Source organism: Suncus etruscus, chromosome 5, assembly GCF_024139225.1.
Source record: "Suncus etruscus isolate mSunEtr1 chromosome 5, mSunEtr1.pri.cur, whole genome shotgun sequence".
NCBI classification, from domain to species: Eukaryota; Metazoa; Chordata; class Mammalia; order Eulipotyphla; family Soricidae; genus Suncus; species Suncus etruscus.
This window is the reverse complement of record NC_064852.1, coordinates 21,761,991-22,050,348: the sequence shown is the minus strand read 5'-3', so window position 1 is coordinate 22,050,348 and position 288,358 is coordinate 21,761,991. Positions and strand designations below refer to the sequence as shown.

Below are 288,358 nucleotides of genomic sequence, written 5' to 3'. Positions count from 1 at the left end.
CTGGCAGCTGAGATGTTCTGTAGTCTTTTCCTGTAAATCAATTTTCAGAGGCACGTGGGCCTGGGTCTCACCCTGCCAAGTTCTGCTGCTTCTTTCATGGGCTCTTATCACCCAGGGTACTCAGTGTCCCCCAAATTGTCCTCCAAAGGGCCTGATCAGAGAGAAACCCAGTCAAAGATGCTCCCAGCATGGCTCAGCAGCTGCCAGGTAGTTCTTCATTGGCAAGGGGAGGCCCTTTTGGGGCCTGGGGGCGTGCAGAGGGAGATGAAGTTTCCTGGAGCCCCCACCCCACTTGTCCTGCAGGACCTTGGTGCCCCCAAAATCCTATAAGCAGCCCAGCTTCTTGAAGCAGGAGATGATCATGAGACTGTGAGTCACAGCCACAGGACCAAGGTCCACCCCTGGAGCCCTGAGTCATGGCCCTGCAGGCTTGAAAGGTCATCAGTGCACGTCTGGGGGTGATAGTGGGGGTCACTCAACCCCAGATAGCGTCCAGGGGACTCAGGCCTTAAACACCAGAACAGTTCCACCAGACAAAGACCACAGACCAACAAACACCCCTTGAACTTCCAGCCAGTTCCCCAAAGCATGGCAGCACCCACAATAGTTGGAGCCCAAAGGAGACCCAGGGACCTTCAGGGGGAGCTTCTGGAAAGAGGTGAGAGTTCCCATCCCTTCTTCATTCCTCATTAAGCAAATCCCACTTTGTGGGTATCAGCTTCGTCCCTACATTGTCCCCCATTGAGCAAACCCCACAGTGGGGGACCTGCCCCATCCAGCCAGCCACTTGTCCTTTGCATATTTGAGTGCTGCTCATGGTGCAGGATGAGCCTGACGTCCATATCTGGGACTCAGTCTGCCCACAGAACATGGCTGCCCCATTGCCCAGGTGTCTGGAAGGGGCTGTGTGGCCCTGACACGCTGACTGGCTGAGTCGTCCATGGAACCCAACACTAAGGTTGCCACATGCACTGACCAGTGACCAGTGAGTGTGGATGAACTGCTGTACATGCAGCACTCCCTCATCCTTGCAGTGGGGACTCCCCTCTCCAGGTTTTCCTATAGTTTCCTCTGGGAGGTTACTTGGCTCTGGTTGGGGAAAGGACCCCAGAGACAGACCATCTCTCTGTCATGTCCATCTGGGCTATGCACGCTGAACTTCAGGCAAGTTCATTCCTCATATCACCTTGGCCCTAACAGTCCCTCCGGTCCTACCTGCATCATTCCTAAGCCTATTTATCCATACTGAAAACCAGTTGGGTGGCATAGCCACCAGCATCCTTTCCTTGGCCTTCATTTTCTGTGGGTATTTTTCTTCCCTTTGGGGTTGAACTCAGCTGTACTCAGGGCTTACTCATGGCTCTGTGCTGAGGAGCCAGTCTTGACAATGCTCAGGGCAGTGATTGAACCAGAGTCAACTACATGCAAGACACACAAGTGCCTTGCCCCCTATACTGTCTCTGATCCTCTCCTGGCATTTTAGCTGGTATAGAACTTGAAGAATTTGAACCTTTTCTCAAAAGGCAAGTAGGTCTTGCCCTTCAGGAGATGGCTGATGTTATTTGGAACGTGACTTCAGAATCCCTTCACATCGGTTAGGTTTTGCTTTCTGCATTTTCTCTTGATTCTTGAAAGCCCTATTTGGTATATGCTCCTATACCCTGAATAAGCCATCTCTTCATCTTTCCTTCTGCAGAACTGGTCTATAGAGAACTTATATGGGTTTGGGCCATGTCAAGAGAAGTGGCTATCAGACAAAAAAAGTGGAAGCTTCTGGGATGTCTGACCCTCCCCTTTTGCTGGGTCAGATATGATCAGTAATAAGTGCAATTGGTGAGCCTGGGGGACATTCACTGGAGCTAGCCTCCCAATCTAGTGCTGTGGCAGCTACTGGGCCTCTCAGCTTGCAGCTCTGGCCCTCAGAACAGCAGGAACTACTATCTCAGCAGGAAGCAACCCAGGATTTCCCACTGCCGCCCTACATTACTGCAAATCTCACTACATCTTTGCGTGTGCTCCCTACATCTCTGCCTGGTGCCATGTTATAAGCCCCCTCTGGCAGCACCACCCACCTTTCCCATTTAGGTGCCATTTCACAGGAATTTGAGAATGCTGGTGTTGCTTTTATCTAGTTCAGGGGTCTCAAACTCGCGGCCCACGGGCCGCCAATGGCCCTTCATACAACATTTTGTGGCCCTGCCCTAGAGGAATCTTGTTTTGTTTTGTTTTAGTTGTTTGGGTCACACCACCCAATGTTCAAGGCTTACTACTGACTTCGCACTCAAGGATCACCCCGACTTTGCCTCCTGCGGCCCGCAGGTAAATTGAGTTTGAGACCCCTGACTAGTTCATGATCTTGTAGAGCCTCTCCCCTATTTTTCAATTGGTTGTTGTAATGGCACTTGGCAGAGATGTGGATGGCTAGAAATATGAAGCAGGTTTGTATCCTGGGAAGGGACATGCTTTAATGAAAGCTCCATAAAGGAAATCATTTGTAGTAAACAATGTTTGCTGAAAAGTAAATCCCAAGACTTGGGCTGAAAAGTGACTAAAATTCAACTGGATACCCAAACTTCTGGGTCTTCCTTCATTTTCTGATCAAAACTCACAGCTTACCAGAGGCTCTCCCTCACTTGCTCATTACCAAATTGTCAGTAATTTATTTCTCACCGGAACACTATGAGAGCCTTGGCTTAATTGTACTTGAACGCAACATTGGCTTTTAGCGTGAGAAGGGAAAGACCTGAGCTGTCAGCTGCAAGGAATCAGAGACACATTTGGGAAGAGTGTCTGCATCCAGACTTTGGTGAGACCTTCTGCTTTTCTCTGCAATGTGTTCCTATAAATGCAAGGCTGAGAGCTTTCCTAATCAGAACAGCATGCCCAGGATTCAGAACGATGAGTTCAGCTTCACCTTTATCTCTCCACATTGTTAGTATTGGAGGACGATCAGCTGTACTTGTCACAATGAAAATTGAGCCCTTTCCCAGTTTCTTTTATCACTAAGATGTATGAAATTAGGCTGTCGTTAGTTTCCTAATATCTAAGAAGAAATCAAGCTGTGTGATCTGACAAAACCTTCACAATTAGTCATATATTGGGTTGTCCCCAAAGTTATTACTCAGGAGTATACCCTTATAAAACTTTACACCCTTGTAAAACAATGCTATCACTATGTTTTAAATCATTGCAAACTTAGAATGCAATTGAAAGAAACAGTACAAAAATTCATCTTTTCTCTTCTTTCACCTTCTCTGAATGCAGACTTTGAAAAATAATACCAGTTGAACAACTATTAACCCCGGGGTGAAATAAATTCTTTTGACCCTCTAACCTAATTGAAAAGTCTTATCTGTATTTTATCAGTTGTTCCATCCACATTGTATTTAGTCAAGTCATCACTGTATCCCCCCATGTGTGTTCCATGACCCTTTTTCCATACCCCTTTCATAGGACATAGTGCCCTACCAGGCACTGCCATTATCTTACTTGCAATCAGGATGGGGTTCAGAAACCAAAATCTGCAGATGGGGCTGTGCCCTTCCCCTAGGGTGCTACTACATTCTTGTTCTACATACATACTCAACCCTCACCTTAGTATTGTTAAAGTGTGGCCATTCCTCTGCTCAGACCTGTCCTGCCTCCAACCCTGGGGCTCAGTACTCAACCCCCCGCCCCTCTTCTTCTCTTGCTCCTACTCATGTCCATGGCAGGGGAACTCAAATTGCCTGAGAGGTGGAAATTTCTGCTGGACACTGCCCTGATCTCGAGCTTCAGCTCAGACATGCCACTGAGGAAGGATGTGTGGTGGCAAGGGAGATTCTTCCAGTCCTGGTGCTAGGGCCATTTCAGTGCTCATCTGTCCATGTCCTTGCTTTCTACTCTTCTGCAGCACTCAGCAGCCATCAGTTCCAGATGGAGATCCAATGGCCAGACTAGAGGCTACATTTCATTCTTGCTTATTACCTTATCCTCACATAGATTGGTCTGACTGGCTGGATCTCCCCACAATGCCAAATATTTTTCAAAGCCGAAAAAAGTGCTCTGGAAATGGGAACTTTCTGTACTGTTCAGGGGAAACAATTCGCGTTGAATGTTTTGAAATAAGTTTTACAGCACTTAGTATAAGATGAGAAAATGGTTCCCGCTTTGTGCTCACTCCCAATATCTTTCCTTTCTGGAGATTTTCTTCTTGGGTCTCTGGGACTTCAACGATTCTTAAGTTGTTTCTGTTGAGCTTATCAAAGACTTCTATTTTCATCTGTTCATATTCTTTGAGTAATTTTTCCATTGTCTGATCATTTGCTTTAGGTTTTTTTCCAATCTCTTCTGCTGTATGAAGTTGTCATGCATCTCATCTTCCAGCCCACTAATTCTATCCTCAGCTGCTGTTACCCTGTGGGAGAACTTATCCACTGAGTCCTTCATTTCATCTCCTGAGTTTTTCAGACCTGTTATTTGACCTGATATTTCAGTTTGGAGTTTTCTGATTTCTATCTTCATATTCTCTTGATTCTTATTAGTTTTCTTTTCTATACTTTCTTTGAGTTCTGTGAACATCCTCCATATTTCTTCTCTAAACTCCGTATCAGAAAGACTAACTAGGTGATTGGCCGTTGTTGGGTCATCAGAGTTGCCATCTTTATTCTCTATGCCTGATGTTGGTCTGTGTAGTTTCCCCATTGTCACGCTTCTATTGTGGGTTTTCTACGTGTTGTGGTGGTATTCATTGGCTAGGGGGAGTGCGCAGCCGTGAAGCGTCGCTCCTCTGCTTCAGCCCCTTAAGAGGTGGGCTTAAGGAGCCCAGCAGAGTCGGCTTAATCCACAGTTTCTGGCCCAGGAAGACTCACCTCAGCCAAAGCAAGCCCTCGGAATGAATGCCAGCAACGATTAAAGTTCCCAGGATGAAGCAAGCCGAATGTCTGCCATGCTTAGGGGGCCCAGCAGAGTCAGCTTAATGCACAGTCTCTGGCCCAGGAAGACTCACCTTAGCCAAAGCAAGCCCTCAGGGGATGAATGCCAGAGATGATCAAAGTTCCCAGGCTGCCAATATCTTTTAACAAAATAAAAGAAAAAAGAAGGGATCGGGGGATCAACAGGCAGAGCTGTCATTACATGTGGCCGACGCAGGGTTGATCCCCTGTACCTCATATGGTCTCTTGAGCCCATAAGAAGTAATCCCTAAAGTGTAGAGGCAGGAGTAAGATCTGAGCACAGCTGGATGTGACTCCAAATCAAAAGATAAAAAAGAATCATTGAAGCATTTTTATAGTTATGAATTTGAGAGGAAAATGGAATATTCAATCCTAGGAAAGATGATGAAGTGATTCAATGGGTTTCAATAGACAGTCTGAGTGTATACCAGTCACTGGCATGAAAGAGGTGAAGATTACACATTTCATTTTTCACAAGAAAGTTGGTAGTGACATGGGAAAGATTTCGATATAAGAATGTGTCTTCTTCAGAGTAGTGTCTGGCTTTTTTGGCAGGGGGATAGCACATACTGTTACTTACACAAAGTTACAACAGCAAGAGGAAACAAAGACAGTATAAACATCAGGCATCCTTCAGGACTTAGTGTTCTTTCACTCCTACTTATTTGGCATCTCGCAACTCATCCTGAATGAGCATCAATTACTTTGGTAAGAAGGAGGAGAAAGACATGATTTTCATTTATGGTTTGAGTAAGTGAATAGTCTCAGCTAGCAACCTGGCTCATAATGACACTAAAGATAAATTTTAATGTTAAAATTACTTTTTAAAGATTTCTCAAGCAAAATGGGTCATAGCTAGCAGAACCCTCTGAAAAATATTTCCAAAATAAGTAGCCACAAACAAGCTCAAACATCTAGCACATATAAAACACATGTCACATGAATGTACACACGTGAGGCACACATGTACACCCAAATAACATACATAGCACATACTATGCAAATGTTTGTGTGTGAGCAAAAGCATGTGTGTGCACACAGCATGCATAATACAGTCACATAGGCATGTTAAATAGGCATGTGAGCACCTGGCACCTACCACATAGTGCTCAGGCATGGGTCTGGGATGCATGTTGCCATCTGTAAGTGGTCAGGGAAACTTGAATCACAGTTGCATCATCAAATACCCAAGAAACATGCTCTGGGGAGGGGGTGGCATATTGGGGTCACAGAAATAGGCTTGAAGCAGAAGCCTCATTCCTTAAGTCCAAGACATTTTAGAGACATGGGTCTGGAAGCAAACACTGATGTAGTAAATAATCTACATATGGTTAAGGGGATAAAACAGGGTTAGGAACTCCAGTACACAAACCTCTTACTCCTAAGAAGCTCAGTGGTGGAAAACCAGAAACACAACAGAATTTTTTCCTGAGACCCAGGATCTTTAGTAGGAAGCACCAGACCACATCCTGGGGTGGAAGACAAGTGGTCTAAAGCACCAATCCAAAATGTACTTCATCCAAAGGTGTTTTCGACCAATGAGTAACAAGCATATGTGTTGTTTGTTGTTGTTGTTGTTGTTGTTTTACCAACTCTAGGTCACAAAGACTGTGTTTGTATAAAATGTAAACTTAAAGTTAATTTAAATTTTGTATAATTTATTTAAACATCATGATTACAAACATAATTGTAGTTGGGTTTCAGCCATAACAAGAACACCTCCCTTCACCCATGCAACCTTTCCATCACCAATGCCCCATCTCTTCCCTCCCCCACTCCCTGCCTGTATTCGAGACAAGCTTTCTACATCCCTCACTCACCGACATTGTTATGATAGTTCTCAGCGTAATTATTTCTCTAACTGCACTCACCACTCTTTGTGGTGAGCTTCATATCTTGAGCTGGTCCTTCTGGCCTTCATCTCTGAGAATTATTTCAATGTCTTTAATTTTTCTTAAAATTCAGAGATGAGTGAGAGTATTCTGCATCTCTCTCCCTTTGACTAATTTCACTCAGCATAATAAATTATATAGGAAAAATTTATGACTTTATCTCTCCTGACAGCTGTATAATGTTCAATTTTGTATATGTAGCAATTTCTCTACCCATTCATCTGTTTAAGGGCATCTTGATTATTTCCAGAATCTGGCTATTGTAAAAAGTGCTGCGATGAATATAGGTATGAGGAGGGGATTTGGGATTTTTGTGTTTCTAGGGTATATCCCTAGGAGTGATATAGCTGGATCAAATGGGAGCTCAATTTCCAGTTTTTTGAGGAATCTCCATATTTTTTTCCATAAGGGCTGGACTAGACAACATTCCCACCAGCACTGAATGAGAGTTTCTTTCTCCCACCTCCCCGATAGCTAGTACTGTTTGTTCTTGTTTTTGTGATGTGTGCCAGTCTCTGTGGTGTGAGATGGTACCTCATTGTTGTTTTGATTTACATCTCCCTGATGATTAGTGATGTGGAGCACTTTTTCATGTGCTTTTGGCCATTTGTATTTCTTCTTTGCTCATTTCTTCTCCCCATTTTTGGATGGGGTTAGATGTCTTTTTCTTGTTAAGTTCTGTAAGTATCTTGTATATCTTAGATATTAGCCCCTTATCTGATAGGCATTGGGTGAATAGCTTCTCACATTCTGTGGTTGGCTTTTGTATCCTAGGCATTATTTCCTTTGAGGTACAGAAGCTTCTCAGCTTAATATAGTCCCATTTGTGTATCTCTGCATAGACTTGTTTGGAGAGCGCTGTTTCTTCCTTGAAGAAGCCTTTAGTTTCAATGTCCTGGCATATTTTACCTAAGTGTTGTTCTATATAAGTTAAGGTTTCAAGTCTGATATAAAGGTCTTTAATTCATTAGTATTTGACCTTGTTGCATGGTGTTAGCTGGAGGTCTGAGTCCGTTTTTCTGCAAGTGGCTGACCAGTTGTGCCAACACCACTTGTTGAAGAGGCTTTCCTTGCTCCATTTTGCATTTCTTGACCCTTTATCAAAGATTAATTGATTGTATATCTGGGGAGTATTCTCTGAGTACTCTAGTCTGTTCCACTGATCTGAGGGTCTGTACAAGCACATACTTTGAATAGGGTGGGACCCAGTTAATCCCCTAATTAACTTTATAGAAAAATATGAAAATATGAGATAAAACAAAGTAATTTACACCCCAAGGTTCTAAGAAGAGGGGTGGATGCTTCTAACTAAGGGATAAAAGTATTGGCAATATTGTGCAGAGGCACAGCAAAAGCGGCAAAATAGAAAGAAAAAAAACTTTTGACCTATAAACAAGGTGTTCCTACTCATGAAGCATCCTGCCATAACAGGTTCCAGGCATAATAATTTGTCTAACCCCAAAGTCTTTATTCAAGGTCCCAGGAAAGGTTCTCCTCAATCCCAAATTTCACTGTCAGCTATCAGTAATTGAAGATCTTGGTGTTAGCACATATCCTATGTCAAAGTCAGGATGCCCTGAGGCCTCTCCTGATTTCATCTCACCTTTATATGGTATGGCAGGGAAATCTACCTTCAAAGCAAGTCATTGCTAATTTCCAAGTTATAGTTGTTGTATTATTATTAATTATCAAGTCCTAGTGGTGGTGAATGGAGTGGGTGGATGGAGCCTTTCTTGGCCCGGCACCTGCTGTTCCTATATCCTGGCTGCAATAAATCCTACTATTGTCTCTCAGTTCTTCTTTGAAAAACACTTTAAGGCAAGCTTGCAACATGCTTTTATCTGTAGATGTCAAAGACAGAAGTAAATTAGTAACATCTCAAATGTCTGAAATTCTTGGTGGAAGGTAAGACATTGAATTGTGGATTTAATCCAGCCTTGGAAAAGTGTAGCAATAACAGGCTTTTTTTCTCTGCCAATCTTGTTTTACAGCTTTTGAGTCAATCAGAGAATCATTATTTTCCTCTATGTCTATTGTACCTATCAGATTTGTTTTAAGTCCTGATGAAAGCCTCCATCAAGAATAGAAGTAGTTCACATTGATCTTGTTGATTGTGTGCTGCAAAGTGGTCATTTATCTTTCCAATGATCATCTTAAAATCTTGGGTTGACATACCTGTGTTGTCCTGCCCACATGTTTTTATAACCTTACCTAACTCTTATGCCACCTTGCCTTTACATCCCAATGGTTTTAATCTGTTAATGTTAATGTTTTTTTATTTGTGAGAATCCTGATTCTGACAAGGCATAGTGAGACCCAAAATTTCTTGGCAGGGTTGCCATTTATAAAAGCATAAAATATTCTTTTCCTCAAATGAGATTATCAGAAATTCACTCATTATCAATTTTTATCCAAATCGGTAAATGAAGCCTCATCCCCCACCCTTTCTCCCTAGGTAACTTGACCTTACCTGCAAGACCCCACCCATTCCTGGGAGGGGTCTTGGAAAAGGTAGATAAGGTATGGACCAGAGGGGATTAGGCTTTTGGCTGGCGCTCACGTGCTTCTGGTCTTTGGCCAGTATGGAGGTCAAAGGGAAAATGGCTGAAAGGAGTTAAGAGGCAGGGCTAGCTAAGAATGGCTGAATGCTTGAAAGGTTATGAGATAGGCCACACACATGTGGTGAATAGGGCATGAATAAAGATGATGCTTCCTGATGCCTGCCTGTGAGTGAGTTCAATACCCGTCACTTTCCTGGACCCCAGACCCGCCAGTTGATGGGGGATGAAGCCACGTGGCCGGGGCCTAAGGACAAAGGCCTCCATCCTTCACCATCCAGATCCATCGTTAATTATTTAGTTCAACAGGTAAATTAATTATTTTTTGTACCCGAGCATCTTCTTTAAAGTGTCATTTTGCAGCTGTATAGGGCTCTCCTTGGGCTAAATTTAAGGAATTTAATGAAAATAATGTTAAGGATAAAATGGTTATCAGTGGGGCTGGAGAGATAGCACAGCAGTGTTTGCCTTGCAAGCAGCTGATTCAGGACCTAAGGTGGTTGGTTCGAATCCCGGCATCCCATATGGTTCCCTGTGCCTTCCAGGAGCTCTTTCTGAGCAGATAGCCAGGAGTAACCCCTGAGCATCACTGGGTTTGGCCAAAAAACAAAAAAAAAATGTTCATCGGTGGCATGCCCCTTTTCCTATATATTAATTGAATTTTGAGCATTCTTTGAGCTCTTTCAGCTATGCCTTGTTTTTATAGATTATAGGGGATTCCAGTAATATGTTTGATTTGCCATTCTTTGAAAAAATGATTGAAACATTTTATTGGTGTAGGCAGGGCCATTGCAATCTTTATGTATTGGGGGCACCTATAACAGAAAAACATTGTAGCATGAAGGTGCAAACAGTTTTAGCTCATTCAGAAGTCATTGATGCTCCCCATGTGAAATGAGAATATGTATCTACTATATATAAAGATAGGGTTTCTTTGGAAAGAATTCAACATGTTTAATATCTATTTGCCATAATTTGTTTATCTGTAAAATTCAGAGATCGGTCCCAGCTACATGTGTTCTTTAATTTAAGGTCTAACAAATGGTACATGTATTGACTGTCTGGCTTTTTTCCCCATAAAACATGATAGTTCACATGCAAATGTCAGGCATTTGTGTGTAGCACCACATGTTCTTCTGCAGGTGACTTAAATATTGGCATGACCAGATGATCAACAGTTTTATTTTTTTGAGCTATTGGCCTGGAAGGCCAGAATGGGCTCTTTTGTGAATGATAAAAATGTATAAAAATGTTTTTTTCAGAAGGGCTTGTAGTTGCTTCAGCAAATCTTGAACAATCTTATTATGAGCATTTAAAGAGGTGTTTACTATGCCTTGAAACAATTCTATTTTATAAGCTGAATTGACTACGTTTTATGGTTCTAAAACGTGATAGTAATTTAGAGTAGCAAGATCCACTTGTTAAGCAGACTTGTAATTAATATGTACTGTTGTGGTCAGTGAAGGCCAGTGATTCTATCTTTTCCTGATGATTAACATAATACATGGGGTGTCAGGTAAGGGGAAAGATCAAATAATAGAGAAAAATCACAAAATGTATCCTCTTAAAAAAATGCCAGGCCTGTCCAAAAGGATAATGAGAGAAAATTTCTCCTGAAAAACCAGATAGGGCTCCTTGAAGGGGCTTACTGAGAGGTAGTATGCATTCTATTTCCTTTTTGAGGGGCTGAAGCAATAGCACAGTGGTAGGGCATTTGCTTTGCACTCAGCCAACCCAGGACAGACCCAGGTTCAATATCCAGAATCCCTTAAGGTTCCCTGAGCCTTCCAGAAGCGATTTCTGAGCACAGAGCTGGGAGTAACCCCTAAACCTCACTGAGTGTGGTTCCCCAAAACAAAACAAAACAAAAAAAACTATTTTCTATTTTGGAATTGGTAACACTATTATTTCAGGATCAAAACCTAACCAAAAAATACTGCTCTGAGCCTTGATTTGGTGATAAGAGTAACAATCAATTGCAAATAAGACATAAATATGCAAGGTTGCTTGTTGTGTAAATAAACCCATTCTAGATGCCCTGACAGCCAAGCAATAGGACCCTTCGAAGAATGAGGGGTTGCAAAAATTAGATATCACACCTTCTATCCAGGTATGAACCTGAAAAGATAGGACTTTTGGAGCTGGCCCAGAAAAAAATGAATCCAATTTCTGTTGACATTTTGAGTTAAACACCTGGGGCTATTTAACTCCATATTTTCTACCAAAGTACTAAATACATTTCTGAGTTCTGAGTTTGGAATCCCAGGCAACTTCCCTTACAAGCATCAAATCAGCACGGGGTAGTCTTTCCTGCTTATTTATTTCTGTGAACTCCCCTTCTCCTATCACATCTCTTAAGAGAGCATGTGCAACCATCCTTCCAGAAAGATCTAGGCCAGTGGCGGGCAACCTTTTTTTTTTCAACTGAGCCAAATCTCACCAAAACCACAATTGAATTTATTTTGAGAGCCGAGGCCGCCCGGCACACAGGAGAGCCGCATTAAAAAGTGTAAAGAGTCGCATGTGGCTCGCGAGCCGTGGCTTGCTGACCACTGATCTAGGCTATTGATTTTTACCTTTAATGCCTTCAGAGAACCACATTTTCCATTGTAAATATTGGGAAGTGCTCAAACAGGTTTTAGCTACAATATTAGAATCTTGGTGGGTCCAACACCCACCCTCACTCCAGGGTCCAAGGAATTCAATATCTAATAATATAATAATATATGATATAATAATAATAATATCTAAGATATACAAGACTGGTAGAACTTAGCAAGAAAAAATCTAACCCCATTCAAAAATGGGGAGAAGAAATAAACAGACATTTCCTCAAAGAAGAAATACAGATGCAATAAAACACATGAAAAAAATGCTCCACATCATTAGTCAGGGAGATACAAAGTAAAAGAATAATGAAATATCATCTCATATCACAGAAGCAGGCACACACCACAAAAACAAAAACAACCAGTGCTGGCATTGATGCAGGAAGAAAGAGTCTTATTCACTGCTAGTGGGAATGTAAACTGAGCCAGCCTTTTGGGAAAAAGAATATGGATATTCCTAAAAAAAAAAAAATAGAAATTGAGCTTCCATATGATCCAGCAATACTACTCCTAAGGATATACCCTAGGAACCCAGTGTCACCATGCAGAAAATCACTCTGTATTCCTATATTTTTACAGCACTAATTACAGTCACTGGAATCTGGATACAACCCAAGTGCTCAAGAACAGATGAATGTCCAAGAAACTGATACATCCACACCATGGAATACTATGCAGCTGTTAGGAAAAAATGAAGTCATGAAATTTGTTTACACGCGAATGGATATGGAAATTATTATGCTGAGTGAAATGGGTCAGAGGGAAGGAGATAGACATAGAATAATTTCACTTCATTGTGGGATATAAGAAAAATAAAAAAATAGTATAGTGATAACACTCAGAGATAATAGAGATGAGGCTCAGGAAGACTAGACCATGGTAGGAAGCTTGCCCGAAAGAATGGTGAATGCAGTTGTGGTAGAGCAGGGACCACTATGACAATGATAATTGGAATTGATCACTCTAGACAAGAAGTATTAGCAGTAATGCAAACCATGTCAAAAAACAAAATAGAAAGGTATAAAGAGAGAGAAGTAAAATGCCTGCCCCAGAGGCAGGTGGAGGAAGGGTGTGGGAGGGAAACTGGTTACATGCATGGTTGGAAACATGCACCAGTGAGAGTTGCATATGTTGTATGACTGAAACTCAATCATGAATAATTTTGTAACCACGTGTGCTTAAAGTAATTATAAAAAAAAGAAGCCGATTTTCAACTTTGTAATTGAATCCATTGTTAGGGAGAATATTATAGAAAGAATCATATTCCTTACCTATAGAGACAATATAGCCAAGGGGTGAGAATGAGCTGGGGCTTATATTTTTCAAGGGTGGGACAGTGAATATGTTTCTTAAACTTTTGGAGCACTGTTCTCCAACTTAGAGGTTATGAGAGTTCCTCCTTCCCTCATAGATTGCAATAAAAAATAAAATATTGTTATTTGTTGCTTGTTTTTTTCCCCAGGGGTTGTGTGCTTTGTTTGGTTCTGTTTTTAATTTCAGGACCGTGGTTATTGTGTGGTTGGTATCTTTATTGCTGTGGTGCTTTCGAGTTTTTTGTTTGATTTTTATTTTAGTATTGTTGTTAGGTTTCTCCCTTTTTCCCTTTCTTCTCTTAAACTGATATTTATAGCCTCTAGAAGGACTCCTCCCATTTTCTGCTTGTTTGATTTTTACCCCCTTTTTTTTCTTTTCTTTAAACAGAGCCACATAATTTGAACCATCTTATCTCGCCTCACAAATTGAGGGGGAAATAATGGAGGGTACCAAGACCAGACGGTCGTATGAACATTAAGTAGAAATTTTAAAAAATGATCAGACATGCTAGACACAGAGGGGACCACGTGTACTAACAACTTGGGTGGTAAAGGAGGGGGATGTGGGATGCGTGCTGGGAACAGGGGTGGAGGGAGGACAACATTGGTGGTGGGAGTGCCCCTGATTCAATATCACTATGTACCTAGTAAATTACTGTGAAAGATTTGTAATCCACTTTGGTCAAAATAAAAAATTTTTAAAAAATAGATCAAACCTTGATATCAGATCTGAATCCATAAAGAACACTGAAGAAAACATAGGTGGAACACTTCAAGATCTGGGTTTCAAAGGAGTCTTCAGTGATGATAAAAAATAAAATAGATGCCTATAGAGGACAGTGGTTGATGCCTCAAAGCATTATATTATGCTACCACAATCATCACCACTTTACCATCATTATAAATATCACAACCACTGTCATTACTACCATCAACCTCACTATAACCATCAACATCAGAATGATCGCTACCACCATCACCAACACTGTGATCAACACCAACATCACACTAAATATCACAGTCACCATCAACATCACTTATAACCATCACCATCATCATTATGATCATCATAATCACTACTACCACTGTGAGGAAACAGAGACTCTTATGGCCCCTGGCCAGCCATTGTGTGCTACTATCCCTGGAAGGGTGAAGACATCAGTTTACCAGAGCCCTCCAGGCTGAACGACTAGGGGATGGCAAGGAGACTCTGCAGTCATCACCCCTGCTGAATGGTCCCTGACAGGTGTCTGGAGAAACTGTTTATCAGACACCCAGCTCCTGCTCTTTTGCTCTCTCTCCTATTTACTAGTTTGGGCCAAACAGTAGCATACCCCCACCATCCTTATAAACACCACTATAACCATCACCACCACTAGCACCATTATTTTCTTGAAGGAGATGGCTTTATTTATAGTACAGGACACTTATAGTGACCAATCTGCATTATCTCATCAGCAGCAGAAATATTTTAATTGCATCTCACAGGGTTTTCACCTGGTTGAATCAATACCTGCAAAGTGGAAGGTTTCATTTAAACTCGGGTTCCTCAAATCTGAGCACCTGATATTGTGGGCTGCATTTAAGATGTAAGAACTGGTGTCTACAACTGTTCACAGGCTGTGGACACTCAACATCAGGACTCTTTGAGTGACCTGGTCCTGGAGGCGTGGGGCCTCCCAACTTCCCATAATTAGTGACAGCCAAATTGCAAGGTTGGACAGTAAGAGGCTAGGAGAGCCATTCACACTGTCATCTCAGTGGTGGTGGTGGTGGGGGGACATCCAGAGACCTGTTAACTAAGCAAATAGGGGATAACTGTGAGGAGAAGCTAATGCTGGAAGCTGAGGGGATGTTGGTAGTGCTACAATTTTGGCCAATCCAAGTAGACTTGGAGAAGTGTACTATCTAGGGTGCAACAGCTGGGGGCCCCAGGGAAGAAGCTTTCTGTTGGTTCCTCCAGAGAACTGAGAACAAATACAACTCATCACGTTGAAACTATAATATCATTCACCAACTCCTGCCCCTATGGCTCTACTGCATCTCTGCCCCCTTGGCACACATAATCTACTCAACAGGTTCTCACCAACTGCAAGTTTGTCAGCATTAACTACTTCAGCACCTTCTTTCCTTTCTGATCTGCCTCCACCATGTCCCTAGGGCTGTTCCTACTGCAGGCAGTAGTGATCCCAAGAGCTCTGCAGGCTCCACTCATGCCTTTATGCCTAGTCAACTGCTGGCCACTCTTAGTGCATGGAATCTACCTTCCCCAGCCTTCTAGAACACAACCTGGTTTGGCTTGACACTTAAAGGCTCCTTCTTGTTCTGCTCCCTGGTCCCTCCTACTCATCAAGTGCTGGAGTTTCCCAGGTTACATGTTTCCCAGCCATCCTTCTTCTGCTGCAGAATGCTCAGCTGAAGAGGGGTCAAGAAGGTTGTAAATCCCCATAGTTCCGGCTCCATTTGGATTTCTCTGCCTGGGGCAGCTTCTTCACAAAACACCATGTCCTCCTGTCCCTATCTCAGATATGTTCTAATGCAGTAGCTGAAATGAAGTTCAAAGGAGATGGATGGAAGTTTTATAAGGAAAGCTCAAGGTTGACACAGTTTGGGTCAAGCTTTCGAGTTTATTTTTTATCAACAGAGCAAATGTTCTTATTATAATACATCCTCAACTTTCATTATAATTTTTTTATAATCTGTGACTTATCTTTCAGTTGATTGAGGATGTGGAGGGAGAAGTAGGCAGGTAGTTCACTCTTAAATCAAACTTAGTCATTTGTGATAGTGTTTGCTTTCCCAAGCAGCCACTGAGCTCCAAAGGGCTAGGCTAATCCCTTGGCCCTCAGCATCCAGAAGATTCTCCATTATGCAAGGAACTAACAGTATCAATAGCTCAATTTCCAAAACACCTTTGCATCAATATTGCCTTGAATTTTGTCAGCAAATGTGTTTTTGACTCCATATCTCTCCTACACCCTTAAAGTGAAATATTAAAGACTCAATGTAATTAACAAGGGAGATTCTGAATCATAGATCTAAGATCTTTGCCAAGATGTCCACCCAAATCTTAAGACCAATGTTGGTAAGTCTGTATGTTGCTTAACTACTTGAGTGGGCCACTAGAGCACAGTTTCAGGAAGCCTGATTCTAGCTTTCAAATTATTGCTGAATTCTGGAATGGAAGAATGAAAACTTCAGAAAATCTTCAATCACACAAACAAACCTGGGTTTGATCCCTGGATTCCCATACGGTCTCCTGAGCCCACCTGGAGTGATCCTCTGAGCACAGAGTCAGAAATAAGTCCAGTAGCTTTTACAAAATAATCCAAAATAACCTTTTGAAAACTCAAGATCTTTCAAATCCACACACACTGAGATGCACCTGGGATTAAAAAGAGATTTGTTATGTTTTTAGTAGAACTGCACTCCTTCTCTGTTCTCTTCTCAATGAATGCAGCTATTCTCCTAGGAAAGGCCTTGAAAACCAGCAGCTTCCCTGGCAGAAGAAGTGGACTTGGAGATAGATAACTCCTATGTCCAACCTGTGGCTAAAGATAAATAGTTTTCTTGGTGCAAAAATGGAGGGAAGTCATGCCGTGCCTAGACTAAAAGTTAGAAACTATTTGGAGAAACAAAATGCAGAGTCATGAAGTGAAATATTCATAGCAATATCCATTAATTTCCTGACAGTTGGCAAGGTTTTGGGAATGTAAAATATCATAGGCGTGTCTGAGACAGAACAGAGTAGGGTGCATTTACTTTAACCCAGTTCCAGGCTCTGTGCATAAGTAAGAGAAAACATAAATGTCCTGTATTTTGAATGCATTTGATCATAAACAGATTCATCTGCAAAGCACAGAAGGCTTATTAATTTGACATATTCGAGTCTAGACTTTGGTCATTGCATAATTTCTAAACTCTGATGAATAATGGCTATGAGACAGTTAGGTCTAAGACAAAAAAAAATTAGTGGTTTTGTTTTGAGAAAATGGAATGGAGACATTGGTAGGCACTCAAAACTGGATCAAAAATCGCCAAACTATACAACAAATATAACAGAAACAGTTTCAAGAAAAATAGACTTAGATAACTACCATTTACAGATACGCATCCTTCATGTTGGGAAGCAACCAGAGAAGGGCCATCATGAATCATGTGTCTTGAAAAAATGTCACACAATGTAATTATCTAACCTAGATGTTCTCATGTTCTATAAGCCAAGGTTATATAATTTATCTAGACCGATATGAGCTTTGTGGTCCACCACTATTATTACTATTACTATTATTATTATTATTACTATTATTACTATTATATGACTGTTGATCAAAAGTGTCAAGTAGGCAACAAAAATACAAGACTTTCAAAAAATAGAAAAGTGTAACAAAAATATGTGACTAAGAAAAAGTTCTTGAATACTATCTTGGAAGGTGTTTTAGAAGGCTAAGACTTCATAGCAGTTAGTACAAGTGCATTTAAAGAGCTCAGGAAACTTGACTTAAAGACTTAAAGAGAAGAATGTTGAGAGTGTCTGCCCTCCAGCTATCTATAAGGATACTAATAATTTCTGTATGATTTTTCTATAAAGTACCTCAATTAAATGTATTATTATAGATGAACTAAGTGGAAATTGTGGAGTTGAAAATGTTCAAATCCAGCATGAAAACTTTATGAGCAAAGCTCAAACAATAGATTTGAGACAGCAGAAGGGAGAAGCAGTAAATTTAGAGATGGAACAGTGGAATTATCTAAAATAACAAAGATGACAGAACGGAATTGAAAAGACACCATCAGTGTATCAGCACACCATTAGAGCATTACAGAGGAGAACAATGGAAGAGTAGAAAGAGAAAAAGCCCAAGAAAGGTTTAGATATAATGGTGTCTCTGAGCTTTCCAAAAAGTCTTGCCTGTGTTTCATAGCAGGGGTAGATAAAGACTCTGGCCTAGATTTCTTTGTGTCAGGAATTTTTAAGCACAGATAGGAGGGGACTTGACAAAGAGCTGATGGTGTTCACCTTGAGTGTGGTTGTTAATTAGCTGCTCAGGGAGGTAGGCAAGGAAGGTCCACAGAAATACAGAAAGTTCCCAATAACTGTCCATGAACCTGATTCATGTTCCAGCAGGGCTGTTAGTCAGAGATATTGGGGCTGTGAAGGGCCTCTGACATTTCCAGACTCGAATCCCAGAAATAGCTCATGTACTAAACCTTCCTGGCACATGAAGGTGGTGGTGGAGCCCCAACTTTTCTAAAGAGCTCCCCATAGGCAGAGGTTTGAGTGGAAAGGCTGATTCAAAGGTCTTAAATTCCTTTTTGATTCTGGCTCAAGGACCTTTACTTCTTTTCACATTTTTTAATTTTCTCTTCTTTTCCCTTTTTACCTTTGTTATTTTTCCCTTTTTTCTCATTTCTTCCTCTATTTACTTTCTCTCCTTTTTCATTTCCTTTTTATTTTGACTCAAGGGTCTTGACTTCCTTTTAATTCTTAAACAGTCCTGAATTTAGGAAAAGAATCCCAAAAGCAATGATCCCATCTTTGCTCTCAGGAAAGGTCGCACTGTCTCTATGAATTCTCAGGAATAGGTGGCTCTCTAGGGAGAGAGATTGAGTGTCATTTGTCCTCCCCTGTATCCATCTATTGTAAGTGACTTTCCATGTTCCTGTCCACTCTGTTTATCTGTCATGTTTTGCTTCTGTTAATGCTTTCTGAGAAGGATTTTTGAGGTTGGCATCTGACTGGTGCATATTGCTCTCAGTCCAGTTTTGGAGGTTGAGATCAACAGAAATTAGATTTTTTTTGGCTTTTGTCTTCTTGTGTTCATTGTCCCTTCAAGATTTTGTTTAAGTGTTTTTTTCAGTCTTCATTTTTCACCAGCTTTGAAGTGTATTTGAGTTTTCCATGTGTATTCATAAATGCTGAAAGGGAGTGGGAAAGAAGAAAAGTCACACTTGAGGAATATTTTACAGTAGTCAGTGTTGAGTAAAACACAGTTGTTCTTATAATCCACATGCTCATTTTCTGAATAATTGCAAACTCATGTAGTTCAACCCTGGGGGAAATTTAATGGCACCTGTATAATCAGAGGCTATCTACTTCCTGATTTCTAATTCCCTGAAAGGAGACCCAAATATCACACATTGTAGGCAGGAACCTTCAGTCCTATCCTAAGCACCTCCAGGAGTAACCTCCGGATCTACCCCTCAGCCCCCCACATGTCAAAAAACAGTTCCCAGTCTGGTTCATCTCCTGGGAAAAAGCTGTGTCCAGCTCAATCTTCTCACTTTTGGGAAAATCTCAGAGACAGAGAATTGTGCCTCTGGTTTCCATGTAGACTATACTTACTATTTCCACACTCATTTCCTTGTCTACACCACAAACCCAGCTATGTGGGATCAGAGAACCAGTGTTGCCTTGAGCAGGTTTGTTGAGTCAGAGGGATTCTGTGAGGGGAAGGAGGGGAAGCCTCAAACATCTTGTTTCAATTGTCTTCCTTCATTAGCTTTTAGAATGATAAAGTAAGTCGAGAAGCCTCTTAAAGTTTTAATGGCTTTTCAGGTCATTTCTGAAGATGTGAGGAAAAAGACACAAGAAGTAGAGTGTATGTATGTGCATATGTGGTGGGTATCTATATCCTATGGTGGTTAGATAGATACATAACATGTGTATACACATATATACCTATGTGTTGGGGTAACATGTAGACACATGCATGCATATACAAACATATGCTGTGGAGTGTTTGTTTGTATATATAAGAGAATACAAAATCCAGAGCAAATTCATGATGTTTAGAAATTCCGAGTTGTTTTTTTTTTTTTTTACCAAGTTCAAACATTTGGATGTTTATAGTTCTAGAAGCCGAGGAAATGACAAACTTCTGGCTTTTACCAGGAGCACTAACTTTGTCATTTTAGGGTAAGCTGGAGGGAGAGAAAGGAGATCCTGCAGCACCAGTAATTCTAGGTTGTGCTTTGAGTAGGTTAAGCCAGGCCAGAGGCTCTGTAAGCAGCTGACTGAAGGAGGAGCCACATTCAAGAACCAAGTTGACAGGATGGAGCCTCCAGGAAGGACCTTTGTGCTGTTTTCATGTGAGAAGAGGCTATTCTGTGTGCTGGGAGTTCCTGTGGGAGGACCAGAAAAGATGAGGGTACTTAAGAGCACCGGGACCCTGGCTGGGGTCATGAGGACCCCATTCCTGAAGGCATCAACTCAAGAGAACCTCATGGTTATCAACCACCATGTTGTGTTTTCAGGCAATGTTTGTTTGGTTGGTTGGTTGGTTGGTTTTACTCCATCCATCAGTACTCCTGGCTCTGTGCTCAGGAATCACTCCTGATGCAGTGCTTGGGGTTGAAACCTCAGTTTGCTTGCAAGGCAAGTGCCACTCCTCTGCCCTATCTCTCCAGATCATTGTTAGTTTTTGACTGTAACCATTATATTGGGTTTGTAGTGGTGTCTCTCTTGAAAATTAGTCATAATTTTCTTGCTGGCAATGAGAGTAATGGGATTGATTCTGGTCAGTCTTGTGTTGTCTTTTGTAAAGCATGCTTTCAGTCCTTCAGCTGATAGTTTTATTTCTTTGGCAGCAGGTGTGAGTGGAGTTGAGCCACACCCTGTGGTGCTCAGGCACTATTCCTGGCTTTGTGCTCAGAAGTAACCCTTAACAGTGCTCAGGGAGACCATTTCCAGTATAGGGAATTGAAGGGGGCTTAGTCAAAAGCAAGACAACCTCTCTCTGACCCACTTCAGCCATTTTTCTGTAGAGTTGTTGATCTTCTCAGTATTGAGTTACAAGAATTCAGAAAATACGTCTTCATTCAGTCCATATCTCTTAAAGTTGTTTTATTCTAGTCTCATATCTGCATTTTTATTGACATTAAAGTTTTTCAATAAATAAGTTTTTTTTAATTCTAAGTACCCCTTTATTTTCTTTGAAAATCAATGCATTTTGAGTTTTGTCTCCTTTATCATTATGAGGCTTCCTTCTCTTCCTTCTAATGCATCTGTAGTTTCAGCTTTTGCATTTTTCTCTCTGGCCCATTTCATGCAAAGCTCTATGGCTGCTATGAGACAGAGTCAAGACTTAATCACCCCCAGATTAATTGTTCCAGATTAGGCTTTCCTCATGGGATTAACTTTTTTTTGTCAAAATTAAACAATTGTAAATGTGTAAAACTTGTTCTGGGATCTTTTTGCTCCATTGATTCATTTGGCTTCACTTCCAAAAACATTAGTCAACATTCATTGCTGGGCTATCCTGGAGGCCCAGAGACAAGGGAGAGAGAGCTAGCCTTCCACTTGGTTCTTTCTGTTTCAAATAATTATACTCTTTTAGGATATTTGCTTCTTCCAGGCTGATTTAGGAATGGATTTGTCAGTTCTTAGCAAAATTCCTTCTGGGTTTTGATTGAAGTTGTGTTGAATCTTACGCACTTAATCTTTTTTTCATTTTTTTCTTTTTCTTTTCTTCTCTTTTCTTTTCTTTTCTTTCTTTCTTTCTTTCTTTCTTTCTTTCTTTCTTTCTTTCTTTCTTTCTTTCTTTCTTTCCTTTCTTTCTTTCTTTCTTTTCTTCCTTCCTTCCCCAACAGTACTCAGAAGATAATATCAGCATAGCTCAGTATTTAGAAGTCACTCTCTCATGGGGTCATGTGATGCTGGGGAAGCTTCAAACATGATCCTACTTTCCTTTCTTTTTTGTATAGATTTTTTTGGCATTTTCATATATACAATCTTACCATATGTACTTTATCTTTTCACTTATCTAGACGTGCTGAATGAAGTATTTGCAAAAAAAATAAAAATAAAAAGAAGTGGCTAGAGTGGAAATTCTTTCAAAGGAATCCAATCTTTCAAAGGAAGACATTCAATTTTCCAGCATGGCATAATATTTGGTGTACATTTTTTAAATCAATGATCTGTATCAAGTTGGTACAGCCCTATCACTGTCCTTGCAGCCCTTCCTTGCTGATTACTTAGTTTAACACAGCTGACAATCTCAAGAAGCTGTCTGTTGACAGCTCTGGGGAAGTCTGATTTGATTTCGGAGCTGCACTAGGGCAGCAAGACCTTCTGTGGTCTTTATGAGGTCCCCATACCACGTCACAGACAGGGCCCTTTCTTTGAGCCATGTAAATCCAGCATGTACAGGCAATGAAACCACTTGTCACAGTTAGTGATTCCCCAAACATGGTCCAGCATTAGGAATAGAAATTCTAGAAATTTCTAGATGTTCTTATGACCAATGCTTGCTGGTCTCTGGACCTAGACTCTGCCAGGTGCCAGAAGCTCTGATGAACATGGGAGAAGACACGCATTTTTGCAGTGGACTGACCTACAGTTTTCAAGCTCTGGGGCTATGATAGTTCTGTGTAATTTTTAGCAGCTTCTCCTAACACTGAAGGATCCAGATTCTTGAAGAGAGACTGAGGCCTGGGCCACTGTGCTGAATAGTGTGACTCCAGAGAATCCTGAAATGCATTGCTTTTCCAGGTCTGGGTCCAGTGTCGCTTATAGAGCTCTGCTGGGCCATGCTCAGAGCATTGCAACTGGAAGGTGCTGCCTTCTAGATAATTCTCCCAGGATCCCTGCAGAGGGAGGCTGCCTTGGGCAGAAAGGCTGCCTTGGAAGCAGGGAAGGAGGAAAATGCTTCTCTCTGCTCTAAGCAGATATGGTGGTTCGTGTAGCTGCCCCCTATTTCCCCAAACAAGATCAGCTGAAGAGCTGAACAGTGGGTATAGACATTGATTCCCCCTGCCCCTATCCCTAACTCTAGCTGCCTGGCAGGACGGGGTTACTGACCACAGCCTCATGCCTCTGTGACCTTAGCTTCAGAAGAGCTTCAGTAGAGCCTGTGACTCAGGAGGGACTGGTGCTGCACCTGATCTGCTGAGATGTGATGGGAGCTGAGGAGCCCTCACATCCAACAACCCTACCCTAACCTTGTCTGGAAACATGAGGTCCCAAGATTCCTGCCAGACTGTGGGAATTCTCTGCAGGGCCAATGAGCCCAAATAACTCCTGAGCCCTCATACTTCCTGGGGCAATGGGTATGCCTCTTGTTTTTTCTGCGCCCCTTGTATCCTTTAAGAACCACTTCTTCATACCTCATACTCATTTAGTTTGGGAGTTTTTGTTTTGTTTTGTTTGTTTTGTTTTTGTGTCACTCCTGGTGACTCTTAGGGGTTACCTCTGGCTCTGTGCTCAGAAATAACTCCTGGGGGCCGGGCGGTGGCACTGGAGGTAAGGTGCCTGCCTTGCCTGCGCTAGCCTAGGACGGACCGCGGTTCGATCCCCGGCGCCCCATTATGGTCCCCAAGAAGCCAGGAGCAACTTCTGAGCACATAGCCAGGAGTAACCCCTGAGCATCACAGGGTTGTGGCCCAAAAACCAAAACCCAAAAAAAAAAAAAAAAAAGAAAAGAATAACTCCTGGCAAGTTCAGGGCTCATATGGAAAACGTAGGAATCATTCTGTTCTCAGTCAGCTGCATACAAGGCAATGTCTTACCACTGTGTTATTCTCTGGCCCCATATTTTGGGAAATTCTGGCCTTCTCACCCACTCAGGGGCAGATGCAGCAGAACCCAGCACCTCCAGGGATGTCACCAAGAGTGCCTGTGGCTGGGGTGAGGTGTCCCCATACTTCTGCTCCACTTGAGAATCAGCTAAGTCTAATTCTGTGACAGCAGCATGTCACAGCTGTCAAGGGTGTAAAGAAATAAATAAAGGAGAATTCCCCAACTTATATTTGGGGATCCTTTTCTCCTTCCACTGACCATAGAACATACAGAGAGTTCCGGAGCCCGTGAACTGATTCCTTGGCTTGAGGTCCAGCTCCTGTGCATCAAACATCAAGGGTCATTGAGAAGAATGTCCAGAGTCACAGACACATGCTGACTCTGGATGTGACTTTTATCTGGGACACAGAAGCAACCTGGTTTGCATCCTGGACATGTGGCCCACAGCTGAGGGCCTCCCAGATTAAGGGCTCTTTAATTTGGGTGGGATACAACCAGCAGTAGTACTCTACCACCTGAGCTGTATTCTTGAACTAGTTACCCTCTTGGAAAGGAAAATAAAGGGCTGGAGAGATTAGCCTGACCCAAAAAACCAAAAAGAAGAAAGAAAGAAAGAAAGAAAGAAAGAAAGAAAGAAAGAAAGAAAGAGAAAGAAAGAAAAAGAGAAAGAAAGAAAGAGAAAGAAAGAAAGAAAAGAAGAAAGAAGAAGAAAGAAAGAAAGAAAGAAGAAGAAAGAAAGAAAAGAAAGAAAGAAAGAAAGAAAGAAAGAAAGAAAAGAAAGAAAGAAAGAAAGAAAGAAGAAAGAAAGAAGAAAGAAAGAAAGAAAGAGAAAAGAAAGAAAGAAAGAAGAAAGAAAGAAAGAAAAAGAAAGAAAGAAAGAAAGAAAAGAAAGAAGAGAAAGAAGAAAGAAAGAGAAAGAAAGAAAGAAAGAAAGAAAGAAAGAAAGAAAGAAAGAAAGAAAAAGAAAGAAAGAAAAAGAAAGAGAAGAAAGAAAGAAAGAAAGAAAGAAAGAAAGAAAGAAAGAAAGAAAGAAAGAAAGAAAGAAAGAAAGAAAAGGAAAATAAATCTCTTTATTGGAAAACAAAAGCAAAAACAAAATAGGACCCATCCACTTTCCATCACTCTGGACTCACTAGCCACTTTCTTACCATGTCCCCTATTTCTTACCAAGAAGGATGAGGTAAGTGAGGGCAAGGCACCACCAGGCGCCCTGTTCTCCCTCTTCTCATGCATTCCTCCTCACCAGTAAATATCTGGTGCCCTGTTCATGATTTAGGGAAGGGGCTGCACCATCATTGGCCCCTGCACTCAATCGCCAGTCCCAATCTCCCTGAGGCTCCACCTTCTAATTATAAGTCAGTTCTCTGGGGAACCTGCACCCACTCAGGTGCCCCCGCAGTGTTCCCAGTCACACAAGGGCATCCCTATACACTCAACAACACGAAGGGTGTGTGGGGACTGAGCAGGGATGAAGACAAAGAATTGATACATGGAATGAAAGTCATCCAATGACAACAAAGATAAATTGTCCTAAGAATTCAAATTCCAGAATAATTTCAATTCTGGACACTACCCTCAGGATAGTGCTTAGTGACTGAAGATCTGGGACTGTCTAATAGTGTGAAGACATTGCCTTAGGTGAGTGGAACAAAGGAGAAGGGTCAGAAATGCTGCATTTGTCACATTTGGTCAGTTCTGCTCCACAAACTTTCCTGCAGATGCTTCTGGACACACACACACAGCGGGTGAGTGCAGGTCGGGGCGGGGGTGCAGGGAGGAGTAGCATCTGGGAAGCTCCAATGTTGACATGTGGCATCCAGTGAGAAGGACGGTCTCAGCCTATGTGACTGTCCATCTGCCCGTCTGTCCACTTCTTGATCTGTTACTGGCTGTGGTCAGATGAGACAGAGTGGGTGAGGGTCCTTTGGAGAAATTGCTCCACGACTAGCAGGCAATGAGGTCAATATCCTTGCTGCCCAATGACAGGATTGCGGCCAAGGATTGAATCTGTGAGTGATGTCGCCCCTGTGCGACAAATGGACCATAATAATTAGGCACACTGCAACACTACTTTGCTCCACATTGAGGTTCTTCAGTCAGGCCCTGGGGCCTGTCATCCATAGGGCCCGCCTTCAACGTCCTTACCTTAAGCATCACTGGACCAACTCCAGGACTGAATGACCAAGCGCCCGCTGTTACTTTAACTTCCACTAGATGGCAGTCTTGGAGCACGGGAGGTTTTGAGGGGGGGGTCCAGTGAGGCAGCCAGAGAGTGGGCTCCACTTTCGAATTCCAGTCTTCTCCTGGGCACCACTACTCTTGGCAGATTTGCGGTGGGATAGCCACTTTAGGCATGAAGAATACTTCTCCTTAAGGACAGCTCTAGCTGGAATGTTCTGTTTTTGGTGGTTTGTTTTTTGTTTTTGAGAATTTGGACCACACCCGACAGTGGTCAGAGGTAACTTCTAGCTCTGCACTAGGGAAATATTTCTGGTGGTGCTTGGGGACCATACGGGCTGCCGAGGATTGAACCTGGGTTGGCTGTGTGCAAGGCAAGAGTAAGCAGCTGTACTATCTCTCTGGACATGCTCAGCAACCAGCCCTGGAGAACAAGGAAGTAGCAGCACCCCTTCCCTCCAGTTCACTGGGTCCCTGGAGGAGATTAGGAACAGTCTTGCTTATGTTTCCACCCAGTTCCCACAGAAGCTGACAGGACGGAGACCCACAGGACTGTGGGACTTGGAGAGGGCCAAAGGTGTGATGACAGCTACCCACAGACTGAGTGAGCACAGGCAACACAGCCCCTCTCACCCCACCTCTAGGAGGGGTCCCTCTTCTGGAGAAGCCCTCGGACATCCATCTGGGACTGCATTTGAAGCTGCAGCATGGAAGAAGTGGGACAGAGGGAGGAGGGGTACAGATTCTGGGCTAATCAGTGTCCCAAGTCCACACCGTGTTCCAGAAAGCTCCCTTTTCCCCAGATGGTGGTGGAAAGCATGAGTCAGAGCTGGGGTTGCAGGCTGGTGGGTGGAGACTCGAAGCTCTTTTTCCGGAGCTGCAGGGTTGGGGCTGAGTCTCCAGATTGTGGGGGTCTTTGTCCAGGGACCTGTCTCCAAGGAAGGACAGTATTGCATTCTGGTTTGAGTCCTGGAGTCCCAATAGCCCAGAAAAGAGCTTCCACCCAAGTCCAGATGAGGGGGTGCAAGCTGGAGGCCCCCCTCCCCACCTCCAAGACCCCTTTACAGAACACTATTGAATCCCTTTTCTTGTATTTTAAGCCAAATGACAGGCCCCAGCTTGGCTCTGCAACGCACCTCAGCTTCCTGCAAACTCATTTCTTCTGTGACAAGGGCCATGAATATGCCAAGGGACCCTGCCACATACTGCTTGGCCAGGCTCAGGACTTTCATGGCCACTGTGTCCCCACCACAGCCCCAGCAATGGGTGCCAGGCCCCCACTTTACATCTGGAAAATAGAGACTGGGGCCATCACTGTGGGTGCTGCTTTGGGGAGTCTGTGACCTCACTCCCCTCGCTGTCCTTCAGAAGATTCAGGGGGCAGAAACTCATGATGGGCCCTGCAGGTCAGTTCCACACAACACCACTTCTGTCATGACCAGCCTGAGAATCTGCTAGTGCTCTGGGACTCTGGACAGACAGACAGAGAGACAGACAAGTGGGCTGATGGACAGACAAATGGTGCCCAAACATCAAGGGTGTGGAGCTGCTCACACAGTCCGTGGGTGCTGAATGCTAGGACCAAAGATTTGTGACATGCCAGCTTAGGATTTGTAACTGTGGGTTCGTTTCACCAAATAGATGATGATCTAAGATAGCAAAGATGCCTTTATTCCAACCACCCTTTTCTCCCCAGCTTGGTGCTCTTTATTGTCAGTCAAGTGTCTCAGATGCTCACACACTTGAGGGCTCTGTCCCAGGAGTCCTTGTAGGGAGTTTGAACTCAGCTATGGTGTATATACACCTGGGGGCAGGGTTCTATCCAACCTGCAGAATAGGTTGGCATGTGTTATCAGCACCCCTCAGACAGAGCTAATAGGCCCCACCTTTCCATAGAAACATGCAATAGAGCAATGTTTCTGTGCTCTGGGATCATTCCCAGATCCCCAGGGATGCTGGGGATTAAGCCTAGGTCTGCTGTGTACATGGAAAGCACCCTCTCCACTGTAAGGAGCAGGAAAACAGGCAGAAACCCCACAGCCAAAGTGGCACTGCACGGAAATGACTGGGACTTGCTAGTAAGCTCCTCTGCCAGGCACAGATCCTCCATGCCCACCTCAAGTCACCACGTGGTCAGCTTTGGGGTTCTCCCTTCACATTATCCCAAAGAAAATGACAAGCTTTTTTCTGGGGGGACCACCCAGGAGGGCTCCCGCCCTGAGCTGGCTGGCCCGCCTGTGAGTCATCAGACTGGCCCAGTAGGTGGGGCCTGGGCACACTGTGGGTGGCAGCCCTAAAAAAGGAGGGGGCCCTCTCCTAGGCCAACAAGGGGGGCCAATGGAGGGGCGAGTGCAAGAGGATAATTCTGAAGGAATTTCAATAGTGTGGGAGTTCTTCAGATGTGTATGGTTTTGAGAAAAAAAAAACTAAATGAGCAAATGCTATGTTCTCTGCTTCACAAGAAAGAGAATATTCTAGAATATCCTCTTGGTAGAGTCTACACGCATCTGAATATTATTCTGTGTATTTTAAAAGAATATCCTATGGAAGATTTTATTTATTTGGTTTTTGGGCCACACGCAGCAATGATTAGAAATCTCTCTTGGCTCTGTGTTCAAGGATCTTGGAGGGACTAAGGGAACCCTATAGGTTCTGAGAATCAAACCTAGGTTGGCTTCATGCGATTCCCTGCTGTACTAACTTTCTGCCCCCATAGAGGTGCATAAAAGTTTAAAGTGTTAATAGTTATAAAATTATATTAAAACATTTAATTTCAGTTTGTTCTGGGAGATTTTAGAAAGATCTTAAAACATGTGCCCATAATAAAAATTATGAACTCAGGAACAATTCAAAGTTACTTGCCCTTCTATTGTTTTCAATACATTAAATATTTAATGTTTTAAGAATTTTTTAATTTTTTTAAAGGCCTAGCAGACGGTTTAATAAGCTTTTCTTTGGGGACCGGAGAGATAGCATGGAGGTAAAGCATTTGCCTTTCATGCAGAAGGATGGTGGTTCGAATCCCGGCATCCCATATGTCCCCCAAGCCTGCCAGGAGCAATTTCTGAACATAGAGCCAGGAGTAACCCCTGAAAGCTGCCGGGTGTGACCCAAAAAAACAAAACAAAATTTAAAAAAAGCTTTTCTTCTTCTTTTTTTTAAGGATAAGAGTTAAAGAAATACAGCAAAAACATTGCAACTGATGTTTGCATAATCACAGCAAAATATGGGGGACATGTAAAGGAAAAGCCTTGGCCTAAAAAGAAGGAGACCTTATTCCTGAAGTTTTCTGGCATAAGACCATTTCTAGGCTCCAGGCATACTAGGTTGTCCTGTTTTGAGAATTTTTAAAGGCAACACAAGAAAACAGTGTTGGTGTCTCTGAGGATGTCTTACAGCTTCTGTTGTTGATAGCAGCCCCTTATAGAATCATCCTTGTAGGCTTGGGGGTGATGGAGGCCCACAGAGAAGACTTCAGAGTATTCAAGATGAGGGGACACTATCTCCCACCCAGCAGGTGATCAGAGCCACCACATCACCTACTTCCTGATGTGGTCTTGGAAAAATGGAGAGATCTGGCATTGGGCTCAGCCAAGGCAATCAGCAGAGAGAAAATTTGGGGGCATCTGAGACCCTCCAATCTCCACCATGTAGACTTACCAACCCCTCCTAAGTCACTAGGTGAGTGGGTAGGAGTGAGAATTGAATTTCGGGGCCCGGAGAGATAGCACAGTGGCATTTGCCTTGCAAGCAGCCGATCCAGGACCAAAGGTGGTTGGTTTGAATACCGGTGTCCCAAATGGTCCCCCGAGCCTGCCAGGAGCTATTTCTGAGCAGAAGCCAGGAGTAACCCCTGAGCATCACCGGGTGTGGCCCAAAAACCAAAACAAACAAAAAAAAAGAGAGAATTGAATTTCTTGTCAGAGGCAGATGGGGGACAGAGGTGGGAATCAGTGAGCATGAAATGTGGGCAAAGGCACAAGGGGACACAGTACCCAAGGGGGCACAGGACTCAGGGGATGGAGGAACCAAGAGGATGCAGTGGAATATAGGCCACCAGTGCCACCAGTACAAGGTTGAAGCCAGGAGACGTGTAGTGAGCCCTGAGGGTGACCTTAGCAGAAATTGGGGCACTCATTTCTGGGGTGCAGATATTGTTCCTGAAGGCATCACTTGCACAGTTCAAATAACACCTCTATGCTGGATGCCCAGGGGCTTACCATCCCTGCTTAAAGTCCTCTCAATGCATCACACTAAATTTCACATAGACTTAGAGTGACATGGACCTTCCCCCAGGTTGAACATCACTTTCTCCTCTTTGTTTCTCTTTGAAGGGGTTGCATTCTATGTGCTAGTATGGTCTTATTAAAATGTTTACTTGTTCTTTTCTGTGTTATAATATGACCATGAAGTAGAGCAGGCTTTATTCATTTTGTCATTTGTTTCTACTGGTGTGTAGAAATTCCTCCTTCTGTGTATTGATTTGAGGCCTATGGGTCAGGCTGAATTCATTATTAAAGAATAACAGCATGACAATTCCTTTCATTCCCTATGTCACAATCACACCCTCTGCCAACAATGCCAGTTGTGTTTGCTCTTCCCCAAGTCTTCACCCTTTTACTTTATTTTTCTTCTGTTCTTTTGATGTCTGGGGCTTCCAGCAAGATGATAAATAGAAGCTGTGATCACAGAGCAGTCTTCCCTCTGGCATTCCAGAGACACCAGGGATATGATCCAGAGCTTCAACTACGTGTGTGTGTGTGTGTGTGTGTGTGTGTGTGTGTGTGTGTGTGTGTGTGTGTGTGTGTGTGTGTGTGTGTGTGTGTCTGGGAGCAGTGCCCTCCATTTGATGAACACACTTTTACACCTGGAATTTTTCCTTATAAGCTCTGAGTTTGGTTACCATGCCCACCCTTGTGAACAGAGCCTCTTGCCTTGGGATTTTTCTTGCATAAATCATGCCTGCCTGTCTAAGTTCCCCTCCCACAGCAGCGGTCAGACTTTAGAGTCTTAGTCATGGGACCTGGGTTGAGTTTAGGTGAAGATGGGAAGACGAACTGCTTCCCTGGGTAGAGGTGGAAAGAGCCAGCTTGAGAACTGCCAACTTGAGACAAGCACCAGCTCTTCCCTGGCATAGCTATTGCTCTCCAACTGGCTCACTGGTGCCAGCTCGAGATGCTGATGGCCTGGGATGGATCATGGGATGCTGGCCTGAATAGCAGTCTGGTTTCTGCTCAAGGGTCACCAATTGACCAAGCCACAGGGACTAGCACTCCTAGTTTCATCTCCAACTTGGGCAGTTCAAGGAAAAGAAGAAAACAGAAGATGTTGCATTGAACATTCTGTAGCAAACAACTACTGGAAATACTGCTCTACCCACTGGGTAGAAAATGAGAAGCCTCTACTTCCCTTTTGGAATGCAAAGCAACCCCCTTGCCAGGTCAAGTTCCTGCACTGGCATTACAGTCTAAAATATGGCTCAGAGAAAGTCTGTGTAAAGTCTACGAAGAGATATGATTGGAGAGATTAAGACACGATGGGATAGAAGCAAACTAAGATGGGATGTGATTGGAGGGAATTAAGCCATGCTATCAATGGAGGGACTAAGACATGATGTGATTGGAACAAACTAATGCTGAGGCAATTGGTGGAAATAAGACATGATGCGATTGAAGCAAAGTCGGGCTGAACAAAAATTGTCTTAGATCATTGGGGCTTGGTGAAAAGTAAGCAGGATCTCACAGGAGGTCTAGGTCACTTCTGGAATGCATATTATTTTCCTGGAAAAGAAAACGTGCAAAATTAGCCTCCCCAGGTCCCTCACCACCAGGAGTGACTGCTTAGAATGCCTCCTCCCCCCGAAACTCTTAGGAGCTTGTCTTAGCTGCCTACTGGTGGGGATGGGGTTTCACAGCTTAGTCCAACTGGTCACCAGATCACGAGGGCACCAAGGTTCTTTAGCTCTCATTTTAAGATACTAGTGCCCTTCGGCCCTTTGAAATAAGAAAACAGTTAAATAGGCATCTGTGTTCACTTTTCATTTCACATTGTATTCAAAGTATTGCAAGACATCTGAATATGAAACTTGGGGTCATGCTAGGTCTTCCTCTCAGGGAAATTATTTTGGATGATGACTCACTCATCCTGAAGAGGTGCACATGGCCAGGAGATGCCGAACCTTTGACCCCTCCTCACTTCATCACTTTCTTTTGCGTAACTTACTTTTCATCTCTGTCAGCTTCGGTTCCATGTTTGTTTCCCACCTGACTCAGATCCTACCTACTACCTCATGTCCCCTTACAGCTGTGGCCTCGTGTATATGTGAGAGTAGAGAGAAGAGTTAAGACAGGTAATCTAGAAAGGCTCACATAGGATAAATACTCCAAAATTCTACATAGCACTCTCCAATGTCTCCTACTCCATGCCTTTCCCATCCACCCACTTTTACTCCAGATCTGAAACTGGAGATAAAATCAGGGTGTTAGGGGCCGTTTTTTTTTTCCCCCAAAGCCAGAATCCTCTGGCACTGGTTCCATCACTGAGACAATGTGCTGGTCATTTTCCAGAATCCTTTACACTGAATTTTGGCTCCTGACTCACAAAGCCTTCTCAGGCAGGAAGTCTGCACAGCAGCTGGGAATGGACAGACTCAGCATTTTCACGGATGCTTCCAGAAGGATCTTTATGTTCCTGAAGTTTGGAACTCTGGCTCCCTTCCCTTTGCCCCACTCTGACTGGGCCCTCTAATAAGTAGCTAACTCTGGCTAGCCTGCTCCTTCCCATCAGCTTGGCTGTGCATGGGGTCCTGCTCCTTACCTCTGAAGACCCCAAATCCCTGGTGTGAGAGGTCAAGTAGCCTAAAGGTCAGCTCCTACTGTGGAGTGCAGTCGCTTCGCACACTGGAACACAAACATTCCTTCTGTTTTTACCCAGACACTTGCTCCTCAGTGGTCATCTTGCCAGCAATATTAATGCCGTCAGCGCCTCCTGTTACCCCCATCGGAAGGCCTTGCAGCCTGACTTCTTCTGGTAAGTCCAACCATTTCAGAAAGAAAACCACAGATGGCCAGGTGCTGAATGATCTCATTTCTGTGGGAAACCGTGTTTGTCTGGGTACAAAGAACAGAGGAAAATACTCATTCGAGGAAAAACTTCTAGAAGACCACCTTCCCTTCCAATAAAAGCTGCTGCCCTGACCCTTTAGGGTCCTGCCTCTCAAATAGACTCCTTTCTATTTGCAGGAAGCTTCTGGAAGAATGGAGAAGGATCACTACTGAGTATAAAACTGGAAATGTGTAGATGTTATGGTCACACCAACATGTACTGCTCCGAGTGAAGAGAACTTCTCAGGATACTTAAGGAAAAGGGGCCCTTGATGTGAAAAGGCTTGAGGTCTTTAGAAGGGGGAGAGGTGTCAAATCATGTGCTGCATTCCCCAGATAATGCTGGTCAGCCTGACATAGTTCCCAGGTAGGTGAGACAGTATTAGGGCAAGATTCAAATTCAGACCTATGCATTTACATCTACTTTAAGCCACAGACACAAGAAGGATATTCTTTATAATATGTGCAAACAAGAAGATGCAGAATAGAAAAAGCAAACAGTTGCATAACTAATGGGGATGAGAAATAAGAGATGAGCAAGAGTGGGTTGACAGGTAAGTGAATGGAAGGATGATGAATGGATGGATGATGATGACTAGATGGTTGAGTGGATGGGCAGATGATGGGTGGATGGATGGATAGCGGCTTGAAGGATAGGTGGATCTATAGAAAGATAGATAGCATGCCTACAAGATGAAACCCTACAAATGAAATCAGGAAAACTGATAGAAATAGTTTGTGAGCTGAAAAGCATAATTCATCCCTTTGGATCTGCAGACTAAGAAAACAAAGAATCAGGCTAAAACAGCAATTGTGTCCTAAATAAACCGGTTGAAAACTGAGCTGAAAATGCAGAGGTAACCAGATAAAATGGTTTCCTTCTTCCTTCCCTCAGCAAACTCTCAGATTGGCTGGAAGGAATGTGGACTTCCCACTCATGGGTGAGGTCCTAGACAATTTTATTTTAATCTGGAAACAAGTATCCTCATCTGACATCTGGTTTTTATGTGTGTCTGAGTGTGTGGATGTGACTTTTTGTGTTGAATCAAGGCCTGAACTGGCCCCTTGAAGCTAAAGGAATTGTTGTTTCAGGACAATGGGGTTCTAGAGAGATGATGATTTCATCTTTATTTTATATTCTGCCTAAAATGTTTCCAAATAAACATGTTGATTTTGTAAGAATTTTGGATCCATGTAGTGGCTACAGTGAAGTCCTAGGACATGTTTGTTGTTTTCTGTTGCAGCATTTGGATGTGGGTTTTTGTGAAAGATGATTTCCTTTTCTGCTTGTTCAATAAAGAACAAGATGTTGAGCCATTGGCCTGACTGACCACAGCCGCTTTCTGACACCAGCCTTGCACTCTTGCCTTCACAGGCAAGCCCTATGAGGTCAGATTCTGGCTGCTCAGCTATTCCCTTTTATTGAAATGCATAGTTGGACCCAGCATCCTGATGTCATAAAGGCAACAGGAGGTTCTACCTCCCTACAACTCTCACAGCTGCTTTTCCCCTGAGCCTCTTGCAGGCTCTCACTTCTCAGCTCTTGGTCCAGTGGTTCAGTCCACTGTGGCCATTAGTTATTAGTTCTTCCAACAGCAAGGTCAGATGGAATTGGACTGAACTCAGGATTGTGTGGACATTCAAGATAGAAATCCTTGTCACTCATGCAGCTCCTCCATCACTGTGGATCTGACCCGATGTACCTCAACCTGCTCCTGTCTTTCTGACCTTGTGTAAGATAAGGTGACCCTTTGAGTGAACAAATTCACTTCTCAGGTGCGTCCCTCCTTCCCAGTGCTGGAACCAAACCAGGGCAGGGTCTGTGTCTGAGGCCAGAGGGCACCATGAGAGTCATTTGATGGGAGAATTCGTGAGACTCTCAGGTTTCTCACTGAGAACTGTCATTGCTGGGGCTCTCTCGATAGCCCCCTCTTCCATGAGATTAACAGCCCTCCCAAATTTCCAGAGGAAGTGCAGCTGCTTCCTTCTCTACTGCATCTCCTCTTTGGGAAAGGCACAGACCCAATTGACTTCAGGCCTTCTGTACACAAGTAAGGGGACTCCCCAAATCTATATAGAAAGTCAGATTCAACTAAATATAGTCCACATGAAGCACCAAGATTTACAAAGCTTTAGTTGAAAGAGTCTTAGGCCTATATTGCTCCAGCTCCAACCCATATCCTTCCACTTGAATCCCAACCCCCAATTTACCTCTTTAACACGCGTGTTTTAAGTTGTGTCATTATACATAGGTCCCTATGACGAAAATGATGCTGGTTGGCTCCAGTGATATAGACATATACAGATGCTCAATCTGTACCACAGATATGGCTGAGGCCACTCACCTCCACTCTCTTACTTCCAGATCACTGCATTTGTTTCCTTCCTCTATTCCTCTCCTGCTTTGGCCTTTTTAATTTCTGTAATTGGAGGCAAAAGATTTGTCTGCCTTTTATACTTTCCATGTCCTTGTCATATTATTCCACATCCTACATATTAGTGAGAATATCCAGTATTTGTCTACCTCCTTCTGGCTTGCTTTCTTTAACATGACATCTTCCAGTTCCATCCAATTCACAGTTATGTGCAGGATTTCAGCCTTCCTTATGGATACCAAGGACTTTGTTATGCTTCTAGGCCACAACTTTATTATCCTTCATCTACAGTTGGACATTTGTGTTTATTCCACATCCCAACTATTGTACTAAGTGCTGTGCTGAATGTCAGTAGACATAAAATGAATGGCTTTTTCTTTTTATCTCTCTTTGTCTTTTTAAAAAAATTGCAAAGTTATTTATAAATGGTTTTTAGATATACAATATTGCAGGACCAACCACAACACTAGTGTCAACCTCCTTCCACCAATATTCCCAAGATTCCATCCCATAACATCTCTACCCTGTCAACCTGCCATAATAACATGCACCTTTTTAAGTTTGGTTGTTAAAGTTTGGGTCTCATGGTTTAATTGTTGTTGGATCTGGCTTGAATCTTTAATTTTGCCCTTTCTTAATACCAAAAATCCACCTGAGACCCCTTAGTCCTTGTTTCCCATTTTATATGTGTCTTTCTCCTCATCCACTCAATTTCTTTACTACTTCTCACTATATTATGGGGTCTATGGTGTTCTCTACCACTCCCTCAAATGAAGTTTTTGTGTTTGGGGGGGGTAGATGCCCAGAAGTGGAATTGCTGGGTTATATGGAAGATCTAGTCTTACTTTTTTGAGAGCCCTCCATCTTGTTTTCCATAAGGATCAACCCAGACAACATTCCCACCACTAATGACTGAGATCCTTTCTTACCACATCCCCACAATACAGTTTGTTTCTAACCTCTTATATTAGGTGCCTTTCTCATTGGGTGAGACTCAGCTGCTAACTGTATTTCTTACCCAGTGATACTAGGACATAGGCATACAAAAAAGACCATGGATTTTTTCCCCATAGATCCTGTTCTCTGTCTATAGGCCACTAACCCTTATTCCTTCTTCTACTAGGTTCAGGTCACCAGTATCTCCAAAGTTCCCTAGAGGAAGCTCCCAGACATGTGGACAATGGAAAGGCTCAATGCTGAAGTCCCCAACGAGGTGGGAGGGAAGTTCTGGTATTGTAAGGAGGTGGGAGAAAGTGGATTCTGGGAAGAACCCAAGATCTTATCCTGTGGGAGGTTTGTAAGCTCTTCGAGGTCAGGCTAGAGCAGCAGGGCTGGACCCCTCTTCAGCCAAGAGAGTGATGAAAATCTGTAGGCATTCCTGGACTCATTCTTAGTTTCATCATGACTTTTTCCCCAGGAGAGAAAGTGCTAAACTCAGCTGGGTTTGCACCAGCAAAACGCCAGGCTGTGAGCACTATGGCCTGGGCACTGGGGGACAGTTCAACCTCCACAGATAACAGGCTGACACAACCACTGACACCACAGTCTGACTAAGGTAGTGGATCTGGGAACAGTAGGGTGCTGTTGGGTTAGTGTAGAGTAGATTGAAATTTATGGGAGGAAAAGTCCTCCACTTCTGGCCGGGGATGAAACCAGAAGATGGTGCATTGACAGATGCTAAACAACCCTCTAAGTCAGTGGCAGGCAGAAAGCCCACATGATAACTATGGCCACAGAAAGGGCTGCTCATTCAGAACCATCTCTATGAGAATATTTTTAGGAAAGTACTCCCTTCCTTCACAGAGATGGGAAGTGAGCCAGAAAGGCAATGCATGCAACATTGGGCTCCGGCTGGGCTCTGGATGGGCTCTGGATGGACTGTGCATAAATCCTAGCAAGTATTCATGGAGCCATAAATGGTATCCTCCTGGATATCCTGCATGTTCCCTGCAGGACAAAGAGCTCTTGTGGGGCATACCCATCCTCCTTGCTTTTGGGCTACTTTCTATAGTTCAGTTCAGCACACTTCAGTCCCCTACTGCCCTGGCTGGGCATGTTCCTAGCTATAATGAATCCCAAAGTATGGGTGGAGGGAAGAAAGGGGGCCTGCTGGCCTCTTTGGCCTTCTGTCCCAGTTCTGCAATGCCCAAAGGACATTTGCTTCTGAAATTTCTTGTTTCTCTGTATTTTAGCAGTTATGGAGCTTGCCTTGCATGCAACCAACCCAGGTTCAATTCTTGAAATTTCATGATTCCTTGAGCCTTACAGGAGTGATCCCTGAGCAAAGTTGGATGTGACCCTCAAATGCCCCCAGATAAAGAATTTATTGAGATTAGGGTTTTTTTTTTCTATGTGCCTTGAGGCCTGGGGACCTATAGCTGGGACCTGTGAGTCACAGTCCCACACAGTGGAACCACCTCGAACCCTTATATGCTTGGTAACTGTGGTGGGGAGAGTTTCACACCCAGTACATTCAGCATCTCCACCCCCCTGTCCTTGTTCTCTAACTCTCCTCAGGGAATACCTCATTTTCCAACAAGCCCAATGATACCAGAACCTGCATCTCAGTGACCCAGATAGCTATTCTTGGTGCACCTGGAAAGGCCAGGAGTAAGGGGGGGGTCCTGTGCCCCACTTGTATAAAGGAAACCCTGCGTAGGAGAATTTGCTGGCTTCAGGAGTGGGAGGAGCAGGAGTACCCAGTGCCCTCCTCATAATGTCTCATGGCTCCCATTCCCAGCTCCTTCCTCCCACCCTACCCATCTGGGCTATTGCCTGGCCCCATATATGGACTTGTTCTTCCCTCTCTTGTCTCTCCCCACTTGTCTCCCCATTTGAAGCCAACAACACATCTTTCCAATACCTGCTGGGTACCATATGGGATGCTGGGGACTGACCTTGGTCATTTGTATGCAAGCAAGTATCCCCACTGCTGAACTATCTCTCTGGTCTCCCTATAGTTCTCCTCCTTTCTGAAGCAATTCTAGCACCGCAATCTTTCTTCCCACCTTCATTCTTGAATGCTTTCTTTTCTCCAGATTTCCCTCCTTCTCTTGTCCTTAATTTCCACCTTCCTTCTCTTTCCTTTCTCATCCTCTCTCCAAAGAAGTCACTCACAGTGTCGTCATGATCTTGCAGAACTCCTGAAGTCTTTTTTTATCAAGTTTGGACCCAGTGAGGTGTAGAGAAGCCATGTGAAGTGAGTGACAGCTGAGACAGTTAAGCATCCACTGTTGTTGATAAAAATTCAGAAAAATGAGCATCTTCCTGCCCCTCCCTTAGATGTTGAAAAAATTTTAAAAATTATATGGTCATCATGAGGTTACAAAGTTATTCATGATTGGTTTTCAGTCAGGCAATGTCCTATCACCAATCCCTTCACCAGTGTCACCAATGCTTCCTCACCCCCATTTGCCTCCCACCACATTTTTTAAAATACAAATTTTTGCATTTTGGCTTATAGTACAGTTGTTGATACATTATGGGAAGTGATGGGAAATACCTATGGTCAAGGAAAGAGTTCAGCAAGGAGAAAGTGGTGGTGGAGATGTTCCAAATTTAACAGAGAATTGGATTGGGTAGATAGAAAGAATAATACTCATTAAAAACTATAATGGCAGGAGCCCTTGGCCAGTGAAATTTTATCAGGACTGCACCATTAGTCTTCCTTACAAACCCTTCAACAAAACTGAAGTCAGCTAAGCTTGATGACAATTATTACAAAAGGGGAGAAATGGAACAAGCAAAATATCTTAATTTTGATATGGAGAACATTTTAACAAAACTTATATTGGTCCAAGATGGTATTTATTCTGGGGAAGAACTTTTCCACAATAAACTCATCAGAGGATATATTCCAAGTATTCTCAGGGCAGGGATATTTCTGAGGTCAAAATCTCATATTAAGCTAAATTATTTGCATGGAATTGGGCAAAATAATTCCATGGTTGAAAGTCTGTTTGTAATGATGATTCCCAGTTTTCATTACTGATGTATTTATAGTTATATTTTCTCTTCTCAAGATATTTAAGATTTTATAGGAAGTTGTTTCAATGTGTGTGTTTTTTGGGGGTATACCCTGCGGTGCTCAAGGGCTACTCCTGGCTCTGTGTTGAGGCTATCATTCTCAGGATTCACTTGGTGCCAGAAATTGAGCTTAGGTCTCAAAGCAAAACATACACTTGGCCCTTTGCACTAGTTAATTCAGTTCTTGGCCTAAGCCTGAAAATTTGAACTAAAATTATATCCGTTGTGCATCTGTTATTCTGGGAATCAAAAGAAGTTGAAAATGTTTCTCTATGAATAAAGAATAAATGTACTTCAAAGCTGGTTGTATTCCCTGAGAAACAACCCATTTTTACTCTGAAATGTTTTTAGTAAAGCAAAGTCAAAAACTCTGGGTGGGATCACTTCAACAACATGGACCTTCCTTTTCAATTGAAGAGGAAATTAGTCTCATGGGATGAAAACTGGACTCAAACCTGGGGAGTGTGTTTGCTTTCTCATGTTCTCTGGGATGCAGCCTATTGTTTTAGGCAGGTCACGTCGTCTGCATTTGCATTTCTCCTTCTTTGTTTTGTTTTTCTTTTTTGAAAATCCATGTTTGCACTTTTGCAGATTTCCCTTTCCCTTCCCTCCAATCCCCAAAGCCTGAGCAACTCCCAGGGAGTTGAGTCTGGTCTTAGTAAGATGTTCACAATTCTGAGTGTGGGTCCTTCTGGAAGTCTCTTTCCAAAGCCTGGAGTCCACATAAAGAATCATCCCTGGCTGCCAACTCCATCCTGGAGCTGGTACTTATACTGCAACCCCTTCTGTGGAAGGCCCATCCCATTGACTGTGGGTTATTCTTGGGTGAAATTTTGATGGATGGATGGATGGATGGATGGATGGATGGATGGATGGATGGATGGATGATGAATCGATGGATGGATAGGAAAGAGGGAGGCAGAATCTCAGCTCCCAGCAGCCAGGGCTCCTCCTGCTATCTTCATCAAAAGTTTCTTGTCCCCTGCTTTGAAACTTCCTTTTGTGATTACCTCCTTTCTTGGAACAGAGAATTCCACATTTACCTATTTCAACGCTAGAACAGAGGTACTGGAATGATAGTACAGTGGGAAAGGCATTTGTCTTGCATGAGACCAACCTGAGTTCAATGCCCAGCATCCCATATGGTCCAGCATGTCAAAAGTAATTTTTGAGTGCAGAGCTAGGAGTAAACCTGAGCTCTGCTGGGTGTGGCCAAAGCAAACAATAACAGCAACAACAACAAAAGCTAGAACAGAAAGTTTCCCTGACCTATCCCCTATCCCTATACCCATGCAGCAATGTCTAAGATGCAGGGCCAAGGAGTGTCTAGGGGAAACTTTCCCATTTGGGTCTCCTGCGCCTTACCTATGAGACACGGGAATGGGGGGGGGGCGTGTCATAGCTCATCTTTGCCACAATATCACTGCCTCTGTACACAAAGCCCACATTTTATGCTGGGGTTCTTTTTTCTCTCTTTAAAGGGTTTTGTATTTAAAAAAAAAACTTCATAGGGCCTCCCCTACCCCTTATAATGTATTTCTGGGGGCTATTAGGGCCTGAGGTGTCGAAGACAGCTAGAACCTCTGCTCTCCAGCCCTCTGTGCTGCCTCCCATCTGGCATGCTCTGATTTTACATATGGATTCTAGGGACTGGAAGAGTCGATGTTCTTGTCCTCAGATCAACAGACATTCCTTGAGGCAAACAGGACCTCTCATTTCATCTTATTCACATAGGAACGTGCTTTGGCAAGCAGCATCTCAGCAGATGAGACACAAACTTGAGCTTTTGTGTCTGCACAGCTGGACTTTGGATCTTCTGCACTGACTCACCCGTGGACACTGGCCATGGAAATGTTCTCAGGTGGATGCTACCTCTTCCCATAGAGACACAAACAAAGAACATGCAGCAGAACTGTCTCTATTCCCAAAATCTGGGGCCTAGACAATTTCTCTGTGGCTAGTGGCCAGGGCTGACTATCTCTATTGAAGGCCACATGTTCACTCAGGAACATGAGGACAGTTTCCAGTTTCCATGAGCCATGGGATTGGGGATATTTGTTATTTAGCACAGAGAAATGGAATTGGAGCTTTTGTTTGTTTATTTGTTTTTGTTTTGGGGTCACACCCAGTGACGCTCAGGGGTTACTCCTGGCTCTATGCTCAGAAATCTCTCCTGGCAGGCTCGGGGGACCATATAGGATGCCAGAATTCGAACCACCATACTTCTCATGCAAGGCAAACACCCTACCTCCATGTTATCTCTCTGGCCCCAGAATTGGAGCTTTTTTTTAACTCAGCAGTCAGTCATGAAATTTGGTGTATTTTGTTACCCAGCATTACTCCTGCAATCACCAGCTGATAGGAAAAGTGGCAGCACTAGTCAAAACCAAGAAGAATTGCTCTAAATGTCCAATTTGATCTGGAGACCTGCGTGGGCTAATTTTCTCCACTTCCATGGACTCCATGGACATCATTGGGGTGTTTGGTTTAGAATTCTACACCCATCTTCTCCCTTTGGACAGATTTGTTGTGCCAGCATTATGGATCAACCTGATTTCCACATCATTCTAGAAAGTTCTATGACCTACCTTCTATCCAGGTCTCACAAGCCTTGGGATGCTTAGAAGAATCAAATGAAATTTTTTTTCATGCAGCCACAACTTTGCCATGTCTTATTGATCTGGATGAATTTGGCCAAGCCTGATCTCACAGTTTTCAACTATTTTGAGAAAAAAGTGTCTAGAAAGCTCCTTTTTGTCTTCTCTGACTCATCCTAAAACCACAGGGCTCACTGGCAACTGTGAGAACCACAGCGGCAGCCCCTCTTGTAGTCTAGCTCTTCTGAAGGGGGCTCAAGAAGTGGGGAGCGCTGAGAGTGAGTCATCCTGTTTGCATCTTGGCCACATATGTGGGGACTCTGTTGCCCTGACATGAGTCAAACTCCTCAGTCCCTGAGCCCTTCCTTGTGCTGCCACTATCCTCATGGTCAGGACATTTGTTTTGCATTTGTTCCCCCTTTGTCCGGTTGGTGGCTGGAGTAGGGCACTGCTGACTGAAGGAAGAGCTATTTTTGCTGCAGCTGTCCCCTGGGCCCCAAGGATGGAAGCGTTTATACTGTTGGCATCAGGTTCAAAGCTGAGTTGCTTTCTGGGGACACAGTGGGGTAGCTCTGTTGGTGCTGGGAATGGGGGTGGTTTTCTCAGCCCTTTATAGAAATCAACAAGGGGTTCTACACCAGGGGGACAGACACCCAGAGCATATGTATCAGGTATGAATCACACTGGATGATTATCCAGAATCTGCTAGCAGCATTCCATCTGTCCGGTAAGGCTGACACTGGGCACTCTATCTCCAGCTGTCCTCACATCCCAAGGCCTGGCCCAATTATCCAGAATCCCAAGACCAGTGGAGTCTTTCTGTGACTCTGCTCCCTACCTGGCTTATCCTTCTTTGCCCAGCTCACCCCAGCCCAGTGCCAGCCCCATGTTAGTCCTGTGCCAGGCCTAGGTGGGCTCAGTTGATGGTCCCCAGAGCACAGACTCAACAGGACCCCAGCTCAACCAGGTCAACCTGCAGCTAAGTTGTCCTCTCTGACATGGAGGGGCTATAGGCTGGAAGAGAGAATGCGGAGAACATTCTGGAGAGAGTCATATGGCAGGGGAACCAAAAATCTCCCTCCATGGACACCACTTAGGCTCAGGCTGCTGCTCAGGTAACTCTCTGTTGCTTCGGAACACCACATCACTTCTATCATGCCAGAGGCCTAGAAACAGGGCCCATAGAACCAGAATATGCAGGTGACAGGGAACTTCTTATTTTTTTATCAAGTGCAGGTTGACTGGGAACACAGGCCAGGACATACAGGTTGGACTCCCAGGCATGGCAGATCCTAGGAGGAGGATTTGATTAAATTGTTTCCTGACTTCTTATGTAGGGTGCTGGTTCCCTCTTGGTTACCACCAACCCTTGAATACAAGAAACCCCAAAACTCTCTTCTGGCTCCATGCCTGAGGAGGACTTGTCCTTCAGGACCTGTTGGTTCGGCCCAGTTTAGCCTCCTGGGGATGTCACACATTCTTCTGGTTCAGCTTCCAGCTCAGCTTCCAGTTTAGTTCCCGGTGCTGCCATTACTAGCTTCAAAAGCCTCCAATGCTCCCAGTTTTCTTGAAGGGACCTTGGAAGTTTCTGGTTCCTGGACCAGACACAACTTCACTGTACAGCTGCTCAAACTTCAAATCCACAGCAACATCTGTGATTGACTCTTCCCTGCCCAGCTGCAGGCAGCAGAGAATGGTGACCAAGGCATGGGTGTGATGAGGAAAACCTGGGTTCTGTGCCAGCCTTGGGGTGGCCAATGGGGAGCATAGGGATAGTTGGGCTCCCCCAGTTTTGGACAGGTGTACCTTGTCACCTTGCCTGGCTGTTTAAGTCTCCAAGTGGTGGTGTGACCACTAAACACATGGCTTGTGCTGAGTGTGGAGTATCTGCCTTGGCACATCTGGGGGGGTTGCGCCCTATCATGGGAGGAGCTTCGGGTCAGAGAGACCTGACATCCTTGCATCCAGCTCAGAATTTCCACCAGGAAAGTGTCCAGAGGTCCATGAGTGCCAGGAAATGTGCCCCCACACAATAAATGTACCATGAGCATGGGCAAGGGAACCATGAGACCCCTATAATTTACCAAGGTTTAGCAGCAGTCTGAAGGTTTTCCAGAAGCTTCTGAAAGTGCCTGAATTTGTCTGGTCAAATTCAGCCCCTGTACAGCCCCTGCCTGGGGTCCTGAACCCTGCTGTCTCATTCCTATCATGCTGTTTGTTCCCACTATGCTAAAGTAAATGAAGAAATGGGTCTTTCAGCTTCTCTTTAGATCATTCCAAAACTTTGCCCACTAATCTCAGAACCTTTCACCCACTGGTCTCAGAATTCCAGCTTCCCAATCCTTGCCCACAGTGCTAAAAGGTGTTCTGAACACCCACATGCTGGGTGTTCCACAAGACAGACTGCTTGGAGCTGACCTCTGGGAGCCCCCCATACTCACCACTCCCTGGATTCACAGGGAGTTAAATTCACAGCTTTTCCTCCCCAATCTCATGGCTGATCACTGAGAGACATCTCAGAGATTAATATTCTGCACTTGACCTGAACAATCAAAGGGCTAATCTAGTAATGCCTCAGGTCTCCAAGGAAAATTCTAGTTCTGGCCAATTTCTCTGATTGGATATTGAGAAGTCCTAAGGAAATGACAAATGTCATGCAACAGGGAATTTCTAGAGTAGGTATCCCGAAGGCACTGCATTGGTGATGGATCAAAATGAGCACAGAAGTCTACCAGTTGCCTTTATTTTTATCCCCATAGAAAGACATAGAACAGAGGCCAGTTAGTGGCGACCAACCCACAGAGAACTCAGTCTGCAGAGGCTGTTCTGATCTTCAGTGACCCAATTTAGAAATTTTTGACTCCAGATGGAGAGGAGACAATTTCCTGTCCAATAAGGAATCAAGTGGAATTGTGAGACCTCCTGAGTTGAACCCAACTCAAGGCCTGCAAAAGTTCAAACCCAGGAAAATCCAAGCTTTACAACTATTTTTGGGGCTCACTCTTTGCTTATAGAAAACTTTGGGAAGGTTCATGGGGGTAGTAACTGAGGTCTGGAGGGCCTTGGCCACATTCTGGCCTCCTGGTCATTTCCCTGGCCTGGCTCTGACCCGAATTCCCCAGATGACCTGAAGGCACTGGCTGACTACCCAGTTGACTCTAAGATTGACCCCAAACATTGGCTTATCCCCTGCTGACAACAGCTGGCCTTGGGTATATCTCCTTTACTCACTGGCAGTATCTCTAGCCTTGTTATGACCCCAGTACACTAGCTGAACCTCCAGAAGCCTATTGACCTCTATCTCCTTTGCTAACCCAAGCCCTTCTGCTGACCTCCCAGACCCCAGTTGACCTCAGAACCTCAGATGACTGCAGATCCCAGCTGACTCCCAGACTCCACCTGACATTAGCTCCTCTGCTGACCCTCAGACCCTGGATGACTCCCAGGCCTCAGCTGACCTCCAGGCTTTAGCTAACCTCCAGGCCCCATATGATCTCCAGACCCTAGAAGGCCCCAGGCCCCAGATAACACCAACTCCTCTGAGAATGCTCAGACCATGGCTGAGCCTCAGATCTCAGCTGACCTCCAGGCCCCAGCTATCCCAGTTCTTCAGCTGACCCCAGGCCCCAGCTCACCCCAGCTGTATCATGGGCCAGGAGAGAGGATTATCACTCTTGGTCCATGGTGAGACATTAAAGCTTTAGGATGCTTGAAGCCTGAACCCACCCTCAGAGTCTCTGGTCACATGACCAGGTCATGGTCTGCAATCACAGGAGCCTTTATGCTTCCCACATGACCCTGGGCATGATACTGCTTTTGGACAGTTATCTCCTTTGGAAATGACCATGGGAGAGATTGGCTCATAATTGCTAAAAAAAAAAGTCTTGAACAACCTGGTTATGAGCACTTAAAGAGGTAAAGTTTCTGTGATTGCTTTAAAATACTGACCTCACAATTGGGCTTTGCAGGATATACCTTATGGCCTGGAAGGAATAGATGGTATTTTGCCTCAGCATCTGTTTGCCAGAGTGCTACATTTTTGAAGTAGTTAGGACTAGAAAATCAATAGACTGTTTTTCTACCACATGTAGGTCCAGTTTTTATGAGCCTCCAGGGTGGTGGGGATTCGCAAAAGCAATGGAGGGCAAAATATCACATCCCTCGCCCATCCTCTCTCGTTCACCAGCTCAGATGTTTTGACTTATTGCCTAAGTAAGCCCCTTCCAGTCTACCAGTTCAGAGATTTTGCCTTTTTAATTGGGGCCATTAGGGTAAAATGCCCAGCACCTATTCCAACCAAATGGAAATCGAATGTTCCAATCTTGATTCCCCAGTTGCCCATGAACAGCACAAAATGAGAAGAACTGAGAAACTTAGTTGATGAGCAGTTAAGATTGGGACACAATGAAGCCTCCTTTTTAAAATGGAATTTTTCTGTCGTTATACAAAAAAGGTCAGGTAGCTGGAGACTTTTATCTTATTAAGAACTGTCAATGCATCCATGACATTCAGTGCCAGAGACGAACATTCCTTCAAACTTCCTGCCCTGGATTTTAAGGGTTAACTTTGGAATTTTTCTTTAAGTTTATAAGGTATATAGAACAACACGTAGGTAAAACACTCCATGACATTGAGACAAAAGGCATCTTCAAGGAGGAAACAGCACTCTCCAAACAAGTGGAAGCAGCGATAAACGGGAATATATTAAGCTGAGAAGCTTCTGCACCTCAAAGGAAATAGTGCCCAGGATACAAAACCCATCCACAGAATGGGAGAAACTATTAATCTAATACCCATCAGACATGGGACTAATATCTAAGATATACAAGGTACTGTCAGAACTTAACAAGAAAAAATTCTAACCCCATCAAAAAATGGGGAGAAGAAATGAACAGACACTTCCTCAAAGAAGAAATACAAATAGCCAAAAGACACATGAAAAAATGCTCCGCATCACTAGTCATCAGGGAGATGCAAATCAAAACAACAATGAGGTACCATCTCACACTCAGACTGGCACACATCACAAAGAATAAGAACAGTAAGTGCTGGGGGGGGGGATGTGGAGAGAAAGGAACTCTAATTCACTGCTGGTCGGAATGTTGTCTCGTCCAGCCTTTATGGAAAACAATATGGAGATTCCTCAAAAAACTGGAAATTGAGCTCCCATATGATCCAGTTATACCACTCCTAGGAATATACCCTAAGAACACAAAAATACAATTAATTCTTCTTTAAGTTTAGCAGTAAAATGTATTAATGGATTCAAAGAAGCATCAGGGTTTGTACTTCCGAAACCTCCTTCTCTGATGTGTTCTGATTGGCCAGGCATACCATAAAGAAGTAATAAAAGTTGAGCTTTTTTTAAAACTCCAAACTGTGAGCAGGGGAACAAAAACTTATTTCTCCAATGTGCTCCAAACTGTAATTCCCAGATGTATAGAAATACCTTTAAGAATCAGACTGCTTCTCCCTCTTATCAGACACACACACATTTTATTGGCCCTTTTATGCCACATCATGTCTTGTAAGAACACTGAGGTGGTATTATGGTTAATTCTTCATGGCAGGATATATTGAGGGCATAGCTCCTGAAATGGTTTGGTTTGTTTGGACATCTTCCTTGAAGATGCCTTTAGTCTCAATGTCATGAAGTGTTTTACCTATGTTTCCTTCTATATACCTTATGGTTTTGGTATGATATTAGGTCTGTAATCCAGTTTGATTTTACTTTTTGCATGGTGTTAGATAGAGGTCCATGTTCACTTTCTTGTATGTGGGTGATCAGTTGTACCAAAACCACTTGTTGAAGAGACTTTCCTTGATCCATTTTGTGTTTTTACTCCTTTATCAAAGATTAATTGATTGTATGTCAGGGAACATTCTCTGAATACTCAAGTCTATTCCATTGATCTAAGGGTCTGTCTTTATTCAAGTACTGTTTTAATGACTATCTCTTTGTAATACAATTTAAGATTGGGGAAAGTGATGCTTCCTATGGGTTGCTTCAGCTATTTGTGGGCATTTATTGTTCCAAATAAATTTCAGGAGTGTTTGATTCACTTCCTTAAAGAATGTCATGGGTATCTTTAGAAGGATTACATTAAATCTGTATAATGCTTTGGGGAGTATTGTCATTTTAATGATGTTTATCCTCTCAATCTATGAACAGGATATTTGTCTCCATTTCCTTGTGTTCTGTCTTATTTCTTGAAGCAGTGTTTTGTAATTTTCTTTGTATAGGTCCTTCACCTCTTTAGTTAAGTTGACTCCAAGGTATTTGAGTTTCTGTGGCACTATTGTTAATTTGATTAATTTTTAATGTTCCACAGATGAGTAAGACTATTCTGCATCTCTCTCCCTCTGACTTATTTCACTCAGCATAATAGATTCCATGTACATCCATGTATAGGAAAATTTTATGACTTCATCTCTCTTGACAGCTGCATAATATTCCATTGTATATATATGTACCACTCTTCTCTAACATTATTTGTGTATAAGGCCATTGATTTTTCCATATTAATTTTGTAGCCTGCTTCTTTGCTATATGAATCTATTGTTTCTAGAAGCTTTTTGGTAGAGTCTTTAGGGTTTTCTAAATATAGTATTATGTTATCTGCAAACAGTGAGAGCTTGATTTCTTTCATATCTGGATGCCCTTTATATCTTTTTCTTGCCTAATTGCTATGGCAAGTACTTTCAATACTATGTTAAGTAGGAGTGGCAAAAGGGGGCAGCTTTGTCTTGTACTAGAGTTTAGAGGAAAGGCTTTTGGTTTATCTCCATTGAGATAATATTTGCCATTGGTTTGTGGTATATGGCCTTGATTATATTGAGAAAAGTTTCTTCCATTTCCATCATGTTGAGGATTTTTATGATGAATGGGCATTGGATCTTACTGAATGCTTTCTCTATATCTATTGATATAATCATATGGTTTTTATTTTTCTTTTGTTGATATGGTGTATTATGTTGATTTATTTGCATATGTTAAACTATTCTTGCATCTCAAAACCTACTTAGTCATGGTGAATGACCTTCTTGATCAGGCATTGGATCCTATTTGCTATGATTTTGTTTAGGATCTTTGTATTCATGTTCATCGGGAATATTGGTCTATAGTTTTCTTTTTTGCGGCATCTATGTCTGCTTTTGGTATAAGGGTGATATTAGCTTTGTAAAAACTATTTGGGAGTGGTTTTGTTTCTTCAATTTTCTGAATGAGTCTGAAAAAGATTGTGGTAGTAAGTCCTCTTGAGAGGTTTGAAAGAATTTGTTAGTGAATCTATCTGGGCCTGGGCTTTTGTTTTTGGGAAGACTTTTGTTTGTTTGTTTGTTTGTTTGTTTGGGGGGCCACACCAGTTTGATGCTCAGGGGTTACTCCTGGCTAAGCGCTCAGAAATTGCCCCTAGCTTGGGGGACCATATGGGATGCCTGGGGATAGAACCGCGGTCCTTCCTTGGCTATCGCTTGCAAGGCAGACACCTTACCTCTAGCACCACCTCATCAGCCCCTGGGGAGACTTTTGATTAACATTTTAATTTTCTCAATAGTGATGGGTCTATTTAGATATGCTAGCTAGATCATCTTGGTTCAACCATGGAAGGTTATAAGAGTTCAAGAATTTATTCATTTCTTACAGGTTTTCTTGTGGCAAAGTAGCCTCTAATTATCCTTTGAATTCCTGTAGTATCTCTAATGGTCTCCGTCTTTTCATTTCTAATTTGGTTTATTAAGTTTCTCTCTCCCTTTATTTTGTGAGTTTTGCTAGTGGTTTATCAATCTTTATTTTTTATTTTTTCAAAGAAACAACCTTTGCTTTCAAAGGTCTTTAGAATTTATTTTATTTCTACTTCATTAATTTCTGCTCTAAGCTTTGTTAGTTACTTCTGCCAACCTATTTTTTGGTTCCTTTGTTGATCACTTTATAATTTTATAAGCTGTGTCATTAAGTTATTTATGTAGGTCCTTTCTTCCTTTCCAATGAGTACTTGAAAAGCTATAAATTTTCCTTTTAGTATTGATTTTGCTGTGTCTTTGTTTGCATTTGTTGCCAGAAATAATTTGATTTCCTCTTTGATTTTTATCTCTGACCTCTGGTTTTTTTTTTCAGTAGTGAGCTGTTTAATTTCCAGGTGTTAGTGTTTTCCCTCTGTGTCTGTAATTCACATCTAATTTCAGTGCATTATAATCTGAGAAGATCATTCATACAATTTCTATTCTCTTGATTTTTTGGAGGTATGTTTTATGAGGCAGTATGTGATCTATCTTGGAGAATGACCCATGTGCATTGGAGAAGAAAGTTTGTCCAATTTTCTGGGGATGGAGAGCACTATATATAGTAGGTCACTGTCTTCCATTTCTCCTTTCAGAACTTGAAGATTCTTGTTAGGTTTTAGCCTGGTTGACCTATCAAGGGGTAACAGGTAACTATTATTGTGTTACTATTAATGTCTTCCAGATTTGTCAATAATTGTTTTAAATATTTTGCTGGCATCTCGTTGGGTGTGTATTTGCTTAGAAGTGTGATTTCTTCCTTTTGTACATATCCTTTAATTATTATATATCCATATTTCTACCTTATAACTTTTTTAAGCCTAAAATTTGTACCATATGGCCACTCCAGCTTTTTTTTTTTGGAGTTGAGGGTTTTTGTTTTGTTTTGTTTTGGTTTGGTTTGGTTTTTGGTTTTTGGGCCACACCCAGTGATGCTCAGGGGTTACTCCTGGTTATGCACTTAGAAATCACTCCTGGCTTGGGGGACCATATGGGATGCCAGGGGATCTAACCGCGGTCCATCTGAGGTTTGTGCATGCAAGGCAAATGCCCTACCACTTGTGCCACTGCTCTTGCCCCCACTTCAGATTAAGGGACTTTTTTGCTCGGATGATTGTCCTCCAACCTTTGATTTTGAGTCTATGTTTGTTTTGACTATTCAGATGTGTTTTTTTTTTAAATATGAAACGCTTTACGAATTTGCTTGTCATCCTTGCGCAGGGGCCATGCTAATCTTCTCTGTATTGTTCCAATTTTAGTATATGTGCTGCTTAAGCGAGCACCAGATGTGTTTTATTTTTTAGGCAGCAGAGTGTTGGGTTAAGCTTTTTATTTTCTTATTCTTATAGGGTTAAGCTTTTTTTTTATTCATTTTGCCACTCTGTGTCCTTAACTGGTGCATTTAATCAATTGATGTTAAGAGAGATAGTTGTCATGGGATTTAGTGTCATCTTTATGTAGGAGTTTGGTGTGCCTGTTGGTCTGTCTTGTCTTAAAGTAGACCTTTCAATTTGTCTTATAAGGTGGTTTTGATTCTTAAAGTTTCTGAGTTGTTATTTATCCGTGAAGCTATGTATTCTTCCTTCCAACCTGAATGTGAATCTGGCTGGGTAAAGTATTCTAGCAAAGCATTTATTTCATTGAGTTTTGTCACTATAGCCCATCACTACTTTAGGGCCTTGAGGGTTTCTTGTGACAGGTCTTCTGTAAATCTTAAGAATGCTCCCTTAAAAAAAAAGAAAGAAAGAAAAAGGGGCCGGTTAGGTGGCGCTAGAGGTAAGGTGTCTGCCTTGCAAGCGCTAGCCAAGGAAGGACCGCAGTTCGATCCCCCGGCGTCCCATATGGTCCCCCCAAGCCAAGGGCAATTTCTGAGAGCTTAGCCAGGAGTGACCTCTGAGCATCAAATGGGTGTGGCCCGAAAAACCAAAAATAAAAAAGAATGCTCCCTTAACTGTAATTTCTCTTTTTGATCTTGCTGCTTTTAGTATTCTATCCCTATTTGTGTAATTCGTCATTGTGACTAGGAGGTGTGGACTCTGTTTCAGCTAATCGAGTAGGATGTGAGAGGGGATTACAGCAGGATGTGTGCTTCTATGTTTAGGGAAGACAGTGTAAGAGAATTAGGAAAAATCAGGGTGTGTGCTCTTACTGTTAAACAGACTATGTGTGCTTAAGGTGATTAACTACATATGAGTGTGTTTTTGAGTGAGTGTATTCATGTACATGGTTCACTCATGTATATGTGAGCATGTGCGTGCATGTACTATCTTCAACATGCATGTGTGGTCATGTCATATCTATGTTAATAAGAGTATGATCACATAAATTTCATGCATGTGTGTGAACATATGCAAAATTTTGCACATGTGCTCCTGTACACCGAGTTCACTCATACATGTGAGTATGTGTGTACACAGGTAAGTGTGTGTCCATGTGCGCACATGGGTTGATTTTATTCAAGTACGTATGAGTAGGTCTGTGTGTAAGCACTAGTTTCACTCAGGTACGTACCCATGTGAGTCTGTATTCACACACTTATTTTACTCGGGAATGTGTGAGCATCTGTATGCATATGTGGCAGAGCTAGAGTGGGAGGAGCAGGGAAGAGTCAGCCCTCTGCCTGAGACACTCAGGGAGCCTTGTAGGGTAAAGTGTTAAGCTCTGTGCTTGCACTTGCAAATTCTCCTAGCATATATCCATGAGTAAACAAAGATGAGAATCTTGGTGGATACAATAAAAGCTGCTGATTGTAAACAACAGAGCCATCCTTGGGACTCAGGACATAGGAAGATGGGGCTCAGGACATAGGAATATTGTGTCTTACTTCTTCCTGTGGATTCACCTTGAGTCTTAGTGTTTGGCTGTTCTTTGTCTGATGGAAAAGTCCCATTTTCTCTACACATTTGTTGTTGTTGTTGTTGTATTAATCATGGATGCATGGATGTTGCTGAGAGTTTTTCTCTGCTGCTACTGATGCAGTTTTCTCCCACAGTGAGGACCCAATCAATATGCAAGGCCATTCTCAGGGGACTGTTTCCATCCATTACACACATCATTGCCACTAACATTTCTAGTGGTGTGCAAGGATTGTTTTCAATTTTTTTTAAATGTAAGTGCAAAATTAGATGCATAGCATGTTTCTGTAGGAAGGCTCCATTCTGAATATTAATGACTTCTAAATACAGGCACACAGTGTAATAAAAATTCCAATGGGCATTGAGCAAATGAGCAGGGCAAAAAGAACAAGAAAATGTTGAGCAGGGAAGTAAAGATCAGATTAGATCCACAAACATACCAGCGGCTTATGTGGGGATCCCATGGAGGACAGGACAACAGCCCCTACTCAGAATAGGAGAGCCATGAACTAGAATATGCACAAATGAATGTGCAATGTTTGATAAAGCCTCAGTTCAAATCAGTCTGGAAAATGGATCTTCTGATGAAACATTTCTGGGACAATTGTGATAAACTAATAAATCTAGATATTTGGCCCATTCTTCACATTCAGATTAGATCCAGATGGGTAGCCTACTGAAAAACAAAATATAAAATCATAAAAGAATGAGGAATAATTTTACGTGGTATCCTTAATAGTACTGAGGTGGAGTGATTTCAAAACCAAAAGTTATAAAAAATTGATTTAAATATACAAAACTGTTATGTAACAGCACCAGTAGCAAACAAAACCAGTTCAAAGGAAATTCTGCTTTAACACTTTTAATCACCAATGACATATTAAGGAAAAATATTTGTCACTCACACACACACACACAAAATGGCTTAGTTTTTTGAAAGAAGCTGACTTTATCACATAAGCAAAAGCATGTTTATAATTAAGAAAACGTTAAATGCACCAATAAATGAGGAAATTATTTGTCCTCAGCAAATAATCACAAGAACAAACAGTTGACAAGTCTCAAACTCATAACTGATCAAAGAACCACGGACAGAATGGACTCCTGAGCCTGTTAGTAAGAATTTGGAAGATTAAACAAAAGAACTGAGACATTTTCTCTTTGATGGTTTCCAAAACTTTCTGCAGGGTTAAAAATTTAAATACATGCATTACTATGGATCTTCTCCTGTGTCGTTTTGTCACTGGACTTTATGAATAAAATGTCGAACCTGAAATTGACATTTGATTACAGCTATTGTTTCTTGCTGGATTGTTTGTTTGATCTGGAGCTCTTCGATGCCTTAGAATTCATTTTAGTATCTAATATAAGGAAAGAAACTAGAAGGAGTGGTTGAACTCTGTTAATAGTTTAAATTGCTGAATGCTATCTATCATGCAAGTTTTCCTCCTCCAATCATGAAAATAGTTGACTTGTCAATGCCACATGGAAATAGAGAACTTGTCATGTGCTAGCCCATTCTCCACCTGTACTTGCTAAATGCTCCCCTTTGGCTTTGAACTCATTACTAATTTTATGGTGCATCTCCCTTAGGAAATTACTGTCCCTGAACATGGGACAGGATCAAAGGAGCCTATCTGGAGGAGCTCAGGGCGCAGGTGGTTTGTATAGCAAAGGGCGGGGAAGCCAGGAAAAACTCAGAGCTGCTTCCTGTTTATTATGAGTTTGGGGAAGTGTCTCTTTTGCTCACAAGGAAAATATTTTTGTTATCATATTAGATGAAAAAGAAAAAATTGACTCCAGAGCCTGAAGATTACTTTCCCCACATTTTTGTCTCATGAGGAACTAATGGGCTTGCCTGAATATTCATTAGACATGCTGCATGCACCTCTCTCCGGGGAACAAAATAACCTACAACAGCCCCAGAGGCAAAGTTCACGTCCACTCATGTTGGCTTCACCTAAATCTGAGTTTTCCAAAACCATGGCCTCTGAGGAGCAAGGGGCCTCAGTAGTGCCCATAGTATGATAGGACCCAGTGCTGCCTTAGTTTCCCTGAAACCAACCCATGAGAAGCCAGAAAGGGAATTACCATGCCAAACACTCAGCCAGGACATGTAGAATTCAAGCTCAACTGATCTACCAGAAAGTAACTCAAGCACAGCAGTCTCTATCCTCCAGATGCCATCATGGGCAAACTCCCAACAAAAATCTTCCAAAGATCTTGGCACTCACAGAAAAGTCCTTTAGTCTTTGATTGCCCCCCCCAAAAAAAAAACTCTACATGGAAACCCACATAGGGCCACATGCCTGAAAGAAGGATCACACTAAATCTTGAAAATTTATTTTAAAACACATGTTTTTAATGGCTTGTTACAAGTCCATGTTTAGTTTATAGACCTCTTTCAGATACCCAGATACCTGGGACCAAGTAAAAGTTTCTCAGACAGAAACAGGTTCATAGGCAGTAAAATATCAACAAAAATATGTTTCCAGAAAACATGTTCTAGATGTTTAGAGCAGATTTTCTTATTCTGGGAGTCCCTGTTGATGTTTCATGGGGAACAAGAGCTGAAAAATAGCTGCTTGAAGAATCGTAATAGAGCCTTTTTGGTAGGAAGGGGACCCACAGGAGGAAGGTAGGGTGAAGGATGGAGAAGCAAGCAAATAGTCAGGGGCTTTGTCAAGGGCTTTGGCCCTCATTTACCAACTCTGTTGTTAGTATAGAGGAAAGTATTTGTGAGGATCTCCAAAGACCCCAGCCACTCTATGACCTGTTACTCTGAGTGAATGAGGATCTACTCAGGACCCAGCCAGTCTATGGCCCCTGTTATTCTCCCTCTTTGTATCAAGTCATAGATCTCAGCCCCATCATGATTAGTCACTTTGACCTGTATCGGGAGGAAATGGACTTGCAACTGTTGCCAACTGTATGAGAAGCATGTGGCATTTTAGGATATGAACTGAGAAGAATGATATCTAAGTGTATTGGGCTAAATTTTCAATTAGGGAATACTTTTTACAAGATCTGGGCTTGAATGTTCTAGCTTTCACAGCTGGAATGGCTTTATGAGTTGGCATTGTTCATTGACTAAAACTTGGAGTTAGTGGTGACCTACATTCAAAAAGGTCAGGATGTCAGAACTTCTGGATCCCAGGGTGGAGTAGAAAGGAATGCAACTGCTTAGGGAGATGAGTGGAAGCAGAAGCTTGATTAGGTTGGAATCTACTCATTATCACCCCCAGAAGGTTACAAAGGACACTGAGGAAGGAACTGAGCACCAGCCTAGAAAACTTGGGCCTGAGTGCTATCATAGAGGGAGTAGAAGGGGATTCACACCATTGAAAGACCCTGGTATCCCACAGTATCAATAGATTCCAAGTAACTGAACCCGAAGGAGCTCCACCAAGTTCCCAAGAGCAAATGAGTTGTTGGGTCCCATGGGATGAAATCCTTTAGACAACAGTGACTTGGAGGTTGCCATTAATTTATCAAGTCCTTCCTGTTGAGTGAAGCAGAGAAGTGCATGGAATTCTATGAGAGTTCCGTGAGAAGGACCAGAAATGAACCTCCCATGAGACACACTTGCTCCCACCTAGCACTATCTCAATTAAAGGGCAGGTAAGTCCCTAGAATAGGGTCCACATCACAGTTACATGCCTAGGTAAAAGGGTTTTCTCTTGAGCCTTCTCCAGATGGCCCGATGGGACCAGGGATGCTACAAATTCAAGAGCAAACTAGGAGTCCTGACTATGGAATACGATAAGAAAAGGAAATAAAAGACATTGCATTGGGGACAAATGAATGAAAATAGAGAAAGACCCCGTTACCGTATTTATTTGAGTATAACACGCAGAATTTTCTACCAAAAAAAGAAATCAAAGTTTGGGTGAACGTTATAAACGAGGGCTGGGGCAGGGTGGCAGTGGTGGCCCGTCCAATGAGAGGGCAGGTGAATTGTGAGTTCACACTGCGCCTTTTCCGGGCTGCAGCTGCTCACTATACACGAGGGCGAAGAAAAGAAAAACCTCAAGAAACCTGGCCTATCTCTCGTGACATCCTGGGTTAAAACATCATGGGAAGACATACCCAAAGAAATGATCATCAAGAGTTTTTTGAAGACAGGCATCAGCGATCAAATGGACGGCACAGAAGACAACCTGCTGTGGAATTCAGACTCAGAAGAAAGTGAAGAAACTGGAGAAACAGATGTTCCTGCCAACTGAGGAAAAATTAACTCGAGAAGAATGGGAACAACTCTTTAGTGTCTCTGATGATGAATCTGACTTGGAAGCATTTTAAATAAATATTGTTACCGGTCATTTTATTTCGGTATTGTGTTTATATCAGTTTAGGTTGTCACTAAATTATTTTTATCATGGCCGCACATGTTCAACAACTTTTTCTTTGTCAATTACAATGCTTGGTATGAAACAAAATTTTATACCGATTTTTAATCGAAAATTAGGGGTGTGCATTATACACGGGTGCATGTTATACTCGAATAAATATGGTAAATAGAAAATCACAAAGAATTCTTATACAAGAAAAGGTGCATGTATCATCACATTCATGTTGTAAGATATTATCTAACAAAAAATGAATTCTTAAGCCACTCACACATACACAGAGGTGTTTTGTGTGTATATTGGTAGTAAAAGAAACTTATGTGAAAGGCTTTATAAAGCTTGAATTAGGTGATATTCTATAAAATGGTTTTATAGAAACAGTAAAAAATTACTTGGGAAAGAACAAGGATAGAGAGTAATGGGTAATAGAAATAATAAAAGCACTGGAATCCTTATGACAATACAACTATTATCTATAAGGTTGTAAGGTTGGACTCCATGGAAGCAGAGATCTAGGCACACACCCAGACTGCTTCTTGATTGACGTAGCTCAGCACTACTCAAGGTTTCCTTCAGTGAGGTTGAGTAAGTCATACAATTCTAACAGATTCAAATGTTAGTGTTAGTTCTTGGTCCTTCCCCAGGCCCCCAAAAGAAACTTATACATAATCTTTAAATCATGCAAAATATTTGCTTTATTTTACTGTTCCATAACCCTAGCTGGCCATACAAACTATAAGCTTCTATATAGTTGGTGGGAAATGGCAGGTGAGCAAAAAGAAATGGAATGAGGGGCATTAATTCCTGGTGCCTGGACACCCTCATATCTAAAATCATTTGGAATATATATGTGCAAGTGTTCCAAGAATACATGTCCAGCTTGTTCAAAATAGAAGAAATGATTCCCAGAGTAGTAGGAACCCAACCTTCGTTCATTAGACCAGTTTTGGGAAAGGGCCCAGCTCCTTAGAAATGGCCCCTTCCAGAGTGAGGGAAGATAGAGTTTCACAGTCCAGAATTAAGCTTTGTTCAGAAATGGGGGAGCACCATGGCTTAGCCAAAGGAGTCTGGAATTGACTCCAAAGTTGGAAAAGGGAAAACCTCTAGTCAAAGAACATTACAGTGCAAAGGGTAGAATAGAGGGAGAGAGGATGATGTGGACAGAATAAATTCATCAATGGATTAGAGGAGAGAGTCTCTGTGTAGAAGAATTCTAATAATAACTGCATCTCTCCCACCTTCAGACAGATTCATGTCCATCCTCACTTCTCCCTGAGGGCACACATCAGGGTTCCCTGCTACCTGATCCTGTTTCGGTGCTGACATATTTCTGCCCTATTATTCACTCCCACTCCTGACCATGCCAAAGACCCCAAGGGATGCTTAACATGATATCTTCTCCAAGCTACCAAGAACATCAGAAAGTTCAAAATAGAAGCAGAAGGAAAGACTGTCCATTGCCTCCCCCCACACCTCATGGGACAGAACAGGGCACAGGGGAGAACAAGGGTGATGAGACTAAATGATAACCCCGGTAGATGAAACTGGCTCAGCCACCATGTCTAGCATGCCAGGCTACAGTAGGCACTTATGAGTAACTGGGTCTTGGGAAATCCTACACTTTCTACACAAATTGCTCTGGAAATCTGAAGTTGTTCTAAAATATAGCCTAAGAGGGGCTGAATGATAGTATAGGGTCAGAGCAAGTGGTAAGGCATCTGCCTTGCACGCTCTGGCCTAGGACAGACCAAGGTTCGATCCCCCAGTGTCCCATATGGTCCCCAAGCCAGGAGTGATTTCTGAGCACATAGCCAGGAGTAATCCCTGAGTGTCACAAGGCGTGGCCCAAAAAACAAAAAAATGAATGATAGAGGTCCAGAGAGATATCATGAAGGTAAAGCATTTGCCTTTCATGTAGAAGGATGGTGGTTCAAATCCCAGCATCCCACATGGTCCCCTGTGCCTGCCAGGGGCGATTTCTGAGCATAGAGCCAAGAATAACCCCTGAGCACTGCCGGGTGTGACCCAAAAAACAAACAAAAAAAACAAAAAAACAAAACAAAAAAAAAGAATGATAGCATAGCAGGAAGGGTGCTCTTCTTGTATGTAACCCACCCAGGTTTGATCCCTGGCATCCCACATGGCCCCTTGAACACCACCACTGCTGAACCAGAAGTAACCTCTAAACATTGTCAGGTGTGGGCCCCCAAAACAAACAAAATTGTAGCCTGGGAAGTGCAAAGGAAGAATAGGAGTTAAGGTAGTCAGCTTGTATGCTGACCCGAGTTCAATCTCTGGCACCCCCAAGCCCCACCAGGAGTAATGCAAAATCAAATGTAGTTCATTTTAGAAGAAAACAAATATTCTAAATGACAGAAGTGACCCACAGCAAAGCTGTGTTCAGTTGCTGAAAGTGGGCTCAGCTGCATTCAGAGGTGCTGACTCTGGGAAGAGGAAGCACCTTTGGGACCAGGAGAAGTTCAACATGATTAGCTCCCAGGAACTGTCTGCCCCATCTTCCCTGCCCTGTGGGCCAGCACCTCTCAGCCTAGAATCTGTCGTTTCAAAACCCTGTAGTCTGGAACTGGTGCTAGCCTCAGAGCCCAATGTGTGGACTTGCATGCACTGTTCCTACCCCCATTGCCCCCTCCTGTTCCAGCCCACACCCTCACTCATAGACCTAATGTCTTTTGGTCCTGACAAACTGTCTTCAACTGGCCTGAGCCCTAGGAGAAGTGACTGTTTCACTTATCCTCTGAGTGTGAGAAACCCCTGCACACTCAGATGCCCCTAAATGCTGCTCAAATAGCTTCCTGGGACAGATTATATGGAGAGGAAAAAATGAAAGACTGAGCAAAGATGGAGACACAACTTTGAGACTGTACAAGGAAATGCACATATACATGCAGCCCGAGGTCAGGAAGTTTTCAGATTTCTGTTCTCTAAGAGGTGTGTGTGAAGTTTAGCACACTTACAGTGCTGAAGAAATGTGCCTGGAGGCAGGGAAATGGTGTGAGGAGACAGTTACAGAGCTGTCTCTTCTTTCCTATGGGTCCTTTCCACCTCCCTGCCCTCTGCTGTGTCCCCCATGTCTATCCAGGCACACACACCCCATTCCTCATTTCCCTGACTCAGATAGGCAGCTCTGTTGTGCATTCTCTGTGCATTTTCTGCCCAATCTCATAGACCCATATGCTTCTAATGACACCAAGGGAGAGAGATGGGAGAACAAGAAATAATTTAGTATCAGGGCACCTCAGAGGGTCTTGGCACACACCACAAATTCTTCTTCCTCCACATTTCAAACCAGTTGGGGTCCTGACCTTCTGCCCAGTGAGGAAGCCTGGAGTCCAGGTCACAGAGGTTCAAAGTGCATTTTTTACTCAACTGCTGACAGTTGAATTCCTGCCCTTCATACCTATCTCACTTGGCTAAACACCTAATACCCTAAATTCAGTTTTTCCCATCTGTACAACTTAGATGTTGATGGGATTTACTTAGCGTGAGAGGCTTGGTTTCCAATATATGCATGATGGCACCCCACAGAATACCGGAGAAAACCCTTAAAGGTACACAGAAACTTCAAACTTCACAGACATCAGTCATGTGGGGACAACTGAGCCCCAAGGAACTCCTCAGGTCACCAGGCTGTGGTCTGTCACCAGGTGGCTGCTTGGACACAACTACTGAACACTGGTGTTTCTTTTGGCTCAGGGGTAATAATATTACTGGCTCAGAGAATATTACTGGCACCTGGAGCCCTGCAGGCTCAGGAAGACTGGAATCCAGGCTACAGTATTGAGGGAGTTTAACCAGTATGACCAGACCGTTCTTCATTCACCCCAGATGTTAGTTCTAATCACATTCACTCTCATTCTTGGGAATGGTTCCAACAGAAATTCTATTGATGGTGCCCTTGTTCATTCAAATTATGAAAAAACTAACTTAAGCAACAAATTTATCACTAAGAATACTTTTTGTTTGAATACTTTTTTAAATTGAATTTTTTATTGAATCATCATGAGGAACATAGTTACAAAGTTGTTCATAATTGAGTTTTAGTCATACAATGTCCCAACACCCATCCCTTCACCAGTGCACATTTCCCACCACTAATGTCCCAATTTTCATGCTGTCTCCACTTCTGGCAGAGCTCCTTCTCCTCCTCCTCTTCTTTTTTCTTCTTCCCCTTTTCTTCTTCTTCTTCTTCTTCTTCTTTCTTCTTCTTTTCTTCTTTTCTTCTGCTTTTCTTCTTCTTCCTCTTCCTCTTCTTCTTCTTTTCTTCTTCTTTTATTCTTCTTTTCTTCTTTCTTCTTCTTTTCTTCTTTTCTTCTGCTTTTCTTCTTCTTCCTCTTCCTCTTCTTATTTTCCTTCTCCTCCTCCTCATCCTTCTTCTCCTTCTCTTCCTCCTTCTCCTCCTCCTACTCCTCTTTCTTCTTCTCTTTCTTCTCCTCTTCTCTCCTTTTTGGGCACTGTTGTTTGTAACATTTTTACAAAGGGGTATCATGTATGTCACTTTATCTCCTTTATCTCCTTTCTGCACCCAGTTCTTGTCTAGAATGACCATTTTCAATGACGATTGTCATAGTGGTCTTTTTTCTGTCCTAACTACACTCCCCCACTATTTGTAGCAAGCTTTCTACCATGTACCAATCCTCCTGGCCTTTGTCTCTATTGTCTTTGGGTGTTATTACCATACTATCTTTTATTTTTATCTCAAAAATGAGAGTGATCATTTAATATCTATCCCTCGCCCTCCAACTCATTTTACTCAGCCTAATACTCTCCATATCCATCCACATATAAAAAAGATTATTAAGAATTTAAATTTCTCTATTTTCTCCCCAAAGATATTTTATTTTACTCAAAGACAGGCATGGAGACCCTTAAACTCATTGCTTCAGAGGCATGATTGAAGACCCCAACAGAGTACAAACTTTGGAGAATGAATAACCTTTGAGTTCATTGTTCTGGAAACGTACACCAAAAACAGAACCTTCCTGCCTGAGAATTTCTGTAAACAGACCATCACAAATAATCATTTGAATGACTCACTACTGGTGATGCCCAACCAAATGCCAAGCACACTGCTTCTCAAGAATCCCAGGTATGAGACACAATTTATTTAGTTATCATTAGTCATTTCTTCTTCATGGATGTATCGTTGGTTTTTAAAGTAACTTCCATAACACTCTGCCATTCTAAAACAAATACCTACAACTTGTGAAGTGGATAAGAATGTAGAACTGTTCTGTATTTAAGTAGAAAGATTCCCAAGCGTCATGGACACCAGAAATCAGCGCTTGGTTTGAAGGCATAAATGTTGAGGTTTTATCCTTCCAACTTATTTCACACCACTGCATTTGGGTCTAACATTTTTCAGTGAAATGTTAACCCACATGCTGAGTATCTTAAGTTGTTGTGAACAGTGCCAGAGTCCCTGAGAGTTAGACAGAAGAAAGGAGGGCCCCAGAAAGTGAAGAGGGGTGCAGGCAGCAAGCAGTCAGTCTGGGATCATATTTGACGTCTGTGTGTGCCCAGGACTGTGCACACACAGGCCATATCTCCCACGCCCCAAACTCTCCTCTACCCCTGCAGGTTTCACAGCTCCCAGAACAAACACTTCCAATTTCTTTCACTTAACTTCAACTTTCAAGGTTTCTGTCTATTTCTCAAGGCTCAAACAAGGCAGATTCATGGGGGATAAAATAATTCTAAAGTGAATCTTGTGCATGCTGGGAACTCAGAAGTCTCTTCTTAAAAAAAAAACTGAAATTCAATCATGAACAACTTGCTAACTGTACGCCTCCCAGTGATTCACTGAACAAAAAAGTTATGAATTAAAAAAGCATTTCGAGTCTGGAAGACATATGTTTTATATGTAAAACATAACATAAAAGTTCTATGTTTACTACATTTTTGAAAGGCTGAATGTCAACATCAAATTCTTGAAAGTTAGTCTTCCATAAACCCTTTAAAGACAAAATGACTAGAAATATTTGGCAGTGATGTTTACCAAATTTACATAATCCATATACCACCATATAAACAGATTTCAAAACCTAAAAAGAAATACAAGAAAACATCATGGCTTAAGCAATAGTACAATGGATAAGGTGTTTCCCATGCATGCAACTAACCCTGTTCAATCCCCAGCAGTTTGCAGGAGATAGGAGGTAGAAGACTGCCAGATTATATGTGTTTTACCCTCAGCCTTGTTTGGATTATTTTGTGCATGACCTGCTTTAGACTCATTCACCTGGGATTGTAGAAACGGCACATGGGGTGATTTTACAGAGGCGACCCCTGAGCAGAGAGTCAGGAGTAAACTCTGACCAATGCCAGGTGTGACCCAAAATCAAAACCAAAAACATCTTTAGTTGACAAGCAAAATGTGCCTGATCCTGTTTTTATCAGGAGAGGATGCCAGAGAGTCAGAAACAGACTTAGGGTCCCAGCACTCCATTCTCCTGAAGTTTTGTTCCAGAATCCATTCTAGAAACCCTTCATTTAAATGGCACATAGTCTCCAGCTCTCTGCTCTGAACCCTCTTTTGCTTACTCCTTTGATTTATATTCCTGTCGTGAGATTTGGGGTTCAGTGGAGTTTTGTCATTCATTGTTCAGGCCACAGTGAATATTTGTTAAACTGGTCGATCAGCCCAATGTCCTCTGCTTCCATTCAAGACACTTTGGCAATCACCAAAGACTGCCTCCTCATTTTAGTTTCACCAATGACAGGTCAGATTGCAGAAGGCCCTATGAGTTTGGATCCCTCTCAACCAGAACATGCAGCATGCATGGCCAGAGCCCAGAGAGCCTCTGATGAAAGGCATCAGTCTCTCATACCTTTATTCATGCGTTCTCTAGTCCCACTGATGTCCTTGAGGATCGAGTACCCAGAGCAGAGTAAACAGGGTGGAGTTTAGATGAGGGTCAGTAGTGTTTACTTAGCTTCTCTCAGCATGCTGGGACCCCCATCAGGTTGGGGTCCTACCCTCCCTCAAGGCAGGCACATTCCTGAGACACCACTGGGAATGGAGCACTGAGGTCTGAGAATAGTCCCATCCAGATTCTGGGTCCCAAGTGCATCAACTTAGCTATGAGGGAGGAGCATTGTGTGGTGTCCAAATTTCTCCTGCCTCAGTCCTCAGCTCTGGAATCTGCACCCAGCTGCTTGCTTTGAAAATGGTACATGTGTGTGGCTCCCCACTTCTCCACACTGCACCCACACTTGGCAGGCAAGGTCTGCCAACATCTCACTGGGGGGTGCTTTTTAAAAAGAATTATTTATTTATTAAAATATAATTTTTAATTGAACCACTGTAAGATACAGTTACTAAGTCGTTCATGATTGAGTTTTATTTACACAATGTCCAACACTCATCCCTTCACCCATGCATGTTTTCTGCCTCCAATGTTTCCAATTTTCCTGCTGTCTTCCCCCATGTCCCTCCACCTGCCTCTATGGCAGACATTTTTCTTCTCTCTCTCACTACCTCTCTCCCTTTTTATCTTTTGACACTATGGTGAGCAATATTGTTATGAAGAGGTATCATGTATATCACTTTTCCTCCTTTCAGCATCCAGTTTTTCCAGCATCCAGAGTGATCATTTCAATCTATCACTCACTGTCATATTGGTCCCTTCTCTGCCCTAACTGCACTGCCCTGCTCTTTGTGTCAAGGCCTTTAGAAGAAGCCAGGTCATGTCTTCCTCTACTGGTGATATACCTGACCCTTTCCTTGCCCATGTGGAAACAGTACCCACCAAGCATGACTGCTTCACAGAAATTATGGAGGAGTGTTTCAGTGAGGGAAAGTCATAGTTTCTCTCTCTCTCTCTCTCTCTCTCTCTCTCTCTCTCTCTCAAGTATGAGGTTGTGCTCCCTACAGGACAGCCTAGACTTGTTTGAAAGCAGGGTAGTGCTGTGGGAAGCAGAGCAAGCTGCAGTCTGCTAGTCAATGTACAGATATATGTCCTATCACTGTGGTGGCCACAGTGGTATGCTTCTGGGGGCCAGTCTCTCCCCAGGGCAGGCTCCAGGTGCAGACAGGGCAGTATGGGATGGGCAATAAGAACAGGGTTTGGGAAGATGAGGCACAGGGACTCCAAAATCTATTTCTTTGAGGAGAACTGAAACTCATTTTAAAAGGCAAATCAGCAATGGAGATAATATTTGACAAAGTACATAGGGTGAATCCAATTTTACAGAAGGAAAAACAACTCCCTGAAATCAAAATCAGACAGCTTCTCTCCTCCCCATCTGTCTGGCCAGAGAGAGCTCGCTGGCCCCAATAGGATGGAAGCTGCTAGTGTGAACAACTTCCAAATTCACGTCTCATCCAACTGGGCTGGCTTTGCTGGGAACTGCCTTCCTGTGAAGAAATTAAAGGCCCATTTTTCTTTGAAGTCTGGGGCCTGTCTTCTCCTGTTCGTTTCTGCCTTGAAAAATTCCAATCAGAGGTCAGAAAAGAGGGGATGAATCCTCTGAACTTAACCCATTTGATTTGGTACCATGTCAGCCTCCACTGCCACTTTCCCAACCATCCGCAGGCACAGACGGTTCCCAGTTTGGCCAAGCCAAGATCCTGACCAGAGCTGGAAGGAGCTGATGTAGCACATTTTCCTAAAATAGAAATCTCTCATGCAGAAAGTGGATTGGTGGGCCCCCAAGAAAATGATGCATGCAGATACTCCTATGAAACACTTCTAGTAATAGAAGCAGAACCAACACCCCTGAGAAACAAATGTAGATACACATAAAGGACTTCTGATGCTAATAAAGTTAGCCTTATTTCTTCAGGGCCACATTGGCTTTTAACATTTTTCAGGTTTGAATATTTTTTCTCCTTAATTAGCATCCAGTCAAGAGAGAAACATTCAGCCAGGGAAAATTTAATGTAAAGAATTTAGTAGATTTGAGGAGGTTGGAGTATCAAGAGCTGGGTCAATGATAAGGGTAACACTGGAGGGGCCACTGTCAAGTCCCACAGCAGAGCCTGCTGGGAGTTACTGTAGGCAGAGGTGGGAGACACACGGGCTACCAGGCACAGCCAAAGCCACTGGAGCTGTTGTTCTTGCATGCATAGGGGGTACAAGAAAGAAACCCTCTATTTACAGGAGCCAGCCCTGGAGAAGCTGCATACAGCCCGTTTCAAGGACTCTCAAGAACCTGGACCCCTTTGACAAGTCCCTCCAATGGTATCTCTTGGCCCATGAGGCACCTGCCAGGGATATTGGGGGGATAGGTCTAGGTTTTTCTACAGATTATCAATGAATAGCAGATCTAGAGCAGAAGAAATAGAGTTGGCAGTTTGATGAAGTCCAACCCTCCTCAATTACCCACATTTCACTTGTGCCCTTCTCTGCATTTTTATCTCCTGAGCTACTACCAGGAAACTCAGCTTCTTTTTCTCTTCTTTGAATTCTGGTAGCTTTAAAACATAAAAATACATGATTAGTTTATGATACTATAGGATGTTGCAAGTCTTCTTCCTCTCTTTGCAAGTGTAGGACATTTGTTTTGTTTTTTTTGGGGGGTGGGCAACCATCAGTGTTCAGGGATTCTGAATTCTGCACTCCGGAATTACTCCTGGTGAGCTCAGGGGATCATATAAGATGCTGGGGATAGAACCCAGGTCAGCTGTGTGCAAGGCAAACCCCCTCCCCACTGTACTAGCATTTCAGCCCAGTATAGGACATTCTTGATGTGCCCCACCAAAGTGCCAGTACTTTAGAATATGCCTTTGCTCACCCTGCCACTCCTCCCTTCCCCTCTGCCCCCCCTCATGGTTTTCAGAGTTGAGGGATAAGGGACTGAGGTTGAGTCTCAGCACACGTTGCTTCTGTTCTGTGCAGAGTTCTCCACTCCTTCCTGAAGGGATGCAGCATGTGCCCAGAAAATAGGCATGTTCCAACCCTTACTGGCAACAGGATACATTCCTCACAGTCAACCACAGCCCACTAAGATTTTGCACATAAACCCTCCAAGTCAGTTTCAATAGCTGGTATGTCCAATTTAACAGGGGAGAGTGGGAAAGGGCTGGTGTGAAGAAAAGATGCATCTGCACAGAGAGAAAACAGACACTAAGCACCACACCCTCAGTCCCTGCTTCTGGAAAGTGTCCTGGAGTCAGGCTGTGTCTGTGATCTCCATCTGCTCTTCCTGTTCCGCCAGCAGACCCTGCTGCCTTTGGTTCTTGGCATGTCTGCGTCCTCACGACCTTTGATTTTCCATTAAGCTTTGCTTTCCATTGGTCCTATCTGGAAGTACTAGCAGAATTCTAAGGTCCCAGACCTGGACATTGGAGGCAATTGACAAGCTTCTGGTTGGTCCAGGATTATCATGGCCCCTGCAATGGGCATGTAGAAGTCTCATTTTTTGGTGTGGTGGCAGCTTCAGTTCTGTAACTTGGTTCTCAAATCCAGTTTGTGTAGAGCAGGAGGCACAGAGAGGCACTTCTCTCTGGAAGTGGTATTTATGGAGCTTGCTAAATAGTTTAGTAGGGCACCCAAATTTATGAATCAATAAAAAGTGCCTCATTGGTTGGAGAGGCAACCTTTATTCCAACACCACACTGTTCTGACTATGATAGCATTATAGTATAACTTAAAGTCAGGAAATACATTATCTCCCAACTTTATTCTTAGAACAGCTTTGGCTAGTTGGGACGATTTTGGATTTCATACGATTTTTGGGGAAACTTTGACTAAATTTTTGAAGAGGGATCAGAATTTTTAATAGAAATTACAATGCTTCTGTGTTCTGTTTTTCTTATTTTGGGTGTCCTTTTCTATTTCTTTCAGGTATAAGTCTTTCACTTTTTTTTTCTTTTGTTAAGTTGACTTCTAGGGATTGGATATATTTGGACACTTAGAAAAGGGCAGTCTTTTTTATAATCTTTCTTTTCTAGTTCATTAGTTGCATATAGATATGCAACAGATTTTTGTGCATTTATTTTTTAACCTTCTCCTTTACTATGTTGGTGACATGATTACACATTTTTGATATCTACTTCCCAAATATGAAGTATTAATTTAAAAATATAAATATGGACCTATGTTCATTGTAACAGTACAATAGCCAAAATATAAAAACAACTCAATTTTCCTACAGTAGACAAACAAATGAGAAAGATGTGATTGTGTATATTGTGGACTGCTATGAACCTGTCAAAAAAGATGAAACCACATACCTTGTTGCAACATTGATGGAACTGGGCAGTACAATGGTAAGTGAAGTAAGCCAGAGAGAGAAGGACAAAGACCAAATAATCAATAATCAGTTCATATGTAGTAAAAAAAATAAAAGTGAAACAGAAAATAGACAGGGTCAAATAATGCTCAACCTTTGTACCTGGATTACAGAGTCTCTGAGAATAGCAATTCGGTGGGCAGTTGGTCAAGGGAACAATGAGGTGTGGTTTGACCATCAGAGCTTTGGAGGAAGTGGGCACTTCAGTGGTGGTAAGGCAACTGTGTCCATGGAAACCATGAACATTAACTCTGCTTAAACATGCGGCCTAAACCACAATCATTAAACTAAACACAAAGAAATAGAAATAAGAAATGTGATATCAAAATTGTAATGTGGTTTAAAAGAGAGCATTTTCAGTTGTGGTCATATGAGTAGAAGATTGTTGCCACAATGTTGATTTAAAAAAATCTTGGAACATATGGCTTTCTCTCCATAGAACACGTTACCTATGAAAGACCAATCTGGAAGGGTGTGAGGCATAGCTGTGACTAGGCAGTCACACTTCTGCATCATCTTTGTTATCCTCCTGCTTCGCAGAAGATCAGGAAGTTCTAAGTCTCACTTTTTATTTCGGTATAGTTTAAGTCACAACTTGGAAAAAATAAGTCAGGAAAAGGAAAAGCAGAGTCACATTTTAGTATGTGGTTTAATGACTCCAGACTTCAAGAATCTTTTTTTCTTTTCAGTGATTCAGGCAAATAGTCCTGACAGCTATGGCTCAGAGTTGCCTTAAATGGTAGCGATTTATGAGCAGGGGTTGGAGAAACAGCTGTGGGCCACGTTTCCACAGTCCTGATGTACTCATCAGCCTCTTTTTCCACGGTCTGCAGATTCTAGAAAAGACTTTCTCGTGCTGTTTCATCATGGAGAGAGAAAAGGAAAGGCAAGGAAAAGGAAAAGCGAAAAGGAAAAGTCTGGAAAAGAGAGTGAGGTGGGGAGGCATGTTGTTGATTTCTGTAAGATCCTTAAACACACACATCGGCCAGCATTCTCCTCTCAGGCCTGGCTCAGACCCTAGGAATGCCAGAGCTAGAAGATTCTAATGCAAGCCAGACCCAATGGGGACTGCTTGGTGATTGGTGGGTGCAGAAGCCCAGGGGTCCCAAGGCTCCAGGGCTGCAGGCTACAGATCCCCAAGCTTGCCAGTGCAAGGCTCAAAGGGGCCCATGAGGCCCACCTGCTGGGTAGGGATTTGAGCCCACCCAGAGATGTCAACTTGTAGCGACCGCCCACCTGGGACTAAGAAAGAGGGAAGAGAAGAAACTAAGTACACCTTTTACTTTCCCTGGTGTCTGAGTCCTGCCTCTGCCGCCCAGGGATTCGCCAGAGGTGGCATGGCGGTGCCCGGGTTAAAAGAAGATATAAAAGTGAATAGTTGCAAAGATGGCAGCATTTTTCTGATGCTTTATTTCCGGCTCCTCACGAGTCACCAGGCACTGCTCTGGTCACTTGTTCTGGGCCTTTCTTTAACTGTCCAAGTTTCTCCTTTTATACTGACATGATAAAGGGGTGTCCAGGGGCAGCCATGTCCAGGCCCAATTAGCATATTTCTTCCAACTGCCAACTGACTTTCCAACTGTCACTTCCAACTGCCATAGGTGTGTGCTCAGTGGTTTTCCCCCTTCACAGTCTTCTGTTGGCTTCACACTTCCTAGGACTCACCAAAGCTCAGGCAGGCCAGTGTCTTCACATAAAGTTTAAGTAAAACAGGTAACAATAAGTGGTAGTTGAGGTGAGGACACAAAAAACATATTAAGAACTTAGAAGTGGAAATTGTGGTGGGAGTTGGTGAAGACACAACATGGCAGCCACCTTACTGGTGAGGAGCAGGACCTGCACCTCTTCTCACTCTGTCCTACTGGGACTGAGCCACTTGCAAAGTAGCCAACTCACCATGACATATAATGGATTATTAGAAGCTATGTTCTTCATTCTAGGACCTTCGGGTCATTGGCATTTTCTGTGTCCACACTGGACAGGCAGTAACTTCACATTCCCTCAGTCATGCTGGTGTTCTTCAGCATAGAAAGGAAAAGTACAGAGGGAACATGGACCAGAGCAAGCTCAATGATCCTATTCTCCCTCTCAGACCTTGTCATTTGTGGAAGCTCCAAGAACCCCTTTCTGGCCAGAGGAGTCAATTCTCAACTACATACACTTTCACCTACAGCTATGGGGGCAGATCTATTTATTTTAGATTTGAATTATTTTGTGTTGGGGAAAGGGAGTATTGAACTAGATTCCAGCAAAATTTCTTCATGAAGCCACTTACAGCATTCATAGAACATGACTCATAAATATAAAAAGTGAGAAAGACACACACACACTGAAATACAAGATTATGGGAGAAATAAAAGTTTAAGCCACCATTTGAGAGTTTAATGTGTACATTTTGTCCCTGATCTTGTTCCTATTGTTCATCCCCCATTAAAGAAACCAGGATTCCTGGGAGAAATGGCCAGTCTCAATATGGGCAGGAAATATATAAAATGTGCCTAGAGTATCTTATAGCTAAAATGCTCAAAATGTTTAAAAGGACAAACAGACAATGTGACTTTTTTTTTTTGGAGGGGGTGGCACATCAAGTGACTCTCATGGGTTACTCCTTGCTATGTACTCAGAAATCGCTCCTGGTTTAGGGGACCATGTGGGACATTGGGGATCAAACCAAGGTCTGTCCTGGGTCAGCCTCTTGCAAGGCAAATGCTGTGCTATCACTCTGGCTCTGACAATGTGACTTTTGAAAAGGAGCCCAGATCTAAAGACAGATCTAAGCCCAGATCTAAGGTCTCCTGGTGCCAAGGATAAACAATTTGCCCAGAAAAATAAAGTTACAAATAAATTTGGCTTATGACAAGATGAGTCACAAGCGCAGAATGATGTTACATGAAGCAACTGAGTAAATCAGGGGAGATAAATGAGACAAGTGTCCCTTAAAAAGGACCTTATTCTGAGTAGGTAGATATGTTTCTCCCTCTTTAAGTGGGAGCCATGCCTAGCAGCTTTCTTTTGAAGAGGACAGGAAGGTTGTGGGTAAAGGTGAGAGATGATGGGGATCCCTGATAGGTTCTATAGGTGTCCAGGCCAGCCCTGACTGTCATGTCATTGTTTGTCCCTAATACTATCTTTGAAGAGACCATCTGTCATGTAATCAACAGACACTGCCAGGGTAGGCTCTTTCCCTAACCCCACACTCTTTCTAAGCCTCGTACAGAGGCTGGAGGAAATGAGTTCTGCAAAATATCTTAATTAAGAAAACCATGAAGACTCAGGGTGTGGGGACCCCAGTGGGGTCTGGGTAAGCATCCAACATAGCTAACATCGCAGGCAAAGAGTCATTATTCTTGGCAACACCCTTTTCCTTTGGTTAGTGAACCCCTATGTCTGAATGTGTGGGGAACTCAAACCACTGATCCTCCTGACTTCCTTGCCTTCTGGGCAGAAACCCAAGGTTAACCATAGGACCACAGCCTGGCACAATGGCATAGCCCTGAAATTCAGCCTTCTACTCTGTTGTCTATGGGTTGTCCTTGAGGCTGGTCCAGGAAAATGGGCCTTAACCTTCTAAGCAGAGCTTACCCCAGGGTTGGTTCTGCCACAGCTCATGGCCACAAGGTGGACACATGACACTTGGAAATAAAGACCCTGAGTGGAACCATAACACTGGATTGACTCCAAATCCATAAAAGGGCTCATCTCCCATGGAAGATTTAATCTTGAGGTCTCACATTCCTATTTGGTGCCATGCCTGCATTGGGAGCCCCCACTCCCCTGCATAGCCAGTGAGGTTCCTCACCCCAGTTCCACAGTCCAGGATGAGGGGATGCCTCTCTGCTTCCAGTCTCTAAGGAGAAGGCAGCCCTTCAGAACGTAGAAAGTGCTGACATCCTGGATTGGGGGTGGAGTGAGAGAGTAACACTAGAGTTGCCAATTTGGACTTTTCCAAATGGAACTTGAAGACTTGTCTCCATATCACTCCCTGCAGGGCTCAAGGATCAAACCTGGGTTAGTGTCCTCCATGCGGTACCATCTCTTCAGCTCCTTTAATATTGCAAACACAGTCATGTCACATCCCTGTGGAGTGTCTGATCCATAGTTCTGAAGCCATGAAACTCCCCAGCTCCCATATATTGGGGTGTTAACTGGAATCATGGTTTCTATCTGGACTCTCATCTGTTATAGAAAACATGATTGTATAGAATACGTTTTTTTCTTTCTTCATTTGGTTTTTCAGTGCCAGGGATTGAACTCAGGGCCTCCCACATGCAAGCCAGTGATCTCCTATTGAGCCACACTTCTGGCCCTTTTGGGCCCTTTGCATTCACTGCTTACCTCCCTCCCCTCTGGTACTCATTTGGAGACACACATCAGGGTGTGTGCTCTACATGTGGCGATGGAGCTCACTGAGGTTTGCACTCTTTCTATCCTGTCCTTATCGGGGCTCACACTCTTTTTTTTTTTTTTTGGGTCACACCCGGCGTTGTTCAGGGGTTACTCCTGACTGCCCAGAAATAGCTCCTGGCAGGCACGGGGGACCATATGGGACACCGGGATTCGAACCAACCACCTTTGGTCCTGGATCGGCTGCTTGCAAGGCAAACGCCGCCATGCTATCTCTCCGGCCCCCGGGACTCACACTCTTAACAAGGCCCTCAGGGATGGGCGTCATGGTCTGGGTCACTATAATGGTCACACATTGCAAAGCACCACACATTTTTTTAGTTGTAGAGCTTGGGGGAAGTCCCACTTTTTGTGGAAATCATACACACAATCTGACCATGGTGTGGCTGGATATGGCTTGCAGTGCTAATCACAGACAGCCGAGAAACCTGGACAGTATTGACTGCATGTGGTACACCAGGGATTTGAACTTGAGACCAGATGCTTGCAAGGCAGATGCTCTAACCCTCTGGGCTAGTTCTCTAAGACCCTGATTGACTTTTCTTTAAAACTGGACTGAATCAGAACAATATTTCCAAAGAATCCTTTATACTTATAACACAAACTGTCCACTTCCTTCAAGAAAGAATTCATGCTCCTTTGAATGCTCTGCATTTCTGGATATTTTTCCTCCACTTAAGTCATAGGAGCATTCTCAGACACACAGAATAGAAATCAAATTAAAATAGTCAAGGCTTACAAACATTTACCTTCAATAAAATCTTCTCCCACACCATCTCCCTTCACTGACCACTAACCTCATGAGCACTGTTTGCTGAAGCTATCATCCCAAGTTCTGTCTAGAGAACACTATACTGTCTACAGAGAGCTCATTTCTCTTCACCTTGCATACTAGTGGCCTCAGTATAAGCTTTCTTCTCAGAACCTACCATCTTGGTCTTCCATCACTTGGGTTTTCTGAGCATCTGGAGCTATAAGCACTATTTCACCCATAAGAAGCTGACACGTAAGGGTAATGACAGTAATGAGTGAATTCTGAGTGCTGGGGACAGAACCGTGGGACCCAGGAAGATCTTTCTGCCAACCCTGGCTGGCACATGGCTTTGAATCTTCAGGATGTGGCTGGTTTACTAGGGAACACAAATTAAAGGTTTCCTGTAATTCTACATTTTGGCAGTTCATCAGATGAGAAAACTCTTATGCCAATGAATCACTCTGGGAAGAACAAATCACAGTGAGTACAAGAGGTCCATAGCTGCCCACCCATGTCTACAAAAAGGGTTTTGAGTGGGCCAGCCAATATGGTGGGTGGGATTGGGGCTTTGGGTCCCTGGCTGGCTCCTGGCTCAGGCCAATGTCCCTTCTGCAGTGCTTCCTTTAAGAGTGGTCCTCACATGAGCCTATGCAGCTGCTCAGTCTGCTGGTCTATATACAACTCAGGAGCACAAAACCAAGCAACCAACCAAATTCTTGGGTGATCAGATCCTCTCACATGCCGGAAGTGCAGGGAACAGTGCCCCGGTCTTAAAGCCAAAGGGATCCCAGAATCCTGGGCAGCTCCTGCCTTCATAGCCATTGAAAAATGGACAATGGCCCGACTTGTAGGTGAGCAGAGAGCAAGGCCCTGAAGCTCTGGGCTCACACTGCTGGCTCCCAGCATTTCCTAGCTAAGTCTTGCTCATCTGTAGTGGACATGGAGTGAGATGAGTGGGTGTAAGCTTCTCCACCAAGGTCCAGGTTCATTTTCTATCTGCTCATGGCATCCCTGCTTCTCTGACTTAAACTGAACTAAAAGTTCTAGGATTTAAAACTCTATTTCTTGGTATCTACATCAAGAACTCTAACAAGGGACGACATTTGCACTCTTTGCAACATTTTTCATAAGAGACCAAATCTGAAATTAACCCATCTATCAAAGGGCATATGATGAATAAAGAAACGATGGTTCAAATACACAACAGAATACTACTCATCTGTAAGAAAAGAAAATAATGCAATTTGCTGCTACATGGATGGATCTGGAAAATATTGTGCTGAATGAAGTTAGAAGGGAGGGACAGACACAGAATGATCCCTCTCATATACAGGTAATACACAGAAACATAATTTGGGAATAATTAATGCCCAAAGACAATAAAAAACAGAGAACTGGTCTTCATTAGGAAGCTTACCATGGGGGGGGGGGTTGTGGGGAAGAGGGAGTCACAGAAACAATGGTGGTGGGAAAGAAACACTCCAGTGGAGGGTGTGGTACTGGAATGTTAAATGCATGAAATTCTGCCATGAAATCATGATGCCTAAAATAAAACTTTAAGAATCAAATGCATTGAAATGAAAGCATAAATCACTAAACCATCTCTAAGCAACGCTTCACCCAAAACCCAGCAAGAGAATAAATAATCTGCTAAGGACAGTGCAAATGTTTCGCCCGTCTGGAAAAGCCATGACCAAGCCTAAGACAAATAATGAGTGGAAAGATTATGACATAGATCAGGTGCTCATGATGTACCAATATTACAAATTACTGAGAAAAGGCTAATAATACATAAATTGTAAAAGGTGAAATACTGGGGCCTGAGCAATAGTACAGATGATAGGGTTCTTGTCTGGCATGATGTCAATCTGGGTTCTATCTCATATGATCCCCCATAGTTCCAGACATGATACCTGAATTCGGAACTAAGAATAAGCACTGTTGGGTGTGGCTGGCCCCAAAGCAAAAACAAATGAGCAAAAAAGCAAAATACTTGAGGAATTACAAAGAAGAAAACCCAAAGAAGAAATACAAGTCATTCAAGATATTTAACTTAAGGACTTGAAGACAGAGCACTTGCCTTGCATGTTTGAGGGTTAGAATTCCATCCCCATCAATAGAAGAAAATAAAATTAAATAATATATAAGTAACAATATATAAAATAATGAAGATATCCTTTTCCAGAACCCAAAGTAGAACCCCAAGAATATCTGTGAATACCCCTAAAGCAGAAACACAGAGAAACTGTAGCTGCTGGTGCTATGGTGGGGATTAGGTAATGATGCTTACCTGGTTCTCCTGAGTCACTCAGGTTCTTAAAACACAAAGCAATAGGCTGAAATGATAGTACAGCAGGCAGGGAGCTGACCCAGGTACTGTCCCCAGCACCAAATACAGTCCCCAGACTTCCTCCTATGAGTGATTCCTGAGTACAGAGCTAGCAGTAGTCCTTGAGCACCACTAAGTATGGCCCCAAACAAACAAACAACCAAAACAACAATGTCAAAAAATAAACCACCTGGCCTGGAGTGCAGCCTAATAGCATACCCCTTAGTCCCTAGAAAGGTTTCTAGAAAATTTCTGGGAATTTTTCTCTGAGATGTTTTCTAAGGGGAGGATCTCAGAAAACTAGGGAGAAACTCATACAAGTGACAAAGGGGCACCTGTGGGGAAGTTACCAGAGGACAATAGGGTTGTATGAAGTGTCCATGGCTGCTGGCTGTCCATGAGCAGCATCTCACTGGGAGAGAACTGGGGCCAGGAGATAGCCAGTCTGGAATGATGGCACAGGCCTTGCAATTTAATTATTTAATTAATTGCCAGTACCACTTGGTTCCCCCAGCTTTGGAGACACCTGTGCATTTCCTGATGTGGCTATAAAGTTCCCAAACGTTATTTAGGGGCCATAATGGAACCCTGGGATTCTGTCTGGTCAGTAAAAACCACCAAGCAGTCTCTGAGTACCACTTAAGGAGTCAGCCCTTAAACCCTCCTCCAAAGAAAACTGTGCATTTCCATATCCATTTATAACTAGAAAAATACACTTGAAAAGTTACACCAATGACAGCCAAGCTGTCACCCAGTAAGGGAAAGTATGTTAATGGTCTGGGATAGGAGCAGACAATTGGATGTGACTGAATATCAGGATATTTTTGTTTGCTTAGATTTATGCCATTTTGTTTAAAAGCAACAGGTAGGACAGCAGGTAGGACACTTTTCTTACATACTAAAGCAGATCTATGTTTGATCTCTAGCAGCCTATATGGTCCCTAAGCCCTGACAGTGGTGATCCAAGAGAACAGAACCAGGAGTAAGTCTGAGCACTGCCAGGTGTAGCCCTGAAATCAAAATAATATAAACAATCATCCTGATATCAACAGTATAATATGTTTCTTGGTGCAATGCATACAATCATGCCTTGTGTATGTAGAGTCCACCTATATCTAGCAAAGAGATTCAAAGAAGAAAAGAAAAGGCATGGTTTTCAAAGTACAGGGAAAGCCAGGGGTGTCAGTGGGACAAGGCAGCACTGGCCCTGTGTGTCCTTGGTTGCTCTGTGGTCACTCTCTTGTCCATGATCTTCTCAGGACACAGATCCTGGCAGGCTAAGACTACACCTTCTAGGAGCTTCACTTTGTCCAGCAGGTGCCTCCCATCTGTGCCGTGGTCCCCAGAATCCCAAGCAGAGATCCACAGAATTCTGCCCCTCTTCCCATCCCACAGGAAGGTGAGAGAAATACTTCCACTCACTTTGTTCTGGAACAAATAAGGGGAGTAAGGTTCTATTTCTGTCCCAGCTGACCTCGTGGTTTTGGGGTAACAAGCCTGTCTCTATGGAAAAGGCTCTTTCACAGGCCACACAAGCCGGCCAGTTCCAGATTCACTTGTAGACATGAAATCCTGAGAACTGTTAGGGATGGAGGATGGGGATTTGGACCGACTGTCATGGATCATCCAGCCAAAGTAAATAACTCAGAAGCTGTCACAATGGGGGAGGAAATCTGCTTCTTCTGGAAGTTTCCAGACATCAGCCCTGGTCTCTCAGAGGCTGTTCCTATAAGAATTTCAGTCCCAATCTCACAGAACTATGAACCATGTCATCACAGAGCACCAGTGGGTCCCAATGGGGCTCTAGATGGAAACCCCAACTCCTCTGTCCTCCTCTTTCCTCTTGCCAGGCACCCTGAGACTTGGGCCAGCCTCCCTGTGACTCCTTGTGTTTCTCAGACATGAATCTCCTTTCCACTGGAATACAGGGGACAGTTTCACAGCTCCAGCACCCCTGAATCCAAATCCCTCCCTAGCCCTAACTGGCCAGGGCCGTCACGAGTGTGTCTCTGACCTGCTTTTGAATAGGGTGCCCTGAATGTATCCTGTATGGGGAACGGAGAGTTACGTCACCTCAGCACCTAGCAGGTCTGTGATGTGCCAATTGTGGGGGGGGGGCGCTGTTCATTAAGCTACATTGAACCGGGCAGTTCCCTCACTACGGATCATTCTTACAAAAGTCTTCAGAAAAGAGAGTTGCATCTTGTCCTGTGAAAGACACTACTGGGAGGCTCTCACCCTCACATGGCCAGCAAGAAGAACACGGGCATCCCAGATGCATCCACCATCTCCTCTGACCTCTCACACTCCTAATTTTATCAGAAGATGTCCCTAAACAGAGCAGACACCCATACAATGAGTCATAAGGTCCTGAGGAAAGAGACACCCTTTGGTGAACCTAGCAGGGAAATGGAAATCCACTCCACTGGGCCTGTGCTCGGGAAGGAGCCAGGAGTCCAGGCTGAGCCCAGAAGCTGTCCACCAAGCCAACACCCCTAGGCATATGATCCTGGGCTGGTGACACCCTTCTTTGGCCACCAAGTATAAGGCAGCACCCAAAGATGGGAGACCAGGGAAGATGCTCCAAGAGACAGACAAAAAAGCCCAAGAAGAACCTGGGATGGGGCGGGCTGTTTTGAATAAAGAATAAAAGAGTCTGGATGGCTGAGAGGAAGCAGCAAAGAGTAAAGAGAGGGGGTCAGCACAGCTGAAGCACAGAGAAGCACATGTGAGATGATGCAAGTAGTGGACAGTCATGGATAAAAGCAAGCTGACTCCGATAAAACTTTGACTGCTTGTGAATTATTTCTCCACCGCTACCCTTCTTTATCAGACCCATTCACCTGAGGGGTTAGAAACACAATGCCTAGGAAGACCTCACCCAACATGTGGACTTTATACTTTATTTTTTAATCAACACAGCATAATAATCTCCATTTCAATCCATGTATAAGCAAATTCCATGACTTCATTTTTTCTTAACATCTGCATAGTGTTCCATTCCCCACTTCATTTTTTTATTTTTGGGCCACATTTGGCAGTGCTCGGAGCATACTCCTGGCTAATCCCCAGTATTTCAGCCTCTGGCTGTGTGGGAGAGAAGATCAAGCGTACCTAAATTGTCCCTGGGTGCTGGGACCTTGTCATGAGAGCTTAAACTAGGAGAGGTGTCAAGACCATCTCTGTCCTTTCACTGAATCCTGCTTTTATATACAGTTCTTTCTGCTTTGATAAACAGTTCTCTGCCTTTACCAAGGGTCCCAGAAGTGTTATCCATTTCCCCAGGCTTTGACTGTCAGACTCTCTCTTGATTGGCTGACTTCCAGGAAGTGTCTCTTATTCTTGCAGTCTGATTGGTTACACTTGTCATTGTCACCTTGTTCCTACATTCTGACTGGTTGTACCTGTTATCCATATCTAATTCCCACATTCTGATTGGGTATGCCTGTCATCCTCACCTTGTTCTTGAATTCTAATTAATTACACCTCCCCCATGCATGCTTTTCCCTACTTTTCAGACAGGCAGTCATCTATTAGGTGTTGACATGACTCCCTCCATCTAGTTTTACATTCACATATGTTCATGTAAGGTGCCATGGCAGGGGCAAGATCACAGGAAATTCACAATGAGGAGAAGACAGGGCAGTGTGAAGGACAATGAATCCAAAACCCCCAACAATGGCCTTCCTTGGGTTGTGGAATCTGTGTGCAGTTGAGTGTCATGTCTGAATCCAACTCTGCACACGATGCTCACCCACCTGATGAGGAGCAAGCAGTGATCAGACCCCCTGAGCCTGCTGTTTAGGCTCATTGGTGGTGCTGGCAGAGGACCTTCCTGGCTGGCTGGCACATGGTCACTGGTGATGGGTAACATCTGGCACATTCTCTCCAGTAGCTAGAGCTGCTCAAGCCTCCTAGATACAATCCCTCATTATATGGCAGCTCTTCTTAAGAAACAGGCATACATAATGGCTTTACTGTGTTCACACAGTGTGCCTTTCTGTCCCTGTCTGGGATGGAAGAGCTTGATGGCAGCCCTGGGGTAGTCCAGCCAGTCCTTAAGAGCCAATGACCAGTCTTCCGGCCCAAGGAGTGGCATCTTTCCCCACCAAATCCCCTACGAGGGGTCTGTCTTCAGCTACACACTCCCAACACACACAGACAATACTAAAGCTTTTTCCATATCAACTGGTTCACACACAGCTGGGCATGAAAACTTGACACACCCTGACAGAAAAGCTCTTTGGGACAGTCCACATCCTGAGTACTGGAATCCACTAAGATGTCCATATTGTAACAGCATAATCTAGGTCATGCTTGTGCCAGAATGTCATCCTGACCCCATTTTCAATCTTCCTGACATATTGAATTGACACAAGATACAGCAACTATGCAAGAGTTAAGGGTTCAACCCAACTGTAAAATGAATCACACAAGACCCTTGTGTGATTCTTGTGGTCAAGCTCATCATATTCCTGGGAAGTTCACAAAAAGATATACTGAGCCTTTGCAGAGGTTCATGTGCTCCTCAAGACTTGAGTGCCCCCCCCCACTGTGTCTCGCATCTCATTTAACTAGATTCAACTGTGAATGGGCTTCTAGGTCATTAAATGCATGCATTAATCAAACAACAGTTTTGTTTTAAACCCTTGTTAAAATGTTTTCATGAGTGGGTTACGCCCTCCTGGGTGACCCAGTACATCCTTGGCTAAAGGGAAGGACAACCAAGTAGCAGCCAGACTTAGCAGGAAGAAAACAAGCCACCTCTTATATTTGTTTGTTTCTAATCAATTTCCCTGCTGAGACAAGTCCCATAAAAACAAAAGCCAAATCTGTCTCCTACTCCCAACACAATGTCCATGTCCACCTTTGGCAGGCACACAACAAATACTCCTCCGTAGTGCTACAAATCAATTTTGCACTTATTATTTGTTTCTGCTATAGTGCATGGTTTATATCATTCAATGCATAAACTAATTAATTTGTTAAAATAATTAGGGTCTTGCTATCAACACAAATTAATTTCAAGTGGAAACTCAGAATATCTAGGGAATGACCATAGAGTGTTTGATATATAAAACAAAAAAGTGAATTAAGAACCTTTTTCTAGGGGCCGAAGAGATAGTGTGAAGGTAGAGCATTTGCCTTGCATGCAGAAAGATGGTGGTTCAAATCCTGGCATCCCATACGGTTCCCCGAATCTGCCAGGAGCGATTTCTGAGCGTAGAGCCAGGAGTAACCCCTGAGTGCTGTGGGTGTGACCCCCTCTCAAAAAAGAACCTTTTTCTAAAAGTATTGAGAATTGATATCTAGCATCCTGATGGCAGATCCCAGAGGCACTCCTTGGTTGGGGCAGAACTAAGGGTACGGGGAAATAGGCAAAATGTGGGGAATTTGGGGAAGTGGCAGAAGAGTGGACATCAAGAGGTGGGGTGGAATCAATAAAGCTCAAGAAAGTCTAAGAGAGAAAAATATCCCCAAGCATTCTAGAAGCCTAAAGAAACCCATTTATGATTGTTAATATCCTATAGTCAAATCCATGATATACCTACTGATCCTATGTGTCTACGCAAAAGTTCAGTTACTTTAATCCTCTTTACCACTAATGGTCAAAGTAAATTAAATACTCCATCTTGTTAAGGAGGAAAAGAGGAAGATGGGGCCAATGACCCAGGCCACTAACTGAACATTTTTCAAGCCCAATTTGCATAAGGTCATATGCAATTAGATTTGTCAATTCCACAAGCCCTCATTTACATAGGGCAAACCAATCAGAAACCAGAAACAGCTAACAGGCAGATATACCTAACACATACACATGTATATATGTACATATATATACATATGTTATATATTCTGTGTATATGTACATATATGTGTATATAATATGTATTATTCAGGGCTGGCGAACAGGATTTTGATCCTCACTCAAAATGGCAAAATGCAATATGTGTTAAATATATTATTGTTAAAATTATATGCTTTTGTGTGAGTGTTTTGGCAGGTCACTGCGTGGTGTGGCTCTCTGACTCTCACAGTTTAAAATTTTGGCTCTTTGTGTTCACCACACTTGATATATACAATACGTATATATAAGCTTAGGGGTTAGCTGCAGAGTGCAGAGTTAGAATGAGAAATTGGGACTGCCAATTGGCAATTGGGCATGCCAGGTTCCATTGTTGGGGGTGTCCTATTGAAGCTGTTACTGCTGTTACTGATTCCTTCTAAAAGTCAGTCTGCAAAGATGTTAGCATGTTCGCCATAGAGCTATAGAACCGAAGACCTGGTGGTTGCTTAGTCTAATTCACTATTAATAAAAAACCAAAGGCAGTCAGTTCCCACACAAAAATCTTACTATCATAATGTCCTGACTTGCGAGCATCATGAAAAAACTAAGACTTGGACCCATTGGGAGAAAAGAAGATGTCTGTATCCATGCTAAGAGGTCAAGGAGTCCTGGATTTAGGATTGCTCTGAGTCTTGAGAAACCCCTTGCAATGGGAGGAGGGATGGAACTCTGAAGTACTGGCAGTCTGAGCAAGAGGAAAAGAATAGATAAGGATCAGTTCTGAGAACAGACTGCCTATCACCGGAGTCTGCAGCCTGCAGCTGCCAAGTCTGCTCTCTCCCGCACTCAGATCAACCCCAGATACTGCATCTTTCCAGAGCAAGGCCATGGGGACAAAGCATTCATGTGGGTTGCTGAAGTCAGAGCAGGAACGTGGGGGAGTGTCCTCTTGCACCCACAATCAGCGCAGGAAAGAGGAAGCTGGAAGGATCCAGACATTATCTGGATGCAACTGTAAAAACTGTAAAAATCCACTGTGGGTTCAACATGAAGAAAACTCGACACAAGTTGACACTATTCAGGTTCAGTGCCATGGATCTGAACTCATCTGTTCAATATAGGTCGGGCTGTCAGAATTATAACATACAGGGGGGGAAAAAAAACACAAAACTGGTCCATTTTCAAGAGACTAAATAAATAAATAAATAAATAGAGCCAGATGTAGATCATCCACAGTTTGAGGTGATCTAAGAATTTAATAGTCCAGAGAGATAATACAGGGGTTAAAGCACAGGTCAGGCCTGTACTGATCAGTTCAATAACCAGCACCCTTTTGTTTCCTGAGCATCACCAGGCATGGCTATGAAAGCCCCATAGCAGGTCTGGGGTGACCCAGGTGGTCCCAGCACCTCAGGACCTGAGCAGTCTCAGAGCAGCACTTGAACTACCTGCCCATTGGTGAGAGAATTGCTAGATTAGGAATCATTTTTAATTGATTGATTGATTGGTTTCTGGACTACACCTGGTGGCACTCAGAGGTTACTGTACCCTGGCAGGCTCCAATTGGGCTACCGGGGATCTAATCTGGGTTCGTTCCAGGTTGGCCATGTGCAAAGCAAATGCCATACCGCTGTGCTATCTCTCTGGCCCCTAGATTAGGAATCTTGATAAATAAAGTCCAATAAAATAAGTGTGCTGCAGATATTGAAGATTCTAAGAAAACATAGATAGTGTGCATGAACAGATGAGACATTCTAGCAGGGTAATTGGAGAGAGCTGGAGTCTGAAAATTAAAGCAAATAAGAAGCAGATTTCCACGTGTTCATTAGAAGACTCAATTGATCTGAGATGACCAAGCTCAACACAAAGAAGAGGGTGGAAAGACTGAGTAGAGTCCTCAAAGCAGGGGTGTCCGATAAAAAAATTCAGAGATGGAATCAGCATCCTACATGGAGGAGAGAGGGGAGGGAGAAAAGATAGATAATAGATAGATAATATATAGATGATAGGAATTGACGTGGAAGAAATATTTAAAGTGAAAGTAGACATATCTTTTGACAAAAGATGACAGACCACAAATCCAAGAAATTTGGAGAACCCTCAGATACTGTCAACAAAGAAGGCTCCAAACATAGTCAGACATGCATTTTCCAACCATGGAAAGAACGAGGTTAGGAGAGCAATTTTACAGGTAGGAGAGACAGCACCAAAGTATGCATGAAGGTAAGTAGGGGCATTGACTTTGAGGGAAAACTCAATCAGTGAGGGGCCAAAGCAATGGCACAAGCAGTAGGGCATTTGCCTTGCACAAGCTAACCTAGGACGAACCTTGGTTTGACTCCCCAGTGTCCCATATGGTCCCCCAAGCCAGGAGGCATTTCTGAGCACAAAGCCAGAAGTAACCCCTGAGTGTCACTGGGTGTGACCAAAAAAAAAAAAATTCCTCAGTCAGTGAAGTCACAGGGAGAGCAAATGTCTGCTACTTGCTGGGTCCTTCTGGCTCCAGCTCTCTGTTAGGAAATGTGCTCTGGAGATCATGGTGCTGGTATAAGATCTAGGTCCTCAGCTGCCCATTCTCAGTGTAGCACAGCTCTCCTGGGGCACATGGATTTAGCACATGTTATCTGAGGAACCCCAGTGCATTGTAAACAGAAAAAACACACATGTGGATGAGTAGATTTTATTCACAAGTTTAGCTGTTATAATGGAAACTTAAAATCTGTGTCTGTACTTTGATTTCATATTGATTTTAGAATGTGTCATGTTTGAGCTGATTATTTTGCTTGTGTATGGAAGCATTGGAGATGCGGCCCCATGTCTGCCCTGGGAGGAACGTACCTGTTCCAAACTAAGGCAATATTGATGTATGGATAGTTCTTGTAACCATGCTCTGATGTAAGTATGCCCCTGTTACTCCAATCATATATGATCATGATGAGTTTGTGCCACCCTAGAAAATTTCTCTTGGAGCCCTAAGCATGTAAGGATTCAGGTGTAGCCTAGCTTAGACTCACTGCTTTTATCTTGTTGTGTCTTGGTGTGCTTGGCGAAGCAAAATTTCTGTTGCAACAGAGACCTATGAAGCTAGAGGGCCTGTCAGCAGGTCCAGAACCCAAATAACAGGCTGAACTGGAAGAAAGTGAGCTCCAGAATTCCTGGGAGGGAAGCCTTTCCGAGTTAAGGGAGTACCCCAGAGAAAATAAAATTGGGCATCATTGCTTTAGGGGGTTACAATACACCAGGGGAGATAAACTATAGGGTATGCAGATTAATTTTGATTCCAGATTAAATTCCATGTGGGATGAATTTACCTTCAAAGACACTGCCACCCCCAGCCTTTCTATAAAGAAGAAACCAGGGTGGGAATGTGTTAGCTGAAAGAAACACTGCTTGAAGAGAATATTTGCATATGAATCCAGATTTGGTCCCAAGCACTGCCCAGTGTGGCCCCAAAACTACAGCAGAGATCTGTTCTCCCAGGCCTCCCTTTGCATGGTTTTGTGCCTTTGGAATTGTTTCCTTCCCTCGAGATCCTCTTTCCATTTGGAGGACCCTGAATGAAGAATGAGCCCCAGGCATGGGAGAGAGGATGACAGTCTGCAGATCTAGAACTCTAAGACACAAGCCTTCTCTTAGGGAGTCCCACCCCACGGGTCTCACTCTGCAAAGCCCCCAATAGATTCTTGTATGAGTTTCCAGAGCTCCGGCTAGTTCTTTTCTGTGAGGGCTGGTAAGAAAAGGCAACCCCTCGACCAAGACAAATGCCTTAGCTTTGCCTATTGAGGAGGAGGAACTCAGCAGATGATTACGAAACCTTCAAAGGAATGTGAAGCCCAGGATATTTTATGGTCTGTAACAGTGCTTCTAAGAATTGTTTCCTCACCATTGTTACCAAGTTGGCCCTCTGCCCTGGGACTGGCGCTGTGCCTCTAGTTTACCAGCAGGGGGCGCCGCTTCCTTGGGCAGGCCCAGGTAGGTGACAGTAGGGACAGTAAACTGACCCAGGTCCGTTTCACACACCTCCTTTGGTTCATTTTTCTCTTCACAACCCTTGAGAAATATGCTTTGGTTGTTCAAAACCTAGAATTGTACAATAAACAGTCCATGGAGATAATGCCCAGGGTTGAACACATGCTTTGCTTGTCATCTCTAGTGCCACATTGTCATCTGAGTAATGCCAGGAGGGGCACCCTGGCACTGCTGAGTTTGGTGCTGAGTTTGGCTTCAAAAACTTAAAGAGGGAGGGAGGGAGGGAAGGAGAGAGGGAGGGAGGGAGAGAGGGAGGAAGGGAGGTAGGGAGGAAGGGAAGAAGGGAGGAAGGGAGGGAGGGAGGGAGGGAGGAAGGAAGGAAGGAAGGAAGGAAGGAAGGAAGGAAGGAAGGAAGGAAGGAAGGAAGGAAGGAAGGAAGGAAGGAAGGAAGGAAGGAAGGAAGGAAGGAAGGAAGGAAGGAAGGAAGGAAGGAAGGAAGGAAGGAAGGAAGGAAGGAAAAGAAAGATACAGAGAAAATGCTCTATGGGCCAGAGAGGCAAAGGCCCAGTCTTAAGAGTGCTGAGTTCCTTTGTATTGAACAATCAAGCCAAAAACACAGACCAATCTTCCTCTGTACATTAGAATCCCATTAGAAGCCAAGCTGGCTTCAGCTCTGAGGATTCTGGACACCCCAAGCAAAAGAGAGTTCTGAAGTTTCACAGAATGACAGAATGAAGCATATGGGAGTAGAAATTGCGTGTCTCTGCATTCGATTGTGAAATCCTAGTGGGTTTCCACACTCTCCCACGTACTGTCTCTGAATCCCAAGTTAATAAAAAGCATCTAAGCTGTTTGGGCCCGTTTCCATGGGAACCAAGATGCAGAGCAAATGTATATCCTAAACAAGTGCCAGGTTTCTGGGTTCATGTAAAGCTTTGCGGGTGAACTTTGCAGACCCCTATTCCCCTGGGGTCCAGCTGGGCCACTGCACCTCTGCTATACCTCCACGCTGTTCTCTGCCTCCTCTGCTCCTCCACACAGGGCCCCTGGGGTGCCCGCCCACTGTTCCTCGTGGTGTGCTGGCCCTGAGGCTTCCCGACTGAGCCCCACATCTGGTTTCCATCTGCGCTGTTTCACTAAAACCCGGCCGACCCAGATTTCCTGTTCATGAATCAGGCCTCATCTGGAACGCACTTAAGCCGCTGCAGGGATGCCCCCCACCCCCATTTGCTTCTGGCCTTTTATAGAAGTGCAGTTTCCTTCCACGTAGCTCAGAGCTGGCTGCCATCTTTCCGAGGGGATCTGTTGCAGGGCACTTCTTTCCAAAAAGTGGACACAAAGCAAATTTCTGCTGACTGGGATTGAACCCAAGGGCATCAAACCTCAGAGTTTCCTGAGATCAAGATATAAAAATCGCAAAGTTTTCTGAGCTCCAGACAGTGAAGAAATCCAACAGTACCCTAGCCTGAAGGAGGCAGACATTTGATATTGCCCATGAGTTCTGCACATATCCTCGAGGTATATGGCATCTCAGCTAGGTGGCACTTGGCTCAGTCACTCTCACGAGGCCCTGGGAGACCTGGAATGTGGGGTCCCTGGTAGCCCCACTAGAAGGGAACACTCTGGGAGAATGCAAATTATTGGTCCGGTTTCTACAGCTTTCATTTAAAATTTCTTTAAATTTATTTTTGTTGTTTTAGAGGTCATACCCAGCAGTGCTTAAAACTTACTCCTGGTTCTGCACTTAGGATCCACTTATAGCAGACAGAAGGAGACCATATGTGGTGACAGGAATCAACCTAGGTCAGTGTGAATGCAATGTAAGAGCCCAACTAGGGGGCCAGAGAGATAGCATAGAGGTAAGGCATTTGCCTTGCATGCAGAAGATTGATGATTTGAATCCCGGCATCCCATATGGTCCCCTGAGCCTGCCAGGAGCTATTTCTGAGCATAGAGCAAGGAGTAACCCCTGAGCACTGCCGGGTGTGACACCCCCTCAAAAATAGAAAAAGCCCAACCCAACGTACTTTTGTTCTGGCCCCTTCTCCCCTTCTCATGTTTCTTCAACTGTGAGATAAGCCCATTGCCCAGATGCAGACTTGAAGCTATTAATAATGTATATGAGTGAGATCATTCTATGTCTCTTCCTCTCCCTGTGACTCATTTCACTCAGCATGATACTCTCCAAGTCTGTCTATCCATGGGTAAGCAAATGTCATGACTTCATTTTTTCCTAATGGCTGCATAGTATTCCACTATGTAAATGGAAAACCATAGTTTTGGGTGTTTGTTTTTTTTTTTATCCACTCATCTATCCTTGGGAACTTGGGTTGTTTCCAGATTCTAGCTATTGTGAATAGTGATGCAATGAACATAGGAGTGCAGATGCCTTTTTTTTTTTTTTTTTTTTTGCAGAGGTATAAGGAAAGATGGGATTTTTGTTTTGGAGACATACCTGGCAGTGCTCAGGTTCACTTGGGATTACTCCTGGCTTTATGATCAGAAATCACTCCTGGCAATGGTGGGGAACCAAATGGGATGCCATAGATTGACCTATGCAAGGCAATCACCCTATCCACTGTGCTATTGCCCTAGCCCCTACATTGTGTTTTTGGGCCCCTAGGAGCTGTATTCCTGGGTCATATGGAAGCTCAATTACTAGGTTTTTGAGTAATATCCATATTGTTTTCCAAAAAGGTTGGACAAGTAGATATTCTTACCAGTAGTGAATGAGAGTCCCTTTCTCTCTGCTTCTGCACCGGCATTAGATGTTCTTGTTCTTTTTCATATTGCTAGTCTCTGTGATGTGAGATCATATCTCATTGTTGACTTGAATCTCCCTCATTATTAATGATGTGGAGATCTCTTTTCCATAAACTGGACACTTGCTTTCACCTTCATTCACATTTTCATATTCTTATTTAAATTCCTCTAAAACTAAAGGTGTCAGTACAGAGAAGCTCTGGAAAACAGATTGCAATAACATACCCTCTATTTCAAGAAGCTAAAGGCTTCAGAGGGATTTAAATTAGAACTGTGAATGAAGGTAAATAAAAGCAAGAATGGCTTTAGTTCTTGATCATATGATTGAACAAGACCAACCAAGAAGGTTTCATGGTGGTTCTTGTTGTTCATTTGCCTCTCAATACTGTGCTGCATGCTTGCGGGGGGGGGGGGGTCCAGTGGGCCCTGTGTTTTCAGAGTTCCACCAATGATGTGTGCATTCTCCATGAGGGCAGCCTGTCTCTCACCATCATTGTGCCAGGAGTATGTGAGTTGGGGAAGCAGAGGTGTAAGGAATGGTAGAGAGCAGTCTGCACTGCAGTAACCAACACTGAGTTTCATGTGCTTAATAGGGCCAACACTTATTGCCAAGAGCAGCTAACTGCTCTTTGTGCTGTATCAAGATATCTGATACCTGCCCTACCCTGGTCCATGGAACTGCTACAGTTTTGTAGCTATAACAACAAGAACCCGAGGCTCTCAGTTCCCCAATTACAGACTCATCAAAAAGCTTGGCCTTGCACCATCTCAGTGGGACAGGCTACTCCTTCCTTCTTCTGGGCCAGAACTCACTGTCTAGACACACCCGACAGTGGGCATATTAGAGCCGGTGCACCCCACTGAGAAGTCGAAGGAGGGCAGCCAAACTCAGGACAGAGGAGTCACAACTGCATCAACTTCCCAGTCTGGCCATGGCCCACTCCCTGGTGCTAGGGTGTCAGGACCCTTTAGAGCTGACCCTGTGGGTAGAAGAGAAGCTCTTCCAAAACATATTGGAATGAAGCACATTGCAAACTGAGAGCTTGTAAATTCCCTCATTAATGGCATTTACAAGCACAGCTTGCTGAATTCTCACTGCCCACTACAAAGCCAGTGCCCAGGACACACAGACATTCAGTGTGTAGTGTTTATTGCCGGAGCCAGAATCCACTGCACCCGGGAGTCAGAAAGCTAAAGGAGAAAGCACAGCATGCCTCTAGGCATGTTATCTCCTGCTGGCAGCAGTGCCACACCCCTTTTTCTCTCTGAGTAAACCTCAGAGACTGGCCATCTTCTGGCCTTCTGCAAGGACTGTGTCCACTAAGTTGATTCTTTTCATGCAAGTTGTGCCACTTCTACTTGTGTGCCACATGGACATAAAGCACCAGGGGACAGGAGGGAACAGCACTTTGTTTTTTTGTGATTTTGACACTTGCACAGAGCGCCAGTATCCACATTTCATTTTGGAGTTCTGTAAACCAGCTCAATAAATATCAAAAATCCCCCTCCTTCTCAATGCTTTCTATCTCAGGAGCAAAACATGTATAACTAAGAACAAGAACAAATTTTGGCCAAGGTGAAAGTGGTGGCATAAAAATTGGTGGCCTGAAAGTTCCAATGCCCAGAGAAATACCATTTACAAAACTTGATAGGAAACAAACACCCTGGTGGCAAGGAAATTTGATGTACTCTTGTAATCTGCCTCTTGTCAAAAGCAAAAAGAATCTAAGGGAACTTTATGGTGCAGAAAAAGAAAGTCAAGTGAGTTTATTATCTGCTAGGGAAGGTTTCTCTCCCTAACCCTAGCAATCCTACAGTACAGTGGCAAAATGACACCATTTAGAAAGCAAAGTTGGAGTACCAAGAAAAATATAGGCTTTCTTAAGACTCAAATCATGATATTTGGGAGGAGTAGAGGAGTTCAGAATGGCTGCTCCCTGGACCCCAAACACAGATCACAATAAAGGCCTGAAGTCTCAGTGTTTCTTTCTCACAGGTACCTCCTCAGCATCACCCCTGCTTCCTGCTCTTCAGTCCTTGTCAGGCTACCTCATAGCTCCCACCTGCTGTCATCTACTCAAAGATCTTGTCTCAGTCCCACCTTCCTTGGCACTATCCATCAAGCATGTCCATTTTCTCCTCCACTCTCTTCTATTGCTTAGTTCGTAACCCACAGACCCCCAAATCCATCTGCCCATCTCTGATGCCATTTTGGGAAGGCAGAGCACAGGAAATAACAAACAGACCCAATGGCGTGCGGCCTCAGTGGGAATCAAGCCTTTATGTTCCACTGCAGACTGGCTCCCTGCCAGCTGCCGTGCAAGGATTTTGGCCCTACTAAGCATGTGGGGATGATTCTCGTGCCCTGGTAAAGCATAGAGGAGAAGATGAATCATGGGGAAGATGCTCCTGGGGGACTTTCCATGTCCTGGTGTGGGTCACTTTGTTCATGTCACTGAAAGGGCTTGGCCTCATGGCTCATGTAACTTGAGGGACCAGAGTATGAGACATTGGGACACTGGTGGTCAGAATCTTTGTCTCTCCTCCACCTCAATGAGAACCCCTGGACCACAGGAGAGAGGTCTTGTCCCCATGCTGAGTACTCCTTGAAAATGGTGGCCTTCTGCTCAGTCGAGATCGTCACTCAAAATGAAGACAAGTGCAATTGAACAGCAGATGGAAGATGCATCCTCCGAGGGGCATGATGAGATCTGGAGATACTAAGAAGCAGCACCGCAAGGGTGAAGAGTGGGGGAACTTGGACATAGACAGATCCTGAAAGTCTTTTCGAGGCTATTCCTGGAAGTTGCAGCTAGCACCTCTTGAAAGCAGATCAGCTCAATGCTAAATGCTAAATCAGATAAATGCTGAGTGGAAAGGAATTGCATCTCAGGGCACTTCGGTCACCAGGAAATTCCCACACTTAGTTTTTAGTTTGGACTCTTGAGATTTTTCCCATCATCTCAGCCTGTGCTCCCAAGCCCCCCCCCACCCAACTATCTTCTCTGATATTGTGTGTGGCCAAGATAGATAACACAGATCAATGCTCACACACTCTGTCCTCCCTAGTCTAGCACAGACAGACACCAGAGTCACGATATGATTCCCACAGCCAAGCTTTGACCAGGGCAGATTCATCCAGTTCCATACACCTACAGAGCTTTACAGAAAAGAATCTCCAGTCCCCTCCTCCCAGAAAAAAGCCTATCTCTGGTGGATGTTACAGTTCAGTCTCCATCCCACCTCAGAGAGACCCATCCATTTGCTAACCCCTAGAATTCAGAGCTAAGTGTGACTTTTCCTCCCTGGATAGAGCATGTCAGAGACTCTCCTGGGGCATCAACTAGGGCCCCACAGGTGAACCCTCCCAGTCTCATAAGAATACAGGAAAGCCACCCGACCCCCGCCTGTACTCTAAACAGGTTCTCCATTTCCCTCATACATTCTCATTATTAGGACAGTTCAAAATGTAGTTATTTATCCAACTAAACTCATCACTCTTTGTGATGAGCTTCCTGAGGTGAGCTGGAACTTCCAGCTCTTTTCTCTTTTGTGTCTGAAAGTTATTATTGCAAGAATGTCTTTCATTTTTCTTAAAAACCCATAAATGTGTGAGACCATTCTGCGTTTTTCTCTCTCTCTCTGACTTATTTCACTCAGCATAATAGATTCCGTGTACATCCATGTATAGGAAAATTTCATGACTTCATCTCTCCTGACAGCTGCATAATATTCCATTGTGTATATGTACCACAGTTTCTTTAGCCATTCGTCTGTTGAAGGGCATCTTGGTTGTTTCCAGAGTCTTGCTATGGTAAATAGTGCTGCAATGAATATAGGTGTAAGGAAGGGGTTTTTGTATTGTATTTTTGTGTTCCTAGGGTATATTCCTAGGAGTGGTATAGCTGGATCGTATGGGAGCTCGATTTCCAGTTTTTGGAGGAATCTCCATATAGCTTTCCAGAAAGGTTGAACTAGACGGCATTCCCACCAGCAGTGGAGGGAGACTTGGGACATTGGTGATGGGAATGTTGCACTGGTGATGGGTGGTGTTAAGAAAAAAAAATATTGTTATTCAATAATGGAATACAATGTATATACAAAAAAAAAGAAATGCTGTTACAAAAACATTAATTTGAAAGGATTATGCATATTATATTAGGGTATATGCATATATTAGAATATATACACATTATATTAGGATATATGTATACCTATATGTTAATTGCTGTACTTAGTATATTAGCCAATATATGAAAACACCCCAAATTCCCAAATATAGGTGAATAGTGTTGTGGTAGACATACATAATGGAATACTATACAGTTCTATACTATACTATACAGAAAAAATATGAAATTTGCAGCAACATGGATGGAATAGAGAATAGCATGCTTAGTGGAGTCAGTCATAAGGAAAGGAATATATCCTACATACATATATATACATATATACACATATACATATATATGTACATATACATATGTGAGACTTAAAGAAAAAAAAAAGAATACAGGAAAGCACCCCAACTCAGCCCCCTGCAGCCTGCCTCCGCTACCCTCTGCCCTTCTTGCATTAAACCTTCCAACTACAAAGTTCAGTGGCCATAGTCTTCTAGAAAGTGTTTCCATAGTTGGAGGAAATGACCAATGACCTGGAATCCCATTATTTTTTCTTTGGCACCTGGAAGAGCTCTGGTTTCTTCCACCCATCTTGTACCCCAGGATTGACCCCTCTCACTTTATTTCCTCTTCACACTACCACTCTCCTTGGCCAAGTGACCATTCCTTAGTGCAGTTCCATAAACTTGTTCCCAGCACAATCTTTCTCTCCTCTTTGAAGGAACAAAGTAGACTGACAGAGGTGGATTACATCCAGAAAAGGCAGATATGAACTCTGATCCAATTGCCTAGGTGTTCAAGTCTCTACCACAGGACATTTGACTCACATGGGGACCCCCTCCATGGTCATGGTCTAGAACAGCCACCTAAGGGCCAATGCATAGAGCGATGCAGATTGTCTGGGTTTGTGTATTCATGCTCTGTGATGTCCACTGAACCTCAAAATAACTGAGCAACACTTTTCTCATAATACACCCTCATCACCAGCAGCACACATGTTTGCAGAATTGTGATGGTTCTAAAGGACTTGCAGATTCTTCTGGTGGTAGGGGACTTCTGGGCAGGATGTTGGAGGGCACTCAGAGGTCCCCTCCCATCTCAGTATAGTTCCTCTGCCTCCCAGAGTGGAGGGGGTTCACACCATTGGTAAGTGTGGAGAGTATGCCTTCTATATCTATGGCCTGAGCTCTGATAAAAAATGCTAAGCAAATGCAAAGCAAATGCATGGAACTGGGAGTAGAGTTCTGAGACACTAAGAATTAAGGTTTGGGGTTACTGACTCAGCCATTTCTTGGATATCATTAACAGCTAGTAATTTACCCCCCTTTAATCAGTCACCCCCCATTTTCCTCCAGTGTGTCCACAAGTCAATCATAAAATGCTCATTGAATTCTTTGATGAGGACCAGATGATGGACTAGTCACCACATTTCCCAGAGGAGGACAGAAGATGTATGTGGTTATGGGAGTTGCTCTTAAGAGCAGTTCTTTTTCCCAGACTGTCCCCTAAGCAAAGGGCTGTGGGAATGATTCTTCTAAAGCGCTGACCTTGACAAAATCACATCGATCTTTTCCAAGATGGTGGAAGCACAGAGACGTACTCAGTTTACCTTCAGCGTATCCAAGCAGTTTCTCCCTTCCTTTGTGGCTTGGTATGGCTATCCCAGTGTAAAATCATCTCAGACACTGTATTGCCAACCCCAAGTGAATGAGTTTAAAGCAGGGTTGTACATGAAATAATCCAAACCAGGCTGAAGATGAAAGACATATAGTCTGGCAATCTTCTACTTTATATCAAAAGCTATTTGCATGTCACAACTGTAGTTTTTATTGAGTACAGAGACCACCCCCAGGTGGAGGGGTAAGGGCAGAGTAAATACATATAGCTCAGGCTATCCTGAGCCAGTCCCATCCAGGTTTACATGTAATACAATCTGTTTGGATGGTAAAAAGCAAGTTGTAAACAAACATATACAAAGAAACCAGGGATGATCTTTGTTTGGAGTAAAATAAGGTATAACCTAACAGCCTAGCTCAACTTTGTCTGCCTTCCTGGAAGACTGAGATGATGTCTTCAGCAGTGAGCTGCGACTCCATTTGATGTTTCCTCCTACCATCCTTGGCCAGTTTGAGAACCACCCACACAAAGCAAGAATTATGGAAATCCTAGTGGCAGTAATGTCTTCAAAGGCATCTACTGTACCATATGGCAGATGATTCTTCTCCTTGGTATATCTGGGAGGATTAAAACATAACCAGAAGATATGGAAGTCCAGGATTCATTTCATCATTATTTATAGAGCCAAGACAGGGAAACATGTACCCATGAGGTACATGGGCTAATTAGATAAGGATATGGGGTTCTCTCCAGGTTGGAATAATCAACTACAGAAAGAACTGTGGTCAGAATCAAAGTTAGGAGAAAGACTGGATGGTCACTTGCCTTTATGAATGGTGAAGAAGCAAAGCAAAGTTGAAGACAAAATCAAAACAAAACTGGCCCTTGGATTCTGACCCCAGAACTGGGGCCACCAGCCTTGTGTGGGGTGAGAATTCAGTGGCTCTGGTGAAAGCATCTTGCTCTCGGGCAGGCAGTGGGCATAGTGTGACATTCCACATATCAGAAAAGAGGTGGTTTAAATTTCTGACATGAGCAGTTCTGTCAACCAATGGTACCTCAATAGAGCAAAGGACAAGGGTGTCATTCCCTGTGGGGAGTTTGGAGACCAGAAACAATCCTAAGAGCCATAGATACTCCTTGAAGTTATTATCAGAAAATGTTAATACTGATTGGTTTTAAAGGAAGAACGTTAGAGGAGTCGGTTGGGCTGGAATCTTGTATGGTGCCCCCATGTCTGTGTCACACCAAGAGGCTTTTGATCCTCACTGGGACTCAATTTCTCATTTGCAAGACAAAAGCATGAGCTGATGCACATGACTTTAGAAGCTGCTCAGTTCCAAAGGACTTTGTTTCAACTCTCTAGTGAACCCCTTCTCTGGCTATCAAAAAACATACTTTAGTCTTCCTTGTAATCAAAAGTCTCCATAAATGACATTAAAAGTGGAAACTATTTGGCATACCTATCATTTAATATCTTTAAGCTAAGAGAAAATGATCACGCTGCACTAGGATTTCAAATGTTGCCTGCAACCCAGGAATTCTGTTCTCAGAACCCCCTAAGCTCAGTGTTTTCTCAAGTGCTTCTATCACAAGCACTTTCTTTTCACTCTAAGTAGAGCTGCTGGAGACTGTGACAAGGGCTCCAACACCACAGTGAATGTTATGTCTGTGATCAAAGGCAACTTGCAGTCATCCATGGAGCTGGTCTTGATGGATTAGCTGTGATTCATCTGAAAGAAACATGTGGCTTTACTGGTCACAGAAAGCCCTGTGGTTTTGCCTGTAATAACATGTTATTTCACTTAACCCTTTCGATCTTTCAGGAAGTCATCTGGTAAAGTACACTGACAAGGGGGATTCGATGAAGGAGGCTTGGTGATGGGGAAGGAATTGGGAACCCCTATGAATGGATAGAGAAGCTAAGAAACAAGATCTGCCAGGTCAATAGGGGTTTACCTGTGGGCTTAATTCCCCACATTTCTCACAAAGTCTACATTTCTAACTGCTGTGTGTGAAAAGTGGAAGCCCCATAGTCCTGGGTGGTCTCTTCATTATCGATCCACAACAACCAGCAGCTGCGACTCTGGTGAGCTGCCAAGGAACAGAAGTTCTGCCTCAACCCCTACTAGAAGGAAGCTTTAGCATGTCCTAGAGCTCTAAGAACAGGCTGTCATGAGGAAACTAGTATGATTCACTGGGGCTGAATCACTTGCCTTGCACGTAGCTCCAACACCACATGTGTTCCCCCAAAATCCCTCCAAGAAGTAAAGAATGAACATATCTGGGTGTGGCCCGAAAACAAAAACAAAACAACATCAAAATGATTCTTTCCATACATGTACATATATAATATATATGTATGTATGTTTATATTTATTTGTAGCATTCTTTCTATTTATTTTTCAAGAAACAAAGCCAGGAAATGATACTTTTCCATCCCTTAAAATTCTCCCTCCTCTACTCACAATTCTCCTTTTAAGGGACTGCAAAACTGTTCATTTTAATTTTTTTGTTTGCTTATTTGCCTTATTCGTTATATTACACAGATAGGGCAAGGTATCCAAATTCGCCTTTCTTCTCTGGTTTCAGTTCATAATATCCTCCTTCCATGCTGTTGCATATGACAAAAGTTTTCCTGTCTCTATCCCTGAGTACTGTTTCACACCTCAGCCTCCATCTATCCAGGACACTTCCAAACACACTTTCTTCAGTGTGTCTGCTCTTACAAATCACACAACACTTGCAAACTAGAGATATTAAACCAGTGGCTGGGGGTGGGTATGGCACTGAAGATACTTCTTTGCCAAATCTTTAGGCTGGGTATGGACCCACACCTGCTCAGCTGCCCGGTCCTAGCCAGACACTAATGATTCCCTTACGTGGGGAGCTTTCCCTGAGCTTGTGAGGGTCAGTCTCAGAGCTTCTCTGTTATGGTGATAACAAGAGGAAATGGGGTACAGAGCTCTGCTCTGAAAACCTAGTCTCACTTGGGGGTGAGCTGGAGTATTAGCTACTACCAAAAGAGGGGGGGCAGCACTGCAGGAGATCAGAGTCTGAACCTCAATTTTCATGGTAGGTGAGAACAGGCTGCCACAGCAATGCCTGCCAAGAAACACCCGTTCTTTGTGGCCTTCCCCACTGCCATGCTGGCAAATAGGCTCAAATTCGGGGCAGGAATGAGGCCCACGTGCACAAGGCAGCCAGAGCACTCCCAGATCCTGGTGTTCTGGGAAAAAGGGGGAAGAAAGCTTCAGGCAGGTTTATTTCCAGCTTCTGTGGGTGACCATTCATTATTGCGCTCTACTAATGCAAATGTGATCCCAGAGGGATAGCATCCTTGGCTCTGTTCTGAGGAAAGGCCCTTTTCAGGCACAGGCGATGATGACTCACTGAGCAGAGACCCAGAGTCACTCACCAAAGCCCTTGGGATAGTCACTTCACAAGTCAAGCTGTTGGCCATTGGTTAAAGCTTAATGCAGAACAGATGCTGGGCCCAGCTCCAGCCTTTGCTTAGTAACTCCACAAGGAACCATTTGCTGAGATGATTCTGGGAGGAATAGAATCAGGCTTAGAATTAGACTATAATAGAATGAAACAGAATAGAACAGAACAGAACAGAACAGAATTAAAATATAATTATTAGAATAGAATAGTAGTAGAGTAGAATAAAATTAAAATAAATACTAATCTGGATCTTTATTCAGAGTTATTTAAAGCAAGTATTAGCTTTAGTTTCTGGAACAGTGTTTTTATCCCAAAGCTTTGTCTTATGCTGAGAAGCAGAGATTCCTTTGATAAGGGGAGAACTTCAACACTATTGTGCTTTGACAGGGGCCCAGATATAGTTGTCCAGGTCCCTGTACCACTGGAGCCCACAAATGCAAAGCCCGTGGGACTCAGAGGGTCTTTTTCATATGCAGAAGGTCATGACTTTAGATCAGAATTGATGAAGGTCCCCAGAAGACATAGGTGGGTGACTCTACAGCTATGAAGTTGGGTAGAGACTTGGTTGAGGCTGTAGAGGAGCCATGAAGGAAGCAGCTTAAGTGGGTCCTTTGGTGCTTTGATGAATCCCCAAAGACCCCTAGCATGTGATGCAGAACTGTCACCCCTTTAGCCAATACCAACCAGCATGTTTCTGTGGTTCTGGTTTTCTTACTGAAACCATCAAAAATTCATGGCGAAAAAAGTATAGTCACCAAGACATGAACTCTTAGCTCTGCACTCAGAAATTACTCCAGGAAAACTTGGGATAACATATTGGATTCTGGGGATTGAACCAGGTCAGCTGCATGTAAGTCAAATGCCCTATCTACTGTGCTACCATTCCAGCCTGGACATTTTTGCTGAGGGCACAGGACACTGGGTCATGAATGTACATGCACTAATGCACACAGAACAGTCACACTCAGCAGTTCACATATACTCTGATGCACACATTTAGGTACACACATGTACACACATACACATATACATGTTCATGTGAGCACACAAGGAGCATGCACAATGATGCACATATGTACATGCGGCACATACCCACATGTACCCCACACACACAAACACGTATACATTGATGATCACAGTGTGGTCCAGTTAAGACCTTCCAGATCCTCATTATTAGCTAAAGAAAGTGGGTATTGGTTTGAGTCACCTCATCCCATCTTGCCAATGATTGGCTTGGAAAAGGCCACATGACCAGCCTGCAAGTGTGGACACTCATATCCTCAAATCATCTCTTAACACATTTTCTCTCCAGGCCAGCATCACCTGATCATCCCTGATGTCACCTGATTGCCTGGATCACTCACTGCCTGGCTTTACCCAGGGACCTCCCTCCTTCCCTCCTTAAGCTGACTTGGCAAATCGAGCATCGCTGGGCTCATGTTCTCACATAGTCTCTACCAAATTGCTAAGGGATGCATCCAGCCCTACCCTGAACTTCATCTGCCATCCTTGTATAGCACAAGAAGTTCAATAAGGGGCCCGGAGAGATAGCACAGCGGCGTTTGCCTTGCAGCCGATCCAGGACCAAAGGTGGTTGGTTCGAATCCCGTTGTCCCATATGGTCCCCCGTGCCTGCCAGGACCTATTTCTGAGCAGACAGCCAGGAGTAACCCCTGAGCAACGCCGGGTGTGGCCCAAAAACAAAAACAAAAACAAGAAGTTCAATAAAGATTCAAATTCAAAGAAGCTTTGAATTTGTACACAGAAGCTGGCCCCAGATTACCAGAGACCCCTTTCCTCCACCCCTAGCTTCCAGAGCACCATTCTTGGGCAGCACCCTGAAATTTTTTTAAACATTTATTTATTTATTTATTTATTTTAGTTTTAGGGCCGCACACGGCAGTGCTTGGAGGCTACTCCTGACTCTGCTCAGAAATAGTTTGGGAGACCATGTGGGATGCAGGTAATAAAACCTGGTTCTTCTTGGGCAGGCCACAGGCAAGACAAACACCCTACCACTTTGCTATCATTCTAGCCCCCTGAAATTGTTTTCTGAAGCTGAGCTCTAAGTCTTAAACCCACTACATTAATTGAGAGTTAGGACATGTATAAAGGGGCCCTGGACTGGTCCCATGCTGGACCCCAACATCATGAGGCTGTTCTCCAGAATCTAAACTTCAGAATCTAAACCTAAAGGAAGAGCTCCAGAACCCACTGGTTCAGAAAACACTCTTCCTCACCCTAAGCTTAGCTCTGGAGAGCAGGACAGAGCCCAGAGGCAAGAAGGACCAGAAGTAAGCAGCCCTCAGCACCCTCCCCAGTGCCTCAGTTCTCCAGAAGATAAGCCGGATGCATGGACCCAAAACAATAGTTTTTCTGGGACCAGGGGACCTGGAAGAGAGAGAGGAGTCATTCCTGATACATGAGTCACTGTAGGAGGGTTGGCACAGAGCCGGCCAATTCTCCCAATGGCTGCTGCAAGAAGACAGACGCCCCATGGCTTGATTCTGTATCAGCTACAAGGGGAGAGGGACAGGGAGGACACTATTAGGACATTGGGGGTCAAATAAAAATTCTGGGGACTCAACCACAATAGAGAACCCAGCTTCTCTCTACTTTCAGCATTGGCTGTGGGAGAGAGTAGTGGGGAATAAGAGGAGCAGGTTGAGAGAGAACATGTGTCTCCATTGGTCACTGAGTCTCAGCAGGGTATGAGAGGAAAAAGCTTCATGCGGGGAGAAATGGGCCACTCAGAGCCTCTATCTCCTCATGCCCCATCTGAAATCACCATGTGGCATCTTTATCTGATGCCTAAAACCAAAGATCTCAGATTCCTGGGAACTACATTTTGTGAAGATCTGCTGAAGATCTGCTAAAGTCCTGCTGGCTGCGAGAACAGTCCGCACTGCTCAGCCCTTGACCCAATGCACACAGTCCATGTCCCTCTGAAAAACTGTTTTTCCAGCCTCACAGCAGGCTGGAAGCTCCCAGGCTGGCCACAAAGCTGTCCGGTTAGACACAGAGTCAGGGGCAGGCCAGGGTTCAGAGAAGGACATGGTGAGTGCATGAGTAAGGATGTTCACGAGTTACCACAGGCCAGCTCTGCAGTACAGAGCTCAGAGATCTGCCATGACCAAGCATTATGTCCCTCTACTCCCACATGGGAGTCTGTAAGGAGAACTGCATGTGGGTACATGTGCATCTGTACATAGATACCTTGTTTCCCCGAAAATAATACATCCTCCAAAAATAAGATCTACTTACAGGCTTCCTTCTGGGTGAAATATAAGGCATCCCCCCAAAATAAGGCCCTCCCCTAGCTCTGTCTTGGAATGAAAATTAATTTATCATAAACTGGTTGCTAGGGCCACCCTGGCTAGCATCATCTGTAGGATTCACAGTTTGTCTGGTTTGTGTTGACAACTACTGTACTATTGTACAGTATACATGTAATAAATATCCTTGATTTTCATTTAACAATAAATGTGTACCATAATCTTCATGGAAAAATAAGACATCCCCTGAAAATAAGGCCTACCACATCTTTGGGAACAAAAATTAATATAAGACACTGTCTTATTTGGGGGGGGGAACAGGATATGTGTGTGTATGTGTGTACAGGTGTGACTGTGTGTTCCTGTATATGCATGTGTGTGCATACACATGTGCATTCACAGGCTGGGAAGAAAGGCATGGAACCCAGGCTGCCTATCCTCTGATCTCATGCTGTCCTTGGAAATATGGCTACTCTCAGGAGATAGAGCAACATCCTGTCCCCCCTGCCAGCCAACCCTACCTCTGGGTGAAAAACACTCCAGTCCAGAGCATGAAGTACATGTCACCATGAAGCAAGGACCTAGCAACTTTAAGACCTGTGTTCCCACCCTGCCACATACAAAATAAAAGAAAGGTCTTCTTGGGATTCCCTAAGACCCCATTCCTGAGTGCCCATTGCCACCAGGAGTGCCCGACCCACTGTCTGGGGATGGCTCCTGGCTACCCTGCAGGTGATTGTAAGACCAAAGCTGTGGGAACTGGGCAGTCTATCTGGACACGAGGCCGCAACACTTTCAATATACTTTATTAAAAAGTTTCTTTGTATAAATTTCCTAAAAATTTGAAAATTAAAGTTAAATCCCCTCCCCCGCATAAAACCAGGAGCACACATGCGACAAGAGAAGGCTATGAGGACGTTTCCCATGCGCTAAGCTGGGATTCGTCTTCATAGGAGCACACAGTCAAGGGCTCCCCCCTGCTTCCTGCAGGCCGGGCCTGCTGTCAGAGGTGGCAGAGCAGCAGCTGAAGAGCGTGAAATCTCCCCCAGGAAATGGGGAGCCAGAAAAGGGCCAGTGGGTCTAGCATCTTGATGCTACAAGGCTTTACATCTAAGGTCACGCTTCATCGGGGGAAGAAGGAGGAGGCACGCAGAAGAATCTGGAAGAAGTAAGGCATGGGTTGTGTTCAGGTTTTTTACCTGCCAACAGAGGCAGGAGCCTGGGGAGGTGAGTCTGGAAGCACCAGGGACTGAGTATTCTACAAAATTCCAGGGCTACGAGACAATCATCTGGAGCCAGAGAACACTGGTCCCACAGACACAGTTAGCACCAATGGACGGGTCGATTGGAGGCAGAGCTTGCGTCCCAAGTCTTGAGCATCAGGGGAGTTGGAACGAGCACAGTGTTAGGGCTCTGCCTGGAGCTTTTGCAGAGGGTCAGTTCCTTCCCCAAGAGGTATGTGTGCCCAGTGGGCCACCTAGTTCTCCAGCGCGGTGGCCACTCCAGCTTTGAGCAGTGCTGAGCATTGGGCAGGGGCAGAGAAAGAAGCAGAAAAGCACGTTATTGATTGAATCTTGTAGTACCAGTTCCCTAGCTCTGAGGTTCATACCCAGCCTTGCTTCCCTGCTATTCACCACTTCCAGGACTCTGAGATTAGGGTTGAGATCTGGGAAACCGGGGTATCTCAAGTCACTTGGATTCTTCTCTAGGCTCCTGGTGGGGTTCTATAAAGCCTTCCTTTTGCCAGGCTGGATATAGCAAGGCTGTTTCTGGCTTATTGCAATAGAGAGAGCTGCCCATATCATGGTGGTAAGGGGTGAACAGGGCAGGGGGCTTTATGATTTAGAGGAGAAATCTTCCAGAGACAAAACACGGGAGAGAGCCTAATGACACTCACACTAAACAGAGCATTTTAGAGTATGAAGGACTCGATAGTTCCAAAGGCTGGAGCTATTGGCCATGACTTCCTCATTGGCACATATAGAAGGAAGCTATGGAGGCATATGATCTATTATATAATCTCATAATAATCCACAGGATTGGGTTTTGTTTTGTTTTGTCTGTTTTGTTTGTTTAGGAAGGGCTACACCTGGCAGTGCTCAGTGACTACTCCTGGCTTTGAGTTCAAGAATCAATCATTCCTAATGGTACTCAGGTAGCTAAATAGGATGTCAGGGATCAAACTTGGGCCAGCCACATGCAAGACAAGTGCCCTTTCCACTGTGCTCCCTCTGGTCTCAGAATTCCACAATTTATGTTGGCACAAACTTTTCCCTAGCTGCCTGTCTCATATTTTAAGTAATTAATGATAGGCCCGGATCCTTCCTCTTATTTAAAGAAGCATAAATTCAGTAGAAAACTACTTACCAGGGGCGCAAACCTTTTCACATTCTTTCTGTGAATCAAACTTGTTTTCGTTTCCACCGCAGCCACCATACCAAAAACGTGCACAGCTATTGGTCCCTACGTCGAAGTACCATTTTAATATGAATTTCCGGCAAGTTCCTATGTCTTTGGCCATCTGACAGATATCTAGAAAAGTCAAGTGAGAAAGGAGTCTGAAACATAATAGGCAAGTTGTGCTCTCTCTCGTGGTTCTGTAGCTAATGGCAGTGTTGTCCAAGAGAAAAAGGAGAGATGACATTGCCTGAAAACCACCACCATCCCTCCCTCCACCAAGCCTTTATGCTTTGGGACAGAAACACAATTGCATGGGTGATAGATATGAGAAGCGAAACAAAGAATCCCCAAAGTTATCGATTGTCATTGGAGAATCTGAGGTGACATGGGCTGTCATCATCTCTCCGATTGCTGGTCACTTGCCTCTGAAGTTCCACTAATGCCAAGTCCCCAGGGAAAAAATCAAATAATAAAATGCCAACAGGAAAATGGGGCAAAATCGAAATTAAATTTCATCAGAAAACAGTTCAAAGCAGGTCTGTTTCACTGGTAACCAAAGTAGTTGGAAAGACAAGATAAAATCAGAAGGAAAATCCTTTTGATTCCAAATATATAGTTATTTATATTCATGTGTGTGTGTGTATGTGTGTGTGTGTATGTGTGTGTTTGTGTAGATGGCCAAGTACCTTCATGTCCTGTCCGATGAAATGAATAAGTCAAAAACAGTACTTAACCAGGAATGGGGAATCCTAACAGCTCAAAGGTTCCCCCCACCCACCCAGGCTGTGTGGAGCCAGAGATAAGCATTCCTTTCACAGCAAAGTTTATGGTTCAATGCATATTTCTGATGGATTCCAGCTGCAAAGGAGTGAACCCTGCTACCAAGGTGCCGGCAAAAAAACAACTACAGCCTGCAAACAGGCAAATCTGTTGACAGTGCTTTCTGACCAACTCCAGACATGGCTGGAAAAGAGATATTACATTCACATTATCTGAAAGTTGGAAAAAATGTAAACTTTCTACTAAGACCTAAAATGGATAATGTTTCCACTAGAAATAAATGTGCCTCAATCTCCCACTCATTTCCCTCAGTCCCTATTCCCCAGCTCCCCAGATTTTTATCCCCAATTCCACACATCTTTTGTGGCTCTTTATACCCCGTTTCCGTGAGGCTTTAAATTCCAGCTCAATGGGTCTTTTTCTCCATCTCTATGGGTCTTTATCCCTTGTTCTCTGTACTCACAGCTGCAGCAATGTTAAAAAAATGTTTCCAGAGTTCTAATGGATAGTGAAAGGTGGCAAACCACAGCTTCAAATTATTATTGACATAAATACATGCGCTTTCCCCATTACATCATCATGCTGGCCAGCAGAATCTCTCCAACCAGGAATACAGCCAAGCAAATGTTATATTCCATCAAACCTAAGCTGTCTTAATCTTTTGATGAACTATTATCCTGTATTCCAATAAGTAGGACTAAACAGGAAGCTGGAAATGGTGCTGGGTTTAGGTTTCAGATCAATTTCAGCCACTTTGCAGCAAAAAAAAAAAACTGGTAGTGAGAATCTGGAGGTACAGGAAGTATATTTTTCTCCAGCTAAACAATATGCCTTATGGCAAGAGATGCTCATTTTTTCTCAGCATAGTTTTTTTTTTTGTCAAAGATCATGTTGCATATCTTTCATGTTTTGTGATTCTTCCTCATTAAACTTTTCATTGATGCCAATAATTGAAGTATCTTGGAGAACTTTGGGTCTATAACCAGCAGTTTTGAGGGCTGCTCTGAGTTCCATGGATATATATTGCCAGGGATTGAACCAAGGCTGGCCACATGCAAAGCAAACTCCTTAACCTTTTAACCACCTCTTTGGCCCTTGCAGATTCATTTTTTAAAAGATCGGTTTTATTATTGTTACTTAGCAATTTCAAAGAATCTAGCTTTAGTGATAATTGATAGAAAATGTCTATCCAACCTTGTTGTAGCAAATTGCTTAATTTCATCTTATCTTATAGTGGCATAGTGTTCCACTGCTTATGTTGTAACACATCTTCATGACCCATTCATATGTTGTTGGACATCTAGGTTGATTTCTACATTTAGTTATGGTACTGAGTGCTTCTGATGAAACGTAGTGCACATACATACTTTTGATTTAATGTTTTCTGTCCTGGGACACAACTATGAATAACTTTGACTATCATGATGCTTTAAATTAAAAAAAAATGTTTAATGAAAATGTCTACCCAAGACAGCTTTAGTTAAAAATGAGGACTGGAAAAGAAATGCAACAAGAGCCTGAAAGCAAACTCAACAGGTACCAGGCCTCCCCCAGTGCAGTCTTAATGGTCGCTGTGAGAGGTCTCTCAGAGGCTAGCTTACCCGGAGAGTCTAACCAGACCTAACCTGACTGCTACCACTGAGAAGTAGTAGATGCATCACAGAAAAGTGATCCAGAGAAGCCGAGACCACACCTCACACCTCCAGCCTCTAGAGCCCACATGCTCCCCTACGGTGGCCCTGATACAGCAACAGCAAGTATGTGTACCCTCCACAGGGGCACTGAGACTCTCCAGGCACAGTGCTTTACACAGAGAATCCATGGCTTGCTCTGAAGAAAGGCAGTGGGGCAGGGGAGATAGTATAGCATAGGGTTGGGGTACCTGCTTTTTATATGAGTGACCTGGTTTACATTCCCAGAACTCCATATGGTTCCCTGAGCGAAGGAAGGAAGGAAGGAAGGAAGGAAGGAAGGAAGGAAGGAAGGAAGGAAGGAAGGAAGGAAGGAAGGAAGGAAGGAAGGAAGGAAGGAAGGAAGGAAGGAAGGAAGGAAGGAAGGAAGGAGAAAAAGCAAGCTAAGACCCTGAGAGATAGTGCAGGGATAAAGGCTCTTGACTTGCATGCAGCAGAACCCAATACAGTCATCACACCTCATGGTACCCCAAACATGGTGAGGTACAGCCCTGGAGACTAGATAGGTTGTCCAGGGCTTCCAGCTAAAGGTTTCTCCCATTAAACTGCTGATATGGTTGAAAGAGGATCACCAGGAAGGGCCCCAAATCTACAGAGCAATGCTAGGGAGACCCCCCCCCTACCCAAACAAACAAGAAAGCAACTCTTTTGCCTCTCTCCACTGCCTTGGATACCAAGCAGGAGATTCACACCCACACCTTTGCCCACAACAAGCAGGCAGAGGACCTTCAAGCTTGGGCTGAAGCACAAGACGTGTAGAGAGAAGAAGAGGTTTCTGCTGCCTCTGTCACACTAGATTTGAAGGATGTACCACTGGACTCCTGTCCACCTTTTCTCTCCAGCCCCTGAGAGACCAACAGGTCAACAGGCTCCATCACAAGTTCCTCCTCTTTCTTAACCCGCTTCCGTCTGTCTTCAAAACAAAGCTGCAGTCAGTCCTCTTAAAGGTTGGTTTTGTTTAGAGTAACTGGACATGTTTATAGAAGTGTCCCTTCTGGAGAGCACAGGAGAAAATCCCAAAATCAATCTGGAACTGTGTGTGTGTCTTTCACCTCAGATCAGCTTCTTTTTTTTGTGTGTGTGTGTGTGTGTGTGTGTGTGTGTGTGTGTGTGTGTGTGTGTGTGTGGTTTTTGGGTCACACCCGGCAGTGCTCAGGGGTTATTTCTGGCTCCAGGCTCAGAAATTGCTCCTGGCAGGCACAGGTATATGGGGCGCCGGGATTAGAACTGATGACCTCCTACATGAAAGGCAAACGCCTTACCTCCATGCTATCTCTCCGGCCCCTCAGATCAGCTTCTATCAGAGCCCAGATCTACTTGCCTGTGACATCCCCACATCAAAAGGGGACAGGTGGAGGCAGCACCCTGATGTAGCCTGAGGAGTAAAAGTTCCAGGATTCCTATCCTTGTCTTTGGGGAAAGCCCTGAATCTTCTCCTGGCTTTGTCTGAGATCAAACCCCTGCGGAGGGAATGATGGTCATGCGAGGGCCTGGCAGGGTCAGGACATAATTGCCAGAGGAAAGGGGACAGAACTAGGCCCTAGATACTTGGGGAGCAGCTTGAACAGAAAGCAAAAGGCTTCCCCCCTTTAGCCACCTCACATCCACCAATTCAGATCCCCTCTGCTCTGTTCTCTGCTAAGTTAGAGATGTTCACTCTGAAAGTCTTTATAAAAAAAATCTTTTGGATCCAGGGCAAGTTCAAAGTGACTCCATTCACCTGGATTTCCCAAATGGCTCCCCTACATTTACGGCAAAGAGAAAAGTTCTTGTTTTTGTTCAATCTTCCCAGGGAAAAGACTGAGGAAAACAAGCACACTGATAAGACTGACACAGACTAACTTCTAGCCTCCTTCTAAAGGTAAATTGTTTCCAGTGATTTCAGTGTTCTGGGTAGCTTCTGCTCTAAAATGCGGCTCTGCAGTTCCACCACTGGCTGGATTATACCTTCTGGTAAATTCCATGGACTCTGGGCAGCCCAGGCTGTGCATGATGAAACAGGACGATGTCTTGAGGATGGAGAAATGATTAGATGATCTATGGTTCATAAGTGAAAGACGTGGATGAAAGATGCATCATTGCAGGGGCAGACAGACACTTGTTATTAGCAGGCTCCTTCCAAACCTGGGCTTCTCATTTAAGGGGAGGGCAGGGACTTGTGTTCTTCCAGCAGTTTCTTAAGAAATTCAACCAGCAAGTGGACAGACTTGGGTCTGAGGGTGCTGTAAACAGACCACAACTCCACCCCCAGCCCAAGATGAGACATTTGGAAATGCCGTGAGAGTGTGTGTGTATGTGTGTGTGTGTGTGTGTGTGTGAGAGAGAGAGAGAGAGAGAGAGAGAGAGAGAGAGAGAGAGAGAGAGAAAGAGAGAGAGAGAGAGAGAGTGATTGCCTACAACCCTTCCTGCATGCCATGGCAGCTCTGTCCAATTATCTCAAAACTCCCAGCTATTGGCAAGAGAGGTCACCAGAGCTGGTGAATGTCATAGAATTACATAAGGAGTCCTGAGGAGATGCACAGCTGCCTACAGAGGCCTTACTAAGAACTGAGAACTGAAACCCACATACGCCCCAGTATTGGGGGTCTTCAGAGCCCCACGTGGCTCCACGTACCTGCTTCTGTGTGAACCAGCGGGTCTTGGTTCACGACTAATTTGACGCTGGTGCTGGCAACTGACCGCCCGGGTTCAGGAGCTGGAGACCGGACCTTTCCTACAGAAAACAAACAGAGCAGAAGCTGCCAGGGGAACTCCGAAATGAAAGGAATGGATTCTTCAGGACCAAAGTTAACAGGCAGCAACTCCCAATTGAGTGGACACCCCAAACACAGAAGCAGCTCCCTGGAAGCCTTGGTCAGCTCTGAGTAGATAAACATTGTCATGCCCAACTTCTGAATGAATCTCTTGTCCCCCTCCATACCCTCAGAAAAACAGAGCTGGGATTAGGGTGTTAGGATTCAGAGCCCCTCTCAGGAGGGAGCCAAAAGGGGGTGTCAGATGTGTGACTAAGATAGACAGGGTCAGGGGGATAGGCAGCTGGGCCTCAGTGTGGGTGACAGAGGGATACTCTCATCACCAAGTGGGAAATGGACTTTTGAGAGGGGCCTTGGTGAGTCCTTGAAAGCCCCATCTGGATTACAGGGCCCCTGTGTCCATCCAGATGTTGAACTTTCTTCCACAGGTCAGACTGACAGTCCTGGGGGTCCCCTCTGATCTACTGCTATATAAGCAAATTTGAGCAGGGACCCCAGACAAGCTGTCACTGCCAAAGCCACCCACACACATTCTTGGTCCCTACGGGGACCCCCAGGAGAACCCCCTTACTTGTGCTGAAGCTCCCATGGTAAGCAGCGCGGACCTGGGACCTCAGGTAACAGACCACGGAGACACGGTACACATGACCAGCCCGAAGCCCCCCGATGATGCGGTCAGTGACTGTCAGGTTCTGCTTCAGGACCAGGGACTGGTCATGGGCTGAGGTGACCGTCAGATCATAAAAATAGGGGCTAGGGGGCTCAGGCCTTTCCCAGCTCAGCTTGGCGCTATTCTCTGTGATCTCGGACACACGGACCTCCTGGGAGGCAGGGCCTGTAGAAAGACACAAAGGGGATGGGAGTCCTGACAAGACACCATGAGCAGAGAGTTGGGTTCACAGGGCTGGGTTCAAGGGGGGGTGAGATCATGGGGCTGGGTCCGCAGGGCCACACCCACAATACAGCCACGGAAGCCACAGACCCATGGCCCTGAAGTGTGGAAGTCTTTAAAGAGCTCATTCACCGGGGATTCAAGCTCCCATACCTCAGGGGTGTCCCAGAATCTCTTGGACCACAGGGTGCCTGGTACAGGCTGGGAGGAAGCACATTCCAGTACAGATGGCACCAGCCCAGCAATGGGAAAACACTATGTCTCACAACCTTGTCTCTAGAACCTTCTGTGCAAGTGCACTAGCTCTCCAGCCACCCTCAGCAGCCAACTTTCACCAACACCCTATTTCCTACCCTCCCTGAGTGAAAATTAAGGGTCACCCTGAGGGTCTGATCAGGCCCACAGTGGGAAGGAGGGTCCCAGCTCCTTTTTTTCCTAGACAATCTCCCGACATTACCATGCCTCTTCCTGAATGGACACACTTTGCAGAGACCAACAAACAGCACATCAGCCTGTCCAAATCTTTCAGTCACTATTTCAGAAGGTGGACCTAGCTCTGAACCACAACTTAGAAACATCTTCTGTGCTCCCTGCCTACACCTGGTGGAAAGTACCTGCTCCTTCTTCTCTCCCGCCTCTCTCCTATCTTCCCTTCCCCTTTCCCCTCTCTTCCTTTCCCCTCCTTTCTCCCCTTCCCTTGCTTCCCCTTTCCACTTTCCCTTCCCTTTTCCTCCCTCTTCCCCTCTTCCCTCTTCTCCTATCCTTTCCTTCCCTCCCCTCTCAGCTCCTCTTTCTCCTTTTCTTCCCTCTATCTCCTTTTCTTTCCCCAAACACATCCCCATCCTTTCCACTCCCTCTCCTTTTCTCCAGATGCCCGATCCCAGCATGTACTGAGTTCTTCAGCCTTCTACTAGAAGCCTGGATTTCTAGCACACTCCTCCCTGACACCCTAGAGAGAATGAGGAGCCTCCACCCTTTTCCCAGGGTCTGGAAATGTGGAAGGCAGGTTCTGTGCAGAACCTGTGAGAATGTGCGATCATTCAGACCAGAGCCTCTTGTCTCACCTGCAGGCTTTGTGTTGTCTGCCTTGGAGGTGGCAGGTTTGGGCTCCTGGGACCTGGGAGACTCTGGCTTGAGGGGCCCAGGCCTGGTGGCTGTGGTGAGAGGTTTGGCGGCTGCGGTGGGAGGTTTGGCGACTGTGGTGGGAGGTTTGGCGGCTGCAGGTGGCTTTACAGGCCCTGGTTTCACAGCCATGGGGGTTCTGGCAGGGGCTGCAGGCTTAGCCGCTGGCATGCGGGCTGTCACTATGGGCTTGGCCGTGCTGACTGTTCGTTCTGTTGTGGTCACTGGCTTCCTTGTGCTCACAGGTTTGGGTGATGTACTTGAAGAGGCATTATTTGGAATATTTCTGTTGGAAAAATTGAGATATTATCTGTATGCAGGTATCTTTTGCCAGCAACCTGAATCAACAAAACTATAATCTGGTGTTTCTGAGGGTTCTGCCTGTATGTTGGCCATGCAGCCACACAGCTCCATGACTATGAAACCATGCAGCTGTCTTTACTATTTTAGCACTGCACATAGAAGATTCCTTCTTTGGGTCTGTGGCCCTGAAAATATGTCCAAGAGCACATGAGTACTTTAAAGGGAAGCTGAACTGGTCCTATTAAAAATATCTGACATCTTCTTTCCCACTTATAAAATAAAGTCAGGAAGAGAGTCCAGGGTTCTTGATAGGTATTAGCAGCATTGTTAATAATAATAATAATAATAATAATAATAATAATAATAATGAAATGTTACTGTAATATTCAAGTATAAAAGTTAAGCAGTTGATGGAGCCAGAGAGCTAGCACAGTGGTGGGGTGTTTGCCTTGCATGTGGCCAACCTGGGACCCACCCAGGTTTGATTCCAGGCATCCCATATGGTCTCCTAAGCCTGCCAGGAGCTATTTCTGAGCACAGAGTCAACCCCTGAGCACTGCCTGGTGTGGCCCCAAAACCAAAAAAAAAAATAGTTAAGCAGCTTAAATTCAAATACTAAAAGTCCAATAAAGTCCATTCAAAGCTGTTCTAATGATAAGAAAGTTGCAGAGTGCCACATAGAGCTGGACAATTATGAAATCAATGTCTTCCAGGATTTTCATCTGCTTTTGTTTGTATGTTCTGGTTTCAGGTAATTTCTTGGCCTGGTCCAGATGCCTACAGAGGATACCAAGGGTTCAGGCTCAGCAGCCTAGATATCGTCCAAAACTCTTTCCAGTTCTGAGACCAACATTTAGTAAATGTCAGGCACGAGTCCCATGCAGGTTAGTACATTGAACTAACCTTAGAACTTGACATTTCCCTCCTATTTCCCTAAACATAAGATTGAAGAACCTTAGAAAATGGTCCAGTAAATGAATTCAATGTTAGGAGAAAAAAGGTGGGTGAGCCCTGATCAACTAGGCATGATCTCTGCTCAAACAAGGGTCCCAGCTGCCTGGGTTGAACCCACTCTCTTCCTCTGAGTACTGAGGGGGGGTCAGGGCAACTGAAAGCAGGGATTCTCTCTCACCCCAAAATCTGCCAGCAAAAGAGAATTTGTCTCTTGGGAATTTTCAAATCCACACCTCCTCTGGGTTCCCATGTCTGAATGTCAACACCCCAAAAAAGCATGGAGGGTTCTGTCTAGGGTGGCATTCCCAGTCCTGTATAGGGCCAATTATCCTCCCAGCTGCTCCTTGAGGCAACATCAAGTACGGAGCTAGATGTGAAGTCTATGGATGCAAGCAACAGCCCACTCAACAAGGCCACACAACATTGTGGTGACACAGCAAGTGTGACATACATTTCTGCTTCTGTCCATGGCATCAGTCCTTCTTTCTGGAGTAGCCCACAACAGCCAGCAGTGGTTCCCTAGCCTGTCTCTCAGTTCCTCTGTAATTATAACATGCTGGGACAACCCCTCCACCAAGCCTGACTCCTCACCCTTGGATCAAGCCTTTGAGCATGCTCAGGTCTATGTTGACAGATGAAACAGAGAGGTATTAGCCAAGACCTCAAAGGAAGGTCAAGCATCTCCTGGACCCCAAGCCTACTGCCTTGGGGACAGTCCAGTTTGCTGACAGAATGACTCTGGATGCAGAGCCCAGGCCACCAGGTCCCAGTGGGACCTCAGAGAGACACAGACATGGACATATATGAGCTCAGTCTAGGAGAAGCATCTATTGAACTCAAACCCAAACTTCTGACCCCTCCTGTCCCCCACTGTCTTAGGTCAGTCAAGGCAGCCCAAACTAGGACACATAATTTTCTGGAAAGACTTCAGACCTTCTATTTTTCACTACAGTTGGCTCCCCCAGAAAGGCAGGTGTGGGGGGAAGTGGTGAGTTACAGCCTGAACTCCCTCCAGCACCTCAATCATTGTGGTCATTCATAGTCATTAAATTCACTTACATACTCACACCACGGTGGCCAAACTTCACAGGTGTCCTGGCCAGTTGTTCCTCTTGGAACCAATCACATTGTTTTCTAATATCCGGGGACAAGGAAAGCGCATTCTGGCCTGCAGCGAGACATAGAAAGTGAGTTGGGAGTGCATGTCGATCACTCTTAGTCAAGATCAGTCTGCAGACAGGTCTGTGTACTTGGTCCCTCAGGAGCCAGCCCCGCACATGTGTTTGTTGAACTGAGTCTTTCAGACAGAACAAGTCCAGTGATTTAGAATGTTAAGTGTGTGCCACTGGCAGAGAGAATAGCTAAATAATTCCCTTCTCTGGGGCTATTTGGGGACCAGGCTAACGATATGATTTGTGCTGTGTGTGAACTCTTTGGGGGGGGTGTGTGAGGGGTACCTAGAATAAAAGAAAAATCAGGCTTATAGTTGAAAACTTCTCATCGCTTGTTATCATTTGATTCCATCTCATGCTTTGGGATACCATGTTTAAGTTGATTTCAACTGATACCTGAATGAAGGTAGGACCAGGTCCTGACCTGACCCTCCACTTTTCCTGGTGTCTATCACTTTGGTCATTGGACAACAAATATCCACCTGTCCTCCACATCCTCCTGGGTGCCCCTTCCTGGGAATATGACACTGTCCTGTCCCTTCTCAATCTCCCTGGCTTATTAACATCCTCCTGAGCTCACCCTGAACCTTTGTAGATGAGCTAACAGCATCTTGCGGACTCATCACCCTGATGGCCACATTAGGTGGACATGGTGTGAACTGGGAGGGCAAGCTGTGGGCAGAGCACACAGAAGGGGTCCCAGTGCCAGCTGGGAGGGTTAGCAGTGAGATGGTGGTATCTATACCCAGGCCATGCAAGCAATTTTTAGATGCTTCCCTAAGGGACTGAAGTGATAGTTCAGCAGTAGCATATTTTGCCTTGCACGCAACTGACCTGGGTTCGATTCCCAGCACCTCATATGGTCCCCAGAGCTTACTATGAGTGATTTCTGAGTAGAGCCAGAAATAATCCCTGAGCACCACTAGATGTGTCCCCACCAGAAAAACCCAGGAGCTTCCTAGAGTTCCCTTTCATAATCCAGCCTCTTCCATTAGGATGCCCATGCACATAGCCCATGTCCTCCTTCCTTGCATGCTTTAGGGGGACAGTGTCTAGAGCTGGGAGGAAGACCCTCAAATCAAATCAAATAAAGATGGGGCCAGGGGCAGGACTTGTGTCTGCATCTTCTCTGTAAGAAACAGAGAACCAGAGCTGATCCTAGCTGATCAGGTGGGGTGGGCTGCAGGTTTGCTCTCTGACCTCAGTGCCCTCTGACCTCAGGGTGGAAGGCATGGGCAGATGCATGGACAGGTCACATCCATGTCCACAGTCCTTCTCTAGCAGCCAGAGAATGAGCTGGCTAGGATATCCCAGTGGGTTCTTCTTCTGGGTCTTCACTAGCCCCCCACACTGTCCCTTGAGGGACACTTGCCAGCTGCCAACTGCCGGCCCACCCTGTACTCCTATGTGCCCACCATGAGAAGACTCACTTCCTATGAAGGATGGTAACAGCCTCCCGAAGCGCAAAAGCGGTTCCTCTGCCAGCTCGCTGGCCTTGTCCACCAGCTTGAAGAAGACGTCACTGGGTTCACTGGCAAAGGCCTGAAGATCCCCGACATTCACCTCAGGCCCGATGCCCAGTATGACCAAGAAGTAGCCCTTGCACTTGGCCCGAAGCACTGCCTGTCTCGCCTCCGCCAGTTCTGAGCCCTGCACGGCACCTGTCAGCAGCAACACCAGCACCTTCAGGTCCCGGGGGTGTGGTGCACGCTCGAACACACGGCCCACAGTGTGCTCAATGGCACGGCCCAGCGCCCTGCCACCTTGTAGTGGCCTTAGCCCATGACTGAGGAAGCCCAGCAGCCACTCCTTGGAGCTGAAGTTGGTGAGGGATATATCCACCTGCACAGGCACCAAGCTGATATTCCCCACCACCTCGTTGTATGGCGCTTGCTGCACTATGGCCGCCCGAGCCAGATGCTGGGAGGCCTTAGGGTCTGGGCTCAGGTCCAGCTGCCGGATCAGGTGGGCGATGTACTTCTTCATCTCATTGAACTGGAACAGGCTGGTGGTCTCCGAACTATCCAGAATGAAGGCTACATCCATGTCCATGTTGCTGCCTGCTGCCCGCCGGTCCCGGAACGTGGGTCTCCAGCTTCCGAAGCCACAAGACGGGTCAATATTGCAGATATCTAGGAAGAAGCAGATGTCCCCTCAGTCTGGGATTCTGGGGACTGGAGCAGGTGGATGAGGAGAGTTGAGGGTACTAGGACTTAGAATCCCCTTTCTCTTAAGGGGGCATAAGTGCACCCATGTTGGGTCTTCAGAACCTAATTCTATCACCAATCACCAGAGGCCTTTTCAACAGATCCTAGGGCTAGCATTTAGGAGACAGGCAGAACTTGACTTGCATTTGTAAGGCTCTGGGCTTGATTACCAACACTACATGCACACACACACACACACACACACACACACACACACACAGAAGTACAGCAGGTGGACCACTTGCCTTGCATGGAAAGAAACCTGGGTTCAATCCAGGGCACCATATAGGGTAGCCCCAAACGATGTAAGAAGAGATCCTTTAAAACAGACCTGGGAGTGAGCCATTAGCAGCATCAGGGATGACCCCAAATCCAAACTATATGATGATGATAATATTATAATTATAATGATATACATTATATAAATATACATGTTATGTTTATATATAATAAAGTATATTATATAGAATCATATATATGATTATGTATGTATATATACATATATATGTATATATAGTCATATATATGTATATATAGTCATATATATATGACTATATATAATTTTACTGAAGAGAGTTTGGAGGGACAGCACATGTCTGGTCAGTGAAGACCTTGGGTTTGATCTCTGCCATTGTATGACCCCTGCCAGCAGCTCCAGGATCAACTCCAGGCCCTGAGCACCCCAAGGTCAGCTGTCTCTTATATAAAAGGAACTAAAAAAAAGTAGATGAAAAAGAAAAGAAAGAACAGAGACAGAGGTAACAGCTCAGAGATTGCAGGAGGCCACAGTCAGGTCACTCTGTACACAGCAGCCTGTGTCACTCACTACACACAGTAGGGGGCTCTTCCCCTGTGTTGGTTATTAAAGCAACTGGTCCACGGTATGGTCCCAAATGGACCCAGCACTCAGCATTTTCATAGAAAAGATGAAGGAGCCCTGTTGCCTTCTCTGTGATGCCCAGATAGCTTTTCCATGCCCTCTGTGCCCAATCAGTCCCTTGTGCACACTCTGGCAGCCAAAATTGCCTTTACCTAAGCAAACGTGGCAGGTCAGCACCTTCTTCAGGAAGTCCGCAAGGTCCCTCCGTGCTGGCAGGACAAGTGCGTGTCCGACAGCTGTGTTGTTAATCTGGATTGAGGATAGGCAGGGATATTATTGGTATTTGGAGACCTCCAGGGAGCATTCTGGAACACTTCAGAGCATCTTGGAGCACTGTGAGTATCACAGAGCACCTTGGAGCATCTCAGAGCACCTTACAGTATTCCAGAGGACTGCAGAGCACCCTGAAACACATCAGAGCACCCAGAGCACCTCAGATAGCCCTACAGCATTTCAGAATACCCTAGAACCTCAATGGCAAACCTATGGCATGCTTGCCAGCTGTGGCACGAGAAGGCCTTGCACGCGGGAAGGGGTCCGCAATTAAGATATGCGATGCGGCGGGAGGCGAGTGTGCTGGTGTCTGCTTTGCAACTCACCTGGCGACAGGGCTGGACTGGCCATTGGGAGGACCGGGCATTGGGAGACAGTTTGGGCACTCGGGCTCAAAAAGGTTAGCCATCACTGCCCTGGAGTATCTCAGAGCACTTCCAATCAAGCTAGCTTCCTGAGAGATAGACATCTTCACATTGGGGTAAGAATGGGGAGCAATGGGGTTCACAGTCTTTCCTCACATGACTTAGGTCATCTCACATGGTCAGATGACCCCTCTGTTGGGGACACTGTAACTTCTAACAGGCTGAGGGTCCCATAAATGTGCGTGCAGAGCCCAGATCCTCTGATCATCACAGCAATCAGAACCTGCTGGCCCATCTGCTCCCCTGGTCACCAAAGGGGCTCCCCCACAGAGAGGAAAAGAGTCATTTTCAGGAGATTACAAAAGCACCACCCAGCCAGCACTTGACACTCCACCACCAGATGCCCATTGATCATACAAGTTAGTGGAAATGACACTGCTAAGAAGCTTTTGTGTACTCAGGAGGCCTCGTAGCAGTGATTCCAGCCACCTGCTTGCAGGCCCAGCCCAAAACCTGTGCTCCAGCCATCTGCAGCTGGGCAGATGGGCCCATCTGGGAGATGGGTCCCTCCTTTGCACAGACCAGAGAGACTACTGTACATCTGATCTGGGAAAGAGGAGATTAAACACTAGCTCCTCAACCCCCATGAGGGACTCTGAGAACATGAGGGCACCTGGGGCTTTCCAGACAGAAACCAGGAGACAGAAATTTCTATTCATCCTGGCATCTGCCTGCTTGATCGGAAATCCAGAACCAGCTTCCCTAACCATATTTTGCTAATGACAAAGTTACATCTTATTCCAATCACCTGTCCTCACAAAAATGCACCAACATTGGGGCTGGAGAGATAGCATGGAGGTAGGGCATTTGCCTTGCATGCAGAAGGTCAGTGCTTCGAATCCTGGCATCCCAAATGGTCCCCCGAGCCTGCCAGGAGCGATTTCTGAGCCTAGAGCCAGGAGTAACCCCTGAGCACTGCCAGGTGTGACCCCCCCCCCCAAAAAAATGCACCAACATGAGGCTGCATGATAGCACTGCAGAGAGAACACTTGCCTTTCAAGCAAGCCCAATGGGATTGATCCCTAAACTCAGAACCAGGAGCAAGCCCTGTGCAGTGTAGGGTGTGGCTCCCCAAATAACCCCAAAAATAATAGCACACAGACTTAGACATGGGAGTTAGTGATCATTGAACTCTAGTAACTGTAGTGGGCAGGCAGGGCCAGTGTTGCTGGGCATCCCTGGAACACAGACAATATTAAGCCACTCATGAGGAACAGCAAAGTTGGCTGGGGGCTCTGAGGGGGAAGAAGCAAGGAGAGCTCATGATTGCTCCAGGTGGGGGAAGTGGGTAGTGACTTAGAACATTGCCACAGACAAAATGGGAACACAGCACAGGAACCCCCTATGCTGAGTGAGTGGCATTGGTGCAACAGCTCTGCTCACTAGTAGCCATTTTACTCCTTCAGTTTTGGGTTTGTGTTTGGGCCACATCTGCCATTGTTTGGTCACCCTGGCTAACCATTCTCTGCAGAATCCCTCCAGGATACATAGGGTTGCTCTTCTGTCACCTGCCAAGCAGGCACAGACAACCCAAGAGCCAGGTCCAACACATAGGACAGAATTAGATACAGACCTGAAGGGCATTGACCAGCTGGCGGTCCTCTTGACTGGTAAGGAACAGGGGTGTGATGCCCGCATCCGAGAGCTTAAGTACAGCCTCACGGAGCTCAGGGGTAGCGCGCACTGCCTTGTTGCTAAAGAACACGGCCACCTTGCGCATGAGGAAGCCGCTTCGGACACGCTTGAATGTGTTCCGGGCCACAAAGGCCATGGCTGTCTCCAGACTGGGCTGCTTGGATGTCAGGGCCACCTGCAGGTTACGGATGCTGTCCAGGAGAGCCGCCTTCCTGCGTGAGTCGGCGAAGCGAATCTCCGTGGTCACCTCATTGTTGTAGGTGAGCACGGCCACACGGGCCCCCCGTGGGCAGTTGCTCTCAGCGATTGTCAGGTCACCCACCAAGCCCAAGAGCACATCCCTCATGCGGCTGAACACATCCTGAGTGACACCCTCGGAGGTGTCTAAGGCGAAGGCCAGCTCCGTAGGGAAAACAGGACATTCCAGGGGACCTGTGGGGAGGTGGGAGGGTTCAAGGATCGACACTCATTGGCCAGTGGAGAGGTGGGGATCTTTTGTCTTCCTGCAGGAGATGAAGTGCCTAAGTGGTGCACTTACTTACCATAACAGCAAGCTGCAAGAGAGAGAGAAAGAGAGGAATGACTCGGGCTGCCACCAGGAGACCCTCTCAAATGCTCCCTCTGAAGGTGTGTGGCCCTGGGAAGTGACACTTACGGCACTTGTCCTTGATGTTCTGGACCAGGGCGCATTGCTTTAGAGGAAGAGAGAGAAGAACAAGTGAGAAAGGGCAATGGGCCCAAATAGGTGGGACAGCAGCAGAGTCATGCATGAGGGGTGCATTCAACTTACATCCACCGAGTCACCACGGTTGCCTTTGTGACCCTGTAAAGGTAAAAGGGCCAAGTTGAACCCCATAGAGTTGGGAGGAAACAAGTCCAATGTACAGATGACTGAGGTGGGCAGGATCTCTCCTACCACCTGCCTTTATGGCTCCTAGAGCCAGAGCAGTTAGAGTACAGGGTTTCTTGGCAAAGCCATGAGGTTTCTAGATGATTCCATGCCTGAAAGGTTTGGACAGGGCCACATGGAACAAAGTCACATCAGCCACATGTTCAGCAATGTGGGAGCAGAGTCTTGGATCCTGTTTCCAGAGACCCCATAAAGCACCCATGAGCTACTCACCCCGCTCCAGAGTGTGAAACCCCACCATCTCCATCCTACCGTGTCCTGATGTACCCTTAGCCTTGTTCAGACGTGCCTCTGCACCATCCTGTACAGAGCAAAGTTCCCTGTGCACCTCACTCTACCTTTTGTTCAATGGTTTAAACCCTTCCTCCTAAGAGTTCTGGTTCTTTCCTATTCTCTTGAGCACTTGATTTATTTCAGTGCAAGGGAAACCCAGAACACAGGAACAAGGACCCGGAAGGACATAAATGACAGGGGGAGAGATGGCCTCCTATGCAAACCAAAAACCCAAGACCAACACCTGGAGATGGGCAGATTTTAGGGAATAGAGGGTTAACTCCCAGAGAGAGGTGATGAACAACAGCAATTTGTTATTTTTTTTCCCTCTGCACAACTCAAGTCACCTTAAATCAGCAAAGTTACAAGTAGGGTCAATCATCCACAAGACCCATGGGAAGTCATTTTGTGTGGAGTTTCATTTCAAGCAAGAAATCTGTGTACATGGGGAGACCAAGGATGGGCAAGGAAGCAGAACATTCTAGGAGCTCAATAGGAAGGAGCAGGTACTTACAGGGGGTCCAGGATGGCCAGGTTCTCCCCTCTGTCCTCCAGCCCCAGGAGGTCCCGAATTTCCCTAGAGGGGACAGGCAAGCATTTGTCGAGCATGGTGAAGGACAGTCCCCAAAACCACAGCTGGCCTGCGAGGGCACCTGGTGTCATCAGCAGTGACTCCCAACCTCCCAAGTCTAGACTAGGGATTCAAAACACCAGAGTGGTGTCCTCAGGTTTCTATCTCTGTCATTAGGTTGTGGCTTTTTTCTTTTCTCATTTGAGAGCGCACCCAGAGAGCTCAGGGTATGCTCAGGGCTCTGTGCTCAGAGAACACTCCTGGCAGTGCTTGGGGGACTCTATATGGTGCCAGAGATCAAACTAAAGTTGGCCATGGCAAGGCAAATACCTTCAACCCTGTGCATCTCTTTGTCCACGGCTCTGCAGAGTGGGGTGTGGCAGGCACTCATTCATCAGGAATACAGGCCAGGGATCCCCAGGTCCTAAATACTAGGTCATCTTTCTATCCTTCTTTGAGCACATTAACAGGATAGGCAAGAGCATTGAACTCCAAACCAAGCTAACAAGGAACCACCAGGATAAACACTTGTCAGGCACTAGTCCTAGTTCTCATTCAAGACACAGTGGGAACTGGTGGCAGTGGAGAAACTCCTGCCATAGAGCATCACTCAGAATCAGACGAAGTTGGAGCATCTGACTGGTCAACAAATCTGGAGTCCGTGCACCCTGAGCCTCGTGGCCTCACCATCTGATGGGCCTGACCATGTGTGTCTGAAGAGACCCTACTTGTTCCCCACTGGGGCCAATGATTACCCTGTTGGGTATGTAAGGTCCTGGGAACTCAGGACAGAGCAGGGGCCCATCCCTCAATGGGGATAAGAAATGCCACAACTCACCCTTCTGCCTCTGATTCCTTTGGGCCCTGGACTTCCACTGGTGCCTGGCTCACCTGGGGTGCCCTAGAGGAGCAGCAGAAGGGGGACACTCAGGGCCAGAACTCATGTGTAGTGGCGGGGGTGTCCCTGTATCCTGGAGTCTCCACCACACAAGAGTCAACTGACCCACATTAGTGGCCACTGTTCACAGAGCTCAGCAAATATTGTATAGATATGGCCACTGCAAAAAATTCAAGGGGGGCATTTCACTTGGTCACATACAAGTGCCCAGGGCCTCCCACAAACAAGGAGAGCCAGGGAGTCTTATAAAGCTGTCCAAGACTCCCCCCAGGGAATCTGACCAAATCCTTGAGAACTATGGTTCCCCCTGAGAAACTATTTTTACCTTCGGGCCTGGGTAGCCAGGAAACCCTCTTTCTCCCTACAAAAAGAAAGCAAGTCACAGAAACTCATCAAACACAGATCCTTTTGAACAGGACAATCCATTCCCACAAGAATCCATAGAACCCAACCTCCCAACTGCTGTCCACTGGGGCCATGCGAGCATCTCATATAGCCAATACCTTCTTGCCTCTGCGTCCATCACCTCCAACCCCATCACGTCCATCATCTCCCTACAGAATAGAAGAGAAAGACTGCTGGTTCCATACATGCCTGCTGGGGCCAGGGCTGATTTCCCCCACCCCCAAATAGCCCCATATTCAGACCCAGGAGCAAGAGACTTCATCAGCACTCCACTTCTGGCCAGAAATGAGACCAGAAGTTGGAAGACATGGACTCTGGATTGGCCGAACAAACCAGGTGATGATCACCAGCATGAAGGACAAAGATGAATTGCTGGGAAAAGTAGAGCTTAGACATAGGATTGAGGGGACAGAGTTGGGTGCAGGTTCTCTTTACAATAGCTGAGATTCTGGGGTCACCGTGTTACCTGCATGCATGAGAAAAACCCAGTCTCTTTTCTTCTACCATTCTCTCTGAGGGTTCAGCACTGAACACTCTCAGTGACATTCAAAGACTCAGAAGGATCCAGGTGAATAAACACAAGAGTTTTATGCCACATGTGGCATGTGCTACTTAGCTCAACAACTACTAAACAATTACTGCCCCCCAACTTATAGGAACAGAATCCATGACCTTCTCCAAGATGGAAGAAAATTGGATGTTGTTTCTCCTCTGCTAACACTTAGAAGAATAGAAATGGTTGCTTTGGTATTTGGGTTGGGTTTTGTTGTTACTGTTATTGGTGTTATTGTTGTTGCTACTGCTGCGGTTGTTTAACTTCAGTGAGTGGTAGAAAAATTACAAACATGAGAAAAAACACTTTCCAGCTTTTTTAGGCTTTGCAGCCATCCACCCAAACTGCTTCATGTTTTCAGTTTGGTGCAGTGATTTATTTTAGAAGCACATACAGTGTGCTGTAGAAAAGCTACATTATAAAACCATTGTTCCAAGCAGTATAAACGTTTTAAACAATGTTTTATGAGAAGAGTTATGCAGGTGATGTGCTTTCTTTCTAGGAGGTCTCATTCAAAAAACACATGGATCTGGATAGTAGCTTCCTTATCAAATTTAATTATCTCCAACGGATTTTATTTCTTTACTTTGTTGGTGGTTGCAATTTTGGTCACTGCTCAGGTATTACTCCCAAAGGGCACTCCCATCAATGTCAGGGGACCATGTGGTAGTAGGAATCAAATCTGGGACTTCTGCATGGCAAGTCTGTATTCAGTCCATTGAGCATATCACCAGACCAAGATTTGGGGGTTTTTTTGTTTGTCTGTTTTTAGTGAGCTTCATATAGCAGTGCTCAGGGCTCATTCCTGGCTCTGTCACTTTTGACTCTGTGCTCAGTGGTGGTTCCTGGCTCTATGCTGAGGATTCACTTCCTACTGTCTTCACAGCACTCACACAGTACGCAGAGAGGGGACCCTACACAGTGGTGCAGATCAACCTGCATTAACCTCTATTTTTGTTTTTGTTTTTGGGTCACACCCGGCAGCACTCCAGGGTTACTCCTGGCTCTATGCTCAGAAATCGCCCCTGGCAGGCACAGGGGACCATATGGATGCCGGGATTCAAACCACCGTCCTTCTGCATGAAAGACAAACATCTTACCTCCATGCTATCTCTCGAGCCCCATTAACCTCTATTTTATCTCTCTAGCTCTAGATTTTTTTTTTTTTGCAGAAAATCTCTAATTACTCAATGCATAGATGGTTCCACTTTCAGACTCAGATGCCTCAGGGGAGAAGAAGCTATGGCTGGTCCACATCATAGGGAACGTGGGCTTCAAAACATGCTGCCCAGCAATGCCGGGTCAGTGGTCTCAACCCCAGGGCAACCCAAACCAGAAGGACAAGGCAGGCCCGAGGCAGACCCCTGCTTCCTACTTCCAACCTCTACTTACCGTCTCCCCTCGGGGGCCAGGGTTCCCGATGCCACCCACAGGGCCTGGGTCTCCAGGCTCACCCTGCAGGGAGAGATAGGGTGAGAGTTGCCCTGATTCTGTTTAGGAAGACCAGAGTTGGAGTGGGAGGCTACAAACAGCTCAGGAAGTTTCTCGCTGATTTTACTTATTTTTTTTTAATTTCTTTTGGTTTAGGGTTCATACCTGGCAGTACAAAGGGGCTTTTCCTGGCTTAGTATTCAGTGTTGCCCCTAATGATGTTCATGCAAAACTGGATAGAACTAGGTCTTCCACTTGCAAGGACTTAACACTGACCCACTGAGCTCTCTCTCTTAGCCCCTGCAATGATTTTTTTAAGGCAACATTCATTCCAGACAGGCTAGGAAGGCAGCTAAGACATAAGGCTTCAGGAACTGAGCCGAGCCTTGAAGAGAATATTTGGGCATCAAAGAGCCCCGTTTCTTTCTAAAAATGCTGCCTTTAAGCTTGGCTCAGGCTAGGCCATTCTCTCAGGCTTACAGAAAGAAAGGGGACAGAAGAAGTGGCAAAGGGAGTGGTCTGATGAGGCCCCAAATTGGCTGAGCAAAGGCCAACAGAGTAATATGATCTCTGCTAACTCTTAGAGAGTACAAGTAGGGAGACACCACTAGGCTGATCCACAGCAAGAGAACAAGGAGTCCCCCAGATTAGCTCTCAGGATTTTCTACCACACTGTTCTGTCCTCCCACTCCCACCAGAGAAGACCAGCCAGCTGTGACCCAGGTAGACAGTTATGTGAAGACCAGGTAGGGGGGTGTGGGGGATGAGCTGCAGATGAGGCAGAGGCCCTGTCCTTAGAGCCTGGGCGCACCATAGTTACTCTCACCTTTCTTCCCAGGGGACCGTTCCTGCCACGTTCACCTGGTGCTCCCGGAGATCCTCCATTTCCCTAAGCGGGAAAGAGGACAGGTAAGGGAAACAGAGCATCTACGGGGGGGTGGGGGTAGCATAGAAATGTCAATTCAGGAGGATGTTCTTATGCCTGCCAGGTTGCTCGTTCTAGTTTTCTGGACAGTCTGTGGGAGGGTCATATGTTGGGAAGGATATTCCCACTGTGACTGACCAGCCTTGACTGACAGCACATTCTTCCTCATCACTCATAGAGAAAGGTCATACAGGTCTATGTCACTCGTAGGGGAATCTCCTATACCCACATCAGAAATGGGAGCAAGGACATGGAACAATTATCTAGGAAAACCTGCACCAAGGACTTCAGGAAGTATTGCTTGCTGTACCCCCAAACTTCAGGGCCCCTCCTGGTAACCCCAGATCTCAGGACCCTTCCCTTTACCTCCAGACTTCAGAGCGCTTTCCTTCACTTACAAACATCAAGGCCCTTTCCTGTATTCCCAGATATTAGGGCATTTCCCTTAAGTCCAGACTTCAGGGCCCTTTCCTGTAGCCCTAGATACATGAGAGCCCCACTCTTTACCCCTCAAATATGAGGAACCCTCCCTGTACCTCCAAACATCAAGGCTCTTCCCTGTACCCCCAAATATCAGGGCCCCACCCTGTACCACCCAGACATCCTCCCAGCTGTGTTTCTGCCCTGCAGGAGAAAGGACACAGGGAGGTCTCACTCCTCAAGTATAGGAATCAATGTCCCTAGCAGGGTCACCATTCTCTGTGCAAGGGCTCAGGGGGCTCTGACTGGGAAAGTGAACCCCAGACTCAGTAGGCTCGGGCCCTGGACAGTTTTTCAGCTGAGAGAGGGAAGGACTGAACTCACCCGGGCACCAGGAATGCCTTGTTCCCCGATGAGCCCTGGGGGGCCAGTGGGGCCAGGCGGGCCCTGTGGAGAGAAGGAGGGGGCAGTGTCAGGGCAGGATATGTCCCCTAAGCTGTCCTCAACACCATCTATGCAGTGTTTCTCAGCTTGTGGAGGGTGCATAGGGTACTCACAGCACAGGGGGAACCCCAGGCACAGTTGAGGGAGAAAGGCCCCTCCCAGAGACACCCACAGAGGCAAGTGGGAGGAAGAGTGCCTGGAGCTGGAGGCAGAGAGGAGGGTCTGGAAACTCTCTGGAACTCGACAAGGGGGACAGTTTGGCAACATGTGACTGTGACAGGCACCAGCAGCAAATGCTGTGTTGTGTTTAATCATATCAGTTGAGAGCAGAAAAACTGGGGGCAGTGGTGGAATGAGGGAACAGCAATGGGACAGGGGCAGCAATGGGACAGGGGCAGCAGTGGGATGGGAGGGTAGCAGTAGAACAGGGGAGTTGCAGCAGGACATGGAGGGAACTAACACTGACCTGTGACCCTCGAGGACCATGCTCGCCCACTGTGCCCTGCTGGCCAGGGCTGCCCGGACTCCCCTAGAACAAGAACCAGAGGAGTCAGGGCCATGCAATACTCCATACCACAGCTGCCTTAGGAAGGCCGCTGCAGGGACAAAGACGTTCTTTGCAATCAGGGGCACAGAATGCGGATGGGACATACAGTGTGGCTGGGAGATGTGTTCATTGTACAGTCGGGGAGCGACAGGGCTCAGGCTACTTCTCCAGGGAAAAAAAACCCAAGCCCAAACCAGTCTGCTGGGCCTTCATGGTGGTCCCCCACTTAGCTTTTCCTCTCTCCCCATCACCTGGCCTAGTGGACTCTCCAGCTCAGGTAAGAAAGCAAAGTCCCCAAACCATGGGCCAGGCTGACTATTGAGGCAAAGGGAACATATGGCCAAGATATATACTCTCAGTCCCACCCCAACATTCTCCCCTTGGGAGAAAAGGCTGATTTCAGCAGGGAATGAGAGCTGGACTGCAGGCAGCTGGAAGGCTCCTGGGCCCCTCTGTGTCTGGTGGTTTGAGGAAGGTGACACTGAGGGAGCAAAAAAGACTCTCCTTAGCTCCACCCTTACCTTAGCTCCTGCTGGTCCTCTCCGGCCAAAGCCACCCTGTAGAAGAGGAAAACTGAGATAGGGACAGACTTCTCTGAGGGCCCCAGAACCCCTCTGTTCCCCGCAGCAGGACCACCGCACACAAGCAAGTCAGTGTGGGGGCCACTCTGGGTAAAGTGGTTCCAGCCAGTTCCAGATGGGGCCTGCCCTACTGCTTTGCTCTAGGAGATGTCCTGGGGTGTGTGGCTTCTAGCCAAAGCAAGTTTGAGAAGCAAAACACTTAGAGGGCACATTGGGGGGCAAGGGTGTTTGACCACAGCTTCACAGATGCTATAGAGGAGACCCCTGCATCAAGCAACACACAGGGCTGTTCCCTCCTGCTAGGCCACAGTTCCTCAGGGAAAAGCCTGGGATGGCGAGCCAGGAGCATGGATGTAGCTTATGTCCTGAGTTCTGTGCTGGACCTAGGCCAGTCTTAGATCTCACAGCCCTTCTAGGGCTGCTGAGAGCTTCTGAACAAGCATGTCCCCGGAAGTCCTCAGCATGGCACAGTCCCAACTCCTGTCGTCCTGAGGGAACCCCTTCTCCCAGCTCTGGGCATCCCTCAGGGCTCCAGAGGCCGAAGACTCCCCCACATTGTCTCTGTGGCTGTGATCTTCGCAGCTCCTCAGCTGACTGAGATAAAACCTTCTAGAGGGACCAAGTAATTAGACAACAGAAAAGGCATTTCTTTTTTGGTAATGGTCCAATCCCCAGCATCCCATAGGGTCCCCTGAGCCTTCCGGGAGTAATTCCTGAGCTCAGAGCCAGGAGTTCCCCCTGAACATAACAGAATATGGCTCAGAAACAAAACAAGCAATGAAGAACCTTCTAGAAAACCAAAATCTAGCTCCATTGTACAAGAGACACTAGCTCAAAGAGACGATTCTGCAGCTGACAATAGATGCTACCTCCGAGTTCAGATTCCTCACCCCATTCAAACCTCACCCCTCGGTTCACACATACCTTCCACAACCTTCAGTTCCTACTACTGGATTCAGATGCCCCATTCACCCTCATGTTCTCCTTCCCAGTTCTCTTGGTCCTGCCTTATTCTTGCTCATATTTTAGTCAGTATCAGATCTGGTCCTGTGTCCTGATGTAGCAAAGATGCCACATAAAGGCATCCATTTAGCACATGGCTTTGGGGGAACAGAGACACTGAGCTGTGGGGATTGAGCTGGAAGCAAGGTATGGTAATGCTGCCTCTGTCACAGAGTTCTCAGAAATCTCAGGTCTCCTAAACAGGAGTATAGGGGGCCCTTACCCTAACAGTGCCAAGTGGCATCACTCCCATCTCTACCAGGCACTTACATCTTTTCCAGGGGTCCCAGGGATCCCAGATGGGCCATCAAATCCAGGCAGACCCTGTGGGGAGAAAGCAAATGTGAGATTCCAGCAGTGTGGGCCAATCTGAGTGAATGCTGGGCTTGGCTGGATTTGTGAACATGTGAGGGGCAGAAGTTGGAGGTGGGGGTATTTCTTCAAGGATAAAGCCTACTTCAGGGGTTCCAAGGGCCACTCCCCTGGCTTATGGGCTCAGCAGTGGCAGTGGGGAATCTCCAGGGAAGACTTGTAAATAGGCCGTACCATGGGGCCGAAGTCCCCAGCTTCGCCTTTGGGTCCTGGCTCCAGGCTGTCCCGGCCCGACTCGCCCTGAGAACAATAATAGGGGTTAGGAAAATGGAGGTACACATGGCTGAGGGTTCAGAGACATCTCATAGATATCCATGTAGGACTGTGGGCTAGTACTCAGCAATGTCTCTCCTTATGAACAAGACCACCAACAAGGACAAAGGTCCCAACCCCCCACCAGTCTCCTTCCCTCCCTTTTTTCCTCCCTCCCTCCTTCTCCCAGGACCCATGGGACCCAGGTCCTTACAGGGTCACCTCGGATGCCAATGTCTCCTCTCTCTCCTTTGATTCCTTTCGGTCCTTTGTCCCCCTAAATAAGAGCACAGCTTAATTGATGGCATTTCCCACCTCACCCACAACTGGCCCCAGTTACTCATAGGACCAGGAACTCACTCTGGGCTGGACACTGGCACTGATTTAAAAATAAATAAATAAATAAAAAATAAAAACAAGGGCATCCCTGCCCTGAAGGATACATTGTCCAAACCAGAAAATAGAACACACATTTGCCACATCCCACAGCTCATGGGACTTCAAGGATGCCAGGAGACACTCCAGGAGTGGTTAGGGAAGGCTAGCTGAAGGAGTCTGTGCTGCCATACACCCAGCAATGAAACCCTCCCCACATGCAAAGTTCACTGTTGACCCCCAGAACATCTATCCTCTGGAATCAGACTTACCCTTCTTCCCACACCGCCCTTCTCTCCAGAAGAACCGGGAAACCCTTTGTCTCCCTGTCAAAGACAAGGCTTGGTGTCCACTGGGTCTTCATGGGACCACAGGATCAGGAGCAGACACACCAGTAACCCTACTCACCTCTTCCCCATCCAAGCCATCCAGGCCAATTTCTCCCAGTTCTCCCTGTAGGGAATAAGAAATAGGGGTGAGTGAGCACAGAAGACAAGGAGAAGAAGAACAAGAGGGATTTGGAGTTCCTTGGACTGGGTGGGGGTAGGGGGCAATACCTTCTCTCCAGGGAATCCACGTGAGCCCTGCAAGGGAAGAGAAAGGGGGTGAGCAGCTTCCTGGGACTCAGAACAACCAGGCCAGGCCCTGGTCTTACCCCCAAAGCACCAGGTCTGGAAACAAGACATAAGAGCCGCTGCTCCCCCCACTTCATGGATGGGAAGCTATTGGTAGACTAAAGGGCAAGGGCGGATCAAGATACCCCAGAAGCTTCTTTTTACTCTACATGGTGGAGAGAGGGATAACCAGCCTTGAGCTCCCATATTTCACACCAAGGATGGCCTCTCCCCTGACCCTACCACCCACTTCTCTCCTGAGAATTCAGAAAACTGCTCCACTCTTGGCACTGAACCCCTGAATTAGGCCCACAATCCAGAAAGTATGCTCTGGAATGGGGATCCAGAGGTGGAAATTAGGGTGTTTATCCTCCAGGTGGGTATCCCAGGCCCCAAGATTAAATCCATTCTACCCCCTGCAGGGACTACAGTACCTTAGTACCCCGGTGCCCAGGGCAGCCCTGGAAGCCTTGAGTGCCGTTCACACCTGGGGGACCCCGCTCGCCCTGTACAGGAGACAAGAGTGTTGTCGGGGGGGGGGGTGTGGACCCTGTGTTCATCCATATAGACCAGCTCTAGTCTCCGAGTCCATACATGGCCTCGGGTCCCAAGTCCACACAGCCGGCTTCGGGTCCCATGTCCTCACAGCTGGATCTAAGCCCCATGTTCACACAGCCCAGAACCCACATAGAGCCAGCTCTGGACCCTGTATCTACACAGCTGTCTCTAGCCCTGTCTCTGCACAGATCCAACTCTGGACATCAGATCCACAGAGAGCCTACTCTAAACCCCTTGTCTGTCCTCACAGAAACTACATCATTGTTGCTAGAGTGAAGAAGTGCCAGAAAGGGGCCAGGCTCTGGGACCTCCCAGGCCCTCTCCAGGCCTCCATTGGGTTCCATGCCTGACCTGAGGGACCTCAAGAGACCCCAGCACAGAGCATCCCTGACATGAATAAATGGGTGCTGGGCTCCTGGGAGACCCCCACTTCAGCCTCCTTGGCATGGCCCAGGCTCAGCTCTGATACCCAGTCCTGCTGCTGGGACCAGGGGCTCCCCTTCTTCCCAGCACCCCTTTACTCCACTCTCCAGGTGGACTTTGACTGGTTTGTGTGTCTGTGCAGATTCATCCCAGTATAGCCCCATGGCCCAATGCGGTATTCCTTCTGCACCCTAGCTCCCCCACCCCCAGAGATTCAAATCATCAGATCCCCCTCTGCAAACTTCCCTTAAATGGGGGCACCTCATTTAGATCTGGCAGACCCAAATCTCTGTTCAAGGGTCTGAAGTCACCACCATTGGGGGGACCCAGACCTAACAATCACTTGCCCCTTCCTCAAAGTTATGTCTGCCTCTGTGGAGGCTGATATCTGTCCGTCCCCTCAGGTGCAGAGGATGGGGCCTCCTGTGAGGCTGGAAGGCCTCAGGCCCTCAAGCATGTGGGGTCCATACTCACAGGTCCGCCCTCCTCTCCTGGGTAACCTGGGAATCCATCTTCTCCGGAAACACCCTGAAACAAAATGAAGGGCAAGGTGATGCCTGGTGCAGCTGTCTGTACCGATGAGTCTGGCTGCTGCCTGGAAGGGTTTACATACATGTCCATGAACAGGATGTAGGACTACCGGTATGAATGTCCCATCAGAGGGAGAGCCGGCATGCCAGGGCCAGAAGCTACACCCAAGGGGTATGGTGCATGGAGTTCCCTCTTTCCTCAAGGGAACCTGCTCCTCTCCCTCTCCACCCCCTGCCACAGCTCTGTCAAAAGACAGGATGCAGATACTCTACCTTGGGCCCAATGCTGCCCACAGGCCCTCGGTCACCCCTCTGTCCGGAGCACTTGCAGGGGACCCCGCAGCATGTCTTCTCTGCGATGTTATCCTGGCAAGAGAAAAAGAGATCAGATCTCCCCAATAACTAACAGAGTACAAAGTCTACCCTGTCCATCCATCAGTGGGTCTTCTGTCCAAGCAAAGCCATGGGTCACACACAGGAGGTGGAGGGTGGCAAATTGTGGGAAGGTATTAGTGCAAAGGAGTGTTGCAGAGATTAAAAGGCTCAAAGACGGGCCCGGAGAGATAGCACAGCGGCGTTTGCCTTGCAAGCAGCCGATCCAGGACCAAAGGTGGTTGGTTCGAATCCCGGTGTCCCATATGGTACCCCCTGCCTGCCAGGAGTTATTCTGAGCAGACAGCCAGGAGTAACCCCTGAGCACTGCCGGGTGTGACCCAAAAACCAAAAAAAAAAAAAAAAAGGCTTAAAGACTTGTTCATCTCTGCCTTAAAGCTCCAAAGAGTTAAGCTTGACCTGCAGCCATGTATGGCCAGGGAGGAAAGTGGGGTCCAACCAGAGATCCACATCACATGACCATTCTTGGGATCACAGGCTTAGAGGCTGGGGATTATAGTAGATGTGGAAGTCCCTGTCCCTTAGCTGCACAAGAGCCCCTAACACCCCATTCCCCACTACACCCCCCATAACAAGTTCCATCTGCTCCTGGAATTTCACTCATGACTATAAGACCCAGAGTGAGAACTCCCTCCAGCCTTATGCAAAGCTCTACTTTAACCCCAGAGAGCATGGCTGGGAAGAGGCCACACTGGTGAGTCCCCACCCAGTGCCACTTCAGTGCCACTGAAAGGAGTCTGGGTTGGCCACCCACACAGGTTGGACCATCTGGGTTGGCAGGCATGGCTAAAATACCCTCATTTGCTCCAGAAGAATGTTCAGGAAGGGTCTTCCCACTCCCAGGAACAGGGAATATGGGAGCAGCAATGCAGCTGTCTGCAATTCCAAGTCTCTGCTCCTCTTCCTTAGATTTACCTCTACAGCTTTAAGGAAGATCACCAGGAATTCATGAAAAACACACCCCTACTCCCAACCCCTAAACTTGCCCTGCTCTGGGCTGATCAAAGACACTGGGAACTGTATCGGAGCCAGTTTGTCTGTTCAGATGCCCAGACACTCACCAGCTGCTCTGCGATTTCATAGTCCAGATCCAACAGGTTCACCCTCAGCGGCCTGTTGTACATGAAGCCGCGGCCGAATTCCAGGTGCATTAGCCTCTCCAAGTCAACCACACGCTCCAGGCCCACCAGCATGAAGGCGTGGACACCTGCAGGAGAAGCCACCCTGCAGCCCAGCCTTGACCTCTCCCACAACAGTTTTGGGGACTTGGAGAGTATTTTTGAGGAAAACATCAGTGTCAAGATTAGCTCCTCCCTAGAAGCTGCTTAATCCAATTACAGAGTGAGCAGCACTGCAGAGATTTGATTCCAGCTCTGGATGCCTCTGAGCTCATGCTCCACCAGCACAGAGCTGGTTAATCTATATATCGGAGGTGATACTCCTAATGATAATGTTATGTGTACTCCCTAACTCTGATTCCACAGTTGGCACTTGAGCTGTGGGACATGCAAATCTTTCATCTGTAGTATTAGATACCAAAAAGTTTGTCTACACTGTGTGGGGGAAGCAAAGCGAGCTAATGCACAGGGAGGTTATTAGCATGCCTGGAAACTCTTCACACACCTTTGGTGCTCCTTCTGTCTCTGAGAGGTGGCATCCCCACAGACATGAGTTCCCGCACATTGTCACCTGTACTGATGTCATCATTGTCACTTTCATCATCATTTTTGGCTTGGGTGTGTTTAGGATTTTCTTTTTTGGTTTGGGTTTTGGGGTCATGCCCAACTGTGAATTCCCCTGGTGAACCGTATCAGGTGACAGGTGGGCTGTGTACCAAACAAGCATCCTCCTGCTCTACTCACTCTTCAGTCTTTTTCATTTTTAAGTGTAGGTTTATGTAGATATCATGAGTATCTATTTATGTATTTATGTGTATATGTGTGTATTATGTGTTTGAATCAAACCTAGTGATGCTCAAGTGGGTATTTCTGACTCTGTATTCATGGCAGTGCTCAGAGTACCATATGGGATGCTGGAGATTTAAACCAGGTTAGCCGCAGGCAAGGCAAGTTCCCTCTGCTATACTATCTCTCTGGGTCCGTGTATGTGTCCTGATGATGACAAACTGAAGACACAGCCATAGGTCTTGTCTAGAAATTCTTTTCCTAGTTCAGATTCTGCAGCTCACTGGCTCTGTCCTTCCTGGTCTTTTGTAAACACCTTGTGCTCTCCAGGTGTGCCTCTCACTAGAGGAGCAAGAGAGCCTGGAGCCTCTAGTGCAAAGATATGGCCAGCAAGCACCAATGATGTGGAAGAGTCTCTCATTAAATCTGTCCAGAACCCCAATCCCAGAGTTTCACCCCCTATTACCCCTTGAGTCTCCATATGGGTCCTCCCCAGCAGGAATGAACAATCCTTCTTCCCCAAGAAGCAGCCAGCCAGGATTTCATTGGTCAGCAGGGCAGGGCTCCCACCTGTCTCAGCTACTCCTGTGCTTAGAAACCCCAGGACCTACCTTCTTGTCGGAGCAACTCAGACGCTTTCTGGAGCTCGGCTAGATCCCCATCTGCCCCGTCAGTGAAATGAATGACCACCTGGAACAACAGATGCCTCTAGTCCAGCCCCGAGGGACAGAAAGCCACCAGTTCTTGTTTAGGACTAAGGAGAAGTAGATTGCTGAGAGTTGCTAAAGGAATTGGGGATGCCCCTCTTTACAGGAAGTGGGGAGGGGAAAATACACATGTCTGGAGACTGGTTTATTGGTATACACGAACAGTAATGGAGATTAAAAGTTTCTCTCATTTTGAATTTTGGGGCCATTTTTATGATTTTGTGATGATGTGATGGTCCTTCGTGGAAATCTAATCAGGCTTTGTGGGATGTGTATGTAAGAGTGTGTGTGTGTGTGTGTGTGTGTGAGAGAGAGAGAGAGAGAGAGAGAGAGAGAGAGAGAGAGGGAGGGAGAGACAGGGAGAGAGAGGGAGAGGGAGAGAGGGACAAACGGAGAGAGAGAGTAAGGGCTGATATTTCCCTTTAAAAATCATATGCTGAGGTGCTGAGGGTCAGAGCAACGGTACTTCAGGGAGGGTATTTGCCTTGAAAGCAGCCAACCCAAGTTCAATGGTCAGAATCTCATATGGTCCCCTGAGCACACCAGGAATAACACCTGAGTGTAGAGCTAGGAGTAAGCCCTGAGCACTGCTGAATTTACACACCATCACCTTCCAGATAAAACAGACATTGAATTCTTTTGTTTTGACAACCCTAGTATCACCTTGAAATTTTTCCCTTCAAAATTCATATATTCAAGTCCTGACACCCTCAGAATGTGGCTGCATTTGGCAATGGGCTTTGAAGAGGAAGTTAGGTATATAAGGTGGGCCCCAACCAAACAGGCCAGTCCCCATGGAAGAAGACAGATCTGCATAAAGGGGACCCTATGTACAACTGAGAAGGACAGGAGGCCACACCCCCAATAGAATAGCCCTTGGAGAAGAAACAGGGGATCCTAGACTTCCAGCCTTTGGAACAGTGAAGCACAATATGATAATTTCTAGCCCTGGAGGTGTCAGTGTCATGGAATGCTGCTGTCAGCTGTGTAGGAGCATCTCCGTGAATATAGACAGCCCAAAACAGACAGACAGACAGAGAAATAAAGACAGAGAGGCAGAACGGTGTATGAAAACATGGAGGGATCTCATTAAATAGAAGCTACACATGCTGAAGAGGAAGGAGTCCTAATTGCCAGTCCTCACTGCCATGGCTTGAGTGAAGCTAAGGAGGACATGAAATTTCCTGCCATTGTCATGTGTGTATAGTAAACAACCCTGACAGATGGCACAGTAGGACTGAGAAGCAGCATCAAGGGAGGGCTGAGGTATGTTTATGTGCATATATGCCCAGGCTGTATCTCCCTGGGCCCCCCTCACCTTTACACTGTCAGGAGAAGACTTGCTGAACTTATTCTGATAGACCTTGAGCGTGTCTGCAGTGAGGATGTACGGGTGCTGGCTGCGTAACCCATGGAACTTCTCCAGCAGCTCCGGCTCATACTCGGCAAAGTCAAAGGCCTCCACAGGACCTGATGGCGTGTTGGCAACCACTGATACCCGCACAGTGGGTGTCTGGCCGCCACTGCAGCTGATCTTCTGCATCTGGCTGATTCGGTTCAAGATGAGGTCCAATTTGGCCTCGAGGCCTTTCTGAGCCACAAATACATTCTGATTGCTCGAGCCGTCAAAGCCCAGAATCACATCCAGGTTACAGACTGGAAGGGAGAGAGCAGATATTTAGGTCTGGAAGCCAGAGGACATGTCGTGGGACATCAGGATCAGGGTCTCTCTTGGGAAGAGAGATAACACATCAGGGAAGGCCCTCAAGTTCAGGAAGGCAAATTCAGGCATTGAGGATCCCAGGTTAGAAGCTATTCCATAAATTACTCAATAGGGAAGACTTAATCAGCTGAGGGTAGGGATCCAGCAGTCAATGTCTCCCAAGTTAATGTTAGAACAAAAAAATGACTTTGATCTTAAATAAGTTGCCTACTAGTATGCCTGTGACAGAAAAGAGGGCTATATGATCCTCCTTCATGTATTAATATTGCAAACTACAATGTCTGAAAAGGAAAAAGGAATATTACGAGAAAGACAGAGAAGAAGAAGAAAATGTCTGCCACAGAGGCATTCAGGGAAGAAGGGAAGGCAGGAAGGAAACTGGGGATATTGGAGACGGGAAATGTGTATTGGTGAAGGGATGGGTGCTGGGATATTGCATGACTGAAACTCTATCATGAACAACTTTGTAGCTATGTATCTCATGGTGATTCAATTAAAAATTATTTATAAAAATGAAAAAGGGGGCCGGTGAGGTGGCGCTAGAGGTAAGGTGTCTGTCTTGCGAGCGCTAGCATAGGACGAACCGCGGTTCAATCCCCCGGCGTCCCATATGGTCCCCCCATGCCAGGAGCAATTTCTGAGCTCATAGCCAGGAGTAACCCCTGAGCATCAAACGGGTGTGGCCCAAAAAAATGAATAAAAGGAGGGCTAAAAGTCTAGACTGTTGGGGGATTCAAGGTTGGGTGGTGGGGCAAATCTTACAGGGACAAGTAAAGCCAGAATTCCACCCTTTTTCTGCCAGAGCATCTGAGGACACTGTTACCATGGATATCAAGAAGGAGGGAACTTGATAATGCTGAACATTATTGGGCATTAGATAGCCAAGGGGAGCTGGGCAACTCTAGAATTTTCCATCTAGACAGTGCGGCAGAGAGAGATCAGCAGATCTACATAGAGCTAGAGAACTAAACCTAGCTGATACTGCTCACATCTAGGCAGGTCTAGATCATTAACTCTAGCTGGGCTTATCTGATGAGCTGGTCTAAATAAGAGGATACAGAGAATTAGATCTGGGGAGCAAGAGGTGGATCTTAATAACTACATCTGGAACACTAGTTCTATAGTCTCTAGATAATTGAATCTGGTTTGCTATATCCAGATGGCCGGTCTGAGTAACCCATCCAGATAAGAGGATCTAGTGTCATTTCTAGGAAACTGGGATCTGAATCTCTGGCTCTAGAAGTCTCCATCTGAATAGCCAATGCCCCAACCTCCCTCCACAGGGAAAAGATAAGGATGGGTGCATGGATGGTATTACCTTTGGAGACATCAGTAACCCCAGGACACAAAGTCTCGTGCATAGCATCATATAGAGTCTCCAGCACCTGCTCGCTCAGCTCCGACAGCTCCTGGACGTTCCCCACACGGAAGGCAGTAGCACTGTTGGATGCAATCCTGCTCACCTCCTGGGAGTCGATGTTCTTCACACCCACTGCAAACACCTTGACGCCCCGCTGCGTGAGTGCCAGGCTGGCCTGTTGTGCATCCTCCACCGACTTCCCACCCGTGATGACAAAAGCGATCTGTGGGACTCTCTGGTCTAACCGGCTGCCTGCCTCCGGCACAAAGTGGTGCAGCCGAAGGTGCTCCACGCCCACCTTGGTGTTGGCATGACGCCCACCCTTGTATACCACCTTGCTGATGGCATCGAGGATCTGCTGCTTGGTGGAAAATTCCCTCAGGAAGAACTCGTCTGTGGGGTCTGAGTTGTACTGCACCAACCCCACCTGGATAGAGTCACCCGTCTCATAGAGTGTATCCACAATCTCGGACACAAAAGTCAGCACCTCCTGGAAGTTCTCCCTCCGGAAGTTGATGGAGCCATCCAGCAAGAACACAATGTCAGCTTTCTTCTTCTCTAAACACAAGTCAAAGAAGAAGGAGCATAAAGTACCTTTATAAATGTGGCAAATGGGAATGAAGAACAATGCAGCAGAGCCAGACCTGAACCATCTTTAGTGAACGCATACCTGAGCCCCAGGAATACTCCTATACATTATGCTAGAACCAGAGAGAGAGCCATAATGATTCTCTCACATAAGAGAAAAGGGGTAACTAAAGTTCTGTTATCTAAGTCAAATGGAAGAATAGATGGAGTTCCCAGTTGTGGGTTCAGGTCTCCTGAAAAATTTCCCTAAGCATCTCTTTGGCATTGGAAAACAGATTAGAACCTGGAGATTACAAAAGTCTGGAGCACTAACTATAACTGCTCAAGGCTCAAATCAATCCAAGATACCACAAGCCTTTATGGTACCACCAGATGTGGTACCAGGAGGGTGCCAGGAGGGTCGGGTACAAGCATTATGAGTGCTGGGTGTCATTCCTGGATGTCACCAGAAATGGCTCCTGGAAGGAACTATATCAGCTACAGAGTGATGGCAGGTACAACCGGATAGAGTAGGAATGGGCAGGGAGAAGATAATAAAATGGGGTACAGAACCTTCACAGTACCTCCTTATTAGCCCACTAAGAGCTGCTGACAGCTCATCAGGTTTGGGGCCAATTTCCTAATAAAGTGAAACAGAGGCAGTAGAGAAAAGATAGGGAGCAAAAAGACCAGCTCTGTACCATACATGGCACTGGGTTTGGAGGGAAGCTTCAGGGGGCCTGGGTTGCTCTTGGCAGCCAGAAGGCAGGCACCAGAAGTCGGAGAAAAGCTGCACATAGGGTGGTGGGTCCTAGGAAAAGGCATCCTGAGCCACCAGCAAAGGAAGATGAGGTTGCTTGGGTCACCAGTGCATCTGGTCTTTCATATCCAGTCTGAAAGCCCATGAGTTCCTCCTCTGTTCATGCAAGCAGTCATCTCCCACTGGCCTTCTATAAATCCAAGGGGGGACACCTATGACACCTCACAATTCCAACTAATCATTCTTCTAGTATTTTATGGGGTGGCAATGGTGGTTACTGCATAACTAGCAATGATCAGGAGTCCCTACGGAGATTCAGCAGAGATTTGAACATGTGACCAGATGTTCAAGGGAGGCAGGCACTCAAGCCCTATTCTCTTCCCTAGGGTGCCAGTCTTTTATTTCTAGAACCACCTGCAGTTTCAGTGCTGAGACTGAAGCTATGGAAAGACCACCCTGTTTTGGTGACCTCCCAGTACCTACCTGGTCGAGAGGGGGAGGACGTGTCCACATCAGGAGGTGCAGGTGTGATTCCGGGGGCGCCAAAGGAGCTCATGACCTTGTCTTCTACATTGGGCAAGTTTCTGAACTCCTGCACGATGACCACCTGGCCTGGATTGTTGGTGATGACCTGCATCTCTCTCCTGTCGCTGTTTCGGTCTCCAACCCCCAAGCTCATGATCCCTGACCTCCTGATCACCTGCGAGAACTTGGACACATCATCCTGGGATTTGCCTCCCAGAAACAGCACCAGATGTTGAGGTACCCCATCTTCTATGCGGCTCCCGGCTGACTTAACAAAGAGATTTCTGGCCACATACTCCAGAGCTTTGCCAGTGTTCAATGGGGCCCCTCCTTTGAACCTCAGGCGCCGGATGGCCTCCAGCATGGGGCCCTGTGACTTGTGGGTCTTCAGGTAGAATTCTGGGTACACCTCATTGCTGAACTGGACCACGCCAACCCTCACTCGATTGGGACCAATGTTGAGTTTCCGAACTATCTGGCTCACAAAGTCCCGGATATGGGCGATGCCGTCAGGTTTCACACCATCAGAGCTGTCAATCAGGAAGACTATGTCTGCTGCATCACTTGCCACTGCTGCAGAGAGGAGGAGAGAATTCAGCGAAGGAGCCCTCATTTGGATGCACAGTGGGCACTCATTTGGATATGAACAAGCTTAGATTTCTCTTAGATTCCTTAGAAACAAAGACAATTGAGACAAGGACCAGGAGAACCAGTCCATTGTAGGAAGCTTGCCACAAATAGTGTAGTTAGGGCATAGAAGGGGCCACTATAATAATAGGAAATTATCATTCGTTAAGAACTGGGTACTGAAAGTACTGATATAGTGAAATGCATGATAACCCTTCATTAATATCGCAAGCCATAGTTTCTAAAATGAAAAAAAAAAGATATAGAAAGAAGAAAAATATCTGCCCAGAGGCAGGCAGGGGAGAGGGCAGGGAGCAGGGCAAGAGGGAAACTGGGGATATTGGTGGCGGGAAATGTACACTATTGAAAGGTGTTGGACAGTGTATGACTGAAACTCAATTATGAACAATTTCATAATTGTGCATCTCACAGTGATTCAATTAAAGAATATATTTTATTTAAAAAAATAAAAACAAACAAGAAAAAACAAAATCCATGATCTGGGTAGACTCATCTCTGAGAGTCTTGTTGTCATTGTCATAAGGGGACCCTTTGTACCCCAGTAATTTCTGTTTCTGGAAATGGTTCAAGTTCTCTCAAATTTTATTCTTTTAAGTACACACCAATTTTGACTCTGAGGTCTTGGTTCCAACTAGTTTTCAAAGCCAAAGCAGCATTTATAAACTAAAACTGAAATCCAGAGTGATAGATAATACAGCAGGAAGTCTCCTGCCTTGCACAAGACCAACCAGAGTTCAGTCCCCAACATCCCCTATGATCCCCTGAGCCTACCAGAATCTCTCTCTCTCTCTCTTTCTCTCTCTCTCTCACACACACATACACACACATATTATTGAATAAATAACATTGCATTGGCATCTGTACAACACACACACATTATTGAATAAATAACATTGCATTGGCATCTGTACAGCTCATTTTTAACCATTTTCCCCACCATGCTCCCATCTGACATGGTTTTCTCCCTCTGGCCTCCTAGCCCCCATGTCTCAGGTCATCCTTTTATGTAACCTTCTCCCATGGCTTCTGGGTAAGAAATTAATGAGAAGATCATTAATAGTTTTTACTGGATAGGCTCAGATCCTTTTCAGAGAAGAGAAAGCACCAGAGGTCAAAGGGGAAGGGTCACCACCTGCATCTGAGGAGTGGTCTGAACTCAGGGTTATTCCCTGTATTCACATATCTCTAGCATTTTTTCATTTTTACTAGGATTTTTTTTATTTCTCTGGCCAACTGTTGTTTGGTTTGGTTGGTTTGGTTTTGGTTTTTTGTTGTTTGTTTGTTTGTTTGTTTGAGGCCACAACTGACAGTGATCAGGGGATTCTCCTAACTCTGTGCTTAGGAATCACTCCTGGCAGTGCTTGAGCAAACCATATTTAGTGCCAAATACCAAACACACGTTGACTGAGTGCAAGGCAAGTGCCCTCCCACTATACTGTCATTCAAGGCCAAGTTCATTTTTAACTATGTAAGAGTCAATGAATTTTCAAAAAGACATTCCATGTTTGCCTGAACCATTGGCCTCACTTCAATCACACCCCCAAGATGCCATTCAATAAATTCAACTCTTTCCTGACCCTGCCAGGAGTCCCTGAAGCTGAGAAGCTCAAGAAGACTGCCGATGGAGAGATAAAGACTGGCTGTGCCATCCATTCAAGTACCATGACCCTGCCACTGGACTGATTTAATCCTGAGCACTATGGCTAGAGTCTGCTCTTGATAGATCTAAAACAGACAGAAAATGGAAGAAACCAAGGAAAGATTAAGAAGAAACAAACAGGAGGTGGATAACAGGGGTATCGAGCCCCTCAGGTATAGAAGGGGGGTAAATATGAATTTAAACCACTGACCCAACAACACTGAAAGAAAGAGATCCAAACTATAACAAACAAATGGAACAACATGGCTGCCAAGGAGACAGACTGGTGATGGGCGGGAACCTGTGGATATTGGTGCAAGGAAGTGGTGGTGGAATTGATTCTGGCACATTATGAATTGAAACTCAGCTATGATTGACTATAAAAATCACAGTGATTAAAGATTGAAGTATTTTGTGAGGGTATTGGGGGGCTACACCTGAAAGTACATTCAGGAATCATTCTTAACGATGCTAGGAGGACAATATAGGATGCCAGGGATCAATCACATGCAAGGAAAATGCTCTCTCCTTTTTATTATCTCTCGGCCCCAGATTTATACATAATTATGTAAAAATTATCTTTCCATTAAAATAAATAAGAACTGCAAGAATTTTCAGAAACCCATTAAATACTTCAGAGATAAGAGGTGGCATGTGTGCTCCTGACTTTCACCTTGGAAATATGTAGAGGGTCTCAACCATAACAGCCATGCAAATAAAATGCAAAAGTAAGCAAATGGTCTCACAGATGACCAAGATGCTTTTCTTGAGCAGAAGTTGCACTCTGAGCAGACAGACACCCTCCATCAGACAATGCTCTTTAGAGCCAACACATACAAACTTTTCACAGGACTCAATCACAAGAAACAAACCAGCCTATAATGAAAGAGAGACTCTTATGACCCCTGGCCAGCCAATAAGTGTGCTATTATCCCTTTAAGGGTGAAGGGTTAAGAAGTCAATTTCCAGACTCTTGCCTCTTGTGACTGCTGCTTATTGTGCAGTTGGAAGGATATGTAAAGTACTAGAGACTAGTAGAGGCTAGGAAACTCTGCTGCAGTTGCTCCATTCTGGTTTGCTCCTGCTGGTGGTTGCTGCTGAATTTCTGGAGAATCTATTTACCAGACTCAGGGCTCCTACTGTCTTTTGCCATCTCCAGGCCAACGAAGCAGGGGTGTAAGAGTGGCAAAGTCACCTGTTCCAGAGGATGGATCAAAGGGCAGTGGTGGGGGGAAGATTTCAACACGTAGAGTATTAAGAAGCACTGTCCTAAAGCCAGTATCTGCAACCCTAAGAAGGGTTGATAGGGAAATAGCAATGGGTAGGGGAGCAGGTGGGAGAAGGAAATTCTGAATGCTGATGGAGAAAGTAGAAGTCAGCGCCATCTCTATGGAAAATAGAAGGAGGTGAAGGAAGAAGCTGAAAGTGAGAATCCTATAGGATCTGGTCAGTTTGCTCCTAGGGTATATCCAAAGGCCATGAAAATCCTCTTTATCACTCATTCAGCAGGTTCTTTTGAACCCCTGAGCCCACAGCCACACCAATCACTGTAGTAACTCATGAATAAACCCAACTGCCCCAGGATTCAAGGCCCTAAAAAGAACTGTCTTGACTCTGTGGAACCCTAGTTAGAAATGATGACATTGGTGTTTGTTGGGACAAAACTTAGTGGCCTGCTGAAAAGTCAGGAATTAAGAGGCAATTCACGGAGCTGTCACTCATCTAAGTAGATAATGAATCAACTCAGCAAATGGAACACATCAGAGAAGCCTGGACTTGCTAAAACAGGCCGGCTCCAGGGGCCAGCAGGTTTGGAAGAAGAAGCAGAGTGCTCAGGTGTCCATCAAGGACTGGGTGTTCGGACACAGCTGGAAATGGGTAGCGGTTCCCCTGAAATCCTAGTGAAGCATGAGATGCGACTTCAAAGCAACATGCCCACCTGCACTGGGTCCCTTCCGAACCAGTTGGCATGCAGGTCTTACCTGGGGGTGGGTAGCGTGTGGCAGCCAGTAGTTGCTGGATTTGCTCAGTGGTCAGCGTGGTGATGGGGCTGAGCAGCTTCTGCTCCAGGCTCGGCAGCTCCCTGAACGAGCCCACTGAGAACACGTACTCAGGGCTCAGGGAGATCTTGACCAACTCCTCTCGGTCAGCATTCCTGGCAATGGTGAAAGGGGCCACACCCGACTGCTTGAGCACGAATGCTGGCTCATCCACTTCATCACTGGACCTCTCAGAGGAGATGAGCACCAAGAACTGGGGGACGCCCTCTTCAATGCGACTCCCCAGGGGCCTCCTGAAGATGTTCTTGGACACATACTCCAGGGCACCCCCAAGGTTGACCAGTCGCCCACCTTTGGGGCGCAGCCCCTTCAGGGCACTAAGAACATCGTCCTTGCTCGAATGGGTGTTGAGCAGAAACTCCACCCTAGGGTCCTCGCTGAACTGGATCACTGACACGCGTGTTGTGTCCATGCCCACGTCCAGGGAGCCCACCAGCCTCTCCAGGAGGGTGCGGATGTGCGAGAACTCAGGACTTGCAGTTTGGGAGCCATCAATGAGGAAGACTACGTCCCGCTTGTTGTCTATGCCTGCAGACAAAAGTCAGCATTGGGGTCACCTGCCTGGATCCCCACTCTTAGAATCAAGGAATATGAGGTGCCTAACAGTGATGTCCTGAGATAAGTCCTGGCCCCTGAGAGTATCATGGGGAGAGGGGCAAGCAGGGCCAGACTGAGATAGGAGGGGAAGCAGAAGCCATGGTGTTGGGAGGTGGGGTCTCAGCCAGCTGTCACCAAAATCTGAGTTGACACCACAGAATCTGCCCAGAGGGTATGCTGGGTGGCATTTGGGCATGGGCTCTGGGATGGCTGCATTAGAGCAGGTCGAAGGTTAGAGAGAAAAGGGGAGAGCATTGTGGGACCTGGAGCACCAGGGGCCTCTGGCACCAAGGAGGGTCTGAAACAGAAGATGAGCACTGTGTTTGCATCACACACACTTACAAATACTCAAACATACACTGACACACATTCACACACATACTCAAATATATACTCACATTATATACATGCACACTAACACATATACATTCTCACATCACTCACTCACACTCACATGAACACACATACACACATTCATACAGATACACTCACACATATAAACATACATATACTCCTGAGTGTAATGGGTCTCTTAGCCAGATGCCCCTTAGGAATCCACATGGCAGCTTGTATGAAACTTTACAATGACAAGCTGAGCTCCTCATGGACACTGGGCACTGAACACAGGACTGAGTGGGACAGAGCAGCTACAACAGAGGCAGCCATTCTACACCACTGATCCCCAGGTTACCCCTAAGCCCCCAGGACCCAGAGTCCCGCCTTACGTTGGACTAGACGTTCCCTTCTTATCCGCTCCACTTCTTCCCGGTTCAGCTGCACCAACTGCTTAGAGACCACCTGCTGGACAGTGCCCAGCTCCCGGAAGTCGGTGATGGTCATGCCGAAGTCAGGGATGAAGGAAATGGTCTGCATCTCGCTGATGTCCGCGTTGCCAATGCCTATGCCAATGGGCACAGCCCCTCCTCTCTTCAGGACCACTGAGGGGCCCTGCACATCATCCCCTGAACGGTCAGCAGTAAGGACCATCAGGAGCTGGGGGACACCATCCAAGATGCGACTGCCCGCAGACTCCACCAGCACATTCCTCAGGACAAAGTTCAGAGCAGCTCCAGTGTTGGGCATGGGTCCCCCCAGCAGCCTCAGGTTGCGGACGGCATTGAGCACGCCCTGTTGGTCTATGTGGGAGTTGAGGTAGAACTCAGGCCGGGTTCGGTCACTATACTGCACCAGTGCTACTCGCACACGATCCGGACCCACATCTAGGCTCTCCACCACGCTCTGCACAAAGTCCTTGAGCAAAGGGAAGCCAGTCCGCACACTCTCAGAGCCATCCAGGAGAAATACCACGTCCTTCGCTCCTGAAGCTAGGAGTAAAAATGGCCTCAGTAAGCCCATGGAGAGATGCTGACCCCCCCCAGTCCCAAGCCCAGAACCTGACAAAGGGGTTTGGGGATGGGCTCATGATCCTGGTGAACCCTCCAATATAACTGACCAGGGACCTGCCTGGTTCAGAGACACAGGAGAGCAGGTGGGGCACTTGCCTTGTTAATATCTGATCTGGGTTCAACCCCAGATCACCAGGAATGGTCTCAGAGCACACAGTCAGGAATAAGCCCTTAGCCCTTAGCACTGTTTCATGTGAACCCAGAAAAGAGAATCTGAGAGACCAGAAGTCAAGAGGAAGAATAGATCAATGGTGTGATTTTAGGCTTTAGACCTAAAATTATTTTTAGACCCAGAATCAACATGGAGCCCCTGGTGGTACCTAGAGGACCATAAAGGATGCTGGGAACCAAACCTAGGTTGGGTGCATGCAAGGCAACCATATCCACAGTCCCACAAAATTGTTTTGAAGAAGAAGATTAGAGTCAAGAACAAATAAAGGATGAAAGTGAATTGAAGGGGAAAGTTATCCTCCTGAGTCTTTGACCAGAGAAAATATACAAGTCAGGTCTGGCTGCTGGGCTGGACTTTTTTTTTTTTTTTTTTTTTAGGAGAAAGAACTTTGGGCTAGAATCGGGTGTAAAGGTATAGGAATAAAAATAGGAAGCCAAGATACCCATCCACAGAGCTAGAATATCCCAGCCCTGAGCAAGCGATTCAACCTCAAGAAGAAATGTTGTGTATGGTGAGAGATAGAAGCACTAACTGAAGCACAAAGCAAGCATGTGAGCTCCCAGGGTGGTTTCGAGGGAGTCCCATCGGCTCCGTGGGGGAAACATGGAACCCAGATGTCTGGGACCCATCCAAAGCCACAGGGAAATGGGCCCAGTAGCCTGGAGAGAAAAATGGAGACTATTTGACTCACGAGGATTTAATGGAAAATCAGTGACTTTTCTCAGCACAAAATGGAAGGACTGAGCCACATGCTTCTAGGAGGGGACATGAGTGGTAGTAATAGTTCTGCAGCCTTTGTCAGAGGAACAGGCTGACAGCCCTGGTATCAGGATAAGGGCAGGGTGTGAATGGACTGGTAGAGGAGCCTCCACTGAGGGTAAGATATGGGGGAAAGAAAGTGGACATTCATAGCTCAGGGCTATGCTTTGCTACTATCTATGCAAAAAGGATTAGAGGGTCAAGGAATATAGAGGTCACACGCAGCATTACATGGCCAACCAGGCCACTGGTTCATGTGGTACTGTAGATCAATCCCGGGTTAGGTACATGCAAGGCAAGCACCTTACCCCCATACAACCTCCTCAGTACTAGAAAGGATTATTTGTCTGTTGTGGTCATATGTCAGTGCTCAGGGCTGACTCCTGGCTCTGTGCTCAGGGGTCACTCCTGGCAAGGCTCAGGGATTAACCCATGTTTTGCCTCATGCAAGGCAACTAACTATCCTCTCTGCTGCATTCAGAAACCACTTTGGTTATCTGAAATTTTGGGAGAAGGGTTGGTTGGGTCACACATGGCAATGCTCGGGTGTCATTCCTGACTCTGCACTCTGGAATCACTCATGGCAGTGTTTAGAGGACAGAAATTGAACCCAGGTCAAGGTTAAGTGCAAGGCAAACACCCTCCCACTGTACTAACACTCCTGCCATTTATCTGAATATTTACAATCTGAAATATTCTAATCTCCTGGGAGAGTCACCAGCTGCTTCTGCTTTTCCCAGAGCTCAGGGGGAAGAAAATGTCAGCAAGAGGCTGACGAAGCACCATTTCCCCATTCTTCACAATCCTGAAAGATGTAGTCAGGAATAGCATTTGCTCCCTTTCACTGGAGACGATGCCACAGAAGCACCAGGACCGCCTCATCCACATACCTGGAGCAGACACCCCACTCTGCACGGTTTTCAGGAGATTCACAATGTGAGGCTGGAGGTCCCCGATCTTGGGGAGTGACTCTGTGGCCAGGATGAAAGCGGGGTTGGGCACAATGAGCTCTAACTCGGCCTGCTCAGCACTCTTGGCCTGGAAGATGAAGGGTATCACACCACTCTGGCGCAAGTCTTGGGCTGGACCCATCACATTGTCTGAGGACCTGCCAGCTACCAGCAGCACCAGGAATTGCAGCACCCCATCTTCCACACGGCTTCCAGCCTCCTTCACAAACAACTGTTGTAGCGCAAACTCCAGCGCGTAACCCAGGTTGAGTGCTTTGCCTGTCTTGATTTTCATCTTCTTCACCAGCCCAAGAATTTCGGGCTTGTTCTGGTGCTCACTGAAGCGCGACTCCACTCGCACGTTGTCACTGAACTGGGCCACGGCCACCCGAGTCCCATCTGGCCGCACGTCCAGCTCCTCAATGACTTTGTACAGGAAGTCGCGCACAGCTGGGAACTGGCCCACGAGGTTGGCCGAACCATCGAACAGGAACAGGATGTCCCTCTTGGTCTCTGTGAGGGGCAGGGCAGGGCCCAGTAAGGGGGCAGAATGGAATAGGCACCTCTGGCCTCCCTGGCCAGGCAGGAAAGCCAGAGCCTCCCAGAACTCATGTTGCCACCCCGCAGGGAAAACCCATACTGTGGCACATCCTGGGTGGCCCGTGAGACAGGACTGTCCATGGCTAGGAGAGCTGGAGCTAGACTGTGCTCAGTGGGGGGGCAGTACCCCCTCATAGTTATGAAAATTGGATCCATCTTGGCACACTAGCAAAATGTAAACTAGGGAACCAGAGGAGTGGTTCAATGGTGGAGCACTGCTTGGTATGGGAGGGCCTGAATCTGATCTCCTGAGCAGTGCTGGGAGTAATCCCTGAGTAAGGAGCCAAGAACTACTTCTAGTACTTCTGAGTGTGGCCCCCAAACAAAACGAAGCAGCCAGAAGAAGGCCCAGAGAGTATGTTTTAGTTCCAGTGCATTGCTCTAGGATACGTGCTTTTAGATGTTTCACATGGCAGTACACACCTCACAAGCCTGCAGTCCCTGGCCTCCTCCAAACACTGTTGTGGCAGACTCAACCGAAGGTGCCGACTCTCAACTTTCCCTCCCTGAAAACCTGTGTTTCCTTCCTCCCTTCTTCCCCCTTTTCTTTCTTCCTTCCTTTCTCCTTCCCTTCCTCCATCTTTCCTTCTTTCCCTCCCTTCTTTTCATCTTTCTTTCCTTTCTTCTTTCTTCCCTCTCCTTTCCTTTCCTCCTTGCTTCCTTCATTTATCCCTCATTTCTTCCTTCCTCCCTCTCTCTTTCTTCCTTTCTTTTTTCTACCTTTTCTTTTTCTTTAATTTTTTTTCCTTTCTCCTTTCTTTCTTCCTCTTTCTCCTCTGTCTATATTTTTCTCTTCCTTCTTCCTTTCTTTCATTTTGTCTTTTTCTTTATCTTTCTTTTTCTCCTCTTTCTCTCCTTTTTCTCTCCTTTCACATTTTTCTAAACAGAACATTTTTAACTTAAAAAATAAGAACCACATCTCTAGCAACTAGAGCTGACATGGCCCTTGACCTGAGAGACCCCAACAGACTTTGCTCAAACCTTTTTCCCATGTGTGAGGCTGTGGGTTGTGCCCCCAATAGTGCCTTGTTTTGTTGTATTACTTATCAACTCTGTCCACCTCTGTGACTCCACCCCAAGAAAGACAGGGGATCCTAGGCTGAGGGATCTCAAGGCCAACTAAGCTGCCTACTCTGGGCCATCACAGGGCAGGGAGATGACTGCAGCTCTCTGGCTTACAGAAACCTGCTGGACTGGGACAAAAACACTTCTATAGACTCAGCAGGGCTCACACACAAATTTCCCAGAACATAGGACCAGGAGAGATAGTACAACAACCAGGACTCCTGTCTGGGCTGTGCCTCACCCGGGTTCAATCCCTGGCTCCAATTGGTTCCCAAGCATCACCAGGTGGATCACCAGGAGACTGCCCTGGGATCCCCATCACCATAGGGCCTAGCATCTCCATGAACTGGGGCTTTTGTGCTAAACCTAAAGTTCCACCAGGGCCTCCAAGCTCCTGATCTCCTTGGGAACACTGCCAAAATCCAGAAAGACACTACTCACTGATCTGACAACCCAATTCCCCTTGGTGTGTTAGGGAGTGGACTCATCTCCATCAGCCCTAGTTACAGATGCTCTATGGGCATGACTGGACTGGGATGCATGACACCCCTCTTTGTAGCAGGAAGTCAGAGTTGTAGTCCAGATTCTTGACTTCCATTCCAAATTTGGGCTCTTGGGAGCTTCTGGAGCCCCCTGAGAGAAAGGGTTGGGGAGCTCTATGCATTCAGGCTGCTGGCAGGTATGTTGGGAGGGGCTGTTACCTGGCTGGGAGTGCATCACCTCCACACCCCCACTAACGTAGGTGGTGAGGGGCTGGATCAGCTGCTGTGGCAGGGCTGGCAGAGAGCTGAACTCGTCCATGAGATACACCAGGCTGGGGTTAAACGCGATCTGCTCCAGCTCTGCCTTGTTGGCCCTGCCAGCCCCCACACAAAAGGTCAGAACCCCGGCACGTGCCAGGCTGTTGGCAGCTGGCAGGAAGGCGTCGTGAGCCGGGCCGGCTGTGAGCAGGAGCAAGAGCTGCGGCACGTGGTCAGCGATCCTGCTGCCGCCCTCAGGCGTGAAATGGTGGGCATGTACGTAGCTGAGGGCAGCGCCTGTGTTGCGGCCCGTGCCCCCCCGGAACTGCAGCTGCCTCAGGCCAGCCAGCAGGTGAGACTTGGAGTGGTAAGTGTCTAGGGAGAACTCGGTGGCTGGCATGTCGCTAAACTGCACTAAACCCACGCGGATGCTGTCGTGTCCAATGTCTAGGTTGCGGACCACACTGGCCACAAAGTCCCGAACGTACGGGAAGTTGGTCTCGCCAACGTCCAGGGAGCCGTCCAGGAGGAAAACAATATCCCTCTTGTTTGCGTGAGCTGCAGTGGAGCATAGAAATCAGAGTGAGACGCTGCCATGTGTGCCCGCCCTGCAGTACACACATGTCCACGCATGGCACAGGGCAGGAGCCGCTTCCCTGCATCCTGTGGGGCGACTGTGGGGCAGGAGCAGTGATGAAGCTGACAGCTGCGGTGAGAGGGGAGAGTGACATGGATGAAGCACAAAGGGGCTGCATCCTGAGTTAATCCCAGATCCCCAGGAATGTTCTGCCGGGGTCTGTGTGACTTGAGGATTACACACACACCCCTCAACATGAACCAGAGAAGTGTTCATGCACTCCCAAGGGCGTGGATGAGTCCACAAAGCTAAGGGCAGGAGATGCCCAATAACATGAGTCCATGTGGAGGGCCCCTGATTGCTCCATCCACTTTCTCTAATGGAGTTTCCCTTTTCAGGGGTCCTGGCATAGGCAGGGTGTCCTGGGACAAAGCAGTGAGATAGGAGGCCTGTGAACAGAGAAGGCACCAGCTTCATGCAATTGAGGGGTATGCAAGATCTCCTATGAGAGCATCTGTCTCACAGGAAAACCACAGATAGCCCCCCAAAAACGGCCTTTCCCAGTTCTGCTTGCTTTCAGGGAGGGGCAGCCCAGACCCTCATTTGACCAGGCTCTGTCAAGCTGAATCTGTTATGAAAAGGCAGGCTGGGGGTCAGAAAGATAGCCACAGCAGTAGGGCAGTTGCATTGCATGCAGTCGACCCATGACAGTGATTCAAATCCAAGCCAGCCAGTAGCAATTTCTGAGCACAGAGTCAGAAGTATGACTGCTGCTTAGTATGACCCAAAAACAAAAGAAGAAAAGAAAGAAAAGGCAAGCTGGGAGGTTTAAGGTTTAAGGAGAGGGAGGGATGGAGGAGAGAAGCTTCTAGAAGACCAAAGAGCCTAAAGAGGACGCATGCAGCAGGCCATGTACCCACTAGTCCCACACTCAAGATGCTGAGGCTGGAAGCTGGTCCGTGATAATCATCTCCATCCTGGACGGGGTCTGGGTCATGCTCACCTGGCCCTTGGCCCTCCCTCCATATTTTACAAACACTTGGCCTCAAGCCACACACACACCTTCCCACAGGATGAGAAGGAGCCACAGGATTAACTGGCAGAAATCAAGGGTTCTAGTGGTCAGCAGAGTGACCCACATGTGGAAGTTCCCAAAACAGGGGCCCCCAGTGCAGCAGGCTCCCTTGCAGCCTTTGACACACAAAGTCAAGGCACAGTCAGGCAGCACAAGGGGATCACACAGATGAGCCAGGGGTCACACAGCTGTCCAAAAAGCATCCAAAGACTCAGTGTCCAAGGCAAGTATGGGAGCATATATCGTAGACAGGTGATCTCTCCTCAGAGAATAACCCTCCCCACATTTCCATAGCCCCAAACCCCATCTTCCATGGCCCTACATCTCTTACAATCTGTGTCCCTAAGTCTCCTACCTTCCATGGTCCCAGACCCCCTATATTCTGTGGCCCTGGACCCTGTATCTTTCATGGCCCAGAACCCGTACCTTTCATGGCCTAGACCCCATATCTTCTGTGACCCCAGACCCTACACTTTCTGTGTTCCCGGACTCCACACTTTCTATGGCCCCAGACTCCATACCTTCTGTAGCCCCAGACCCCATATCTTCCATGATCCAGACCCTATACCTTCTGTGACCCCAGACCTTCCATGGCCTGCGACCCTGTGGCTCCTGTGTGCCATTTATGGACTGAGCTACCCCTTACCTTCCATGGTCCCAGAGAGGGTCCTGAGAGGGGCCACCAGGCTAGGCAGAAGTTGTTGCAGGGGTGCTGTACGGAACTCAGCCGGGACAAATACCAGGGACTCATCAAATGCCACCTCCCGCAGCTCGGCCTCATCGACCGCCTTGTTCCCCACAGCAAAGGCCATGACGCCGCTCCTCTTCAGCTCCTGTGCTGGCTGGCTGACTTCATCCAGTGACCTCCCACCTGTGATCAGCACTAGCAGCTTGGGGACCCCCTCAGAGGCACGGTGGCCAGTGGTGCTTGTGAATAGGCTATTGCGGACGAAGTCAAGGGCAGAGCCAGTGTAGCGAACCGAGCCATCAAGGGCCTTCATCCTGCGCACGGCGGCCAGCACCTCTCTCCGGTTGGAATGGGTATTGAAGTAGAACTCGGGCCTGACAGTGTCTGCATACTGTGCCACAGCCACCTGGACAAGGTCCTGGCCAATCTCCAGCTTCTGGATGATTTTGTAGAGGAAGTCACGAATGGCGTTGAAGTTGGCCTGGCCCAACGAGGCAGAGCCGTCCACAAGGAACACTATGTCTCTCTTGTTCACCTCGATAACTGTGAATGGCAACATGGCAAGTTAGGGGCACAACCTTGCCAATCCCCCACTCCTAAACTCCACAAAGCAGCTGTGCAGAACAGGACCAGGGGCTCTGATGAGATGCAAGGCAGTGAGGAGCTCAAAGAGGGAATCTTGGCATAGCAGACTTTTCCCGTAGAGTAGCAGCTGGGGCTCAGCACCCCACCTCTCAATTCCTTCTAATCTTTGCCCAAGAATCCATCTAGCCTTTGGGCAGAAGTAACAGAATAGCGGGGAGGTCACTTGAATTGCATGCAGCTGACTAGAATTCAATCCTCAGCATTCCATATGCCCATTCCCTCCACACACACACCAAGCCTCAAGCACCACCAGGAGTGATTCTTGAGCACAGAGTCAGGAGTTACCACTGTGCACACCTAGATGTGGTCCAGAAACAGAAGAACAAAACAAAGAATCCATCTCACCCATATCCCCAGACTAGAAGTTTTATGGCCACCAATGTAGAATGTGAATTTCAAACCCCACACCTTCTGTGGCCACAGACCCCATACTTTCTACAGCCTCAGATCCCATACCTTCTGTGGCCACAGGCCCCATGTTTTTGTGGCCCTCCATACTTTCTGAGGACCCTACCTGAGATAAGAGTGTCAGTTTTCCAGCTTGGGTTCACATTTTCCAGCCAACCCTTGGTTCTGGTCTTAAAAGTTTTTAAGGACCTGCCATGGACAAAGGCTCAAAGACCACCCATACCTTGTCTCTTCCATTCAAACTAAGCAACTACCATCACAAAAGTTATGAAGAGAATGTTCACATCTATTCCTCAGCTGCTTTCTAAGGGGCTAGGCTGTCCTAACTCGCCTATTAAATTGTGCTCAACCAATCCAGGGCACAGCTTCCTGGTAAGGGCAATGCCATGGACACCTGTTATCTACACTGGCAACACCCTGAGCCAGAGTCAAGAGCACGCCTGAGACTGGTCTGATCTGAAAGTATTGCCACGTGTAGGCAGAGTGCCCATTACTACAGAGTAATCTGAAACAAGGGGTTCTCTCATGCCAAGTCCTAGGTGGTGTCCACTCACAGTTATCACTGTTCAGCCTTAGACTCCAGTGATGAGGCTGGCAGAGCCTTTCCCAAAGATGTTGCTATACATGTGAGTGGGCACCACTCACCAGCACATTCTACCCCCAAAACAGAGATAGATATGAAGCTGGCATATAGATACATGGGTGCTTCTCGTGTTCTCACAAAAACTAGGTGCTCGCATAATCCCCTCACAAGCCACAAGGAGTCATGATGGACACGTGTGTTGCCTTTAGCAAACATGACAAGACCGAAGTTGTGAGGTTGGGTGGGGAAAAAAAAAGACCAAAGTTGACCCATTGGCCTCATCACCCCTCTGCACCAGGCCCTCTCACCCCTTTGCTGGGCTGCTTGTCTCTTATGGAGAGCCCAGAGCTTCTACAGGACAGGGATGTCTACTGTTCCATTGCACCCCAGGTTTCTCTGCCTGCTGCCTGACCAGCTGTCTGTAACTGGGATTCCCTAGGAGTCTGTCTCCCCACTTGCTGGTGAGCAGTGTAGGCAGCAAGGTCACCCCAAAGGCAAGCATAGAGCCCTGCAGGAAAGAAGGGTCTTGGGCAAAGGGCATTTCCCTGTAACTGAGGGCTCTCCTGAGTTCCTGCAATGCTTTTCTCAAGAACCAGGGAGCACTCCTGAGACTCAGGTCCAGGGAACTGGCTGGTTAGAAAATGACACTGGGACATTATAGAATCTCAAGACCCCGGTTCACTGGGTAAGACTGAGCTTACTTTTCTGGCCCCTGTACCTACCTACCCGTGTTCACCATCTCTCTCATACTCACAACCCTCTCAGAGGCTCAAAGTCAAGAGTACTTACAACATCTCCAGGGATCAGTCATTCCAGTGCCTCCTTACTGCCACCAAAACCCATATATAAGAGCACTCCCCACCCACTCCACAGCCCCAGAGCATACAAGAGCATACGTACCTTCTGAGACAATGGTTGGTGGCTGCAAGACAATGCGTCTTTGGGCCACGTCAACAATGTAGGGCAGTAACTGCTCTTGGAGGTCCCCCAAATTATGGAATTCCGGGACCATGAACACCAGGCTGTCGCTGGTGGCTACTTGCTGGAGCTCAGCCCTGGAGGCGGCCCGGGTGCCCAGACCAAACACAAACACGCTAGCCTGCTTCAATGACACCACCCCATCACTGATCTCATCACTCGATGGCTGGGCACTTAGGAGCACCAGTATCTGGGGAACCCCTTCCTCTGCACGGCTACCCCCTGCCCGAGTAAAATGATTCTCCATCACAAAATCCAGGGCAAGGCCCAGGTTAGCAAACTCCCCACCTGCAAACCCCATGGCCTTCACTGCCTGCAGGATTTGCGCCCCTGAGGAATAGGTATCCAGCGCAAACACAGTCCTGGGCTCATCACTATACTGGACCACCCCCACATGGATCTGCTGAGGGCCCACTGAAAGTCTCTCAAGGAGATTTATAAGGAAGTCACGCGTGATTGCGAAATTGACACTTCCGGTGCTGTTGGATCCGTCAATAAGGAAAATAAGGTCAGCAGAATCTTGTGCTTTAAAGGAAAGAAATGCAAAAAAAAAAAAAAAATGAAAGTGTTAGAATCTGTGATACATGCATGCTTCTGTGTTTTAACCTGTTTCTTTGGAAAACAGTAAGAAACATGAAATACGGACACAAAAAAAACACATGGTGATGAAGCATGTGACATTATCTTTAAAGTTATCTTTGCATTCTGAACGAATAAGAGGCAACCTCTGAGAATTAAAATACCTATTTTTCTTTTGTGAAGAAAACAGTTCAACTTCAGAAAAGAATTCACTTTTCTGAGGTAGAAAGTGGGAAGCCACATTCTGTATATTTCTGCCAAATTTGGAAGGACCCGTGGCTCTGTGAATGTTCATTACATATTCATGACCACTATTACCAATGCAAACATCAGGGGCCTTAGCAAAGGCCCAGGGAGTTGCCATTTCTGCGCATCTCTTATAAACCACAAGTGAGGATTGGATATTCCTGATCCAAAGCCACAGCTACCAAACAGAATCTGGGATTTGCGGTTTGGTGATTCATCATCCTAGTATCTTAAGTGCTTGGTTCCTCTGAGCAACTGGGATTTCTTTCTTTATTTATTTTCGAAACCAAAAAGGCAGAGCTAGGCATCTAGAAGAAGATCTGAAAAGAATTCAAGCAGCATTGGCAGCTTTGATTCCAGACTACATAGGATGAACATGGGTTTGTTTTTTATTTGTTCCTGTGCCCATGAGCCACGTGCCAGGACCCTGTGATTGACGTTGCCTCTATTCAGTCACGGAATGCAGAGAGCAACAGAAGCAGAATGACAAGACCAATCATGACATCATTATCCAACCTTATTTCCATGCCTCCCTACACCAACTGACTAGTGAGTTGAAGGCAGCTCAGGGACCTCTTATTCAAATTCATTTCAGGTTCCACAGAAGGGGACAAGAAGCCTTGACTATGGCCCCTCATCTCTCCATAGCTAGAAATTAAGATCACACTGGTTTATACAACAGAAAAGGCAAGATTGTTCTTGCACATGTCTTTTTAACAACTTAGATGTATATTTGGAACAAGAAGAATTGTGTGTGAGAGAGAGAGCATAATAGGGAGGTTTGTGTGTGGGTGTGAGCATATGTGATATTTATCTTCCTGGAATTTTAGGAGGAGAGTTGGAGTATAATTATAACCTTATTGATAAGATTATTCATTCTGATCTTTTCAAGAATAGTGACTATTTTATATTTAAAATTATTATGTCCTGGGTCAGCAAATTGCTTTGGTTTTTATGGGAGATCCCAAAGAATGCAAATCTCATAAAGCTAATCCATCACCTTCTAGCAAAATTCTGTTCCTCCCCAAGCTCTTTCATGGTCCAGGCCAAGCCTGAGAATGTCAGCTTCATTTCTGTTCCTTCTCTTAACACACAAGATATCTGACCTCCCAACCTTTGGTGAAGGGATTCCTTGCATACCTAAATATAGTGATTTAGAAAAATGTTGTAAAGCCAAATGGGGAATTCTTTGCTATAGTGCTCAAGATCTTGTGGTTTCAGTCATCACATAAATGGACTAAAACTGGAGACTACAGTCCGAGTGGGGATCTTTAGGGGGTCAGGAATGTGACCTACTTTGATCCATGACCTAAAACCTTATGCCCCAAGCCCTCAAGTTTCTCACAGCCCCAGGAATGAACAAGGAACCCCTATGGGATGAAAATGACATGTTACTTCCTCAGCATAGGGACAGTGTATGACAAAGGATTCCTCAATCATTGGGTACACATTCTCCATGATTCTCCGGCCTTATTTGGAGATTACAATTGACACCGGTTCAATAAGATAAGGGACCCTTTCCCCCAGGAGGTCCTTGGCTATTTCTCCTGCAGATGTTCATGGAAAAGTGTTGGATAATCCATCATGCTTGAGAAACCATGTGTCACCTTACACACACAGTGACGGGACAACAGGCATGCTGATTAGCTAGAGAGCCATAGCCTAGCCTGGACACGAGAGCCTGGATTCCAGGGAGCTGCCCAGGAAACCACCAGATTCATTGGGGAAGAAAAGCAGGAAGTCTCTCTCTAGGCTTCTGTGGCTCGGGTGCCACAAACAGTAGCAGCATCTAGAGGCACCTGTCATGTTCCTCCCCACCACATTCCCATCAGCTCCTTCATGCTGTTGCCAGCACTTTCCCCGAGCATCCTGGGTATGCTGTGGCTTTTTTTCTTTAAGAGATGGGAAGACTGGATTTTCCCTTATTTTCAAGGTCACACAAATGTGCAAGGGCACCCCGGTTTTTGAAAGAGGAGATCCAGCTCAGGCTGAAATCCTCATCATACCTGGATCCCCTGCAGCTCTGGTGTAGGTAAAGGCTCTGTCTTAAAGGTGCCTTACAGAGGAACAGCAAGGGAACCATTGGCATTTAGACACAACCAGCAGTGTTGGCAGTTACTCTGGGCTCCCACGTGCAAAGCATGAGCTGAGCCATCAAGCATCATTCCAGTCCCCCAATAAGGAAAATTTAAACACAATGATGTTAGATGCAGTTTGGTTCTGAACCTCTAGAGCCAATTTCTTTTCACGTTCACACGGAAGGGGGCTTCCCTGAGGAGAAGATTGTCCTGCTCAGTCAGAAGCCCTGATAAAGTACTTGCTTCCCAAGAATTCTGGGCAGAGATCCTCTCTACCTTTGGGTTTTTCTGGGGAACAGGCAGTGAGCCGAGGAACTGGAGCAGCTGCAAAGCAAAGTCACTAGAAAAGAGAGTAAGGATTAGCATGCTCCCTGCACTGCTGCCAGCCAGACATGAACACAGAGATGCTTTCATGGCATAAAAACAAAGGTTTCAGCATCTGTATAAAACATACTCTTGGCATAATCAGCATTGGTTTATAGGAGAATGATGTTATGCATTGCTCAAGGGCTGTGTGCAAAAGTCAATGCATCTGCTCTCTACTTTGGCCAAAATCTGGATCAAGATACCGTGACACAAACTGGAGCTACCCTATGTCCTCAGCTTGATGGATCCTTGACTAAGGATAAGGGAGTATAAAGCCTGCTGGTTGGCTCATACACACACCCTCTTACCATACCCTTGGAAGTTGAAAACTTGGGCTTAGGATGCCCTCATGGACCCCACTGGTTTTTTTTTTCTCTGAAATATGGCAAGATTGGTACTGGTGTCACACACAGGGATGAATCAGGCTGTTGGGAGGGACAGTCACTTTCTGATGTCAATGACTAATAATCCAATGCCATTTGCCTATCCATTCAACCTCCTCATAGGAGTGAACCCAACAGCAGGATGTGCTGTGATGATAACAACCGTGCAAGCCTCTGGGTGATCATTCTTCTGAAATCTTAGGGCCAGTCACCTCCACAGTCCTCTCTTTGCTTGACTTCAGAATTGTCCAGGATCTCTGACTCTTTTCATCTGGCCTTGAGTCCTCACATCCCAGCCCTGGCTCTCAGGATGTCTGAGCTGTGTTCTCTCCCCTCTTTCTGAGTTCTCCCTTCCACTTGCTGCTTGGCTGCCAACTGAATGCATTGCTGGCCACTACTCTTCAACCATGATCCCTCACTTCCTTTCTTCTCTAGGAACTTTTTAGGGTTGACTGCTCTCCATAGCTCAGGTTAGGAGCCAGAGATGGTGCTCCCAAGAATCAACCACTCTGTTGTGCACCTCTCCCTCACCTCCTCCCCTGTCTTGTTGGGTTCCCAGATGCTGAGTCGCTGCCATTTAGCATTTCCAACACGAGTTCTTCTCTTTCTTTTTTATTTGTTTTCTTTCAGGGCCCCACCCAGCTGTGCTCAAGGGTTACTCCTGGCTCTGCACTCACAGTCCCTCAGGATACTGAGGTATCTGGGGTACTGGAGATCAAGCCTGGGTTGGCCTTTTGCAAGGCAAGTGTCCCACATACTGTACTGTTGCTCTGGCTCCAGCTCTTCTCTCAATCTCTCTGGTAGTTCCAAATCCCACTATCTTCTCCCTGGAGAGTCTGAACCATCTTCTGAGAATTGTGTGTCACATGTATGCTCTGTCTGGGCAACTGAACCCAATGCCTGCAAGTGAGCCTTCACTGTCTCCCCTAAACTTTCCAAGTTCACAGACATCATGACCTTGATTCTTCTGCCTATTTCTCATGGAGTCACTGCTATTAAGTCAATGTGAGCTCTCAGCTTCCCCTCTATCCACCACAAAGAAGCCGAGGGCTCATGGCTCCCTTTCTCCATCTCAGAAGGCCCAAGTCTACTTCCAGGACCCTTATTTCCCCTAGGATCCTTGGCTCTGCCCACATTTCTGCATGTCCCCTCAAAATCTTCTCTGGCCCATTTCCTGCCCTCACTGAGGAGTGGGCTTGTGGGCATTGCCATGATCAGGTGTTATTCACTTCTTGTCATTTTTATAGATACTCAGCCTAGGAAAGAGCTCATGGGTTGAAAAATTCTGAGCCCTCTGTACAGATTCCATCTGTCCTTACAGGGTGGTAACGAGGAGTCCCATCATTACTGTTTCTTTCTAAATATCAGGCCCAGAGCCACAGTGTGTAAGCCACCAACTCTGGCTATTAGCCCAAATGCCTAGAGTTTGCTTCCAGACAGGTTTAGGCTGCATCTCCAATAATGTTGGAGGATTCAAAGTTCATCCCTCTTCCTGGATCTCTTGGGGCAGGGTACAATGGTCCAATGGTTCAGGCAGTGGCTGCCCACAAAACCTCTCTTCCTCCTAGCGGAGAGGTCTGCTTTTGATCATATGTCTGCCTGTTATAGGGGTACACGGTTAACACTGTCTCCATATCATCTTTCCTTCTAGCAGACTTTGCCAGGCAGCCACTCACCATGCTGACCTTCCTTTTCCCTTCTTCACATTTTGGGTTTCTGGGCCACACTCATCAGAGCTCAGGGCTTAAACACTTGACTTTGCATTCAGGGATCTCTCGTGGCAGGGCGTGGGGGACCAGATGAGGGTACTGGGAACTTGAACCCAGGTTGGCCATGTGCAAAGCAAGCACCCTACCTGCTGTATCATCTCTCCAACCCTTAGATCTTTATCTTTGAGGAAGTAAAAGGGTACCTAAGGTGGAAAGAAAGGTTGTGACTTCAGAATGGGAACTTTCAGAGCTCAATTTATTTCAATAAGGCCCCTTGGCTGGATATGCCTGGTCTCTCTCAGAAGACAGCAGAGAAGAACCAAACCTTTGTTTTTAAGCCTGTGACAACCATCTCTTCCCTCACCCACCGCCATCCTGAGCCGGGGGTTGCTGCTGAATGCTTGCAGTAGCCAAGCTCAGCTCCACAGCACAGGCAGGCAGGCGGCAGCATGGCGAGGCTGGCATTACCTGTGAGGTCTTTAGGGGTCTCTCCTGTTGCCACAGAGGATTGCACCCAGGACACTAAGGAACCCACTAAGTTGGGAAGGGAAGTAAAATTCTCTAGGTTGGAAACATGCATTCGGAGCGGCTCCTGGGCTCTTGCCGCAAACACATTAGCAGCAGCTGCCGCCGATGTAAGTCCCGCGGTGGGCAGGGCCAGGCTGGGTCCTGCCGATGGTCCGTGGCTCAGTACCATGATCAGCTGTGGGACTCCATCACCGACCCGGCTCCCAGCCTCCCGCGACAGGTGGGTCCGCATTACATACTCTAAGCCTTTTCCACTCCGGTCACTGGCCCCAGTGTAAGTCAAGTTGGAAATATGAGAGAGCACTTCTTGTGGGGTGTGGTAGGTATTTAACAGGAACTCAGTTTTGGGGTCGCCGTTGAACTGGACCAGAGCAAAATGAAAATCCTGCTCTCCTCCCGCTAGAGCCCGTACAACATCATAAAGAAACTGGCGGACAAGTTGGAAATGTTCCTTCCCCATGTTCCAAGAGGAATCCACTAGAAATATTATATCGGCAGCCGCACTGTTTCTCACCGCTTTAAAAGAAGACATTGGTTTTAGGTTCAAGTCCTGCTCCAGCAAAACCTTCCTCACCTAAGCTGCCTGACTCACTTACCTGGAGGGGTGCAGGAACAGGGGTCTCTGGGGCCAGGTATTGCCAGGCCTGTCACACACACACACACACACACAACACACACATACATGCCCAGTTTTGATGGCCACATCTTGGAGCTAACATAGTTCTCATAAGGAAAAACAACCATTACCAGGGGTGTCTTTTACCCAAACACCATCCTCTGTGGCACTTTGAACCCCTGAATTCACTGCTCAGTTCCAAAGTCCATTCAAGTTCATCCAGTTTAAACTCACCCTTCAATTTGGAGTTCTGAAGGAGCCATAGAAGCCACAGCTTTCAGCCACTAACTGCCCCCAACCCACCGCTGTGCTCAGAACCACTAGCCAAAGAAGAGCGCTGGGCTCTGTGTGAGAGGCAGGAGAGTCGTACTTTAGCTCCAGCCTAGCTGAAGGAAAAGGTCTCAGCCAGCTTCTGCTGTGTTTTCAGAACCGAAAGTCACTCCCAAGATACGGGCACGATTCAAAGATGAACCCACTTTTCTTCAAAAGTCAGAGAGGGATTCAAGGTGCCAGGCTGGTGGCAGCTGGGGGTGACCAGTGACTGGAGGCCACTCTCTGTGTGAACTGTCCACACAAATAACCCAAGATCCCCCACAACCCTCCCTCCAAAAAGAGGGCCCCACCTCCTCACCATCTTAGAACTACAGGTTTGAGGAATCCTGTCTAGATGTTCTCTCTAGGGCCCAAAGGATGGCCAGACCCTACTCTGATCTCTTGGGGTACAAAGCAGTTTCAATGCCCAAAACCCTGCAGTTGAAGTCTTTTTAAAGAGTTGAGGGGACTTAATCTGTGAAGAGCAGGTGGTTGCTGTGACTTTCTTACTTGGACACTTGATTTTCCTGTGCCCTGGGCTGCAAGCAGGGTGCACTCAGCTCAGACCCTAAGTTTTACTGCTTGTGCTTTTTCTCTCCTTTGTAGGTGCTCAGAAAACTCCTAGGAGGGTAAAATATTTGCAATGCAAACATTCTTGGTTTGGGGAAAACCAAGCCTCCCAGACACCCCAGGATAAAGAAGCACACAGGTTTGTCAGGTATGTCCCATTCATGGGCAGGACAGGACTCAGAAGACATATGAAGATGCCCTGGGATGTTCCCTCTTACCTGCACCCTGAGGCTGGGGCTGGGGCTGTGTGAAGGGCAAGCCTGAGACCAGGAGGCAGAGGAGGGCAGTGTGCAGGTGCCACTGACTCCTCATGGTGGCTGTAGCTTGGCACGGATGTGAACCTGAAAGGGAGGCAGAGAGAATATCAGCTTCAAATTCCAGAACCCAGACTGAGGCCCCACATTGACAGAGCCAAATCCTCCTGACTCCTCCAGAAGAAACCCTCTGAGGACTGGATAGACAGTACAGCAGGAAAGGCACTGGCTTTGCATGTGGCCAATCCAGTTTTGATCCACAGCAATTGGGTCCCAACCCTAAAAAAAAAAAAAAAAAAAACCACCAGGAGTGAGACAAGTGCAGAGCCAGAAGTAAGCCCTCAGCTCTACCTGGTGTGGCCAAAAAACAAAAGAGAGAAAAAAAACTTCAGAATCTTGCAATGCTGGTACCAGTCATGGCATATGGTACAGTCATGTGTACCATTGGAGTATGGCAGCACAGCCATTTCAGGTAAGAGACAGAAAGGATGGGGGTGTGGACACTCTTGAACTCTTTCCCAAGAGGCAGCTTCCACTCAGAATGGGCTTCCCCAGATACAGTGGGTGTTGCGTTGGTGCATGAAAATATTAACCCACCTTTGGCTAAAGGTGGAGTCAGAATTACAAAAGGGTCTTTATATTTCAGAAAAGGGGGAAATGTTGGTGCACCTATCTGAGACCCTGGATCTAGGTGTAGCTATCTGAGACCCACCCATTTCTGGGAGGGGTCTTGGGAACCAGATAGTAGGTGTTACCTTACCTGCAAGACCCCGCCCATTCCTGGGAGGGGTCTTGGAAAAGTTAGATAAGCCTTGGACCGAAGGAATTCGGGCCTTTTTCTGCGCTGCTGGGCGCTCTGGCTTTTGGGTCTCTGCGTTCTGGTCTTTGACCAGCATGGAGCCCAAAGGGAAGATGGCTGAAAGAAGTTTAGATGCAGGGCCAAGAATAACTAGTGCTTGAAAGGTTATGAGTAGGCCACACACATGTGGTGAATAGGGCATGAATAAAGTTAATGCTTCCTGATGCCTGTCTCTGGATGAGTCTGATTTCCGCCGTTCACCTGGGCCTGGGACCCTCCGGCTGGATGGGGGTTGCAAAGCCACGTGGCCTGGGATGGCAGAGAGAGAAATCCATCGCCATCCACTTCCATCCAGCCCCATCCTTAATTATTTAATGCAACAACTGGCGCTCCGAACTCTGACCTGAAACCTGGACCCGTATAGACATGGTCCCCGTGGCTTGGATCTCTTAACAATGCTCTGTCTTTTCCCTCCCACAAACTCCTGCTGGGTACCAGCTCCAGTCTGAGAATGAGCCCTGCTGAGAGGCAGCTGCCTAGGAGACATGGTCCCATCCTGTATGATTGCACACATAGGTCACTGAAACATAGAACAGAACAGAGGTTCCAGACAGATGCCCTTATGGGCATGAGCAAATAATCTTCTGGGAGGGGTTCACAGCTCCATGAGAGGTAATACATAATCTCAGACACAAATGGTGCCAGGAAAACTGGAAATCCATACAGAAAAGAGAGAAGTTAGATCCCAATCATCAAAAGAGCATTAAAGACCCAAAGGTAAAGCCTGAAACTATAAAGCAATAGAATAAAGCACAGGATAAATGTTTAATGTCCTTGGATTCAATTATAACATATTGACATATCATAAATCATAAGCAACAATGAGAATAAAGTCAGCAAGACTCTAGCAGAGAAAAAATCATAGATAAAAACACAACCTTCAGAATGGAAGTATATTTGCTGACAATAATATCTAATAAAGAGCTAATATCCATAATAAAGAACTGTAATTCCACAATAAAATAATCTGATTTTTTTGTTATTTTCTTTGGTTTTTTTTTAAATGTTGGTCTTGGGGCCACACCCAGAAGTGTGCAAGGCTAATTCTTGGCTCTACATTCAAGGATTACTCCTGGCAGGGCTCCAGGGATCAAACTAGTTGTCCACGTGCAAGGTAAGCTCCCTGCTTACTATAATATGTCTCTGAGTTCTAGTTTTTGAAATTGACAAAGAACTTGAATAGACATTTTTCCAAAGATGATATACAAATGGCAAAATACTCAGAGTGTCACTAATCATTCAAAAAGACAAACAGAATCACAATGCAATTATTACCCCCACACAAACTTATTAGGACAGCCACTGTGCCCTGAAATAGAATGGAACAGGTTGAATGAGGATGAAGTGCAGGGAGATCTAAACCTTGGAACATCCATTTTGGTAAGGCTATATAATGGATTGGTGCTACCACAGAAAATTATGAAGGTGATTCAAATAAAAGAAAACTGAAACTCAGCAATCTCACCTCTGGATGCATATCCAAAATAACTGAAATTAGGATTGTGAAGAGATAACTTCACCCCAAGTTCACTGCAACATTATTCCCAACAGCCAAGAATTCTCAACAATCTAAATCTTCATCATCCACAAACCTAAGTGCCCACATCCCTAGCTAAAGAGCATGTGGTATGTCCGCAATATTGTCTTGAAGGAAAGAACCCTGACATATACCAGCATATGAACAAACTTTCCTAGGACATTATGAGCAATGAGACAACATTACTCATGGCCCACACTGTAAGAGCCCTCTTAGAAGACTAGGATCATTAGAGTAATACAGGCAGAATGGTGGCTGGCAGTGCAGAAGTGATACATCTTAAACAATGGCCATCCCTGAATGGTGGATATGGTCACTTTTAGATTCTGTGCATTTTACTATCCAAGAAAAGAGAACAGAAAATGTCATCTTCCAACTGGTCAGAGTCGGAGTCACTGTCCCTTTCCCTAAGCGGTCTCCATGAAATGATAAAAAAGGCTTCTCTACTTTGGAAGGGCAGAATAAATGGGAAGGCATTTAAAATATTAAAGGGGAAACCACAGTGGCTGAGAGTTTTGAAGCATGGATATCTTTGCATAGCATGCAGTTTGCCCTGGTTCCAAAATAAGATTTGGAAAGGAGGAATAAATACATAACAGCAAAAGCTTCAGATTCAGGAGAGGGCAATTCCTGGAGGTGGGAAAAAATCTTGATGAAATTACTCAGACTGCCAGTTCCCTTGCCTCTCACTTCATTCTCTCCAAGCCCACTGTCCAGTTCACTAGGGGAATTCCTTGTGCTCACTTGGCCAGTTCTGACCATAGCAGAAGTCAATCAGGCTCACTAATATAGAGTTCTTGGCCTACAGAGGATAGAATTGGGGTCCAGGTGGATTAGGGATGATCAGCGAGAGGAAAGCACTTTGAACACGGGGCAGGGTGGACAGAGAAACCCCTGAAGTTTGGCCCTGAGTTACCTTGCCAATGAATCCCTCCTGCCTGTAGTAGGCACAGGGCAGCAAACTTGAATCCCACTCAGCACACTGGCTGTGAGGAAAACCAGACTCAAATGAGCTGCTCGGAAAGAGAAGATAAAGCCAAAAATGGAGAATAGGAAAGATTGTACAACAGGCAGAGTACCCCATGCAGTGGCCAAGCCCTACCAGGATGATCCCTGAGTGCAGTATCAAAAGGAAGTCCTAGATACTGCCAAAACAAAAATAATCAGAACAATAATCATGTTGAGGGGATAGATCTAAGAGCCCCCCATGATGGTGGTGCTTATCCACCCACAATGCAGGAATTCAAGCCTGTGATTGGATTATGATTGGCCAGCTCTTGAGGCAGCTGTTTCCAGGATCATTGTTTCAGTCCCACAAGAACTCATTTCCTTCTTCAGGAGGCCACAGCAGAGCTAGGACACATCTCAAACCACATCCCCTCTGATCAGCTTACCAGGAGACCCAAACACATAGAAGGACTTGGTGCTGAGAACAGTCTTTAGAGCATGGCACTGGTGTCTCACTCTGTTCTAAAACCAGATTAGGTTGATGCTCAGAGAACTCTCCAGCACTATTCCTGGCCAGTGGGTCTGCTGTCTTCATATCCCAGCCTCATCACTGTCTCCTCCAAAGCCTTCAGGCCCATGCTGTACACTGGGAATTTTTGAGGCCTTCCCAGCTTATATACCCCTTTCTCCATATAAGGACTTACAGAGTGAACACAACATTGACTCTGTATGCAGTAGACCCCATTGCCGTCCACAAAATCCCGTTTGGTGAGCACCATTAGGGCTCACTCCTTAGCCCCTCAGCACTGAAAAGGCTATTACCCCATCCAAACTAGTAAGTATAAAAGCAAATGCACCAAGGCGATAATACAGCATGTAAGGGCACTTGGTTTGTATGCAGCTAACCTGGGTTCAATTCCTGCTACCCCTCTATGGCCCCTTTAGCCTGCCAGAAGTAATCCCTAAGTGTAATCCCTGAGCACACTTGGGGTACAGCCCAAAAATTAAAATTAAAAATTAAATAAAATGCAATGTCCTAAATTTTGTGTGTCCATAATTGATACTATACACTTTAGAATAACAGAATAGTACAATGTCCATGTATTGTGCTTGATTCTGTTAAAAGACTGATGTTTCCTTTTAATCTGCAAATGCATTCTATTAGAAAGCTCTTTTATGGGGGTGGGCTAAAAAAAAAAGCTATTTTATGGGGGGTATTATTTTAGTTTTATTTAATTCCTTCATGTCTATATGGACTGTCCTTTCTAAAATAACCAATAATGTTATCACTGATTACAGAAATTTTAATATAGGAATCACAAGCTGTCAGATCCTGTCAGCCTCCTACAGATCGCAAAATGGTAGTGGAGGAATTTCTGAGGACTCAACTTGTGTTCAGGTTAATCTAAAGGCATTGAGATTAGAAGCTACCCATGTTCCACTGCTTCAGCGATCCCAGATCAATTGTCTCAAATATTCCATCAAGGCAGGGGCACAGGTTTTCATGGTATAGTGTTGTTTTTTAGTTAGAACAAAAGAGCAGGGAAGAGCCTCATCATCATCACGGAGTAATGGTTCATGTTGGGAAACAGACTGGGGGTGGGGGATCTCTGCTAGGGCTATGGGAGGGAAATGGTAAGCTCCTCTCACAAAGCCTGAGAGAAGCTGGCAAGTAGCCTTGCGCTGGGCCATTTCTGCTTGGGCTTCCAAGCTCCTTACCTGACCCTTCAAACTTACTAGATCTGCCATTGATCAAACTATTGAGAAATCGCCAGTTTACTTTCTAGGATTTGATAAAGTACCATAAAATGGGGATTGTAAGAAGATGAGATCTTTGGCTCCTCTCCAAACCATACTTCAAGGAAATGGATCTCAAGTTAGTTGAAAGCAGATGTGGGAGATTTATTCCCAGGAAGTTTACATTGAGATAAACCTCCTTAGGAAAGTCTGGGAGGGCAACAGTCTAGGTGAGATGCTCCCTCAGCCTGAGCTGAGGTGTAGGTGATGGAGGGGGCCCAAGTGACAGGGGCATATGGGCTGGGTATCTTGCTCCCCATTTTAGGGATTTTCATCAGGCTCCACACACTGGCCCTGCCCTGTGCTGGGACTTCCCAGTTGATATTCTCATAGGTCATTGAATCTATTCTACTGTGTCCATGTCTGGGAGGACCCATGTTTAAAACTGAATTTCCTGGTTTTTATTTCAATTAATAAAATATGCTAAACCCTACCTAATAGAACACCCAGATTACCCATTCGCTTGCCCCAGAAATAGATGAGAAATGTTTTAAAAGGTCCAGACAGGAAGGACCTGCTCCCTTTTCATTCATTTGTAGCTGCCAAACCCATATTTTTCAGCCAGAAAGCCTAACCAGGTGAATTTCCCAGCTACCTAGGTAAAACAAGGCACAGACCTACAACTAGAATCCCAAGAAGAAACCTTGGGAGCCTCTAAATGGATGACTCAGCTGGAAGAAGCTTCCCACAGCTTAAGGGGCAGCCTGAGCTCTTGGGAGGTGACAGACCACAGATCCATACCCCAGAACCCAGTCTTGGATGTTCTTCCTTCCCCTCTGGCAAAGGAGTTCATGTGGGCTGCCTGAGTGGCGGCTGGAATGAGACAGGGGTATCCTTAAGTCAACACAACCCAGCAAAGACCCCACAAAATTTCCATCTTTCTTCATCATTTCCCTTCATAACAGCCTCACCAGAAAAGGTTGAAAGTGCATTTCTCCAGGGCCAGGCTGGAGCTTACAATAACCCAGCCCACTACCACTTCCAGCCCCTCGGACGAGTGAGACAATCTGTCCATTTATGCTCCAAAGACCTCAAGACCTATTCTACAATTGCATGAAATTCATTTCTTCATGAAGTCGACTTGAACACTCATTTTCTATGTCTGGAAATCTTTTTTTAAGAGAAACACACTCATGTACATGAGGAAATAATTTTCCAACAAAGGCTTGGATCCATCCAGGACCGCCAGGCTGAAGTTGTTTCTGCATCTCCTCCGGCACTGCTGGTTATTAAGGCACCCTCCTCTCAAGTTCTTGGGTTTCCGTTAACTCCTGGAGGTCTCTTTACAATGAGAGTCACAGCATCAGCCAGATATGTCGATAACCCACACTCCCTCTGAACAAAAAGGCCCTGGGCCAGTAAGGTCTGGGTCTGGTTGACTTTACCCCATACTCTCCCTTTGTCAGGCCTATCCCCTTTCTAGCCTGAATCTCTGGAAAGGACCCCCCACCCGGCCCAGTCACCAGAGAGGAAGCTTAGGACTCTATGGGGTTCTCCTTATAAAGGAGGGGAGAGTAGTTGAAAACATGACCAGGCTGGAGAGCCCCCCAAATCCAGTGGTCTGGAACTACTCTCATATGGCCCCCCTGAGAAATCTGGCAGAAGCCAGGCAGGTGGTTTGGTTTAGTTGTTTGTACTATTTATTTCACAATGTGGATTGCACATGTCCAGCCCTTCTAGAAAGAGGCAATAGAGATGGTCCCCATATCCATCTCCGCATCTCATCTACAGGTCCAGCGCTGAGTGCATGTGCCCTCAGCCACCACCATCGCCTCTGAGTAGGGCGTTGACTTGGCCCTGCTGACCCATGCTATTATCCTTGCTAGAAGCAAGGTGCCAACTCTGCTAGCTGGTCAAAACTGAGGAAAGCAAATAATGCCTCTGCAGCAGTTCCTGGATTGAGATGGAGCTGCTGGCCCAGAAGTGGGTCAGATGGCACCCCATTGGGGTCCTGATACTCTTAAGTCTTTTTTTCCCCTAAAGCCACAGGGAAGACCCTCAGATGAATTGCCCAGCTCTTTGGAAATCTATTTCAAAGACAAATTCCCAGGGACAGGGGTCAGAGTTGTGCAGGAGAAAGTTCCATCTCTGCTGTCCTTGGCACCATCTTGCAGATGGTAAAGCATTTTTCCTTCTCAAACTCAGCAGCTGGAGAGGCTGGGTTCAGGCCTGGGTCCCACTTACTTCTGGCTAGACCTGGAGTGAGGGAATGGGTGAGGGACTGGCTTGTGTCCATTCTCATTCTTCTCTTCTTTCTTGACAGTGAATTTAGGGGTAAAGCAAGACCTTCCATTGTAGGGTGACTGAGTGACTGAATTGAGTTTCTATCATTAAAGAAAAAAATTCAGTATTTGTCTTTGTTGGGCTTTTTTTGGCTTGGGTTTTATGTTTTTGCTTGTTTATTTGTTTGCTTATTTAGCACCTGGCTCATGATCAAATGCAGAAACAATTTATTCAAACATGAGATTTTCTAAGAAACATCCATTGAATAATCTAATACACTGCACATACTGGATGGTGTACCACTGCCTGGGAGAGCTCTCTCTGCATACCATCTCTGCAGAAGTCAAGGCCCTAGTCTAGCTGCCATTAACTTTAAGCTATGCCATTCTTTATTGCATCTGCTTTCCAGGCTGGGGGGTGGGTTTCCATAACACATGAGTGCCCACAAACATGTGGAGAGCATACATATTGTGTACCCATAAATATGAATGCATATGTGTGGGATATTTGTAAATAATATACACTGCATGTATCAGAATCTGCACCTATATAATCACATGTGTGTGACCATGCGCACATACTCACAGTACTTCCTAGGGCACCTGAGGAGCACTGTGGAGCTCAGGGGCAGCCCTGGGCTGCTGAATCAACTGATGAAGATTCCAGAAGAGAAAAAAAAGCCAGTTTCCTGGAACGGTACCCCCGAGGCCTGAGTCATCTCCAGCTGCTGTTCAGTTTTTAATTTTGGAATCAAATCAGCCCACGAGTTCTCCCATCCCATGGCCAACTCTGCAGCCTCAGAGCCCTGCAAATTGCACATACCAGGCCCTTTTCCGAACTCCTTCTCATGTGCCCCCCCACCCCCACCCCGGCTCCACGTCCTCCCACCCTGTCCCTATTGCCTCAGCTTGGATCTTCAGTACAGCCGACAGCAATGCACAATAGGCGGCCAGTTGTGACCAAAACGAGTGGGGCCTCTGGAAGGGTGCTTGGCAGAACTCTGTGTATTCATCTGACTTTTTCCTCTTTCCTTTTTCTTTCCAGATTTTTTTTAAACAGTTACCAAGTTCAAGAAACTTAAAGCACAGGTCTGTAGAGGCTGGTTGGGGAAGGCTACGCCTTTCTTGGCAGGATGCTCCTAGCTCTGCTTTTAAGCGTGTGCCCCTCAATTTCTTCCTGCAGGCATGATCACACTGATACACTCATATAATCACACACATTCACTCTAGTAAACTCATTCTCACACACACTCCCACTCATTCACATACACTCACAAATACACACACATGTTCCTATTCACTCTTAAACACTCACAAGCATGTACATACCTATTAATACACTTATGCGCATCCACATTCACATTATCAATCGCATTCACACAACCTGACACATACATTCGCACATGTTTAGTCACGAACACTGACATGCTCACGCATGCACCGTCACTCACACATGTACATGTGCACACCCACATGTTCCCATGCATGAACACACAGTTAAATTCTCATGCATGCGCACAATCACATGCTCACACGTGCCGCTCACACATGCTTGCCCATACAGCAACACAAACTCACCCAAGCACACCCACATACTTGCACAAACTCTCAAGTGCATACATTCACATGCATGCCCATGCATGCATAGTATATTCACATGCTCGCATGCATATGTATTCATTCACTCACACACATGTACACTCACATACCAATTCCCACTCCACAAGCAAGACTCAGGGATCCCGCGCTAGGTCTTCACGGAGATGCTCTACTTGGCTTGCTGGAATCCTTCTCCCTCTCCAGAACAAAGCAGGGCAAAGGCCAAGGCTGGGCAGTGCTTTCTCACACTTCCAGCAGCGAATGGAAAACTGTAGTTGCCAGCCAAAAGGCAGTGTGGAAGTCACTCTTGTTCCTTCCAGCCATCCTGAACCCTTTGCCGAGGATCGCAGTCGTTTCTTAAATGAAAAGAATATGAGACCTATGACCTGCCAGGCACTGGCAGTCTGTTCAGATAGTTTTAAGTGAGGAGCCCCTGTGGGGATAGCTAGCACCCTGTGGGCCACAGATTTCTATCTGTGAGTATGGAAAAGGGAGTGCTCGCCAGCAATCTTGTGAATGTTTTACATATTCTCACACTCATTCCTTCTGCCTGATAGGTCAATATAGCAAAGAGCAGAGGGTAAGCACTGAGGGTGGGGGTGAGGGTCACCTGGTCATCCATCAGAACATGCTTCCAGTTTGGAAATGCACCTGCTAAACACCAGAGCGACTCCAGCTCACAAACCTGCCCCATGCTGATGGGGACTGTGAACATGCCTCCACATAAGGAGTGAAATTCTCTCCCAAAATTCTTAATGCAACTGAATCTGAGTGCCCAAGGCCTCACTTCAAGGCCTGACATGAAAGGAAAATAAATTCTAGGCCCACAGTTTGGACATCAATCACATTTTTCAAATGAAGGAAGCACCGAAATCTCTAGTCACCTCTCTCTACATTTGCCCAAGAGTGCTGAGGGAACTACATCTTAGGGCAGCCACAGACCCCACCCAAAGCACACCCTGAAAGGAGAAGTCTCCCTCTAGAGGCCAGCAAGTGGTCTGCACCTTCAGAAGCTCCCTCCACACACACACACACACACACACACACACACACACACACACACACACACACACACACACACCTTCAGAAGCTCCCTCCACACACACACACACACACACACACACACACACACACCAGACCTACTCCATCTGGAGAGAGAACACTGAGAGAAAAGATATGCAAAGGTATGTTTCTGAGAGTAGCACAAGGATGAGATGGGGATCTCCATCTAGGGTTCTGTACGTCTCCAGGGCTTCCTGGGTCTCCAGGACACAGGAGTGAGTCTGCTGCAAAGTGCAGAATTCTCCAAGGATGGGGGCACATGCTTTCCAGATCCACAGGTCCAATCCCAGCACCACACAGTATCCACAGAATACAGTCAAAAACTTTTATTAGGGACTGGAGTGATAACACAGTGGGAATGTCACTTGCCTTGCATGTAGCCAACCCAGGTTTAGTTCACAGCATCCCAAATTGTTCCCCAAGCCCTCCAGAAGAGATCCCAAAGCACAGAGCTAAGAGTAAGCCCGAGGAGGTGCTGTGCGTGTTTGTGTGTACGGTCACATATGTATGTGGGGGGACCTTTTATCAATAAAACACAGCACCCTAGAAATATGCAGCTGATGGTTCCCAGCTGGTCAGTTCTCTTGGCCTCTCCCCTTTTGGCTGAGGGTAAGGGTTTTCATTTTTTGGCTGGGCTGCCATCAAAACTCCTGGAATGGCGGTCACCCTTACCTGTGAAATCTAGGTAAAAAGGGTGCTGCCCACCACTCCCTAGGCACAGACAACTAGGGACAGCCATTCCCACAGAGCCATCGTCACCCGGGAGAGATCTATTTCTTCCCAGTCCCGGAAAGACCATGACCAAGACATTTTTCCAGGACTCATTTTTCAGCAGCAGTGGGTGGCACAGCTGCAAGCTCCTGAACCACAAACTCCATGATTCCAGAAGAACATTCAATCCTAAGCGAGGAATTTCACATCAGGTGGGTGGTAGTCTAGGACGCCTGCAGCCAGCTGGCCCAGCAGCTGGTCATATGAACACTCTCAAGGAGGCACAGAGCATGCAGGCAGTTCCCCAAGGCTGAGGCCGGAAGAAGGCAGCACTCAAGGGCTTGGAGCTGTCTGCAGTTCCCTCACCCAACCTCATCAGCTGAGAGCATCACCCCCAGAGTAATGGAGTGGGCTTTATTCCTCATTTCCCAAGTTGAGTTGGCTCTGAGCTTGGGCATTTAGACCTCAGGCACTAGCCTGGAGGGTGGGAAGTGGGAATGAGAAGAACTGGGATACAAGAGGGCAGGAGGGGCCGGAGCGGTGGTGGCAGCAGTAGGGGGTTTACGCCTTGCATGTGGCTGGACCTAGACGGACCGCAGTTCGATCCCCTGATGGCCCCCCAAGCCAGGAGCAATTTCTGAACACATGGCCAGGAGTAACCCCTGAGCATCACCGGGTATGGCCCAAAAAAACAAAAACAAAAATCCAAGAGACAGGAATGAAAGCAGAATCTACCTATCTCCAGACCTCTGAGAACCCAGGTTACCATATCCATCATCTGAGAATCACACACACGTGTATGTGCACTATGCCCTTTGTAACATATGTGTTCATGTGTCTGTGCATGGATAGCTACCATTCTGGAAACTTCCCCAGGCACCTCCCAGGAAGGTGCCATAAAAGCATTCTCCAAGTCATCCTCCCAGCCAGACCTTGCTTCTTTCAAGGCCGATGAGTAAGAGTGGGGAAACATGAGTCCAGGTCTCTAAAAATTTTACAAAACTAGCTCTTGAGCCGGAGAGATAACATGGAAGTAGGGCATTTGCCCTTGCATGCAGAAGGACGGTGGTTCAAATCCAGGCATCCCATATGGTCCCCCCCGAGCCTGCCTGCAGGAGCGATTTTCTGAGCATAGAGCCAGGAGTAACCCGTGAGCGTTGCCAAGTGTGACCACCCCCCACCCCCGAAAAAACAAAATAGCTCTCCATACCCCAAGCCTTCACTCTCACCATTGTGGATCCCTGGGAGCAAAGCAAGGGGCAGTCCATGCCTCATCAGGGCTCTGACCAAAACACACACACACACACACACACACGACAACACCAGCTTGTGCAACTTTGGGGAGCATTACCCATCACCATTGACAGAAGATGTCAGATTTGGGGGACATGAGCATTAAAAAGCTTGTTTCCAACTTTAGGAAAAGTTAGGGGTTCTTGTGACTGCTTTCAGGCTTCTAGCAGTATTAGAAACATCCCAGTTATCACAGACACTCACAGCCCCTATAATATCTCTAGGACTTGATCCTTCATCTTCAAAGTCCCCTACCAGGAGGAAGCCTGTGCTGGCGCCTCTAGCCTCACCCCAGCCTAGGGCCCAGCCACGTCCCACAGCCCCACAGCTTGAATCACTTTGAGGTATTGCCCACCTAGAAGCCACTGGGTCTGATGGTTTTAAAATATTAGGGTGGGCTCCCCAGGGCTGTGGGGTATCTATTCGAGAATGACCACCTGCCCTGTCCCCCCAGAGCATCATGGGGCTCTGTTCTATGTTGGCTGTGAGGGGGTGAGTGGACCGTAGGTCCAGGTGAGATCCTCACTACTCTACACCCCTAACTGAAGACACCTCCGGCCCCTGCACAAAGCTTCCAAACTGGAGATACAGAGCCACCTCAGTCCTGGGATTGTGGTAAGGCTGATTCCTCCTCTCTAGCCCCACCCCACCCCTGGCAGGCAGGGCCTTGAGAGGCTACTGAGCAAAGCTGGCGACATGCAGCCAACACTTTCCACTTGGTGGGAAGCGGGGGAGCTGAGACCCAAGGCCCCCACCCGGCCGCTTCCCGCTTCACTCTGCAGGCCAGGAGTAGCCTTGGCACCTCCCTGTGTCTGGGCAACTCACAGTCCCAGGAGCTCTGCCTCTTCCACAGGGCAAGCAGCCTTGGCTCTCCCTTCTCTCTGACCCCCATGGCTCTATTTGGCCATTCCAGGAGACAAAGACCCTGCAGAGACTTCAGGTTCCTAAAAGGATTAGGCCAACACGGGCCCCCAAAAGCAGATGTGTGGACCCCGCCAGGCAGCAAAGAGCAACTTCTCCTCAGTTTCTGCTCTCCCATTGCTTCCAAACCCTTCTCCTCAGAGTCTCTTCTGCAAACAGAGCAGACTAGAGAGAACAGAATTTGGCAGGAATAAAGTCCAGGCAGCCCCAGTCCACCACAGAGAGAAAGAGGCAAGGGTGAGCAAAAAGCTGCTCGCCTCTCTGCAGCCTTGGGATTCTCCTGGGCAGCGTGTGGTCTCAGCCCAGTGCAAGGCACCCCTGCGAAACACCAAAAACCACAAGCCCTAAAAGGATGGTGCATGGCCTGAGATGGACAGAGACTCTGGGAAGGGGCAACTTGCCCCTCCCGACACCCCCATAAAGCTTTTCCTTTGCAGTTCTCAAACTCAGGAGGCAACAGAAAGGCGCTTACTTACCTGAGCAGAGCTAACGCCGCATGTGTCCCAGTGCTGAATTAGTTCGGGTCCGGGCGCATGTTCTTCTCCTCCTCTACCTACTCCTTCTCCTGGCTGTCTGTCTGCCTATATGTCTATCTGCAGGAAGGGGCATTCACTGAGGGCGCCGGAGGAAACTCAGAAGGTGCTCTGGGGTGGCTGGACCCAGGAGAAACTGAACAGCCTGCTGAGAGAAGTTGAGCTCCTAACTGGATGGAGTCCAGGGGGTACAGTCCAGGCTGCCTCCAGCTCCTCCTCCTCCTCCTGTTGCTGCCTCCTCCTCCCCCCGCCCCACTGTGGGATTGACCCAAACCAGAAATGAAAGCCAGACCCAGCTCTGTTGCTCCTGGCCAGCAGCTGCAGGCTGATGTCACCTTTTCATGCCTCTTCACCCTGTGAGCCTATGGCTGGACTCCTGCATACCCCAATGGTTGGAAAAAAGGAAAAAGGAGGAAGAAAACCCATTCATAGCCTCCTCCTTCTCTTCTTCTTCCTCTACCTCCTCTACGTCCTCTTCCACCTCTTTCTCCGCCTCCTCTTCATCCTCCTCCTCCTCCTCCATCTCCTCATCCGTCACCTTTTGGGCTGGGCCTACGGCAAAGAGAATGAATTTTGGAATTGGTGTGCAGGTCTCCATGGTTTCCCCTGCAATGTTTTCCATCATTCTCTAGAGGGCAAACAGGAAATGCATCCCCCTCCTCCCCCAGCCTCACCACACCCTCTCATAGAAGTTTTTGGATTAAGCATCTCATTCCCTCACTTTCGAATAGAAAACAACCAGTGATCCCCTGGCTTCCTACAAGGAAATCACAGTAGTATCTTCATCTTTTTCTCTCTGTGCTACTGTCATTGCTGGTGGACAGAGGTGAGGCTGTCAGTTCCTCTAGGCAGGGTTAAGGACCAGGAGATGGTGGGGTCTGAGCACCTTTAGGCTAACTTGGGGACAAACTCACTGATGCTGGCCTTTTGATGAAGCCCCAGCCCTGAAATATGCTTGTCTTCCTTAAGAGACTCCATTTACAAATCAGATTTACAAATCTCCATTTACAAGTCTGACTCCATTTACAAATCAGAGAAGTCTGAGTTGGCAGCAAAACTGAAAAGGGACATCCCTTATGGATACCCCAAACTACATCCAGCCCTACTATCATATGGCCCCCATGAGAAGTCAGATCACACAAGACATGGAGAGGTGTCTGAGGGCTGTTCTGGACCATGAGCTCCTTATGGAACCCTGTCAGAAGGAAAGGAAAGACATCTAAGCTTTCCCAGAGCCATGGCAGGGTGTACTGGGATGTGGTTGCAAACCTGCAGTTCCTACTGTCCCGTGACCACCAAGAAGGGTTAACTGTTGTCTCTAACTCACTACACCTGCCCCTGGATGGTCCTTACACTACCACCCACGGCTCTAACTCCCACCTGCCACCTATTGCTCTAAGTCACACTTGCCATCTGTTGTTCTAAATCACTATATTTGCAACTCCCACAGTCCACACAAAATTTCACCCCCAAAATCTCCTCCCCGTGCCTTAGCCACCCTATGCCCAGGCAGCAACTTCTGACAAAACCCAGGAAGGATCCAGAATCATCCTCCAAAGAAATCCAGAAAGACCCTCCAAACAGCTCCAGGAAGGATCCTTCAAAGAATCTAGAGAATCCTCCAAAGTATACCAAAGGATCATCAAAGAGCAGAAGGATTTCTAAAGAGTCAAGATAGAGCCTCCAAAGAGTCCATTTGTCCCTCAAAGAGTCCAGAAGGATACTCCAAAGAAGAGTCAATAGTGTTTTTAGAAGAATGTGTAGCTTCTCCTGGAGTCCTGAGATCTGCCTGTTGAAAGGAAATTAGTGCCTCTGAGATAGTGTCAGAGCCTGCAGGGACAGCTGCCCTTGAGAGAAACAGTGACCACTGGAGGAATTAAAGAACAGACAGGGCCTTCACCAGCTTCCCAAAGCCCATATGAGCTGACCCTTCCCATTTTCCATATCAACTTCACCAAAGTCCCAGAATCCACCATAGCAGCACTCATGGTGTGGGTGGGCATAAGATTGCCTCTAGGATCCTTTCTTTTTTTGGGGGGGCCACACCCGTTTGATGCTCAAGGGTTACTCCTGGCTAAGTGCTCAGAAATTGCCCCTGGCTTGGGGGGGGACCATATGGGATGCCGGGGGATCGAACCGCAGTCCTTCCTTGGCTAGCACTTGCAAGGCAGACACCTTACCTCTAACGCCACCCTCACTGGCCCCTAGGATCCTTTCTTAACCATGTTATGTAATAACATACCATGGGCAATAAGCTCATGTGGGGCCTAGTAAATACATGCTAGGGTCTCAAAAACATTGGTGACTTTGAGTAAAAGGGTTTCTGAATGCACAAAAATAGAGAAATTAATTCAATGACTAAAGCAATGACTCAACCAGCCAGAGCAAAAGCTCAGTATGAAGACCCCTAGGTTCAATCCAGACCCCACATGGTCTTCCCAGCACAGCTGGAGCAACTTCCAAGCACTGTACCAGGACTAACTCCTCAACCCTGCCAGATGTGGTTCGACATGCCCCCTCCCCCATACAAAAAGATTTTAAAAATAAATTAATTGAAATTCAAGTACATAATGGATTCAAGGTGTTTGTGACTGTGTTAACCCTTTTCTTGGCTAAAGGGTGGTGAAGGGGAATGTTTAAGAAGCCATGATGTGGGGTCCAAACAACAGTACAGTGGGTAGGAAGTTTACTTTGCATTGCAGACAACCCTGGTTCAATCCCTGGCATCTCATATGGTCCCCCAAACCTGCCAGGAGTGATTTATTAGTGCAGAGCCAGGAGTAACCCCTGAGTATTGCCATATGTAGCCCAGAATCCCCCCAAGAAGTCTGGTGTGAGTGAACCCAATTGTGTTTCTTTCCCTTTTTTTACACCATGTGTTTCAAAATGGACAATTTTCTGTAGGGAGTGGCAAGGACCAACGCCAGGGTGTGATGCAGGAACAGGCCCTGAGATAGGAAACAAGACATTGATCCAGCACAGACTGAGTGACCTGGATATGGAAACCCAGACTGAGGCAAATACCAGACTCATCCCTCTGCTCTCTGTAAAGTAATGTTTCCTGCTCATCTTGAATGAGAACTTGGGGTACAGAGATACACGTCCCCCTCCATTGATGGAGCTGATGAGAAAACCGCATTACTTAGAAGGACTGTGCCATATGGAGCTGACTAGGAAAATCAGTGTCAAACTACCCAGTTTAAAAATACAGCATTCTTCCCAGAATTTTGTGAGCTATAAACCATGCTCAGCCAATTAATTTTAAGGCTGTCAAACCCGAACGTAAGAAAAGCCAAGAAGCTTTTTGGCAGGCACTTGGAATTCAGAAATCTCAGCAAGGGGACACTGGATCTCATAATGATCTGATTACACCAAGCAACCAACTGTGGCTTTTTTTTTTTCTTTTTCTTTTTCTTGTCTTTCTTTTACTGTAGCTTTGAGAAATATAAATAATATATAAATATCAATTTCCATTTGTAAAAGATGTGTGAATTGGTTCTTTTTTCTAACAAGTTAGTCTCAGAATAGATTTTTACAAAGGCATCAAGTCAAATGTTCTCCTCCTTTGAGCTTCCCTATCATCTAAGTTCCTTCATTTACTCAGGTCCACTGAGACACTATTGTGTGGGAAAGACTCAGGCAGGAGGGAGGAGGCGATCTGAGAAATCAAGATCAGCTCTCCAGGTCAGATCAGGGCTAGAGCAAGCCTTGAAAGGAAGAGGAGATGTAGGGTGTTGGGGAGGCCAAGAGAAGGTGTCCTGACTTTCTTCTGGGTGATTTGTGGGAATTTGGGGGGTTGTCCTTTGAACCAAGGAGTCTTGAAAATTTGGCATTCACTCCGCAAGCTGCCAAAAAGAGATGGAGGTTTATGCAAGAGTAACATAATACGTAGGATCTTGGGGGTCTGCCTGAGGGCACATGTCCCCTTCCTGCTCACTACCCACACCCAAACCCCATCTCGAGAAATTGTGAAGTTGATTTCAAAATCTATTATCATCAAGCTAAACTCCAAGCCCTGGGCACTGAGTGCAAAACTCACAAAGGGATGAGACCCACGCTGGGACACTACCATTCAGTGACAAGTAAAAGTTCAGAAGCTCCTTCACTGAAGATAGGTCAGCCCTCAGGATTCCCCCTTCCCCAAACTTGGACACCCTCACTGTCATGTTTCCTGATGTTCCCACGGAGTGAACTTATGTCCAGAAGGGGGTCAATCATAGAAATCTGAGATGGCAGTGAGTGGGAAAGTTTTAGTGTGCAAAGAGAGAAGAGGATCACAGAAAATCTTGCCCCCTCACCACCCACTAGAAAATTTGAAAGTTTATAAAGATAATGGCTGGGTGATGACGCATAAGGACCATCCAGAAACTTAACAATCCACGAGAAGAGCTTTTCCGAAAGGTGGTTAAATACTGTCCATTTGAAACCAAAAAAAAAAAAAAAACCAGACTCAACCTTTAGGAGCCGGCGAGGGGTGGCGCTAGAGGTAAGGTGTCTGCCTTGCAAGCGCTAGCCAGGAAGGACCGCGGTTCGATCCCCCGGCGTCCATATTTCTGAGCGCTTAGCCAGGGAGTAACCCCTGAGCATCAAACGGGTGTGGCTGAAAAACAAAACAATACAAAAAAAAATACTGTCCATTTGGGGCAAGGATTTCCAGGCACTGATATCTAGCTTGTTATTTATGTATCACCTGCGAGATGTGGTGATGTTGGACCCACCCTGTAATTAGACTCATAAGGCAAAAGCTTTTGTTTTTGGCCCTTAGGAGAACAATTTGATCATATGCAGATTATTAGCAGACAAAAGTCCATCTCAGATGTGGGCCCATATTCCCTCCATTCTGTATTTGTTTATTATAAACTTAAGCCTTAGGGGCACAAGTCTCTGTATCTGCTTCCAGAGTGAAAAACGGTGCCATCCCAAAATGAGATGAGGAATAAGGGAAAATCCCCCAAAAGGGCACAGTGGTCCTCTTTGCTGATTGAATAATTTCTGGGACAAAACTGTTGACTAGCAGAACTGTGCTTAAGTGAACTAGGGCCAGCACAAAAGATTACCTGAGTTATGGAATAAGATCTGCCACTTCAACCAAGATCCAACATTGGGTTTCCGGAGGAAGACAGACAATTTTTGGTAATAAATTTGTTAATAAATTAACAAATTTTCTTTGTTCAATTTATTCAGGGAGTAGACTATTATCTACTCTTTACATAAAATAGCCTTTTTCATCCCAAATTTGCACAAAACCCTCCCTGATTGGCTGTTTGAGGCCCCAGAGCCCACTTATTTTATAAGATTCCAATCACCCATAGATTAGCTATTGTCACAATCTTCCATGGAAAATGGTTTGGGCTTTTATTACCTCTGCAGATTTTAAAGCTGAATCCCAGACTGGAGGGACAGGACAAACCTGGGCTGGCTCATTCTTGCCATAAAATCATAAGAAAGGAAGACTGGCACAGTTCTGTGCTTTCAATTGTGAACAGAGACAGAGGTAAACTTGCCATTGTGCTGTTAGTTCTAGGATTGGAACTGAAGGAATTTAGAAAGGGAAGCAAGGGAAAGCATGAGGTTTTTGTGCAGCTAGGAGAAGGTCTGGAGAAGTCTGGACACACAAGAAATCAAGTCTCATGTTGAAGACCATGCAGGAGAGATCAGTGGATGCTGGAGTGACCTCTTTGGGTGACACTAACATTTTTAGCTTGTGTCAGTGAAACTGGGAAGGAGTTTGAGGGTTAATCATCTTCCCATGCAGTAGGGTCCAAATAGTGGTTGTGAGTAGTTCAGTGTAAAGAAAAAAAATTCATGAAATTGATGAAAATGGAGTGGACTGAGCTTTGGTGGGGCGCATACCTGGCAATGCTCAGAGGCTTACTCCTAATTTTGCACTCAGGAATTACTTCTGGTGTTTGCTTGGGGGATCATATAAGGATGCCAAGGGTCTAACCCAGGTTAGCCCCATACAAGAGCAAACACTTTAACCCACTGTACTATCACAGTACACAATGGTCCCAAAAAACATTATTATTTTTTGTTGTTTTCATAAAAGATGAGAGAAGAGTATGCCTCAAGGAGTAATGTTGATGATTGAAACCTCTCACCATTTATTGTAGGCCTAAACTTCAGGAAATTTGGGGGGGGGTTATTTGTTTATTTGAAGGGCACACCCAATTTTGCTAAAGGCTTACTCCTGGAGGAATTTGGAGGATCACATGAGGTGCACTGAATCAAACCTAGGTCAGCTATGCTCAAGGCAAGAAACCTACCTAATGTGGTATCCCTCTAACCCTAATGATTGTTTTTTACATCAAATATAACTGTGTAACAGGAGTAAGTCTCTGGAATGCAAATAGATCAGATCAATCAATGGGAGTGACTGTACAAGAACAAAACTGAGGGTTCAGGACTGTGTACCACAGAGATAACCAATACAAACACCTATGTAATGGGTGCTGGGATGACTGTAGGGTTTCAGTTGCCATTTTAACACTGGGAGAGATTGGGATGAAAATTTGGAACTTGAAGAATGTACATGAAGGGGAGTTCTAGAAACAAATCCATGAGGAGACTTTGAAAAAGGGAGAAGCTGGGGCCAGAGAGATAGCATGGAAGTAGGTGTTTGCCTTTCCTGCAGAAGGTCATCAGTTCGAATCCCGGTCCCCCGAGCCTGCCAGGAGCAATTTGCTGAGCATGGAGCAGAGGAGTAACCCCTGAGCACTGCCGGGTGTGACCCAAAAACCACACACACACACACACACACACACACACACACCACACACACACACACAAAGAAAAGAAAAAGAAAAAGGGAGAATCTGGGCAAAATTCTTTGGGGAATTCTCTGATAGTCTGCTCATAAATTTCTTTGCATGGGTAAGATTTATTTCCAACTAACAATTCGGGATAGTCCTTGGTACTTTGAAAATAAGATAAATAAACCATAGAGTATTGGGTGTGAAAGCAAAAGGAGGGGTTAAACTAGAGTGAAAGAGAAGAGACAGTGAGCACAAAAAACTCAGCCTTGGAATTATTAGATGAAGGAGGGTTGAGTGAGAGCTTGGAGGTAGAAGGTGCAACATTTGGATAGTTTTCACAAGGTTCAAGAGAAATTGGTTGGTACCAGGATGGCTTTTTTGTTGGCTGAAATGTAGCCAAGATTTTAATTTCAAAAATCTAGCGGCAGCTGGGATAGTGAGGAGAACAGAGAGGGCCCTTTGCCCTCAGAGTGAAGGAGTCTGTTAACTCCCAGAGTTAAGATTTTAGTCAGGGGGGCGGTGAGATGACGCTAGAGGTAAGGTGTCTGCCTTGCAAGCGCTAGCCAAGGAAGGATCGTGGTTTGATCCCCCAGCATCCCATATGGTTCCCCCAAGCCAGGGGCAATTTCTGAGCGCTTAGCCAGGAGTAACCCCTGAGCATCAAACTGGTATGGCAAAAAAACAAAAACAAAAACAATGATTTTAGTCAGACTAGTGAAGTGGTAGAATGGTTTCCATTCTACATTCTAGAATGGCTCAACCCTGCTCTTGGCAACTATAAATGTGTTATTGAAAAGAATTTTTCTCTGAGCTCAAAAGAGAGTAAAAATAAGCCATGAGCAGAGATTCAGAAGGGGTCTGTGGAAAGAAAGGTAGTGTTCTCCTGTCCGTAAGTTCACAGGGATATGAGAAGGCCCCTGAATGCAGAGGCAAAGTAGAGTGGCTGGAAGGAGCTTGAGTCAGCCTTGCCTTCAAGTACGCCCCACAAGTAAGTATATGTTTTAAGGTGCAATATTCTTATTTGAGTTTTTCTGAGCACCATGAGCATCACTGTCACATCTTGCAGCTAAGATGTCTCTACCAGGGAAAGCTAGCACGACAGACGTGTCTATTGGCTTTCCTGGTGCAGTGAGTTGATTGATATTTTCCCCAAGAAATATTTTAGTCAGCAGGCCCATTGGTGGACGTTAATCATACCCCCTACGTGAATTAATGGCTATATTTCTGATATGTATGACATGGTGGTGACATTAAAAATCTCTTTTGTATTTTTTATGGTACTGCTGTCCCAGTGCTAAATTAAAATATATATATATATATATATGTTGAAGTTGAGATCAGTGATAGATGCTGCCATCCAGAGAAGCCAAAACCAGAATAGCAGCATCCAATCTGCATTAAAATTCAGTTGTGATGAAAGTCAAGATGTTTCAGCCATGAGCACAGCCCTCATGTGACAGCAATGTAGATCCACAGTGGTAGCACTGAGCTTTATCTGCTCTAGAAGCTCTCCTTTGGGCCATTTTATGGTTGCTGCAAATCCACCTGGAGCCATCTGCTTTTTGACATTCCTGAGTCCCCACAGGTCTTTCCACTGGCTCAGGTGTCAGCTTCTGCTCAGACCAGAGACAATTCCAGAGGTTTATGGTCCATCTGGTATCTACTTAAGATCAGTTCTATTCCCTCTGAAGAGATTCTTCTTGCTCTGAAACACTCCTGCACTTCCTTTAAATTCTCATTGTTAATTTGTTCTCTCTCTAATCTTCATTCTTTTCTGTATTCATTTTACTTTTAAATAATATCTTTATTTAAGCACCATTTTATAGTAATTTTTATTTATTTTAACATGTACATTTACTTTGTCCCTCAAGCCCCCAGATTGTAGTACATTATAATATTTCTTACACAAAGCAATCCAAAGCCAAAAAGTTTATGCAACTCCCTTAACATTAAAAGCTGTAGTATTGTTGACACAATTGATCATAATTTAATAATTCATTAAGAATGAGTCAAAGGAGCACAGCAAAGACTGTGTTAGTGTGGAAATTGTTTGCAAGGGCCCAGCAAAATATAGGGGACATGGAAAGAAAAGACCTTGGCCTAAATACAAGAAAACCTTACCCCTGAAGTTTTCTGGCACAAGACCAACTCTAGGCTTCAGGAATATTAGGTTGTCCAACCCAAGTCATTGTCTGTGGTGCCAATACACTTTTATTTTTCACACAGTCACTGTTGTTGGTGTCAGGTGTCTGTAGCCAAAGATCCTGGAATATGTCCATATCCTATATAAGAGTCAGGATGATGCGGAGCACCCTTTAGTTTCACTCACAATCAGAGGGTGATGCAGAGAGCTCAGTCTTTAAAGCAGGCTATTATTGTTGTTAAGTTCTCTGGGTGTTAAAGGGAAGTTTCTGTTGAGTAAGTCTATCCCAGAGCAGTGGTAGGATCTTCCCTGGTAGAGGATTGCATTCAGGTGATGTAGTACACACCATGGCTGTTTTGTAGATGGCATCCCTGGTTCAGGGGTTAATGGACAATGCCCAATCTTTCAAGACATGAGCCAGGTCTTTATGACAATGTTCAGGGTATAAGATCCTACTGCATTACAAGATTTGTGTGTTTCCATCTCTATAAGATAAGAACGTGTTTGTATATAATTTCCCATTTTAATGTGCCTATGCAAAGGAAGAACAGTATCACATGGCGAGATTGGTGCCTATGGGGATGCTAGAACAAGTCCAACAATCCAATTGACTTGGTTCTTATATAAACGTTAAATGGAGGGACTCTTCTACAAACTTCCTTATTTAACAAATAACAAAGGGATAAAAAGTGGGGAAAATAAACAATCTAACTTAAGACAGTGGACTCAATTGTCACCATTTGTGGGAACTAATCAGAAACCTAGTATGGCAGCAACCACAATTACACAATGAAGGAAGGAAGAGGCCAAGAGGCCGCTGAGAGTAAACAAGTAGGAAAAGAGTACTGGCCTCTTCCCAGCCTGTGAGTCCATCCTCTCATTTTTATTTTGAATATATATGGTACCCCCAAGCGAACTGGTCTCTTCCCAGCCTGAGAGTCTATCCTCCCATTTTTATTTTGAGTATATATAGTACACGCGGGGGCTAGTGCCCCCGCACGGTTTTTAAAATGGAGACCAATGAGAAAAAAAATACCAGTGAATGTCGCGACAATCACCAGTGCTGCATCAGCCCACCCTCCACCCCATGCGTCCCCCCGTTAGTGTAGGGAGAGATAGAGGGAAAGACTGAGGACCACTATAGAGTCCACCTGAGCCGGCAACCAGGGAAGGCCTGGAATAAAGGGGAGAAATAGGGGAATGGCTGGGGGCCTGCCAAGCCTCCCAGCCCCCCCCCAAGCTAGGGAGTAGGTTTCCAGCATGGGGTGTCCCCTAACCCCATACCTGGGAAGAGCTGGCCTCCAAAAATCTCTTTTCTTATCATTTGACTTTGTCTCCTTTGCAAAACTACTGGCCAAAATTCGGCCTTAGTCAATGTATGCTCAGGGAAATTTTCAGTACCAAAAGCTGCTAAAGTTCCCTGCTGGCAAAGTAAATTTGCAACTCAAAGAAGAGTCCAGCTACCTGCAACCTGTTTTTGTGGTTTCAGCTTCTAGGTGGTAAACAGTTTTTAGCTTTCTTGCCTTTTTACTATTCCGGCTGGATGCAAAATTGTAGCAAAACAAGTTTCTTATATTTTGTCATAAGAACCTCCTTTCTAAACTAGAACACCCCCTTCTCCTTATGTTATTTCCTCCTTCTCAGCTCCGGATTCTTTTCACCTGTCCTGGCTAGCTTTTTTAATATGTATATTCTAGGACCCCACTATCATTGTGTTCCTACTCCTAAGATTCCCCAGCCTTATGTCAGTGTGGAAATGCCTTTCATACCAGACTTGTATATATTTACCAACATGGAGAGTAAAAACATTGTCTCATGTCTATTGAAGACGTGGGTCCCCATACTCTGTGTATGGTCATCATTTTTTGGACATTATCCCATTTGGACGCTCATGCTCCCACTTTCCTTTCTTGAAGGATTATATTCCACTAGAATTGCTGAGACACAGGATGCCTGCAGCACATCACTTAGACTCACTGTTTCAAGTCTGAGAGCCCTGAATGATTAGAGACATAAAGGCAGGTCCATTCTCATGGTGAAGAATCTGTGGGAAACAAAGCAAGGAATAATTCCAGCTACGAACACTGCCTATACAGCCGATGCCTTTTCTGATGTAGTTGGAGATGTCTCCAGCCACTGAAACATGGACTGTAAGTCTAGAGAGCACTAAGCAAGACCTTTCATGTTTGGGATGTGTGTGAAGTGAGTTGGCCCATATAATCCAGGTGTAACTCTCCTGATATGAGGAGCTGCACTGTTTATAAGTCCTACCCTGGGCATGTGCCCCAACTTGGCTTCCGTCTTCTGGATTCCTGATTGGATATTGTCTGAGAAGGTTGAAGAGAAGTGGTCTGCCTGTAGTAATGCACTATGGAGCTGTGTGAATGGCTCATTCCTGGACTTCCCAGGGGATTCAGAGATCCCAAAGTAGGCCCTGTCCCTTCATTTGGGGGAAGAAAGCAAGAATATTCTGGTCTTACTATGACAATGGCAGTTGGAAATGATCATTTTGGGAAGGAACTGAATGCTGAAAAAAGGGAAAGTGATATGCATGATACCCCTTCAGTTACAACATAGAAGACCTCGATGTCTAAAAGAAAACTAAAGAAGAGATAGAAATAGAGAGATGAAGAGATATACAGTCAGGCAGACAGAGAATAAAACTGTCTACCGTAGAGTCAGGCAGTGGGGCGAACATGTAGGAGGGCAGGAGGAAAACTGGGGACATTGGTGGCAGGAAATAGGCACTGGTGAAGGGATGGGTATTAGACATTTTATTTAAAAAAATGTTTACTGACCTTGACATTCATTCTGAGAAGCAAAGGGAGGGTGCAAAGAAAAGACAAGGAGTGTAGGGATGGCCATGATGTGTTCTGTTTCGAACACTGCCCGGATGGCAGCTCTTGATCCTGCCAAATTATTTGCAATACTGTCCAGCCTTCCCACAAGTGCTTCTATATGAGTGACAGCTGTCTTGAAAGGTTGATGTGCTGCATCCATGAAGCAAAAATGGACTTCCTCTCTGATGGATCTGCAGGTTTGTATGTAGTTCCATTCCTCTTAGAGGGCAGCAAGTGAAATTCTAAGGCGTGTTTGGAATCAGAGAGTTAGAATTTTACTTTTATTTTTATCTTTTCTCTATGACTCCTCTTGGGTAAAAAAAAAAAATCGGTGACTCTTGAAAGAAAACTCCTGGGGCAGGGGTGTTGGTGGGGTGGGAGTCTTATCCAGCTTCTCATGATCTCTCACTTTGGAAACTGTTGTCATCTGTAAACCTGGTTACAACCTACTTCAGCCAGGGTTTAGCTTAGGAGGCTCAAGCTTCTTGAGAAATGGAATATAACCAGTGCTAGAGTGGATGCAAGGAGAAAGGACTCTCATTCACTGCTGGTGGGAATGTTGATTTTGGAAAACAATATGGATATTCCTCAAAAAATACCCTAATAATTGAGCTTCCATATGACCCAGAAATATCACTCCAGGATTATACTCTAGAAGCACAAAAACACAGTGCAGAGAAGCCCTCTGCACTCCTATGTTCATTGCAGCACTAATCATGATAGCCGGGATCTAGAACCAACCCAAATGCTTGAGAACAGATAATTGGATTAAAAATCTGTGGTACAGCTACACAATGGAATACTACCTAGCTATTAGGTAGTATTAGGTATTTGCTTATACATGGATGGGAATAGAGATTATTATACTGAGTGAAATGAGTCAGAGGGAGAGGGATAGACATAGAATGATCACACTTATCTGTGGAATATAAAATAAAGAAATAGTATGGCGATGATATACAAAAAAAATAGAGACAAGGGTCAAGAGAATGGATTCATAGTAAAAACTTTGTCTTAAATAACGGGGTAGTGCAGTAAGGGAGAGACATGACAACGAAAGTGACAATGAGAGTTGAGAATGATCACTTTGAACAAAAACTGGGTGTTGAAAAGATGAAAAGTGATATGCATGATACCCCTTTAGTAACACTATTGAAAACCACAGTATCAGGAGAGAGAGAGGAGAGAGAGAGAGAGAGAGAGAGAGAGAGAGAGAGAGAGAGAGAGAGAGAGAGAGAGAAAGTTCTGCCACAGAGACAGGCAGTAGAGAGGTCCAGGGAGACTGAGAGGGAAACTGGGACATTGGTTTTGGGAAATGTGCACTGAAAGAGATGGGTGTTGGACATTGTATGACTGAAACTATATCATGAGGAACTTTGTTGAATCACTCATGGTTAACCAACTAATTTATTTATAAAAAGGAAAGAGAAAAGAAAGAAGATGAAAAAAACAGCAGGTAACAAGGGAGTGGAGGGGCCGGGGCAACAGAACAAAGCTTATATAAGCCCTTCTTAAAATTTTTTGTTTAAACAGGAAAGGTGAAATTGTTAAGTCACACCCTGTCTTTACTCAAAACAAAGGTATTCCCCCATCTTACACTTTTCTTTTCACCTAGCCCTTTGGTATGAAGTCCACCTGGATCTCATTCGACCTTCGTCCATTCCACCTGGTTGAATTTTGTGCTGGGTTAATAAAGAAAGATCAGTCTAATTTGGAAGGCAGAGAGAGCATGAGGCAAGAAGCCACTGACTCCTGATTCTGGTTTACTTTATTAATTCTTCCTGGCTACCCTTCTTCAAATCTGTTCGCCTTGGGTTGCTAATAGGGTGCATGGTGTGGTTTCACAACATGGGGTGATTTTATATTGTAGTGTTTTCAAAGCCAAGAAAGGTGAGTGCTCACAAGCCCTCGTGAAATGAGAAGATTCGAGGAGCAGGGACTGGGGTTGGAGATTTCTAGGAATGAAGCCCTATCACCAAATGAGTGATAAACCCTATCACCAAATGTTCCAACTACAAGTGAGGAATTTAGGAAGTAAACGAATAAATACAAATAAGAAACACTTCCAGGAAGATATTATCTCTAAAGCTGTCACTTGTATAATGTAGACAGCATTGAAGGGACACTGGGTTTGTGTCACCCCAAAAAAGTTCCTTTGGCCCTTGTGAGAGCATTTTTGAGCACATGTAGAATCAGAGACCACAAGACTCCACCTTTATAGTGTCCCTCTCCCCTCCAATCAGGACATGGGTCCCACAGACCTAAACAGATGGAATTTTACTTTCAGCTACTCACAATAGTATTATCTTCAGGTTGAGTACCCAGAACTCAGGCACAGATACCATTAGAGGCACTGCACTCATGAAACCCTGAACAAGCATGGTAGCACATGATGGTCCAGGTCTGCTCTGATGCACTCATGGGCTTTACCATACCTGCGATCACACACATGACCTGTGCGTGTCAGCTCTGACATATACATAAGCGATACCACATCTGTTCTAACACACACATGAACTATACCTCATCTGTGATCACCCACATGAGTTGTGCATGCCTGTGGTAACATATATGAACTAGAACGTGCGCTGAAATTGGATCAGACTTTGATTTCTTGTTCAATAGAGACAATGGATTATTCTGGTTTGGGGGCCACACCCAACAGTGTTCAGGGCTACTTTAAGCTCACTGCTATGGGTGGTTCCCATGATGCTTTAAGCTCAACAGTTACTGGGATCAAGCCCCAGGCCTCCTGTATGCAAAGCTTGAGGTCAACCCCTTCAATATAATCTGATTTCCCCAGCTCCTTTTAGACACAGTCTTTTCCCCTAGAGATCAAATTTAGCACTTAACCCTCTCCCAGAAGAAAACTGGCTATTTGCTCCTTGAGGAAACTCACTGGACCAAAAGCTCAAACTTCCAGATGTTGAACTTCAGCGAACCCACCAAGAGGACAGGCCCACCCAACTGTGAAGCTTCGTTCATAAACTGCTCTCACTGCATTCTACTGGTCCTTTCTCTAGAAGAAATGAGCAGCCAAGCCCTAGAGGAAAACTCCAAAATAGGAAACAGAAACCTAAACAACAAACAGAAATTGATGAATTGATTAATTATGGAATTTAAAAGCAACAGAGGCAAGGCAGGAAGCAGAGAAAATGTTCCTACAGGGAAATAATGAATATGCATAGAAATCAAAGAAATCTAGGAAGCGAGAAAAGGATGTGATTTTCTTCACGAGAATATTTACTGAATAAGAAATCTCTTAGAAGTTAAAAATACCCTAGCAAGTCTCTTTTCTATGTGGGTCCTTAAATAGTCTAACTCACTGCAGCAAATCAGTTGCTGCCAGGGGCTGGGAATGAGGGGGTGGAAAATGGTGGCCAAAAATACAGGCTTAGTTATAAAATGATTCAGTTCCACAGACACTCAATGAAGGGAGTGGTGACTATTGGTGTGCTAAATACTTGAAATTTGCTGAGAGAGCAGATCTTCAGCCTTCTTATCACACACAAGAAATGTTATCAGTGTGAAAGGATGAATATGCCCATTATTCTAGCTATCACTCTACAATGCATGTAGCGTTGTTCAGACCATACACTGCCAATATGAATCATTTTTGCTATTACATCTCAATAAATATCTTTAACCATAGATAGCCTTAGAAAAGTGACAAGAAGTCACAGAGAAAATAAAAAAGGTAAACTTGAAAGTGATAGGCCTATCCTTGTGATCTGGCAGGCAAGATTAAGGATGGGAAAGAACTTGGAGCTGCCTTAGGAATATTCTGTGGGAAAACATTCCCAGAGTGGAAGGTCAATGCTTCCAAACTCAACAGTGAACCAAGAGAATCTGCCCCAAGTCCCCCCAAACAAAGGTACTGAACCCTCCAAAGCTCACCAGAAGTGAAAAGAGAAGCAGAGAAGTTGCAGAAGCTGGTATGAAGGGTTCAGAGACAAGGGGACCTTGTCACAGTCTCAAGAGCAGTGCTGGAGAGGTAGATGATGCCTTTAAAGCTAGGGAAATAGTCTCACTGAGATATTACAGGGATCAAAACTTGTTGCCCTGAAGCAGAGGCAGAAGTCCATTGATTGGGAGAGAATGATAAATAGGACCATTTGGAAGAGTGACAAAAAGTCATAGAGAAAATAAAAAGACAAACTTGAAAGTGATAGGCCCATTCTCATAATCTGGCAGAATTAAGAAATGAGAAGACTGTTCACAAGTAAAATAATAATAATAATAATAATAATAATAATAATAACCTAAATGTAAAGGCTGTTCACAGGTAAGCTTCTGTATTAATGATCTCCTTGTATGACCTAATCTCCTTCTCCCTTCCCGGGGTGGGGTATGGGCTTGATCTGTAGCTTTCTAGGACCCCAATGACTTCCCTTCTCCCCCTTAGAAGCTTCAGATGCTACAGAGATGAGCTGTTCCATTGGGGGGGGGTTATCTGCCCTAAAGAAGGGGGCATCTATACTCTATTAAATAAGCCATTAACATTTCCTCTATGCAGTCTATATGATGCTTGTTTCATTATTTGTTCAGCCTCTGAAGAATTCAGAGAACCTCAAACTGATTTCCTTTGCACCCTAATAAAATCTATTTCCAAACCTTCTATTACTCAAAGGTAAGGATCAAATGAAACACTTCAGGGCCCAAGAGATAGTGTAGGGATAAGGCACTTGTCTGTGTGCTGCCAACTTGGGTTAAAGTTCTGGTACAGCCAGGCGTTGCCCAAAATTCAAAATTCCAAAGAAGGAAAAAGAAAGAAACACTTGGACAACATTTTAAGAAGGTCTTTTATCAAAGTGAGAAAAAAGAGGAAATCCCAGTGGGAAGGCAGAGATCCATAAGGAAGGCAGGAAATGGGTGTTTCCAGAAGACAACAGCCCTTTGTAGTCAGCCCATGTAGTAGATGTCAGGTGGGAATTCTCCAAAGAGACCCCCAACAAACACCAAGGTTCTTGTAGCCTTTGAGACATGGAAGAGAAAGATTAGGGAAGTAATCCTCAGAAAAACTTAACCAAGAAGCCCATCACAATAATGGAAATACTAAGAATGGTTTGTCCAAACTCTGGATACTTCTGTCAGGATACAAAGCTGAACTCTCACTTCCACAGAGGAGAGTCTCAAGGTATTTGTACTTAATGTTCCAGAAATGCATCACAGAGAGAAGGAAGCAAGAAAGAATCAAAGAAAGATAGGAAAGAATAAAATGGCTTTAGGTCGGTGGTTAGATGTAAAGATAACACCCAACTATTTACCCAAAACAAAGGTGCTTCCCATCTCCCTCTTTCTTTTTCACTTAGGCCCGTGATATGTAAAAGTCTACCTGGATCTTATTCCATCCTCCTTCACCTGGTTGAATTTTGTACTGAGAATAAAAAAGAGCAGTTTTGGCTTTGGAAACACTGGCAGAGATACCACAAGGTGAAAAGTAAACTGACTCCTGAATGGCTTAGTTTATTAATTTTTTTGCAACGACCCTACATTCATCAGACCCATCTGCCTGGGGGTAGAAACATGACATGTGGGACGATTTCACAACATAGGAATTTATTTTACAACTGGCGCTCAAACAGCAACCCAAGAACCCAAGAAGACATCAATGATGGTGAGTGACTTGACTCTCTGGTGATAATCACCACAATGGCCTCCTTCAGATGAACTGAGTATGCAGTATCCCTTAACCATAACATCAGTGCATATGGCCCCTATTCTGAACATGGCAGGGATCCCTTAGGTGGGACAGAAGCAGGCAGTGAAAAGGAGAGAGCTGAAGACTCAGCAAAATCCCAGAGGCCGAGGCCCACTGCCTTTCTTCTATCAAAGGTGCTTTGTGAGAATACCTCAGTCCCTCAATCTGCAGTAGTTTATCAAGGTCACTGAGGGATAGAAGCCAAAGAGAAAGCCCCATTTGAGGGGGACCAACAGCAGGGAGATGAGTGGGTCCCCCCCACCCAGATTCAGCCCAGAAACGGAAAGTCTTTCTGTCCTAAACAACTTCAGTAGAAGATGAAGAAGAAGATTAAGAATCCAAGTCCAAGGGGGCGGAGCAGTGACGCATCAGTGAGGCATTTGCCTTGCACGAGCTGACCTAGGATGGATCACAGTTTGATCCCCTGGCGTCCCATATGGTCCCCCAAGCCAGGAGCTATTTCTGGGTGCATAGCCAGGAGTAACCCCTGAGTGTCACAGGGTGTAGCCCAAAAACAAACAAGCAAACAAAAAGAATCCAAGCCCAGCCTAAGCCCAACTGAGGAGAAGCTGCTTTTAGAACCTCCTGCAACTTTCTTCTAGGCTAATCTCTTGGCCCTATTTGCATTGGTCATTATATTATTGGTGAACTTTGTGTTCTACCTGTATAGATTTTAATAGCTACTGTTTTGTTCTGTGCCCCACTTCAAACAGAAAATTTTGTATCCAACTTTAATAGTTTAATAACTAGTTGGCACAGTTCCAGGGAAATGCATAATGTTGTTAGATTTTTTAATGATTCTCAGCTATCTAATTTGGAATGTTTCCCAATTGCTGTGATGCTTGATTGTGTATATTAAGTAGCAACTTATTCTCAAATTATGTCTTCAAAAATGTTCTAATGTCTTTGGTCACAAAAGTCTATGGAAAAGAGATTTGGATACCACAGTGCTCACTACAAGAATGTTTTAGAAATCTTATTTTCAAGCTGTGTATATACAAAGATGATCTTGTGATTTTGTTTAGAGAAGTTTATGAAAAAGGAACTCAGGTACTATAGACTCATATTAAGTGCTTGGTATAAGAATATTCAAAAAATTTTAAATCAAGTATATCAGCAAAAGGTTCTAATGTTTATGTTTCAGAGAAATCTATGAAAAGATTGTGATATGTATAAAACAAATATTTGGAAAAAGCTGATACACAATCTGACCTTGGACTCTTTTACAGACAACTTCTACTGTGCCTATGCAAAATAACAACCAATTTTATAAATTCTGATATGGGGTTCCTGCCTCTGGTATAGAAAAGTAGAACAAAACTTTTGTAGCCTTTCTCAATTTTTTTGTTTTGTTTTGAATAGAAAGCATGGAACTGTAAAATGGCACCTAGCTATTAACCCAAAACAAAGGCATTTCCCCCATCTTCCTTTTTCCTTTTCACTTAACCCTTTGATATGTAAAAGTTCACCTGGATCTTGCTCCACACTCCTCCACCTGGTTGAATTTTGTACTGAGAATAAAGAAAAGGCAGCCTGGTTTTGGCAGCAGAAATACCACAAGGGAGAAGCCACTTGTTCCATGACTTTCTCCTGACTGGCCTGGCTTATTAATTCCTCTCCGCTATCCTACCTGCTTAAGACCCATTCACCTACAGTGAAAACACAGAGAATGGAGTGATTTCACAATGTGTGGAATTTATTTTACAGGTAAAGGCCTTCCCTGAGGTTCATTTGTTGTTATCTGGGAGGGCCACAACTAGTTGTGCTCAGGGCTTAGTCATGGCTGTGGATTTAGGGTCACTCCTAGCTGAACTCAGGGTACCCTATGTGGATCCAGTGTCTGAATTGGGGTTAGTTGCATGTAAGACACAAGTGTCTTATCTCCTGTACTAATTCTCTAGTCTCTTGTTTTCTTCTTTAAAGAACTCGAATAAAGGGAAAAAATTAAAAGAATATTAGGGACAAAAATCAAAGAACAGCACTGGGTAGCATACAATTTTCCAAATGTTCAAAAGATGATTAAATGGTGAGGACAGGGATGGGGTTCCCAAAACAACTTCTGTTTATAGACCCCAAAGTTATACTTCAGAGTTTGCAGAAATGGATCAAAGCTAAGATCTCCCAGGCATAAATGTATACACACTTCAATATTTGTACTCTATTTACATACACATTATAAATAATCATATTTTCATTGTTTATAAAAGAACATTGACAAGATTCTTCAATTCAAGCTATCCTGAATGTAGCCTTAGCAGGAAGTTGTAAGCAATAACCTGAATGCCAATCACCAGTTACTCACTGAATGCCCCAGCATGAGTTCAAGGACTTGCTTTCTCAGAAGCAAAAAAGACAGAACCTTCATCTCAAAAGCCTGGTTCTCCTTGCTCTGCCACATGAGCCTTTGCTGTGATTAAGACAGACTGTGTTTTGTAATAGATTTCAACCTCCACACAAACTTATAAGCAAACCTCCTTCTCAGTGTCTGGAGGCAGATGTTTGCGGTATGGCCCAGGATTCTGCATAGAGAGATAGAACAATCTAGAGAGACAGTCTGTTTACAAAGTATTCCTGTTTCACTCAGGCTGAGAAATCTAGTGGTATTTGTCTTTATGCCTTCTGAACATGTTTATAATCATCCTTCTGAGACAAAGGGCTTGTTTAAGGAAGAGTTCCAAACTTGTCTACACATTGCTATAAATAGCTGGTGTTCTTGAATTCTAAATGAACTAGTATTACTGCACTCCAAGAATTTTTTATGCTTAGAAAAATCTCCAAAGATTGTTTTGTGGACTCCTACCCAAATGTACCTTGTTCTGTCACTAAAATTCATTGCAAGCTTTTATGGTTTAAAATATCCAACATGACCCATATGCAGCAGTTACTCAAGACGGTGGCATACAACCATCTCACCTCCATCTGTGTTTTGCAGTTCCTCAAAAAAACCCAGAGCACCAGCACCACATTTAAGGTCACAAATCCAGCTAATGCACAGCTACTATCCACTGAAGCACATTGGTAATGGGCAAGACTCTTGATTTTCCACATCTGCTAGGGAAGAAAGGACAGGTGTGGTAGGGGTGTCCTTGTACCCTAATAATCTTTCTTCTCCCCAGTAAAGAACGCAGCCTTATCTCCAATTGTCTTGAAGTCCAATACGTAAGTCCCAAAGGAGATAATTCTCATCCCACACTAGGATGCAGCAGACAAGGGGGTGTAAGAAGCTGTGAGGAAGGTGCACATTGCCCAGGCTGGGGCCTTAGTACAGCAGGTAAGGTACTTGCCTTGCATGTGGCTGGACGACATTTGGTCCCCAACACTACTTGTAGTCCACGAGTGAGTGATAAAGTCAGAGTGAGTGTAAAGTCAGAAGTAAGTCATGAGCATCATTATGTATGATCTCCCAAACAAATGAAAACCAAAAGCCTCATCTGCCATGGGCTATGAGCATGTGGTTGGGCTTTGTGGCAGATGATCCAGTGGCAATGATCAGGGCCTCAGGCAGTCCCAGCACCCAAAACATCTCATACTTTACCTCCTGCCTCACAAGCCTGTGAGACACTGTCTAAGGAAGCAGGAGTTTGCAGTAGTGGGGGAAAAAATGACCCCAATTCACTCTTCTCATAAATGGGAAGTTGAGATTTTATTTTTGTTTGTTTGTATTTCGGTTTTTGGACTACACCTGGTGGTGCTCAGGGGTTACTCCTGGTTCTGTGTTCAGAAATCACTCCTGGCAGGCTCAAGGGGCCATATGAGATGCTAGGGATTGAACCAAGGCTTGTCTTGGGTTGGGCACATGCAAGGCAAGAGCCCTACCGCTGAGCTATAACTATGGCCCTGAAGTTGAGATTTGAACCCAGACAACATTCTCTGGTGGACCTCCCAAAGAAAACAGATAAAGGGGACACCACCTGAACTCAGGTCAGTTCTCACACTGACTCTGGGGACTGTCCATCAGGCACCAGCAGAGAACCCCACAATCCCAGCTGCTCTTTCTGCATCTGGAACTCCAGACTTTTCCATCCTTCTGAAAACTTACAATGTCTGATGAAAGCTGCCAGAAATTTCAACTTCCTCCACTACCAGGGTGCAAGCCAAGGCCTGACCCTCCAGAACTAGCTCGCACAATGGAACTGGATGTTGCCCATTGGTAAAGGAGAAATATGCTCAAGTCAAAACTGCTCTTCAATCTCATAAATACCTTCTCTCTGAGCAATAGAAGAAGAACCTCATAATCACATCAAAAGATATCTTTGTGAATTGAATGCATCCTGGGGGGTGGGTTGTTTAGCAGGTAAAGAAATAGAGGCAGGAGTCAATGCTGGTGAGAGCCAGAAAGATTTTCCAGAGTCAGCATAGGACTTCCTACAGGTCTCAGGCCCCATGGTGATACTCCTCTGAGTTTCTGTGGCCACCACATTTTTTTCACCCTTACCCACAAACTTTTGGAAAAGAACACTGGCTGGGTTTTTTCTTTCTGAAACTTTCTTTTCACAGATTCAGCTTCAAACTGAGTAGAGTTTTTCCCTCTCCATGGCTGCTGGAGCTCCAGCGTGATATTTCTCTTCCACATCACACATCTATCTTGCTTTCCCCTCACATCCCTCACACCAGGGTGATCCCTACTTTTCTTGTTAAAATATAGGGTTTGGGCTATATTCGCTGTATAAGACTACCTCTCTTTTAACGCACACCAAATGGAAATTAAAAAACGTAAGAGAAGGGCCCGGAGAGATAGCACAGTGGCGTTTGCCTTGCAAGCAGCCGATCCAGGACCAAAGGTGGTTGGTTCAAATCCCGGTGTCCCATATGGTCCCCCGTGCCTGCCAGGAGCTATTTCTGAGCAGACAGCCAGGAGTAACCCCTGAGCACCGCCAGGTGTGGCCCAAAAACAAAAACAAAAACAAAAACAAAAAAAAACATAAGAGAAAAAGAGTCAAACCCTTAAAGGTTAACAGTATAAATTTAATAAAGCTAGACTTTGGAGTGCCAACATTCATTTTACATTTGTCATTCATAGTGAGTGACTATGATTTTTTTTAATTGTGATCTACATTGAGATCAGGGAGAGGGGGCTCCTCCAAAAGCAGCTGGCTGGGGTTCAGTGATTAATAGGACAGCTAGAGGGAGACAGAGCTCCTCCTTGTGTCTGTCCCATAAAAGCTGAATAGAGGACTGAGCACCGGAAAGCCACATACCAGCAATGACACCTGGTGGCTGGATGGGATGAGTGCTCAATAACTCAGCTCCTCTGTGTGCCCTGAAAAATGAATCAGGACAAGCAGAGGACTGAGTGATGATGCCTGGCAGCTGGATGAGATGCGGTGGTAAGGGGGGGGGGGCAGATCACTCATCCCTGAAGCTGGAGTAAGTTTCAGCATGCCGTATACCAGCATATAAGACGACCCCAGACTTTTTTTTTTGTGTGTGTGTGGTTTTTGGGTCACACCCGGCAGTGATCAGGGGTTACTCCTGGCTCCATGCTCAGAAATTGCTCCTGGCAGGCACGGGGGACCATATGAGATGCCGGGATTTGAATCGATGGCCTTCTGCATGAAAGGCAAACGCCTTACCTCCATGCTATCTCTCCGGCCCCACAACCCCAGACTTTTAAGAAGTTTCTCATGTGTTAAAAAGTCATCTTTTATGCCAGAAAATATGGTACGTTGCACAGCATGGGCAGGGAACAAAGTGCCTTCCTTCTTAGCTTCCCTGATAACTAACTCCCAGGCCTGGGTTCTCAGCCACCCTCCCAAATATTCGGAACTTCTATACAGTTCTATTTTTTGCTGTTGTTTTTTGGCCCACATCCAGCAGCACTCAGGCATTATTCTTGACCAAATCGGAGGACTTATATGGGATGATGGGGATCAAACCTGGGTAGGCCTCATGCAAGACAAATGCCATCCTTGCTATTCTAAAGAAAATATTTGGTCTCACAAATCTCCAGTGCAGAGAACACATGTCATAGTATGTGAATATTATAGATGGATAAGCCAAGCTTGAGGACCAGATTAAAAGCAAAATAAATATAGGACTGGGAAATAATTCTTTTTTAGGGGAGTCACGCCGGCAGTGCTCAGGGGTTACTCCTGGCTCTATGCTCAGAAATCGCCCCTGGCAGGCACAGGGGAACATATGGGATACCGGGACTTGAACCACCATCCTTCTGCATGCAAGGCAAACGCCTTACCTCCATGCTATCTCTCCGGCCCTGTGGGGAAATAATTCTTATTTCATTAGTCCCCAAATAAGCAAAAATGTATTCCATACTTGAAGGGAACTTTCAGCAAAGGGTACCAATCAGCTCCCTAGGTACTAGGATTTATTGGTGACCTATGTTCCCCCGCTCCAAAGACACATAAACTGAGTAACATTACCCCTGGCTCTACTGCATTTTATCACCTTCACCCTCTCCTCTCTTCCCCCAAAGCCCTTGCACCCCATCCCTCTGGGACTCAGTTTTCTCAGGCTATTTCTGCTCCAACCTAATTTTGTCTCATGGATTTAAGGTCAAGAGATCAAACTTGGGGGCCGGAGAGATAGCAATGAGGTAAGGCATTTGCCTTTCATGCAGGAGGTTATCGGTTCAAATCCCGGCATCCCATATGGTCCCCTGTGCCTGCCAGGAGCAATTTCTGAGCCTGGAGCCAGGAATAACCCCTGAGCACTACCGGGTGTGACCCAAAAAAAAAAAAAAAAGAGATCAAACTTGGGGCTGGAGAGATAACATGGAGGTAAGGCATTTGCCTTGCATGCAGAAGGACAGTGATTCAAATCCCAGCATCCCATATGGTCCCCTGAGCTTGCCGGGAGCAATTTCTGAGTGTAGAGCCAGGAGTAACCCTTGACTGCCGCCTGGTGTGACCCAAACCCCCCCCCCAAAAAAAAGAGAGAGATCAAACTCCTGTATGTTCATAATGTTCATGATGAAAGAAGGTGGGGGAGAAAAGGAATAAATGAAGGTTAAACAAAATAATTTTGTTTTATGCTTCTCAGAGTAATGATCATAATAGTACATTAGTGGTGTAAACATATGCAGCTGATAGAAATGGCAGCTGTGCTCTCTGGAATGAAGGCAGAGATGGGAATGTGCTAATCATATACTGCAACCTCAGTGAAACTGTGGAAAGGAAGCTGAAACTATTCATAATAGCCAGAATCTAGGAATAGCCCAAGTGCCTGAGAGCAAATGAGTGGATAAAGAATCTGTGGTATATCTATACAATGGAAAACTACACAGCTATTTAAAAAATGAAGTAATAAAATTTGCTGATACATGCATAGATATAAAGATTATTATACTGAAGGAAATGAGAGGGAGAGGGATAGACATAGAATGTATCACACTCATTGTGGTATATAAGGAAAAAAGATAGTGTAGCAATAATATCCAAAGACAATAGAGACAAAGGCCAGGAGGACCACCCATACCTGGTAGAAAGCTTGCCACAAAAATCGAGAGAGTGCAATGAAGGCAAAGAAGGGACCACTATTATAATAAAATTAAAATAATAACTCTGGACAAGAATTAGGTGCTGAAAGGAGATAAAGTGATATGCATGATACCCTTCAATGACAATATTGCAAATCGCAATGTCTAAACAGAATAAAAGGACAAAAGAGAGAAGAAAAATGTCTACGACAGAGACAAGCAGAGGAGAAGATGCAGGTAGGGTGGGAAGACACTGGTAATGGGAAATGTGCACTGGTGAAGAGTATTGAACATTGAAGAACTTAAATTCAATCACGGCCAATTTTGTAACCATATCTCACAGTGATTCAATTAAGGAATTAATTTATTTTTAAAAAGAAAAATAAAATTGTAGTTTTATAAGTAAATAAATAAAATATACATTAAAAAAGAAAAGGAAAGGAGGGGGGCCGGAGAGATAGCATAAAGGTAAGGCATTTGCCTTGCCTGCAGAAGGATGGCGGTTTGAATCTGGGCATCCCATATGGTCCCCTGAGCCTGCCAGGAGCAATTTCTGAGCACAGAGCCAGGAGTAACCCCTGAGCACTGCCGTGTGTGACCCAAAAACCAAAAAAATAAAAAATAAAAAATAAATAAAGGAAAGGAGGTTGAGCTTTATTTTCGGCTTTGGACCATACCCAACAGTCCTCAGCACTTACTCTTGGCAAAGAACAAGGGAACCCTATGGTGCCTGGGATTGAAACCAGTTTGTCTGCATGCAAGCTAATGTTTTACCCACACTACTCTTCCCTAAGGTTGTATATGAAATATATTATATTTCAAAGTATGATAAATATATATTTATACGATTATTTGCTCATGAATATACATTTATAAATGTTTATCCCAATCTCTAAAACAATCACTATATTTTTTAAATATGTATAAATGACGGTATGTGTATAAATAATATTTTTAGAAAATAAAATGTTCAAATCTGGGAACAAAGAGATAGTACAGAGGACATGGCTACTGCTTTGTATATAGCCAACCCAGGGGTTGATTTCTAGCTTTTAACATAGTCCCCCCAATTCCCTCCAGGAGTGATCCCTGAGCACAAAGTGAAGAGTAAACCCTGATAATCACTGGTGTGACCCCCCCCCCAGAAATTCTCAAGTCAATGCATTAAAAGTTATTAATGAAGGGGGAAGAGTAAAAATAAGTCAGAAATAAGAAACAGAGCTGGAGAAAATGTACAGTAAGTAGTGCACTAGATTTGCATGCAATCAAACTCATTTCAATCCCTCACACCACGCACAGTTCCAGTGCACCTGCAGGAGTGAGCCCTGAGCACAGAGCTAGGAGTGAGCCCTGAGCACTGCTGGGTATGGGAAAGAGAAGGAAGGAAGGAAGGAAGGAAGGAAGGAAGGAAGGAAGGAAGGAAGGAAGGAAGGAAGGAAGGAAGGAAGGAAGGAAGGAAGGAAGGAAGGAAGGAAGGAAGGAAGGAAGGAAGGAAGGAAGGAAGGAGGAGGGAGGAAGGAGGAAGGAAGGAAGGAAGGAGGGAAGAGGATGGGTGGATGGATGGATGGATGGATGGATGGATGGATGGATGGATTACTGGCAGGTAAGGGTGCTGGGAATTAAACCTGGGTCAATGATGTGCCAGGCAAGTGCTGTCCCCGCTGTACTATTATTCTGGCCCAGAAATTTTTATATTTATGTTCAGCAGATTTTCAGAAAACATGCCCAAAATTTTTCTTTGGGAAAAGAAGATCCTTTTCAATCAACACTGTTGAACAGCTAGCTAGTTACATGAAAAACAATTGTTTGTGATCCCATCTCACACCATATACATCACACACAAAAATGGACTCAAAATTAAATAAAGACCTCAATTAAAGATCTAAAACTCAGAGACACTGGAGATGAATTTTCAGCCTTGTGTTAACCAATGGTTTCTTAGATTTACCTCTAAAAGAGCAAGCAACCAAAGAAAACAAGATAAACTATTTACTGGGCTTCCTCAAAATTAAAAGTTACTGGGCTTCAAAAGACACCTTCAAAAAATATTTGTTAGGGCTAGAAAGATAGTACAATGAGAAGGGCATTTGCCTTGCACATAGATGACCAGGGTTTGATCCCCAGCATCTCATATAATCCCTTGAGCACTGCCAAGAGAAACTCCTGAGCACCACAAGCTATGAAAAAAAAAAAGAAATATTTTCCAATCATACATCTGATAAGGGATCAGCTCTTTAGATATGCCACGAATCCTCACATTTTAATAAAGAAAAGACAATCCAAATGTTATTTGGGGGCTCCCTAGAGGTTACACCCAGTAGTACTCAGGGGCTGTTCATAGCTCAATGCTTAGAAGTTGTTCTTAATGATAGCCAGAGGACTGTATGATACCAAGGTTTGTATATGTGCTGCAGAAGCAAGCACTGATACCAAGGTTTGAACCTGGGCCTCCTACATGCTAAGCATGTGGTCAGCCCATTGGGCCATCTCTGCATACCTGTTCAATTTTATTGAAGTGTTTGAATGAGCATTTCTTCGAAAAAGACATACATGTGACCAATGAGAAAATATGCTCAGCTTCATCAGCACACAGGAAGATGTCCATCAAAACTAGAGTGGGCTCACTTCCTTTGCTTTGGTCAGTTTAGACAAGGGAAGTCAGAGAGAGTGAGTGGGGCATACCAGCCCTCAGGTGCTACTGGTGGAATACTTGATACAAACTTGGCACACACTTGAGAAACAGACTGGCAATTTCTTCACGGGTTAAACAGCACCATGTGAGCCAACCACACCACCACTAGGCATATGCCCAAGAGAAATAAAAGCAACCATTCATACAAAACTGTTGTTCCTATCGTGTGGAAAGAAAGTTGGGCCCCAAATGGCCACCAATAGATGAGTGGATAAGGAAGACATTCATGTTAATGGAACAAGATGCTACTTGGTGTGAGATGACCTAAAGAGGCCAAACAGACAGCAGGATGGCCTAGCTTTGATTCCCAGCTCAGTTTGGTTGTCCCAGCACCAATACACTCACAGGCCAAGTGTTAGACCATGAGTGACTCCTGGGTCCCCCTCAGCACTTCTTGAGACACAGAGGGAGGGGAGAGAAATGGAATAGAGTACAGGTACATGTTCTTAGCACACAGGAGCCTTGAAAACAGGTTTAGTTAAAGAAGCCATCATAGGCGGGCCATATAGCAGATGGTCTCATGCATGGACTATATCTAACAGGCAAATAGCAACAGATTTTAATGACTGGAGAAAGATGTAGCAAAGGGGGAAGAAAATATTGGAAAAAGGAGGGAAGGGGCAGGGAAGGAGAGGGAAGGGAAGGGAGAGGAAGGGAAGAGAATGTAGGGGAAAGGAAGAAATAGAAGGAAGGAATGGGAAGGGGAAGGTAATGGAAGTAATGGAAAGAAAGGGATGTCAAGAGGAGTGTGGAAAGGGACAAAAGGAAATGGAAGAAAAGGAAAGGGAAGGGATGCAAGGGAATTAAGGACAAAAAAGGAAAGGATGGGAAGGGTTGGGGATGAGGGAGAAAAAGGAAGGGAAGGAAAGAGAAAGGGAGATAATGAAAAGAGATTAAGAGAGAAAGTGGGGAAGGAGGGGAAACAAGAGAAAGGAATAAAAGAAATCGAAAAGGAAGAGAAGGGTAGGAAGAGAGAGGAGAAGATAGGGAAGCAGAGAATGGCCCAGATTCTGTGAATTTACAACCAAAAGTGAAGGCAGGATGCAAACTGCCCACTTCTATCTTCAGGAAAGGGATTGGAAGGCAGATTCTGAGAGGGTGGAAGTGAAACAGGCTCCCCATCCAAGTTTTCTGGGTGATGGAAGGAAGACAATTCTCCCCACAGGTGTTGGGGTGGGTTCCAGAAGCCTGTGGCAGAAAGAACATTTGAGCAGGTGTGAAAAGGATGGAGCCTGGACTCTGCTGTACTGACACACCCTGCCTCTGCCTCAGCCTTTCAGATACACACAATCACTCTCTCTGTTCAAACACCCAGCACCCCCAGGTCACCCCTGCACCTAGACTGGCTGCCAAGATCACTAGGAGGGGCAGGTGGGCCCCTGGCGGATGAGGTGCACAGAGAGGAGACAGAGACGGGGTGTACTAGGGAACTGGCAGGGGTCACTGCCCCAGGACTGGAAGCCCATGGAGATGGGTGCGGTAGGGCGGGAAGGGACGGCAGTGAGTAAGGGTGGAAGCACTGGCCAGCAGCCACAGACGGGAGGGGTGCCGGGCAAGCCAGGAGGCATCTAAGCACCAAGGGCTGAGGGGGCGGCAACCAGCCGCCACTCGGGAACTGACAGGGTTTTGTGACGGCCACCACCTCAGCCCACAGCCACCCTCACCCTCAGAGGCATGAATGGGGCCTCACAAGGAAGAGTCGAGGGACCTGATTCACACAGTGGGTGTCACCCCAGCTGCCCTTTCCAGCCGTACCCCTGAGGCAACCAGCCCTACCTCTCCCTGATGGAAGAAAAGTGCCCTCACTTACCTCAGCAACTGAAGAATAGGGGGGCACCCCAGATGCACCTGAACTTCCAGAGTCACTATCAGCTGCACTGGCAGGACCCAGGAAGCATCTTGGCTGCTTCATTCATTCACTCAGCCATTCACTCATCACTCACTCTTTTATTCATTCACTCATTCCTCTAATCAGTCACTCATTTGTTCACTCATTTGCTATTCTATCCATTCACCCTCTCACTGATCCATTGAGTCACTCATTCATTTATTCATCACTAATTCACTCACTCATTTGTTCATTAACTCATTCATTCACTTCTTCATTTTTACTCACTCCATTCAGTTATCCACCCACTCATTCATTCATTCATTCATTCACTCACTTATCTATTTACTCACTCATTTATTTACTCATCATTAATTTGGTCACTCACTCACTTGCTCATTCACTCTCACTCTCATTCAGGTACTATCAAAGTCCCTGAGGCCTCTTTTGCTGGTCTTGCTGGGTGAGAGTCAGTAACCACAATGGCACCCCATGCAAAAAGGTTTGCTTTGCTCACCAGCCTCCTCTCTTCTCGTGTCCAAGGAAAGGCCCCTCCTCTGAGTGCTGCTGTGTGAAATTTCTGGAACCCAGAACCCCAGGTGCTCCCCACTACACAGTTTTGATACCTAAGATTCCCTCCAAGATAGAGTGCCTGTAGCCTAGTGGCTGATAAAGTCACACCCCCACACCCCTGCAACTTTCTCAGTGGAATGGTAGATCTTCCCCGGGTTCCCCTCCCCATGCACAATCCCTAGGAGGAGTCCTAACATCCAAATGAGGGACCCACAAAGGGCTTAGAAAGATTCTGCTTTGTACATACAAGTTGGCCATGTGTTCGCTGCACCCCTGTTCTCCTAACCTGGTCTCACCACCACCTGCCACTTCCTGTACCAGGATTTCCTGGGGCACCCTTGTTTGGTCTCTGCTTCCAGGGAACTGGCTGTGAGCCAGCCAGTGACCCTCTGTTTCTGTGCTGAGTCTGCTGGACCATCTGCTTAATCATGCCCCCAGGCTAAGTCCCACCTCTGCAAGGGGGTTTCTGTGGGCAGGTGTGGAGGACTGGAGATTCCCACGGCTCACTCTGCAGTAGCTGTGCTTAACTGAAGCCTTGGCATGTGCGAAGCCTCAGTATCCTTCTGAGTCCCTTGCCCACACTACCCACCTGGCCCGGAAGGAGACTAGAAGACCCTTTCTGAGGAGAAGCCTGAGAGTAGTTGCTCCATAGCCCAAGACACAGCCTGAGATACAGCCCTGGCATCCAACTCAGAGCCACCCATTCAGATGCCAACTCCCTGGTTCTGGTCATAGGCCTGAGAGGTACCAGAGTGGCCAGAGTGAGGGTGAGAAGAGCACATCCAGGTCAGGGGTGAGCAGATCTTCTGGAGGCACTGTCAAGGGCACTCCATGTACTTATGTTGAGGCATCTACGTACACATCCTTTCTGTGTGCTCATGTGCTTCCTATGTGTCATATGTACTGCATATGTGAATGTTTTCCTTATGTGAAACTATGTTCCCTAATGTGCTATATATGCACATGCATTTCCTGTGCATGCACATGTTCCAGTTAAAACATGTGTGTCCTGTGTAAGTGCACATTTCCCCATGTGCACACAATTGTCTGTCCCAGAGATGGTCTTCAGACCTTCCTTGCCTATTTGGACCCTGCCCTCATGCTTGCCATGAGATGAGCCTCCCTAGGACGTGGTCAGCAATATCCCCCAGGGGGGAGGTGATCCTGAGACCCTTACTCCCAGCAGCAGATTGGCTTCAAAATGAAGCTTATTTTGTGGGTTCTGGGAGTGACCTCCATCCAGACTGGACAGCCTCCATCCTGGGCTGCTGACCCTCCCCAGAAACTCAGCTCTAAACCCTCCCCTGGTCCCACCCCAAAGCCCTTGCATACCCCTTGGTGTGCCAGCTCCAGCACGACTTGGTAATGAAAGTGTCTATTCTCCCAATACTCTCCACTCAAAGTGTTTCCACTGACCCACATATAAAAGTAGCCACAGCGTGTCCTGAACGGCTGCCCCAACCTGGACCCGGCGGGAATGACTCTTGAGTTGTGGAATTTCTCTAGGCAACAGGCCCTAAACACAGCCTGTCTACACTTCCGAGGAATAATGTGGTGTTTCTGGGTCCCCCGCCCCCGCCTACTTTGATCCAGTCTCTGCTGTCTTGGCTCTAATTTCCACCCTTACTTTTGGGCATCCTGAGTGTGCCCCATTACCGTAACTTACGGCCTCCTCAGCTCCTTGAAAAGCCCATTTCTGACTCACTGCCTGGCCCAGAAAGCTGCTCCTCCTATACCAAAGAGCTAAACTTATCTGGAAAAAAAATGTTTACAAGTGTAATTCAGTGGAGAATTTTGAGATGAGCTGTCCTGAGGGATCCAGAGGGTCCTGACTGCCTGCCTTGTCTTTGAGAACTCTCTTTGAGAGCAGCAGAGACCCGGGGGGTGGGGGCAGCAGGAAGGGCTGAATCCAGCACAGTCAGGGGCTCAGGCCCCCTGGAATAGGGCATGGGTGGGAAGGGCACACTCTAGACTTGAGAAAACAAATGGCCCTTGGTTAGATCTTCTGGACCCCAGGCTGTAAGGAGAGAGAGGGGAGAATTTGCAGCTCCACCTCCCATATGCAGACCCCCAAACATGGCAGGCAGTTCAGTAGCTTCCAGCCCCCAGCTCTTCTAGGACAGCAGCTACAGGAGAGGGTGAAAGGATGAGAGTATTAGAGCTCGCACCTGACCTACAGTTTTTCAGGCCTCTAGCCTGGCGAGGGCATGAACTCAACAGCAGGGACACCCCCATTGCTGTCCTCTTAGCAGCTCTCCAAACAAACAGAACCTGTACTCCAGAAAAGGATTCCCTTGGCCAGAAGCTGCCCCCTGCCAGCTGCCATGTCCCAGCAGGAGTGGGCACAGAGATATAGGGACATGATAGCTACAGTACAGCTGGCCAAGGCAGCCCCAAGGCACCTCAACCTGAAGATATCCCAACCCCATAAGTAACCCAAACTATAGGTACCCCAACCTGCAGATACCCCAAACTATAAAAACCCCAACCCTATAGACATACCAACCTGCAGATACCCCAACCCTCAGATACCCCAATCCCACAGGCATCCCAACATAGAAACTCCAACCTGAAGATACCCCAAACCCACAAACACCCCAATACTAAAACCCCACATAAGACACTCCAACTCCACAGACACCCCAACAACACGTGTAGTCACCACACTCACAGGCACTGATGAAGGCAGAGAGGAGACAAGGCTAGGGGAATCCAAATGAGGAAGCCAGGACCTGCCAAGTGGGTCCTGGCTTGGGCATCCTAAGGAGGAGCAGGGTCCCTGGGGCATGGCCACAAGAGGCTGCAGACTCAGAGGCAGCAAATGTAGCTTTGCAGGGTGTCTGTGAAGGAGGAACCGAACAGGAAGGAGGAGGCAGGAGGCTCGCCGAGTTGGGGGACGCACAGAGACAGTTTAAGGACACTGCCTGTCCCTCCCCAGGGACCTTCTCTCTGAGGGTTAACTGGACCTCTATCCCACTTCTCTAGGCTCAGCTCCCCACACCTCGCTTACAGCTAACTCCCCTTCCTCTTCAGCACCACACTTGTAGGCTGTTCACCCCAGACTCTGCACTGGTTCTACACCTGACCCTTCTCATTCACAGAAGGCACCCGAGGGTCCCTGCTGGGTCTTGTGTGTAGAACTTTGGGCCTCATCTCTGCAGTAGCCCCTGCTTCCTTCAGGCTTCATAGACTCCAGCCCTGTGACTTTGGGGACCAGAAAGCAGGGCCCATCTTCTGGAGGGCAGCAGAAACTCCAATTTCTAGTCAACCACTGTAGGCCACATGGTAAAAATAAGTGGGGTGACATAGGTCTACACTGCAAATCTTGTCAACAGTGGTGAGACTTGGCTCTACATCACTGTAACTGTCTGCATTGAGGTGATATGGGTCTAGACCCCAGCTCCTGTCTGCAGTGGGATAATTTGGGTCTACACTCCAGCTCCTGTCTGTAGGGACAGCAGTGACCTGTGTCCAATTATCAGTTGTTTTAGATGGGGTGGACACAGGCTCCTCCCACCTCTTGTGTCCTGCCTGCATTCAAGATAAAGGGATTCAGGGTGGGTTCTGATTTGGAGACCAGGGGCACACCAGAGGACCACAGGAACATTCAACAGCCAATACTAGAACTTCTAGAGCTCCAGTGTTCTGGTCCCTTCTGGTGCAAAGATCCACAGACAAGCATGTGCCTTGCACACTCACTAGGACCACCATTGAGGCACATGCTAGGAAGGACTTGGTACAGAGACAAGTCCCACTACCCAAAATGAGGGGTCAGATCCCTATTCAAACCTGAGTCTCTAATTAAATGCATAGCCATGCAAAGACACATGCAAACTTACAGATCTGGAAGATACCCCGCCTAGATGCATGTCCCAGATATAGATTCCCCCAGCTTCCGATGCTCATCTCCACCCACCCCTACTGGTCCTCTTCCCCTCAGCTCAGCACCAGCCTTCACTGGTCCTTCTCTGTTCCCCTCAGAAACCTGAGCTGTTGAGGGGGTTCAGGGAAGGCGAGGGGGCATATCTGCTGGTCAGAGAGTTTCTCAGTCCCTACAGGCTTCACTGCATGGACAGAACTCAAGGTCAAGAGCACTGGCCATAATGGTGATGAAGAAAAAAGAGAACTGGGGCACAGACTAAATGAACTTAGGAGGGCCCTGGTGTGTCTAGTGGGAGGCTGGATTAGGCTGGTCCCTGCATTCCTGACCCACAACTAATACCCACATATGGGGGAGTTTCCGAGAGCAGAGGGTGGCAGACAGACATGGGAAGCATGATGTGGAGAGGAGCTGAGGGAGAGTTCTGCAGCCCAGTGAACTCACTTCCTGGAGCACTACCCCTACCCTTGACCAAAATCTCAGGGATGCCAATTGGGCAGGCGGCCACAGGGACCAGACCCCAAAGGGGAGATGCTGCATTGTTTCCCCTATTGAGCAACGCGGTCCTGACACTCAGCTCTGATTTCCACAGATGTTCCCAGTAAGCTGCGAGCATGATGCTGCAAAGGCAGAAACAGGGCAAAGGTTTTCAGGCACATGTGTGGGAGCTGTAGAATAAACCCAGTGGGGCTATAACTCAGAAGGGGAGCTTGGGAAAAATGAAGTCATGAAATTGCTTATACATGGATGAATATGGAGATTATTATGCTCAGTGAAATGAGTCAGAGAGAGAGGGAGACAGAATAATTGCCCTCATTTGGGGGATATAAGAAAAATAAAAGATAATATGATGATAATATCCAAAGACAACAAAGATGAGAATCAGAAGATCCAGCCCATGGTAGAAAGCTTGCTAGAGAGAGTGGTGAACGCAGTTAGGGTAGAGAAGGGACCACTGTGACATTGAGAGTTGGAACTGATCACTATGAACAAGAATTGGGTGCTGAAGAGAATAAAATGATATGCATGATATCCCTTCATTAGCAATAATGCAAGCCACAGTGTCAAGAGAGAGAGAGAGGGAGGGAGGAAGAGAGAGAAGTAAAATGCCAGAGGCAGGCAGGGGAGGGGGAGGGAAGGAAAACTGGGGACATTCATGGTGGGAAATGTGCACTGGTGAAGGGTGGTGTACATTCTATGACTGAAACTCTACCATGAACAATTTTATTGCCACAGTGCTTAAAGTTATTATAATACACATATAATAAATTGATTATTTATATAAAGAAAGGAAGCATGAGTGGCCAGCCAGGATCCAGAGATGGAGCAGCAGAGCTAAGCACGCTGCAGTGCCAACCTGGTCAGCTAGAGACACACATGCCCAACTTGGTGGAACCCAGAGGCCCGGACACTACTCATTTTCCCACACACACACTCTGTGTCCACAGCTTATTGCAGCAGATTCTATTATCTTCAGCCTCTTTAAGAAGTGGAAGCCAAGAAGAGAGAATAGAAGAGGCTTCCTGCCAGTGCCAACAGGATGGGGACAATGGTGGGGGAAAAGTGGCAGAGATGGCCAATATGCAAACCAGGTCTCTGGGATGCTGAGATGATCCAGCATCCATCTGCCCTCAAGAAAGTCTGACCAATGGAGAGTCCTTCAGACAGGGACCAAAGCTAAAGGATAGTGGGGAGAGAGCTTGTCTTGCAAGCAGCTGACCAAGGTTCAATCCTTATATCCCACATGATCTTCCAAGAACCAGGAATGATTCCTGAGTACAGAGTCAGGAGTAACCCCTGAGCACCTCCAAGTGTGACCCCCCCCAAAAAAAAGTCAAACAAAAATAGAAAGCCCTCCAGACAAAGGATCCCACTGGATGGGGGTCCACAACAGAGACCCTCTCAGGACTTCAGTGCTGACCTTGAGCCAGGTAGGCCATGTGAGCTCAGCAGTGACAGCCCCTGGAGGAAGCCCCAGACAGAGTTTTACCTGGGAATCAGCATTGTGAGACTTCACCCCAGCATACCTTCTTCCTACCTCCTCTGTCCCCTGCCCCACCACAGCATCCGCTCCCTAAACCTCAGTTTCCACTTTTGGTGACAGTAATGATGTCATCCTGGGCAGTGGTCAGACACTCAAATAGGAATAGGAGGGCAATGGTGGCACAGCTCAAGGAAGCTTAGCTCTCCACATTAGAAGAGATGGCGAATAAGATGGACTCACTTTTTTCTTGACTGATTAGCACCCAAAATCATTTCTTTGTAGTAAAGAAAAATTAAATCAGGGACCAGAACAATAGTATTGGTGTATGTTCATATACACAGTATATAAGAGAGAGGGGGGGGGTACGGCCTTGTATGTGGCTGATCCGGGTTCAATGCCCAGCATTTCATATAGTCCCCTGAGCACTGTCAGGAGTGATTCCTGAGTGTGGAGCCAGGAATAACCTTTGAGCATAGCCAGATGTGACCTCGCAAAAAATACTTAAGTGAAATTAAATTAAATTAAATTAGCTTGCCAGGCCCTTAAGGAATAAGTCAGCCTGGTATGGACAAGTTGGGTCTGAGGAAAACAAACGCTCTCTTTTCTGCTCGGTCTCACAGGATTCGCTTCGCAGATGCTGCAAAGCTGTTTCAGCTGCTCTGCAGGAAGGAAGGACAGGCAGAAACTCACGCAGATACACGCACTAGCCGTGTGTGCCTGTCACAGTGCAAATATTCCAAAGAATCTTGGGCTTGTTCCCAGATGCCTTGGGGAAGAACCACATCGCCATGTTTATCCTGAGTCCTCCTGCTCTCCCTCTGTGTCTCCATCCTGAAAGCCACCTCCTGATTTTTTTTTTTTAACAAGGAACAGACCACAGAAAAGTGTGGAGCCCCTCCACCTCCCTCTGTCAACATCCCCTGGATTAAAGGGGAAGTGCAGATGGGGGCACAGTTTCTCCAAACTGCAAAAAAAATATTGCAAAGGTGAGTGCGACCTGGTTGGAATTTCTGAGCCTGACTCAGCATTGAACTCTCCTCTCCTATTATCTGGGGGACATTTTTTTTATACTTTTCAGCAGGAGGTTTATGATGCACAGAATGATAAGTAGTATTGTTTTTGATGCCTCTGGGAGCCTTCTCAAGTTAAAAGATACTCTATTCACCAAAGAGGAGCAAGACTAATATCAAGTCATATGACCAGTTAAACTATTAATATAGGATTTGTGTGACTGAAGCTTCTTTTCAATCTCCATTGAAGGCGGTAGCAAGACCAAGACCTTGTGCTGTGTCTTCTTATAATCTTATTGCAAAAGTCTCCTTTCAACTTGCACCATATTTGTCGATCAATAGTCAATGCGATGCAGAACAATTAGAAAAGCCTGAAGCTGTAATCAGAATCTGCATCTGGGAACGATACATGTGGGAATCTGGGTTGACCCTTGTTGTGTGTGTGAAAATGCTTTATTTCTGGTAACTACGGAAATGAAGGCCCAAGTGCCTATGTTATGAACTCCAGCCGGGCTCAGCACGGACCTTCTTGTGAAAAGTCAGAATGTTCTTTGCTCCAGCTGCGATGATGTGGGGTGTTGAAGTAGGGGCAGAGAGAACAGAGATTCCACTTAGGTAAACTGAGTGACTGCATTTTAGATGGGGATGCCCAGCACCCACAGAGTCCCTCCCTCCTGCCTCTTCCTCTCTCTCCAGGGGCGATACACTGATTCTAGGTGCTTGCACAAACCTCTACAGGCATGGCCCTGGCACCCCAAGTTTCCAGTTTCCTCCTTTTTTTGTGGTCACTGCCAGGTTTGTGAGAACCTTGGTCCCCCTCAACAGACACACACACAAACACACACACTCTCTCTCCTCTCTCTCCTCCTCCTCCTCCTCCTCCTCTTCTTCTTCTTCTTCTTCTTCTTCTTTTCTTCTTCTATCCTCTCTCTTCTCTCTCTTCTCTCTCCTCTCTTCTTTCTCTTCTCTCTCTTCTTTCTCCTCTCTTTCTCTCTTCTCTCTCTTCTCTCTTTCTCTTCTCTCTCTCTCAGATAAAAACTGGGATATGAAACCAACACTGGGGTACAATGTCCAGCGCAAGCCTCATTTGGGGGTCCCAAGTGTTTTCTCCAAAACCTGAGCCCGCTTCACCACACACTGGCTCTGTAATGGGAGAGTAGGGGGTCTGCTTTCTTGTAATGTGGGGGATCTGCCCTCTCAGCCCCTCTATCCCCCCTGACCCTCTGTCTCTTTCTCCCCTTCTCTGTTCCTGCCTCCTCCCTCTCTCCTGATCTCTCTCCCATTTTTGGTGGAAGAGTGGTTAATGAGACTTGCAGAGTCATTGAGCCACCAGCACTGCTCCTTCCCTCCCCCAAGGAGCTCATCTTCTTGTTAGAAGATCATAGTGCAGAAGGATCTGGAAATCCCCAGGGATTCCCCCTTGCACCCAGGGCACAGAGATTCAGAGGGACAGAATGACCTAGCCCACCTGTGGACAGGGTTTGCTAAAACGAGGCCTGACTTACTGTGCAAGACAGCCCAGGGCTGGACCAGGCCCTTCTACCACTCACAGTGAGACCGTAAGGCAGAGCAGCGCATCCTGGCCAGGAGCAAGCACTCAGCCCCATATCCATCAGCCCACCCCATCCTTTCTCCAGTACATATAGTGTAGGCAGGCCCCTGGGGCTACACCAAGTCCATCTGGAGCCATCTGGAACCATCTGGAACCATCTGGCGCTGGGGGCCCGGAGTCCCTGCACAAACAGCTAGTCACTGAGGAACTCACTTGGCATCTCACTTCCAAGTGATGAAATCCACCTCTAGGGGCAGTCCAGGAATGTCAGCTCTGCTCAAGGGCAGAGGAAGGCCAGCTTGCTATGCAGCAAACCCCTGGTCTGTGCACAGGGAGAAGGAAAGAAGAGGAAGAGAAAGAAGCAGAGGGAGTAAATCAGAGCCCACTTACGTTCCCATGTCAGATCAACACAGTGCAGGCTAGGATCCAGGAAGGGCTCCAAGTCAGGCCTTTGGCACTTGGGATGGATTTTTCCCATAGAAGCTGTGTCCACAGTTTCAAAATCAGTCCTTAGTTCTCTTCTTCCCGGGAATGCAGGCAAGTCCATTACCCTTTCACCCGCCCTTCCCACTCACATCATCTCCAGCACTGTGTCTGTGGGAAACTAAATCCTGATGTCCACAGAGGGAGAAGGGGGGGCCATCTCTCTGGCCAGGAGAGAGCATGGAGATGTTCAGTGAGGGTGAAAGTTCTCCCAGGGGTATAAGCAGGGGTCACTAGGTAGGCAACATTGGCTTTGGTGTGAATTCCAGCACATCCTCATGCTCTAGTAAACTTTCAGGTTCAGTAAATTCACCCCTAAACACTGCTCCCAATAGTGCAGTGAGAGGTTGGAGTGGCAAGAAAAATATGGGGTGCAGGTTATAGGGATCAGGTGCAAGTAAGATTTTTGTCATCCTTGCTGTTACTTTCTGTGTGCAGGAGAGAACTTGATCGTGAAAACCAAGCAACTCAGGGTAAGCAGGGTTTGAGTAATATTCCCATTAAGGGACCAGACCACATATATTTTACCCAATAGAATCCCCAGGCCCAACCAAGCTCATGGATCATTGAATGGATGGATGTAGAGGTGGGTACATGGATGGATGAAAGAATGAATTAATGAAATATATGTGGATGGGTGAATAAATGCTGGGTAGATCAGTAGATTAATGTATGGGTAGAAGTATAAATGCATGGATGGATGGATGGATGGATGGATGGATGGATGGATGGATGGATGGAAGATGTCTGGGTGAAGGAATTTATAGAAATAAAGATGAGTGGAAGAATGATAGCTGGTCAATAAACAGGTAAGTGAATGGATGTATAGTTGAGTGTATAAATGGATGATTAATAGATGAATAAAAAGATGAATAATTGAATGAAAGGAAGGAAGGAGAGGCAAGTAGAAATTTAGACATGTAGATGAGAGCGTGAATAGTGGTGTGGAGGACGAAATGAGCAAATATATAGCTATCTTATATATTCTTATTCTCTCTCTTCTCTCTCTCTCTCAAAACATTTACAGGTGAAGTCTCTGAAAGGTGACTAGTCAGTCCATGAATAAACTCTCAGTGGAATTTAAACCATTAGGGAAAAGCTCCCAGGGTCAGGGTCCTGACTCAAGTGACAGAGCAGGGAAGTGGCATAGAGGGAGATTCCGGTTTGCCCTCATCATCACTCCCCCAAAACAGTGACAGTCAGCAATCATGGGCTCTAATGGAGACCCCACCTCATGGCCAGAGGTCATGTCACTGAAGTCCTGTCTGCCAGCACCCCTCTCACTCCTGCACAGCCTTTGTGGCTAAGACTGGTGGCTGTTCAGAAAACACAGAAGAAAGGGTTTTGAGCAGAACCCCAACCTCCCATCTACCTTCCAGAACCTTCTGTGCCACGGGTTGGCCAGAACAGAGAGAAATTCATTCCTGCCCGGGTGGAGGCTGCCGCTGAGTCTGCCAGGTGGCACCCAGTGAAGTGGGAGAACACACAGTCCCTCCTTGTGGCGGGTGGAGCTGCCCACCATGGCCCGCTGACTCGTAGGCCCTTAACAGGGCACTGCCCAATTTAGGCGCCACCGTGCACTGAGGTGGGGCACCAGGGTGGCTCCAAGAACAACACCGCTCCCTGACCTACAAGTGAGTGTAGAGGGAATGAGATTAACTCACTTACAGGACTGGAAGTGACTCAGCAGCTGGGCTCCCATGAGAGAGGACACAATCGCAAGTAAACCCTCCAAGGCTCGCTCTCTCCCTCCCTCCCTCCCTCCCTCCCTCTCTCTCTCTCTCTCTCTCTCTCTCTCTCTCTCTCTCCTCTTTTTCTTCTTTCTTTTTCCTTTCTTTTGTCCTTATTTCTCTCTGTTTCTGTCTTTCTCTGTACCTTGGTCTCTCTCTGTGTCCATCTGTCTTTCTGTTTGTCTTTCTCTTTGTGTCTTTTTTCTTTCTTTTGTTCTTTCTCTCTGTCTTTCCCTGTGTCTCTGATTTTCTCTGTTTCTCTGTCTCTTTCTCTCTTTCTCTCTCTCCTGAATGCCATGCTCCTGTACATTCTGCTCAAAGTGCTCTGGTGTCCAAGGCAGCTCTCCCAGATTCACATTTACAAGTGTATCAGAGCAGCATCATGATTCCTACCAGTTAGGCACTGAATCACAGGGTCAGGACAACCAGGCCCTTTGAGAGGCACAGTTTGCCCCCAGCCCTTGCCCTCATCCATCTGTCAAGACAGGCTCCTACCTCCTACCTCCCACCATATCCCCTAAGGAACTACTTGCAATCTGGGTCCATCCAGGGTTTCTGAACACAAGCACCAGAAATCGGTTCTAGGAACTACTAGGCAGGGATAAAGTGCTGGGCAGCCCTACGAGGCCCCAGTCATGGCCTCCGTGCCTGAGGTGCCTGTATGAGGTAGCTGTGCTCTCTGAGACATGGTTTGGCCCTGGGAGAGCACAAGGTAGGTGTGAGTTCAGGGGACTCACAGCTCGGGGACACCTCAGTATTCCACAGGGCAAGGAAAGGCACCACTGTTCAGACGCACTTCATTTGAAAAATGTTCTAGCAGTGCCGACCTCTGGTTTTGTGAGTGCTACTGTGAAGGAAAGCCCAACACTGGTCTTCAGAAAGGGCTCATCTCAGATTTTAAGCAAACAGAGGTAGTTGGTGAACTTATACTTCCTAGGGATAGGTGTGGGGTGTTGTGGATGAAAATAGAGCAAATTTTAACAAAATAGTTGTATCTCATTGCTAAGTATCTCCCTCAGACTTCATTGCTCACTGGACACCCACCTCCCACCCTCAATCACCTGCACTCATTACGTGACCTCTTAGACACTGGAACCAAGGACATGTGGACACAGGGACTCAGGGAAAGGCAGGAACACAGGAACATGGGACATGGGGATCCAATGACAGAGTAGGGCAGGTGGAGGTACACTGTCAACTCTGGAACACCTGGTCTGAGGCAGAAGGGCCTGTTCAAATTGGGCCTACAGCTTCTCTGAGGTCCCTGCCTATTCACCTTTATTCATAGCAATAACCACTCTGGCCATTAAAGGACACCCAGGAGAGAGGGAAGGATGGGGAGGGGAAACTTCACCTGAGACCTATCATTCAGGGTCCTGCTGAGCATGTCCCCTAGATGGCTCCAGCAGCCTTCTTACAATCACAAGCTGCTTAGGGGGGCCAAGTTGAAGCTCCCTGAACTGCCATTGAGGAGTAAGAATGACGGGGTGCAGTGCTCAAACCCACCCAGGATCCACATGGAATTGCAAGAAATTACAGAGCCAATGGGGCTTAGAAATCCCAGAGTGGCATTGACTTACTCCAAAGAGTGCTCTCAACACCCAGACGACTCAGCAACAACCTGCTTGCGGGGCAGATCGCTCCACATCTAATGGTGTGCTGTAACTCGAGGATGCTCCACATCAGCCTGACTTCGATGAAAGAAATGCATAGAATCCAGAATCTTTAAATATAGGAGATACCAACAACAGCTAAAGTGTGAAAAAGTTTCACCGGGAACACGGAGAATGACTCAGGTTGGACAGACTGGTATGCCTGGAGCCCAGAGTTGGTCTTATGCCAATAAACTTCTGGGGTGAGGCCTTCTTGTAATCAGGCCAAGGACTTTTTTTTCTGTTAGCCCCATATTTTTCTGGGCCTATGCAAACAACGATGATTGCCACTGTCACACCTTTATAATTGTATTTTTTAACACATCCTTTAAGAAAAAAAGTTTATTAAACTTAAAAACAAATAACTGTAGTAGAATGCTGCCTCGAATACAGGCAGGGGATGGGAAGGAGGAAGGATGGGCATTGGGAAGGGGAAATGTTACTCTGGTAAAGGGGGATGTTCTGTTTGTGACTGTAACCCAACTATAATCATGTTTGTAATCATGGTGCTTAAATAAAAAAAAATTAAACTAAAAAAAAAAAGAATATTTAAAAAGACAATGGGGAAGCCTAAATATCCTTTCTATATTTAATACCTCTATAGTAATACCTCTGAGTCTGCTTATTCCCAAATGTAAGGTAGCCTCTTACATCACTGTATTTTTCTTCAATTACTTTTTAAATTTATTTTTATTTATTTCTTCTATTACATATAAATATTTTTTCTTTTTCTTTACATGGAATCTATCATGCTCAGTGAAATAAGTCAGAGGGAGAGAGAGAGACGCAGAATAGTCTCACTCATCTATGGGTCTTAAGAAAAATAAAAGTCATTTTTGTAACAATCCTCAGAGACAATTAGAGGAGAGCTGGAACACCAGCTCACTCCATGAAGCTCACCACAAGAGTGGTGAGCACAGTTATAGAAATAACTACACTGAGAACTACCATAATCAAGTGAATGAATGAGGGAACTGGAAAGCCTGTCTGGAGTACAGGTGGGGGTGGGGTGGGATGGAGGGAGATTTGGGACTTTGGTGGCGGGAATGTTGCACTGGTGAAGAGGGGTGATCTTTATAGGACTGAAACCTTATCACAATCATTTATGTAATCAAGATATCCAAATAAAGAGAAAAAAAAATAAAAATAAAAAATAAACTACTATCCAATAAATAATAATGTATTACAAAAAAAAAAAAAAAAAGAAATCCCAGAGCAAAGACCCAATCAGGGGTCACAGATACAGAATATCATCACTGACCAGGCTCTCAGACTAACTGAGTGCCATCAGTGACGCAGGGAATCTCGCTGATAAGGATCCCATCACTGACCAAACACCATCACTGACCCGGGAGCCTTGCTTTCAGGAGCAGATGATTGTCAGCTGGGTCCCCCTGAGCCCTTAGCTCCCCTGCTTTCGTCCCCAATTTCCAGCACCCAATACCCCACTCCTACTAGGTCCAATCACCCCTTTCTGCAGAGGATTCCTTGGGAATGCACAGCCAAGCCCAAGGCAACCCTAGATATAGGATCCAGAACGCCCACATCTCTGGCTCTGAGTCCCCACCCCTGCTCTGGCCATTGCCCTGAGTCTGCTTCCCTTGGGCTCCCCTGCCCTGGGGTCCTGAGCACATAGTAGGGTGCCAGAACCCCTGGGGCTGCCACATCTGCCATCCAGATCCAGGTGACCCATGTGGGCTCCATGCTCCCTACTGTGCTCAGACAGCACAGAAAGGAGGGTCCTCCTACCCTGGAGTCTGCGGTTACCCCAGACTCCCTAGTGTGTAGGGGATATGGGGGCAAGAGCCCCAGGCTGTGGGCAAGGTCTTGGTGCAAACTGGGCAGCTTCCAGCAGTGGCAGCTGGGCTGGCTCACTGTGGGTATGCAGGGAAAGGGGGCCGGGCACTTCTCTAGCCTTAGGGAACTTGTACACAAGGTTAAGACATCCCCCAAGGTTCCCACTGCGAATTGGCATCCAGGGAGGCCACAGGCGCTGGGCAGGGGCAAACCCCCATCTTGCACCTAGCAGGGAGGTCCCACACCCCTCCCTAGCCGACCTGATCAGCACAACTGGGGGATCTGTGAAGGCGAGGCAGAGATCGCAGCTCCAGGAGCCGCCCTGGGTGGAGCTCCCAGGGCTCAGGCGGTCCCCGGAGACCAGGAGATCCCGGAGCTTTGCGGGGCACAGGGCCAGAAGTGGGGAAATCCTGTTCCCTGTTGGATCTAGTTGGGGCTGGAGGGAGGAATGGGAGCTGAAACCTGAGCCGAGCAGGCCCCTGGCGCCATCTGTTGGCCGGTCTGGGTTGCTACGCCCAGTGACTTGCAGCAAAGGCAGCAGGCAGGGACCACCAAGAGAAGGGCACCCAGAGGAGCAGAGAGGACATAAAAAGCAACTCATCAGGGTCTCTGGAGAGGAAGGACTGAGTCGGGGGGAGGGGTGAGTGGGCTGGGGGTTCACTCGGGTTGGTCTGGTTGAATGTGAGGGTCACAAGCGAGGTAGAAGCCAAAATCCCCTGATCACCCCAATTTCAGGGACTCTGGACACCGCTGACATCCACCCAGTTTTTGAAGAGGGTCTCCCAGTTATAGAGTGACAGGAGGCAGGTATCAGAGTCCCGAGGAGGTCAGGGGAGGGATGGAGTTGCAGGCCTCAGTTCCTGACCAGCACTCACCCCCACTCTGTTGGGAACAGGGTCCCTGGGAACAAACATACTTCTCATGTGTGAGGCTCCTGCTCATACCATCCCACCCCCACCTTGAACATATTCAAGTTCAGTTATTTTCAGACAGCACCCCGGGCCCCAGAAAGTATAGGGTGAATACACTATCTTCGGGGCTCACAAAGCACATGCAGGACTTATATTCTCCAGGACTCACACATCACTCTAGGCTTTATACACCATTTCAGGACTCACAAACTACCTCCTGGACTGACGCATCATCTCCAGGATCTGCATGACATCTCTGAGGCTCAGGCACCATATCCAGAACTCAGACACCATCTCTGGGACTCTATTACCAGTTCAAGTCTCATACACTAAACCCAGGTTTCACACATCTATGGAACTCACATACCACCTCTGAGACGCAAACACCATCTTAAAGAATGACACACCATCTCTGAGGCTCACGTACTTTCACAACTCAAACACCATTTGTGGAGCTCATACATAATATCTGAGACTCACGCTCTATCTACAGGACACACAAACCAACTACAGAACTCAAACACCATCTATGGGGCTCAGACAATCTCCACGGTTAACACACAGTCTCTGGTTCTCACACATCATCTTGGAGATTTACACACCATCACACATCATCTATGAGACTCATAAGCCATCTCCAGAGCTCACATATCAACTCCAGTTCTCACACTCCATCCCCAGATGACACCATGTGCAGAATTCACCCACAACCACCAGGGCTCACACACCATGTCTGTGATTTACACAACTTCCATGACTCTCAAATAACTTCTGGCACTCACATATCATCTCAATTACTCATACATACATCTCCAGATATCACACACTGACTTCAGAACTCACACACCATCCCCACAACTCACATAACATCTTCAGGACTTACCATGTTCAGGACTCACACACCATTTCTTTTTGTTTTTTCTTCCATAACATTTTTTATTTTATTTTTTTTATTTTTATTTAAACACCTTGATTACATACATGATTGTTATTGGGTTTCAGTCATGTAAAGAACACCACCCATCACTAGTGCAACATTCCCATCACCAATGTCCCAAGTCTCCCTCCTCTCCAGCCGACCCCCGCCTGTACTCTAAACAGGCTCTCCATTTCCCTCATACATTCTCATTATTAGGACAGTTCAAAATGTAGTTATTTCTCTAACTAAACTCATCACTCTTTGTGGTGAGCTTCCTGAGGTGAGCTGGAACTTTCAGCTCTTTTCTCTTTTGTGTCTGAAAATTATTATTGCAAGAATGTCTTTCATTTTTCTTAAAACCCATAGATGAGTGAGACCATTCTGCGTTTTTTTTCTCTCTCTGACTTACTTCACTCAGCATAATAGATTCCGTGTACATCCATGTATAGGAAATTTTCATGACTTCATCTCTCCTGACAGCTGCATAATATTCCATTGTGTATATGTACCACAGTTTCTTTAGCCATTCGTCTGTTGAAGGGCATCTTGGTTGTTTCCAGAGTCTTGCTATGGTAAAGAGTCACACACAATTTCTGGCATTCACATCATCTTCAGGGGTTACAAACACCATCCCTAGGTTTCCACATTATGGTCTGACTTTCTCTGTCATGGCTGAGTACACAGAGTCTCTTGGTGACCCTGTAGCAGAATAGTTTGGCCTTACTGACATGTATAGCTGAAGCAGGTCTTCCAAATACCCCATACTGTGGCAACTGGTGGCCCTAGAGTTTAGTTCTCACAGTGCAGTGGAGAATGTGCCAGCTACATGAATGAACTTGGCATGGGAAGTCTTCTGCAGCTCATCTTGGAGCACAGACTTTGGTTTTGTTTAGTGTTAGAGTAACCTGGTTTTCATTCTATTCAGGATAATTCTTTGCTGGTGCTTGTCACTCATTGTACTGTAAGTATCTTTGGATTGAAGCACCTTTTGGATTGTTCCCTTACTATACCTGTTTTCCACCCTAAGAGATGGTCTTTCACTTCCCAATAAAGACCTTTGGTCTCAGAGAGAAGCTGCTTTCAATTTCTTTTCCACAGCTAGATTATCTGCTGTTATCTTTGCCTGCTGGCAGATGCTTGTGGTGTAAGTTTCTGAATCTGTTTTATCTCCCTAACTGTGTGTGGATTATTTCCTGTGTCAGTGTTGCTTCCAGACCCAGGTCTCATCAATCCCTTGGAATTGGAGCATGAAGCTTCTGCTTCATCGGGTGTCTGAATAGGGACCTCATCTAAGTCTTGTGAGATGTTCCCTGGGATGATCTCATGGAGCGTAAGTGGTTAATTCCACCTTGGATTTTTAATTTAGTTCCTACTTGGTTCAAAGTTATGACAATGATCAATTTAAGAAGGCATGCTTGAAGTATTGTCCACTGTGTCCATTTTGTGTTGAATTTCCTACTACCCGGAGTGAAGGTGGGCTTTGGACCCCTCAGAACTTTAATACTTTTGCTAAGATCTACTTGAGTGCTTCTCAACTTTCACGGTGAAAATGTCGATTTCTTACCAAGCAAAAACTAAGCATAATAGCCTAGATTACTCTGGAAGAATTGTGGCAGGAGTTCTGTTGTCTTATGAGCTGTTGATAGGAGAAGGAGCTTTCTCAGATACACACAAGCAGGCGAATTCACCCTGTGGTGTTTTGAACTCATCAGAGAAATTGCATTGAGAACTTGGGCAAAGATTGATGCAGATGCAGAATTTAAGGGAAATTTTACAAATATCTTTCAGACCACTTTGGAGCCATATGCAGAATTTTTGGGGAAACTGACAGATGCTATATGGAGACAATTAAAAGCAAGAAAATACAGCAGCTCCTGACCAAAAAAAAAATTAGCCCTTGAAATGCCAATTAAAATTTGTCAGGCTGGCCAGAAGGACAGGCTCACAATATGAAGCTCACCACAAAGAGTGCTGAGTGCAGTTAGGGAAATAACTACACTAACAACTCTCATGACAATCTTAGTGAGTGTGAGAAGTAGAATGCCTGTCTCGAATACAGGCAGAGATTGAGAAGGAGGGAGAGGGCATTGGTGGTGGGAATGTTGCACTGGTGAAGAGGGGTGTTCTCTTTATGACTGAAATCCAACTACAATCATGCTTGTAATCATAGTGCTTAAATAAAGATTTTATAAAAAAAATATTTTTGTCAGGCTATTTTTATGCCCCATTAGAGAAAGATAAAATATCATGGGATTTCTACATACTTGTAAGACTACTGGATTATGTGATTTTACTGACCTTTGAACAACCTACCCAGTACAGAGACAAACTTTAAGGAACCAGAATGGATATAATTATTCTGTTAAAGGACACAGTGGACTCTGTCCAAGGAGACCACTTAGACTTTGAGTGTGGCAAAGGATTCCATTGGGCTAGAAATTGTTTCTCATCTTCCTATCATGGAGAAGAGGTCCAAACTCAGCCCCACAAGTTCAGGTCAGATGCTATGGTAAAAAGGGATGTTTATGTGGTGACAGCAGGATTTAACCCTTTCTGCCTCAGCTCACAGATCTGTCCCCTTGAGGTCAATACCTAATTATCCAGTCTTGGAAAACTGGTTCTGGGGCCAATCCCAAGCCTCCCAAAATCAGGGAACCTTTTATTAACAATTTAGCTTTCAGGGTCCCAGAGCGAGAGCACAGCAGTAGGATTTGCATTGCATGTGGCTGACCCTGGACAGACCTGGGTTCAATTCCTGGCATCCCATATGGTCCCCTGAACCTGCCAAATGTGATTTCTGAGTTCAGAACCCCTGAGCATCCTCCAGTGTGACCCAACCCCCCCAATTCAGCTTCCCAGCTCAGCCCAAGAAAATTCAAAAGCAAAAGGTCATTAAAGACAGGTACTTCAGGAAGCTGTACAACAGATATTTCCTGCCCTGAAGAAATCACAATAATACTAGCCTAGTGCCCTTATAAGCTAAGATCTGGTATAAAAGGACCTATTCCTTCAGGAACTGTGGGCTTGATAATGGGGAGAAGCAGTCTGACTATTAAAGGCATTTCTGTTCATCTAGAAAGTATAGATTTTGACCACATTGGAGAAATAATAGTTTTTATTTCCATGTTCACAGTTTGGACTTTTAAAAAGGTAAAACATAGCTCAAATTTTATTACTTCCTTTTATTATGCCTGGAAAATCAGAATGCATCAGATATGCAAATGTATAAATCCTGATGTCTCTACTTATCTCTTAATAGGCTATACTGCTAAGCTTAAAGAAGAAAACCCCATACTTACCTAGCAGGGGAGATATCATGATCACAAAGGTGGTTTCCCCAGGTCGAGGCTCACCCATTGAACTCTGGGGGTGCTGACCCCTGTGATTTCCCCAAATGTGGGAAACTCTATTGCATAATTTGTAGTTGTAAATTTAAAAAAAAAAGAAAAGAAAAAGAAAACCCAGGAATCCCATATGGTCCCCCAAGCCAGGAATGATTTCTGAGAGCATAGCCAGGAGTAACCCCTGAGTGTCACTGGGTGTGGCCAAAAAAAAAAAATAAGGAGTAGGAAGGAGGAGGAGGAGGAAAAAGAAGGAGGAGGAGGAGGAAGGAGAGGAGGAAGGAAAAGGAGGAGGAAGGAGGAGAAGAAAGAAGAAGAGGAAGAAGGAGGAGGAAGAGGAGGAGGAAGGAGAAAGAGGAGGAGGAAGGAGGAGAAGGAAGAAGAAGAGGAAGAAGGAGGAGGAAGGAGGAGAGGAAATAAGAGGAATAAGGAGGAGGAAGAAGAGGAAGAAGAAGGAAGAAGGAAGAAAAGGAGGAGGAAGAGAAGAAGAAGAAGAAGAAGAAGAAGAAGAAGAAGAAGAAGAAGAAGAAGAAGAAGAAGAAGAAGAAGAAGAAGAAGAAGAAGAAGAAGAAGAAGAAGAAGAAGAAGAAGAAGAAGAAGAAATAATCATCCAGCTAATCCTTGAAATTCAGGGCAGGAAATTTGAAGGAATGTTTGATTCTGGAGCTGAAGTTTCTGTAATTTCTTTAAAATACTGGCCCTCCCTTTTTTCCCACCGCTCTTCACTGTGGACTTCCACTCTATTAAACTTGGTTCTTGAGAGACCCTCAGCTTTAGGACACTTCCTGATCCCTGACTTCTGTAAACCATTTCCAGACTCTATAAGACCATGTCACATGTTGAGACTGTGCTCTGTATTTTATCCCCTCCCCCAAGACTATTTCAAAAGACTTTTTATAGGGGATGTGTATATTTTCTTTGTATATTTCTTTTTTTTTTTTTTTGGATTTTGGGCCACACCCGGTAACGCTCAGGAGTTACTCCTGGCTATGCGCTCAGAAGTCGCTCCTGGCTTGGGGGACCATATGGGACACCGGGGGATCGAACCATGGTCCGTCCAAGGCTAGCGCAGGCAAGGCAGGCACCTTACCTCTTTCGCCACCACCCGACCCTGTATATTTCTTTAGATGTATTTTCTTAACAGTTATAATTAATAGTGGATTTCCTTATGCATGGGTAGCTTTCTCCATCCCTTTCTTGGATCTGCTTAGTAGGAAATTCTAGTAGATAAGTTTCTCTTGGGATGTGAATTCAGGTTAGAACTAAGTTATAAGGATGTCTAGTTTGTCATTTTTGCCCCATTTATGCACCAGTAATATCATGTGGCATTGTTTATTTTTGCATAGGCACATTTAAAAGGGGAAATCTATACATATAAATAATTTCTTATCTAATATAGATAGGAACTCATAAATTTTATAGTGCAGGTCACCTTTCACCCTGAACATTAATCACAGTGACTTGACTTAGCCAGCAGTAGATTGGATTTCAACTGTCCAATTCTGAACCTTGGATTCCATCCTTGAAACTGGCACAGTTTTCTGCACCAGCACCAGAAATCAAACTTCCACATGGGGAGACCCTAATGCCACTCTTGCACCAACTTGCTCCAGGGTGGGCTCATAAGACATCCTGCCAACTAGGAAATAATTACAACTTGATTTCAGGGTTGGTTTTTCTGCATCACTACCGAATGGCGAGATGAAATCAAAGACAAGCCATGACACTCCAACTTCAACATAGGATCTGTGCAAAACCTAAGATCTCTAATTACAGAAGCCTGACTGCAACAACCGTGATTAAGGAGAATTTTTCTTGGACTGTGAAAAAAGACTTTAGGGTTGTACAGTTAGTTAGTATGACCAGAGCCTGTAGCTGGTCTTATGACAGGATGCTTTTTTGGGTAGAGACACCTTGTTTTTTAGACCAAGGGTATTTTCTTTATAATTTCCCCCCAATGTTTGCTGTGTCTATGCAAAAAAAAAATCTGCCATCCTTTCTTTTATTTTTTATCTTATAAGGACGGGCTCCTGCCTTTTTTCATAGAATGGTGGGACAAAAATTACTTTGTTTTGTCTCATATTTATGCATTTTCCTATAAAATTGAGAAGAAAAAAAGAGGATGAGGGCCAGGGGTCAAGTAGTCTCAGGGCATTGCTGGAGAAATAAAAGGACAGAACTAAATATCCAAGCCAAAGTAAACAATAGAATCAAGAGACCCAAACTTAACCCAAACAAACCAAAGTTATCTATCTAAACTTAAAATAAGCCTGTAAAAATAGTAGGCCAGGGGACTAAGGGTGGTCGTATAGGATGCATGCTGATAACTTTGGTGGAGGGAGGTCAACAACTGGTGGTGTTAGTGGCCCTAATTCACTGTCACTGTAAGCCTAAGATTCAATTTTGAAGGACTTTGTGATTCACAATTGTTTCAATAAAAAGTAAAATAAAATTAAGTAAAATACTGACCCCATAATTGGGCCTTGCAAGATATACCTTATAGCCTGGAGGAAATAAGTAGTGTTTTGCCTTCAGCATCTGTCCATCAAAGTTCACTATTTTTAAGGTGCATAGAACCAGAAAATCAGCAAGCAGCTTTTTTCCATGTAAGTGGCTCTAATTTCCTTGAAACTCTGGGGGTGTGACTTGTATAGACAGTGGGAGTACCACATCCCTCACCTAATCCCCTCTAAAATCACCATCTCAAATGTTTCTCCATCTTACTCAATACCTCAGCCCAGAAGTTTTGCTTTTTTAATTGGGGGCACTGGGTTACAGAGTCCAGAACCCATTCCAATCGATTGGAAATCAATTGTCCCAATTTAGATTTTCCAGTGGCCCACGAACAACACAAAATTAGAGGTGCTGAAAAACTTAAGTTGGTGAACAACTAAGACTGGGACACATTAAAACCTTTTCTGAATGGAATTCCCCAATCTTTGTTATTCAAAAGAAGTCAAGTAACTGGAGACTCATCTACTTTAAGAGTTGTCAATGCATTCATCATTCCTATGGGGAAATTACAGAATGACTTATCTTTACCAGTAACACTACCAAAAGACTGGCCTTTAATGATAATTGACTTAAAAGACTGGTTTTATAATATTTGCATTTACCTAAAAGACAAAACGTGGTTTGCCTTTTAAGTTCCTCTCTCAACAATAGATCTCCCATGCGGTGGTTTCAATGAATGGTTTTACCTCAGGACATGATGAACTCACCAACAATGTGTTAATATTTTGTTGATGTATTTTTATGCCGACATGCATATATTATCCATTATCCATGTGAATAACACATTGCTTGCCTGCTCTATGACAGAGAATTACAATGTTTGTACGAAAATGTTATTGTTTGCCTGCAGGCTGCTGGCTTAACAATAGTCGCAGGGGAAAAAAAACAGATTTTTGCCTCTATTTCAATATCTGGGCTTCATATTGAAGCATACTTCAGTGTATCTCCAGAAAATCTCTACTTATCTGAGGACTCTTAATGATTTTCAAAAACTCTTGAGATTCCAAACTCTGAACTCAACAATCTATTCAGCACCCTTAAAAGAAATTCAGACAATTAGCCCAGATGTTTAACTCAAAAAGCCCAAAAAGAACTACGATATTTTCCAGGGTATAAGATGACTTTTGAAACGAAAAAAAGTTAACCGAAAATCAGGGGTCATCTTATATGCCTAGTATATCCGCTAAATGAAAATCATCTGGATATGGCCATGAAATGAATTTTCCAACTCGATCCTGCACCAATCACTGCAAGGTTGCTCAGACCACCTCTCAAACTCAGCCAATCAAGCCAATCCAAGGCTTTTTATGCATGCAAATTATACAACGTTCTGTACCTAAATCTACACAGTAAAAAGCCTGCTCAGATTGGCCAGAGTCAGAGAGGAAGTCTAGTACAATATAACCTTTGAACCTTTGCTTGTTGTGATTGGCTCACTGTGGTACAAACAGTTTCAGCACAGGAACGTTCTGTCTTATACAGCCAATATAGGACTAAACCTATGTTTTAACTGTAAGATTAGGGGGTTGTCTTATACACCCGGTCGTCTTATATGCGGGAAAATACGGTAGATTTCTACACAGACCAGATCCAAATGTCTTATTTTTCCAGGCTCATGCCTGGAAATAAAGTGTGACTATTGATTTTTGCAACTCCCTTATCTCCAACAGGAGTAATTGCTCAGTTATCAGGACTATTATAATGAGTTTATTTACAAAACAATCTGCACTATTGTGCCTTCTGAACACTGCTCTTATCAAAGCACAGCTCAGAGTAGCTTCTCTTTGTTGTTTGTTTTTGTTTTGTTTTGTTTTGTCTTTGGACTTTTGAGCCACAACCAGCAGCTCTCAGAGATTACTCCTGATTGAGTTTAGAAATAGCTCCTGGCAGGCTCAGGGGACCATCTGGAATACCAGAGATCGTACCCTCACCCATTCTGGGTTGATCTGTGCAAGGCAAACACCCTACCTCTGTGCTAACACTGGCCCCAGCAGTTTTTTTTTTTTTTATTAAGATTTGATCCTGAAATAATAGTCCTGCCCATTCCAAGTGAGGAAGTTGAATGCAAATTACCTCTCAGTGAACCCTTTCAAAGAGTCTTATCAGATTTTTCAGATGTATACTTTCATTATCCTGCTGGAAAGGCCTGGGTTTTGTTGTTTTGTTTTGTTTTCAGAAGGACACATTTTGTAATTTCTTCAATTATCTGTCCCTACTCTTTACATGACACCCTTCTGTTTTACATTGACAGGTAAGGACAGTATCACTGGTCCTTCACTGACCACAACAGTGTCCACAAATTACAAGTGGACAACTTGTAATTCCATTCAACAATTGGAACTTGGTATTTTAAACTACTTACTATCACATGTTTCAGAGCCATGCAAGGTAATAAGCAACTCAGCTTAAGTGGTAGGTTTGTTGCCAGGCATAGTAACTGCCTCTTTAAATGTTCATAACCAGGTTGTTCAATATTTGCTTCATCAATTACAAGTCCTTCAACGAAAGTATTCTGAGCCAATCTTCACTCACATAAAAGCCCATCCTGATGGCTCAAGGAAATAAAACGGTTGATAAATATTAGTCATGTCAATATTTAAATCACTTGTAGAAGAATGGAGAAGCTTCCAGGTCTTTAGGGCTGCGAGCTGCAGATCCCCAGGACTGTCAGGGCCCAGTGTTGCAAGGCTGGAAGGAGCCCATGGGGCCTAGCTTCCAAATGGGGCCTCGAGCCCACCCAGGGATGCCAGCATGTAGCAACCACCCTTTTATAATTGAGAGAGTGAAAAGAGAAGAAACTAAGTACACATTTAATTTCCCTGGTGTCTGAGGCCTGCTACTGCTGCCAGGGATTTTAGAGAGAGGAAGAGAGAAAGCGATGGAAATTCACCAGCCAGAAGGCCAGGATTCTAAAAAGGAAAGAAAAGTGAATAGATACAGAGTAGGCAGCATTTCTCCAATGCTTTCTGCAAGCCAGCAGGCACTACTCTGATCACTATTATGGGGTTCCCCCTCAACAATCCCAGTTTCTCTTTTTATAGTATAAAAAGAGTTAGGGTTAGGGTTAGTAGCATAAGGAGGCATGTCCAGGTTCAACAGTCATTACAGTAGGGGTATCCAAGGGGCATGTCCAAGCCTAACTACCATAGAAGAATATGCAACACTCTATACAAACACCTCCCTTAATTGTGAACCATCATTATTCCATGTCACCAAAAATCTCGGATATTTGAGATTTTTATGCATTTATCTTTGCCTTTGACATCTACAAATGTCACACATTGCAGGATTGCCTTAAGTTATTTTTCAAAGAAGAACTGAGAGACAATAATAGGGTTTATTATAGTCACTACCACACACAGCAGGACAGAAATTTGGAAATTGCCACCTGTGCTTCCAATATATCTGAGGTGCTTTTTTCTATGACAGCAAGCTGATGAAAATAAACTACAGACCTATGTGGACTTTCCTTTAGAAAAGATTTGACTTGCCACAATATGCTATGGATTCTAAGAACAACCCTGAAGAATACAACGTATTCTCTGTTTCAAACCATTATGGTGAAATGAAAAAGGGTCATTGTACAGCCTATTGTAAAAATGCAGCAAGACAACATTGGTTTAAATTTGATGAGCAAGAAATTTTAGAAATCTCCAACTTATCTGAAATCTTCAGCAGCTTGTAATCTTTTTATAATTCAGAAACCTGCAGCTATAAATATAGCTGTTTAGATTATGCAGGTGTTCAACTGACTGATTTTTTTATCTTTATAACTGACTGATTTTTATAGATGTCTATACTAATATTCTAATGCATTCATCAGCAGATACAGCTGCAGAATGTTTGGGAGCCATGCACTCCCACTACAGTGCTCACTACAAGAATGTTTTAGTGTTTTAATTTCAATAAGATTATGTTTATAAAGACCTTTTAATGTTTTTGATCATAGTAGACCCTGGAGATATAGGTAGGATGCCCGAGTTTGGCATTATAGTACAATATTTCCATTAGACTTCTTTTTTTTTTTAATTTTTATTGTGACCAAAGTGCATCACAAATCTTTCACAGAATTTTTTATGGTACATTGTGACAATGAATGAGGCGCATTCCCACCACCAGTGTTGTCCTCCCTCCACCCTTTTCCCAGCATGTATCCCATATCACCCTCCTTTACCTTCCAGAATACTAGTGTATCTGGTCTCCACTTTACAACTTGTTGTAGATTGGGTATCTATTCTGTTGTCATTGGAGGGAAAAAAGGATAAGAAAAAGGGAAGAAAAAATGTGGTAGCAACTACCAAAAAAAGAAAGAGAAAAAATAAAAAAAAGAAAGAAAGAGGGAAGAAAAACAATTGCACCCAGCAAAGAAAAAAAAAATCTCCAAATAGTAACCATAAAGTGAAAAAGAAAGAAAAAAGTGGAAAGGAAATAAAGTCAAAAACTAACAAATCTTATCAAAACAAAAAAAAAGAAGGGGATGCTGGAGTGGCAGGGTTTGGCATTCCCCCACTTTTTTTTTTTTTTTTTTTTTTTTTGCATAGGCTCAGTAAGCATTGGGGAAGAAAGGGAATTCCCAAGGCCTAAGAGATTCAGGGTTTCTCCATCCTTGAAGCATACCATCATGAGATCAACCACTGGCTCCATATATACTCATTACCCCATCCCAAGGGCTTTTTTGTGGTCCATTAGACTTCTAATACAGTTCTCATTATACTGTCTTAACAAATATTCTAAATTATTCATTTCCATTTGATTATGTCTGTTTATATGATCTTATGTTTTTCACCACAAATATCCTTGGAAAAGACATCTATAGTCCATAAACTCTTGCTACAGTGCTCAATTATTGAATGCTTTTGCAATTTATTTTCAATTAAAGCTAGTTTAGTATTATATCACAATGCCCTTGTTTTTAGTTTGCTTTCATGAAAGAAACTTGGATAATCTAGTTCTGTAATATGATACTTCATGGTGAAAAATCCTTTTACAGTGATCATTACCACATTACTTAGTATCCTAGATTTGAAAATTATGATTGTTTTGAGAATGTTATATGCACATTCTAGCCCATGAAGCCTTATTTAGCAAAGTTTACCCTCATTAATGATGATTTTCCTAGGAATTGGAAAACTTTCCATCTGACCTGCTGGTTTTATATTTTTAAGCACTTTGACCCATTCTGCCTGCCATATTTTTCAACTATAACCTATACATTGATTTTATTTCTGTGTGTGTGTGTGTGTTTGGCCACCTCTATATCTATTTATTATCTACCTGTATTGTATATATTATATCTGTCTATGTTTTATATAGCCCTTCCTCTTTTCCCATCTCCTACTTACCACTTTACAAATCCTTTTTTATCCCTTCACTTTCTCATCCCTAATCTGTTATTTCTCCCTACTTAATCCATTTTACCTTAGTTAATAACTCCTCAGAAACCAGAACATTCTCCCTATTCCCAGCCCACCTCCTGCCTCGGCACTGGGAAGAAGATGCTGCCACTGCTGCTGCTGCTGATTTGCTCCCCGCAGTCCCCTTTCTCCAACCTTCCTTCACCTTGGACTGTTGCTTGCTACCAGATTCGGTTTTTTGAGATATCCTTGGCTTGAGGACATTTTCTGAACTGTTACTGCCATGAGCTGTTTTTCAGACTCCACAGAACATATCGTCCACTGAAGCTGTGCTCGAAATTTTATTTCCTCCCTCAAATGGTTTCAAAAGCTTTAAAGGGGATATGTATATTTTCTTTGTACATTTCTTTTGGTGTATTTCCTTAATAGGTATAATTCTTATTGTGTATTTCCTTTGTAGATGTAATTTTTCTAATTCTCATTTTAAATTTGTTTAGTAGGAAATTCTAGTAGACAAGTATCTCTCTTTCTTTTTTCTTGTTTTTTTGGGGGGCCACACCAGGTGATGCTCAGGGGTTACTCCTGACTTTGCACTCAGAAATTACTCCTCGGGGCCGGGCGGTGGCGCTCGAGGTAAGGTGCCTGCCTTACCTGCGCTAGCCTAGGAAGGACCGCGGTTCGATCCCCCGGCGTCCCATATGGTCCCCCAAGCCAGGAGCGACTTCTGAGCACATAGCCAGGAGTAACCCCTGAGCGTCACCGGGTGTGGCCCAAAAACCAAAAAAAAAAAAAAAAAAAAAAAAAGAAATTACTCCTGGTTTGGGGGGCCACATAGGTCACTGGGGGATCAAACTAAGGATTGTCCTGGCTAGCACGTGCAAGACAGATGCCTTAGTACTTGCACCACTGCTCTGGCTCCCAGATAAGTATCTCTTGAGTTTTGTGTTTCTGATAGAACTGGGTCTTAGGGATTGTTTAGTTTGTTATTATTTCTCCCATAAGCACCAATAATATCCTGTAGCATTGTTTTTGTTTTGTTTTGTTTGCATAGGCACAATAAAATGGGGAAATCTTAGGTATGAAGAGAAGTTCCTATCTAATAAGGATGGGAACCACATTTTTTTCTGTTGCAGCGGGGTCATTCACCCTGAACATTTTTCTTACTGACTTGACTCAGTCTTCAGTCATTCGGACTTCAGATGATCACCCCTGATTCTTAGGTCCCATCTTTGGAACCGGCACAGTTTATGCACCCACACCATGATTTGACCTTCTACCAGGATAGGCCTTAGAACTGCCTTGGCACTGACTTGATCCAGGGTGGGCTCATATGCCACCTTGATGACAACTTGAAAACAACAACTTGCTTTTGGGGTGGGTTTCACTGCCTTGTCACCTAATGATAAGATGATACCAGGAAACACTTCATGATACCCTGCCTTTGACATAGATCTGTGCAAAAACCAATATCTCTAATTACTAAAGCCTTACTGTGATGACTGTGTTTGAGGAGAACCTTTCCTGGAACCATGAAAAAAAATTTTGTGTTAAACAAATTAGTATGCCTGGAGTCTGGAGCAGATATTATCACGGGTCTTATGGGTAAGGATACCCTATTTTTAAACCAAAGGTTTTTTTCTTCCTATTTTCCTCCAACCTTTGTTGCACTTATGCAAAATATTTCCAACCATTTTTTTATCTTTTAGATAGGAGCCCCCATCTTTTTTAATAGAACCTTGGGACATGAATTGCTTTATTCTACCTCATTTTTCTGCATTTTTCTATAAAATTAATAAAGGGAAGATGTTGGAATAACCGGGTTTTCATTCTTTCAGGATAATTCTTCTTTGCTGATGCTTGTCGCTCATTGGACAGCAAGTACCTTTGGATTAAAGCACCTTTTGGATTGACCCCTTATCATACCTATTCTCCACCCTAGGGGGTGGTCTTTCACTTCTTAATAAAGATCTTGGGTCTCAGGGAGAAACTACTTTCAGTTTCTTTTCCACAGTTTTATTGTCTGATGGGATCTTTGCCTGCTGGCAGACAGCTTGTGGTGAAAGTTCCAGAACCTGTTTTATCTCCCTAGCCATGTGTGGATTATTTCCTATGTCAATGTTACTTCTAGACCCACATCTCCCTAATCCCTTGGGATTGGGGGCACGAGGTTTCCACTTCAATTTAGTGATGGGGAGGAACTGGGGTGAGTTTGGGGTGCCTTCTCTACTTCAAGTCCTGGTCTTTGAGAAGCTGTAACCTTGAGGGGAGCTCTGAGCTCCAAGCTTCTCACGCTTAGAAGGCAGGGTAGGAAGCCCCTCTGCTCCCATCTGTCAGGACTCAGGATAATGGGTCTGAAGGGAATTGGAGACTGGGCACTCAGTCCCCCCTTGAATTAATCCCCACACTCTGGAGCTGGGGGCTTTGGGCTCTTTTCTTTCTTCTCTTCTTTGGTTTAGGGCCATACCCAGCAGTGCTAAAGCTTTAGGGGGACCATAGGGTGTGCTGGTAATCTAACCTGACTTAGCATCATTAAAAGCCACAGGGCTCAAAGTACTCTCTCTGGCACTGGGCTGCTTTCTGATTCTGGTTCCTCCTCCCTCTTCAGATCCCAAGGGCTCAGCCTTATGCAAGGGGCAGAGTGGAACCAGGCACTCAAGGCCCTGCACCTAGCCACCACTGTCAGCAAAGGCCCTTGAAGGAATCCCCCTAGGGGGCCTTGTCTGAGCTCCCCCAGGATCTCCCAGGAAGGCTAGGGGAAGGAGCCAGAGGCCACCAAACCTCCAGCCAAGAACAGCACCACCCGCCCCTCCCCTGTGTTTTTCTCTGATGAGGCCAGCAGGGGCGGGGTTGGGCCGGCCTGGCCACAGGACCCGGACCTGGGTGCCTGGTGCCAGCGCTCTGCTTCCTGCTAACTAGCCTAAGATCTGCAGAGCCTTTGCCGGAGACCCCAGGAAAGGACTCGGTGAGTGCAGGGGAATGGGGATGGGTAACGGGGGAACCCCCTAAAGGGCACTCACTCTCCATCCATGAGACAGGGCACAGAGCATGCTGAAATCCCCAGCTGCCTGGCTGGTGAAGGGGTGATCTTGCATAGTCCCTGAACCTCAAAGCCAAGCCCCTGAGATCAGGTCCCCTGATCAGACTGGCCTGGTTCCTGAGACCTATCTGCAGTCACTCTGGATCTCACCCTAAATTCCTACTGTGTTTCTGTGAAGGAGTGCAGTGGAAGAACTATGAGGAGATTTTGGTGCTAAGTTGTGAGCAGGAGTGGGACCTTGTGAGGGAAGTGGGGACCTCAGGGCCAGGAGCCCCCTAAAACAAAGCCCACCCCCCACTTAGCTGCATGGTGTTCCTCCCATTTCCTGCATTCCTGACATTGGGAGCCACCATTCTGGCTGTGCTTGGGCATCCCAACTTTTGAACCTAGCATCTATTTTATCTTTCTGGAGATGGTGATTTTGTTGTGAGGGGAACAGCTGCTATTGCTCTAGAGCCTGGATAGGCCAGTCCAGGGGTCCAGGGGTGTGAACAGCGGCCGCAACCTCTTGGGGCCACTGGCTCACCTCTGCACACTGTGGCCACTCCCCTAGCTGCTGAAACTATAGTCTGAACACCGTAATTCCATGGTCACTGCCTAGTTCCAGGCTGTAAGTGTCTCAAATCCAGGGTGACTGTGGGGAGACACAGGTTGTTGGTAGGGTGAAAAGTACCCAGAGCCCTTCTGTTAGCGACAAACACGTTACTATGCTGGTTATTGTGGAGACACTGGGCACCAGGCCCTCCACTGGGTCAGTACTCTCCTGACCACCTAGTCTCTTCAACCACCCTGCTTTTCTCCCAGGCATCATGAAAAGGAGGACAGAAAGGCACAGATAGCCAGAGGCAGGGCACTGTCCCCTGCTAAGGACATAGAAGGTGGACAGAGCCCCGTAGAATCCATGACTCTGGAAAGAATAGAGTCTGGGGGTCTTTTGGGGTGGGTGGAGCATTCTGCAGCTTGACTTGAGGTCTGAACTCTTACCGACTATTTAAAGCTTCTGCTGAGTCCAGCTTGTGTGGAATGAACCATTTCATCTGTCACTCACAGGTACAGGCCCCACCCACAGGAACCACAAAGGGTTAATGCAGAGGGGCCTTCCTGGATTGGAAGGGAGGGGTGCAAATTAGTCAGCAAGAATCACCACCCTGCCCCTGTCTTGTGAGCCCAAACTCAGAGTTCCTGCTGAGTTAAGCCCAGGTTTCCTAGAACTGGAATCAGGAACCAGGGACCCATGTTTGCCAGGCTTCTGCTCACAGGAGCCCTTGTTGCAGGCAGGGTGCCGTGGGACTAGGGGACCTGCGAAGCAACAAGTGGTTTCTGTAGAAAGAAGAGGAGTCCCCAGATTTCTCTCCATTACTCAGTGTCTGAACTCTGTCCTCATTTAACAGCATGAAATGGGGAGGGTCTATGCCATGAACCTACCCTCAAGTCCTAGTCCAAGACTCTACCCCCTAGTCCTACTTGATCTCTTCACAGCACCCCCTTCTCCTTGCCTTGCAGAGCCTTAAGCTGAGACACACACGCCCTCCCCCACAGGAGCAAACTGAAAGCGGTCAGGAACCTCGTGATGAGCACGTTATCTACACAAACTAGCACAGAAACGGGGCGAGGGAGGGCTGAAGGGGCCTGCCCTTCCCTCACCAGTCTCTGGAGGTCCCCCAGACTTGAGTTGCACCCTCAGGGGTGCTCTTAGACTGCTGTCCAGAAGAACGCTGAGTGGAGAAGCCCTAGCACTGTGAGAGTCTCCAGGAAACCAGCTGTGAGCTGGGGATTGTGGGAGAAGGGGTCCAGCATTGGGGGCTCTGGCCCTCAGAGATTGCACCTCACACCTAATCAGTGTCTCTGCCCGAGCAAGCCAGAGAGCTACAAGCCACACCCCCAAATGATCAGGGACTCTGGCTTATGCCTTTACTAGGCTGTTCAGTGTAGATGATCCACAGATGTGCATCTCACTGCTTCCTTCACCCCTAAAGATCCTGCCTGATCACACATGTAGTCTCTGTTCTGGATCATTGCTAGCCGGGGAAGCCCTTCTTTTGGGCACTGATGAACCCCATATCCCCTGGGCTCTTTTGAAAACAAACTGAGTGTGAACTTGGCAGCTGTTTCCAAAGTTGGCTGGGAGGCCACGTGGTTCAAATCCACCTTCTTTCAGGATCATGTACCTTCCCTGCACTCTTCAGACTGTGCTGGGAGCCCCACACTCCTTGCCTTGTCCTGATTACACCCCCATTTCCAATCACCCACTAGGACCATCATCAAAGAGAAGAAACAGGTTTTTGAGAAGAGGGCTAGGATCCCAGGACCTTTATGGGACATGGCCCCTTCCTCTCATGCCCTCCCCTGCTACCCCTCCTCCCTGGCATGGTCACCACTGGTCACTTCTGAGATAGGACAGCAGGACAGGTCAGGCATGGCATGGCTCCCCCTCTTTACTTTGTTTTCCCTCCCAGCCTGCAAGCTCAGTTTGGGGACTGAGACAGAGACTGAGACTGACTGTGGGGCCAGTCTGAGAGGCACTGAGCGCTCAGCTGATGGTCATGCTACCCTGTCTGTCTAGACCAGGCTTTCGATAAAGCCAGCTCATTGGTCAAGACCCTCACTCTCCAGAGAGTGAAATCAAAGATGAATGAGTCCCAGTGGGCCCCTCCATCAACAGAAGACCCATTTTAGAAATAGCAGTAACTGCCCTCTAGGAAGACACGGGCTGAACAAAACCACATACCCACGTGTGCCCAGCCCAGGGACGAGTTCCTGCAGCACAGGAGCATCACAACATTGACTGGGCAGCTGCCACAAGCTAGGGAGTTGGAGCAGGATGACAGCAGGTGCCAGATACAAATGGGCCATGGCCACTCAGAGCTGGATGAGGACTGGGCAGCCCTGGGGAGAGAAAAACAGGACCTATATCTGTTTCCCTATCTCTCTGTCTCTTAGGAGTCTGTCTGTTCCCCTGAGGTCTATCTGTCTGTCTATATGGTGTCTGACATCTATGCCTCTGAGGACTGTCTATATGTCTCCTGGGTTCTTACTGTTTGTCCCCTTGGGACTATCCATCTGTCTCCTTGGAGACTGTCTGTCTGTTCCCCTGGGGCTTGTCATTCTGTCCCCCTGGGCATGGTCACCCTAGGATGCCATCTTCCCTCAGGGACAGTGGCTCAGAGCTGACCATTGCCCCCACCCCCGCCCTTCCTGCAGGTGGACTGGATCATGGGGAGGAAGATGGATCTGTCTCAGCTCACAGATGCTGAGGCCCAGCATGTGTGGGAAGTGATCCAGCGTGACCTGGACCTTCGCAGAAAGGAGGAGGCGAGGCTGCAGTGAGTGTCCCCCTTCCCCATCACCACAGGGTGAAACACAGGCAAAGCTGTGGGCTGGGATCGTCTCCTCACCAGCCTCAGCTTCCCTATGTTAAAAGGAGTTCTCACTTTCCAACCTGATGCTCAGATGCTCTGTGTAGACATTTATTCTAACCTGACTTGGTCAGGGTCCCCTATCCCCTAAGCCAGCCATCTTGGGGATGAAAATGAGTGAACATTAAAAGCTGGGAGGGCCTCCTGATACCCCCATAATGTTGGAATCCAGGGCTCCAATGCTCTGTGGACAAAGACTGACCAACCCCTTTCTCTCCAGTAGTGTGGGGTGTGACTCTCACCAGGACCCACAAGGTAGGCACCACTTTCCATATTCAGGGTGCTATTCCCAAAATCTATAACCTAGCCCTCAGGTTCCTGGAGTCTTTGCTGCTTCTTCCTTGGCCTGCTAAGAAGATTTTTAGATAAGACTGAAAGGGTAGGAAAGGGCTGAATGAATACTCAAGGGACCAGGTGGGCTCTGAGATAATGAGGCATATACCTCGTAACTTCTAAGCCTGTCCCAGAACGACTCCCCTCAGTCTAAGCATCTGGCTCCAAGCTCCGGGGGGGAGGGGGGGATAATTGGATCCAGGTTGCTCTGAGGCTGAGTAAGCAAGACTACATGGGCACCTTGGGAAGATAGTAGCAGGAAATGACTGGTGTTGGAGGTGTTAGGGTGTGGAGGTGTGGAGGTGTTGGAGGTTTTGGGTATGGAAGTGTTGAAGTATTGGAGTATTGGAATGTTGTCATATTGGAGATATTGGGGTATGGGGTGTGAGGTGTAGAGTTTTGGATGTTGAAGATATTGGGGTCTTGGAGGTATTGGGATATTACAAGTATTGGTGTGTTGATGGTGTTGGGTGTGGACATATTGGGCTTAGAGGTGTTGGATGTTAAGGTGTTGGGTGTGGTGTGCTGGATCTGTTTACTATCCAGCTGGCAGGCAGCACTTCTGCAGGGCACCACCTGGTAAGGGGCAATAGGCAGGTCAACACCACACCCAGGTCAGAGTCCAGAGCCCAGGGCTACTGCTCTTAGAGGCCCCAAGAACCAGACATGACACATCCAGTCCTGCTCTAGACACTGTCCATCTGTCCATATGCATGGCCCCAGCCTCTTCCCCCATCAATAGACCCACACACTCTTCCCATGTCTGCCATGACCCCAATTCCTCTTCTCATATCTCTCCTGGATCTGGGAACATTGCCTCCAGCTTCCAAGCTGTGCCCATCTTGAGCCCCCAGGCAGGTCTGCACTAAGCCATGGAAGAACTGATCAGCAGACCAAATGCTTGCACCAGGGACCTGGGGTGCATGAAATACCTACCCCCCAGACAGAGAAGAGGTAGCAATGAGGAGTCTCTGGAAGCAAAGCCCAGTGCCTCCTGTACATCTGAGGGTTTCAGGCAGGGTCCCCCTTCCTGATGCCTCTCAAGTCTCACCTGTGGCTTTGATTGGAGGTGGCAGGAGTGTCCCTTTCTCAGTGTATCAGAAAGGAGGTGCAAGGTGGAGCTCAGGGTCCCCAGGTTCCTAGATACAATGAACAGGTCCATCAGAGATAAGGGTCCCCAGTCCTCTGAGAGACAGTAGATGGGTCCAGAAGGGACAGGGATCCCCAGAGTCTCAGTGAATGCTCAGGTCCTCAGTGTCCCCATCCACATGTAGCCTAGCTACAGGAGCCCTGTGCCCTATGAGAGGGCAGTCTTGCCCCTCATCCCTCACTTTGCTCATTCTTGGGCATTGAGATAGGCTTAAAGCAGCTCAGGTACAGACAAGTCCCTTAAGGATCAAGGGCCAGAGCAGAACCACTGGACTCTTCTGGAGGTAAGGACAGAGCTGGTACTGGAAGGAGTTGGGGGACCAGTGAGACCCCCGAGGCCCCACAGGTATCAGTGGGGAGAATAACTCCTTCGAGCTATGAGTACCTAGGTGTCTCCTGAAAGCATAGACCAATCTGAATGTCCCCTAACCTTAGATCTGGGGGATTCCCACCTCCTTTAGGCCCCAGGCCTGACCCTGTCTACTCCCCTCCCAGTCCACCTTACCCCGACCCCAGTCTGGACATCTCTGGGCCTCCAGCACAGAGCTAGCAGGTTTTGCCCTTTCTGGTACAATCCAGCTGCATCATCGTATAGTAAAGGACTGGAATATAACTCAAATCATATTCGACCCTGGGTTCAAGCCTTGGTACTGCTATGTGGGCCCCTCAAAACAGAAATTAAGCAATATAGCCTCCACAGTCCCCTGGGAGGACCCCACATGCATCTCTGCAGGTACCCACAGTTGGGGTGTCCCTCATAGCCACCCATCCCATCCCCCCAACTCTGGCCTCACTGGCCCAAAACTGTCCTTGATGGTTCCTCTCCACCTTCCCCATTGAGCCCCATAACACATAACACTGAGCCCCTATAACTTAACACTGTGAGCAGCCCCCTTTGTCTCTTGGCAGGGTGCTCAGTGCATTCCCCCTCCACCCCTGCCCATCAGGTCTGTCAGGCCCGGAGAACAAAGGGTCCTGTGTAATTAATTCTATGGGTGTAATACCAGAAAGGAGGATAGGGCCAGCCCAGCACTCCATGTGAACAGCCCAGGAAAGAGCAAAGGGCTGGTCACCTGCGCACCATACAGAAAGCTGCAGGTACATGGGTTGCTGCAAGCAGCTAACCTCCTGCCACATGTCAGCCACATTACAGCAGCCACACTTTTGGGCTGGCTCCCACACAGGCTCCCTCTTTTGGCTGGTCCCAACAGAGGGGGACCCCTTGTTGGTTCATGACAAGGGACTGCAGGGTGCTGCTATGGAACAGGTATGACTGTCTTTGTAGAGCCAATAAGGCCGGGCACTGGCTCTTTCCCAGTGTTTGCATTAGCACAGCTGACATGAAAGGACAGATATGGAGGTCTCCCAAGCAGTGCTTAAGTCACCACTTCCCTATAGAACTGGACTAACCGGACTTTATAGTTCAATACTTAGCTTCAGAAAGCAGCACTTCCCAGGCCCAGCAGTGTCGGGAACTACCAGGGCCACCCCCAGCAATGATTAGGGGGCCCGTGCAGTGCTGGGCCTCAGACTTGGGTCTGAACTATTTCCCAAATCCACAGAAAGACCCGTTTTAAACTATGGTTTTAAAAATCCTTTAAATCAATTTTTTTTGTTGTTTTTTTGGGGGTTTTGAGGTCACATCCAGCAGTGCTCAGGGGTTACTCCTGGCTCCACGCTCAGAAATCGCTCCTGGCAGGCACAGGGGACCATATGGGATGCCGGGATTCGAACCATCATTCTTCTGCATGAAAGGCAAACGCCTTACCTCTATGCTATCTCTCCAGCCCCCAAATCAATTTTTTTAATGATGTAAGAAACAAGAGGCTTTGTCAGGCCAGCTTCTCAGCACCAATCTCTCATTTGGCCAGAAGCACTTTGTCGACACTATGAGAGAATAGGGAGCATCAGCAGAGGGAGAGATGAGGGAGCATTTGAAGAGCAGAAGAGATGGAGCATCACATTTCCCTGAGCATAAGAGAAAACATCAAATTTTTAAGTTAAAAAAAAAAAAGCTTGTAACAGATTGCATGCCCTTTAGTCATAAAAAGCTTCTTAAAATCACTTTAAGTTTTCCAATGCAAAAAAAAAATTGCCATGTTAAGCACACAAACAAGAAATTCTCCACATAAGAAATGCATGGGTTTTAAGAAAAATTAAAGACATTACTGTAATAAGGCCCAGAAAGGGCTGGAAGGGCTGGAAGGGCTGGAAGGATCGGCTCACAGTTTGAAGCTCACCACAAAGAGTGGTGAACTCTGTTAGGGAAATAACTACACTAACAACTAACATGACAATGTTAAAGAATGAGAGAAGTAGAATGCTTGTCGCAAATACAGGCAGGGGTGGGGGAGTAGGGGGGGAATTGGTGGTGGGAATGTTGCACTGGTGATGGCTGCTGTTCTGTTTATAATTGAAACCCAACTACAAACATGCTTGTAAAATCATGGTGCTTAAATAAAGATTTATAAATAAAATAAAATAAATTGGACACTTCAAAAAAAAAGAAAGAAATGCATGTGGGTCAGAGAGAGGGGGGAGAGGAGAGAGAGAGAGAGAGAGAGAGAGAGAGAGAAAGAGAGAGAGAGAGAGAGAGAGAGAGAGAGAGAGAGAGAGAGAGAGAGAGAGAGAGAGCGAGAATATCCAGGTAGAGTGCTGGCTGGACACACAACTCACTGGGGTGTAATCATTAGGGTTCTCTGAGCCACCAAGTGTGATTCCTGAGCATAAGCTAGGAATAAGCTCTGAGAACAACCAGAAAAATATATATATATACATATATTATAAAGAAGAAATGCACATAACCCAGAAGCCTAAAACAAAAAGCTAGGGTCCTGAGTGATAGCATAGTGGTAGGGCATTTGCATTGCATGCTGCCAACCCGGACAGACCCAAGTTTGATTCCAGCATCCCATATGGTTCCCCGAGCCTGCCAGGAGAAATTTTTAAGTGTAGAGAGAAGAGTAACCTCTGAGTGCTGCTGGTATGGCCCAAACTCCCCACACACACACAAAAAAAAAATCCAGAAGAATAAGTACAGAGATGGAGTGTGAGAGACAAACAGCATCTTTCACCCACTTGCTATGGTTACAAGCTGCCTCCGTTGGCCTAGTTTGGGATGAGATATGTCAGGTAGCCTGGAAGAGAAGGAAGACTAGGAGTGAGTGAAGTTTCAGGTGTCCACTCGCCCTCCAAAGCAGCTGCTTGAAGGATAGTCTCGGCCAGGATAGGAAAGGCAGAGACCAGGTAGATACTGGCACTTATGCACAGCACAGGTTTGGATTAAATCCCAGACTCTCAGCAGAGTCCACAAGGGGGCCCTGTGCATCTCACCCCAGGGAAAGGATGCAGGGTCGTGGTAAGGAGTGGGCATTCCAAAACCCTGGAGTGGACCTTGGGGACCCCAGCAAGGGAACCAGAGCTTCTGAGTTTACCCCATCAGAAAATGGACAGAGCCTCAAGAGGTAATACTTGGAGGGCAAGTAGCCAGTTGGCAGAGCCCACCCTGCATTCTGACCCAAAGAAGTGGAGAGTGGGAATAATCTGAGGAAGTGAACAGTGGAGCTGCCCCAACTGAATGGACTGAACAAAGACCCAAGCAGAGAGCCCACAGCAGCCCAACCCTTGCTGGTCACAAGGAAACTGGTCACGCTGCAGCTGGCCAAGCAGAAAGGAAGTGAGCCACTGTGTACAGGGCTGGGTGCACTGCTGGCGAGTCAGCTCTGGAACTGGAAGCTTGCTGGTGGGGTTCCCCCTTCTTGAGAATGGCCTCCAGCCGGCTCTTTCAGGACCAGTGTTCCCTGGGTGCCCCAGCTGGCCTCCATCCTGCCAGCCATGGCTTCTTTCTCCCAAGTCACATTGCCATCTTCTATTCAGGTTTGGTCTGACCTGAGCTGTCATCAGGAGGTTAGACAGGGGTGCAAAACCCTGAGGCCAGGAGTGGGCGCTGAGCACAGTCTGCTCCAGACTACGCAAGGATCAGCTCAAGACTGGAGCACCCTTGGCTGAGTCTGGATCCCCAGATGGTCACAGAATCTGTGGCCCTGTGCCTGTCCTTTTGGAGAGAGCTTGCACACAGCCGCATTTCTACGGGAGCAAAGAGTTCCTATGTCAGTGCCACACACACTCACACAGATTTACATACACAACAAGCACTCACAACAGACCCCCCACACAGTGCTTGACTCCAACATAACCTCAAATGTTGGCCACACACACACACTCGTAACAGCCCTCCACAGTGCTCGATTCTAACACAACAATCTCTGGTATCAGCCACACACACTCACACACTTGCAAACACTCACACAACCACACTCACAAGAGCCCCCACAGTGCCCATGTCTAACCACAACTTCCAGGGGGTGGGGGTGTGTGCTGCTGCAGTAATCCCTTGGTAGCTTCCTCTGGAAATTAATGTTTGCTATGTAGGAGAGAGCTCTGTGTGTTCTATGTGCATGTGTCTATGCTATACAAGTATCTACCATGTACTCAGCAGATGTCCTGTGTGCACATTTGCACATGTGTGTAATGCAGTTATATGCATGCCTGTGTGGCCATGGATACCTTTTGTGTATGCGTGTATATGTGTGCTTGTCTGTGCTTCTTGTACGAGATCATAGATTTCTCGCACACTTGTGTATACATATATATGTAGTGCTTATATGTGTCTAGTACATTGGATTCATAAGCATCTGTGGGTACACTTGTAAATGCATGTATACTCATGGGTGCCTTATAAGAGTTGTGTGCATTCTCATGTATATTTTCTTTTTGGTTTTGGGGCCACACCCGGCATTGCTCAGGGGTTACTCCTGGCTGTCTGCTCAGAAATAGCTCCTGGCAGGCATGGGGGACCATATGGGACACCGGGATTCGAACCAACCACCTTTGGTCCTGGATCAGTGAATTGCAAGGCAAACGCTGCTGTGCTATCTCTCCGGGCTCCCTATGGTCTCTTCTTACACAGGCATGCTGGGCACCCTCTTAGAGCAAGAGCTCTGTCAACACCAGAAGCCACATGGACATACTTCCAAGCTGTTCCCAAGCCCCTAATCTAAGGAGCTTGGTGTCTTACCCAGCCAGCACCAGGTTTTGATTTGAGCACTTTCACCAGTTTCCATTTTTTTTTTCTTTTTTTTGGTTTTTGGGCCACACCCGGCAGTGCTCAGGGGTTCCTCCTGGCTGTCTGCTCAGAAATAACTCCTGGCAGGCATGGGGGACCATATGGGACACCGGGATTCGAACCAACCACCTTTGGTCCTGGATCGGCTGCTTGCAAGGCAAATGCCGCTGTGCTATCTCTCCGGACCCATCCTTTTTTTTTTTTTTTTTTTTTTTTGGGTTTTTGGGTCACACCCGGCGGTGCTCAGGTGTTACTCCTGGCTGTCTGCTCAGAAATAGCTCCTGGCAGGCACGGGGGACCATATGGGACACCGGGATTCGAACCAACTACCTTGGGTCCAGGATCGGCTGCTTGCAAGGCAAACGCCACTGTGCTATCTCTCCGGGCCCTCATGTATATTTTCTGTGTGTACCTGTGAGCATGCTTGAGCATTGTGTACCTATGCTTGTGTATATGCAATATATTGTACTTGTGCAGAATGTGCATGTTTGTTCACATGTGTTTATGCAATTTGTACATGTGTATACCTTGTGTTGGTACACGTGTTGTGTTGTTTTTCATGCACATGTGTGTACTTACATCTTGCACATGTTTGTTTACATTTACACGTGCCTTTATGCGTACCTGTATAGGAGCACATGCATCACTTATGTTGTATACATGTGTGCTGTATTACTGTGCGCGCACATATGTGTATCTTAATGTGTGCCTGTATGTGTGTGTCTGCGCACGCATGCAGACATGTGTGTGACCTGTACTGCATTGTGTACCTGTGTGTTTGTGCACGTGTGTACATGAACCTGTATTGTACACACATGAGCCTGATGTGTATTTGTATCCCTGTGCATTTTCACGTATGGGTGGCGATATATTGTGCATGTATGTCTGTATGTTTGCGTGTATATGCGTGTGAGTACACTCACAGTAAGTGTCCCGTCCTGAAGCGGCCTGAAGGGCGAGATTCAGAAGGAGAGAGATTCAGAACAAGCATGCACTGCTCTTAGATGCAGCCCACCTGAGTCAGACACACTGTGCCTGCTGCCTGCAGCCCTATGAGCTGCATCACACACCCAGGAGCCAGTGCATGGAATGCGGCCTCTTCACCTGCCAGTTCTGTGGCCTCATGCGCCAGGAGGAGCAGAGCTGGCTCTGCAGCCCCTGCCACCTGGCCCGGTGAGCCTTGGTTGTCCCGGGCTCTGTGTGAAGGGCTTCGTGGCAGGGAAGGTGGAGCCATGTCTGAGCCCATGTCTCCACAGGGTGGTGCAGTTTGGCTCCCTGGAGTGGTACTACAGACACCTGAGGGCCCGCTTCAAGCGCTTCGGGAGTGCCAAGGTGATCCAGTCCCTCAGCGAGCGGCTGCAGGGCACAGGTAAGGTGGGCTCACGGCCGTACCGGTTAGATGAGGTCTGGGCACCTGTGAGGGGGTTCAGGGCACACAGGTGAGTCAAGTACTGCCAGTTCCGAGCTCTGTCCTGTTCTAAGTGAGTGCCAACCCATGGGAACAAGCATGTGTCTGAGAAAGGCTGGTTCTGGGAAAGGCTCCCAGGGAGAAGGGCATCCACAGTATCCTGATGTCACCTTTGACCCCCAAAAATTGTTGAGCAGTGGGGGGACTATGGGCCTATCCCTGCCCTGGGGACCTGTCTTTAGCCTTAGCCATCACCTGCTCAGGCCTTCAGAGGGACACATGCAGGCAGAGTTTGGGGTTCAAGTCCTGGAGTGCCCCAGTAATGAGGGTCTCACAGACATTTGGGGGTTCTCAAATACACTGGAGGGTCTCACAGACACTTGGACTCAACCAGACTGGTGGATCCAGGGCCTAGATATGATCAGCACTGCTTAGGGCCAGCAAGTGGTTTTGTGGGGCTGCAGATCTGACCTGGCTCTTGCTGCCCAGTTAAGAAGCAGGTGCTGGGATCCAGGCTCAGATGCTGAGATCTGAACACAGATGCAGAGATTTGGGTTTTGGTGCTAGAAACTGGGCTAAGAAACAGATCCAGGCTTGGATACTGGGATATTGACTCAAGTGCTAGGATCCAGGAGCAAGTGCTGGAATCTGGGTTCAGATGCCGGCATCATCCTGCATGAGAACAGGTGAAGTAATGGGGTGGCATAAGGGACAGTCATAGTGGGGGACCAGCTCCCACTTTAGAGCTTAGGTACCATGTTCCCCAGCAGTTATAGCCCCCCAATGTCCAGCCATAGCCTTGAGACCATGTCTACCCATCATAACTGGAACACAGAGACCAAGGTTCCAGCAGTGAGGGAAAAGGGTTCAGTTCAACCTATGCATAGGCTCTGTGTCTCCCACAATGACCCAAGGACAGCACAGGCTAGGCAGTGTGGACAGGAAGGAGACCCTCAACCACACCAAAAGACAGGCCTGGGGCTCAGGGGACAGGTCATCCAAGGCAGGGAAAGAAGGGACACTGATCCTCCCAGCCATGCTGAACAGGAGAGGCTGGTGGGGGACAGAACAATGTTAGGGATCCTCATACCCAGCGCAATTTCAGTTTCTATGTCCTGGACCAGGTCTGATCCCATGCTTCAGGGCATGTGAGGCCAGCAGAGGGCGTTGTCAGTAGTTTAGAGCGCATGGCTAGCCACTGGGAGAGATAGACAAAGGAAGGAAGGAAAGAAGGAAGGAAGGAAGGAAGGAAGGAAGGAAGGAAGGAAGGAAGGAAGGAAGGAAGGAAGGAAGGAAGGAAGGAAGGAAGGAAGGAAGGAAGGAAGGGAGGGAGGGAGGGAGGGAGGGAGGGAGGGAGGGAGGGAGGGAGGGAGGGAGGAAGGAAGGGAGGGAGGGAGGAAGGAAGGAAGGAAGGAAGGAAGGAAGGAAGGAAGGAAGGAAGGAAGGAAGGGAGGGAGGAAGGGAGGAAGGGAGGAAGGAAGGAAGGAAGGGAGGAAGGGAGGAAGGGAGGGAGGGAGGGAGGGAGGGAGGGAGGGAGGGAGGGAGGAAGGGAGGAAGGGAGGGAGGAAGGGAGGAAGGGAGGATGGGAGGGAGGGAGGATGGGAGGGAGGAAGGAAGGGAGGAAGGAAGGAAGGAAGGAAGGAAGGAAGGAAGGAAGGAAGGAAGGAAGGAAGGAAGGAAGGAAGGAAGGAAGGAAGGAAGGGAGGATGGGAGGGAGGGAGGATGGGAGGGAGGAAGGAAGGAAGGGAGGAAGGAAGGAAGGAAGGAAGGAAGGAAGGAAGGAAGGAAGGAAGGAAGGAAGGAAGGGAGGGAGGGAGGGAGGGAGGGAGGGAGGGAGGAAGGGAGGGAAGAAAAGGGAGGGAGGGAAGAAAGGAGGTAAGGAAGAGAGGAAAGGAAGGGAGGAAGAGAGGAAGGGAGAGGAGGGAGGGAGGGAAGAAGAGAGGAAAAAAGAGGGAAGGGAGGAAGGAAAGGAAGGAAGGGAGGAAGGAAAGGAGGAGGAAAGAGGAGGGAGGGGGAAAAGGGAAGAGAAGGAAGAAACAGAAAATAAGGTAAGAGGAAAGGGAGAAAAGAAGGGGTGATGACAGGGAGGAGAGAAGGGTAAAGAGGGGGAAGAAAAGGGAAGGAAGGAACAAAAGAGGGAAGGGAAAGAAGATGAAGGGTGAAAGGATGGAGGGAAGGGTAGAAGGAGGGAAGGAGGAGGGAGATGGAAGGAAAAGGGAGAAGGTGGAAACAGGAGGGAGGAGGAAGAAGGAGGGTTGGAAATGATGCTAGAGGATAGAAAGATGGAGAACGAAGGGATGATGGTGAAGGGAAGAACACCGGGTGATGATGGTGGTGGTACTGATAATGGAGACATAGATGACAGGTGGGCAGATGGCTTTGCAGATACAGGTAGGCAGGTGAAGGAAGTGTGGATAGGTGTGTAGGTGGGCAGTGGGTAGGGGTGGGCTGCTAGTGTGGGCACTGTATAGGGGTGAATGGGGTGTCTTCTGGCCCTACCTTGAGTGACCCCGCAGAATATTTTTCAGGCAGAGCTGAGCTGAGCACTGATGAGGAGCAGACAGACGAGGAAGCTGACCCTTACTCAGAGCCCCCAGCACAGCAGCCGGGCAACAAAGTGAGATTCTGGGCCCACTTCCCCTCCCTGGGGTCTGGCTTTCTGATTCTGGATCCACAGCACCCCATGAGCCCATAGTCACTGTGGGGGGGAACAGGCATCCTCCCTTTGCAGTTGGCAATCCCTGAGAGTAGCACTCCATGTTGGGGCTCCAGAAGAACCCCCAAAGAAACTGGGTGCAAAGCTAATCCAGAAGGAAATGAGCTCTGGGGGACAGGCAGTGCCCTAGACAGGCCTTGGGAGCACACGCTGACCCCCTGTGTCTGGCCTCTGTGTCCTTGGGTGATGCCTATAGGTGTCTCCCTCCACAGTGCCCCCCTATGACTGGTAGTTCTCCTGTTTGTTTCCTCTTACATTGGGGGATACAGAGAGACTGGATCCCTGAGGATTTGAGGGCTTTAGGGAGTCTATAGTATCTGATGCAAGTCCTAGGGTGAGTGTGGGGGGGTGCAGTGAGGTTCTGGGGTGAAAATGAGTCCTGCAGCTGGTGTGGGGGGCTCTGGCTGTGTCTGGTCCCTTGTTCAGGCCACCCCACTGTCGCCTCATTCCCCAAAGACAAGGCGCCGCCTCTCCATCCATGACCTGGATCTGCTGGACTCACAGGATGCAACCTCCACCCCCACAGGCAACCTAGAGGTGAGTCCAACTCAGCAGGACACATCCCCTAGCCTCCAGATCCAGAATCTCTGGACAGATCTGGGGGGCAACTTGAAGAAGTGGAGGCAGGTCAGGTTGAAGTCTGGGACAGGGTCAAGCATGGGCCTCAGCTCCTACCAAGTAGACAGCCATGGGGGGGGAGGGGGGAACATTCTCCTCCAACACACTGGAAAGGAGAGCTCCACTCATCACCTTGAGGATTAAAGGTTTCCCCATAACAGGTGCTGTAGGCAGTGGGGACATAAAACAGAACCCCAGATCTGTTCAATCCACCTACCAGCAAAAAACCCAGGGGAGGATCCCTGAGCAGACCTAGGAAAGCATCCCAGAAGCCTTTAGTGTAGGGTTTCTCCATAAAGTCTTGCCCCACTTCTGCTGGGCTCCAGGGCCCACACACACACACACACACAGGCTGGAAGGGGGACAATGCCTGTGGTACCTTGAAGATTAGGCACAGCAGAGAGAGGACCCAATACAGGAATGGGCAGCCATGCTCTCCCTCTGATCCTCCAGAATTTTCTGGGTGCCTGAGCAGACCACATCCCTTAAATAGTACTCCCAGCCCCATCCTTGGTGATCTGAGCAACTCAATGGTGGTGGGCACAGAGATAGTCCAGTGGGTAAGGTGCATGCATAGGGTTCCCTGAGCCCTACCAGGAATGATGACTGAGCACAGCTGGGTGTGACCCCAAGACCCAAAGGAAAACAAGCAGAAGACATGTTTAGATTCCTTGATCCATCTGAGGAGCAGGCACTGTCTTTTGTATAAATGAGGAGTCACGATGCTTTAGCGTTTGACTAAGGGTCACTGATCTGGCCCAGTGAGGCCAGGTCCACCCTCACCCCTGTGTCCCTGACCACTATGCTCAGGCCCTCACAGGGGAGCCCAGCTCAGAGGAGTCTATGGCAGAAGAAGTGGACATCAACTGTTGGGGTCAGCACCCCAGCCAGAAAGAGCAGGTGGGCTATCACCCGCAGGATGGCCTCTCTTGGCACCACCTCCCTGCAGAGTCCAGCGAAATGGCCCTCAGCATCGCTGCCTACCCTGGTAGGTGCCCGCAGCAGGGGGTCTACAGGGGTTGGGAAATCTGCAGCCCCCAATTCCCAGCATTCCCCAAGCTGTGTTGTCTGTACATGTGTGTCCCTGAGAAGGTCCGGGATGCTCTGGCTCCAACTGTCCCTGAAGGCCATGTGCACTGGGAGATGCCAACCTGGGCCCCTAGAGGTCACATGGCTCACTGACCTCTAAGGGGCATGAGGGACTCGATCCACCACCCTGACTTCAGATAGGGTATTCAGACCTAAGAACTGTGGGGCACCTGACAGAGAAGTACTTGGGAAAGGAATATATGGGAGAGGGACACATGGGAGAGGGAGCACTTGGGAGAGGAAGCATCTAGGAGAGGGAGCACCTGGGAAAGGGACACATAGGATCATGGAGCATCTGAGTTCCTGGGAGGTGTTGTCTCTGCATGATAAACAGTGCCCCTGGTATGGTGGTGGTCCACCAAGATCATGATACCACTGCATCTGGCCTCCCCCTTTATTCCCGGGTGGAGATCAGGAAGTCTGTGTGTACTGACAGCCTAGATGCACCCAATTTAATGTTGCTGTCAGTTTCTTCCTAATGAAATCCCAAATGGCTCCTTTCCTGTGCCCTGGGGATGGCCACCGTGTGTGCGGAAGTTCAGAAGTAAATAAGATCACAGACGGGCAAATAAGGCCCACAAAGCTCTCATCGCTGCGGAAATGTGGTTAAGCCTGTCTGCCCGGAAATGTGGTGCTGACACCCCTTTGATGCATCGAGGGGTGGGTGAGCGGGCATCTCTGATTCTGAACAATGAGTAACATAATGACAATGACTATCCCTACCAGGGAAGGGTCCCCACCCCTCAAAAAAGTACCCCTGTCCCAGAACAAGGGGCTTTCTCATGCTCATTTTCTGTCTCCATCTGAACAAACCTCCCCTCCTCCCATTTGGGACCTCTTACGCTTTCTCATCCCAGGTCACTTTTCCCCCAAAGAACCGGCTGGCCCAGGAGACCAGCACACACCCTCCCAGAGCCCAGTCACATTGGACACCACTGATGTGGAAATCAGGGGATCCCATTGTGAGGCCCCTCACCATTTTCAGAGGCATAGCCCACCTGCATCTGAGAGCCAGGTAAGGGAGCACCATCCTGCTGGTCAAGGTCTAGCCCAAGTCCCCAAAAAAAGCCAGGGAGCCTCCATTTGTACCCCACACATGGGCACTGTCCCTGCTGTGATTTTCACGGATGCTAATCAGATAGAAAGTCAGGCAGATGCTGGCCCCAGTGGGTCACAAACCCTCTACCTCATCACACCTAATGGTCTCACTCAGGGCCTGCCTTCATGTCCCTCCCATGACCAGGAACATTCCCAGAGTTTCAGGTCAGAAACCTTCTTGCTAAATGTGAATTGTCTTGCATCTTCATGCATTTGGGGAGGCACATTGGGAATTTTCTGGGTGAAGGGCGCTCAGGAAGGACCTTCTGTGAGAGGTTACCTGTAGCAAGACAAATTCCAGGGCACAGGAGTGCCCACAAACTGCATTCTACCCACTATGTGTCCCCCCAGGCACTCCTGGAGTGGTCCACAAACACTACCAGGTGTGACCCCCCAAAAACTCAAAACAAAAAAAGAGTAGATCAGGGATCTCACAGCCATGAGGCACCCCAAGGTCTAGGTGCTGAGGTTGTAGACACTGACTCAGTTTCCCTGATTCCACATTAGAGCTGGCACCCCAGTCCCTCTCTTCCTCCATCCATCTTTGGTGAACTATTCTACCTGGTCTTGTTACCTGCGAGCGAGCTCAGGCTAATCCTGTGAGCTGGACTGATCCTTGGGAACAGATTGGGGGTGCCAAGGAAATGTCACTGTTGGAGGAAGGAACCAGATGGGGCACCAGGGGTACCTGCTCTGATGTACCTGCAATCCCTAAGCCCCCCACCCTGAGAGACTCAAGGACATTCTTTGCTCTTCTTCCTTCCAAGAAGGGGGGTGCCCTTCACTCCCACACCTACAACCCTGGAATCAGCATCTTCTCAGGTCCTCAGTCAGGCTCCTGAAGACACATGCCAGCCCCCTGTACTTTCCCAACATGGGCACCGAGGACCCTGGGGCAGAGATATCCTGGGTGCCCAGCCTTTGTGACAAACAGTAAAGCACCTTTTGTGTGCTGTGCTCCATGTCCCATGTGGGACCTGAACCAAGATGGCTTCCACTGGGCAGGAGGGGCTCCTGCTCCTGCGCACACCCTGGGTCCTTTGCCAGTTCCAAGTCCCGAGTGTGGCACGGCAGAGTCATTTCCTCCTAGTCAATCCCCACCCGAATAGCTCAGTGCTTGCGGCATCTCCTGTCCCCTCTGACGAGGTGTGCACCCAGAGATGAGGGCTGGAGACACATTTGCAGGAGAAACGCACGAAGTATCGATTATTTCCCCCTGAGCAGCTCAAGATATGATTGGTGACTCAGGGACTTCTGTGACTCAGCCAAGAGGACATGGGACTATATCCCTCTAGGTGCTGGCGCAGTCTGGCCTCCCAAACCCCCCAGTTCCAGCAGTCCACAAGCCTTCCTGGTATATCTGGGTCTTTAAGCTCCAGCTCCAATTTGGTCTGAGGTGACACAGTAACCAGTGAGACAAACCTAGGGAGGGGGGTCAAAGGTTGAGATAGGGTTGAGGGGGGTCCACCAGCTTGAAGGGAGCCACAGAGCTCAGCTTGGGGCTACCGCTCAAACAGGGTACCCAGATATCCAAGAGCACATCTAAGGGGTGGAAAGTCACCCAGCTTGGCAAGCTAGATTCCAGAAGGTTCTGTAGTGTTCACTGTGTCCTTCACATTGCTTCCATGTTCCACAAATTATCCCTGTTTCCATGCCACAAAAGTTCTGGGCACTTCCAGATGGGTCTTGGGGTCTGTCCTGGGCACAGCAACATAATGACACAGACATTCATATGCAAGACAGAGCCCAGAGTCCATGACCTTCACAGGGAAGCTATCTCACACTACCCGTCCACCACCCTGCCCAGTCTCAGCCAACCTGATGCCAGCAGTGAAAGTCCTCGGGATGCTGAGAACATGCCAGGGCACCCAATGTGGCTGTTGCTTTTCACAGTGTCTCTCCCAAAGACAGTGTAACCATGATTGCTTCAGTGTGGTAAGAGCTGAGAATGGGCTGGGGTGACCAGTCTCTGAGAGTGGCATTGTGGGCCATGATCATTGCAGTGTCCCAAGTCCACAGAAGCCGACCGGGAGGAGGCTGAGCTGAGGAGGAAGCTGGCACAGATGTCTACGTACTTCAGTGACCCCACCGATGAGGATGAGGAGGCACATGCAGAGCACGTGGAGGACGGTGGGGTGAGAACCCCTCAATCTCATAGGGGACAATCAGATGCATGCCAGTCCCCAGCAACCCACATCATGGGCACCAAGGGCTCTGGAGCAGAGACACCCTCCTGGCTGCCCAGCCCCCTGTGACAAACAGTAAAGAATATCAAGGTCTGGAGAGATACTCAGAGGCTGAGCACAGTTCTGCGTGCAGAAGTTTCAGGTTCTATCCCAGGCATTGCCGCGTATTGCAGCATGCCCAGGAGGGACCCCCAAGCACCAAGGCAGATGTGCCCCCCAAAACTAGAAAAAATCTGGTGCCTAAAGCAGTTCTCCAGAGGGTTCATGGGTTCTCCTCTCCCCAGGAACTCAGACAGAAGTCACATCCCCAGAGCCCTGGGAACTCCTCAAAGGTCAACAGGACCACAGACGAGGAGCTGATGGAGCTGGAGGGCAAAGTGGCCGCAGCAGCCTCTGAGGTCCAGCAGTCGGAGAGTGAGGTCACTCACACACCCTGGGGAGGGCTACTAGAGAGGGGAGGAAGGGGGGATGCCCCCCTGAATTTTTGCACAGTAACTGGGGGCATCACCTCTTCCCCTGTATTTGGGGCAGGAGTGGCAGCAGCAGTGAAAGGACCCCTCTAGAATAAGCTGAGAATTGGGGTGGCACAAAAGTCTGTCATGCGTGTTCAGCCCTGAATTGAGGTGAAGGGGTCATAGGTCTGTGTTCAGTCAGAAGTAAGATCTTGGGGTATGTCCCCCAGGACATACCAAGAAATGAACTCTCCCTTTACTGGGGTCTCTGAAATGGGATCTCCCCTGAGACAGGCTCCCATTGCCCTTGCCCCCAGCCCACACCCCACAGGTGGGCCCTCGCTTGGCCACTATTGCTCCCACCAAAGCAGTGTCATCATGTGACCTCCTGGATGGTAGATCTCTTGGTTCTGGGAGATACAGACACAGTCCCCCACAGCCAGGTCACCTCAGTCCCTGAGATGGGCACAAGGGACCCAGGAGGTCATTATAGGAACTGTTCAAAAGGCAAGTGGGTGACAACACTTTAGAGAATGATTGGGGGGTGGGTCCACTGCAGCAGGGATCCTGGGAAGACCTGTCTGAGGCCATCAGAAGGATGTGGGGCCATTGGTAGTACCTGAGTAGGGTGAAGGTGCTGCCTCATCTAGAGGGCATGCAGGAGGAGGCAGGGCAGAGGCAGAAACAGCAGGGTTCAGAAAGTGAGCAACTGCCCCCATCATGGCCCCACCAGTCCCAAGAAGAGACCCCAAGAAGAGGAGAGGAGTAGAAATAGGTCCAAGTCCTGGGAGGAAAGTTGGTGTTGGGACAGGGACCCTCAGGAGTGACACATATCCTCTCACCCCAGGTGACCTACATCCAGTCCCGGATCGCAGCCCTGCGAGCAGCTGGGCTCACCGTGCAATCCACAGGAACCCCACAGAGGAAGTCAAACCTCCCGGTAAATGGGGAACCCCAGTCCCATGGGGGGGGGGGGGCCTGACACCTGGCCAGAAGTTCAGGGCTATCCCTGCGTGTAACCTCATTGCCCCAGGTCAGCTGGCCCTCAGGAAATTGTGTCATGTGTAGTTCTTGTCACTGTCATTGATTGTCACCTATTGAGTTCCGTCACTGTCACAGTGGTTGTGGTTATCACTTTTTGAGTTTTATGTCATTGCCTGCTGCTGCTGGGTCTCTGTTGGAGGGTCTGAAGTCCTCATGTGCCCTGGCAGTGCCCCTGCCCAGAAGTCCTCATCAACACCTTGGGTGGGGACTGTTAGGAACAACATGACTAGACAGGATAGGGGCCCCTACAGATCCAAAGCCTGCTTCCTCCTGAGTCTGCAAACACTGTGACAGTAGAAAAGAGAGAGAGGTGAAGAGTGGGAAAGAGAGCTTCTCCCTATTCCTGCCCCTGCATGCCTATCCCTCAGTGATGTGTCTGCCCAACAATACACATCATCCCCGCACCCTAGCAGCTCCATGTGTGCAGTGGGTCTGGGATTCAGCGATGACCACAGTTCCTCCCATCCGCAGATCCTTCTCCCCCGGAAGGCCAGGGCATCTGTTAAGAGCACACGGGACCAGCAGACAGAAGCCCCTAAGCAGGACCAGGTCTGTGGGAACTGCAGGGACTGGGCCTGTGCAGAGAGGGTGGGTGGAACAGGAGCAAATGTGGGACTAAATTGCTGGATCATCTTGGGGGTGGCTTACACAATGATCTGGCCCTCAGCTGGGGTACACTGGGTCTATGCAGGGCTTTGCAGACATGTGTTTGGGTCCTTGGCTTGACCTTTGCCACCCCTAAGTGACTCAGGTACACAGTCACTCCCTAGGGGCTCGGGGGTGGTCATCAGGAGGTGGAAATGCTGAAAGCAGGAAAATGTCCAGGGTCCCTCATGCACGGAATTGGCCACGGGGAAGAGGAAGTTCTTTCAGAATGGAGGTGTGGGTGGGTGTATCTTCAATAGATGGCCCAGGGCTTCCTCTCCAGGCCTGTTGAAGGGCTGCCATTCCCATGAGCCCCCAGGCCAGACCTGGGAGCCAACCTGTATCTGTGTAGTGCCAGGTGCAGTCCCCAGGAGTCATCAGTCTTGCTGGGTAAGGCCACTGACTGCAGACACAACCTATTTCAGCCAGTTTGCTGGCCCTGAACACCCTAAGGGTCCTTGCAGGTGGCACCTGATGAGCTCAGGAGCCTTCCACCTCCTCTTCCTCTACTTCCTCCTTCTCCCCCTTTCTTCCTCCTTTTCCTCCTCCTCTTCCTCCTCCTCCTCCTCTTCCTCCTCCTTTTTCTTCTAGGTGGCAACTGCACCCAGTCCCCAGGAAGCAAAGTTTAAGGATTCCCATAGTGGACTAGGTAAGAGCACCCGAAAGGGATGCAGGAAGGGGTGCAGTGGTAGTGGGGTGCAGGCTGCGGGAGAAGTGCCATGGTAGTGGGCACTGCACAGTTTCTGCTCCCAGCCACCCTTGGGACAGTCCCTGGGGTGTCTGGAGCTGAAATTTGCAGCTTTAAGCTTTGGGTGAGGTTATGGAAGGGGGTTGCTTCTGTGTGAATCATCCTGGGGGATGAGGACCTTCTGCTGGGTAGGGGGAGGCTGGAACTTGTAGCCCCCATGGCAAGCTGTGGGAACCCTTATTCCCCACTTTCACTCCTCTCTGTTTAGAGCCTCCCTAGCTCTCCTATGCCTGCTGTGTCTAAGTCTGACTGAGTCACCAGGGGTGCTGTATGTTCCTAAATGAAGGGATACTGGTCTTGGCCCCCAATCCTTGCCAGAGGTTCAGGGACGCCCTATTCTCCCGACACAGGAAGCAACTTCGAGCGGGAGTCACTGTACAGAATGTCCCTGACTCAGAGGAACCCCACCCGGAGGAAGGGTACCGCGCACCTGGGCTTTGCGGTAATGACCCTGGAGGGACAGCGGGACCTGCAGGAGCACAGAGTAGGGCTGACCTAAGATGGACAGAAACAAGGACAAGCAGAACACTCAGCAGGACTGAGGAGCAGCATCCTGCACAGCACTGACCCCCCTCAAACATGCAGGTCCCCTCTACCTCCAGCTTCCTGCTGAGAAAGGTCCCTGTTGGTTGGTGATATGTTAATTCAGATGCAGCATGATTGGGCAGGAGGATGGGCAGCCTCCAACAGTCCCCACTGATGGACATAGTGAGGAGCAAGAGCGGGAGAGCACAGGACCCCTAGGGCACCTCAGCTGCAATAGGGTGGGCACAGTGAGGGACAGGCAGGAAGGTCAGATGAGGACATTGCACCAGGGGGTTAGTGCTTTCACCTGCCCAGGGTCACAGACCCAACTCTACCTGGGCAGCAAAGTGTCACAAAGCTTACAGCCTGCAGGGCCTCTGCAGCATGTACATATATTCCTCTATACAAGTGTATCTGTGTATACTCTCCTGAGTTCATATGTCTGTATGTCTATACATGTTATGTCCAGGTACACTCACTTGTTTGTGTCTGTGTATATTCCCGTGTGCATGTGTACCCTTCCCTGTGTGTGTGTCTATGTACACTCACCTATGCACCTGTGCCCATATGCTTGTGCTTTGCAGAAACCTGTGATGAGCCAACAGCCCGGGCAGGGTCAATGAGCAGGACAGAGCCACAGGCCACCCTCATGCCATTGTGTCCCTTCCCTTGCCTGCACTCTCCTCCTTCTATCCACTAGCGGAGAAGCCAAAGAAACTGTCCTGCTGGAATGTGGACCAGGTGATGGCTATTCAGCTGCTGCCCCTCTTATCACTACACCGCCCCCTGGTTGTCCGGCATGTGTATGTCTCTCTGGACTACGTTGGTTAAAGCCTTGGCGGTGCAGGGGTCTTACCACCAGCACTCAAGTCTCCCCTCCAACCTTTTCCCACTGGTTCTCCCTCTGAACTCTTCAGTTGACAGACAGACCATGACCCATGCAGGGACTGTGCGTGTGAGTTGTGCAGAGCCAGGCACTCCAAGGCATCGGAACCATTAAGTGAGGAACTCACAGCTACTAAGCCAGCGGTTCCCACACCCCATTTGGCTGTCTACAAATCCCTGTGCATCCAGGCTGGAAGAGGGGGCCCGTGGGCACAGGAGAGCCCCGGGGACTAGAAATCAGCCAGGGCATATCAGGGCTTGTTGTGGGGGCAAATGATACCCTCTACAGGCTGGTGGCAGCTGCTGTGCTGAGATCCAGGACCTTTGGGCGCCTCTTTTGAGAATCCTAGACCAGCTGTGTGACCCAGCACTCCCACACCTGGATTCATTTCTCTCGGGGACCAGAAAAGCTCCTGAGTTTTGGGGTGCAAGCTGCAGAACTGCCTCTGAAGGCCACTGCAGGGACAGCTGAAAGAACCCTGGGAGTCAATCTGAGCCCCAAGTTTGGGCACTCCCCAGAAATGAGCAGCTGTTTCCTGCAAAGCCCCACCAACTTGCCAAAGTAACCAAGACCTGTGCCAACTGCTCCATTCCCATGTGTCTGTTCAGATGAAGCATGATCAAGGAAGAGATGGCCGTCACTTGCTCCCCACCTAGCCTGGACCCCTACACCTTCACTCTGTACCCCTTGCTCTGTCTAACCCTCTCCAGTTCAATTCACAAATGCACCTTTTTCAAACTACTCTGTGAACCAGCTGAGACACACAACTCCAAATTCACACAAGTGGATTAAAATCTTCCCGTGACAGACAGAGTCAGCTGCTTATTGTGCTCCCCTTCATTCCTGGTGTTCCCTGGAGCTAGTGGAACTCCCCAAGAAACAGTCCCATTGGCCTTGAAGTGTCTCTGGTGTGGATAGAACAGGGATGCTGAGTCTTGGGCATTGATCCCATGCTGGGACCTCAGTGTCAGTCACTGTGACTGCTGGAACAGTAGGACCCCAAGATGGGGACATGCAATTCTTTCGCGTGTGTCCCTTGGAGCCTCTGCACCAGGTTCTGGTGCCACTTGGTCAGATTTCTCAGCACACTACTCACACAGTCTTCCATTCCCATATTAATTCACTTGCTCACACATGCATTAATTCATTCACGCATTCATATATTCATTTACTCATCCTCATTCATAATTCACATGCTCATTCATGTGTTAACTCATTCACACATTCAGATTCTCTTATTTATTTGTTCATGCATTTATTCACTTGCTCATTTGTTCATTTGCTCATTCATTTACTCCTTTATTCTTCACTTATTCATTCTCTCACTCCTCATTCATTCATTCATTCATTCCCCCATTCATGCATATGTCACTCTTGCATTTATCTATTGGCTCATTGGCTGATTCCTCCATGGACTCACATACCCACTCGGCTCCCAGCACCATAGCAGGACCCCCTAATTTATTTTATCTCCCGTGTGTGCTTCAGGAACCCCCTTCCCCGTGCCTGTGCTTGTGCCTCTCCTGCTGTTTTTTTAGGCTGGTCTTCCTCCCTTTGAACCTGGCTCTAGAAAGTCCACTACATCCTAATGTCCTGGATACATGTCATGACCAGCTACATCTGTCCCCTAAGAATCCACCTGCCCAAAGACTTGGAGTTCACTCTATGCCTGGTGCCAACTCTGCTCTCCCAGAGGCTCAGCCAAGGCCCGTGATTACCCATCATTCCTTTCATTTCTCTAGAGACTTCCCCAGCCACTCTCCTCCCCAGAAGAGAGGCCTCTTCCCACTGACCTTCTCTAAGTTTTCCAGTTTGTGATGATTTTTGTGCCCCAAATCTCATGGCCTCTTCCCACTGACCTTCTCTGGGTTTTCCAGTTTGTGATGATTTTTGTGCCCCTAATCTCACGTGTGGCCAGAGCAAATTGTGTCCTGCTTCACTCCCATCTCCTGGTCTGGCTGTGACTGGAGCATGTGCCATACCCGGTGATGCTCAGGGGTTACTCCTGGCTATGCACTCAGAAATCACTCCTGGCTTGGGGAATCATATGGAATGCCAGGGGATCGAACTGCGGTCTGTCCTAGGCTAGCGTTGGCAAGGCAGACTCCTTACCGCTCCACAACACCTCTCAGGTCCAACAACCACAGTATTTTAGGGTCCACTAACAGTGTCATCAGAGCAAGAGAGTGAGAGAAAGGGGCTGATCCTCCAACTCTGTAGTTGGGGGCGAACACACAAGAAGGATGGGGTGTTCCTGCCTCTTGAGCTTTGAGGAGTGGATTCAGGGCAGTGGTGGGGAAACATATGCTACACAATGCCTGGGACACCCCACCTGGACCTTCTTTCTGGAAATCCCCACATCTGCTGCTGATGTGAGCTAAAATGTTGACCATGGTCTCTCCATATGCATGAGTATGGTGTTCATACATGAGGCTCATGTCTGTATGTGCACACAACTTCAGTGTTTGTGTGTTATTATTACAGCATAATTGTATGCATGTGAATATGGGTCTTCACACCTGATTCTGCACAAAGGTATGTGTCGAGTTGGTCTGTCATGTGTAATCCTGTATACTTGTGAAGCCCACATGGACAGACAAATACATGTGTGCTTTTCTGGGGTTCACACATATGGATCCAAAACACAAGTTGTCACACAGATACACATGCAGATGCTAATAAACACATCACACAGCAATACCCAGGATGCTGCCACCAACTTCCAGTATCAGATACATTTTTTGGCGAGATATCTTCTGAGCAGCATGTCAGCCCCTCAAACCCCCAGCCCCAGTGAGTGCAGAGCACAGTGGGCCTCAGGCAAAGTGAGGCAGCAGCTAATGTGCTTTAAAGCCACTTGGCCAAAATGAAATTATGGAGCCAGGAAGGAACAAGTCATGGAACTCAGGAAGGTTTTTGTGCAAAATAGAAGAAAGCAAATAAAAGAGCCATAGGTCTCCTAAGGCCACTGGGAGGGAGCGGGTGTGGGGTTGGGGTTGCTGTTCCCTGCTCTATAAAAGGAGGCGTTGACATCCTGGCTCACTGCTCATCTCCACACCACACAGCACGGCCTACCACCCAGTGAGTAACGGGGCTAGGGGAACAGGGGAATTTGTGTGCTGGGGTGCCAGGAATCTGGGTATTGGGATGCCCTGGAGCTAGGGTGCTGGTCTCTGGCCCTGGGCCCCATTCCTGGATATGGGTGGGTTCCCTGTGGTAAGCAGGTGGGTCATGGGCTCTATAGGTGGCCCTGCACTGACCCCATACGCTGATCCCAAGTACTATCCCATCCTGTTCTATGTGCTGCCTCAGGTACTTTCCTAGCTGCCATCTCTGGCAGGGCCCTGAGTGTCTGCTTGAGGACCAGGAGTCGACCCAGCTTGCAGGTCGCAGAGGCAAGTGGCTGTCCTCTCTCCCCTCTCTCTTCCCTCCCTCTCTAATCATTCTCCTCACTCCCTTCATTCCCCCTCTCTTTTCTCTCTTCTCTTTCTCTCATTTCTTTTCTCTCTTCTCTCTCATCTTTATCTCTCTCCATCTCTTCCCTCTATCCCTTCTATCTCTCTCCTCTCTATTTCTTCACTCTCCTCCTTTCTCCTCTCTATCTCTTCTCTCTCCTTTCATGATATGGTCTCCATTACCTCAATTCTTGTCCACGATGGGACATGCCAACAGACTTCAGAGCCCAGGAGAGGCATATCCATAACTCAGGTGGGAGCAACGGGTGGATAGTAAAGTCTGGCAGGGGAACCCTGAGGAGCAACCCAGGTAGTGTCCCAAAGAGCTGCAGGCATGTGTGGTTGTCTGCCAGCTCTGCACTTCTACCCAGCAGTTTTGTGGGCATCACTGTGTCCCCGTGCCCCACATCTACAGGGAAAATCCTGCTGCTGGACACCAGGGCTTCCCTGACAGGCACATCTTGGGTACCTGACAAGGAGGCTAGGGTCATGGAAATGAGGGTGCTCTTGCCAAGGACTTGAGCTGACTTACGGTGTTTGGTAGGGGTACCGTTCTCTCAGCAAGCAGGGAATAAAATGTCCTGGCAGGACAACCCAACTCACTATGAACCCACTGCAGATGAAGCCCCCTCACCCATGCACCCACACTGTACATGGAACTGTTGGTGCATGTGCTACTGGTGTGCACATGTGAGTACATGTGGATGAGCATGTGTGTAAATACCACTCATTTGTCACATAAGCACACACAAACATTCACATTCTTCACACGTGCATATAGTCTCAAGTGGACATGGCTTTTACATAGTCTACCCATGAGCATACAGGCACACTTGGAAATTCACTCCCATGTCCCATTCACACAAGCACATATACCCTTCACACTCTTCCCAGAGCACACATGGGCCACTCTGATACACACGCCCTTCTACCTGCATTCTGACATGAACACACAGATACACCACATTTTTACCTGCTGTACATACATATATGCAACCCAGGCATGTTCTCTCACATGTGCTCATCAAATAGGGTTCTTTTATATGTGCACACCCAGACAGACATGGCTTTCTCACATTGCACATTCTACCACTTGGACACGCCGCCCCCCTGACCACCTCTTTTCTCGACCCAGGATAAGGATGAAGATGCTGCCAGCCTCCCTCCTCTGCCTGGTGCTGCTGAGCCTGCCTCTGTGGGGTGCTGGGCGCCGGGGCCCCCCACGCTCCATGGATATCCGCAGTAAGTATGCCCCCTTTGTACCCCCACGCCCCATTCTGGGTCCCTCTCCTTTATTTCTCCACCTGCAGATCAAAGCAGAGCCACCTCCCATCCAGACCACTCTCATGCTCACCCTATCCCCTGCTCCACTGCCCACATATCCCAAGACCTCACTTCTCTCTACCAGGGCAGCCTCTGTTGCACCTGCTTTCCCCTGGCAGAAGCCTGAAGCCTATTTCCTGGAAGCAGCCTTAGAAATAGCCTTCTCCAATCCTTGGGTGCTTTCTGTGGGGCACCAACTTGGGGGCAGCTCCTTCTGGGTTGTGAGTAGCCACTAGAACAGAGCTACCACCTTTCTTCCCTCTGCAGCCCCCGACATTGATGCTGCCTGGTACACAGGCCGTGGAATCCGGCCAGTGGGCCGCTTTGGCCGAAGGAGAGATGCCCTGGAGCACGACCCCCAGCTGGGCCTGAGGCAAAGACTTGTCAACCTGCCCTGAAAGGAGGCACTGGGTCCCCCCAGAGTCACTGAGATGACCGCCTGCACCACCGCCCTTCCCTTCCCCTGCCCCCAATAAAACATCTGCCTCAATAGAATATGTGTCCATGTGTCTTTGTGCATGTGTGCAGTATCCACGGACAAAATTAGTGTCCGTGTGCATGGATGCACACATTTGTGTGGGCACATCTATGTCCATGTGTGGCTTGTGTTCATTTTTGTGTTCATATGCTTGTATGTGCCCTGTACATGTCTATGTCCAAGTGTGTATTCCAGTGTACATGTGTGAATGTATGCTCATGAATTCATATGTACCCTTGTGTACACATAAACACTCTCAAATGTGTGCACATGTGTGTTTACATGCACTCACACATATACAGTCCACACATGTATACATACATGCACACAACGATCCAATTGTGTTTTGAAGGGGTTGGTTATAGAGTAGCTGGGAACCAAAGTCCATACATGCTATAATCATGAACTCCTGCAATGCCAACTCTGGGCGTCCTACAAACACTCTTCTCTCCCCCCTTCCAGTCACCTGCCCCTAGACCAGGCATCAAGCGGCCCCTGGTTGTGGGGATTTCTAGTGCCATTTGGTGTCCAAGAGTGAGCTCAGATTCCACAGGCTTCATGGTGGGTCCTACCTGTTCCCAGAAGAGTGGGACACAGAAAGCAGAGGTACAGAGTCTGTGCTCAGGGACGCCACACCAGAGCCTCATTGTGAGGGACTGTCAGTGGAGTGTAAACATGTTCCTTCAGTGTACTATGGTTTCCTCAGGGGGCTTCCAGTGGGGACACAGACAGTTCTGGAGACGTCCCCATGATCTGGAGGCAGGTCAGAGGTCACCCAAACTCAATCCAGTCCTTGGCACAGAATTGGTCATCACGTCCAACTCAGAGCAGTGTTGGGAGGTGCTTTATTCCGGGGTTCAGTGAGAGACAATGACAGACAGTGCCCTGAAATGGTGGCCTTGGGTGGGAGGACAGGCTTCTCCATCCTTGTGGCCTTGAGCTCTCCACTCCCAAGGAGCCCTCAGCAGGGCTGCATGAAAGGACAGACATCATCCAGAGGTGATACCCTGGGGGCACTGGGCTCCAATGAGGCAGGTGGGAGCATTGGGCTCCATCTTTTGGGATGAGCCAGATTAGCTTGTGTCCCCCACTGCAGAGTTTCATAGTGGTGGGTTCCAATGGGGGCCAGTGGCCCAGGCACCCCTTTTCGGGAAGATGGCTTCTAGTGGGCACAGCACTTAGATTGCCTGGTGGGGGCTCCATCCAGAGGCAGTGGGGAACCCTGCTGGGGTACTGCATCCTTCTGTTCCTCCCTCTGCAGCAGTTCTTGGGCTATGAAGAGAGGGGAAATGCTTAGGGAAAGAAGAATCCCCAGTCACACCAGCCCAGAGTCCCCAAAGGGGCTCAACTCCTCTGCATCAGGATCAGAGGGTCCCAGGGGGCCAGAGAAGAGCCAGTGGAGCCAAAATGCCCACTGCCCCCATCCTCTAGCTGCCCACTCCCCGCCCACTGTCCACTCCCTGTCCACTCACCCCACCCTCTGCCACTCACCCACAGATGTGAAGAGCTCTGTGACCTGGTCCCCCAGCAGGGCAGAGGCCTCCGTAAATAGCAGCCCCTGGCTCTCAGCAAACTCCTTCCCTTCCTGTGGGCACCACACCCAGATTCACCATGGCTCTGGGCTCCTGGGACGCCCACCCCCTGGCCAGGTTCTCTCACTGCAAGTCAGCCCAGGTAGGGGTCCTCTCCATTGTCCAGCTATCCTGAGCTGGAGTTGACAGTGACCTCTATGCAGGGCTCCAAGGAGGCAGCAGTATCAGCCCCAAAGCCTCTCCCATTCCCAAGTGCCCAGGCAGGGCTGGGGAAGGAGAGGCAGAGGGCCCTGCAGCCCTGGAACTGAAAGCTCATTCCTAGGGCCTCTGAGCTCAACTTTAAGTGTTCCTTGGGTGCTGGGCACATACTTCCTCTGCCTCATCTGCTAGATGACTGAGAGGTCTGTAGCCCTGCTCAGCAGGGTCTGTGACAAGACACAGAGGCACACAGACAGACATTCTTTCTATACACACAGACACATAGCAAGACACACTTATAGAGACACACAGACACAGATAGGCACAACGCTTATACATACAGACACATACATAGGTAGAGAGACACACAGAAAGACACACTTACAAAGACACAGACACAGATAGACTTAACTCTTGTACATACAGACGCAGACAGATACACAGAAAGATATACAGAGACACTCTTCTTGTACATACACACAAAAACACACCACCTAGACCAGGGGTGGTGAACAAGTTCTATACAAAGAGCCAAAATTTTAAACTGTGAGAGTCAGAGAGCCACACCACGCAGTGACCTGCCAAAACAGACAAACACTCACACAAAAACATCTAATTTTAACAATAATATATTAAACACATACTGCATTTTGACATTTTGAGTGAGGGTAAAAATCCTGCAGTGATGGTGAGGGTGTGCTACATCCTCCACACTAAGAACTAATGGCAAGATATGACACAACATGTGACACATGGGTCCCCCCACCACCACCGCTTGCTGGCCCGTGCAGTTGTTTCCGAGGGATGGGAGATGGGACTACACGCTCAGAGATCTCTTCTCAGAGGTCCCTCCTCAGAAGCAGCAGAACAAAATCCAAACTTGGCAAAGAGCCACAGTATACAAAATCATGATAAGAGGCAAAGAGCCGCATTCATTCTGGCCGGGAGCCGCATACGACTCGAGAGCCGCGTGTTCGCCACCCCAGGCCTAGACACACACACCTCTCCTAGACACACACCATAAACAGGCACGCCTATAAATCACCTCTTATATACACAGACACTCACCCTACTACAAATACACACCTCACACCCAGGTAGTATACACACATACCTATTACACACACCTCCTATACTAGGGACAAAGAACCCTCAAACCCACACACCCTTCTAGACCCACATACTAACCCCACCCTCATGCTACACCCCCATATCAGTACTTAGTTCCCCCATATAAAGCATGCACATACATATCATATATACTCCCACATATCCCACTCCCCCCCACAATAGTCCCCCCCAGCCCCGTGCCATTTCTCACTTTTGTATTGCTGATCTGTGGGTCCGTCCACAGCAGAGCTATAGCTTGGTGACCAATGAGGAACTCCAAACCCCACTAGGGACTGTACGTCCCCACATGTGCTCTTCAACCATCTGCTGAGTCCCAAGAGAAAGACCTAGAAACCCTGTGCCTGTGGTGCCTGTGCATGAATCTGTGCAAATGTGTCTATGTACATGTGTGAATTGCATGTGCATTTGTGCACATGTGCAAGCATCTGTACACGCACATGTGTGAATTGTCTTGCTTGGCCACATGTGTGGTTTGTTAATGTGCATATGTGTCCGTGTACATGTATGGATTGTGTGCCTGTGAATGTGTCTGCCTGTGTGCCCAAGAGGGATGTAGTCATGATGCCTGTGGCCATGTGGTATGTGCGTTCACATGGGTGCACATGGGTGAGGGGCAGAGGAGCATGTAGCACACCTGGAAGGTCACCTCCCGCTCCGAGCCTAGATCTGCCTTGTTGCCCACCAGCATCACCACCACATCCTCGAGGCTGTTCTCCTGCCTCAGTTCCTGCAGCCAGCGCTGGGCCTGACCCAGAGAGTCCTGGGGGTAGAAGAGGAGACACAGCATGGTCTACTATATGCACATTCAAGCAACCAGAAACGTGGAATGATCCAGCTGCTGCCCACTAGGTATCCACTATCTCAGCCCTGGCATGGGCCCTGAGACCAAACCATCAATGGGCCCTGAATCCTATGTCGGCTGCATCAGACCTCAGAGCACCATGCACACTGCTCTATCCTCCCTGCTCCCCAGATGGTGAGTCTCTTTTAGAACCCTCCTCCTAGAAGCCTTCCCTGCTGCCACCCCAGCTCTGGTGCCCCACTCAACCCCTCCTTGTCTTTCTTCTTCAGGACCAAAGTATGTCCCTTATACTTGCATCTGGCCTGTAGGTTCTGGTAAGGGGCAGGACTCTCTGTACCTCAGAATCCCCCTTCCCATGACACCATTGTCTCTGCTGCCCTCAGCAGAAGTAATTTTGGGAGATGTTTTGGAAGATGAGAGAGGAATAGAATCGTTGTCGAGAGGAAGGAGGCAGCAATCAGGGAAGGCTCCTGGAGGTGACCATGTAGGAGCTGTGACCTCTCCAGGGCACTGATTTGAGAAGTGTCCTGAGCCCAGGGGAACAGAGGGAGAGATGGGCAGAAGGCCCCACCCTGAGCATTACCTTTCGGGTGATGTCATACACCAGCACAGCGGCCTGTGCGCCCCGGAAGTACAGGTGGCAGACACTGTGGTACTTTTCCTGGCCCGCTGTGTCCCAGATCTCCAGTCTCACAGATGTGACGCCCAGACTCAGATCCTTGGTGAAGAAAGCGCCTAAAAGAGAGGCCAGTGGCTCAGAGGGGCACTGTGAGCCTGGGGTGAAGAGCAGAGGAATGTGAGGGTCCACAGGGATGCTGGGGGCTCCATGTGCTTCTAGAACCATGAGCAGCTCGCACAGAATTCTGTAAACTCAGAGCAAACTAGAGCTTTGTCTTGGTGCATCAGGCCCCAGCACCCCTGGGTATGATTCTCCCATACCCCAGTATCCCCAGTGAGTCCTCCATTCCCCCAGTGTCCCCCATTAAGACCCCCACTCCCCAGATCCTCAGGTGAGTTCTCTCCTAATACTCCAATATGGCCCCTTGTTCCCAACACCCAGGTGAGGCCTCCCAAGTCCCCACCCCCAGCATCTCTGAGTGTAGCCTTTCATCCCCTCAGTATTCCTGGATATGGCACCTTGGTTGTGCTCCCCTGTCACCCCAGCACCCCCAGGTGTGACTCCGTGGAACAACTACCCTAAAATCAACCTCACCCAGCTTAGATATGTTTTATAGCAATTACTAACACCCTGGACAATCCTAGGTGCTTCTCTATGTAGGGTGACTGTGAGTAGTCTGTGAGTGTCCCACTATTCTAGCAGGCTGGAAATAGAGGCTCACAGACATCTGCTGAGCTCCAGAATGGATGTGTGAATAAATGAGTGAGTGAGGGAGGAAATGAGTGATTGAAGCGATGAGTGAAGAAATGATAAGTGAAGGGATGAATAAATAAATGAGTGAAGGAGTGAAGAGTAAATAACTAAACGAAGGAATAAGTAAGTGAAGAAATGAGTGGGTTGAAGGACTAAGTAAAGGAATGAGAGTGAAGAAATGAAGGAAGGAAAAAATGAGTGCATAAAAGATTAAATGAAGGAGCCGGAGCGGTGGCGCAATTAGAGGGCGTTCGCCTTGCACGCGCTAACCTAGGCTGGACCTCGGTTCCATCTCCTGGCATTCCATATGGTTTCCCAAGTCAGAAGTGATTTCTGAGCACATAACCAAGAGTAACCTCTGAGCGTCACCGGGTGTGGCCCAAAAACAAAAAAACTAAAGAATAAAAAGACTAAATGGAGGACTCAGTGAAGGACTGAGAGTAAAGAGATGAGTGAATGAAGGAAAGAATGAGTCGATGAATAAGTGAAGGAAGAAATGAATAAGTAAAAGAATAAATGACTGAATGAGTGAGACAATGAATAAAGAAATGAGTGATTCAATGAATGAATGAGTGAATGAATAAGTGACTGAATTCAGAAGCGATATCTCCTTGGGGCCAAGTGCTCAAGCCAGAACAAAACTCTGACTGGTTAGGAAGGGTCTGCCCTCCCACACTGGCCACACCCTGGGAATGAAGGGGCACAGCCTAACCGATGTCTCCAAAAGCCTCAGGGAGCTGGTGCCACCCCCCCTAAAGTGAAGTGTAAGGTTCTGCTCCTGACCTCATCTTCCTGCTCCCTACCATTATTCTAGCCAAGCAGGGAAACTGAGTCAGGGCAGAAGGCGGGTTCTCTGGATAAACTACCATGGAGGCATGATCCTCACACAGTGGGCCCTTCTGGAGGGGAGACCAGACCCCAGGGAACCACAATGCACCCCACCCCCAACCCCATTCATACCAGCCAGGCTGGGCTCTGTTGGTACACCCCAGCAGCCCCAGTCTTGCCCTGGCACTTACAGCCCACTGTGGGTAGCAGGTCGCGAAATTTGTCCCTCACATAGCGCAGTGCTAAGCTGGACTTGCCCACCGAGCTGCTTCCCAGAAGCACCAACTTGAACACGTGGGGCTGGGCAGGGGCAACCGCAGGCTGGGAGGGCCCAGCTGCCTTTGCCATGACCTGCAGGTGACATGGTGGAGTGCAACATCTGTAACCAATTATCTCAGCCAGGTCACCCAGCCCAAAACCTAGCTCCACGCACATGCCTTCTCATCCTGGGTTCCAGTCAGGGACAAAGAGATATGGACAGGACATGTCTCCTTCACTGTCACTCTTTTCCCCACATACCCAAGTCCTCCAGAGGGGCTATGTTTGGATCAAAGTGACCATTTCCCCAAAAATGCACCTGGAAAATGTAGGTATTCCAGAAACATTCACCTAATTGGACTCTCTACTTAAAAATCCAGAGTCTATGCACCCACTGTGCTCCACCAAGCAGAAAAGAGCACCTCAGCAAGCTGGATCTGGACAAAGGCACTTGCATGATGCATATGGGCAGCCTGGGAGATGGAGGATCATACTTAGGGCCTTAAGTCTGTTCCACAGCCACTCTCTAGCTCCCAGTGAAAGATGTTTAAGGGGCCGGAGAGATAGCACAGTGGTAAGGCGTTTGCCTTGCATGCAGAATGTCACTGGTTCAAATCCCGGCATCCCATATGGTCCCTCGAGCCTACCAGGCGCAATTTCTGAGCGTAGAGCCAGGAATAACCCCTGAGCATTGCCAGGTGTGACCAAAAATACAAAAAAAAGAAAAAAAAAAGAAAGGAAAAAAAATGTTTAAGATCTCATCACTTTAATAAGTGATGATGCTATAAAAACAGCCCCTGTAACTTAAAAGGGAAGCCTGGTGGTTAGAAAGGAATTTCAGGAAGAAACCAAGGGAGAACCTTTGGGTTGGGGGGTGGGCCAGGGAGCCCAGGCCCCCTAACCTAGTCTAATATGCATCAGCCAGATGTACATTGCTCCTCTCTCTCTCTCTCTCTCTCTCTCTCTCTCTCTCTCTCTCTCTCTCTCTCTCTCTCTCTCTCTCTCTCTCTCTCTCTCTCTCTCTCTCTCTCTCTCTCTCTCTCTCTCTCTCTCACCCTGCATAGCAGTTTGACCCCAGAGCTCCAGGCCCCACCTCGCTGAATTTTGCTCTCATTCTCTCTGTTTCTCTGTTTCTTTTTTTTTCTCTCTCACCTCCTTCCCTCCCACCCCTGACAAACATTAAATGAATATTAAAAGGCTTTTCTTTCTTCTCTCTCTCTCTGTCCAACTGCTTCATTTCATTACAAACCTCCATTGGGGTTTGTATCTTGCTGCATTTATTACATAAGGAAGAAAAATATCCCCCAAAAGTCTCATCTCCCTTGTAGCCTGGGTGCATCACAGCCAGGAGTGGTGGGGACTGGGTAGTGGGAGGATAGGAGGGGCTGTTAGGAACAGGCTACCTTCCCTCACTGTCCCCAGGGTGTCAGGCCTTCTGATGGCAAAGGACACGGTGCTAACATGGGCACCAGCATCTCCAGACACCAGCCATTTGGAACTTCCCATATGACAGAAGGTCATGGAACAAGCAGAAGCTCAGGGGAAGCCAACTCCCAATATAGAGGGTTAACACCTTTGAACAGACTCCCAAACCCACTAGACGAACCACAGATTCAAAGTGCTCTGGGGAGTTAGGCTGAATGATTTTGTTCATCATAATGTGAACATTCAGGCACGTCCCAACAAAGCGCATAGGTGTTGGGGGGGCACTTATCTCCTCCCCCACAATCATTAGCTGTACAAGATGTTCCTATTGTACCCACAATTCCTTCTCACCTCTGTCCCCCAACACCAGCTAGGTGTAATCCCAGGCATCCCACAGTGGCATTACTAACTCTTCGGATTTGAGCCAGTGCAATTTCCCTGTTTTCTTTTCTTAGAACCCAGCCCCACAGTACTTCCCCCAGCTGGCTGTGTAAACTGACCCTCTGTGGCCCTGAATGGGGTTCCTGGAGCGCCATGTCCCTGGCAGCTCTGGAGCTCCACAATTCTGAGTCTGTCTGCATTGAGGCCCAGGAAAGAAAGTGAAGCATAATGTGCAGCGATGCTCCTCCATAGGCTTGTCACTTGGTTAGTGTGAGATCCTGAGCAGGGACCCTGCTGCCCACGACACCCACCAAGCAGTACTGATGTGCCCAAGAGGCCCTGAAAACCTCCAGCAGAGCACAAACTGGCCTGGAGCACTTGGACTTGCCTCCAGATCAACCCACATTAGAATGTTCCCAGGGAGGTGTGCATGCTGGTGATAGGTGGCATAACCTGGGGTGTCTGTGATGTCAGGAGGGCTGGACTATGGCCAGACCCATTCTTTCCAGGAAATGCATTCTGAAGTTCCTACCTTGCTGCATTTATTACACAGAGAAGGAAAATCTCCCCAAAAAGTCTCATCTCCCTTGTAGCCTGGGTGCATCGCAGCCAGGAGGGGTGGGGACTGGGTGGTGGGAGGATAGGAGGGGCAGTTAGGAACAGGCCACCTTCCCTCACTGTCCCCAGCAAGTGGCCTCAGCCACTGACTGTCCTGCTGGCCTGCAGGAATGGATGGAGTAAAGAAGGGGTTTAGAGTCCCAGGGTCTAAATCAAATGAGTTAAGTACACACTGAGCTAAGTATTCTTGTTTTTGTTCTTTGTTTTGGGACCACACCCAGTGACGCTCAGGGGTTATTCCTGGCTATGTGCTCAGAAATTGCTACTGGCTCAGAAATTGCTACTGAGTCACTGGAGGATCAAACCACAGTCTGTCCTACATCAGCACGTGCAAGGCAAATGCCCTACTTCTTGCACCACCGCTCTGGTCCCAAATATTCTTGGAGTTAGATGTCCACCAGGGCCTCCTGTGTCCTCTCATCAGCCCCTCCCTGTGCCCCCAGCTCTGCTCTCTGTGCTCTGATAGATCCTCTATTCTGAGGGTCCCAGACCCCGAATCAGCCCCTACTCCAGCTCTTGGAAGATATGGGAGAGAGCATAGGTGTTCCTGCACATCAGAGGAGGCTCTTTCTCTTTGGGCCTCTGTCTCCTCCAGGCAACAAACACAAGCATGTGTTTGAGGGGGCCTGCTAGTTGTTCACCCAACATGTCTAGGCCTCACCTGGCAGCTCAGGACATGCACACCCATTCTTCCAGCACCTGAGTCAGCTGAGGCAGAGTTGGGGACACCTCTTCCCTCCCATATCTCCCCCAGGGTCCAAAGTTAGACAAAGACCCAAATTTCAGCAGGATGTGGTTCCTTTTAGAACCTTTTCAATTGAAGAGCCCCAACAAGAAATCTCAGATCCCAGACTCTTCCTCACTCTGCATTGTGGGTTATGAGGCAACCACACGCACACTGACATGAACACTCACAGATACAGACACACATGCAAACATACAGTCACAGACAAATACACACAAACCTACAGATGTAAGCATTCAGACAGATCAATATGGATATACACAACATAAACACATAAAAACACGGTCACAGATATAAGCATATACTGATATGAGTATACATACACAGATACGAACACACATAGATAAATGAACACTCACAGATACAGACATACAGAAGAACACTAACGAATTCAGAAACACAGAGATATGAAAACATAGGAACAAGCACTAAGAGATGCAGACACACAGAGAAGAACACACAGGTACAGTCACAGAAATGAGCACACAGACCACATAGAGATATAAACACTCACAGAAACATACACACAGATATAGACAACCAGAGATATAAACACTCACAAACATGCTCCAGATATAAATAGACACACAGTGTATTATGACTCCATGTGCCCAGACTAGTCACTCCCAGCCCCAGCAATCCCCTGTCCAATGCCCAGCATTTCCCCCAGATCCATGGATGTGGCCAGTCTCACGCTGAGGCTGGAAACAAGGTCCAGCAGGTCACACAGGCTGGAAACAAGAGCCAGCAGGTCACATGGCTGTGGGGCCACCCTGAAGGGTGTCCCCAATCTGGGTCCACCCCCAGAGCCTTGAGCTCCCCTCACAGGGCTTCACCTCAGTGGTTTGTTGCTAGTCCCAAAGCAGCAGCCAGGAAGGAAGGAGGAGGAAGAGGTGGAGGCATCTCCAGCCCACCCGGCAGACGTCCAGCCAACCTTTGCCCCAGGGACTGAAAGAAAGAGATGAGGCAGGACTTCCTGCTGACCCTTGACCCCCAGGATGGGGAGACTCAGGTGAGGCTGGGCTTCCTGCTACTCTCACTTCTATCTGAATCATACACAAAAGGCCTGGCTCAGCAGGACCAGGCTGGCTCATGCTGGGCGTGCCAGCATTAAGCATTATTGGGGACACTGCAGAGACAGGAGGGGTCATCCATAAACCTGGTTCCTGGGGATGGAAGCGCCAAATCTGTTAGATTTCTCTAAACTCTGTGAGGCCAAATCTTAAGGCAGCTGATGGTCACCCCTCATTGCTTACATCTGGAATAAGATGACACCTCCAAGCAGCCTCCACAATGCTCACCCCTAAGGTGACACCTCCCAGGACAGCCCCTCCCTGAGTGCTTCCAGCTAGCAGGAGGGGACAAGATCCTGACTCTTAGGTATTGGGCCCATGATTTTCCCCTCCCCTGTACCCTCACAAGGAGCCATGAGTCTGGCTGGGCTACACTCCTGGGCCTATATCCTATAAGGGTCAGTTCTGAGCCCCAATTATTCTGGGATACAACCACCACCTAAGGATACATGACCAGCTATAGCAGGTCACTGTTGTGACCAGAGTGCTGGGGTGTCCAGTAGCATGACCATCTCGAGCTCCCCAGTGGGCTAAGAGACTATTCTCAGGTTCAGACTGACCAGAGGGACCTGGGAGCCCAGAACCTGCAGTGCACTATCCTACACACACACTCCACTCACCAGACCTCAAGGATAAAGGTGACAGGCATTAGAAAGATTCCAGGACACTGAAGCAAATGGTGAGTTAACCAAAGGACAAGTGGGATTCCCCAGAATAATCAACTCCCCACACCCTGTGTAGAGACACAGGGAAGAGAAGGCATTTGGGGTCATACTGCAGAGATAGTATCCTGGTGTGCCCAGACCAGCTGGCAGCACGCAGAAGCAACTAGCTCAGAAGAGGCCAGCGCAGGACAGAGTGAGAGGAACAGTGGCTGTAGATGACCATCAGACAGTCAGGGGCTGGGCACATGGCTGCAGCCTTAGAAGCCAGCAGAGACGTAGAGAAGTCAGAGACATCCTCCAGATCCAAGGGCCACAGCCCCCTTGGCACATGTCTCTGGAGATACATGGGGAGAGGGGCCACCAGACAAGGCGGAAGCAGAGAATCCCCAAGTCCCCATATCCTTCAGGAGGGCAAGAACATGGACAGGAATAGGGCTGAAACAGCCAAGGGAACTGGTTCTTTAGCACCAAAGCCAAGGATGTGCATGTTCTAAGACTGTACTCTTGGCATCAAGGGGTGATAAGGGGTGGGTAAGGGCTAGGGGTCCCCAACTCTATGCTGCTGACAACCCCTCCAATCTGTTCTCTGAGCTGACCATCAGCATGTTCAGAGCAGATACAGCCATACACATCCATCTCCCATCTTACGTCCTGGATGTGGAGCTCCTTAGGCTCTCACCCAGTTGTGCATTTCCTGGCCCTCAGGTCCCTCTTCATCTTTGTCCTGCTTGGCTGAAATCCCACCTTTGGTTGCTATGGAACTTAGTTTCTGTCTCCCTGCCTTCTCCTCTACCCTCAGAAATCTCGATGTTCCATGTCACATGGCTCATTGTCACACGCACCAGCTTCCTAATCAAGGTCAGCAGGAGAGATGCCTTCTAAAACCTGCTTTTATAGTTCCTAACCAGGTCAGGCCCACCAGGTTCTACCTGCCTTCTCTTTGCCCCTGATTAGGCCAGACTCACCACCTGCCACATCTGCTTTCTTGGCTCAGTAGAGGCAGGGCTGAGTTTCAGCCACATAGCCCTTCCTCGTAGAGCACAATTCCAGCCCTGGGCACTCTCATTATTTGTTTGTTTTTGTTTTGGGGAAATACCAAACAGTGCTCAGGGGTTACTCCTGGCTCTGCACTCAGAAATCACTCCTGGCAGACTCAGACTTTACTCCTTGAGAGATCATATGGGATGCTGGGGATCAAACCCAGGTCAGTCATTTGCAAGGCAAAAGTCCTATCACTCAGTCCCCATGCCCTGGGCACTCTCAAATGGGAAATAGTGGGTGCCCTTGACCTCAGTTTGATAGATATCTGAGGCACTGACCTTCCAGAACTTTTTTTTTATCTCCCTGGACATTGAGATAAACAGGTTCAATGGCCTTGCTTATCTCAGTGGGAAATTCCAGCAAGATCTCTGAGCTCCAGGCTGCATTCCTAGTCCTGGACTGAGCTCAGTGAATGGCTGCTTGCCAAGAGGGCCAAGTAGAGGGTGCCAAGTCCAGCCTCCTGGGAACTGACAGGTTCCCACAATGGGATACAGTCACTGCCCAGCAGGGCCCTAAAGGGACCCACATACCTGCCAGTGGAAGCACACAGGGCAGAAAGTGCTCAAGGAAGGACAGACCAGCAGGAGGGAGGCTATATGCATGTGGTCTGGAGACCAGGCCAGTCCAGGAGATCAGTCTAGAGACCCATACACTGAGCCCAGGCCTGCACTGGACTTCAACCAACTCTATGGAGCTAGTGTGGGCTGCCTCTCCAACATGGCTCCTTATGAGTGCAGAGTTCAAAGAAGTCCCCCACTTAACAGACCACCTCCCAGATCCTGTGTCACAGAATTTAACCATGTCTGGCCAGGCATCATGCAGACCAGGAGGCAGTAAGAGACTGCCCCTGCACATGCTGGAGTGGGCATGGCTAGCAATGAGACTGGAGTGGGTACACATCTTACACAGGACTGGCCTTGATTCAATCCCCAACACCACATATGGACTGATGAGCACTACACACACACACACACACACACACACACACACACACACACATGAATTGAGTCTAACACTGTTTATATGAGCTATCCTAAATTAAATTCATTTTTAGGAATGCAAGGTTGGACCACTGCTCAAAAAACCATTTAACGTTGGAGCTGAGAAGATCATACAATGGGAATGGTGCTTGCCTTTCACCTGTCCAATCTTGATTCAAATTCCTGGCATCCCATATGGTTATCCAAGCACCTCTGGAGTAATTCTTGAGTGCACAGCTAGGAGTACAGTCCAAGCAACACTGGATGTGACCCAAAATCTAATAAATAAATTAGTTAATGTAATTCACCACACCAAGTGAATAAATAATAAAAGTATATGATTACATCAACTGAAGAAGAAAAATCACTGGCTACTTGTTTATGATTTTTAAACTATATCTCCAGGGCCTCAGAGATATTACCTAGGTTAAGGTGCTTGCCTTGCATGCAGTCCAGGTTCAATACAATTCAGGTTCAATTCCCCTACATATGATCCCCTGGGCTCCACCAGAGGTGATGCCTGAGACAGAGCCAGGAGTAAGCCTGGAGTACTTCCAGGTGTGGCCCAAAGCCCACCCCAAACTCTCCAGAAATAGTCAAGATTTGGAAACAACACAAATATTCTTGAGTGTGCCCAGGAACCAAACTGACCACTGGCTGTGGGCAATTCCCCAGCTCTTGTGCTGGTCCTCTTCCCTGTACCCCCTCTTAGTAGTGGGGTGAGGGTAAGTCCAGGACAGTGGTCTCTGCCTAACTAGATACTCTGCTGGTGCAGGTGAAAGCAGGTGAGGACAAAGATCATGACAGCAAGAGCTTAGGAGCAGAACTAAAAATGCAACAGAGAAAAGCATCCCAAACCCAGATGCATGCATCCCAGACACAGAGAAATGTACCCCAGACCCAGAGCCCCTCAACATGTCCCCTAGGATGTCCCACAGATGCTTCAGCTCAACAGGTTTCAAGAGCATGCTGAGTTTTTCTGCCAGCAATGTTCCTTGACCAGGAAGCCGCATCCTTTCAAGAACAAAATCCCAAGGATGCAGTTCAGAAAAAAAGTGTTCACTAATCACTGACCTAACCCCTTTCCTTACTGAAACACTGGGTGATTTGTTTAATCTGTCAGTTCTCCCCTCTCTTCCTTGGCCACTATTTGGAATGTGGTCCCTGACTTCATTCCCTCCTGAAACCCTGAATAGGGTGAACAAGAGCAGCAATTGGAGAGACAGTCTGGAATTGTTCTTAGCTTTCCCCTTCACTTCCCTATGGATGCCAGCCACCCTCTGAAGATTTTCTGCTCCACTCTGGCAAAGAAGATAGCCAAATCCAGGGGAAAGAGCCCTAGGAGCAAACCTGAGGCCATGCCCGAGGTCAGTCATGGGCTCCTAATTGACTGATCTTGCCCTTTGTTGAGGAATGAGCCTCTCCTCAGAGCCTTGGCTGGTGTCACAGATCTTAGTCATGAATCCTGACAAGTTTGACTTGGACTAGCTGCCCTACAGGATTTTCTTCCAGGTCACGCTCCATCTGAGGACTCTGCTAGGTCCAGCCTAGTCCTGCACTCAGGTCTGGAGTAATTGAGTGAATGGAAGAGTGAATGAGTGAATGAATGAATGAAAAAGTGAATGAGTGAATGAGCAAATGACACACTTGCTCTAAGAAAAGAAAGAAGAGTGCTCTGCATACTCAGCTTTCCCATCATCCACTTGATACTCCATCTCAGCTTTTCCATCATCCACATCAAGAAAGACTAATGCTGAATCTTACCCTAGACTAGACTGGGTGGCAGAAAGAGAATGATGGACTTACAAGCGACACACACACACACACACACACACACACACACACACACACACACACACACATGAACTCCACACACATACACTCCTTCACACACCGCACTACCCACATACTTCACTCTTACTCTTGTATGCTCACATATGCACCCATCCTTTTATTCTCTAGGGCATGCACATCCCATATCACAGTACCAAAGCCTTCTTTTGTCTTCCTTGCTCTCTTTCTTGCTCTCAGTTTAATGAGGACAGTTTTGTCCCTTCATCTGGATTTATTGAATTCACTCCCTTCTCAGAGGTTCCCTCTAAAAAGAAATCTTTACACATGAGCAGTTCATACACATGATAGCCTTATATACAAGATAGTAATGCACACGACTGATCCTCTACACATCAGACATCCTCGAGTCTACACAGTATAATATTATAAGAGAGCCTTATCCCTATGATATCCCTACCCACGAGATATCCTTGTAAATTATATATGCCTTTGTCCACATGAGGTATCTGTACACGAGATCCATCTTTATACATAAAACCCATACATTTGAGATATCTTTATCCCTGAGATATCCTTAAACGTGATATAACCTTTATAGATAAGATATACTCATACATATGTGGCATTTCCCATAAAGGCAGATTCTATTTCAATTTCTGTTGACTTACTGGTGCTATCCTAATAGTATTCATACTCCACCCGAAAGTATGATCTAGTGATGGTATTACTGGATTCCCCCTACTTGGTATTCCTCCTCCACCCTAGGGTGTGACCTAGTTCTTGCTTCTAAAAATCCTGGGTTTCAGAAAGAAAGGCACTCATTCTTCGGTCTTCCTCCACTAAGCTGCTTTCCTTCTTAGGAGCAGAAAGCTAGTGGTGGGATTACTGGCCTGAATGTTGGAATTTCTGAATCCGTTCTTGCACCTTTTCACTGTGTGGATTATTTCTTGCATCAACATTTGCTTCCAGACTCGTGTCTTGCCAGATCCTAGTTTTAGAGCCTGGAACTCTATTTATAACTTGAATTTCTCCCGTGTCCATTTTCCTCAAATTAATCATTTGGGAAATCCTGGTGCTCCATTTGGGCTGGCAGATCCCACTGTGTTCATCTTTAGGCTGCAAGACCATGTCTCTGGGGCTCAGGTCCCACCTGGCTAAACTACCCACTGCCTGTCTGAACAATGGTGCCACTACCCATCTGGACACACCTTTCTCAGATTCCCCTTGTGAGAACAAGTCATGTTCATCCTCAAAGCTAGTGCTACTTCCTGGTTCTGGGCAAAGGTACTCCAAGCAAATGTCCATGTCTGACTTGGAGCTCTTTTACCTCCTGAAGTTGGGACCATGTCTCTCCCCCAAGTCTGACATTTGAAGCAGCTAGCGGCACCCATGCTCTCTAAGGGTTCCAATTCAGGTCAAGGTTGCAATGATCCTCCTACACACAGTAACTGCACTTCATGCACAAAGACTGGCAGAGATGGCACATCAGAATCTTTGTTCTGCTGCGGGCACTGTATCAGCACTTCTTGGGAGCTATGGCCTGGAAAATTCAACTCAGCACAGGGAGCAATGAGTAAGTGGCTAACTATGTTTCCAACCTGCTCCTAAAATAGACCAGATGCTGGTGTGAGGTGTTGGAGGACCCAGACCCCTCAGTTGGGCAGGGTGATCTCAGCTCTTCAGGAATTCGCCAAAGGGTCAGTGATTTTCTCCTGGAAAAAGAGCCTGCCTGGCCTTATTTAAGACCAAAGCTGTGATAAAATTTGCGTGATTGGGGAGTTGGCAAAGTAAAGAGCAGAGGGAGAGTTTGGGCTCCACCACCAGAATTGTGATCAAGGCTTCCACCCAGGAGAGAAATAGCTGGGCTGAATTTCCACCCTGGAGGTATAGATTTAAGGGGGCCTTGGGTGTGTTTGCACCTCAACACACCTATGCCTTCAGGGAGGAAAGGTGGGTTGAAGGAGCCATGCCTGGCTCAAGAGCTCTGGTTGAAGACCACAGGTGTGTGTGTGTGTGTGTGTGTGTGTGTGTGCACAGTCAGTATTCACTGACTGCATGTGCAAGGTATGCACCAAACACAAGGCTGAGACTCCCCCTACACACACACATCTCTAGGACTTAAAGTCAGACTTTAACTGAGTCAGTGTTAGCTGAGCACCATCCCCATGAGAACCCTCACCCCCACATTCCCATGTCACAGAGATTAGCTCTGTCCTGGTGGGTGTGAATAGATGCCTAGTAGAGCAGAGGAGCACAGATTGAATAAGAGGTGAGAAGCACGACAAATTCTTGCAGACTGACAGAGCCTGGCTTGTAGACAATCACCTCTGATGCTTCTTAGTTTTTTTCAGCAGATCTGTGGGCCATAGCATGAGTCCCCAGAATTAAAGGTGGCAGGTAGGAGGATCAGGGGCCTAAAATGACTCCCACTGCCTACACTCACCTATGGGCATAGGGTAAACCTGCCAGCACCAGTTCCCTACTCCCAGTGAATGAATGAATGTAGGATTAAATGAAAGAATGAAAAAATGGAATAAATGAATGAATGCGTGAATTTGTGAAGAAGTGAATGAGCAAATGACACACTTCCTCTAGGAAAGAAAGAAGAGTGCTCTGCATACCCATAGCTTCTCCATCCATAAATTTATACTCCATACATGGCTTCTCCATCATCAACATCTAGAAATTTAAAAATACAGGTCTGTTTCTGTACACCTCCACATTATGGACTAAATCAGTGGTCATTGGTCACATCTGGTGGCCCAAAGTCAATATGTTTAAGGTGATATCAAAGGGTTTAAGGTGATATCAGAGGAAATAAAAAAAGAAAGAAAACCTCTCTTATGTTCCCCACCTGTATTTTCAATGTAGCTTTCCCATCGTCATTTTAAAGTTATTCTTTCTTTATTAAAGCATAATTTGCACACAAAGATACACGACTTTCAGTAAGGCGAACATGAGCTGCAATTCTCCAGGGATGGTCCTTGTTTTAAAACACAAGCAACAGGCTGGAGAGATAGCTCAAAGGTAGGTTTTGCACCTGGAAGTACAGTTCTGATCCCTAGTACTATGTGGTTCCTGCATCACTATAGGGAGTAACACCCTGGAACAGAGCTGGGAATCACAGAGCAGGAGTAGTTCCCAATCACTGCTGAGTACTTATCCCCCAATCTGAAAACTAAAATAATAATAATAATAATAATAATAATAGCAAAGTAATAATCAAATAAAAAGCAAAGTTCTACATCTGGAAATCCCTGACTCCCAGGTAAGCCTGGACAGTGTGTCACCTACATAGTACTAGCCTCAGTAAATACAATATTTTTATTTGCTTGTTTTGGGGCTACACATGGCAGTGCTCAAGGGTTTTCTCACACTGAGCTCAGGAATCACTCCTGGAAAGCTTGGGGGCCATATGGGGTGCTAGAAATTGAACCTGGGTCAACCACGTGCGAGGCAAACACCCTACTCACTATCATTCTGAGTACTATCACTCTGGCCCCAAAACAATGCCTAGACTACTTTGTGGTGAGCTCAGCCTCTCTGTCATGGCTCCAAGATTCTATCATCACTGCAGCATAGTCTTGGCTGACCTGGAGTTGCCTACAAATGAAGCACTCTATGAGTGTGTGGACGTGTGTGTGTGTGTGTGTGTGTGTGTGTGTGTGTGTGTGTGTGTGTGTGTGATATCTGTCTTCACAGCCATGTTCATGTCTCTGAGATCCAGCACAAAGTTTGAGCAAAAACTCCAGGAACATTCTTATGCATTTTTCTAATAGGGGACACCGAGGCATGAAATGGCCAGGTCATAGATCAATTCCTTTACACAGGAATGCCCATTCCACATGCCAGAGCATCTGACAGTATTCTGCTCTCCCTGCCTGACACATTGGGTATTTCAAGGGTTCAGCCTCCTATCCACACTTTCCTTTGTCACTGTTCTTCGACATTTCTACACCTTTTCTGGTTTTCTTTTGCTTTTCCCTAGTGATTTAAGCACCTTTCCACATTTATTTTGGTTATAAAGGAAGGTGTTAAAATTATGTATATCAGGCACAAATACCACCTAGGTGTATGTATATACATATATGTATTTCATGTATATTATGCATCTCTCTCATGCATGAAGGGAACTAGTTAACATGAATGAAATGCCTTGCATAAAGGGTCTAGTCCAGTCTTGAAGTCTTATCCTTTATTTAAGTGACTTGTGTGTGTGTGGCGTCAAACTCAAGGCTTCATACATGCAAGGCAAATATTTTGTCACTCAGATACATCCTGATGCTTTGTTGCTCTTTTCTTATTTTCTTACTGACTTATAGGAATCGTCTGGATATTATCATAACCTGAATTAAGGATATTCATTCACTTCTAGGATTTACATCATTCCTCTGGGGGATGGGCTCCAAACTCTGCACTGCTCAAGACTTAACTTCTGACTCTGGATTCAGGAATAACTCCTGCTGGGCTTGGGAGACAATGTGGGATGCAGGTGATCAAATCCAGGTGGCTCTACCCTTTGTATATCTCTAATCATGGAATCCTTCATCATGGATTTTTGTTGTTGTTTGGTTTGGTTTTTGGTTTTGGGACCACACCCGTTGATGCTCCTGACTATGCACTCAGAAATCATCCCTGACTTGGGGGGACCATATGGGACACCGGGGAATCAAACTGCAGTCCATCCTAGGTTAGCTGCGTGCAAGGTAAGCGCCCTACCACTTGCGCCACTGCTCCATCCCTCATCATGGAGTTTTAAAATGAATAGGCATTTTTTTGTGTTGAATCATGAAGAAAGCCACTGTTTCACAGTGTCCCTATTGTTTCTTGCTTTTAGTGTCTCAAGACATCTTTATCTTCATCCACATGTTCTGGAATTTATAGCTTCAGCTTTAAGTTTAGGTCAAAATCGATTGTAATTGAATTAGGAGTTTCTGAGGTGAGGTAAAAGGTCAAACATAATTTTTTATAAAGTGATTCAGTTGACCCAGGTCTATCCACTGGAAAAAAAAGACATTCCTTTTTCCATCATATTATCTCAGTGCCTCTGTGTGAAACCAAGTGAGCCCTGGCTTGATGCATCCCTGACTTCCAGATGCATTTCAGCTTCTACTGTTTCCAATCCTTAGTCTGCCCAGTTCAGTGACCTTTTCATAACAAAGAGTCTGTTTTTTCTCCCACAATTTCCTCTCAGTTATTCTTTAGAATCCCTAGATCTATCCTGCTATCTCCTCTCCATCCATGCTGTTTGCTGTCAGTCATAGTTCATTGTTTATCTGCTCGTTCCAAATTCTGCTCACCTGTAAATCTTTATAAGTTGCCTTATTTCTTGATTGTGTGTCTCCTTTTCTGTAGTCTCCTGGAACCTACTGATGTCCTTGTAATGGGAACCATATTTGGTGGGGCTTGGGGGTCACAATGGACTACAATGGTGGTATGGGGGGGGATGGTGCCCTGGGTGGAAATAGGGCTTCACACAACAGACATAAGCTCTGTCATTCAGACTCTGTCCCCATGTCATACACACCATATTTGCACACATTCCAGAGAATGTACCTCTTGTGAGTCTGGTCCTCATGGGAAGTTGAGACCTGGTCCTGCTGTCTCTGGAGCAAGCAAGAGTAGATGCAATGCCTGCTGTGACTTCCTCTTGTAGCCCTCAATTTGGGGATCTCCCTTAAGGGGGATCAGTGAAAGGTGAAGGTGGGTTCCAAGTCCATTTGTTGTGGGGTGTTAAGTATATAGAAGCTTTTATAATATTTCTCTTTGGTGTGTTTTCTCTGTCTACTTTCCCACCTACCTTTCAGGTAGGGGCCACTGTTTGGATCTGAATAAATAGGAGAAGAGCTGGAGGAAACGGTCTTTTGCAGCGGACAAGCTGGCTCTAGATTTTGGAGCAGTTGGCTGGTGAGCAAAGGATTTTGTGTCCTACCTTCTTGCCTCCTTTTACCTTCTTGTCTGTCTGGATTATTTCCTGTGGATCTATATGACTGGAACTGCATTACCTGTCTTTGTTGGATAGGTAAATGGGAGTTGTCTTTCCTTTTTAGGAGTTCTGGGGAGTCAAACCTCAACCAATCTCCAAGAGAATGTGATTCTTCAGTGGGGGACTTAAATGATGCCTCCCACCCTCAATACTCGCAGCCATGACATTATGCTAGATTCTCCTGGGTTCCACAGGGTATCATCTCATAGGTGCCCTTTGAATGAGCCAGCAAGCGAGGGTCAACATGTGTGTTTCAGGAGAGCCCACCATCTCCACATGCCCCATTTACAGTTGGATCTGCAGCCTCTAGCCCCCTTTTCTGACTTCTCCATCCCAGAGGAGCATTGTCTACATTCCATTCAAAACCTGCATGCTTTTAGCCTCATCCCTCATGATTCCTTCTCCTGTGCCTGCAAATGATCCGTTTTTATTTGCATTTGTGGTTTTGTCTCACCTGGTCTCACATGGCAGTGCCCAGGACTTGTCTCAGCTGAACTCACCTGGCAGTGCTCAAGGATTATTCCTTTTTTGGGGGGCTACACCTAGTAATACTCGGGGGTCACTCCTGGATATTCACTCAAAAAACACTCCTGGCTTGGGGGACCATATGGGATGCCAGGGGATTGAACTGCAGCCCTTCCTAGGTTAGTCTGTGCAAGGCAGACACCCTACTGCTTGCAGCACTGCTCCAGCCCCTCAGGATTTATTCCTGGCTCTACACTCAAAAATCACTCTTGGGGGGCCAGAGTGATAGCACAGCAGTAGGTCATTTTCCTTGCAAGTGGCTGACCCAAGACAGACCTGGGTTCGATTCCCAGAGTCCCATATGGTCCCCCAAGCCAGGAGTGATTTCTGAGAGCATAGCCAGAAGTAACCCCTGAGAGTCAGCGGGTGTTGCCCCCCCCAAAAAAAAGAAAAGAAAAATAGAAACACTCTTGGCAGGTTTGGGGATTCTGATAAAATTCTGGAGTTGTAACCTGGGTAGGCTATCTGCAAGACAAGTGCCCTTTCTGCTGTACGATCACTTCGGCCCCTGCATATGATCCATTTTGAGATTTGCTTCAAAGTGATTGGCAGGAAGATTCATGATTATGTTTCATGCCTTGTATTAGGACACTAACTAGCTCAGGGTTCTCTGAACATTGACATTTTATTTTGGACTTGGGGGCCACACCTGGCAGTGCTTAAGGGGTTATTCTGGCCCTTGCTCAGGAGAAACCCCTCATGATGGTGCTTGAAAGAATCAATGTTCTGTAGGTGATTCAAATGGGTTATGGCTGCTCTATAACCACATGCAAGATACTTTCCTTCTGAGCCATCTCTCCAACCCATGTTCCCTATATTAACTTAATTTATTTGGGGGGATGTGGCACACCCTTAGGAGCTTAAGTTTTACTCCTGACTCTAAGCTCAGGGATAACTCCTGAAGGTTCAGGAGAGCATTTGGGATGCCAAGAATGGAACCCTGGTTGGCCACATGCAAGGCCAGCAGCCTCCCTGCTGTGTTATCACTCTAGAATCGCACTCTCTATTTTTAAAATGAACTGAATGAAGAATTGTTGAACCTCGTTTGGAGAAATGAGTACCCTGATTTTTTTTCCCTCAGTGCTCTTGGTGAAGAGCTCTTGCTCAGCAAGAACACAAGCATGTTCAGGCCTGGGTCTGGGCCTGGAAGTAAAGAACAGGGTTTTCTGTTTGTGTTTGCTTTTGGACCACACTTTTTGGCAATGCTCAAGGATTACTCCTGGCTCTGCACTCAAGAATCATTCCTGGTGGTACTGGGGGAACCCTCTGAAGTACTAGAACTTAAACACAGGTAGGCAATATGCAAGGTAAGCACTGTCCCCATTGTATTATGGCTCCAGTCCCTGCTGCATGACAGTGAGGTGGCTGAGAGCCTTGCACATGCTGTGCACAAGACACCCTTTTGCTGCTCTCTCAGCTACATTGATTATCTCAGGCACTCCCCCACCCTGCACCTCTGCAGGCACCTCAAAGGGGCCAGAGCCCTACTCTTGGTAGCTCTCATTGGGGATATACCCCATGGAGATGGCACTTGTATGGATAATGTCATGTGTTTCGTTCAGCACATCAGTTCCTATTGACTATACAAGATGCATTTTCCACTGACTGGGGGACCTGGGATTCAGGCCCAGGCAGGGTTGTAGGTGAAATCTTAGAGGGTCCATGAGTGAACTCTCTGGTACTCTGGGACCAGAGAGAAAGGCATGGTAGAATGTGGGCCAAGTAAGCAGCTTTTTTTTTTTAATAAATGAATCCTGAGATTCCAGGGATTGAGCTTAGCAGTAGTTAAAGCACATGTCAGTTAGAACCCCACAATCACAGCCCTGTCCCCAGCTCTGCCACATCCAATTAGTTAATGCAATAAATATAATAATATGACAGGCAAACTTCCTCTTCCAGTGTTGTCTCTGTGTTGGAGAGTAAGTAGTGGGGAGGAACATGCAGATTCCACCCCATTAAGAATGCTCATGGCGTTTGGCAGCCCTCCGCCATGCCAAATTAGGGCAATGATTTCTGATGAGAAATGGGAATCCATGCATCATATTGTTGTGAGTTTTGTTTTTGGTCATAGAGGATTTGGGTATTTTTGTTTGGTTGTGGGTTGTGGTTGCAGTTTCCTTCAGCCACGGGGGCAGAAACCGACTCATCCATTACACCAGGCAGATTCAGTGCCACTGGGATGCCTGCTTGTTATTTCTGATGAATGCTGGCGGTTGTCATTTTACACCCAGTAACCGCATTGTAAGGACCAAGCTGGACTGGGAGTGAAGACACTTTCTTGTCTTGTCTCTGTGATTCTGGCCTTTGCAACCACTCATCTGCTCTTTGGGTTTTAGTGGAGACAGAATAGTGTCGTCCATAACCCACTTAGCCTTGTTCACACAAGTAGATCCAAATATTCTGAAACTAGTTCAACAGAGAGGCCATCTTGGGTACCACAGCAATCCTACAATACCTGGTCTCTTAAAATTGCCTCATTTAAAAGATGCATAACACAACATATTCTAGCATATTCTACTTCTACCCTGTGGGATATTTTGTGCACCTAATAGTGGAGATCTGAGGAAGCAAATTATGACACGTAGCCCCAGGTGTGGCCAGGTGACACATACCAAGGATGAGGTCAGGTGGTGCCACTGGGATAGGAACAGAAATGAGGGGTGGACTGCAGGAGAAAGATAAGGTCTAGATGAGTTGAAGGGGATTCATATGTGGTTTCTTTGGGGGGTCCTAATTCGTGCTTATGGGATCAAGGCTACTCCCAGGTACATTTCTGAGTGTTGTTCTGGCCCAAAAGTACTGAAGATGCCATCCAGTATGAAATTCAAATCTCGCTGAATGTTAGGCATGAGCTTTAACCCAGATTCCAAAGTTTTAACAGAACAGGAAAAAGCAAGTGAAGAGAAGGGAGACATGGGAGAGAAAGGGTTTAAAATGCCAAAATAGGGCCCAGAGTCATAGAACAGCTGGGAGGGCACTTTCTTTGCATGTGGCTGACCCGGATTCAATCCTCGCATCCCAATATGGTCCACCAGGAGTCATCACTGAGAACAAAGCCGGGAGCACCAACGAGTATGGCCCCAAATCTGCCCCCGGCGCCACACCAAAATAAATGAATTAATAAATGAATAAATATAATGGCAAAA

At 46.4% G+C, this 288,358-nt stretch overlaps 4 protein-coding genes, 1 non-coding gene and 1 pseudogene across 5 annotated transcripts; 3 read left to right on the top strand and 3 right to left on the bottom strand.

Moving 5' to 3' along the window:
- Positions 1-51,059: 51,059 nt before the first annotated feature.
- LOC126010571 (U6 spliceosomal RNA) lies at positions 51,060-51,166 on the bottom strand. The gene has a single exon (XR_007496593.1). It is a non-coding gene; the product is annotated as a U6 spliceosomal RNA (small nuclear RNA).
- Positions 51,167-101,840: 50,674 nt separating this feature from the next.
- On the bottom strand, positions 101,841-238,017 carry COL6A3 (collagen type VI alpha 3 chain). Its single transcript, XM_049772836.1, has 50 exons — positions 237,897-238,017; positions 175,418-175,585; positions 173,516-173,527; positions 170,244-170,298; positions 164,864-164,933; positions 164,692-164,749; positions 161,516-161,638; positions 159,740-160,315; positions 153,833-154,435; positions 151,255-151,839; positions 148,918-149,514; positions 146,492-147,064; positions 144,002-144,589; positions 143,456-143,474; positions 142,590-143,203; positions 138,279-138,893; positions 136,427-137,026; positions 134,704-135,041; positions 133,290-133,368; positions 131,836-131,981; positions 130,655-130,747; positions 130,326-130,379; positions 129,305-129,376; positions 128,814-128,840; positions 128,665-128,709; positions 128,529-128,582; positions 128,096-128,158; positions 127,804-127,869; positions 127,528-127,581; positions 126,196-126,231; positions 125,594-125,656; positions 125,068-125,130; positions 124,165-124,227; positions 123,300-123,362; positions 121,453-121,503; positions 121,275-121,310; positions 120,890-120,952; positions 119,995-120,057; positions 119,088-119,120; positions 118,953-118,989; positions 118,840-118,851; positions 118,236-118,729; positions 116,117-116,213; positions 114,308-115,009; positions 112,765-112,873; positions 110,391-110,734; positions 109,006-109,269; positions 108,296-108,394; positions 103,178-103,342; positions 101,841-102,328 (listed from the first exon to the last, which is right to left on the bottom strand). The coding sequence occupies exons 1-50, from the start codon at positions 238,015-238,017 to the stop codon at positions 102,288-102,290; spliced, it is 9,966 nt and encodes a 3,321-aa protein (XP_049628793.1). The 3' UTR covers positions 101,841-102,287.
- On the top strand, positions 224,210-224,353 carry LOC126010295 (uncharacterized; annotated as a pseudogene).
- Positions 238,018-238,377: 360 nt separating the features above from the next.
- MLPH (melanophilin) lies at positions 238,378-258,339 on the top strand. Its single transcript, XM_049772835.1, is given in 15 exon segments — positions 238,378-238,487; positions 246,132-246,165; positions 246,167-246,360; positions 246,444-246,556; positions 249,124-249,212; positions 249,738-249,938; positions 250,740-250,917; positions 252,538-252,587; positions 254,129-254,251; positions 254,587-254,721; positions 255,602-255,694; positions 256,270-256,386; positions 257,035-257,092; positions 257,542-257,675; positions 258,301-258,339. Coding segments are annotated over 15 exon segments (1,668 nt in total).
- Positions 258,340-261,614: 3,275 nt separating this feature from the next.
- Positions 261,615-263,875, top strand: PRLH (prolactin releasing hormone). Its single transcript, XM_049773745.1, has 3 exons — positions 261,615-261,683; positions 263,193-263,299; positions 263,648-263,875. The coding sequence occupies exons 2-3, from the start codon at positions 263,200-263,202 to the stop codon at positions 263,776-263,778; spliced, it is 231 nt and encodes a 76-aa protein (XP_049629702.1). The 5' UTR covers positions 261,615-261,683; positions 263,193-263,199; the 3' UTR covers positions 263,779-263,875.
- Positions 263,876-264,874: 999 nt separating this feature from the next.
- On the bottom strand, positions 264,875-274,131 carry RAB17 (RAB17, member RAS oncogene family). The gene is made up of 6 exons (XM_049773761.1): positions 273,985-274,131; positions 269,913-270,072; positions 268,105-268,256; positions 267,354-267,479; positions 265,350-265,443; positions 264,875-265,130 (listed from the first exon to the last, which is right to left on the bottom strand). The coding sequence occupies exons 2-6, from the start codon at positions 270,067-270,069 to the stop codon at positions 265,021-265,023; spliced, it is 639 nt and encodes a 212-aa protein (XP_049629718.1). The 5' UTR covers positions 270,070-270,072; positions 273,985-274,131; the 3' UTR covers positions 264,875-265,020.
- Positions 274,132-288,358: the final 14,227 nt, after the last annotated feature.

Excerpts from the sequence above, each read along its gene's own strand:
- COL6A3 (XM_049772836.1), bottom strand. The coding sequence starts at position 238,017 with ATGGCCCATTTGTATCTGGCACCTGCTGTCATCCTGCTCCAACTCCCT. Across the intron at positions 164,750-164,863 it reads AGGAGGGATTCATTGGCAAG|GCCAAGAACTCTATATTAGT; the intron begins GTAACTCAGGGC and ends TATCCTCTGTAG. Across the intron at positions 121,311-121,452 it reads ATGGACGCAGAGGCAAGAAG|GGAGAAAGAGGGTTTCCTGG; the intron begins GTATTGGCTATA and ends TTCTTTTTGTAG.
- PRLH (XM_049773745.1), top strand. The coding sequence starts at position 263,200 with ATGAAGATGCTGCCAGCCTCCCTCCTCTGCCTGGTGCTGCTGAGCCTG. Across the intron at positions 263,300-263,647 it reads ACGCTCCATGGATATCCGCA|CCCCCGACATTGATGCTGCC; the intron begins GTAAGTATGCCC and ends TTCCCTCTGCAG.
- RAB17 (XM_049773761.1), bottom strand. The coding sequence starts at position 270,069 with ATGGCAAAGGCAGCTGGGCCCTCCCAGCCTGCGGTTGCCCCTGCCCAG. Across the intron at positions 268,257-269,912 it reads CCTGCTACCCACAGTGGGCT|GCGCTTTCTTCACCAAGGAT; the intron begins GTAAGTGCCAGG and ends CCTCTCTTTTAG. Across the intron at positions 265,444-267,353 it reads AGCGGGAGGTGACCTTCCAG|GAAGGGAAGGAGTTTGCTGA; the intron begins GTGTGCTACATG and ends TGGTGCCCACAG.